Below are 230,598 nucleotides of genomic sequence, written 5' to 3'. Positions count from 1 at the left end.
GCGTACCTAAAAGTCACTTACCGATCATAACCTAACGGTCATATTTCCCGACTGAAGTTGTCATCATCTGCTATGACAATTTGATCCATCGAAGAAAACCTTAACATTATTAACGATGTGTCTTGGCAATAATGTATGCGATCAAAAATGACTAAAATTGTGGTTTCTTTTATAATAAAAGTTATCTGGCTTTTAACAGAGATTCGTCAATGCATTAATATGGATTACAGGCAAAACTGTTCTCTTCTATTTGACGCAATATGTCATCAGATTGTTTGTTTTACAGAAGCTGTAACATATAAGAATCGAATAAGCTATTATCATTGTTTATGACCAAATGTTTACGGTAAAAATAATCTGTGTTCGTAATGGGCTTTATCAACAAATCTTAAACGTGCTGTCTGATGATTTGTACATTTCAGCTATAGTGCTTCATGTTTTTGTGTTGAGAGAATCGAAAGACATTATTAGGCTAATGTGTTAAACAAAAAGACCATTTTTTTTCTTAAACGACACAGACAATGAAACGTGACAAGAGTTATTGCTACCTAAGCCAAATATCGACCATATTTCTCTTATATTGTCTTCGACGGAAGTAAAACTGATTATTTCCTTTAGACGACTGATCAATTACGTAAACATTTGACGATAAATGCTATTTTGCTTTAGAACAGTGCTAAACCAAACAAAAAAACCTTCCTGTGTTGATCTGTCAAACTATACACGTTACTTAATGTATGGAAAGTAATATATATTTCACAATTCAAAATATACAGTCAAACATTCTTATCTCAAACTGTGATAACCGTTTAATTCGGAGTGTTTCTCTAATCGCGGCTAAATATTCCTGTTATCATAGTTATGGTTTTTTTTCATATATTCGCATAAATTTATTTTTTACCATCCTGTCTGCTTCGCGATAATGAAGTTTGACTGTATATGAATTAAAGAGTGGGAAAATATGTTAGAACTGTCAGAGATGAAAATTGCAGACCACATTTCACCGACAGCAGATATAAAACCCCGACAAATAAGTAATAAAACATATACAAGATACAATTGGAAAAACTAACAAGATACAGACCTTATACTCGCAATATCAATTTTCCAGCTTAGACAATTTTTCAACGAACTGAAGCATGTGATTGAGTGCACCAAAAAGCTTTACATATTATTTAGCTCTTTAAATCAAGAACATGTGGTGAAAATTTCAGGAATATCGAGAACCGAGAGAGGTGTCATTTTAAAGCCAAAAAGATAAGTATTTCAATTTTAGTCAATTATGTTGGGGTTCGATAGGGTTCAGAATTTCCTTAAAAATCTGTTTAAACAATGGTATACATAGTCACAGGATGTCAGTTTTTAATAAGTAGTTTCCATATCAAAATTCAATATAAATATTTTATTAATTTATAAAAATCAACGATATCTAACATGAAAAAAAATTTCCGCAGTTTCTCAGGTAAGATTTGTTTTTGAAAAAAAAAGCTATTTCTATTTTCAGTACACCAAATATTTTTATCAAATTGTTTGGCTCATTATCTGAAGTGTTTATATACAGTAAAAATTTCAGAAAAAATGAGAATTGGTAAAATTGGCATTACAAGGCTCGAGCAAAGTTACTATATTTCAAGAAAAAAAAAAGGAAAAAGAGAATAATTATCTTATAAACAATATTTGACAAGGCAAGCGTCTGCCAAAATTCACTTGAATGTTTAATTTGCGAATTTTCATAATTTTAGTTAACAGAGCGTACTGTAACGTGCACAAGGTTCAGCACCTGTCTGGTTCGTCCCAAAGTGTATTCTTAGGATGTGCTGTGCAATGGTAGCGTAATAAAATTTATAAACCTACGGCAAACTGACCAAATGTGACCAGTAAACTTTAGACCAAATCAACAAGGAATTAGAAATAATTACACATGATTCCTGATAATTACGACTCAAATAAACAATATACCACTTCAATATCAAGAGAACAACACCGGGGTACTTGCCACGGCACGGAAATACAACAAACTACAAACACAATATACGCACCGGTCTCTTGCGCACTTGCTACCTTGCAACGGCGCTCTACCACTTGACTAGCCACTGCGCACCGGCTATATATGGCTTAGCTACTGCATCGTAGTTATTGCCTAGCCTATGCGCTCAGTCACCACTGCGCTAAAGTCAGAGAAACCCTGGTGTTCTAAATGGTCTGCCTTCTACGACCACTCGTCACTTGTTCAGAGACCTTACCACCTAAGGAATATTGAAAAGACTTCTTCAGTCTTTGGTTCCTCAATTATATAACTATTTATAATTACATAACTTCTACAGTTTCTTCCGATTACTTCTTTGGCCGTTTTCCGTCAGAATTCTCCCCTGAATGAGTCGAACCCTTTCTTATATACTGTTAGGAAGTTCATTCATGGGTAGGATAGGTTATTCCATTTTCCAGGAAATCCTAGTCAACTCAACGCTTACCTCAAATGGCTTTTAACTTATATAAAACAGAAACGCAGTATGACGGTGATTTTACGATGTTTATATACACAATTTACGGTAAGCTGACAATACTGACAAAGCACACAATCTACTTTAATTACAGTACATATATATGTAAAGCCTAGAGGTAGTTGTTAAAAAACAATTGGGCCAAGATAGTCTCCTTGCTTAAAGGACATGCCTGAGCATCAACAGAATTTAGTGGACTAATTTCATCTCATTCCTGTAGTATATAAATGATAGGTTCAAAGACAGTGACAAAAATTAAAAGAATGCCAGATGTTTTGATTTACAGCGTAATTTGTTGGCTAAAATCTTTGCTCATACAAGAGGGGTTATCAGTGGAAACCGATAACAAGATTTGCAAAAGATGTTCTACAAATGCCAGATGTCTTGATTTACAGCGTAATTTGTTGGCTAAAATCTTTGCTCATACAAGAGGGGTTATCAGTGGAAACCGATAACAAGATTTGCAAAAGATGTTCTACAAAGTATCTAAAAAAAGACCAAGACCAGAAATAAACAATGACTACTCCCGGAGTTCCAACTCCAGAATACTCGTCCGAGAAAATCAGCAGTGACAATGCAGATCATTCGAGTGTCGACCATCTGAAGTTAGCCGAAAATTTTCATCGTACATGTTCTATATGTCCTAGTTATAATGACAACTCTGTTAATATACCCAGATCTGCACACCGAAGTCTGGCCATTAAACATCTGCAATGGTGCTCTCCTGATTTTTGCATCCCGATACTATATATACTAACAGACACTGAGTTTATTTTATTACCTTTTCAAGCACCCCTTGGAAGCACACCACATCCTTTAAGCAAATGATATGGTTCCCTTTGAATTGCAATTGGTGCATTGCCTTTGTTTGAGACGACGGCATGTTGTAGCTACAATGCTTACCTCACGTTTGCCTAAAAGCCGCGTTATGTTAGCAAAATAACTCGACTTGTCGTGATAATTATAAAGAGCCTAGGTACGGTAAAATAAACGTAAAATAGCTAGGGGATAGAACTATACAACCATGGTATTGCCTTTAACCAGGTATGGATAATTATCAATTATGAAAAGACAACTACGAAAACATTAAAGGTTATTCAATTATGGTATCTTTTATTAAATCTTTATCGAAATTGGATATAGAAGGGCATTGTTGTGTGAGGCTGTTTTCTTTGTGCAGTATTGATAATAAATCAGGCAATTAGGAGCATTAAAAGCAGACTGTCTCTAAGAGTTCGTTTTTTTCTTGTTTGATAAGAGTTTGCGATATTGCTTCTAGGGGGAAGTATCTGTAGTTCTCTGCTCTCTACATTTGTTGCCTGTGAAATAATGAAAAGACGCAAACCACGTGTCTTTGTTAAAGGTTACTAAACCACTGGTCAAAGACCTATCTGCATCTAAATAACAGTTGATATTTTCAAAACAGACACAAGGCTAATGTGTTCTCTGAACCCGTGGCAGAATATATGTATTTATCAACATTTCAGATGCCGAGCGTCGTCTAGAATCGACCATGTCTAGTGACTATGATATCCCACCCGCATATATCATCCATATTTTGATTTGGGAAGCCAAGATTCTTCCACAAATTGATTTTAAGGGAACTTGCAAATCATGAATAGTAATATTCATGTGTCCCTTATTTATGGTGTGTACATGTGGCAATCGGTTTGATGTTTACAGTACCAAGACCACTGATTGGATGATCGAGTTTCGCAGTGGTAACACACAGGCCTTTCACCTAGGCGCCCGGGGTTCGATTCCCAGCATGACCTTAACAGGTATAAGGTCACCTAACCGATTACGTGGGTTTTCGTCGGGTACTCTAGTTTCCTCCGAAAATAAGACTCACTTCAATCCTGGCCAACAAGACTGATTAACATAAGCTTAAAGTTTGTTCCGCAATGGTTGTAAAATAAATAAAAGTTTATATTTATCAGTTAGAAGTACAGATATTATATACATACATATATCTTTTACAGTACCAAGTAATAGATAATGAATGCTATCGGAAAGACATAGAATACGGTAATGATTTAGTCAAACCCAAATTCGATAAAATTCGACCAAAATATGAAAAAATTAAAGGGAGACTCTTGCAAACATAAACAGAGAACAAGACCAGATGTTTCGGATGGTTAAGCGCCTTATTCCTCATTGACTACAATTGCCATGTAAAGTTTGGTCAGTTCTAGTAAGAAATGTCGCGTTCTAAAATGAGAACAGGCAACACAGCAACCACTAGACATACTCCTGAACATCAAACACATCCATGTCGTACAAAGAATTAGGATATATGTATATTAGGATATATGAGTTCGTTATGATGACAGTAATGATAAGAATGACGACTGAACTTTAAGTTCAAATTAAGGTTGCCATTGAAAATTTTGAAATAGGATTACATTAATTTTGTAATTATGGTTATTTGAAATCTGAAACCACCGACATGTCCGAACACTTATAATCACCTGTAGACCTTCATGGAAAGATACTCAATATAATATAGAAATGACGACGAATGCATCCTGACAATTGTCTTTTGTTATCTACTCATTAGTAATAGTCCAGACTTTTGGTTTTTTAGATCCTGTTTGATCGTATTAAGAAAGAATATTGAGAGGAATGAGATTTAGAAGTATCATGTGAAATAAAAGTTCATGTTAGATTAAGTTTGTTATACAAGTAAAATATTTTACAAACATCTATAATAATGATAAAAGACTTACATAAATGGAAGCCTTCTTTTAACACAGTTATAGAAATATTCTCCTCTACTAAATTGAAAAAAGTCTTTATGTGATGTTAGCTGCTTTCCGAGTTTTCTATTTACGGTGTTGATATCGTAGCTAACTATTGTCTCTCTAATGCAAAAAAAAGATTGCTGTGTGGTTGTAAATGCGACATGTAAGGATGGTTTTCTGTTTGCTTACACCATCCTCCTAGATGAATTTTCCAGGGACGTGGAAACTTTAACGTGATAAAGAAGGAAAGCAACGTGACAAGTGAAACTAGGATTAGAGTTTTTTTATATAAATCACTTCAATTCACTAAGGAGCTACGAGGCAACATTGAACCAAACGGAACGTCACAGCCCTTACAGGTATTGTCAAACCTGTGTTCATAACAAGATGAACGTAATAGGTGTAATTTGACAAAGTGAATGACGGTTATTCCATAGTTATTAAGTATAAACTCCTACATATATGTTGAACATTAAATCCTCTTATTATGGAATACCAGTGAGGAATATTGAAGAATTGAAAAGTGACGTTCGAATGGATATTTTCATTTGACATTTGCTTATTGACATTATTATGTCTGTTCGTGTTGAAATTTAGCTTCTGTTATTCTGTTAACGCGATCCTATTTTGCACTTTTTCCTAGGAAGAAAATAACAAGACGAAATAAATAATGTAAACTTTTGCCTAAGGAACATAACATGGCAAGAATATTTCTATTGGTTTCTGTTCATGGTTTGAAAATTAGTAATATTACTACCATGTTGTGTTTCATGACATCAAGCAGTAACGAGGTTCCATGGGGAGATGTCACACAGTTGTAGAAAGTAACATTAGAGGCAGAGTCGTCTTTACGAGACTGGCGAGAAATGCACAGCAGAAGATTGATGTGTTAACATCATTTCAGTGTTCATTACTGGATCTTTCGTACGGGAACTTGTCTTCCAGAGTTCCACAATTTGGTCTCTTAGCGTCATTGACAATTCGAGTAAGGACGATCGACTGTGAAATAGTCAGTACATATGATGAATTTGTATTGAAAGATGTTATGTTTGTCTTCATTCAATGCTTTGACGTTAGAGTCATTTTCGCAACTCGACTTCACTGATTAAACCGAGGAGTCATCTATATTCCCAGGATAATGATTGGATGTTAATGTCGCTTCGTTGGATGTTAGATTTCAGTCTTAAATGTTCACGATTTTACTTAAATTGCCTTTATTGTTAGAAATGGTGCAACACACACTTAGAGATTGGCATCAATTGTAGACAAACATTACACAAACATATATATATACCGAAAAATATTGGTATACAAACATTCTACAAATACACACACAATAAAGTTAATGATCTGATAGCACTGAGCGTCTGTAGCACATTATCAGTATAACGGTATTGGTAGAAAGTTTAATACGCCATATCTCCCAGGTGGCGCTACTAGGGAACCTTGCCATCCAGCAATCAACAGGACATTGATAACGTTGGGGTTCTTTAGTGAGCGTGATTTAATCCGTTTGATGTGAGCTAGCCAGACGTCAATAACTGCGACCTCTCTAACAACTCATTAATGAAGGCAATTTCCAACAGTTGGGAGAATATGTACAAATGTATTATTCATGTATTATTCATTCCAAATCGGCACTTGACCATACGACACACCCTCATTGATCCGTTAAGAAAGAATTTACTTCCTATTAGGCTGAAATAAAGCATTTAATGGGTATGGTCAAAGAACATAGGAGGATCAAGATTTTATGTGTACGAAATAATTCGATAAATCTATTTCTGAATGCTTGTACTAACGTAATGAGGATTGAGATATTTTGCTTCTTGCTATACAATACTTGATCTGAATTTGAAGGAGCAAACTTTGTGACATTTCCTTTTGTAGATGAAAACTGATTTATCAGTCTATAGAGTAAATATGTCACCATTGAGTCGATGCTCTCCTGCTTGTTGGTCTCAAGCGTTGCGGGTGGATGGAGACTATGAAAGTTTTATTCTTCATCGGAATTCCCAGGAATAATAAAGGGTTACATATATGATTGATGCTCGTTAATATGCCTGGTGGTTTCGTTGTTAAATATATGTTTTTTGATTTGAGAAATGGCATTGCATCAATTGACCTGGGTTTAAATGGCGAATACTCACAATAAAACGGAAGATGCTTACCATTCCGGAATACATGGTCTAATGTCCATATATATCAGAAGATAGTTACCCACCACGAAGGTAATTTGTGACTATGAATTATTACATTTATTAGAATACACACCTAGTTTCATAATAAAACGTTACTAATATGATACATACAGTCGTTTGTTATTATATCTTTTCTACAATGAAACCGACAAGGATAACTTTGAAACAAGCTGTATAATAAGCATGATGATTTCAATTTCGCTATTGTGAATTTTCCATTTCTGGATAGCAACAACCCTGCTTCTCCAGCAAGAGATGTAAACCTGTTGCAGTTGATTCGAAATGCCCATCCAATTAGCACGAGCAAGAAATCGTCTACCGACGGACAAACCTGTCACACAGAGTTTCAAAAGACGCAGGTTGATGAAAATTATGGGGAAGGTGTACGGTCGTCATTGCGATTTCGTTGAGCAATATTCTATTGTTTTATGCTCGTTAGTTTGTCTGTTGGTTTCATAATTGTAAAAATTGTTCTCATTTAAGAACGTGACATTACTTACTTGGATTGACCAATATTTACCTGGTCTTCATATATGCCCTAAATTAAATTTGACTTATGTTTGGATTTTGAGTATTTTGATATTTATTGGTATCTACTGTTACTTTTGTTAGTGTGTAAAAATATATATAAACATTCATATCGATATCTGGAATTATAATTAAGTTTTGGAGAAACACATAAAACTGTGGAATAGTCAAGATAATGGAGAGTTCAGTTAAGCCCTTATTATTACCTGTGACCTATTCACTGTAAAAAAGACTTGATTTACAAGCAATTTGTAAGTGGAAGTTAATAGGCCAACTGGTGACTTTTATAGGAGTCTTATAGTGATAATGAAAAAACTGACCACAGGTCTTTTGCTATAAGAGGGTTCAAAAGTACCAGTCAGTTTACAGAGAGTCAGTGATCTCTTGAATTCTGATATGGAAAACCAAATAAAATGGATGAAAGTTGTACTGATGTTTATAATTTTACGAATATCTCGTCTGGCAGAGAAAGAAATATTCAGTCTGGGGATTTGAATTGTTTTTGTGAAATTCTAAGTAGAATTTTAAGAACACTGACATTATAATGATTTTCCTGTTCATAGTTTATTACACATATTAGCGAATTATGTAAAACACTGCTTAGGTTAAGAATACGGTTATCTCCCTTTTATGATATATCAGTTGTGACTTTCCAGATCAATCATAGTTATATTGTGTTTGCCAATTCTAATCAAAACAACATTTTGTGTAAGTATAATGTCTTCTTTTCTTTCTTGTTCTCGAACTTTCTTATGTTCTTGTATTTTCACCTTCAACTGTGGAATAGTTTTGTTGTGGAATAGTTATCAAGTTTTGTTGTGGAATAGTTCTCAAGTTTGTGGAATAGTTCTCAAGTTTTATTGTGGAATAGTTCTCAAGTTTTGTTGTGGAATAGTTCTCATGTTTTGTTGTGGAATAGTTCTCAAGTTTTATTGTGGAATAGTTATCAAGTTTTGTTGTGGAATAGTTATCAAGTTTTGTTGTGGAATAGTTATCAAGTTTTGTTGTGGAATAGTTATCAAGTTTTGTTGTGGAATAGTTCTCAAGTTTGTGGAATAGTTATCAAGTTTTGTTGTGGAATAGTTATCAAGTTTTGTTGTGGAATAGTTATCAAGTTTTATTTCTCAAGTTTTATTGTGGAATAGTTCTCGAGTTTTGTTGTGGAATAGTTCTCAAGTTTTGTTGTGGAATAGTTCTCAAGTTTTATTGTGGAATAGTTCTCAAGTTTTGTTGTGGAATAGTTATCAAGTTTGTGGAATAGTTATCAAGTTTTGTTGTGGAATAGTTCTCAAGTTTTGTTGTGGAATAGTTCTCGAGTTTTGTTGTGGAATAGTTCTCAAGTTTTGTTGTGGAATAGTTCTCAAGTTTTGTTGTGGAATAGTTCTCAAGTTTTGTTGTGGAATAGTTCTCAAGTTTGTGGAATAGTTATCAAGTTTTGTTGTGGAATAGTTATCAAGTTTTGTTGTGGAATAGTTCTCAAGTTTTATTGTGGAATAGTTCTCAAGTTTTGTTGTGGAATAGTTCTCAAGTTTTAATAGTTATCAAGTTTTATTGTGGAATAGTTCTCGAGTTTTGTTGTGGAATAGTTCTCGAGTTTTGTTGTGGAATAGTTCTCAAGTTTTGTTGTGGAATAGTTATCAAGTTTTGTTGTGGAATAGTTCTCAAGTTTTGTTGTGGAATAGTTCTCAAGTTTTGTTGTGGAATAGTTCTCAAGTTTTGTTGTGGAATAGTTCTCAAGTTTTGTTGTGGAATAGTTCTCAAGTTTTGGAATGTTCTCAAGTATTGTGGAATAGTTCTCAAGTTTTATTGTGGAATAGTTCTCAAGTTTTGTTGTGGAATAGTTCTCAAGTTTTATTGTGGAATAGTTCTCGAGTTTTATTGTGGAATAGTTATCAAGTTTTATTGTGGAATAGTTCTCAAGTTTGTGGAATAGTTCTCAAGTTTTATTGTGGAATAGTTCTCAAGTTTGTGGAATAGTTATCAAGTTTTATTGTGGAATAGTTCTCAAGTTTTGTTGTGGAATAGTTCTCAAGTTTTATTTTGTTGTGGAATAGTTCTCAAGTTTTATTGTGGAATAGTTCTCAAGTTTTGTTGTGGAATAGTTCTCAAGTTTTATTGTGGAATAGTTCTCAAGTTTTATTGTGGAATAGTTCTCAAGTTTTATTGTGGAATAGTTCTCAAGTTTTATTGTGGAATAGTTCTCAAGTTTTGTTGTGGAATAGTTCTCAAGTTTTATTGTGGAATAGTTCTCAAGTTTTGTTGTGGAATAGTTCTCAAGTTTTATTGTGGAATAGTTCTCAAGTTTTATTGTGGAATAGTTATCAAGTTTTATTGTGGAATAGTTCTCAAGTTTTATTGTGGAATAGTTCTCAAGTTTTATTGTGGAATAGTTCTCAAGTTTTATTGTGGAATAGTTCTCAAGTTTGTGGAATAGTTCTCAAGTTTTATTGTGGAATAGTTCTCAAGTTTTATTGTGGAATAGTTCTCAAGTTGTGGAATAGTTCTCAAGTTTTGTTGTGGAATAGTTCTCAAGTTTTATTGTGGAATAGTTCTCAAGTTTGTGGAATAGTTATCAAGTTTTGTTGTGGAATAGTTCTCAAGTTTTATTGTGGAATAGTTCTCAAGTTTTGTTGTGGAATAGTTCTCAAGTTTTATTGTGGAATAGTTCTCAAGTTTGTGGAATAGTTATCAAGTTTGTGGAATAGTTCTCAAGTTTTATTGTGGAATAGTTCTCAAGTTTGTGGAATAGTTATCAAGTTTGTGGAATAGTTCTCAAGTTTTATTGTGGAATAGTTCTCGAGTTTGTGGAATAGTTCTCAAGTTTTATTGTGGAATAGTTCTCAAGTTTTGTTGTGGAATAGTTATCAAGTTTTGTTGTGGAATAGTTCTCAAGTTTTGTTGTGGAATAGTTCTCAAGTTTTGTTGTGGAATAGTTTTGTCAAGTTTTGTTGTGGAATAGTTCTCAAGTTTTGTTGTGGAATAGTTCTCAAGTTTTATTGTGGAATAGTTCTCAAGTTTTATTGTGGAATAGTTCTCAAGTTTTGTTGTGGAATAGTTCTCAAGTTTTATTGTGGAATAGTTATCAAGTTTTGTTGTGGAATAGTTCTCAAGTTTTGTTGTGGAATAGTTCTCAAGTTTTGTTGTGGAATAGTTCTCAAGTTTTGTTGTGGAATAGTTATCAAGTTTTGTTGTGGAATAGTTCTCAAGTTTTGTTGTGGAATAGTTCTCAAGTTTTGTTGTGGAATAGTTCTCGAGTTTTGTTGTGGAATAGTTATCAAGTTTTATTGTGGAATAGTTCTCAAGTTTTGTTGTGGAATAGTTATCAAGTTTTATTGTGGAATAGTTCTCGAGTTTTGTTGTGGAATAGTTCTCAAGTTTTGTTGTGGAATAGTTATCAAGTTTTGTTGTGGAATAGTTCTCAAGTTTTGTTGTGGAATAGTTCTCAAGTTTTGTTGTGGAATAGTTCTCAAGTTTTGTTGTGGAATAGTTCTCAAGTTTTGTTGTGGAATAGTTATCAAGTTTTGTTGTGGAATAGTTCTCAAGTTTTGTTGTGGAATAGTTCTCAAGTTTGTGGAATAGTTATCAAGTTTTATTGTGGAATAGTTCTCAAGTTTTATTGTGGAATAGTTATCAAGTTTTATTGTGGAATAGTTCTCGAATAGTTCTCGAGTTTTGTTGTGGAATAGTTCTCAAGTTTGTGGAATAGTTCTCAAGTTTTATTGTGGAATAGTTCTCAAGTTTTATTGTGGAATAGTTCTCAAGTTTTGTTGTGGAATAGTTATCAAGTTTTATTGTGGAATAGTTCTCAAGTTTTATTGTGGAATAGTTCTCAAGTTTTATTGTGGAATAGTTCTCAAGTTTTGTTGTGGAATAGTTCTCAAGTTTTGTTGTGGAATAGTTCTCAAGTTTTATTGTGGAATAGTGGAATAGTTCTCGAGTTTTGTTGTGGAATAGTTCTCAAGTTTTATTGTGGAATAGTTCTCAAGTTTTGTTGTGGAATAGTTTCAAGTTTTGTTGTGGAATAGTTCTCAAGTTTTGTTTTGTGGAATAGTTCTCAAGTTTTGTTGTGGAATAGTTCTCAAGTTTTGTTGTGGAATAGTTCTCGAGTTTTGTTGTGGAATAGTTCTCAAGTTTTGTTGTGGAATAGTTCTCAAGTTTTGTTGTGGAATAGTTCTCAAGTTTTATTGTGGAATAGTTCTCAAGTTTTGTTGTGGAATAGTTATCAAGTTTTGTTGTGGAATAGTTCTCAAGTTTTGTTGTGGAATAGTTCTCAAGTTTTGTTGTGGAATAGTTCTCAAGTTTTGTTGTGGAATAGTTCTCAAGTTTTGGAATTGTTTTGTTGTGGAATAGTTCTCAAGTTTTGTTGTGGAATAGTTCTCAAGTTTTATTGTGGAATAGTTCTCAAGTTTTGTTGTGGAATAGTTCTCAAGTTTTATTGTGGAATAGTTCTCAAGTTTTGTTGTGGAATAGTTCTCAAGTTTTGTTGTGGAATAGTTATCAAGTTTTATTGTGGAATAGTTCTCAAGTTTTGTTGTGGAATAGTTCTCAAGTTTTGTTGTGGAATAGTTCTCAAGTTTTGTTGTGGAATAGTTCTCAAGTTTTGTTGTGGAATAGTTCTCAAGTTTTGTTGTGGAATAGTTATCAAGTTTTGTTGTGGAATAGTTCTCAAGTTTTGTTGTGGAATAGTTCTCAAGTTTTGTTGTGGAATAGTTCTCAAGTTTTGTTGTGGAATAGTTCTCAAGTTTTGTTGTGGAATATTTCACTAGTTTGTGGAAGAGTTATCAAGTTTTGTTGTGGAATAGTTCTCAAGTTTTGTTGTGGAATAGTTCTCAAGTTTTTTGTGGAATAGTTCTCAAGTTTTGTTGTGGAATAGTTCTCGAGTTTTGTTGTGGAATAGTTCTCAAGTTTTGTTGTGGAATAGTTCTCAAGTTTTGTTGTGGAATAGTTCTCGAGTTTTGTTGTGGAATAGTTCTCAAGTTTTGTTGTGGAATAGTTCTCAAGTTTTGTTGTGGAATAGTTCTCAAGTTTTGTTGTGGAATAGTTCTCAAGTTTTGTTGTGGAATAGTTCTCAAGTTTTGTTGTGGAATAGTTCTCGAGTTTTGTTGTGGAATAGTTCTCAAGTTTTGTTGTGGAATAGTTCTCAAGTTTTGTTGTGGAATAGTTCTCAAGTTTTATTGTGGAATAGTTCTCGAGTTTTGTTGTGGAATAGTTCTCAAGTTTTGTTGTGGAATAGTTATCAAGTTTTGTTGTGGAATAGTTCTCAAGTTTTATTGTGGAATAGTTCTCAAGTTTTGTTGTGGAATAGTTCTCAAGTTTTGTTGTGGAATAGTTCTCAAGTTTTATTGTGGAATAGTTCTCAAGTTTTGTTGTGGAATAGTTCTCAAGTTTGTGGAATAGTTATCAAGTTTTATTGTGGAATAGTTCTCAAGTTTTGTTGTGGAATAGTTCTCAAGTTTGTGGAATAGTTATCAAGTTTTGTTGTGGAATAGTTCTCAAGTTTTGTTGTGGAATAGTTCTCAAGTTTTGTTGTGGAATAGTTCTCATTTATTGTGGAATAGTTAAATAGTTTTTTTGTTGTGGAATAGTTCTCAAGTTTTGTTGTGGAATAGTTCTCAAGTTTGTGGAATAGTTATCAAGTTTTGTTGTGGAATAGTTCTCGAGTTTTGTTGTGGAATAGTTCTCAAGTTTTGTTGTGGAATAGTTCTCGAGTTTTGTTGTGGAATAGTTCTCTCTCAAGTTTTGTTGTGGAATAGTTCTCAAGTTTTGTTGTGGAATAGTTCTTTTGTTGTGGATCAAGTTTTGTTGTGGAATAGTTCTCAAGGTTTCTTGTGGAATAGTTCTCAAGTTTTGTTGTGGAATAGTTCTCAAGTTTTGTTGTGGAATAGTTCTCGAGTTTTGTTGTGGAATAGTTCTCAAGTTTTGTTGTGGAATAGTTCTCAAGTTTTGTTGTGGAATAGTTCTCAAGTTTTATTGTGGAATAGTTCTCAAGTTTTGTTGTGGAATAGTTCTCGAGTTTTGTTGTGGAATAGTTCTCAAGTTTTGTTGTGGAATAGTTCTCAAGTTTTATTGTGGAATAGTTCTCGAGTTTTGTTGTGGAATAGTTCTCAAGTTTTGTTGTGGAATAGTTCTCGAGTTTTGTTGTGGAATAGTTCTCAAGTTTTGTTGTGGAATAGTTCTCAAGTTTTGTTGTGGAATAGTTCTTTTTGTTGTGGAATAGTTCTCAAGTTTTGTTGTGGAATAGTTCTCAAGTTTTGTTGTGGAATAGTTCTCAAGTTTTATTTTGTTGTGGAAGAGTTCTCAAGTTTTGTTGTGGAATAGTTCTCAATTTTGTGGAATAGTTATCAAGTTTTGTTGTGGAATAGTTCTCAATTTTGTGGAATATTTCTCAAGTTTTGTTGTGGAATAGTTCTCAAGTTTTATTGTGGAATAGTTCTCAAGTTTTGTTGTGGAATAGTTATCAAGTTTTATTGTGGAATAGTTCTCAAGTTTGTGGAATAGTTATCAAGTTTTGTTGTGGAATAGTTCTCAAGTTTTATTGTGGAATATTTCTCAAGTTTAGTTGTGGAATAGTTCTCATGTTTTACTTTGGTATACAGATAAAACACACCGCCGCATCCACTATTCAATTCTCATGACACATGTTTATTTGTCTATGAAATCAACATGGTATAATCAAATTGTTATAAATGGTGTTTTCGGTTTTGTTCGGCTAAACACATCTGATTTGCTTAAGCCATTTTTTCTGATTCTCTTTGTTTGTAAAAATAAGCTGCATTTCAACAAGGTGCTCTTTTTTATCATTTCATCAAACATCCCTTTCCCTGATAACAATACCTCCTGTAGTATATGCCAAACAGTATTGTGTTTGTATGCATTTCATCAAATAACAAAATGATAGATATTTGTTTAAATTTTAAAAATTCTTTTCTAAACACCTGCTTTTGCCTGATATCCCCCTTGATACTGCATACTGCCAGAATGAGGAAAGCTTTTGGTATTGGATTACCAAAGTAGTTATTTTACTCTCCGTTTAACGCTAAGTACTGTTGTAATATAATGAATGGTTTGTCAGTATTATGTGGCAATACGTGGTGCCAAGTTGGGTTTCTTCGGCAGTACAATTCACTGCAGCACTTTACATGAACATGTCGCATTCTCCCAAAACACACCCAATACATACACTCGTACATCATACAGAGTGAGACCTTCCTCAAATGACATTAGATGAACAATGACATCGTGACAATCCGATGAAGCAAACTGTTAGTATATGTTGGTATGCTTACATATATTGGCGGAGGTAGCATAATGTTACGGTAGCATGACCCTTTAAATCAGATCTAGAATGTTAGGATAAAAGTTATAAATACCGATTTAATATGAAAGTAAATAGTATCTTCTACAGAGAGTCTTACAGTTATTTCATAAACAGCAGAACATAGATTCTGTTTCTCATAAATAGTTACGAATCTAATATTCTGTTTATTACAAAACATATATACCTTCTCAAGAAATTGCGAAAAAGTATTTTATTAGGTGAATGTTAAACTAATTAGAATGCATCATACAGCTGTTTTGCACTCATTGAACTCGTCAGTGATGTGTGCGACCTAAAGTGCTATATCACAGACGTATGGTTTTATCATTATTTTGCTGGAAGATCTTAAAAAAAGTTAAGGATTCCGTATGATTTAATCTCTTCTTTAAATATTTAGACGTGTTTAGAAACATTTGAGCCCGCTCATGAAAGTCTGTGCAATCTTTTTGACATGGCTTTAAAACCAAAACGCTCAACATCCTCTAGATACATATATACAGGTAGTGTTAAATCAAGAAAAAAAAATCTTGTATCGAATTTCGGTATTTGACATTTACGTGAAATTCTCCGGTGATACTATTCAGATATTAACGACAGCTCCAGACTTGCTACACATTTTAAAGGTATTTGAGGTATATCATGAATGTATGAAAAATGGCCATCTTATTGATTCAGAAACTTACTCACCATTTTTTTATATTCCACATAAACCAAGTTGCTGGTGGGATGCCAATCACTAACCGGTAGACCAAAGCCCAAATGACTGGCTTTACTGTTAGAATACTATAAAGTGTGCCCCAGACCTCTTTACAGGTCTACCAAACTTCTCCAATAATATGTATATAGGAGACAAGAAAAGGGCTTAGTCACCATGCTTACGTTAATAGTGATATATCTGCCTGACCACAAACCAACATCATCATCTTTTACTTGTCGAGTCAGGATAATTTGGTCTTACGTCCGGATCTATTAGTTCTAAAACACACATTATTGTTTTTTTTTTATATATATATATATATTTATATATGTCAACCCAAAGAGAAAATAATGATGGGAGATACTGTTTTAATGCCTATAATAGTCTGAGATTGAGTTCAACAATAATTAACACAATGACTGACAGATTCCTCAAAACTTATTTTGCAAAAATTAAGTGTAGATAAAAAACTAAAGTCATTGAAAGTGAAGCCACACATGACGAAATGTCAAAAGCATATGTAATGCTTCGAGGAGTGTCACCCGTCATACATCTTTTTTACGCTTTTTATTACATCTATGTCATATACCTACCTCATTTATATTGGGGCCAAGACAGCTCAGTCGGTTAGATAATTACTATATGTAACCTCAGTGATGATTTTAGAGTGTACTTCGATGTTCCCTGCAGGTAGCGGTTTGTATTTCTCATGAAACGGACCAGTCTGTACTACCGTGGTTGTGTCCTTGGGCAAATCATTTTACATTAATTAGTCTGGTTGTTTTGTGACGGGTCTCCCCTATGTTGTTCAGTGAGGTAGCTACCATCTACTACAAGAAGATCCTGTCTTAGTATGACTCTAGATGTTCACAGGTCGATAAACCCAGCAAACAGACGTTAAAGCTTGTAACTAAAGCATGCTATTAAAACATCCTTCTCCAGTCATATTATGTTTGATGTGAACCGTGACGAAAAGATCATACATGATTCGCCAAATGCTTTATCGTCTGTATTAATTGTGTATTGGTCTACGATACTAAATTTAGCTTTATTGAAATTCAACAAGAAAGATGGACACAATCAAGGATGTTCGTAGTGTGTTTTACACCAGGAAATAATTATGCATATTCAAATATTAGTTTTCAAACGTCAGTAGAACTAATATAATGACGGTTATAGGTTGGGAAAACTAAGCAATACACTGGCATTCCCAACCTATGATATTAACATGTCACAGTTAAGTCGGTATTGAAGGGCCGGTACCCGTTATCACGATGTATAAGATGTGAACTGACCGACAAGCTCGTAACTCATAACATTGTTGTGAGCGATTTTAATATTCCACAAAAACCAAGGTGCTGGTTCTTTTCCAGTCACTTGCCAACAGACGAAAGCTCAAATGACTGGCTTTACTGTTATAATACTATTAAGTATGCCCCAGACCTCTTTACATGTCTACCAAACTTCTCCAATGATATATATATATAGGAGACAAGAAAAGATCTTGGACACCACGGTGACGTTAATAGTGATATATCTGCCTGACCACAAACCAACAACATCATCTGTTACTTGTCCAGTCAGGATATTTCTGTCTTACGTCCGGTTCTATGAGCTCTAAAACTCAGACTATTGTTAAGCCTTTTTTAAAATATATATTTATACATGTCAACCCAAAGAGAAAATAATGATGAAAGACACTGCTTTAATAACAATAATAACCTGCGATTAAGATAAACAATAATTATCACAATTAACGACAAATCAGCTTGGGCTTCACTGTTCTCGCTTTAACGAGGCGAGTGCCTGAATTAAGGCTTCGTTTATCATCTATTATTTCAAGAGCAATCGAAATTTGCCATGTATCTCGTAGTGATGATCGACGATCTGTGCTGTAGCATCGATAACGGGTTAATATGAAGCAGTATACCCAAAGTTGGATAATACCGATACTTGAGATAGGCATATTGATGGAGCTGTAAATCACCACGCGGTTCCAATCCTCCCTGCTATTGCAACTATACGTGAATGATTTCAAGAGAAAAAAAAATCTTCAAGTTACTGATGGCCGATATTACGACGAAGGCCTCCTGGTGATTAAAACCAAGTTTAAAAATAAAATTCCGATCACCTTATTCCGATGATGACAACTTAAACGATTACAAAACAGACTTGATATCAATGACATTACGCGTTACAATAAACTACTTTAATAACCGAAATCTAAGGAGAGCATTGGGATTCATTTTGTCTGTGACACTTCTGGTGTCTATCAAGATATCTTATAACGCTGTATTCTCAGCCGCCTCCTAGCTATCTCTTAAGCACTTTACCATCGCTGATGACCCCTGGCGGTATGATGCAGTCAACTATTTTTATATAACTTCCTTGTACAAGACATTAATAACAATAAATCATTTTACATCTTTATTTTATTATTTAACAGATAAAGCTAAAATTGTTTTATGTCCTTCGTAAACAATGATACATCGTCCATCTTGGTAACAGATTTAATGTCCACTCTAACCTCTATTAAAAGTGTTCACAAAACGAGAGGGGCCCTCTCCGTTCGGAACTTGCTAGAATTTGGCTACCTCTTCAGGACGGACATTCGCACAAGCCAACACGATGATCCCCAAGGTATCGTCAGCACAGCTGCGCCATCTGTCTGATGATATCGCATTAGTGTATCGTCCTACTACTACACATGTAATCAGTTAAGGACCGGATATACGATATGATATAGATCATATAGATAAACACGCTCAGAGAATACTCTTATGTATATCAAAAATAAAACTACATAAACTCCTGTTTTATTTATCCTATTTGCCGTTCGGCTCGATTACTTACATTTTCAAAATTGGACTATAATTAGAGTCCGATGTGAGAGATCATACATGCATTTATTTAAATAATATTTTCGTTTATCTGTTTAAGATATTTCATAATCAAAATCTAAAATCAGGTTCAATAAAATTTGGGCAAAATCTGAACAAAAGACATATTTACACGGAGACGCATGAAAAATGTACAGTGAGGATAAGACCAGGTGTTCCGGAAGAGTAATTATATTCGTTCATTGCCAAATCCTCAAATATACCGCAGTTGAAAAATTCAAAACATTACGTAGCATCAATATCTGTCACCATTATTGAATCTTTGCCATCTTCTTGGAGGCTCGTTTCGCCAGTCCTCCATATATCTATTATTTGAATGTTGACCAGCTTTATTTCTCTTTTTCCCAACAAATCTCATTCGTGTTATTTTTCAAAAGCTGTATTGAAAGGCACAATCAGTCTTTCAAACGATTAATTCGATAAAATGGAGAACACGTTTTGCTTTTCAGTTAATTGGTGTTCAGCCAAATTTGTCAGTGCCCAATAAGACGTTCTTTTTCACAATATGGCGCCTACACAATTCAATAAGCTTCCTTGAATTTGAAGGCAGTGGGATGATGATATATCTTTTTCAACTGTTCCCCCTCTCCGTCACTCCTAAGACTGCGGTATGACGCCCCAACACAGCATACTACTACCTATTTATTTGACATGACTCCACCAAGGCACTCTCTGCTGGCATGAATCAATGGATATGCTACACGAAAGACGTGGACTGTATGTGATATATGACTGCGACGGAACAATTCTTTTAGACAAAACTGGTCTATGGGGACATCCGTGGATACCGGTGTAATGTGATCTGGAAGGTGGATGAACATAAATTTTCGATTTTTAACAATTTTATTCGATCGCATATGTGTATGTGTTAGGAGGTGAGAGCAGGTATGTACACGTGTGGACGATTCGTCTGCTTTTGTATTTTATGGAACGTGGATGATTATGCTCAAATCAATTTTCTAGCCTTAAAACATGGAGTTAAGCCACTAGCTAACGATCTAACTTCATTTTCAGCTTATTGTTACAAAAGTTTGAAAAGTTTGCCAACAAAAATTAATAAAATGATAATAAATAAACAAATAAATAAATAAAGTTATTTATGTGTTGAAGACAATCATTGTTGAAAGCAGGAATTTATTTTGTTTCCTACACGGTCGTTTCTCATTACGCGATTCCGTGTAGCCGGTTATTTTCGCAGGGTATTATTTTAGCTCTTTCGCGGTACATTAACGTGACAACGAAAATCTAATTAATGATGACATTTCACATCCAGGTAGCAAAATCTTAATTCGTTACAATATAATTTGATCGCTTTTAAGGAAATCGCAAAAAATTCGATCCGTCAAAATTAGAGGTTATACGGAATATTGATACCAAATCCTTCAAAATAATATATGCACGAATGTTTAACAAAACCGGACAAAGCATTACTCAACCATTAAAGGCCCTACGGGCATATTGTGGATGTAGGGAAATTATTCAGAAGTAGTGAATGTGGTCGAGTTATGACCCCTCACGCGCTTATATCCGGTCCAACAAGAATGATTAAGATAAGCTGGAGAGATTGTTTCGCTATTGTTGTAAAATACATAAAGTATATATATTTCATATGTATTTAGGTCAGATAAAGGTAAGACTACCTCACCATGCAATATATTGCCATTATGAGGTGTACTCATTCTGCGATATCGCTTATTGTGAAAGAAAGATCAAAGTGAAAGTCAAGGTCACACTTAACGTACTAGATATGGGAAGTTATTCTAAGATGCATCCATGACTTAACATTGGTAATATTTGGTCAAAGGATAAAGGAGTGATCAAAACATGATTTTTCACTGACCAAAAAAAAAAAATCCAAAATTCAAACCTTGATAGTATTTTACCCTCGCGGTCACAAAATGTGGTAACATTCTCGGCAAAGCCTCTGTTTTGGGGACATTTTGTGACCCCTCGAATGGAATATCCCTATTCTATAATCCGACATATGAAAGAGTATGATATGTGTCTCCTCACTAAATCGTTATCCTCCAGACAAACAACGCGTAAAGCACATTGGGAGGATTGCGAACGTTAATTAATACAGCAAGGTTACAAAAACCTTGCTCGGGAAATACAGGGCTTATAAATAAATAATGTATGATATATGCATACCATGATAAATTATCATTAATAAAATTTACATATCTATATATAGAGAGAGATTTGTTATGTAACTTGCTATGTGATTTTTCATATGATAGGTACCCCATTTGTGTTCCGATCTAGACTTTAAGATATATGGTGTCTTATATGTAACATTAATGTTTCAAATTTTGAATTTCATAACGGATTATTGTGAATATAATTGAGATTTTCATTATGATCACAAACAACCTTTTCGATGTTGGAGTGATTATGAATGATGAACGGGCGTTTCTTAGCACCGCAGCAACGCAAGCGGTCATTGTCAAAAGGAACATCTACAACAATGTAAAGCCAGCTAGGGCCCATATATATTCCTGCTCCTAAACTTTTAATATACAATACAATACAAAACAATACAATACCATTTATTTTATTTACGTGCCACATATCCATATTGCAAAACTTTTTAGTTAAAGTTAAGTTAAACACAGAGGGACATTGATATCCAGTCAAAATTAGACACTATACAATTGTAATATAGTACCTAAAATTAATAAAGACTTCAATATTGTACGTGAACAAATTAAAATATTTGATACTTTTGAAACAAAATACTTAAAATAATATATAAATCTGTTGAAAGGTTCATGGTATATCTCTCGAACAAGTTTTTTTTTTCAGTGATCATGGGTCTCTTTTGACCTGTTGACCGTGGCTGAAACAATGACTTCAAACCATTATAAACAGTAATGGTACTTTGAACTCTCACATTGATGACATTTTGACAAAAACTGCTAAACACATGGCAACAATTCGGAAGTACATCTTGAACAGAAAAAACTTAGAAATAATATATCTTGTTTTCATCAGACCATATTTTGAATACGCCTGCGAAGTATGGGACAATTGCATTACCAGTCTTTCAAATAAATTAGAAAATATTCAGTATGTAGCAGGTCGCATAGTTACAGGATTACCAGTATTTACTAAAAAAAAAAGAATTTATTTACAGGGAGCTAGGCTGGCAGTCATTGGCGGACAAACGTAAAAATAGGAAGTTATCTATGTTTTATTATATTTATCACAATAATGCTCCTTCATATCTAAAATCTCTATTACCACCCACTGTGTCAAATTCTATAAATTACAATTTTAGAAACAGAAATAACTTTCAAAATCCACTCTATATGCTACAACTTACAAATTCATCCTTAATACCAAGCACTTCAGACTCCTGGAATACTCTGCCATCGAAACTAAGTCATCTGATTCTATTAAACAATTCAAAACTCTTATACCTCATCTTGCTATCCCTACAAATATTAAATCATTTCTTGAGTACGGGCCTAGAAAAGTAAATATAATACATTGCCAACTCCGCAACAGCAGCAGCTCTCTAAATTATGATCTTTACAAAGCACGTCTTCGACCCAATTCTTCTTGCAGCTGCGGACATCATTCTGAAGACTCTAAGCATTACTTGTTTTTCTGTAACAACTTTGATCAATTAAGTAATATAATTCTTCGGTCTCTTTACTGGTACAACGAAATAACGGTGGAACACCTTCTATTTGTGGACGAAAATCTCGATACTGATAAAAATATTGTCATCTGTAGGTCTGTACAATAATTTATTTCTAGTTCTAAACGTTTTAACATTTAATCATCGATAACCAGGACACCTAGTATGTCTATACTACCAATTCCCCACACCCCTTCCATTCATCCAGTTTCATCCTTTCCTCCCAACACCGACGGGTATTGTTTTATTTATATAATTATAATGTTTATTTAATACATACTTCGTAAAATATTCATATTTTACCAAAACCATATACCAAGATCACGGCTGTGGTTTCCTAATCTTGTCGGCAAAGAAAGTAGAGTACCGCATCGTAGAAGGACAAGGAGTGATCCAGGAGAACGACAAGTAAAGCACGGGATGTGACTGAACATTTTAGATAAGTAGAACGCAATGTGTGTACAGTAAAAAGTCAGTTCTTTGTCGACTGGATTAGGAAATAACAGTCACCTAATCCACAGAATTACTCGTCGGTGCCCCCTCCCCCACCCCTTACCCCAATTTTGTTTTCTTTTTCTCATTTTCTAAGCCTATCTTTAACTAAAAATATGAAAAGTTCTAAGGCTATTGCGTGACTATCTTAATTTGTATGTTTTTATTTGTTACGGAAAGGACGTAAATAAGTTGTTATAACCAATCCTGTTGTATTTTGTTTGCAATAAAGTTGATTTAAACTAAACCTTGTCAGATGTAGAACTTGATGGTTTGAAGATTAAGTGTGAATATGAACGTTTTCATACGATATCTTGTACACAGGCTGTCCATTTAGACCATTGATCGTACACAATAAGCTTTGACTTTAGAACAACTTGATAACATAATGTTGTATTGTGTAAAGGAGCGAATGTTTTTGTTTTAAATGAAGTACTCTGTATCCCCTTAAATAAGGTATAACAGCTAAAACGTTGGAATATCTATAGTGGATTACACACAAAATCGTAGAACAAAAATGTAGAATTAAGCAAGGACTATTTATGACGTAGGTCGTTGAACCCAGTTAGGAGATAAAGACGATAGATCCTTAAAGTTGTATCAACATTTCTATATTACTGATTGCGGCTGGTAATTAAAGTGACAAATATGTAGGAGACATACTCGAGAAATAATTAAAGTATTGCAACTGAATAAACAGATGATATGGGTTATTTATTCCCAGGGCGCTTTCAGTTTTATAGACAAAATAATTATATTCTTCCACTGGATTTGACAGATACAGGTCGTTTGTGTTGATTGAGATCTGGAAAAAGTGTCATACTATAGTCTAGTGTGAAACGAGATAAAGTCATACATGAATTTCACAGGTTATCAACGGTTCACAATTTAAACGAAATAAAAAAATATTTACATTTCAAGTATCAAAGACGTTACGAAAAATAGAGATAAGCGGTTGAATAAAACACCTGTTTGGGCATGTTGTGATCATCAACTTCTATTTAAGAAAAAAACAAAACAAAAAACAAAGGAAATACGAACTCGCCAACAAAGTCTTAACTGAAACAATTATCTTGTGAAACTAGGTCAAAATATGATAAAAAAAAGTAGGCCTAATAAAGATTTATTTGATCACCTGCTTTATCAAAAATCAAAAAGAGAAATTGAACTCTGATTTAAAAGAAGGCCGTAATTAGATAATATAAAAACGTATCGATAACAGTCAGACGTTGTGTAAGCAGAGGTTTCTTCCGTGAAATGAAAATAAAGCAGCGTCATATGCATTTTGCCATTGTCTCAGGAAAAAGAAGCCTTATAAACCAAAATATCATTTGCTCATTCCATTGATTTTTGCACGTGTTTTAATAAACATTGTTAATTTGTTCAAAGAATGCAGTTCAAGTTAAAATATCACCGTGAGAAATTTATGACAGCAATAATTTGAAATACACAGGTTTTATTTTCACTGAAGCTCCTGTGATTTAATGGGTTTCCGATTTTGTTGATAATTAAACACTACACTTAACAGCAAGTTAATGACAACAAAGCGTTCCTAACTCAATAGCGAATGACACGTATTACGGATTTTGTTCTTTAGAAAAAAAAAGATTTCTCTGTTAAATATGTCAATAGCAACATTTATAAATGCCAAGTGTAAATCCTTCATTTGATTACGGCCAGATTTTGATAATTTCGGCATTAGTGAAAAAAAAAAAAGAAAAAAAAGGAAAGTTCCTTATTGATTATGAAGCTTTCAGTGGATGATAATTTTGGACAATGGTCTCCGTTACCTTAAAGATTAGTTAACTTTAATGAATAATCTTTGAAGAATCGATCGTCCAAGGTTGAAAATTTCTTAATTAAATGTAACAAGGAGCACGTATAATTGGGGTTTTTCAACTTTTATTTGGACCGTTTCAAAAGAAAATGAGGATTGATGTGGTGAAAATGAACTCACTTTCTTTAACATTGTGAAGGCTTAATTTAATTATTGCCGCAGAACATAATTTAATTTGAATGTTGAATGAATGATTTTCGTGGTGTACAGATCTAGACTGTTGCGGCATGGGTTCCACTTTACAGTGATTTTCAATGTCGTTGTAGAATCCCAAAGGGTGGTCAGTTGGCGCGTTGGTAACACACTCGCTTTTAACCAAGGCGCCCAAGGTTCGATTCCCAGAACGGACGTGAAAAGGTATGGAGTCACCTGCCCCACCACGTGTGTGTTCTCGGGTTCCTCTCACAGTAAGGCTCCTCGCACGCTTCCATCCAGGCTAACATAGGTGATTATTATAAGATCAAAAAACTTGTTTCGAAATTGTTGTAAAACAGAGATGATTTATTTATAGATTTTTCGGCTCCTTTTCCACATTAGTATGATGTATTGTCGACACATACTTCGCTTACGAAACAGTAACTAATTAGGGAAAGGATATCGACCAGTTCAGCTACGTTACCCTAGCGACTGTATTTCTAAAAAAAGGTTAGTAATTCCCATGGTATCTTGTTATGCGGGATTGTGTTTGTTTGTTGCTACATTTCTGTAAAATAATTCATTTTGGCGGAGTTCAATTTTCGCGGTGTGATGTTCTCTGTTGCGTTTTTTTCTCATAAAATCAATGAATCTCTCATCCAGCGAAATTTGAGCCTTACATTCAATCACCTTTTCAATTTTTAATTATCACACCTTCTGTGCTAGTTCGGGATAAAAAGGTTATTTTTTCTATTTTAATATTTTAGTTGCCGTTTTATAAATACCGTTTTTTCGATTACGTTCTCGTGATACTATACACAAAAAATGGACAAGCTGACGTACTACTATGATTGAAAATCTACAACTCCGCTTAACCACGTGTACCTGTCTGTGAGAAGACGGAACTGATGATGGCACGGTACAATTTACACCAGTATTCTTCTGACTAAATGAAAACGTGGATTTACCAAATTGTAAGAGGAACGCCATCATCATTCAAAATTTACAAAGGTATTGCTTACTTCATATCGCAAAATAGAATTCGTAAATGACCTTTGGAAAGAGTCTTAATTTGCATTGAAAGGTGCCATTAAAAAAAACTGCAGGGAAAAAAGACAAAAAATGTCTAGTTGAAAGCGAATTAAGAAAACGGCCACGCCGAAGTGGAAACAAGTGATAGAATAGATGTAAATTTAAGTATGTGCTTGCTCTGTGCTCTGTACTTATACTTTTTTATTGTGTGTCACACGTTGCTACAGTCGGCAATATAATTGACTTTTAAAATCTTCTGACTTGGTACTTCTTTCAGTTGGTGTCTGTGGCAAAACAAAAAACAAAAAAACAAAAAAACAAAAAACCAACAAAAATAAAAACCCCAAAAAACCCAAAAAACACACACAAACACACCCTAACCATGGTGACTTACGTCCATCGTTTACTAATACATTTTATCAGTTCAAGAAACAAAGAAACGATGTGTGCATTTTTATTTAATAACGCTTTATGGAGTCTTTTGATTGTAAACCAAGAACGATGTGACCGATTACTCTGTGATTAATTGTGTGGAAGTCAAAATAACAGGAAGTTCAGTTAGAGAAGACAGTTAAGGACAAAACAACAGTTTAATGAACACCCGACCAACATCTTACCTAATTTGGAGAAAACTACATTAGAATATGACAAACTGGGTCTTATATATGCCCATATGTTTTCTGAATGCTTTGTAGCACTGATCTGATTAGGGTTTCGAAGGGTGAAAAATAACATTATCATTTCATCAATTAACTAAACAGAAGATAAACGAAATAGTTAAGTACATCTTACAAAAGTCACGTCGTGCCTCATTTGAATTCTTGCTACGTTAAAAATCGTATTAAAACGAACAATAAGTGGTTTCAAGCCATGGATGTTGATACACTCACATGAAGAAAACAAGTCGACGTTTTTCACTTGAAATACGTCACGTCGTCCTCAACAGATTTTGATATCCTGACCTTATAGTCATACATAAAATCATATTATCACTTGTCAAATCAGTGACGTTTTTCAGATCAGGGTTTTTTTTTTTTTTTTTTTTTAACTTCCCATTAATTCTAAAACTAAAACTTGTTTTCAGTAAGATATCGGTAAATGCAAAAAACGGCAGGTGATTTTAAAATAATAATCGAAATTTTAAGTCTTTCGATACATGCTTTATGATATTTTTTTCTAGTCGACGCGAAAAAACATTTGCTTTATCCGTCTTGTCGTTGAAAAACCCATATTTCAAAGTGAAAAAAAAAAGTTGAAGCGAAAGAATTTGAAAGTAAAGGAAACTGCTATTTTTTTAATTGATCTTTATGCTGTGGAAAGAGTTACGTATTCTCCGGAAGATAAGTATATCAACTTCTCAACAACCTCTGGCAAAATTATTATTCCAGTATTTGTAGACAGTGTTCAAAACTATCGATTTCTGTCACAGTTCAGTGTGTGCTTGCGAATGAGATCGCCTGATACAAATTCTGATTCAAATTATATATGAATTCAACCCTCTTTTCATCACGTGCACTGCGCAAACTGTTATCCGTTCAAACCTTGCAATCATTCCTTGCCACTATATATTCGTCTGGAGGGACATTCCCTCAGTCTATCTGTATGTGCATGCTTGACCAGTGCTTGACCGGGACATGACCACACCACTGAAAAGATTGCATCATTGATTCCAATATCACAGCCCAGATTCCAGTACTTATCACTGTGCCAAGACAATTCGATTAGATCGTTCGCAATTTTAGCACATTACGAATCCGTGAGAATTGAACGAGCACGTCCGTCTCAAATCCATTGATATGAAATCTCGTTGTATACGAGATTGATGATAACGGCACATTTCATCAAATAAATCTTTAGTAGACCTTATTTATTTATTTATTTTTCTCTTTTGTACTCATGCATTTTCATGATTTGATATTTAAAATCTGCATTTTTCCTCTCTCTTGGCATGGATACGATACAAAAAACTGGATTTTCTCGAGTGATATAACACTATGCAGTTAATACCAAAGGCGAAAGAGCAAACGAAAATCTAAACCATAATTTTACTTATAGAACGGAAGTTCTTATAACACAACCAGAAGAAGATTAGAGTGTGACGTTTCGATGACTACACGATTACCTTCATCTTATAACACAACCAGTAGAAGATTAGAGTGTGACGTTTCGATGACTACACGATTACCTTAATCTTATAACACAACCAGAAGAAGATTAGAGTGTAACGTTTCGATGACTACACGGTCACCTTCATCTTATTACACAACCAGAAGAAGATTAGAGTGTGACGTTTCGATGACTACACGATTACCTTCATTAGAACAAATGACCTGTGTGGCGCATGCTAGCGCTGACGTACGTAGTGTACGAAATGGTAAGGAATCGACCAACATTTTCGGCTGTACTAGAATCCTAAGTACACTAAGGTCGAAAATAGTGTGACGAGATGGTAATAATATACTGTAGTTGATTCGGCTACGCTTTCTTTAACGCTTGGTCGATGCCATTCTTTTGTCATTACCAACATGAAGAAAATATTCCCAGACAATTTTACTTGATTATTATACAGTTCAGACAACACACAAATCCGTACAGATTATCTCTCGCTGGTATCGCTGCTGGATAAAATAACGACAGTGCGTGCCAACGTAGGCAAATGAGAGATTACTAGTATGACGTCAGCGGCGACACACAAGATCTAAAAGAAAAGCTTCAGACAGAAATTGCTGGAAAAAAAACAATGATCAATGTTGCGTTTTGCATCACCGAGGACATAATTTTGTTTGATGTCAAGCATCTAAAATCATTTCAGAAATAACAAGACCAGTATGACAGCTGCAAATGCCTGTCTGTGGCGATGGTATGCTCATGTTCGTTACAATGCCTTGTTTCAATAACGGCTACACTAGAAAACAGTTGTATTTTGAGAAACAATTATTTACTGTGTATGGCCTTATTAATAACCCATGATATTTCTGATATCATGAACATGAATTCGGTCATTTGGCAATCCTAATCTGAATTTGCATGTGCAGTGCACGTGCTATGTTTTCATTTTGATAACACGGAACTAAATATCATTAATATTAAACATTTTGTTTGAATTGAGTAAAGATTCACGAAATTGAATACTTGGGAATCATTTTGACATCGAATCAAAAGATCATCAGATATGCATATCTTCGTGGATACTGATTGATCCACGTGCGCGAAAATGAGCACTCGTAAACTAGCCAAAACTGGGACAACTGCAAAATGTCATCCCCGTGAAATAAAACAGGTATACAGTATAAAATTTCTAGAGAAATGAACAAATAAATTTCATGAAAGAAATTAAATTAAAGAATCAATATGATAACATCAAAACAGAGGATAAAATCGTTTGGACTAACAGCGATCAAATGTCTGCCATCTCCAGATTTTATCATTATAATTGTAAACATCAATTGAATTACTGTTGTGACTTATTCATAATACGTTTCTCAACAAATAACAAAGATTACTTTGTCAAATAATAGTGCACAAAACCCACATAAGTGAATTGCTAAGTTTAAAACAGTTTGAAGGCTAGATACAGCAGAGGCAAATACCTTAAACTGTCCTTTCAGGATCTGGCAGTGGTGTTAAAAGTAAAACACGGATTTTGTTTCTACTGTAATGGAGAAAGACGACGCGCACTATACTTATCAGCGTGTAAAAATCATAACAGTAGCTTGGTAAAGAATTGTTAATTTTTCATAGCAGCCCCAATTTTCATAAGTCTGAAGCTGTGAAACAACGCGTGATATTCTTCAATTGATTTCACTCGGATTTCTTTACACCACTGGGTTGCTGTAATTGAGTTTAAAATCACACGAGAAACAATTATCTCCAGAACATATATAAGTAGATCGATACTTGTAGCTAATAATCCGACAGTTTTGGTAATTTCGGAATATCAATTCAATTTAACTGTCGAGGTGCTAATATGAGTAAATACAGGCATATTCTGACGGTCATCTCTCCAGTAACACGCTCCATGGAGTACCATACAGCTAAGCAAAGTCTGTAAAGAAGAGCATATTATGTCGATTTCGGTTTTGACAGCTAAAACGCTAAGAAATATCCTTAACGTCTGTAGATCCGTTCTTTCTCGAGACCTGTCGAGCTGTTATCATCAGCATAATTAGTTACTGAAATATTCAGAACAAGAGGCCTAAAGGGCCTTGACAGTCATCTTATCAACCTTAATGAAACAAGTGAAACTGCAGTAGTCATAGTAGGAACAATTCTGATTTCTTCAAGACTATTCTGAATTTTAAGGGATGCGCATTGAATTTGCTCTTAATAAGTTTTTTTTTATTAGGTTATTGAACAGAGTCAGTAAATTCTACATCAAAATGTGTGATCTTCCCTCTGACAACTTCCCACGAAGATAAACCGAAGAAAACGTCAAATTCCTTTCATTGGTACGTTGTCTGTCAGTATTATTCAAGTGGCGGTGACGTTTCAGGTCTCTACAGTATACTTATATTTAACTTCATAACGACATCTCAGAAATGCACAGTTCTGTTAATACTCCTGAAGGACTATATAACTGCGCAATATAACTGCGCAATAATTTAGTTTTAATTATGACATTGATCAGGAAAAGATTTTTAACACTTTCAACATCTTGCCTTCCCACGGCTCCATGGGAACAGACCCATGGATGGCACCATTTTGAAATGATTTATTAAACATGATGTAAAACAGCCTAATGGTTTTTAAGAAGATGTCGAAAATGTGAAAAGTCTATGCAAACGACGATGCACGGAACAAGATAACTATAAGTCATGTTGACTTTCGGGTCAGGAGCTCTAAATATACAAGCTTTTAGAATATATTCCTGAGTAGATAAATTAAATAACATGTCGAAACCGGAAACTCTATTTAGGTTTAAGATTCAGTGGCGTATATCATGAGTAGTTTATCGACAGAAATGTCAAAGAAAAAAATACTCTGGTTAAAATCGAACTTAGTATGTTGATACTTTAAATATGTATGTTTCATGAAGATAAAACATATTCTCTTTAAGTTATTTATTGAACTGCGTTGAGGATAAACTATCAGGCTTACTTAAAAGTAAAATAACAAGTCCGCCAAGATCTGAACATAACTTTCTATTACGAGACAATATCTGTTTGATATTATAAAAGAATTTAAATTGATGTCCGTTATGCTAGGTTATCTGCACTTTACAGCAACAGATTGAATCCATTTTATCAAGTAAAGTCTCAAAGAAAACATTTTGTCCATCTTTCAGGTGTAGTGGGCTTATTGTTATCGGTTTTCATGGTTTGATATAGACTTAAATATGAGAGCTATTTGAATGTAATTCTTGTATGAATGTATTTAAAGAGAGATACACTCGACAGGTGGTGCTAGTTAGTCTTAATCAAACGTGTTTCCCCTTATCATTTTATCGTCTTCACCGCTGTCAGAATAAATAGGTTTACAAGATATGAACAACTGGATTTTAGTGTCGGTATTATGATTGAGTGTATGCAGTTCGTTACAACCCTAATTTGTGGTACAAAGACCTATATAATGCTCAATAACTGGCTCCTGTCTGGGTATCATATAACAGTACGTAACTATGGAGGCTCAACGTAGGTCAAACAGGTAAGTATAGAGACTCAAATGTGAGTAAAAAAAGTTACTAATGAGGTTTCGTGTAAGTTATACAGATAAGTGGTTCAGATAGAGGTTCCATGTGGGCAGAGCACAAAGCTATGGAGGGTCCGTGAAAGTTACGCATATTTATACACGGTTTCATGTGAGTCAACGAGATAAGTATAGAGGCTCTAAATGAGTCTATGGAGACTCCGTTTGGGTAAAAAGTTTCCATGGAGGCTCCATCCGAGTCAAACAAAAAGAATAGAGGCCCCTAAAATGTTCTCAAAGAGATAACTATAAAGGTTCTATGTGTGTCAAAATAGTAACTTTGGGGTCAAACGGGTAACTATGGAAGTTTGAAGGATTGAGTCAGAAAAGTTGCCATTAAGGATCCGGGTGAGTAAAAAGTATCACATGTATGGAGGCTTCAAGTTAGTAAAACAGATGAGTATAGTGACTCCTTTTGAATAAGACAGGTAACTCTGGAGACAGTGTTAGTCAGACGTCACTTAGGTAAATAGGGCGGGAACGTATGAGCCAGACAACTAAGTAGGGAGGCTCCATATGAGTCTGACACGGGACTATGAAGAATCCTTATAAGCCAGACAGGTAACTATAGAGACTCCATATTAGTTAGCTGTATTCTGGTCATTGTGGACCTTTTGGGTGTTGTATTATGGGATTTTTTTTTTTTTTTTTTTGTGATTTTAAAAAGTCTTGTTCAGTAGTTTGATGAATGGGATGAATACCTGTAGGCGGAGGAATAGGTAACGGTTTTAAATGTATCTGCCCTCTCATTAAAACTATTACCTCTTAGAAACGTCAGAGTTATCAACTCAAATTAACATCAACATATCGCTACGGTTTATCGAATATGATTCAAGTTGACGTCATTTAGATACGATCAGCAGGTTGTTGATTTCAGTCAAGAAGTAAAAATGTTCTGTCTCGGCTTCTATACTATACGATAAAAACTAATTCCGGATTTTTTTTCAAAATCCTTGGAATTACGGGATTTAGACACTCCATATAATGTGAAAGAAATATCAATTCTTATAGATGTTTTTATAGTTATAATAAACGGAGATTCTTCTTTTGATCCCGATGATAGCACGGAGCAACGTGAAAATCATTAATTGTGGAAGATATTTAGGATATTTTGTAGCTAATTCTAAGTTAAGGTAACGTGTATAAATGGTTAAAATGCATACTATAAACTTGGGTGTTTCACGACTGACGGGTTTGAGGAAATAAATGCACGTGGGTCGCTATCCGTGTAACGGCGTGCCGCACGCGTAACTCAATGTGGATGGATATGTTAACCATTAAGACATACCATAGTTTTATCGTACAGCCGGAAATTATTCACCGTCTTTGGTACACGGATTAGATTGACTTATCGGATCTTACAGAACATCTCTTATAGGTTTTGTATATAGGGAGAAGTGATCTTCTTTGCCACTCGAGATATTCAAAACAGATTTAGTCCAGGAATAGGATAAATATTCACATTTTAACAAGATATGATACTGAGATGGTCCAAAGACTAGATAATTGATCTTCTTGGGAAGGGTGGTCTGCTAAGGCTGTCTGACAATAAACTGAGGGTATATATATTGATTACAGAACTACGCTGTACATAGAAACACGTAATATATCTCTGTATATGATACTAGAACATGTCAGCATTCTTACACACATATATCTTATCTTATTTAAACCCAAGGGGAAATTAAACATATATTATCACATAACCTGTCACATAGTCGTGTCATTTATAACGTAAGATACCTGTGTAACAACACGTATGTGACGTCATAGATACGTCACGTCTTTATGACGTCACAAGATTGTCTCGGTAATGAAAAACGTACCACCTAGGTCAAGATTAATCAAATCTGTTACCTGTTACGGACCTAGATCGGGGTATCACAGTCGAGGGCTAAGATCTTGTAACATAATTCCAACCGAGGTGTTAGCCGAGATTAGGATGTTACAGGTTCTAAACCAGAGACCGAAATACACTGATCTCGCTGTCCTCTTATCTGTTTTAAATACCATGTGCTTGGCGTCGGCTTAACATCCCGAAATGTGGACATGGAGCTTGCGACCTGTTAAACGTCATATCCGCTTTACACAAGACGGCCTCAAAAGATTTTCTTTACAGCAACAATCCCTTGACAAACTAACCAATTAGTCACTGGGCCTTAGTCCACAATAACACAAAATACACATTTTACTTGAAATATCAACTCACTACCGCTCAATCCAGTTTCTTTAAGAAAGAGCCATTATCATTGTCAAATTGTATTCATGGTAAACACCAACAGCACGTGTATAGATGTCCCAATCCTTATTAACAAACTGACAAATAGTTGCATTTATAAAGCTTTCGACAGGTTTGGTGGCTTCAAACTTGAGGTTGATCCCATAACAAATATAAAAGGTTCAATTCAACAGAATTGGAAGTGCAGATGTGTAAAGGGTACTCTCCAACATGGAGGTCTTTCTGGTGCCCTTCATAACAAACATTTTACCTGCCCAACCCCATCCTCCTCTTCTCAGGGTCATTAACTGGGATCAATATCAGGTGATAGCACAGAATTGATATATAATAATTATTATAACTGGTATATAAGGCATTTACTTTCGGTTTTGGACAGTTTTAAATTGTCATTAGCTTTTGTAAGCAATCTTATTTTGATATTATTCATATACTACTGTATATAAAGATGTCGTATAGTCGGAATATACATTGTGTTTGTAATAAACATCTCCCCAGATTATCACAACCAAACACTATTCCTGGATTCCTCAATCATTGTCTCGGAAATTTCAATATTGAAGAATTATTTCTGTCGTTCCTGAAACATCGCCAATCGTTAATGTTACGTGGTTAATGGTATAATGTTCTTCTTTTACAGAAAAGACATTCAGAAAAATGTTTCCAAATTATCGTTGTGTGTATTTGACTGATAAACACAACATAATGCTATGTTTCATTGCTCTGAAATCTACTCTTAAAAAATGGTTGTACACACATTTAGAGTTAGGCACAGAAGAGCCAAATAATGAATTAAACTGCATCATACAGCTGTTTCGTCCTTCTAGGACTCGTCAGTGATACTACATCATACAGCTGTTTCGTCCTTCTAGGACTCGTCAGTGATACTACATCATACAGCTGTTTCGTCCTTCTAGGACTCGTCAGTGATACTACATCATACAGCTGTTTCGTCCTTCTAGGACTCGTCAGTGATACTACATCATACAGGTGTTTCGTCCTTCTAGTACTCCTCAGTGATGTTACATCATACAGCTGTTTCGTCCTTCGAAGACTCCTCAGTGATGCTACATCATACAGCTGTTTAGTCCTTCTAAGACTCCTCAGTGATGCTACATCATACAGCTGTTTAGTCCTTCTAGTACTCCTCAGTGATGCTACATCATACAGCTGTTTAGTACTTCTAAGACTCCTCAGTGATGCTACATCATACAGCTGTTTAGTCCTTCTAAGACTCCTCAGTGATGCTACATCATACAGCTGTTTAGTACTTCTAAGACTCCTCAGTGATGCTACATCATACAGCTGTTTAGTCCTTCTAAGACTCCTCAGTGATGCTACATCATACAGCTGTTTAGTCCTTCTAAGACTCCTCAGTGATGCTACATCATACAGCTGTTTCATCCTTCTAAGACTCCTCAGTGATGCTGGAGGCCTAAATTTGAAGTTTAGGAGAGGGCTGATGAAAATTGGTTTAAATTAAGACGATATTAAGTGGTACATGATCATGAACACACAATTATTGATCAATATTTTGAGATGATTACAACAGGGTCGATTTATAGGTTGTTAATATTTGGCTCTCATGTGCCTGTCCTAAAATTTGTATTAAAAGGTTCCGTTCATTTGCGTGTCCTTTGTACAACATTTGCAACGATCGATAGTAGACCGATACATACATGGACATGTCAGGAAAGAAATGTTTTAGAGTGAATGAAAAAAGACCAATTTACACGCCCGGATGATCGTAAAAGACATGGGTTCTCCACTAATTTCGACCCAAAGACAAAACAATTAATATTTTTCCATGCTTGCAAGAAGACAAACACGAGGTGAATGAGGTCAGTCGGGAAACAGGTACAAAGTTCTAACCGGTCGTTAGGTACTCGAAGATGATAGCGTTAGCATTGTTTGTGTCTTTATCTGTTTTGCATTTCCGGTCCTCGTATCGCCTGGATTGAAGAGGTATTCACGGACTATAGAACGGATTTATAATTGCTGTCGCTGTCACCCTTTGATATCATATTAACACAATATGGACACGGCAGAATGAAGTGAAACTAAAACCAAACACTTATTTAAGTATAAAATGTATTGCCTTAAACAGGAGACAGACTATAACCTTGATTTGATGTACGATCAACACCAAGTCCAAACGCTAAATACAAACCAAGTGTTCGAATAAGGTTTAAGAATATTAAAACGGATTTAATTTTACTTTCATTTTCGTGAGCATTTTTTTTTTGCTGTATTCGTGGTTACTCTCAATTCACGAATTTATATATCTACGAAATAAAAACCACAGAAAACTGAGATGAACTTAAAGGTCTGCTCTGGTGAAAAGTCAACATTTTCTGATTACTAACGTCGTGATAGACATACTTCATTTCAAAGGGGAGAATATAGAGATATAAGATATGAAAAGAAAAAGATAGGTCAGTGTTTTCGTTTTTCCGTGACATGTTGCTGAACTTCGGTAGTAATACAAGTGGATTTAGCGAGTATATAAATCCATGAAATCAAGAGCCAACGATACTACATAGTTTTCGTAAAACCAAGAAAACTTGAACGAAATGGGAAAAAAACATGATTTTACAACAACTATTGTCAAATCAAAAGGACACGAAAAGCAACGCATCGTTTCTGCAGGGTGTTACAACATAAGTCGCCTCGTAAGGTAGTATTCGTTCAATAATGCCGTTCTGCAATGTTTCTTTCGTTGTACTCAAACATCTTGCAATATATGAATAAAATGAGTTCAGGAAAATCAGGTCACGAAAGCGAGACTTATTTATAAATTGGATTGTCTAGAAAAAACCCGTATGATGATATGCTCTGTAAAAAATAGAGGTTTAACCGAAGTCTGAAGTGTAAGGTAAGACTGGAGACTGTATTTGTACCTGACGTATACAGGTGATTTGACGATAGGAAAGCGATTCCGTAGTAAGTCGGTGATTTTGAGACTTAAATTGTATGGCAAGTACTTATTCGTCATGTCTTTTTGAAATATTTGTACAGATGATAACTTACAATATAAACGTTACGTTACCATGGTTACGTGTCATTATATTTCATTAATCATCTTAATAGCATAATTACAATTAAGGTATAACAAAAAATGCATTTATGTACGTGATTTAGAAGAAAAAGCATTTAAGTTTTGTAATACTCACCCTTTGTTTTGCTGACGCCAATTGTAACCTTCTCTTATTCCGTTCATCTCCTTGTATATTTTTCATCCAAATATTATATCCAATTTTACTATAACAGAATACAAGAACTATCAAGGGTCCAAAGTAATGAAGAATCATAATTACAAGGCTGTATGCGTATCGGGCCGTAAAGTCCTCCCAAGGCTCGAGACACACTCCACTGGTGTTGGAATAGTACTCAACCCTAGCCTGGAGCAGCGTAGGGAGAGGTATTGTCAGTGACAGTGTCCATATGCCCAGTAGAACGAATCCGGTTTTCCGTGCCGTAATCCGTTTTTTAAAGGGATGCACTATTACAATATACCGGTCAAGGCTCATCGCCACTAATGTGAAGGCACTAAGAAATACGGCAACGATTTGAAGGTAGGTCACTATCGGGCACATGACCTCCCCGAATGGCCAGTAATTTAACATAAGATTGGCTACAAATGTGAAGGGAATGCAAAAGATAGCCATTATGATGTCACTAACGGCTAAGTTAACAATAAAGTAATTAGGAATGGTATGCATTCTTTTGTATGCGTAAATTAGATAGCAGACGATCGTGTTCCCGCCAATAGCGATTATCACAATTATGCCGTAAAGTAAAATAAAGAATGTTTGAAGATAGTCGGATATAGGAGGCGAGGACACATGGTGATTATCTGTTCCATTGTCAACAGTGTGGTTCATCGTTTACTTACAGTTCTGGCTTGGCGAGAGAATCGCTGTTATGAACACGGATCCATCCCCACAACTTGAACCTGTTCATGCAAAACAAGCATTTGTATACTTTAGTTACATTGTTAGTCACTCTTAATTTTCTTTCAGATCCAACTTGCGATCACGACACTTATCTTTTGCAATGTACTAATGCTGGTTCTATCCGGTCTGATTCTTGAAATATCACATATCATCTATAGAATTACTTCAAAATGTCAAAACAGAGGCCATAAATGTAAAGGGAAGCCCCTGGTACACATCTTGATTAAGTATTTAGTCTATTTAATAGATCTGATGATTTGGAACTTTTAAAAAAAACACATGCAATGCTTATCTAAGGTTTCCTCGATTTGTTCTAAAAATATCGTAAAATATTCCCCCTTTTTTTTTTAAAAAATACATCATCCACGTATCTTTGTAAACACAGTTGCAATTGGTCAAAATGATCCTTTGGTCGCTTACCAGTGATGATCCAAATCAAATGTTTACCATCACTTGTCCTTGTTTACCTAATCCTTAGCATTGTAATGTGTTCGCCTCAATCGCTCATTCTAAATCCTTATATTTCCACAAATTATTATCACCACTGAACACGAAAACGGAATACCGCTCACAAATGATAACTTCCATTAGAGCGTGAATTTCCGAATTAATAAAACACAAACGCATTGTTCCTGTAGCTTTCCTGATTTCCGGTAACTCACGGTTTACACTACTGTCTGTAGACTGTAATCACCTTTTTTGATCGCTACGTCTGCCTGTAAAAAAAAAATAGTCCATCTATCAATTTAAACTGCCGTACTTGTCAAAATTGTAACATCGGTATGTTTGCATGTCAGATATCAACACATGATAATGCTATCGAGGGCACTGCATCTCCAGGTGGCTGGGATCAGGTCATGTTCACGGAGCTGATTTAACAAACGGAATTCCGCGTTTCACTGGGATATTCAAGTAATAGATATGATACAGACTCTCACTGATACCGGCTAGACGTTTAAAAGTTTTCACCACGATATAAATGATCCCTTCAGAGTAGAACGTTAGTATATATAGAAATTAACGAATGGCTCGTATACCATTCAGAAAATTCATTTATACCGCACAGCTACAACACTATCCATTGGCATCCAACAACCTTTGAAGTTAATGCTTTGGTAGACTTTTATATAATATCACGTTTTTACGTCAATTAAATCCAAAAAGCTGTAGGGAAATAGTTTTCCAATTAGCGTCCACCATACACGTTCCAGGACGTCATTTCATTATTAATTAACACTGTCCTGCGGTCTCATCCTTCCCAACGTTATCATTAACAAGAAATTGTATGTTTTACTATAATAGCGATATAATATACACATGTATATTTACGCCTACTATCGTCTAATGATATGCTCCATAAGTAATAGATATAAACAGCTGGTCAATAGCATGATTTATATAACTTATTACTGCCTCATTTACATTAAAATCAATAAAGTCTATATTTGTGCAGGTCTCATTAACTATAGGATTCCACTTGAATACACACGCTAAGTTAAACATAGGTATGTAAATTCGTAATGTTCATACGGTATATAGTAAGACTCCTGGGTAAGTGCGGTTGTCCTCTCAATCAGTAGACACAAGTTTCACAATTACAGGTACACTGACTTAAGCGCTGGTAGAACAAGGGATTACTGATGTTAATGTAATCTCGGGCTTCACGACAAGCAAATGCCCAGCAGGCGAAGCAGCGTACTAGGCGATGGGACGATATGCCAATGTTTCTACGACCGCTTTGTAACGAAATGAGAAATGTGGAGACCCAGTAAGGCTAATAACGCTCGCTACTTGTCTAGACTAACAGGGTGACAGACGTTGGGTTGGAGAATTTCATCTGCACCGCATAAATAAGGCACAAATACAAGCAAGTTTTGTGCTTGGTATGGAATGATTTTAGGCAATGGAGGTTCCAGAAGTTTCTATGTCATGCATATCACTGACAGGCGTGGATACTAGAGAGGGATGAGCTTTCAATTCGTTTGATGTGCATTGAGGTGAAAATATTACCACAATGAGAATCGGTTTTCTACAGCTACCGCCATTTAATCTCTGCTTTATAAAACAAATCCTGAACACGAGGATTATAAGTGTTTGTATCATTTTGATTGATGAGAAAGACATAATTGGAAACATTTTCTAAGAAAGGCTGAAAAAAGAAGACTCTAAAATTTATCAAAAGAATGTAACTAACCAACCAACCAGCCAACCGTCCACCCACAATTAAGGAACCAACTGACTAACTAACACAGTGACAGACTGATTAAGAATTTGACGTCAACGACACAATAATGATGCTTATTAATAACATAAAAGCTTAATTGGTTTTTCACGTATTGTCAAGTCGGCATAAATGTGTATCAGTTACATACATATTGAACATTGTTTAAGTGCACAGCTTTCTCGTGTCTAAGACAGGGAAACCTCACAAACTAGAATAATCTTTCTAGAACGATCAGTCTATCACCTATATGTGACACGTGACAAATTTCCACCTTGCGAGTTGTTCATCACCGAGCTAAACAAATAACCAACCCGCATGTGAAAATGCTATTTATCGTTAAATGCACTGTTATAGTGTGTCCTGAAGCCTTTACCTTGAATATTAGTTCACATATTTGTACATTCACGAAATAACAATAACAATGATTCTGAAGGGAATATGATCCTGTAACTTTGAAAAGTGGGATTATGTCAAGTATTATGCGACACTAACCTGCCATGCCAGTTTACAAAACATCAAAATGATGTTGTCAGTTGTCACATGGAATCTACATCACTTAGACGCTCTATCATACTTTCTATAGTTTATGTCCTGCACGGCAATAGATTACTTTGCTATAAAGATATCGTAAATGGTAATTAGTTTAAAATGAACCTAATGCAATAAGACAGTTTTATCAACTCATTTGCTACGTTGACGTGGGATGATATACATAATAGCAAGCCTACAAATGTAGGAGGAGAACGAGGAGGCACACTTTATATAATCATTATCTATTTTCTCTCGCTTCCTACAGAAAACTAAGATCTACTTATCACAATTTATCAGCATGCCAGAACTAGGATATATGACAGGAGTAGAACAAAACGACAACCGTTAACGAATAGAAATATATTTGCGTCTCTTATTTTAAAGAACTGTATTTGGAGTACTACCCATTAAGATTACCGTTGTAAGTACAGTTCAACTGGTTTAGATATTACAGTTTGATAATGTTTGACAAATGATTACATGATTCACTGAATATCTCAAGAATTACTACATACAGTATTCAAGACTTTCAGTTATGAGCGGAAATAACGTGATATGATGACTGGGTTAAAACATATATTAAAAAGGTAGTGTACTTATTCTAAAAGAAAATTAATTGGCGGTTGGCAAATAAAAGCAAAACATAAAATATTATACATTTAACATAAACATTCCTGATTCAACCTAATGACCATATCGGTATAGTTTCATTGAACACTTCTGGGAAAAGTTCTCTGATTGGTTGTTAAAACCACGAAACAGCCAATCAGTGTTTTTGGCATATCGATATAACATGATTCTCGTTACATGATACACATAAACAAGATTCCATCCTTAGAACGCATACTCAGTTTTGTTTGTCAAATAAAAATATTGAAAAGTGTGCACTCAAATCACCAGTTCGACACCTGAAATAATGACTTCATTTTGAGACATTCTTACTATTGTAGGTTTACTCCACCAGACATTCCGATATCCTCCCATGAGACTAACAATGATATACAAATAAAGGTGGTTGATTTCATACGTACTGTTATTATGTTATCCTTCATTGGCTCAAATCGTCGCGGTGTTATTAAACTTTGATGTATATTATTTCCATCAATAATTTTATTTTCAGTATTTTTTTTCTCTTGTTTTCGTTTCATCCTCGAAAACAGAGGAAAATAATAACATTCGAAAATAGATAACTCTGCAGTATCATTAAGTGAAATCGATTTGGCATGATCATTAATTATAAGTGAAATCGATTTATTATTATCAGAAATATGAAAATAAAACCTAAATCGATGACAATTTATAGAAATTGACAACACCGAACCAACATAGACTACAATACAATTAGGATGGAAATGAAACAAAATAAACGGAGCATTAATCGTTATCATTTTAAACGTACCATGAAAATGTATCGACAGCAAGACAAACATGAACAGAAACAGCCCGCTATCTCTCTGACGTAACAAATCAGAAATATGCAAGCGAAACGAAAGTGCGATTAGAGTAAAAACGCTTTAATCGTTGATTATTAATGTTTCGACAGAAGTAATATTGCTCTGTTTCTACCAATTCCAGGCCAGAATTCTAAAGAACATGATGTAATATTTACACAAGAATCACTTTTACGCCGGATCCAAAACACATTGCTGCCTCGTCCGAGTTTTTCTGTACCGATCATTTCAGTCAGATTGACTCCTGATTCGAGATGTATAAAAGCCGAAGAGCTTTCATGAAATTGTCGAAACATCTAATCTTATTCACAGAAAGTAAAAAGGAAACGACAACCTTAATCTAAAATCACAATATTCAAGATAACTATCTAAAATCTAATATCCCAATATATATGTGAATTATGAAACATTTTACCAAAAAAGTTATATCTAAGAATTTTTGTTATTCACTTCTTAAGCAGACAAGGCTTGAACAGTTCGTGTTTGGGACGTATTAGAACTATTTATAGCTACCATTGGATGATAAGAGTAGCAGGAAGATTCAGATTAAAGTGCAATTGTATCCTTATTAAGAAAATGTGTTTGTGCCAAATGTAATTTGTAAGATGTGTTCTAAAAAAATCTCTGTTGAGACCAAAATTCTGAGCGACCACCGGCGTAAGGCTGTTGATTAGGAATAGCTGTGTGTCGCTAAGTTGATTTGGTGTCAATTGCAGAAAGACTCTTTACTACATGACTAATAACAACAAACTTATTATACTTCAAAGAACGGAATATTTGCGGGGGCTACATTTAGCGGATAAAAAGAAGAAACGTTGATATGTTGCTATTTTATGAAGTAAGCTTTCTTCAAAAGTGAATGAAACGAAAACAGAAAAAGAAATCCGATGTTGCTGGATAAGAACATATAACTGCTTTTCATGTCGTCGATAAGTATTATATCAACAAGAAAACAACAATGAAAGCATCGACATATCAACAGAATCTCACTTCACACTCCAAGTCGATGGCACTACAAATATAGGGCAAACCATTTACTAAAAGATTACTAAAAGAACTGTCCAACTCGGGACTCTTGAAACTGTATCCGGAAGGGTAAGCGTCTTCTGTTCGCTCGACAATAGTAACAGTTCATTATTACACTGTCGAGTGTACGTTTTAGCCCCTTTATCAATTTCAGAAGCATCTATTTAACCATCTTAAGTATTAGAAAGATTTCTTTTTTTATACAGAGTTCACTGATGTGAATAATTATTGCAAATGACCTACAAGTATATCCTGTTCTATGGTTTTAACTTTTAGAAAATAAAGATGACCTCCTAATACGCCGTTCTTGTTAGAACGACGTAAATTTCCCTGTAATATTGACGATTTCATATATTTCATAAAGTTTTATGCATTTTCTGTGTATAAGAACTCATTCTATGAGAAATATTCTGTTTATCTCAAATAAATCTAAATAACATACAGGTATGTAGAATTACACCTATCCCTCTTTGCTTATTAGTTAAACCTAATGATTCCCTGGTAGTTCTTACATCTCCTAAAGCTTTAGGCAGCTTCAAATATGGCTAAGGGCCTAAAGGCTTGCTGGAAATTCTTATCTTTTACAGTTTTAACCAGTTCTCCAGATCCTCTAGGTTAAAAATAGTTCGCAGGATTGTAGGCGGTTTATGATATGGCCAGGGGCTATGGGACGTAATGGTGGTTCTTCTATTGCAGGCTACGTAATAGTCTGTCAAAGGGAGATATTTCAATAATGGTAGTTAGTGTTGTAATTACACCTACCACCTACACAGGTCTGATCAATTACGATATGAAATATCAATCAAACTCTGTTTTGATCGTCCTTCTAATAACATGTTCGATTGTTGGTTCATGCAAATGAGATCAGGATGTTTGCCATGATTTGTGATAATCACAGTCGATGTCCTTGATCCTTAACGGGTTATACGGAAAACGCGGATACCGGTACCGAACACTTGAATAACAACGACAGACTACTTGGCATTTAGATGTCAGGAAAGAGCAGTATTCTAATAATTCAAGCAATTTCCAGAATTGTGAAAAGTCATAAAATGGCTTAAGGGAACACATTCGTAATTAAATGGTTCTCAATGTTGGTTGTCTTAGCTACCTCAAGCTGCCATAGCCATGGTTCATAAATAAACTTTAGATGTTGGTTACATTCTACGATGGAACTTGCAGCAATTTGATAGATGATTGAATCTGATAGGCAGACCAGCAGAAGCAATATAAATACAACGTAGTTATATATTTGAGTTACATGAAGAGATAGCATCTGTAAAAAACATTTCTTGGTACAAAAAAATAACGGTAAAATAGAATAAAGTGCATGATTGGCAGAATTAAAACAGAGAGAACAGTAAGGTAAATTCATTTGATTCATATAAAACACTAAACCTTCCAATTAATGTTCAAAGTCCAGGCATCTAAATTCACCAGACGCGAAGATTCATATAAACTAATTCGATATATGTATTGATATTGGACAAGACGCGTATAAATTGATGATATACTGTCTGGAATATGTTGTTCATGGCGGTTTTATAGTCAATCTCTGCCCACAAAAGTGCATAGTGCTCTGATTCCAGTTTGCAACAGTCGCATGCTATGAGAGCATTCTTAATCGGATAAAAAATACCATTTCACTTCCGTAAATACATCTTTATTGTGATATCAATGTTCGTTCCTCCGTTGTGAAATCAAACGCCACGGTTTATTAATTCCCAATTCGAATAGTTACTCGGTTAAGAAAAGACACATAAACTATACAATGTTTAAAAATTATGTGATATATGAAATTACGAAATTTATTAGATTATGGGGCTAGTGAACTTCCGATATTGATTTTGAATTTTCTATCGGTCATTTTGGATTTTTCTCAAACGATTCCTAGCTTTTGAAATTGAGTTCCTTAGCAAAACTGACGGAGAGCTCTATGCTGCAGTTTTAATTCATTGTTTGGTTCTAACACTAAATTTGTACAGTTTAGGTGATATTTATGAGCATGTATATGGAAAATCTTCCAATGCTTTGTCGAAGACCAAAACATCGAAGTGTTAGAATTAACTGATTTCCATGAAATCTCTGTTTACATTATAATGCCGATTTATCTTGCAAGCTTGTCGACTGTTATATTGGTATATTAGAGATGATTCTCGGTATCACTTTCGGTGTTCACGAGCCTTGCAAATGTCTTCGTTTAATCTTGATATATGGAGGTATTATCATCTCAGACATATCACGTGATCCGGAAGCTACTTTCAGATTTATTGGCAACGAAACTGTAGTCTAGACAAGAATAGCAGTGACTTTTGCATACAGATTCACAGAAAGCCATTTCCATATTGAAGCGTCTGATCCCGATGTTAACATATGAACAGGTCTTCGTTTAATCCTCACGATTTATTTTCCACAGAGGTGTTAACATCACCATCGACCAACATGGTACGTATTTGTTAAATGACATTGAGTCAGTTTTGTAGTTATCTTAATAGTTTTTTTAATCATTCAGAGGAGAAAGATAACTGGTCGTAAGCAAAATGATTAGAGTTTTTTCTTCACTTTCTTACAACTTATCAAGAATAAATACCGACATTCTAACAAAACATTAATTCGAGCTTAAAATCGATGAAAAAGGTTTCAAGAGAAGCTGGTTGATGAACATCTCATTGAGAAATAATCGATTTCTTTTTGTAATATGAAGCTGGATGGGTCTGACGCTCGTTAGTTTTCCAGTTAATTCCTATTTGCATCCTTTGTTCTCATTTGGAAAACGTGACATTTCTGTCATTACCGCGATTTACATGGCAGAAGTCGTCAATAAAGCAGAAAACGCTTACTCTTCCAGAACACAAGGGCCTATATTCATAAAGCCGTACTCATACTCATATACACATTTTGTACCCAGGCTAAAATTGCTTTGGTGATAGATCTGATCACTAAATATGTTTTAATGACATAAAGGACAGTTAGAAAGACCAGCTGGAGTGAGATATTGTTTTCAATGTTTGAGATTTTCTTTTTGAATGTGATTTTGAATTAAGATCCGATATACATATCAGTGTTTTCTTTATTGCTTCTGCATAAGAAAATGTTTACGTTATATTACAGTGTCAGTCATAAGCTTAACGCTTGAAACTGATTACAGTGTCATATATCTATAATTACAAAACAGGCGATAAAGCAGAAATCCTTTTGGAGTACCAGCCTTTTTTTTTATACGTAATTTTTTTAACACAATGCAATGCTTTAAGGCGTTTTCTGAATTCTGAGTAATATTTGCTGCTGAAAATTCACAAAAACAAACCGCTTAAACTAATTTCATGTCAGAAGAGGTAAACTCATATAAAAACAAATCATTATTATATTTAGACAATTCATTTATTTTACATTTACATGTAAAATGTCAAAATAGGTGTTGTATTACAAGTTTAGATTGATAGGTAGAATGCTAATAACACTGCATCATTTTCTCTGGGGGCGTGATAGTCTTGTGTCGGCCTACTGTGGATAAGGTCGGGATTTACCAACAGCTCGGAAGCAGACAGGAATGCTATTCTGCTCTTTACTCACAGGCTTGCCACTAGGTACTCATGGTCGTAAGCTTTCAACTCATGGCCAGGTTTCAGTTTTTGAGCCAACCTCAGTTAGGTAAGGAACTATCAGACATCTCCAGTTCCACACTAAACGGAACACCGCAGCGTACTACACGATTTCGGGTTAAAGCGTCTCCAAGCTAATTTTACAACAGCTAAGCATGATTTCTGTACCATAAAGTGCGTACACATTGACCTATGAATACTCTGTTGATGACAAGCGTGCATTGTACGTTGTGGGATAAATATAACGAAGTACGGATTTCACTATATATTTTGTTGTTATAAATGAATATTTAAAATACCGTTACAAATTAAAACATTTAGGATATGAAAGCACATTAAGGACATATCTATAAGCAGTACAGGTACAACTACGGTGGATCGCTGCGGCCAAATATGAACCAATATTAGTTAAACATGAGCTCGACCTTTACAATAATGGACTGAAAACAGGAAATGTACATGTCCCAGGTGTTCTTCTAGCGGACATTATCATGGTTTTGGCATCCTCAAATGGAATTAGACATTGTACACGGATATTCATGCAAGGGGCGGCTTAACTATAACCCTTACTAAAAGGAAAGGTTATACAGTAAACGCTTAGTCGACATAGATTGAAATTCAATAGCACTGTTGACACTCTGGCAAGAAAGGCATGCGGACACTTAATTCACTTAACGCTGTTGGTATGCAATGGGTTAGATCCCTTAACGAGTAAAAGCATACTCACTTCTGTGATTACGCCAGGAACCATGATATGGATGTGAGTAGCTAAATCAATATACTCATACAGCGATTGACTGAGTAAATGTAAATTTGAGATACGCTTGCAGGCGGTGCGTTTGTCTCTCGCTCTTACCTCGCAGTGTATGGGTCTGATGGATCTATGGAGTGTAGTCGAAGATAGAAACCTGAACGTTTGGAATAAACTTGCAAACGGTGACACGTCACTTGTGTGGTACCACATATTTATCGCTAGCCTATGTAGCTTTATGTATGGTACAACGCCTAAACAGAAAATGGGTTTAATCCCGGACGTTTATCAAGTAATGAAAAAAAATTAAATCGAGATGTTTTAAGAGCATGTTACAGACTACGTTTTATATTTAAAGAGCTCGTGTCGTATTGGTATTATGATAAATGGACACATGATCTTTCTTCCAAAGTCGAATTGAAAATGTACGGTGAAATCCATGTATAAATGGGTCCTAATCCAATGCTGAGTTTGTGTGCAAAAATCCCACAATATACCTGGATAGTAGTAGATCTTATGTTACTATCAGTGACAACTGAAGTACAAGAGGTTACACGTAGACTTGAGAAAACTACAATTATTTTAGTTTCACATTTACTTATTGACTGTCCAGTGTTGTTCCTATCACGCGATGGCTTTTCTTGATAAGGTGGTAAATATTGTTGATATCAGAGACGATGTAAACATTTCGTGAGGTCATTTGAGGTTCATTATTTATTGTTAATAAATAAATTGATAAATATTTCTTCTGTGCTATGTTTATCTAGTGAACGGGGTCTGCTTACCTTAGTTTGCTTTCAGTTTCAAAGTTTATTGCATCGGTTGTGTTGGGAAGTCGTGCGCGCGTCATGGTGGCTGATGACGAGTGGGAGTTTGATGCTGGTTGTTGCAGAGGCAGTTGAGCTGCTGCTCCCTGACATGAACTCAAGGCTTTAAATTGAATGTGACCAGATATGATTTTGCTTTGCTGTTCTGATCGATTTTGAACTCGGAGTCTGTTAATATCGTTTGTATTGTTAAGTGTTATTTTGAAATCACTATGCAGAGGACATAAAGAATCAGTCTGTCCTTCTATATGCTAAAGCAGCACAAATGTCTACTCTCTTACGAATCTCATAGCGTGAATGGCGCCAAAGCGTACCTTTTGCTCTGTACACGTGTTCAACATTTACTCTGTACGTACTAGGTAATCTATTGAATTTCCTGCAAGATTGCCGAAGGTTAGCTGATTTCCGGTTAGTTTCTGGTCTGGTATATAATGTTAAAAGAGGATAACAGTACAGACAAAAATCTTATCCCCAAGTATCACATATTCGTCTGAAAACGGAAGCAGTTCTCCTGGGTCATTATTTGAAATAAAAATAAATATTTAGACAGCATTTGGACGAGTGGACAACGGCAAAAAGGCGATTGGAATAGCCCATTATTTGATGATGATAGGCTGATAAATACAGTAATATTACGTCATCGAATGAAAATAAATAAAAGAATCGAAAGGCCTAAAGACTTCTAAATTCTTTAAAATCTCGGATTTTTTTTATGACCCTATGGTGTTTCCGTACTTAGCTCGGGTCAAGAAAAACTCGTGCACCTATACATGATTGAAAATGGATAAAAGTACGTATTGTATATCATTTTACATTTTTATACCTTTCTGTCTATAAGAAATATATATGTTTTATTATATATATACATAGAAAAGCCATGCTGTACTTACTTGATATCGGTTAATCCGTGATATTCAATATCAGATGTGTGTAAACCGCTTGTATTGTAGTTTGCACGTGTGAATGTACAATGGATAAATCACGTGCTATTACGATAAACATCGATAAACAAGTCACCAATCTTAGTACTCATAACATCTTATGGAATATATATATACCCGGTATTTTTATTGTTCAAATTCATCAAAACATGATAAGCATTACATTATTCACTTTTTGTGTGCTTCACTATCTAAACTTAACTAGGGCGTGTATCACAATGCTGATCGAAAGGCGGAAGTGATAAGTTATACTTTCTGACGAGGAGGGAAGACAACCCCAACAAACAAAACTAAAAAAGTCCACTTTAACATCGCCGCTGTTATCTCTCGTAAGGGAAAAATACATGTTTTCCACTAAAAAAATCCAAAGCTGTTCAGAACATTAGGTGTTGATATGGATAGTAGCGACAGTGACTAAAACCCTCAATTGGTAAAACGCTGTGTTCTTAGTGTATTAAGTCTAAAAAGCACATTATATATTTACTTATTTTGTGGAGGATAATTGGATGTCATATAAAATTCTGTAATATATATATAAAAAAAATTATTTTTTTGTTTTTAGAATAAAAAAAAAAATTAAAAAACGAGAAAAATTTTCATACCATATTTGTTATTTTTTAACTAACGGAATGATTTCATGTTTATTTTCATATATACTCACGTAACATATAGTTACATGATACACAAATAACAATTTCAGACACAAGTTCAGAGAAATACATTTTTACATACATTTCAATGTTCCGGGGTCGCCATCCACTTGTAAGCCAATTCTTGTTTAATGCTATTTGTCGTAGATGTAGCATCTTTAACATGACATATACGCTTAGCCATATATGTATACAGATAGTATCAGAGGTTTAAGAGCCGGCAATTGCACGAGATACACACTCCAGTGTAAAAAATGCCGGAAACACGGGTCGGAAGTGACATCAGCAAAAAACAGAAATTAAAACTTGTGCATTCCAAATGGCCGAGTGTCCTTATACCGAAATGTATATAACAGGGTTTTCCATAATTTTGTTAGTAGTAGGCTGTGTAGTGAAAGTAGGAGGTTGGCCTGCCGTGTACGTGTAGTCGTGTACGGAACATTATTACGGAAATGGATTTGTGTAGGTGGCCAAATGATCAAAGTAGCCGGTCAAATTGGCCGGCGACCGGCTCTTATGGAAAAACCCTGTATATAATATTAGCATCTTAACCAACGTACTGGTCGATTAAAAAAACTTTGAAGAATAAAGGAGTAGATGCACTTTGGCTCAAAATTGGCCTCAAAAAATCTTTTTTTTAATTGTTAGAAAATTCTTTAATCATGTACCCATTTGTGTTATTTAACAACTTATCAGTTGAAATGCAGATAAAGATAGGGTCATAACGCGTGTGATGACGTCACAAATTTCGCGGGAAAACGTCACGTTTACAAAAAGTCACGATTTTTTTCGATATTTTATGACTTTGAACGAAAAATTAACTACCTCCCCAAGGGTGTACCAATTTTATATTTATCATTGAGAACAATTTCCACATTATGTTTGCGATGCTCAAATATTTTTTTGGTACATGACTGGGGAGGTATTTAAAATAACAAATATCTTCTGAATTTGTAACCACATTTCACGATTTTGGTGAGATTTTGACGTTGCCCAGCGTAACGTTAGCGTCGAGACCGACTACAAGATTGCGGAAGTAAATGGATGCTGAATTAAAAGACAATAACATGAAAAATGACTTGACTTATGTTTGTTAATAAAATTAGATAATAATAATGAAAAAAATGTATTTTGAAAAATGACAAAAATATCCATGGTAACAACTCCTAGATTTTGCAATCTCCTAGGCCCGAGTCTCATGCGCTACATTGTACGTTAGTCTAAACTCGCATAGAAGATCTTGCAAGTTTCAGCCTACATTTGAAGTATGTATACGTAGAAGAGCTGTCAACACATCTGCACATCTTGTAGAAGTTGTCTACTTCTTTAACAGGTATGTAACAATATTATGTAGAAGATATCCATGTTGTGTATTCGCGACATTGTCGTGATTTGTTTACGTTTGTGCATATGAGCAGACGTCAGATCTGACTTCGAAAAAATAGTCATTGTAGATATTCCTAGTGTTTTGATAAGTATGCAGTAAGTAAAAATACAATAACAAGTATAAAAAATAAAATAAAACCTTTTCTTTTTTTGTTAGTAAACGGTATTTTCCATAATAACGTTGTCCGAGTCTGCGTCTAAAAATAGAATTTTGCAACCAAACCAAATGCAGGGATTTATCGTCAGAAAAAACATAATGGCAAAACTGTATTTGCTACAGTGTTGTTTTCAAAACATACACTAACATATAAAAATGAGAAAGTGTTCCTATATACGAGATATAAACTAAAGTGTCAATTCACACACCCATAATAAAATCAGTGTACATCCGAAGTGTGTTGTCACTGTGACGTAATCAGCCGCTGTAGTGTAATGGTGAAGGTGCGATGCTCTGAAGGTGTAGTTTTGCCGGGGCGAGTTCAAATCGCGGGCACACAACATATTATTTTTTATTCTTATTTTTTTCTATAACTTTCACCTCAATTATTCTCGATTTTAATAGTTATATTCATCAATAATGTACTGATAGAATTAATAATTATAAATATTAGAATATTTTCAGGACGTTATATCATGTTGCTACATGTATTTTTCCATATAAATATCCTTGCATTCTAATACAAACAATTATATTTGCATCGATAGTCTTGGTGTTACAAATATTTCTTTTGGAGATATTGTAACTCTTACATCGCGTCATTTTGCTGAATTGTTATCGACCAGGGGTAGTTTTTTTTCTATATATATTTTTTGCGTCGGACTTACTTTTGCTAGCATCAAATAATCAGCATATACGTGCAGAAACTAAAGTGTTAATCTTATGGGCTAGGGTATAATTTCTCTCATTTATGCTATTATAAAATTAATACGATGAAAAATCTTACCATGCATATTTTCTTTTGAAGAATCCCAGTAACATAACGATCCTGAGGACCTGAATTCAAATATTTTTATGGATACATTTGATTCAGAAATTAAACGTAAGTCTTCTGCTTTGTAAGTTTCGTCAGCACAATGAATCGAACATTATTATATTGTGGCTATTTGATATTTTTGACCTAGCTTCATTTTTGGCTGCAGTTAGTTTATTGGCTTGTATATTTCGGGAGTACTCTTGTTATAATGGCACATCCCTGAATAACTAAATGAAGTATATACATGTACATGCTTACATGTATATATAAACGTGATTATATGCTCCAGATATACTGTATAGCCAGTATCAATGCTACATGTACTGTTACCAAAAACAAATTACGGGAAACATACGAAACACTGGCTTGATATATATTTTTTTAAAACAGATTGACACTGGCATAATATACATTAGCTACTCTTTAAAATAAAGTTTTGTAAAAATCAGATTTTTCACCGAACTTAAGAATTAATAGATTATTTATTTTCATTATTTTCATTCTTTAAGGTTTACTAGTGACGTAATAGGAGACAGAGAGTAGCGAGAAAATGCCTGGAGATTCTTGAAGTTACATGTAAGTGTTTTAGGAAGTTCCTGAATTAATCTTATTTCTATGCTTCAAATTGTTAAGTAACAGAAATCTGAAATACTTGGAGGAGAATTCTCTCATTATCATGTTTATTTCCGTTTCTACTACAATATTTTATTTTAAAAAAGGTGACTGATATATGTATTGTAATAAAAACAGGTTTTTTTTCTATTATACATGTGTTTAATGTAATTGTCACTGTCTGTCTCCCACCAATTGTTTGTCCAGTCTTTCCTTGTTGGCTATTTATGAAGAACAATGATAAACATTTTCGATTACTTCATATGAGTCCAGCTACCAGCTTCTAAAATAGCTATTATTTTATTATTTCATACAGTATATACTGTATAATAAAGCAATTATTGACTTCTAGTAAAGTAATACAAATATTTAACACCCAGTCAAAGCAATGCTCATATCTGACTCGGGTCCCTGTTAACACATCAATTTACATGTTTGATAAATCATTGTAATAACATTATGAAGATCAGTATTGCATGATACACTGTATAAACAACAAGTGATGGATACAATGTTTCATATTTATTCAACATACAATAAGTAAATGCCCAGACGCCCTTTAGTTTCTGATGTTTGGGACATATTTTAATATAGTTAGTATCTATTTGTTTAGGATGCCTGGAAAGGGAGAATTTCGGTGTGTTGTTTGTTCTAAGAGAACAAAACCTGGGGACAGGCGCTTCACTAAAGGCAAGGAAAACTCTTCACTAAGAAAATATTTGTTGAAAACATATATGATACAAACAAAAGAAGAAGATGTCATTTGTGGAAAGTGTCGTATGTCATGTCATCGCTCAATACTACAGCGTCGTACACACATCGCTCAACACCACTCTTCAGTTGAAGCCCCTTGTAATAAATCAACAAAGAACATCCTTTCATCGCCGCGGAATATTACACTTTCAATCCCATCCACTGGAAGTAGCCACAAAAATGTTTCAATTCCTACCCAAAGAAACTGGTGGTAATATCTTGTGACGCGAAATACGACCTCTTCCTGTGAAAAGGGGTTTTAGTTCCGTTCGGAGCAAGATGTTGTAGTCATCATATCGAGGATGGTCTATTGCAAAATGATGCTTGTGAAAACATTGCTATAAAAAGTGACCTATCTTCTCTTAATCGTACTGAAATAGTGGCATTGATTTCTAAGATTAGAGATGTAGCAAATACACAGCAAAGCAAACGCATTGACTTTGACTCACCGCATGCCCTTTCGAATGAAGATTTCATTACACTAACTGGACTATGTACACAGCATTTTAACGATTTGTGTACTCACTGTGCTGGTTCTGTGCGATCTTCAAAGAATAGGAGCATTAAATCTTGTGTCGGCATCTTTCTTACTAAACTAAAAAGTGGCATGTCAAATAAAGTCCTATCAACAGTTTTTAACATTGGAAAAGATTCTATTCGACGTGCAGTAACATCGGCAAGAGTTGCACTAGCGAAAGACTTTGTTCCATCAAATCTGGGATTTCAGCATGTAAGTCGACAAGATGTTATACTGAAACACACAAGACCACTCGCCCAAACATTGTTTGGAGGACTTATGGAACCAGCCATTCTTGTAATTGATGGCACCTACATTTATATACAAAAGAGTGGCCAATTTATGTTCCAAAGGAGGAGTTACAGCATGCATAAGCACCGGCCGTTGGTAAAACCTATGATGTTTGTCACCACAACAGGTTACATAGTGTCCGTGTTAGGTCCCTATTTTGCCGATTCCAAAAACAATGATGCCAGCATCCTGAATCAGATTTTAAATTCCAACATTCAAGAAATCAAGGAGTGGATTCAGGAAAATGATGTGTTTGTGGTTGACAGAGGCTTTAGAGATTCCATGGACCTCCTACAACAGCTAGGAATACAAACAGAGAGGCCTTCTTTTTCCAAGCAAAGGAAACAGCACACTACCGGAGAAAGCAACGCTTCCAGGCTTGTTACTAAAATAAGGTAAGGTCTCTCTTTGTTCTGAGTAACATTTTACTAAATTTACCAATTGCTTTTACAACATATTTATAACTTATTTGTATTAATATATCATTAAAATGGTTAAAGGTAATTCCCAGTGAGAATTAGATACTTTCGATTTTATAAGTTGAACTGCATAAACCTGTCCATTTAGAAGATGTCGAAATTGAAAACAAAATTTATTTGATATAGTTACCATCATATGCATTTGAATACTGCATTTATTCACATTCAAAATGCATCTATTTACTATTTTTCAGATGGGTCGTTGAGGCTGTGAATGGACGGTTAAAAACCTGGAAATATTTGGATCGGGTGTTGCCAAACTCACAGATTCCATACATAGGCGATATTGTCAGGATTGTGTGTGCAATCTTCAACAAGTTCGGTACACCAATAAGCACGGGGGATGCAGAGCAAGATCAACTGCTAGGATCGAAAATGTTGCATTTGTCACGGAAGCAGAATTCTCTTTGGGAGAGAATTGAACGAGAAGGCCTTTTCAATCGACCTAGTAAGTGGCAGAAGATGGAGACCACAACTGATATCATATTTCCTGTTCTGACAGAAGAAGACCTGCGGAATTTGACACTGGGAGTGTATCAGCTCAAACTGGCACGGTCCTACACACAGGAACATATGAGCGAAACGGGAGGATATGAAGTATCTATCTGTAAAGTAGATGCTAATCTGATCAATGCCAAGATACAGAGCCGACATTTTTCCTCAAAACTTTACCAATTGTGGGTATCATTTGATGATTGTAATGTGCAAGGATGGTACTGTACATGCCGTGCTGGGGCGAGGGTGGTTGGGACTTGCTCCCATGTTGCATCCATCTTATGGTATATGGGATTTGCACGTCATTTAGACAAGTCCTTTGACTTTAGTAAGGACTGGACACAATATTTACAAGATGCCAGTTATACACCAGACCCAATCAGTATTGATGAGAGTGATGATGAAGGTAACACGGAGGAATAAAACAGCACAGCTTTACCGATGTAGCCATGTAAATTACATATAAATTTCGGAATCTCCAAAAATGTAATTACAAATGCACGATGGTCACTTGATCGACTGAGGAATTGGCTTTAATCTCGAATGACAATGTATTTTGTTAGTGCATAATGTTTATTTGAAATAACTTTTAACTTTTGTAAGAATCATTAACTGTAACATGTTTGATTTCATATCCTTTTCAAATTAACCAAGAATATAAAGATAACCGTGTACGGAAGTATTGACAAATTGATGTACTGATTATTGCATGTACTGTTGCTATGGTGAAATATTTAGTTGCTATGGTAAGACATGGTTACTGTGGAATACCACCTATATGCTCTATTGTATCATCATATTTACATTTTTAAGATGTATCATAATCTAAACAGCCCTTGAGTATTATCATCAATTTTCTGTGTCCATTATTGTATTTATTACAATCCGTTGCTATGGAGAGAGTTTGGTTGCTATTGTGTTGCTAGGAAATCTTAAACATGTAATATATGATGGTTGATCACAAATATGATATGATTTTTAAATCATACCATTGATATGTAAAAATTGATTAAATATTTTCACCAAATAATAAAAAAAACAGTGAAATATCACTAAAATGTGCAAATAGACGGTAAAGAGTAGGTTGGTTTCCAGGCCCGTTGCTAGGCAACGCATTGTCAGAATTATTGAAAACTTGTTTTTTTATCAATGTCATATGTCCATGTTTGCATGATATAAAAATTAAGAAAATCTATGCTGGGGCCAAAATTGACCCTTAATGCATCTACTCCTTTGATAATTCAAAGAAGGATTATATATAACACATCACTACGCCTAAGAGCTTGAATGATATGACGTAACGTCATCGAAACCTAATTCACATCATATCAGTCATTCAATATGTAAAGTAACGAGCATAGGGGAAAAATAAGCTGTAGGAACCGTGACACAACCGATAACGTGTCGCTGATGCTTGCTAGATTCTCCACTAATTCTCAATTGAAAAAGTCATTTTCCGCATCAAAGCTACAGACAATATCGAGACTGACATCCATCCTGTAAAAAACTAACCACCACGCCCCCTTCCCTCCCATCCCTTAGAATTCGTTTTCTATTTGTCGTCATATCCGTTTACATTGTAAGATATATATATCTCTCATTCACAGACGTTAAATTTAAAATAAATACACAATAAAATGTAAAAAATAACCGTTTGAAAATTATTAATGCTTCGAGAAATTCACTTTTAATTAGTTATTGTCAATGGCGGACATTTTGAAACTTAACCTTAAATAGAAAAATATGAAAGTGAATGCTTGACTCTAGGACTAAACGTATCTTATATATCATTAACTTGAAATTGCTTCAAAAATCTTTTGCGCCAAGATGAAATGATCCCCAATAGTACAGGTTGTTTTAAAAGCAAATGATTATGAAGAGCTGAAAATTATTGTAAACGATGATATCTGTTTGTTTGTGTGGAGAAGAAGTTTGGCAGATAGAAATCACCATGTGTAAATTCCCATAGTGTTATCTAAGTAGGTCATACTAAAAGATAAGAATTGTAAGCTATTTTTATAGTCTCACTCTACGGCCTTCCAAGCATTAACTGATATCGTTAATTTTTAAATATCTCTACTAATGCAAGTTTAATACATTTACAAAATTAGATATTTGCTGGTTTCCCATCTTTAAAATTACAAACCAAATATTAATTAAATATTGTCAAAAAAAGTCAATTTTGAAAAGCAATTATAATATATTTGTATATTTTATAAACAGTGACGTTTTAAAGTCGTTACTACATAGACAGTAGAAATCAGTTTGTGATCATTATTTTACTGTGGTCCATTTTATTGTTATCTTTCATACGACTTCGGTGCTATCTTTATCGGTGTCTAACATGGAACCCACATACATAGGAAGGTAACGTACATTCAGAGTGATTTCATTAACACAAATTGAATACCTTAGCGGATTTTGTCTTTATAAAAGTTCTTAATGTTTACAGTATGGCACTTGCAGCTGTCATTTTGAAGTAAAATGAATTCGGATAAGCACTTATGTAAATTACCTGAGTGACGTAAGTTTGCATTTAAGGTAACATATTTAGTCTGAGAACGTTTGCCACTTTACAATGGGTTAACTGCCGGATGACATTTTGGTTTCTTTCTGTATCAACTTAATTCGAATTTAATTTTTTATTTGTTTAACGAGGATTGTGAACAGCCTTACGGCTACCAGTCACTTTCGTCACATTTAACATTAAAGCGTACAACCTAATACATTTGTAGGACATGCAACAAACGATAAAGAATATTAATAACAGACACAATACTGTTACACTCACGCATACACACATATTCTCAATCACATACACATTAACACTCATGTTCACTTGCACCTGCTCACACATCTCAAGTATTCACATACGTGTGTGACAATAGGAGAAATATTTAGATGATCGGGTTACGTGAGAGAGGGGAGAGGAAAAAAGGGGGAGGGGTGCAACCAATAGATTCACTGGAATCTATTAGTTGCTGTAATGTACTCTAAGACAGAGTCGAATATTTTAGTATTTGTTTTGCTATCAAGAGTGGCAGACCCATAAAGAAGGATAGAAGAGCGTTGGTGTGATATCAGGTGTAGAACGGTTGGTGTATCAATGTTATAATTTTTGTGTGTGAATAGGATCACATATTTATGTCTATCAGAAGGAACAGTTTGATAAGTTTATAAATCTGCAATATAGATAATGAATCATATGTAAATGTAATGAGGTAAATCAATCTACATCTAACACTGTAATTTGTAATTCAACAATGTACGATCAAGGCTGCCATTCACACACAAATCTTATCTTTATTACCCAATTAATCGACCAATTGGCACAGAAAACATTTTTTCGTAACCAGATTTGGCAAACATAAAAAAATTAAAACAAAATACAAACAGTTTCTGCAAATAAGTATAGGTACACACATGTATATACATTGTACAAGGCGATGACGTCAGTTTGGAAGGTATCCGTCACATTTATACGCATGCGTCACTTTATTGCTTGGGTGGTTGTGTAATGCAAGAACAACGAACCTGTGTGTATTGCCCTGGACAGACCAATATTACACAGTGTGGGAAAAAAATTTACTCTACAAATGAGTGGAGCATATTGTGTCTGGGAAATTTCAACTTATATCTCAACTTAAGCTGGATCATCTTGTTTTCATTTAAGTATTTGAGATTTAGCAGGGTATCTGTATGCATATGATTTCATATCAAATTTTGTCTGTTTTTTTTTCTTCTTTTTCCTAGCTTGATACTTTTGGTTTGTGTTTTCGGAGCAATTCAGTTATCAGGTAAGTTATGATCTCGGTGCAATCTGTAAAACATACAGAAAAATATGATCATAATTTTCGTTTGATCATGTTTAGTACAAATAATGATTTTTTCAGAAATTTCAGAAAAGACAACTGATCTGGAAGTACCTGTTATTCGTTACTTGGTAACATAAACTAAACATTGGCCCTATGACTGACGGAACTTCTGGCGGATCTGTCAGTCGTTGTTTACGTGTAGGAATATCGTTGTTGTACAAACTAACGGTATCTCGACACATTTGAGTATATCTGAGTGGTTAACATCCTCGCCCTTCACTCAGGCGTCCAGGGTTCGATTCCCGGAACGGAAGTGAAAAGGTAAGGGATCGCCTGCCCGACCACGTTAGTTTTTCTACAGTACTGCGGTTTCCTCTTACAATAAGACCCCTCGAGCTCTCAAATTCGAGCCAACAAGAGTGATTAATAATATAAGCTGAAATAGGTTTTTTTTACATTTGTTGTAAAGTTTACATCTTGTATCAGTACGAGCAAAATGTAAACAAATTCAGATAAGCATGTATAAAACCGTTTCATGTATACAAATAATACAAACTTTGTCTATTTTAAAACAATTATTAAACAAACTGTATGCTTATATCAATAACTCTTTTTGACGCGGATAAAAGCGCGAGGGGGATTTTCTGTGGAGGAAATAGGAGTATCCGGGGAAAAACCCACGTGGTCGAACAAGTGACCGCATTCCTTTCAGTCAAGTTCGTTTCGGTAATCGAACCCTGGACTGCTAGGTGAAAGGTGAACTGCGCAACACCACCACCCGAGGTAGAACGTTGTAAATAAAATCGGGTGTTAAAACCTGAAATGCATATGATAAGAAATCATTTTTCGAATTTTTGATGATTTTCAGAGGGAGGTCCACTATGCGGTTCATGTACACATGTATCCGACCCCAGACATTGTGATCACGTGACCAGATGTGGAGATCACGAGGTGAATTATAGTTTTTGAGCTACTCATCTCTATCAGATATAGTTTCTTGTTTTCAATCTTTCAACATTTTCTATTGTGTGTCTTCTGTACAGTGGTAAATTTGAGACATCGTAGATATTTTAACACGTACTATGTTGCGAAGTGGAGAATTGCCGTTATCTTGATTTTTCATAATTGTATTTTTTTTCAGGAATGCATGACATCACAATATGTTACTCTTAGTGGACATGTGATGTATGACGTGGGCTGTATATCGTCGTTTGTAAGTCAAAAACCTTACATCTTAATTGTGATATGTCAGGCATTTGTTATGATATCAGTCAAGTGCATCTCTACGTCGTGATATTGATATTTGTTTGTTATCGCCCTGGATTTTCATCATCCTAGCATTTAAACTATATACAATCAATAACGAGTCCTAGAAAGACGAAACAACTGTATGATGCAGTATCACTGACGAGTCCTATAAGGACGAAACAACTGTATGATGCAGTATCACAGACGAGTCCTATAAGGACGAAACAACTGTATGATGCAGTATCACTGACGAGTCCTATAAGGACGAAACAGCTGTATGATGCAGTATCACTGACGAGTCATAGAAGGACGAAACAACTGTATGATGCAGTATCACAGACGAGTCCTATAAGGACGAAACAACTGTATGATGCAGTATCACTGACGAGTCCTATAAGGACGAAACAACTGTATGATGCAGTATCACAGACGAGTCCTATAAGGACGAAACAACTGTATGATGCAGTATCACTGACGAGTCCTATAAGGACGAAACAGCTGTATGATGCAGTATCACTAGAAGGACGAAACAACTGTATGATGCAGTATCACAGACGAGTCCTATAAGGACGAAACAACTGTATGATGCAGTATCACTGACAAGTCCTATAAGGACGAAACAGCTGTATGATGCAGTATCACTGACGAGTCCTATAAGGACGAAACAGCTGTATGATGCAGTATCACTGACGAGTCCTATAAGGACGAAACAGCTGTATGATGCAGTATCACTAGAAGGACGAAACAGCTGTATGATGCAGTATCACTGACGAGTCCTATAAGGACGAAACAGCTGTATGATGCGAAACGAGTCATAGGAGGACGAAACAGCTGTATGATGTAGTATCACTGACGAGTCCTATAAGGACGAAACAGCTGTATGATGCAGTATCACTAGAAGGACGAAACAGCTGTATGATGCAGTATCACTGACGAGTCCTATAAGGACGAAACAGCTGTATGATGCAGTATCACTGACGAGTCATAGGAGGACGAAACGGCTGTATGATGTAGTATCACTGACGAGTCCTATAAGGACAAAACAACTGTATGATGCAGTATCACTAGAAGGACGAAACAGCTGTATGATGCAGTATCACTGACGAGTCATAGGAGGACGAAACGGCTGTATGATGTAGTATCACTGACGAGTCCTATAAGGACAAAACAACTGTATGATGCAGTATCACTAGAAGGACGAAACAGCTGTATGATGCAGTATCACTGACGAGTCATAGGAGGACGAAACGGCTATTACAGCGAGTGTATAAGGACGAAACAGTTTTGATGCAGTATCATTGTATGATGCTATTACAGCGATGTAACAGTTTATGATGCAGTATCATAGAAGGACGAAAAATAAATTATTTACTTTTATTACAGCGATGTAACATTTATAGTAATTGGCGCGTTTCTCATGTATGTACACATCCTGATTTATTGTAACAGTTTTGGAGTATATTTATTGCTTGCTATTACAGCGATGTAACAGTTTTGGAGTATATTTATTGCTTGCTATTACAGCGATGTAACAGATTTGGAGTATATTTATTGCTTGCTATTACAGCGATGTAACAGTTTTGGAAAGCGTGGAAATGTTGCTGAGTTAGACCTGAGAGAAAGGAGAAGTAATGGACAAACTATCTTTTGTCAAAACTGTTGTAACACCACTGCCTGTAATACAATGTCTGGTCTCTGTAACACAAAACGTACGTAGGTATTACTGAGTAACGATATACTCATAATCAACCCGCCATCAATGTGACGTAACTAATGAGTCGCCATGGCTACATGATACTGGGTCGTGATAGCACGGTAACTACTTGTTACAGAACTGGTGAATGATCAATGTGACGTAACTAATGAGTCACCATGGCAACATGACACTGAGTCGTGATAGCACGGTAACTGCTAGTTACAGAACTGGTTGATTCCCATTGTCAAAGAAGTTGGCATAGCGTACATTTTTGTCAGTATAGTAGCGTTACTAACAAGGTGCCATATTTAAATATCTAAACTGACTGGGCCATTATGGTGAAAAGGATATTCACAGAAAAAATCCTGATAGATTCAAAAGCAATTTGAGGTTTTATTATTGTTTTTAACATTTCATTAAATGCTGAATTGAGTGTGGAGTTATCGTTATTTGCTTATTTAGCAAACAATTTACAACATACTTACCATACGATAATTTTTTTACAATTACATCTTCTCTTTGCATTACCAAATGCAAATATAATACATTCCTCACAAATGTGTTTTCGTTATTGATGTTTTGTATCATACTTCTAACCTTATTTTAATTTCACTTTCATTCAGCATTAGACACAAACGGCTATATATTATGCTATAATTGTGACCAGATGACGTCACCATCCCAGTGTGACAAAATAACTAGATGTCCTGCCAGTCAGGTGAGTTCAGTTAAATGTAATTAAATCGAAAAAGGTGCCTATAGCTACATTAAATAAATATTTTCCTTAATTATTATTTTCGAGGGGGTTAATTTTTCGCTATTTCGAGAATGACATAAAAAATAAAAGAAAAAATGTCTGTATATCTAGTTAATGTCTAATAGATGTTGGTAGTACAGTGAATATTTGAACCATCGAAAATAGGAACATTTACCGTAATATTATTTAATGTACATAGTATTATCTTGTAATCTCTGTGGCATACATGCACATATGATTTCTTTATTTTACATACAAAAGTATTATGTTTACATAAATTTATTGCAGATATCACATTGATGTTTGTATTACAGAGTATGACAATGACTTATTTTTGAATCGACTTTGATTTTTCTTTGTTTTTCTTTCAGAAGAAACAATACACATGTAAATATATCATTCATATATATATATATATATATATATATATATATACTAAAACGAAAAAGAAACGCCGTGTAACCTAAAAAGATTCTTTTAAATGATATAATTTAATGTTACATTATTTCATTCATTTTTGTATACAATTTCATCTGTTTGGAACCATTTGTTGAAGGTTCTATCGATTATCAATGCTAATTATGTCAAAAACCTATCCTGCTCAGCGAGGCACGCGTCGGTGTAACGTTCCCCTCGACGTCGATATACACGACGTCGCCCGTCAGAACGGTAGAGAGTGAACCGGGATTCGTCAGTGAAGAATACCCGTCTCCATTGCCTCATAGGAAAATTTCTGGGCGAGTGTGCTTGTAACCAAGCCAATCGGCGTTGGTGACGCGCAGGAGTTAGGGGCAGACCAACATAGGGACGTCGGGTTCTTAGGCCATTGACGCGTAATCGGTTTCGAACCGTATTAGGATGAATATGGCGGTTATGACTGCCTATAGTGTTATTTGCAGTTTCGGTAGCTGTGAGATGGCAATTACGTAAGTGAGAAAGTCTTATAAACCGATCCTGATGTGGCGTCGTGACGCGCGGACGTCCAGTTCGCGGTCGGTCGATGACCCTCCCCGTCACTCGCACACGTTGGACAAGACGTTGAATTGTCCGAATATGCACACCAAAATGTGCAGCAACCTGAAGTTGGCCCTGACACTGCAAAAGCATTCCTATAGCCTGTCCCCGCTGGACTTCTGTCAATCGTGGCATGGATGTAAATTGCTTAATTCGAATCAAACTTTGAAAAATCAATCCGAATACTTGAACAGTATCAAATAGACTGAAAATTTCCATTGGCGGACTCAATGACCTTCCCCTGCACGGGATTCTTGTATTTTAGCACGTGCCTCGCACGGAGCGCGGAGATCAGGTATTGTGTGATTTTGAACACGTGTACCTAGTGAGCGCGAACAACACATCAACCTGACCGAGTGTCATTATTCTAGGCCAAGCAATAAATCATTTGTAGTATATTTAGTGTACCCGGCGTTTCTGTTTCGTGTTAGTATATAATTGCAATCAGTGGCGTAGCAAAACATTTTTAAGAGTGTATGCTTTCAAGAGAGGATCCAAGGGCGAAGCCCCAGTTAAGGGGGTCTAGGGGCGCAGTAAGGTTAAAAAAAGTAGGGCAAATGTTTAAGCATACAAGCATACATTATTGCTTCGCCTCTGGCAATACTTAAGCGTTCAGTGGAACAAAATAATAAAATGTCGGATCAGTTTATACTGATGATAATAAACCTCATACGTTCTGTACTGTACTGTTAGCACCCTGTATCTTACTAATAAACTAGGATTGTTCAGTTTGAGTCAAATGTGTAACACGTGTTAATCATTGGCATAAACACAAATTTCCTCAGTGACGAAATGAACGCGACACTGTTGAGATTGATCAATTCGCGGATTTCTTGTTTTCGCTATTTTAATGGGCGGGATGAAATCGCAGAAAAATAGCTGCATTTAAATGGTAATTACTCAATAGATCACATAGCGCATTTCCTGATCAGCTTCATGGTTGTTTTACCGTAATAATGAACTTTATATATTTAAGTATAATAGTCAAGCATAAATACAGGTAGTAGTTACAGTTTATATGATAATGTCCTTATAAGGAATTGCCGTAAAAACTTATTTCGTGAGGATCTATTTTCGTGGTTTGTCTCAACAAAAATTATATCGTGGACACGTGGTTTTTATGGATAGATATAGCTCTATGAATATGATATACAAATTTCAACGTTTATTTGATTTCATGAGTTACGAGGAAATGAATCCCCATTAATGTTTTAGCTGTAAGTGCACCAGGCGAGGGTGGTTCGATTGTTTACCTATATCATTAAACAATTATAAAAAGCAGAACGTAATTAAGTGAATATGATAAATCATTTCATTTAGGAGTTGTTTTACTTCCATGACCTTCGTTGTCGTCTTTCCTGACTCATCACTAAAACTGAGACAGTGAACAGGCTATAGTGACCATGCTTTGGGAATGTCTTCCATTAATATGATAGTTCTACAGATTCTCTCCTCATCATACTTCACCTTTCTGTCGGTAGTAGATTTCCCAGTATTGTGCCTCCTGTACTAACTCCGGGTTAGTGTAGGGGGAGTCTGTACTAAGCTGACACTCCTTAGTCTCACTGTGGTAGTTGACAGACAAATGGTCTGGAAAACGTTCTATCACACATGTTATAATTGGGTTACTGAATTGATACTTTAAAATAAGGTTCGCGCCTGATAACGTATGTCCACGTATTCAATAAAATGTTCCATCAGATATACAATATATACTAAACAAAAAAAGAAAGGTAACACTACTTTATTCTGTGATTAATTAATTAACCCCTTCATAAATCCTTACCAATCATGTACGAATAAAGTAATTGATCAATTCTGATAAAAGTGCAGTCATGGTTCATTATAAAACTTTGCGTTCAGTTGATTTTATTCGACTGTAAAGGACGTTGGGGTCAATTTCAAAAAGTAACACCATAAGTAACGGGTATGGCCACCGTTTGCGAAGTAAACAGCATTGCAGCGTCGTCGCATGGAACTCGTAAACCGGCGGATAATTCGAGGAGAGATGTTGTTCCTTTCAGCGATCAAGGCTTGGGCCAGCTCCTGCAAGTTTGACGGCTGATTTTGACGTTATCTCACGCGTCGCCCAAGAACTCCCATACATGCTCAATCGGTGACAAATCAGGTGATTTAGATAGCCAATCTAACACCTGTACGTTATTCTGCTGCAAGAAAGTTCTGCTGACGTGACTGGTGTGCGCTGGTGCGTTATCCTGTTGAAAAATGGCGTCAACGCCATGGCGTCTAAAGAATGGCAGAACCACTAGTCTTAAAATTTCGTCCCGATATCGAATGCCGGTTAAATTGCTATTTAACACAACAAGCCTGGTAGGAGTCCCCCACAAATACCACCCCAAACCATCACACTTCCGCCGCCAAGGCGGTCCCGTTCTGCGACGCAGCAGTTCGCAAAACGCTCCCCTCGTCGCCTCCACACTATGCGCCTTCCGTCACCGTGTTGCAGACAAAACTTGGACTCATCTGAAAACAGAACAGTGTTCCATTGTCGTAAGGCCCAACGACGGTGAACACGGGTCCAGTTACGCCGATTATTACGGTGACATCGCAACAAATTGGGTCCAGTGTAGGGACGCCGCGCTTTCAATTGGTAGGCCCTCAACCTGCTGTGGACTGTTTGGGGAGAGACACGACGCCCAAACAATGTCCTTGTAGTCTCTACTGCGGTTACGAATCGATTGCGCAAGTGTATCAATCGTATACGACGGTCATCCCTGGCGGTCGTTTTACGGGGTCGGCCGCTTCGTTGACGATCGGATGTAGACCCAGTTTGATTTAAACAACTTACCAACTGACAATTGTCTTAACACTGCAACCAAAATGCCGTGCAACTCGACAGCGAGACTCCCCAGCCTGGATCATGCCTACAGCCCTTTCTGCACTTGTGACAGCCGGGGCATAATGATAAAGTTGATAGATAGCAAGATTCGGTGATTTCTAAGTCCTAAGGATCTAAGGAACAGTTGTCAGTTTGAATGTTTATGAAATTTAAGCGAAGATAAAAGTTAGTCGCAGAACACCTCGTGCAGCTCTTTCGCTAATACAGACTTTCACGCTTGAATGATTTTGGTAACCCCCTTGGATTTTGTAATGTAAAACATTACCATTTTCTAATATTGCACAAACGTCATTTTGTTTTCACTCATTTACAGGTATTCACCAAGGAAACATGTTAACCTTTCTTTTTTTGTTGAGTATATGTCAAGAAAACATAGCCTTATCACACAGAGTCTAAGTTCACAACTCATGTCGTCGTGTTCTTGTGATGAATAATTGAATTTTATTTTGTACTAACATTTTGGTTATTGATACTAATCAGTCATTTAACAAATTTATTTTTTCGCGCTGTAGCAATGCTATATTGGTCACAAGCAAAGTGGTTTGAGTGGTGCTATCCTGTGGGAAAGTCGGTGTGGAATCGGTATTCAGGTAAACAGTATATTTTAGTGTAGAATTTACATTTCTTCAAACTTTTCATTTAATTTTACTTATTTATCAAGAAAAAGTTTATTTTAAACTCTGTTGTACTTTTGAAAGAAATACAGACAAGAGTAAGTGAAATAAAGAAATTGATGTCAAATATATTAAAATGTGGTACTGATTACTAAATGTTGTTTTACATACACCAGACTTCATGCGCACATACACGAGTGATTTCACAAAAAAAAAATCGTTTAGCATGAATTAGACAATTGTCTACTTGAGCGATATTTGACTCCTATGTCTATGAAATGTATTTACTACAGGAATGCCAGACTGGTTTATCTGCTGCTGTTGCTGTCATAGGAAAAAGAATCTCGCCTTTATGTGCACAATGCTGTAACAGCAGCAATTTTTGCAACGACCAGTGTTCTCATTCCGCAACTAAACCGTCATCTTCATCAACGGTGACGTCATCTACAACAACGTCGATAACAACGACGACGTCATCAACAACAACGGCAACGACATCAACCTTATCATCAACATCAACCCTTAAGCGTACGTGTACACTTTTGTAGGATATTTTGTCTTATGAACAAATAGAAAGTATATCATAATGTTTTCGTTATTTCATATTTATCATTGTCGATAGAAATACAATGTTTGGTCAAATAAAAGGAATGGTGTCCATAACTGTAGATTTAAACGGTTAGATTCTGTTTAATTTAGTACCATCTCTCGGTTAAATATTTCAGATGACCGAACTTATCAATCATTCATACACATGTTGCTTTTTTTAATAAAGCGATAATGTTCAAACCAAATATGTAATGGTTAAATTTCTCCATGACGCATAATATATCTTATAATTTAATTCGAGACTGATACTCACTATTTGAAGAAAAGTGTAATTTTTCCTATCTGTAATATTTAAAAAAAAAAACACCAAAAGGACGTGAATGTTGTCGATAAAGTAGAAGACGCTTACTCTACCGGGACGTTTGGTCTTGTTTTCTTTGTAACTTCCCCAGTGTCCAAGTCTGTCGTTCGTATTATCCTTGTTCCTTTTTACGTGATTCTGTTAACCTGTAGTTAACAGGTTATACATTTCCTATTGTCTATATTTCATAGCCAGTAGACCGACGATAACCAGTCTTTCACCTTCCCAGAACATTTTACCGGGAGAGTCAGTAACCCTCCACTGTGCGGCGACAGGAAATCCTCCGCCACATTTGAACTGGGGTGTCACGGTAAACTCTAATCCGATAATGTTTTACTAACTGTTACATTGTTATTTAATTTATTCTCTAAGTAACAGATAGTAATGGTAATTCTTTAATAAACAGATAGTAATGGTAAATCTTTAATTAACAGACATTAGTAATAATTCTCTGATCAACATTCTCCCGAATCTATTGTTGTGGTGTGCTTATGGTATACCTTATTTGAAAATGTGGCATGACTTACTTGGATTGACCAAGATTTACATGGCGTGTGTCGTCTGTGAAGCAGAAGACGCTTACTCTTCCGGAACATATAGTCTAATTCTTCTTATACTTTTTCAAGAGTCTCCGTGTAAATCTTTTCTCGGGTTCTATTATGACCTTGTTTTATTGAATTTTATTTTGAATTGTGATCATGTTGACGTTTTAACACAACCAGTAGAAGATTAGAGTGTGACGTTTTGATGACTACACGGTCACCTTAATCTTATAACACAACCGGTAGAAGATTAGAGTGTGACGTTTTGATGACTACATGGCCACCTTCATCTTATAACACAACCAGTAGAAGATTAGAGTGTGACGTTTCGATGACTACACGGTCATCTTCATCTTATAACACAACCAGTAGAAGATTAGAGTGTGACGTTTCGATGACTACATGGCCACCTTCATCTTATAACACAACCAGTAGAAGATTAGAGTGTGACGTTTTGATGACTACACGGTCACCTTCATCTTATAACACAACCAGTAGAAGATTAGAGTGTGACGTTTCTGTGACTACACGGTTACCTTAATCTTATAACACAACCAGTAGAAGATTAGAGTGTGACGTCACCTTCATCTTATAGCACAACCAGTAGAAGATTAGAGTGTGACGTTTTGATGACTACACGGTCACCTTCATCTTATAACACAACCGGTAGAAGATTAGAGTGTGACGTTTCGGTGACTACACGGTCACCTTAATCTTATAACACAACCAGAAGAAGATTAGAGTGTGACGTTTTGATGACTACACGGTCACCTTCATCTTATAAAACAACCGATAGAAGATTAGAGTGTGACGTTTTGATGACTACACGGTCACCTTAATCTTATAACACAACCGGTAGAAGATTAGAGTGTGACGTTTTGATGACTACACGGTCACCTTAATCTTATAACACAACCAGTAGAAGATTAGAGTGTGACGTTTCGACGACTATACGGTAACCTTCATCTTATAACACAACCAGTAGAAGATTAGAGTGTGACGTTTCGATGACTACATGACCACTTTCATCTTATAACACAACCAGTAGAAGATTAGAGTGTGACGTTTCGATGACTACACGACAACCTTCAGCTTATAACACAACCAGTAGAAGATTAGAGTGTGACGTTTTGATGACTACACGGTCACCTTCATCTTATAACATAACCAGTAGAAGATTAGAGTGTGACGTTTTGATGACTACACGGTCACCTTCATCTTATAACACAACCAGTAGAAGATTAGAGTGTGACGTTTCGATGACTACACGGCCACCTTCATCTTATAACACAACCAGTAGAAGATTAGAGTGTGACGTTTCGATGACTACACGGCCACCTTCATCTTATAACACAACCAGTAGAAGATTAGAGCGTGACGTTTTGATGACTACACGGTCAACTTCATCTTATAACACAACCAGTAGAAGATTAGAGTGTGACGTTTCTGTGACTACACGGTCACCTTAATCTTATAACACAACCTGTAGAAAGTTAGAGTGTGACGTTTCGATGACTACATGACCACTTTCATCTTATAACACAACCAGTAGAAGATTAGAGTGTGACGTTTCGATGACTACACGGTAACCATCATCTTATAACACAACCAGTAGAAGATTAGAGCGTGACGTTTTGATGACTACACGGTCAACTTCATCTTATAACACAACCAGTAGAAGATTAGAGTGTGACGTTTTGATGACTACACGGTCACCTTAATCTTATAACACAACCGGTAGAAGATTAGAGTGTGACGTTTTGATGACTACATGGCCACCTTCATCTTATAACACAACCAGTAGAAGATTAGAGTGTGACGTTTCGATGACTACACGGTCATCTTCATCTTATAACACAACCAGTAGAAGATTAGAGTGTGACGTTTCGATGACTACATGGCCACCTTCATCTTATAACACAACCAGTAGAAGATTAGAGTGTGACGTTTTGATGACTACACGGTCACCTTCATCTTATAACACAACCAGTAGAAGATTAGAGTGTGACGTTTCTGTGACTACACGGTTACCTTAATCTTATAACACAACCAGTAGAAGATTAGAGTGTGACGTCACCTTCATCTTATAGCACAACCAGTAGAAGATTAGAGTGTGACGTTTTGATGACTACACGGTCACCTTCATCTTATAACACAACCGGTAGAAGATTAGAGTGTGACGTTTCGGTGACTACACGGTCACCTTAATCTTATAACACAACCAGAAGAAGATTAGAGTGTGACGTTTTGATGACTACACGGTCACCTTCATCTTATAACACAACCGGTAGAAGATTAGAGTGTGACGTTTCGATGACTACACGGTCACCTTCATCTTATAACACCACCGGTAGAAGATTAGAGTGTGACGTTTCGGTGACTACACGGTCACCTTCATCTTATAACACAACCAGTAGAAGATTAGAGTGTGACGTTTTGATGACTACATAGCCACCTTCATCTTATAACACAACCTGTAGAAAATTAGAGTGTGACGTTTCGATGACTACATGGCCACCTTCATCTTATAACACAACCAGTAGAAGATTAGAGTGTGACGTTTTGATGACTACATGGCCACCTTCATGTTATAACACAACCAGTAGAAGATTAGAGCGTGACGTTTTGATGACTACACGGTCACCTTAATCTTATAACATAACCAGTAGAAGATTAGAGTGTGACGTTTTGATGACTACACGGTCACCTTCATCTTATAACACAACCAGTAGAAGATTAGAGTGTGACGTTTCGATGACTACACGGCCACCTTCATCTTATAACACAACCAGTAGAAGATTAGAGTGTGACGTTTCGATGACTACACGGCCACCTTCATCTTATAACACAACCAGTAGAAGATTAGAGCGTGACGTTTTGATGACTACACGGTCAACTTCATCTTATAACACAACCAGTAGAAGATTAGAGTGTGACGTTTCTGTGACTACACGGTCACCTTAATCTTATAACACAACCTGTAGAAAGTTAGAGTGTGACGTTTCGATAACTACGTGGCCACCTTCATCTTATAACACAACCAGTAGAAGATTAGAGTGTGACGTTTCGATGACTACACGGCCACCTTCATCTTATAACACAACCAGTAGAAGATTAGAGCGTGACGTTTTGATGACTACACGGTCAACTTCATCTTATAACACAACCAGTAGAAGATTAGAGTGTGACGTTTCTGTGACTACACGGTCACATTAATCTTATAACACAACCTGTAGAAGATTAGAGTGTGACGTTTCTATGACTACACGGCCCCCTTCGTCTTATAACACAACCTGTAGAAGATTAGAGTGTGACGTTTCTATGACTACACGGCCCCCTTCGTCTTATAACACAACCAGTAGAAGATTAGAGTGTGACGTTTTGATGACTACACGGTCACCTTCATCTTATAACACAACCGGTAGAAGATTAGAGTGTGACGTTTTGATGACTACACGGTCACCTTAATCTTATAACACAACCAGTAGAAGATTAGAGTGTGACGTTTTGATGACTACACGGTCACCTTCATCTTATAACACAACCAGTAGAAGATTAGAGTGTGACGTTTTGATGACTACACGGTCACCTTAATCTTATAACACAACCGGTAGAAGATTAGAGTGTGACGTTTCTATGACTACACAGTCACCTTCATCAGACAAGTGACCTGTGTGAAGCGTATTACCACTGGCTTTTATCAGTGTTAGTACGCTCCAAACCGTGAAGTTATCGAAACGTCACACTTAAAGCTTCTACTAAGTTATAAGACTTTCTATTCTATTGACTATATCAACCTGAAACTGAAGTAAATGTTCCGAAATAACCTTTAATGTACTTATAAACATCACATTATTCTTTAATCTATATCACTTCACTGTTTATTCTATTTGTGTTTCCTTTCAAGCATTTCGTTATCAATGGTAAAGCACCAAACAACACACGTATCTCGGATGATGGACGTTCAATTCACATCGATCACTTCCTACCTGATAATGCTGGACTGTATATCTGTACAGCTAGTAACAACGTTGGTACAACCAGTAAAGTCACAGTCATCCATGGTAAGTGTTTTATTCTTGTCCTCGACCCCCCCCTCCCAATATTGCTTACAACTGACTTTGTACTGCTAATATAATGATAGATCTGATAGAGTGTAGAGAGTGTCCATGTCTACCAAGGTTTGTCGAAACATTTATGCCTCTGCAATCATTCAGACAGGGGCATGGTTTAAAAAACACACAAGTACTTGACTTTCTCCTTACACTACCAGGTTTCATCATAAATTCTATCAACAACGTCACTTACGAGATCTAGAATGACTAAACAGTCATACGATACAGTTTAATTTCCATTTCCTACTTGATACAGGTCTTAATTGTAGTAAGATGTGTTAATAACGTGTGTGTGTTTTATATATTTCATCCATTATCACCAACTGAACAGTTTTTTTAATTTTTATTTACATTGGCATTCTGAAGCTTCCACAACGGTCACCCCGGTAACTACTACATTACCACCACGTAAGTAGTGCTTTTGTCTTTTTGTCTATTTATGATTGTAAGTGTGTGGTAGGTCTTAACGATACTTTTTTCAAAACATTTCAACACTACTAGAAAAGTTGTATTAAATTCACATTAAATTTATTTTGATGACGTCACATCTAACATTGGTATATATCTGATGTATCATTCCACATAATACAGAGACATTAGTATTTTTGTTATAAACATTATATATCATTAATAACTATGAAATGGTTATATGTATACTGCAGACATTACCTGAAAATATTACCCTGTTTATTCTATCAAGTTGTAAAAGTTTTCCTCCATGTATGTTTAATTATTGCACGAGATTTCTGAGCATCATAGTCATCTAAATGATTGATGTCAATCCTGGTTGTTTGTTTTCTGCGAAGCGTTGACTTAACGTTGTAACTGTGGCGCCAATATAACGTCATAGTATTGTAAATATATACTGTAAATTACTTAGATCTCGCGACTACTTTATTTATCTCCAGAATTTCGTGAATCCTGATCTAGAAATGACAATGAATTCGGGAATTATGAGCTCTTAGAGACCTAGACTCTACAATAATCCCGTATCGTTAACGAATGGCTTCATGTAGGTCGCCATTTTGTTCTACTTTTGACTAGTGCTGAAAATGTCTGAATTGGAATTAACACGAGTTTAAGAATTTGATTTGAGATTATTTTATCTATTCTGGAATAAACATGGATACCATCCAGAGTTGTTACATGTATTTTCATTAAAAATTCCGAGGGATTTCAATTTCCAATTGACGCGAAAATAAATCCTACGCGAAATAAAATTGATTTGCAGTATATATGTAATGATATCAGAGATACATATACCAAAGTGAGGAGAGAAGTTTGTAAAATATGGGTACATTGGACACGTAGGTAAAACACGATTAAAACAACCACCCATCAAAGTATTCTATTCTGTGTATCAATGTGTGTACTTCTGTTAACAGTATCGGGCCCTGTGTATCAATGTGTGTACTTCTGTTAACAGTATCGGGCCCTGTGTATCAATGTGTGTACTTCTGTTAACAGTATCGGGCCCTGTGTATCAATGTGTGACCTTCTGTTAACAGTATCGGGCCCTGTGTATCAATGTGTGTCCTTCTGTTAACAGTATCGGGCCCTGTGTATCAATTTGTGTCCTTCTGTTAACAGTATCGGGCCCTGTGTATCAATGTGTGACCTTCTGTTAACAGTATCGGGCCCTGTGTATCAATGTGTGACCTTCTGTTAACAGTATCGGGCCCTGTGTATCAATGTGTGTCCTTCTGTTAACAGTATCGGGCCCTGTGTATCAATTTGTGTCCTTCTGTTAACAGTATCGGGCCCTGTGTATCAATTTTTGTCGTTTTGTTAACAGTATCGGGCCCTGTGTATCAATTTTTGTCGTTTTGTTAACAGTATCGGGCCCTGTGTATCAATGTGTGACCTTCTGTTAACAGTATCGGGCCCTGTGTATCAATGTGTGTCCTTCTGTTAACAGTATCGGGCCCTGTGTATCAATGTGTGTACTTCTGTTAACAGTATCGGGCCCTGTGTATCAATGTGTGTACTTCTGTTAACAGTATCGGGCCCTGTGTATCAATGTGTGTACTTCTGTTAACAGTATCGGGCCCTGTGTATCAATGTGTGTCCTTCTGTTAACAGTATCGGGCCCTGTGTATCAATGTGTGTATTTCTGTTAACAGTATCGGGCCCTGTGTATCAATGTGTGTACTTCTGTTAACTGTTAAACAGTATCGGGCCCTGTGTATCAATTTGTGTCCTTCTGTTAACAGTATCGGGCCCTGTGTATCAATTTGTGTCTTTCTGTTAACAGTATCGGGCCCTGTGTATCAATTTGTGTCCTTCTGTTAACAGTATCGGGCCCTGTGTATCAATGTGTGTCCTTCTGTTAACAGTATCGGGCCCTGTGTATCAATGTGTGTACTTCTGTTAACAGTATCGGGCCCTGTGTATCAATGTGTGTCCTTCTTTTAACAGTATCGGGCCCTGTGTATCAATGTGTGTACTTCTGTTAACAGTATCGGGCCCTGTGTATCAATGTGTGTACTTCTGTTAACAGTATCGGGCCCTGTGTATCAATTTGTGTCGTTTTGTTAACAGTATCGGGCCCTGTGTATCAATTTTTGTCGTTTTGTTAACAGTATCGGGCCCTGTGTATCAATTTTTGTCGTTTTGTTAACAGTATCGGGCCCTGTGTATCAATTTGTATCCTTCTGTTAACAGTATCGGGCCCTGTGTATCAATGTGTGTACTTCTGTTAACAGTATCGGGCCCTGTGTATCAATTTGTGTCCTTCTGTTAACAGTATCGGGCCCTGTGTATCAATTGTGTACTTCTGTTAACAGTATCGGGCCCTGTGTATCAATTTGTGTACTTCTGTTAACAGTATCGGGCCCCTTGTATCAATTTGTGTACTTCTGTTAACAGTATCGGGCCCTGTGTATCAATGTGTGTCCTTCTGTTAACAGTATCGGGCCCTGTGTATCAATGTGTGTCCTTCTGTTAACAGTATCGGGCCCTGTGTATCAATGTGTGTACCCAGTGTGTGTATCAATGTGTGTGTTAACAGTATCGGGCCCTTGTATCAATGTGTGTCTGTTAACAGTATCGGGCCCTGTGTATCAATGTGTGTTTCTGTTAACAGTATGGGCCCTGTGTATCAATGTTGTAACAGTATCGGGCCCTGTGTATCAATGTGTGTCCTTCTGTTAACAGTATCGGGCCCTGTGTATCAATGTGTGTCTGTTAACAGTTCTGTTAACAGTATCGGGCCCTGTGTATCAATGTGTGTTCTGTTAACAGTTCAATGTTGTACCTTCTGTTAACAGTATCGGGCCCTGTGTATCAATGTGTGTCCTTCTGTTAACAGTATCGGGCCCTGTGTATCAATGTGTGTCCTTCTGTTAACAGTATCGGGCCCTGTGTATCAATGTGTGTCCTTCTGTTAACAGTATCGGGCCCTGTGTATCAATTTGTGTCCTTCTGTTAACAGTATCGGGCCCTGTGTATCAATGTGTGTTAACAGTATCTTATCTGTTAACAGTATCGGGCCCTGTGTATCAATGTGTGTCCTTCTGTTAACAGTTCAATGTGTGTCCTTCTGTTAACAGTATCGGGCCCTGTGTATCAATGTGTGTCCTTCTGTTAACAGTATCGGGCCCTGTGTATCAATTGTGTCCTTCTGTTAACAGTGTATCAATGTGTGTCAGTATCGGGCCCTGTGTATCAATTTGTGTCTTTCTGTTAACAGTATCGGGCCCTTGTATCAATTTGTGTACTTCTGTTAACAGTATCGGGCCCTGTGTATCAATTTGTGTCCTTCTGTTAACAGTATCGGGCCCTGTGTATCAATGTGTGTACTTCTGTTAACAGTATCGGGCCCTGTGTATCAATTTGTGTCCTTCTGTTAACAGTATCGGGCCCTGTGTATCAATGTGTGTACTTCTGTTAACAGTATCGGGCCCTGTGTATCAATGTGTGTCCTTCTGTTAACAGTATCGGGCCCTGTGTATCAATGTGTGTACTTCTGTTAACAGTATCGGGCCCTGTGTATCAATGTGTGTCCTTCTGTTAACAGTATCGGGCCCTGTGTATCAATGTGTGACCTTCTGTTAACAGTATCGGGCCCTGTGTATCAATTTGTGTCCTTCTGTTAACAGTATCGGGCCCTGTGTATCAATGTGTGTACTTCTGTTAACAGTATCGGGCCCTGTGTATCAATTTGTGTCCTCTGTTAACAGTATGTACTTCGGGCCCTGTGTATCAATTTGTGTGTCCTTCTGTTAACAGTATCGGGCCCTGTGTATCAATTTGTGTCCTTTAACAGTATCGGGCCCTGTGTATCAATTTGTCCTTCTGTTAACTGTTAACAGTATCGGGTGTCCCTGTTAACAGTATCGTGTGTATCAATTTGTGTCCTTCTGTTAACAGTATCGGGCCCTGTGTATCAATGTGTGTACTTCTGTTAACAGTATCGGGCCCTGTGTATCAATTTGTGTCCTTCTGTTAACAGTATCGGGCCCTGTGTATCAATTTGTGTCCTTCTGTTAACAGTATCGGGCCCTGTGTATCAATTTGTGTCCTTCTGTTAACAGTATCGGGCCCTGTGTATCAATTTGTGTCCTTCTGTTAACAGTATCGGGCCCTGTGTATCAATTTGTGTCCTTCTGTTAACAGTATCGGGCCCTGTGTATCAATTTGTGTCCTTCTGTTAACAGTATCGGGCCCTGTGTATCAATTTGTGTCGTTTTGTTAACAGTATCGGGCCCTGTGTATCAATTTGTGTAGTTTTGTTAACAGTATCGGGCCCTGTGTATCAATTTGTGTCCTTCTGTTAACAGTATCGGGCCCTGTGTATCAATTTGTGTCCTTCTGTTAACAGTATCGGGCCCTGTGTATCAATTTGTGTCCTTCTGTTAACAGTATCGGGCCCCGTGTATCAATTTGTGTCCTTCTGTTAACAGTATCGGGCCCCGTGTATCAATTTGTGTCCTTCTGTTAACAGTATCGGGCCCTGTGTATCAATTTGTGTCCTTCTGTTAACAGTATCGGGCCCTGTGTATCAATGTGTGTCCTTCTGTTAACAGTATCGGGCCCTGTGTATCAATGTGTGTCCTTCTGTTAACAGTATCGGGCCCTGTGTATCAATGTGTGTCCTTCTGTTAACAGTATCGGGCCCTGTGTATCAATTTGTGTCCTTCTGTTAACAGTATCGGGCCCTGTGTATCAATTTGTGTCCTTCTGTTAACAGTATCGGGCCCTGTGTATCAATGTGTGACCTTCTGTTAACAGTATCGGGCCCTGTGTATCAATTTGTGTCCTTCTGTTAACAGTATCGGGCCCTGTGTATCAATTTGTGTGTACCTTGTATCTGTTAACAGTATCGGGCCCTGTGTATCAATTTGTGTCCTTCTGTTAACAGTATCGGGCCCTGTGTATCAATTTGTGTCCTTCTGTTAACAGTATCGAAGCCCGTGATTGTCGCAGCCACTGCTATACACCATGCAAGTATCGGAGACAATGTTATAATAAAGTGTGGAGCGTCAGGTGAACCCAAACCCACAATCTCCTGGGCGGTTCTGTCTTATGTAAGTTACGCATATATACTTGTTTATACTGATTTGTTCTTATTTCAAAGGCTTGAACTATGATTGGTCAAATTAAGTAAAAAAATAAAAAAATATTTCCCCCTTAAAATGAGTAATACATGACAATGAACCTTGTACATTAAAATCGGTTATTTTTCACATGACAGTGTCCTCGAGAAAGGGCTTAGTAGTTCGTGTGATCGGAGTTGTCTTTTTTCAACTACAAACGTTTTCTTGACCAAGACAAGACATACGTAACACTACAAATATGTCTTCACACAGAAGGGCTCTCTTACTTACACACATCATTCACACTTCTCATATTCCAGAATAATCGGTGATGTCTGGTTGTTACACTGCCACTATTTTTCGCCAGATCTGTACTGTTAAACATTATGATGGGTTCCCTGTGAAGCTTTTCAGCTAACGATGAAGATATAGATAATTAGCTTACAAGTAACTAGATGTACAGGCAGACAGACAGGCAGACAAGACCAGACAGACAGTCTGACAGACAGACAGACAAGACCAGAATAGACCAGAAAGAGAGCCTGACAGACAGACATATAGATATACAGACAGGCGGAGAGAGACAGACCGACAGAGAGAGAGACAGAGAGACAGATCGACAGACAGAGAGAGAGACTTACAAACAGACAGACAGACAGATAGAGAGACCGTCTGACAGACGGATAGAGAGACAGACAGACATACTACTGCCACACCCATCGTGTCCCCATTATTGATATCGTGATTCACTCTCGAGAACATATTACCATGAATGTATATCTCGATGAAGGCATCAAATATCTAGAACCGTATTATATTCTAGTTATATCAGATCTGATGTAAGAGGTATATATACCATGGTCACAATACTGTAATGATATCGATACTTGTTCGAGTTTGTCTCAGGGTTTTGTCAGTATCTTAACCTGCTGAATCAATATATATAAACATGAATTCGAAGAATTATGGAATTTTTATGTGATGTTTAAATATCAATAAATCTTAAATAAAAATCCACAAGATTAAGTGCCCTGCCACAGTTTTTGACTCTTCTGACTAACATACCATTAACGTAAATATTCCCGATACATTTTTATACTTGTATTTCAGACTACTGCAGCAGATAACCTGAGTTTGGTCGGTAACGATTTACACATCAATGGGTTTACGTACGAAAACTACGGTACCTACAAGTGTACAGCAGAAAACAGCCAAGGCCAAGCCGAAAAGTTATTTAATATATCACCATTCCGTGCGTGAAGAATGTGTTCAAAATAAAGAATATATGATAAAAAAATCTTCCTTTTTCAATCACTGAATCACTGATTGCCGACAAAGAAAGCTAAGGTCAATCTCCGGAATGTATCGTGGAGTTTTGCTGTAATGTTGAATTAATGTCGGCCATTAAAATGGAATGAAACACTTCTGTCAACATAAATACAAATCGATATAAGATAATATTTTATTCACAATAAAAAAAGTAGGTATTTTTCAAATGAATTGTTTTTTTTATCGTAATTATTTATCATTATCATTTAATCCACTACAAATAAGGACAGCCGTAATATTGTTTAGTTTACAAGTGCTGGTCAAACCCATAACCGAACACAGCCACGTGCACAACTTTAAGTACAGAAACTTTGAAGCAGTAACGATAAACAGTGTTGTTCTGATTTGTTCTGATTTATAAACAGTGTTGTTCTGATTTATAAACAGTGTTGTTCTGATTTATAAACAGTGTTGTTCTGATTTATAAACAGTGTTGTTCTGATTTATAAACAGTGTTGTTCTGATTTGTTCTGATTTATAAACAGTGTTGTTCTGATTTATAAACAGTGTTGTTCTGATTTGTTCTGATTTATAAACAGTGTTGTTCTGATTTATAAACAGTGTTGTTCTGATTTATAAACAGTGTTGTTCTGATTTGTTCTGATTTATAAACAGTGTTGTTCTGATTTGTTCTGATTTATAAACAGTGTTGTTCTGATTTGTTCTGATTTATAAACAGTGTTGTTCTGATTTATAAACAGTGTTGTTCTGATTTATAAAACAGTGTTGTTCTGATTTATAAACAGTGTTCTGATTTATAAACAGTGTGTGTTTGTTCTGATTTATAAACAGTTTGTTCTGATTTATAAACAGTGTTGTTCTGATTTATAAACAGTGTTGTTCTGATTTATAAACAGTGTTGTTCTGATTTGTTCTGATTTATAAACAGTGTTGTTCTGATTTGTTCTGATTTATAAACAGTGTTGTTCTGATTTATAAACAGTGTTGTTCTGATTTATAAACAGTGTTGTTCTGATTTATAAACAGTGTTGTTCTGATTTATAAACAGTGTTGTTCTGATTTATAAACAGTGTTGTTCTGATTTGTTCTGATTTATAAACAGTGTTGTTCTGATTTATAAACAGTGTTGTTCTGATTTGTTCTGATTTATAAACAGTGTTGTTCTGATTTGTTCTGATTTATAAACAGTGTTGTTCTGATTTATAAACAGTGTTGTTCTGATTTATAAACAGTGTTGTTCTGATTTATAAACAGTGTTGTTCTGATTGATTTATAAACAGTGTTGATTTATAAACAGTGTTGTTCTGATTTATAAACAGTGTTGTTCTGATTTATAAATTTATAAACAGTGTTGTTCTGATTTGTTCTGATTTATAAACAGTGTTGTTCTGATTTATAAACAGTGTTGTTCTGTTGTTCTGATTTATAAACAGTGTTGTTCTGATTTATAAACAGTGTTGTTCTGATTTGTTCTGATTTATAAACAGTGTTGTTCTGATTTATAAACAGTGTTGTTCTGATTTATAAACAGTGTTGTTCTGATTTATAAACAGTGTTGTTCTGATTTATAAACAGTGTTGTTCTGATTTATAAACAGTGTTGTTCTGATTTATAAACAGTGTTGTTCTGATTTATAAACAGTGTTGTTCTGATTTATAAACAGTGTTGTTCTGATTTATAAACAGTGTTGTTCTGATTTGTTCTGATTTATAAACAGTGTTGTTCTGATTTGTTCTGATTTATAAACAGTGTTGTTCTGATTTGTTCTGATTTATAAACAGTGTTGTTCTGATTTATAAACAGTGTTGTTCTGATTTATAAACAGTGTTGTTCTGATTTATAAACAGTGTTGTTCTGATTTATAAACAGTGTTGTTCTGATTTATAAACAGTGTTGTTCTGATTTATAAACAGTGTTGTTCTGATTTGATTTATAAACAGTGTTGTTCTGATTTGTTCTGATTTATAAACAGTGTTGTTCTGATTTGTTCTGATTTATAAACAGTGTTGTTCTGATTTATAAACAGTGTTGTTCTGATTTATAAACAGTGTTGTTCTGATTTATAAACAGTGTTGTTCTGATTTGTTCTGATTTATAAACAGTGTTGTTCTGATTGATAAACAGTGTTGTTCTGATTGATAAACAGTGTTGTTCTGATTTATAAATTATGTATGGGTACAGTTACCTTATTGATGTACATTATTTCACAATGGCCAATACCATTCATGTCAAAATAGGTTTGAACAGCTCGTTTATGTAAGGAATTTTTGTACAATATATCTGTCACTACAAAAGCGATTAGAATTCAACACTTCTTTTTTTTATGTCGGACAACGGATTGTTGGCCAACCTCAGCCTCGACACTTTTCAGCTTGACAAATACCCCCTCCCCCCAGCCGGTGTGGAAAAACAGAAAGTATGGACATTGTTAAAGCGGACAGGAACGTGATGTCAGGGACTGTGTGAAAAAAATAGAAAGTATGGACATTGTTAAAGCGGGCAGGTACGTGATATCAGGGACTGAGTCGAAAAACAGATAGTATGGACATTGTTAAAGCGGGCAGGTACGTGATGTCAGGGACGGTGTGGAAAAACAGAAAGTATAGACAATGTTAAAGTGAACAGGTACGTGATGTCAGGGACGGTGTGAAAAAACAGAAAGTATGGACATTGTTAAAGCGGACAGGTACGTGATGTCAGGGCCGGTGTGGAAAAACAGAAAGTATGGACATTGTTAAAGCAAACACTTTCAAAGTGACAGACAGAGATAGAAGGAAAAGTAGATATGGATACCAAAAATATATCAGCACCAGCGCCTAACTAACAAGTGACCACTAAAACACAGTCCGTCGGACGGGACTTAAAATGGTGGCTCTTGTGAGAATGTCCAACTCACACGAATAAAGATCCCCCTGTAGTTCTTCGTAAAATAGCAGAAATGACAATGTCGATCCAAAGGTTAGATTAGCAACAGAAACAATCTATTATGTAATTTTGATGGACTTCCGAAATTTTATAAACATACAGAACTTTGCTTAGTTTAGGATCCCATTCATCTTCTTCATCTTCAAAATTGTAGTTAAAAACAGACTTGGTAGTATAGACGGCCACCCTACCTCTACCCTATCACTGTATCTCACTCTTTCTCTATACCATCGCTTTACACTATTTGCTCTCTACTCGTTTTTGTATCTTTCCTCGTTCGCTTTTATACTGGACGTAAACCCCATTAGTAAGTAAGTCATAGAGGTATTGTGTGAGAGCACAAATGGGCTCCATACTTCAAACAATATTTATATTCAATATAACATAGAAATAAACATATATTTTGTATTTTGGGACCGGAACACAAGGTACGAGCTTATGTTAATTCCTTTCCCAAGCACATACAACACCAAATGGGACTTCAGGTCTTGGAACCCTTGCGCAAATCATATTGTGGATAACAATATTAGACTCAACAATTCGACATAAGTTATACACGTGGCGAATAGGATAAACTGTAGAATGCATTTTATATACAAAGTATATAACGTCGTAATTGATATTTGTGGCTAAGTTCAAATTACAATATGTAATGGTATCGAGTAACGTGTATCGAAAATTGGCTGTTATTACAGTAGATTCCACAGAAATAAATACTCACAACAAAAAGTATAAGACTGAATTAATCAAAACTCTTACTTAATTTCATACAACTTTGAATAGTTAACAAAATGTCTTCCATTTTTGTCTAATGATCATTTCCCCACAGAAGATTTGCTTCAGTAAGATTTATATCTAGTTGTAGTATTGTATTATGTCTGACTGCGGTATAATTACTGCATGATGAAAAGAAATGGACACTACATCCACCGAGACGTAACTACCACAGTGAACTTTCCTGTAGATTTCTAATATGAGGCCGCTGTTTTAAATTACTACAGTAAGTCGTAATCGTGCATGTAATATTTGAAGGAGTTTGCCACCAATATTAAAGTAACGAGGGACTACTACCTTATCTTTTTGTAAATAAACTTTTGAATTCATTAAGAGACGGATTCTCACTAATGTCTTCTGGTGAAGCGTTCCGTAATTGTATTGAGGAATTCAAAAAATGAATCTTTGCATAACAGACCCCACTTGTATAAAACATCTCAACTTGAGATTTCCTCAAGTCGAGATTTTCCTCAGCTGATATCTCCTCAAAAACGGCTTGTATAAAAATTTCTCAAGGAACAGGAGGAAGTCCTCGGCTAGGATGTCCTGAAATTCCTTGAGGAATTTTCATACAAGATATTTTCAAGGAGATATTAGCTGAGGAAAATCTCGACTTGAGGAAATCTCAAGTTGAGATGTTTTATACAAGTGGGGCCAGGTCTCACAGGTAACTGAATGTAGATTATTTGAGTTTCCTGTAATATGACGATCGGATACTTTGTCTGGGACTGAAGTAGTCAAGTACAGTGGTGTTTTCTCGTGATACATTTTGTAACACTGTAAGATTTTATGGATGTCCCGTCGTTTAGATAATTTTTACCAGTCCACATCTCTATAAAGTAAACTTATACTTGACAATTTTGTAGAACACGTAACAATTCTCGCAGTTTCAATCTGGGTGTTTTCTAAATTTTGACTTAGGCAGCTTGGTAAATTATCCCAGACAATAGCAGAATATTCTAGTATAGGCCTACTTTATGCAAAATATATTGTTTGAAGAAAATTTCAATCGAGAGTATTTTAAGACTTCTTGATACAGCTAATGTTTGTAACACTTTTTCAATATGTAGTCAATCTGGGTATTCCATGTACCACTATCTGACAGCCATATCCCTAAATGTCTATGGGAACTTATATTGATGTTGTCCATTATTATAGGATTGTATTTTTTCTTCTTCTTAATAAAGATTCTGTTTTGTTTGGGTTGAATTTAACCAGCCAGTTACTTGCCTAATTATGTATTTTCATAAGATCATTATTAATAGTATTGACGGCGATAGTTAGGTTTCCGACGACATATTATAGATAAGGACGTGTCATCGGCAAACAGTTTTATATTACAATCAACATCGTCCACTATATCATTAATATAAACTAAGGAAAAAATAGGGCCTAAAATTGAACCTTTAGGTACACCTGCTGTGATACTTTTTTAATCTGAAGTATAACTATTTACAACGTTTTTTCTCTTCTATTTTTGACAGATAAATAATTTTCACACCAAGGTGATAATTTACCAGAAATACCGTCTACTTCCGATTTATGTATAAGACCCCTGTGCCAAATCCGATCGAACGCTTCACTTATATCACAAAAAAAACAGCTATAATTTCCTTAATCGCATCTAAAGCCCTCCCAATATCGTTAGTAACGTCTAGAAGCTGGTTAGATGCAGGATCCCCGCCGGTTGTAAATCCTGACAGCATTTAGCACAAAAGAAAATGTTTTGAAAAAAAAAATCGGGTAATGTGTTATTAGAGTCATCGATAGTAGACTGACTTATAAAGTGGTAATTGTAACATCAATAGTAGACTGACTTATAAAGTGGTTGAATAGTTCTGTTTATTGTGTACATATAGTTTGATCATCATGTGTCAGAGCAGGTACATTAGAACTTTTTGTTTATAAGTTTGTAAATGTATTTATCAGTTTCCACCAATACCGTATATACGTAAACGTACATTTAATTTTATCGGTTAAGTTTGAAATATAGTCACGTTTTGGTTTTATAATTGTACCAGTAAATGAATTGCGCGTCTGCCTAAATCGCTGCCAGTGGGTTTTGTGTAGTTTTTGAGAGACTTCTTCAAGGCTTCCTTTAAAATGGTCATCAGAATCAACTGGACTCTTTTACTACATGGAGCTCCAGTTGGGAATTAGTCAAAGCGTCCCTCAGGGCTCGATACTCCGGTATCTTATGTTAAATGTGTTTCATCAATGATATACTTTATTTCTTTTGTGAGTTTTACATAGTTATGCAAATACTTCGTCTTATTAACATATTCGCTATTTTAGACATGTATTGTTTTTTCAAGTTTAATGGTTATGTGTCGGAAATATGTAAAAACGCTCCTCGGGGCGACTAGCAGTTTTAAAGAGAATAGGCAATTTTAAACTAAACCATGTTCGACTTTAGAGTTGGCGATATCCAATCTTGTTGGTTGGAGTTTCTATTTTAATTCCTTTGCGTCTTTTATGTTACCAAACATATTCAAAATGGCCGTCTTTTGATCGACACAGTGCATTTACATGTGGAGAAATCGTGATGGTAGTTTTATGGGACTAAGCGTAATGGTGCACATAGTTTTGAGGATCGTGTCTTATTTAACGGAATATGTAGGTATGTGCTTCACAGATTGGATACACGCTTGTAAGAAGTTTACAGGTGTCTGTAAAAGGGGCGGGTCAGTGTGACTTGTACAGAGCATGCTTCCTTGGCTCAGCTGATAGCACTGGTGGTCGATTACCACACCGGATCGATTCCTTGGCAAGGCACTTGACAGGGATGTGTATTTTCATTGATCTTCACACACGAACATTAGTCTCTTCGTACTTGTCGAGACATCGGTTTCGGACCGTTATGTATTTCGGAACGGCCAATTTGTCGAATCTTATCACTTGAACTATTGACCTGCTTGACATCGCACCTGGATAATTTTGATTGCTATAAACTGTTAGTCTTCCAGAAAGAATGAAAATTTGTGATTAAAACCATCCACCAGTATCTTTTTGTCGCCATCCCAGTGAATAAAAATCGATCAGGAATATTTATAGGCCACACCTTTCTGCAATTTTTTGGTTATGAAAGTCCAAACAAGGACGTTTTATATCGAAAAAAAATTATAATTTCTAAGTTATCACTTTCGATGACTCATTTCTAGTTTGAATTAACTAGCAAATTGTAAAGAGACAGATGAAAAATTAACTTCATTCAAATAATTTGTGTTATAAAAAAGAAGAAAAAAAATATAAAAAAAAAAAATAATAAAAAATTGAATCCAACCATTTTGGAAAGATGCACCATCAACACAAATATCCACCATTTTCACACCATTATTTTATTTTGTTTTGTTTTTTTTTTTTTGCATCCTCAGAATGTCATTCCTGTTCATATTATAATTTTATGTAAAACATTTACACTTCGGTGGTCACTGTAAGCTATTTTAAACATCTCTTAGTTTTTTGGGGGGGTCATCAGAAACAGATTTGCAGTCACATGTTGATCATTTCAGATGAACAAAGTTGAGGTTGGATTTGCAGATATCTTTTGGAGAAAAAATACAGGTGTTTCACTGATCAGTTTTTAAATAAATCCTATGGTATGAACGTATTTGAATTAATGTATGTATGCTAGCAGAAAATGGTTCTTAAGGGGTCCCAAACCAATGTGCCAAGGATATAACCCTATCTGTATCAGGCATGTTGGAATTTCTATTGACCAAACGTGAGACCAATGAAAACAGAAACAGAAAAACAAGAAAATATCAACGTCACAAGAAAACAGCATCGTAATCCAAATTCAGTTTCAATAAAACTAGGGCAAACTATGAACAAAAGAAAAGCCTACATGGAGACAAAATAAGGCCAGAAAAGTTTAGAAGGGTAAATGTTGTTTGTTTTCTTGAGGATGTCTAACATCTTAGTCCATCCAAGTAATTCATGTCACTTGATATCGCACAATAAAATATGATATTTCCCAGTGAGGTCTTTGTGTTGATCGTAAAACATCCCCATCATCTCCATCTTTTTTTATTCCCAGTGTTATAAGTTGACATCTTGCATAAAAATTGTGTTGATTGAAACAGGTCCTTAAATATCGAATCAACTGTGACATGTTCAAACCATAGGTTGGAGATTCAAGGATGCTCTCCAGAAATAGAAAGTTCACAGTAGGAAAATTGAAATCACCACGTTTATAACATATCTAGAGCTTGCGTAAGTTCTCAACTTTTTTGTAATTTTGTACATGCGTCTTCAACTGTTGGCGCCTAAATACCAGTGATCTACATCGCATTAGCTTTAAGCCAATATTGCATTGCCCTGACAGCATTAAGATGTTGTTATATTGTGACGTGTGTTCAGTTGGTTTAGGTTGAGATCAGGTATCAGTATCAGTACTGTGTATAGGTCACTGCTGTTGTTCACATGTACTAAAGGACGAGGCTAATTTCTTAATCATAAGCTTAGAGCACTGAGCTTGTTTATGTGTACATGTCTGTGAAAAGTAATTACCTATCACTTTCAGGACAATCTGCTTATTAATATTATACTAATATCATATTAGTGATATCTTAAGCTATATTTTCAGATATTTTAGATTAAAAAAAAGGATCTTTGCATCCATTGGACATCCTGTGATCTGTATTTGGTATCTGAAGATGTTTTTTGATCCAGTCTCAAAATGCTTAGTACAAAGCTACGGACCAACAGGAACTTATAAATAAAATGTGAGAAGGGTCCATACTCATGTCTCTGCTTCTCAGGCATTAACAAGTCTAAATCCAAGATGACAGTTGGCCGTTTTGTTTTTCAGATCCTTCAAAAAATATACAATGCACAACAATGTGACAAGGGAAGCTGTAGAACAGTTATCAGATTGTATGTTATTGTCAATATAAATACAATTTTGAGACAGTGTTTGGGAAAAAAGTAGAGATTTGAAATAATTGATATACAATGTATCATTGCCCCTGATTGCATCACTGTAATTCCTTGAATTTTGAGATTTTTTTTATTGGTTAATTGATTAATTGATTGATTAGTAACAATATACCACTTGGTTTGAAAAATCTTGTTAGGTCAAGTAGTTGAGCATAAGACTAGCAAGCAGGAGATCACAGATTCAATCCCTATTTACTTGTGGAAAATGTATAATGGCTGACTATATGATTTGTTTATTTCAGAATCAAGATGGATTGACAAAACCAAGATGACTGATCCCCAAAATCTTTCCTAAGATAGAAAATGATCTAAGATTCAGGGCTGATCAAGGATGGATTACAAAACCAGCATTGAATTTCGACCAATCAAAATGGAGGTCCAAACGGAGGCGGAGGTTGATTCAAGGGTAGAGAACCAAACAAAGACGGAGGAACAATCTGAAATGGAAGACAAACACCCAGTCGGGGACAAGAGTGTTATGCACAGCATGTATCATCACATCAAACAGGAAGACGATGTTCCAGAAAATTTATCATCTTCAAGCTCCAATGACATCAACAATCCACAGATGTACATATATAACTCGTCAGATTCTCCAAATACTTCTACTGATGATATTGATCAGAGGAGTCGGTATCCAGAGACTACTCAATACAGTAATGGTAATATATATTGTCATCTCACACCCAACCAAAGGCACATATTACCAGGGTATATGTTACAGTTGTGAACCTGTCAAAATAATGTCCTTCATGTCCTCAGAATTAGACATATTGTGTAGGAAAATGGCAGATATATGGTGGATATTTGACTGATATTTTTGTCAGGGGAATTTGTAATCATTCAAAACATCTTCAGTATTGATTTATTTTTATAACTTCAATTGGAAATAGTACTTGATATATACAACACAAATTCTGAGAAATATCCCTTACCTACCATAATTCATTCTAGCATACATGTATATCCAAAACTGTCTACGAGACTTAATAACAACGTGAACAAGTTTGGCAAATGAAATTTTCTTATTATGATTAAAATGTTGTTTCGCTTTCCATCATCAGGAAATTCCAAGAAGACAAATTCTTCTAAACATAGAGAAACATACATGTTTGTGTACAACTAGAAATTTGTAAATGTAGGGAAATAATATCTGTGTAACTATGGAAAATATTTCTCAAAGAATATCTGTTTGAAATATGAAAGTCTAGACTATAAATCAGGAACTTGGTCCCTACATGTACCAAACTTCATAACTAGTGATCAAAGTAGGGAGATGGGCGAGCTTGTTGCGGAATTTTTAATTCAGAATGATTGGTTTGTTGCATATAGTTTGGCTGGGTTATACACCATCAACAGGTAATTTTGAGGCAGCATGTTCCTGAAGTCGGTGGCTACCTGACTGAACAACATGCAGTAGGCCCATCTAATTCCATAAAAAATGTTATTGGGATAACTTATATAAAGTGTCATGCAGAAGGACACAAGTACAACTAAGAAACCCAAACCTTGGATCTTCTTTGAAGTGTTGGTGCTCTTTTGACTGAACTGTCCTGGCCCCTTATTCTTTTTGAGACAACTGTATTTCCACTTCAAAATTATTCAGATTTTTAAATATTTGAGTGCTTCAGGGTGATAAATTTGAAAACTTTTCTACATGTATGTTCTGTCTTTTCCTCACCATGTGTCAAGACTGTTAGAGGGGGCAGCAGTGACTCAGTCTGTAGAGGGTTTGGCTTACAAAACCTCAAGTGAAGATTCAAGGTGAATGGTTTGATACCTTCCCATGGTGGTTTGTACTTTTAAGGAAGCTGAGAGAGGGACTGATCTGTACTGACATGGTTGTGTCCTTAAGCATGACACTTATATAGTGCTTTGCTCTAATTGCCCAGGATGGCTTGCAACGGTCCTCTCATATCTTGTTCAGTGAAGTATCCACTTCCTACTTCAAAGAGACCCCACCTCAAAATGACCCTGGCTGTCCACAGAGTGAAAAAATCCAGTGGACCAGCAAACAATTTATAGGACCATTAGAATTCATGGAGACTAATTCCAAACTGTTATCTTCTTATTACAGGTGAGGTGGACCACGATACATCTACAGGTGACAGCACGGACGACATCTGTGTGTCTTCAGACACCAGCACGCTCGATAAATCCTATCAATGTAAAAACTGCAAGGAGTGTTTCAATACAAAACAGAAATTACAAATCCATTTCAGAATACACAAAATAGAATATCGACATAAATGTGAGGTGTGTTTGACAGAGTATACTTCATCTAGAAGTTTGGTCAATCATATGAGATCCCACAAGGAAAAGACTTATATTTGTGATGTGTGTGGCAAGGGTTTTACTATAGCGGTGTACTATAGAAAACATGTCCTTATGCATAGCAGCAGTCATACTTGTGAATTATGTGGCAAAAAATTAAAAACTGATAAAATTTTGAAGGTACATATGAAGTCCCACAGAGATGAACGTCCCCACAAGTGTGACCTCTGTGGTAAAGCCTTCAATCAAGCTGTTTCTTTACGAAGACACACACTTATACATACCGGAGACAGGCCATACAAATGTGATATATGTGATAAAGAATTTGGAGACCAAGGAACTCTACAGAACCACAAAAGGACTCATACGGGTGAAAAACCATTCCCCTGTGATATATGTGGGAGACATTTTGGACAAATAGGACATGTTAGAAATCACAAGAAAACACATACAAAGACAGCTGAGAAACCATTCAAGTGTACAATTTGTGGGAAGGGGTCAACCAGTGCTGGAAATTTACAGAAACATATCCGAGTCCATACTGGAGAAAAACCTTTCCATTGTGATATTTGTGGAAAAGGTTTCAGCGAGATAGGCTCTGTGAAGAAACACAAAAGGGTACACACAGGTGAAAAACCATTCAAATGTAATATCTGTGGAAAAGAATTTAGTGAATCCGGGTCAGTTAAGAAACATATTCGTATTCACACAGGTGAAAAACCTTACTTATGTGACATATGTGGGAAAGCCTTTAGTGAGACGAGTGGTTTGAGGGCACATAGGATGACACACACGGGTGAAAAGCCTTACAATTGTGGGTTTTGTGGCGATAGTTTTATTCAGGCTGGGAACCTACAGAGTCATTTACTGAAGCATGTATCTTATACTGGGGAAATTGATACAAAGGAACTAGGGTACCCAGACTCAATTTTACCTCGGACAAAACAGATAAAATGAGTCGTGTTTCAGTTTACAGTAAACCCTGACAGCACAGTCTACCCAGACTCAATTTTACCTCAGACAAAACAAAGAAAGCGAGTCATGTTTCAGTATACAGTAAACCCTTACAGTACAGTTGACCCAGACTCAATTTTACCTCAGACAAAACAGAGACAGTGAGTCATGCTTCATTATACAGTAAACCCTGACAGTACAGTATAGACTCAATTTTACCTCAGACAGAACAGAGAAAGTGAGTCATGCTTCAGTATACAGTAAACCATGCACACTATAAGATCATGTGATAGCTGTATAACACCAGCTGTATATGGCTAGTCATTCATACAATTATGTGACACACAGACATGATGTGTATATTTAGCTAGTGACCCACAGGAAAGGCATGTGACAAGCCATACATGAACCAGGGTAATCTGTCTCGAGCCCCCTTTTACCAGGATAATCTGACACAAGCCCTTGTTTGACCAGGGTAATTTGACACAAGCCTTTGTCTTACCTGGGTAATCTGACAAAAGCCCTTGTTTTACCAGGGTAATCTGACAAAAGCCCTTGTTTTACCTGGGTAATCTGACAAAAGCCCTTGTTTTACCAGGGTTATCTGACACAAGCCCTTGTTTTACCAGGGTTATCTGACACAAGCCCTTGTTTACCAGGGTTATCTGACACAAGCCCTTGTTTACCAGGATATTCTAATACAAGCCCTTGTTTACCAGGGTTATCTGACACAAGCCCTTGTTTTGCCTGGGTAATCTGACAAAAGCCCTTGTTTTACCTGGGTAATCTGACAAAAGCCATTGTTTTACCTGGGTAATCTGACAAAAGCCCTTGTTTTACCAGGATAATTTTGACAAAAGCCCTTGTTTTACCAGGGTTATCTGACACAAGCCCTTGTTTTACCTGGGTAATCTGACAAAAGCCCTTGTTTTACCAGGGTTATCTGACACAAGCCCTTGTTTACCAGGATATTCTAATACAAGCCCTTGTTTACCAGGGTTATCTGACACAAGCCCTTGTTTTGCCTGGGTAATCTGACAAAAGCCCTTGTTTTACCTGGGTAATCTGACAAAAGCCATTGTTTTACCTGGGTAATCTGACAAAAGCCCTTGTTTTACCAGGATAATTTTGACAAAAGCCCTTGTTTTACCAGGGTTATCTGACACAAGCCCTTGTTTACCAGGATATTCTAATACAAGCCCTTGTTTACCAGGGTTATCTGACACAAGCCCTTGTTTTACCTGGGTAATCTGACAAAAGCCCTTGTTTTACCTGGGTAATCTGACAAAAGCCCTTGTTTTACCTGGGTAATCTGACAAAAGCCCTTGTTTTACCAGGATAATCTTGACAAAAGCCCTTGTCTTACCTGGGTAATCTGACACAAGCCCTTGTTTACCAGGGTTATCTGACACAAGCCCTTGTTTTACCTGGGTAATCTGACAAAAGCCCTTGTTTTACCTGGGTAATCTGACATAAGCCCTTGTTTTACATGGGTAATCTGACACAAGCCCTTGTTTTACATGGGTTATCTGACACAAGCCCTTGCTTTTCCAGTGTTATCTGACACAAGTCCTTGTTTTACCAGGGTTATCTGACAAAAGGCCTTGTTTTACCAGGGTTATCTGACACAATCCTTGTCTTAACCGGGTAATCTGACACAAGCCCTTGTTTTACCTGGGTAATCTGACACAAGCCCTTGTTTACCAGGATATTCTGATACAAGCCCTTGTTTACCAGGGTAATCTGACAAAAGCCCTTGTTTTACCTCGGTGATCTGACACAAGCCCTTGTTTTATCAGGGTTATCTGACACAAGCCCTTGTTTTACCAGGGTTATCTGACACAATCCTTGCTTTAACAGGGTTATCTGACACAAGCCCTTGTTTACCAGTGTTATCTGACACAAGCCCTTGTTTTACCAGGGTAATCTGACACAAGCCCTTGTTTTACCAGGGTTATCTGACACAAGCCCTTGTTTTAACAGGGTTATCTGACACAAGCCCTTGTTTTAACAGGGTTATCTGACAAAGGCCTTGTTTTACCAGGGTTATCTGACACAAGCCCTTGTTTTACCTGGGTAATCTGACAAAAGCCCTTGTTTTACCAGGGTTATCTGACACAAGCCCTTGTTTACCAGGATATTCTGATACAAGCCCTTGTTTACCAGTGTTATCTGACAAAAGCCCTTGTTTTACCAGGGTAATCTGAAAAAAGCCCTTGTTTTATCAGGGTAATCTGACAAAAGCCCTTGTTTTTCCAGTGTTATCTGACACAAGCCCTTGCTTTACCAGGGTTATCTGACACAAGCCCTTGTTTTACCAGGGTTATCTGACACAAGCCCTTGTTTTACCAGGGTTATCTGACACAAACCCTTGCTTTTCCAGTGTTATCTGACACAAGCCCTTGTTTTACCAGGGTTATCTGACACAAGCCCTTGTTTTACCAGGGTTATCTGACACAAGCCCTTGTTTTACCAGGGTTATCTGACACAAGCCCTTGTTTTACCAGGGTTATCTGACACAAGCCCTTGTTTACCAGGATATTCTGATACAAGCCCTTGTTTACCAGGGTAATCTGACAAAAGCCCTTGTTTTACCTCGGTGATCTGACACAAGCCCTTGTTTTATCAGGGTTATCTGACACAAGGTTTTACCAGGGTTATCTGACACAATCCTTGCTTTAACAGGGTTATCTGACACAAGCCCTTGTTTACCTTGTTTTTTACCAGGGTTATCTGACACAAGCCCTTGTTTTACCAGGGTTATCTGACACAAGCCCTTGTTTTACCAGGGTTATCTGACACAAGCCCTTGTTTACCAGTATATTCTGATACAAGCCCTTGTTTACCAGTGTTTTCTGACACAAAGCCCTTGTTTTATCAGGGTTATCTGACAGGGTTATCTGACACAATCCTTGCTTTAACAGGGTTATCTGACAGCCCTTGTTTTATCAGGCCCTTGTTTTACCAGTAATCTGACACAAGCCCTTGTTTTACCAGGGTTATCTGACACAAGCCCTTGTTTTAACAGGGTTATCTGACACAAGCCCTTGTTTTAACAGGGTTATCTGACACAAGCCCTTGCTTTACCAGGGTTATCTGACACAAGCCCTTGTTTTACCAGGGTTATCTGACACAAGCCCTTGTTTTACCAGGGTTATCTGACACAAACCCTTGCTTTTCCAGTGTTATCTGACACAAGCCCTTGTTTTACCAGGGTTATCTGACACAAGCCCTTGTTTTACCAGGGTTATCTGACACAAGCCCTTGTTTTACCAGGGTTATCTGACACAAGCCCTTGTTTTACCAGGGTTATCTGACACAAGCCCTTGTTTACCAGGATATTCTGATACAAGCCCTTGTTTACCAGGGTAATCTGACAAAAGCCCTTGTTTTACCTCGGTGATCTGACACAAGCCCTTGTTTTATCAGGGTTATCTGACACAACCCCTTGTTTTACCAGGGTTATCTGACACAATCCTTGCTTTAACAGGGTTATCTGACACAAGCCCTTGTTTTACCAGGGTAATCTGACACAAGCCCTTGTTTTACCAGTGTTATCTGACACAAGCCCTTGTTTTACCAGGGTAATCTGACACAAGCCCTTGTTTTACCAGGGTTATCTGACACAAGCCCTTGTTTTAACAGGGTTATCTGACACAAGCCCTTGTTTTAACAGGGTTATCTGACACAAGCCCTTGTTTACCAGGGTTATCTGACACAAGCCCTTGTTTTACATGGGTTATCTGACACAAGCCCTTGTTTACCAGGGTTATCTGACACAAGCCCTTGTTTTACCTGGGTTATCTGATACAAAATATGAATTTTCGTCCTGCAATTTAAGACAATCATAATATTTATTTATTTATTTTTTATTTTATTTATTTTGCTTCGAGACTTGAAAATAAAGTTAGTACCGGTAATAAACCAATTTTTTTCAGTTTAGATATTTGATTGGTTGGAAAGATCACTTTTTTTTAACAGACTTCAATTTTTGGGGGCTTATTTTAATAAATGATCATTGGGATTTGGAGGTATTTTGTAGTTTGATTCATTTTTTGTTACCAATGTCTGTATCTGTAATGGTAGTTTAGTGGTTTTGTATCTGTACGACACTCTTCACTCTTATGAGATGTAGAGTAACTTCTTGCGTTAAGGCATCAACCTAGAGAACTTCAAGCCCCGTCAAAGGATACTATTTCCCATTAAAAGTGTAAGCTAAAGGAGACTGAGAAGTTTCACTAGAGCTGTAGAACCTGCGTGTCATTGATCTCATGAGACAAGGACTATTATAAAAATAAAGATAAGTTGACACAGTAATGATTACAACATATATCTTCAGTGTTAATTGATTGGTTAAATCTTAAGTCTATTTCCAAATTCCATCCAGATCAATTAGGGTAAAGTGTCTTTCTAAAGTCAGATTGGTCCCTCTCTCAATTTCCTGAGAAATCCCAAATCATCCTCTATATGGAATACTGAACCGTTCATCTCAGATTTTTATCAGTGGTTGCTAAGGCTGACCATGCTAATGAAGCCTGTTTTGGAGACTTCTAATGACTTTTGGTTGTTGTAGCTGTCATGTTTGGACAAATATACAATTGCCAAAAAAAAAAAAAATCTATAACAAATGTTCAAAGGAGATAACTCTTGACATATATATATATATATATAAATAAATCCAGATTACAATCAGTTGGTTCTGTATAACATTTTATTCAACAGATTTCTGTGCTACAGACAGACTGGCACATAAATTATTACACAACTTACCAAACATAAATATATCACCAACATCGAAATTTCAGAGATTTCTTTAATAAATGAGATTGATATTTCATTGTAACAATCATTTACACTTTGGTAACGTACCAACATTATATTATGAATCTAGATTAATCTGTTTTCTGTAAAACAGGACATCATGCAAGAATCTTTAAAAAACATTGTTGAAGCATTTGTGATAATCATACTTCTTACTGCCATACCATTGATATCACATTCTGTGTACATTAAGTTTATTAATTCATTAATGTATCCCCATAAACAATAATTACGGGAATAGATATTATGCAGACATATACTACGGCTGTGCTTCAAAGTGAAGCCCAACAATAGTTTCACTTATCAAAACTGGCACCAGATCAGTATATCATACTTTTAGGAAAGTATGAACCATATTAATTCTCGGCCATGTTGGCTGTATATATAGTAGCCATTGATATATATACACAGTGATACTGCCTTGAGTTCTATCCACACTGTCAAGGAAAATCATGTTTGGCCATTTTGTCCTTCAATACACCCCCTCCCTTCCAACCCTCATTCACCATCCATAAGGTGTTCCTAGAGCCTTTTGAATACAACTTAATTTCAGGAAGTCCATTCATACTTCAGGAAGTCCATTCATACTTCAGGAAGTCCATTCATACTTCAGGAAGTCCATTCATACTATCGGGAGGACCCTAGTTAAACTGAAAAGGGACCCTGTCCATGAAATACCCAGTGTAAACACTGGATCTACCGGAAAAAGGCTTCTATATCCCACTGAAAATATTTCTTGTAATTTCTAATTTTTATTCCTTGAACAAAGGTTTGTGAAAATTATTATCAGTGGACAATAATAGATATATACAAGAGATCAACTCATCTAGAAATTTACATCACAATGTATTAAACAGTTCTATACGTCTTGCTTTTGAATTCACACATAACATACTGTCTCCTTAACTTACACAGGGTCATATATCCCTCTATGTAGTACACAACTCCTTTATCCAATCTCTACATACAAAATTTGATAAAACACTTATACAATATCTCAGTAGATCATAAGTTAAAAATGTTTTGATATATCAAATGGTAAATATTCCTTCATTTTCATCATTACAGCCATTTTACATACTTTACTGTTTAATATTTAAAAAAATGCAACTTTCATCACATCAGTCATAAAATTAAAAATTTCCATTTCAATTCAGAAAGAGGCATTGTCAACCTCTGTTTCATTTTCCATTAAACTTCTGACATGCATCCACAAAACTATATATATAACATCTTTCTACCAACTGTTTCACACCTCAATATTCCATCTCTCTACATCCCTCCTTCTCTCCATCCATCACTGTGTCTCTCAAACTTCATACAATCTAACTCCACACAGTTCATGAAATTATCCTTTAGTATGACAAAACCAGATAATGTTTTCTACAGATAGAAATATCCACACTTCTGAACTAGGGAATGATATCTTAACCCAACAAAACAGCCTGCAGGCACAGGAAGTGACATTTCAGGTTTGTGTAATTGTTAACGATGTTATGTTTATAACGTGTCAGTTCACTTGTTTTTCGGTATGGGTCAACAAAGATGCTGAATAAATGATTACAACTCACAGGTAGTAGTATGTATTGTTTTTCATTCCCTTAGCAGAATGACAAAGGGTGACACTGACATAACTAACATTGACTTAAGACTTTCAGGGCTGAAACCTACTCATGCTGCGTGGTCTGTGTGAGCCCATGACACCATCACACAAAACAAAGAGCTCCTAATGAAGCCATTAGAGACGACATGAATAATAGATGTGTCGTAAAAGTAACAGACTGTCCAAGCCATCAGACATTGTTTTACTGGAATGTTTTACAAATTCTTGGTTTTAAAAAATTGTGTTTCCAATTTTTGTTGATCTATTTCAAACATCATCAAAATTTTGTAGGCACATCTCCAGCACTTTGATGGCTATACACAAAAATCTCTAATATTAAATGAGCACTAAAATTTCTTATTTTACAGTATTTACTTTTAAAGGGGGGAAAGGGGTAGAAAAAGGAGAATTGCCTCCCTTTAGGGTAGGACAGAGAAGGAGGAGATTCTTTATAGACTAAGCATTGGCAAAGCCAGACTAAGTATTGGCAAAGCCAGACTAAGTGTTGGCAAAGCCAGACTAAGTGTTGGCAAAGCCAGACTAAGTGTTGGCAAAGCCAGACTAAGTGTTGGCAAAGCCAGACTAAGTATTGGCAAAGCCAGACTAAGTATTGGCAAAGCTTCAGGTTAGACAATCAAAAATCTCCTACTCCAGAGATTTCTCTGTCCCAATCTCTAGCTAGGGAAAAACCCGCTCATCTCCAGTGCCAATCAAATGGTCACGAATGCATGTCCTCATCTATTAACGTTACAACAGCAATACAACATGTTTTTTTACCAAATCATGAACAGCAATGATAGTTTTGATGTGGGTTTTCCTTGGTGCAGCTATCTCAAGCCATACAGGAGTTCTTTTGCATACCATCCAAAGCAATCGGGGTATGAAGTCTTGGCCAAGACATATCCACAAGACCAGACATATCTGTTTATCAGTGTCACGAGAAACACAAACCACCATGAATGTTGAACCACACACCTCCGATCTTCACCTGAGGTTACCTAGGTCATTACTTGGAGTTACCACAATTTCCACCAGCAATTATTAGTAGAAGCTTATAAACATATGCAGAAAATCTGAAGTAATTTTTCCCCATTGATTTGAGTTTTGCTTCACATATAAAGGAGTTATACCTGTAGTACATTGAGATATCTTCAATTAATATGATTGTTTTCTGGGTAGAGTAGATCAGAAACCAAAAAGTTGATGTTTTGTCTGTCATCGAGACAAAAATATCGCCAAAAGTGTCACAATTTTACTTCATGTAAGGCATCTTTAAAATGAAAATTTATTTATGTAGTTTTGACTAGTTTTATGAAAGTGATTTCAAACCAGAGATTCTTTTGAAGCAGACTAGACATTGCTATGGTGGACTAGTATGATTTGTGTACAAGGTTTAATTAGAGTAGTAACAGCTGTGGTTTGGCTAAAGCTGATGAATATATGGACATACGAAGCCCAATTTAATATGCAAACAGGTTTTGTGGAGATTACTAAAACATTTACAAAGAAAGAAACATTTTCTGTCATCATTACCTGGAGCTGCTCCTTCCATGGATGGAACATTACATGTAAATACATGTAACATGTAAATACATGTAAACATCATTACAGGTAAATTTAGTGTCAATATAAAACAATGGCTGCATCATTATTTACAACAGTGGCTTTCATCAGTTACACTATCTATCACAAATTTATCACTTTTTAATTTTGTTTTTGTTTCAATATCTTTTATATCAGTGTCATTTTCACACGTGGGAGCATTATCCTTCTGTAATTCTCCTACATCTGTCTGTTTTGATTTTGAGTCAGAACTTTTTTCCCGTCCTTCAGATGTAGCCTGGTCTGACTGACAGTTTGTTTGAGGAATGGTGAGTTCTGATTGGGTGTTTTCACATCTTGCTGGAACAGCTCCTTGCTCTGTTTGACTGACTTTGAATCTGTTTCCAGTGTACTGATCTCCAGACTTACTTCCTTCAGTGTTGGGAGCTACATGACAAGGCTTATCAGTTTTATTTTCTGTCGGTTCATTTGATTGGCTAGTGTCTGTTTCTGATTGGCCAGTCAACATTTCTGATTGGCCAGAATCTATCTCCTTGATGTAGAGGCGGAGCTGACTGACAAGGTCGACTGGTGTCGATCCTGATGTTGGAGATGATGGACCAGCACTGGAATTACTAGAGGAAGGCAGACTGATACCTGTCCCTGTTGACAACAAAACAATGTCATCTATTGAAAATAATAATGATAAAAAAATCAATTTACTGAGAAGGCTGTTTTTATTATGATAGTTCACATTTTTGTGGGGATTTGAAAAACTTTTTAATGCAAGTGATATAACACCTTTATTTTTTCCTGTTCATTTCTTATTTTTATAGCAATTCAATTTCATTCTATTCTCAAAACTAACTAAAAAGAGAACCCTCTAAAAATTCATATACTGTTCAGTATCACTCTATTTCACACACACAGCTACTGTCAAATAGCACCATGGGCTTTATGAAGGTAAATAGGGGCATATTTTATATAATTTTATTTAATGTTAAAATTTGATAAGGTCAAAGTTTCAAGACTGACGTTTCAGTAAAATATTATTTTTTAGTCTGATATACAGACCAGTTTTACACAACAGATCTAAACATCACAAATTTGAAGCATAAATTGGGGAGTCATCCTGCCAAGGAAGGAGGGCTGGCAGTGCATGTTTATACCCTAAGTATCATAGGGTTACATATTATTCCTAGAGATTTACTATACATGTAATTTACATCTGTGATATTAAAAGCTCTCAGTGACACCAGCTTTTTATAGACATTCTCTGGAAAGGGGAGGTAACTTACCTCTGAGGAATGCTGGTGGTCGTGGTGAGACAACCGGTGTGTTGGATGAGGAACCGTATGGTGGAGAGGACACTGGAGTAAACTTGGTGGTGGTGACACGGCCGAAGAATAAATCCATGTCCCGCATGGTTAGTTTGTTGTGTAGTGTTTCGAGGGGACGTAAGGATGGCACCATGTTGAAACCTCCAAACGCTACATAAGCATCAAAATATGTATTAATTAGCAGATTATAGAAGAAGTACCCTACTTATAATTACCACATGTAAATCCAGGTTATAGAAGGAGTACCCTACTTACCACAGGTAAACCCAGGTTATAGAAGGAGTACCCTACTTATAATTACCACAGGTAAACCCAGGTTATAGAAGGAGCACCCTACTTATAATTACCACAGTAAACCCAGGTTATAGAAGGAGTACCCTACTTATAATTACCACAGTAAACCCAGGTTATAGAAGGAGGACCCTACTTACCACAGGTAAACCCAGGTTATAGAAGGAGTACCCTACTTACCACAGGTAAACCCAGGTTATAGAAGGAGTACCCTACTTATAATAACCACAGGTAAACCCAGGTTATAGAAGGAGTACCCTACTTATAATTACCACAGGTAAACCCAGGTTATAGAAGGAGTACCCTACTTATAATTACCACAGTAAACCCAGGTTATAGAAGGAGGACCCTACTTACCACAGGTAAACCCAGGTTATAGAAGGAGTACCCTACTTACCACAGGTAAACCCAGGTTATAGAAGGAGTACCCTACTTATAATAACCACAGGTAAACCCAGGTTATAGAAGGAGTACCCTACTTACCACAGGTAAACCCAGGTTATAGAAGGAGTACCCTACTTACCACAGGTAAACCCAGGTTATAGAAGGAGTACCCTACTTATAATTACCACAGGTAAACCCAGGTTATAGAAGGAGCACCCTACTTATAATTACCACAGGTAAACCCAGGTTATAGAAGGAGTACCCTACTTACCACAGGTAAACCCAGGTTATAGAAGGAGTACCCTACTTATAATAACCACAGGTAAACCCAGGTTATAGAAGGAGTACCCTACTTACCACAGGTAAACCCAGGTTATAGAAGGAGTACCCTACTTATAATTACCACAGGTAAACCCAGGTTATAGAAGGAGTACCCTACTTACCACAGGTAAACCCAGGTTATAGAAGGAGTACCCTACTTATAATTACCACAGGTAAACCCAGGTTATAGAAGGAGTACCCTACTTATAATTACCACAGGTAAACCCAGGTTATAGAAGGAGTACCCTACTTATAATTACCACAGGTAAACCCAGGTTATAGAAGGAGTACCCTACTTATAATTACCACAGGTAAACCCAGGTTATAGAAAGAGTACCCTACTTACCACAGGTAAACCCAGGTTATAGAAGGAGTACCCTACTTACCAATGATAAACCCATGTAAAGCCCCACCCTACTGACTTTTATAACATGTCAAAATTTTCACCTGGTAAATGCATGTCTTACTAGACCACACTAATGTAATACAACAATCCTTACGGTCTGAATTACTGAATACATATGTACAGAAAATTTCCAAATTTACACCCGGTACACCCATGTCTTACCAGACTACACCGGTGTTATAAGACAATCCTTACCATCTTAAATACTGAATAAAATCTGCTAAATCATGACTTTTTTGAGGAGATATATTTTGTTAAGTATGCTTGTAATCTAAATCTATAAATTATACCAACAAAAGGATAAACTGATGAAATCTGACATGGATTATAGTACTTCAGTGGATTTTTTGAGAATCATTTATCTACAAAATTAAGTTTCAACCTCAAAACATTTTTTTGAAATTTTAGTCGCACCCAAAAATTTGAGTCCCGCCAAAATATCTGATTAAACAGTAAGCCTATCACTACTAACCATTTATTCTTGTTATCAAGATGAACGACACAGATATCATAATTATTTTTATCATTATTATAATCTTAACAGCCCGTCAACACATAAAAGGTCATTAGGGCAATCAACCGGTAAAACACACAACGATCCAAAAGGAAATAACATCAAACAAACTAAAAGACAAAAGACAAATGCTAAAAATCTTAAACGGTGCCACAGACATCATTCAGATTTGTATAAAAATTGAAATCCACTGTAGTTTTTGGCTAAATAATAACAAAGATCAATCTACAATTTGTTTTCATGAGTCTGTTTCTACTTTATGTTAAAAACAATGGGTCACTCAACGTTAGAAACTAAGTATTTCCAGAAATTTTATATATACCATCAACATTCTATGTGTACAGGACTTGGGACTCCCATATAGATTTACTACTGTACTAATATGGCTTGTATGATCAAACACTGATAGAAACCGACTGTAATATGATTACAGCATACAGGGAAAAATTCACTCATGTTTTTTTTTTGTCCTCAATTGAAATTTGCTATTTTTTGACCGGCATGATTTAATTGAATCTAACATATATCAAAACAAATACATTGGATTTAATATCAAATTTTAGTCCAGACATTACTTTCATGCTATTAGCGAAAATGACAAAACAGGGTATAGCTAATCCACTGTGAAAGTTTCCTGGGCATGTATCCATTATATCTGCCTCAAGCTGAAGTCACACAGAAGCAAACAAGAAGTCTAAACATGTTAAAATACTATTTCTATTACAATTTGTCGTGTATTTCCACCAACAGACCATTTTGAAAAGAGGCAGACAATTGAAAAAAAAAGTTATTTATGTTTGAGAAGTTGAACTTTGACAGAAAGGGCACTTCACATTCTTGTGGAAATTAAAAGCATTTAATAAGAAGTTCAAAATAGTTTCTGTAAAACTTTGATTTTTTATGTAGATCTCCAGAAGTTTTATAAAAAAAAAAAAAAAAAAAAAACCCATCCATTCATTGTTAAAATTTGTGATGAATTAAAATATTTCCATATATTTCTGAAATTCTTAATTTTGTATATTAATTAGTAGCATTTAACAACAATTCATATCATTACTCCATAGCTGATGTATAAACAAAACATGTTGGTGCAGAGCAGGTCTATTTCAATTTGAACAGCTTTTTCTTGTGGAAGAAACCTGTCACACAAACATGTATATGGTATTTCTTTCATACTTGCTGGTCATTTTTTAAAAGTTATAACAGCTACAGCTCATGTTTTATGTAACTGTTAATAAATAAGTAACTGGAATGAGAGAAATTCCAATGTACCATATACCACAAACACTTGTCGTATATAAAATAAATGTACTTATAACACAACCAGTAGAAGAGTTTCTATAACTACACGGTCACAATCATCAGACAAATGACCAGTGTGGAGTGTACTATCACTGACGTACGTAGTGTACGAGATCTACACAGTCATCGTCATCAGACAAATGACCAGTGTGGAGTATACTATCACTGACGTACGTAGTGTACGAGATCTACACAGTCATCATCATCAGACAAATGACCAGTGTGGAGTATACTATCACTGACCTACGTAGTGTACGAGATCTACACAGTCATCGTCATCAGACAAATGACCAGTGTGGAGTGTACTATCACTGACGTACGTAGTGTACGAGATCTACACAGTCATCGTCATCAGACAAATGACCAGTGTGGAGTGTACTAGCACTGACGTACGTAGTGTACGAGATCTACACAGTCATCGTCATCAGACAAATGACCAGTGTGGGTGTACGCACTACTAGCACTGACGTACGTACACAGTGTCATCAGACAAATGATCTACACAGTCATCGTCATCAGACAAATGACCAGTGTGGAGTGTACTAGCACTGACGTACGTAGTGTACGAGATCTACACAGTCATCGTCATCAGACAAATGACCAGTGTTTAGTGTACAAGCACTGACGTACGTAGTGTACGAGATCTACACAGTCATCGTCATCAGACAAATGACCAGTGTGGAGTGTACTAGCACTGACGTACGTAGTGTACGAGATCTACACAGTCATCGTTATCAGACAAATGACCAGTGTGGAGTATACTAGCACTGACGTACGTAGTGTACGAGATCTACACAGTCATCGTCATCAGACAAATGACCAGTGTTTAGTGTGCAAGCACTGACGTACGAAGTGTACGAGATCTACACAGTCATCGTCATCAGACAAATGACCGGTGTGAAGTGTACTAACAGTGACGTACGTAGTGTACGAGATCTACACAGTCATCGTTATCAGACAAATGACCAGTGTGGAGTATACTAGCACTGACATACGTAGTGTACGAGATCTACACAGTCATCGTTATCAGTTAAATGACTAGTGTGAAGTGTACTAACAGTGATGTACGTAGTGTACGAGATGGTATGGAATCAGCCAACTTTTTCTACTGTCGAAAACAGTATGTAGTAAACACACTGGTCATTTGTCATGCTCCTCACCGGTCATTTGTCATGCTCCACACTGGTCATTTGTTGTTACACACTGGTCATTTGTCATGCTCCTCACTGGTCATTTGATGTTACACACTGGTCATTTGTCATGCTCCACACCGGTCATTTGATGTTACACACTGGTCATTTGTCATGCTCCACACCGGTCATGTGTCCAACAAAAGTGACCATGTAAATCATCAAAACGATGCATTAAAATCTACTGGTTGTTTTATTAGAACTTTTATTCCATCGACATCACCAATCTGAAAGAAATACTCTGAAACACCTGTATTACATGTTGTAACCTCTGTGTATCCCATATAAGGAAACATTAAATGCTGATCAAACCGACACAACTAAAGTATAAATCACATTCTGTCATACTTAAAGAAATTTGATAGATATGTGACTTCCTGTACAACTGAGGTCATCATTTATCATAATGTTCTGCTATGATCTGATCCTGGGACCTCTAGTTTACTAGTCTGACGCTCAACCGATCGAGCTAAAGAGAAGCTGTCTCAAGGCTAGTGGTAGAGTGCAGTCAGTATCTACCAGGGTTCTGGGTTCAAATCCTTGAAGAAGCATTGAAATAAATAATGACTTTGTCACATTTGTTTTATATCAGACTGCAGAATTTTTCATTTCATTGAGCCACTACTGAACTACAATAAAACATTGTGATAGGTTTCTATCAAAGTCACTAATACTACAAAAGAAACAGTGAGCATGCTTAAATACAATGCGTGCAGCATAATGAGGCAAAAAGAATGCACAACAGAGAGGGAACACAAATTCTAAATTAAACATTAAACAAAAAAGCAAGCCTCTACAGTTAGTGTTGTCTACACAATTTAACTTTCCCCTGGAAATGTGGTGTTATGAACTTTTCTCTATAACTATGAACTTGGCAACTTCCATTCTTTTGGCCTACTCTTTTGTTTTGTTGATGGCTTAAATTTTTATGTAGAGTTGCTCCAGGAAAACAAAAAATAACTTGAGTGAACAAGAGGACCAATAGGCCTGTATTGCTCATACGGCTAATTATGCTATTCTGCCATTTAACAAAGAATTTCAAATATGACAAATACTTTTCCTATTGGGTCCCACACTTGTGGTCAAACAGAAGTCTGATTCATTATCCATAAAAATTGCTTCAGACTAAACTTGGACAATATTCTTGTACAGAAAACTGATTTTAAGGACTTAAATTCCCAAATTGGGCCCCTCTCCTCTTACTCCAGGGAGTCAACATCCATTGTTTCTACAGAGCTGATTCCCCTTATTTGGGCAAAATCCAATAATTTCAATACCTGGAGCAGGAATTTTAAAGAATTTCCTCTGTTTTCCCTAGTAGGCCCCTACCCCCTCCCTCCCAGGAGGGCCAAGACCTAACATTTACACAAGATTCATTCCTCTTCACCTAAGAATGCTTCAGACAAAATTTTGGCACAGGGATTTTAAAGAACTTGCAAAATTTCCCCTTTTGAGCCCCACCCCTCAGGTCCCTGTGGGCTGAGAACCTTAAAAAATAAAAACTTTAGTCCACTTCACCAACTTGTATGGATGCTTCTGACCTAACGGAGAAGTATGATTTTAAAGAATTTGGTCTACTTCCCCGATTGGGCCCCACTGCTCTCTTCCCATGGGGCCAAAACACACTGTTTACAGAGCTGATTTCTCTTCCCCCAAGAATACTTCATAAAAAACTTTGGCAAAATCCAATCATTCTTGTACAGGAAGAATAAAAGTTTTAAGAATTTAATGTATTTCCTCCATTGGGCCCTACCCCTCCCAGCCCAGGGGACCGAGGTCTAATGTTTACACAAGACTGATTCCCCTTTAGCTGTGAATGCTTCCCACCAAATTTGGGCAATACACTTTCATTCCTATAGGAAGAGTAGGATTTTAAAGAATTTACTCTTTTTCACCTATTTGACCTTGCCCCTTAGGCTCTTAGGTGCAGAGAATCAATATTTATATACACTTGGTTCTCCTCCCCGAAGGATTCTTCTGACCACATTAATGTTGAAAGACAGCAGATACCTGGCCATGGCAAAAACTCACGGTTAACTCATGACTGTTACACTGATATATTTCCAATGAAATATTTTGTCTTCCATGTAACCGTCTTGAGCTAAACTAAAAAGAATTTTTGCCGTGTCTAGGTATCTTCAGGCTCTTAAGTGTTGAGAATCAATATTTATATACACTTGGATATATAGATATATAGGTTATCCATACACAGAAATATTTTGTATTCTGAGAAAAGCACAGTATTAGACTACACACAGACTGATTAATTTATTCAGGGTGGTCAGGTAGCACGCTGTGACACACTTGTTTTTCAGCTACGTGACTGGAGCTCCATTCTCTGAGCAGATATGAAAGTATATCATACCAAACAAATAAAGACAGATTTTCTTTTTCAAAAATTTGTTTCCAAAGGTCATGTCCAAATCTTAGTTATATTGGGAAGAAGGATTTTATATCGGAGTGAATGAATGGCCAACAAAAGCAACAGAACGGGGAGCAAGAAGATGTTAGCAACATAACACTGGTAATATTCAACAAATGTGAAGAAAGGAATCAGGTAATTACTAGGATCATGATGAGATCACACAACAGTCCTTTATAATCAAGTATGTTGTCACATGTATAAAATAATGAAATAATTTGATCAGAAACAGATTCACAACAGGAAGCATCAATATTCTTTGTAATTATTTCACCTAACAATATCAGTGTGTAAAATAAAGTAAATATTCTGATGGTATATGTCTGAATTACGACCTTTTTAACCAGTGTCAGACTGACATACAATGTCTGTAAAATGTTAAAATATTCACACTAATACAAACTACAGAAAAGACTGGAAAGAATTCAATCTTCAACAAAAGACTCCGGCATTGAGGATGATTACAATCACAGAATATTAAAAACAGAAAGCAAATCCACTCCTACTACTACCCTAAGATCCAGACATAGACAAAAAACAATCCAAAGTCGATACTTAATACAAATACTGTCTAGAAAGGGGGTCAAGGGGGGCATAATTTATCAAAGATATTGTGTAAAAAGACATAAATTACCCAAAATATTACAATATAAACTTAGATTGATTTTAATGACCTCCATTTCAGAGGATACAGAAGAAACCCTTTTAAAAGATAAACAACAATATTTACACATCCTTCAGAGAAAACTCCTACAAATTCTGCACTAAAAGAAGGAAAATCTAGATTGTTTTCTTCACTTTACAACCATACAAAATTCAGATAGCATTCACAGGCTTTATGATTGTCATAACCAACATATTGCATTAAAACACAAAGACAATGATTCATAGATTTGGAAAACCTTTTGTACAGCTATGTTTCTATTGGCATTTATATCGCCTGTAAATGCTAAGTGCAAGCATGGCCTGCAGAAGAAAGAGAAGCAAGTTAAATATGTGTCGGTTGCAAAATTTTCCTCTGAAGTCTGTGGTATGTTTTTTGTCTTAAGTCCTTAGTACGATTTATGTCTTAAGTCTGTGGTATGTTTTTTGTCTTAAGTCTGGAGTATGATTTTTGTCTTAAGTCCTTAGTACGATTTATGTCTTAAGTCTGTGGTATGTTTTTTGTCTTAAGTCTGGAGTATGATTTTTGTCTTAAGTCTATGGTATGATTTTTGTCTTAAGTCTGTGGTATGTTTTTTGTCTTAAGTCTGGAGTATGATTTTTGTCTTAAGTCTATGGTATGATTTTTGTCTTAAGTCTGTGGTATGTTTTTTGTCTTAAGTCTGGAGTATGATTTTTGTCTTAAGTCTATGGTATGATTTTTGTCTTAAGTCTGTGGTATGATTTTTTAACTTAAGGTGTTTATCACAAACATAGGCCTACATTTACCTTACATCTGAAATATCAATTCTTGGTTGGAATCGTTTATCAATCTCTGTATAATAAGCTGCTTGGTCTGATACTGGGGAGAATTAGATCTGGTGTTTAGTCTACAGAAAAACATACATTTATTATTGAATAGATGATTCATGCCTGTTTTTTTAAATTTGGCCAAGTCAGTTGACCTTACAGACAAAATGAATTATTTGTCTGACAAGTCAGTTGACCTTACTGACAAAATGAATTATTTGTCTGACAAGTCAGTTGACCTTACTGACAAAATGAATTATTTGTCTGACAAGTCAGTTGACCTTACTGACAAAATGAATTATTTGTCTGACAAGTCAGTTGACCTTACTGACAAAATGAATTATTTGTCTGACAAGTCAGTCGAACTAAAGGACAAAATTTATTATTTGTCTGACAAAACAGTTGAACTAAAGGACAAAATGAATTATGAGTCTGACAAGTCAGTAAAACTGAAGGACAAAATGAATTATTTGTCTGAAAAAACAGTTGAACTAAAGGACAAAATGAATTATGAGTCTGACAAGTCAGTTGAACTGAAGGAGAAAATGAATTATTTGTCTGACAAAACAGCTGACCTTACTGACAAAATGAATTATTTGTATAACAAGTCAGTTGACCTTACTGACAAAATGAATTATTTGTCTGACAAGTCAGTTGACCTTACTGACAAAATGAATTATTTGTCTGACAAGTCAGTTGACCTTACTGACTAAATGAATTATTTGTCTGACAAGTCAGTCGAACTAAAGGACAAAATTTATTATTTGTCTGAAAAAACAGTTGAACTAAAGGACAAAATGAATTATGAGTCTGACAAGTCAGTTGAACTTACTGACAAAATGAATTATTAGTCTGACAAAATGAATTATTTGTATAACAAGTCAGTTGACCTTACTGACAAAATGAATTATTTGTCTGACAAGTCAGTTGACCTTACTGACAAAATGAATTATTTGTCTGACAAGTCAGTTGAACTTACTGACAAAATGAATTATTAGTCTGACAAGTCAGTTGACCTTACTGACAAAATGAATTATTAGTCTGACAAGTCAGTTGAACTTACTGACAAAATGAATTATTTGTCTGACAATTCAGTTGAACTAAAGGACAAAATGAATTATTTGTCTGACAAGACAGTTAACCTAAAGGACAAAATGAATTATTTGTCTGACAAGACAGTAAAACTGAATTATTTGTCTGACAAGTCAGTTGAACTGAATTATTTGTCTGACAAGTCAGTTGAACTAAAGGACAAAATGAATTATTTGTCTGACAAGACAGTTAACCTAAAGGACAAAATGAATTATTTGTCTGACAAGACAGTAAAACTGAAGGACAAAATGAATTATTTGTCTGACAAGTCAGTTGAACTAAAGGACAAAATGAATTATTTGTCTGACAAGACAGTTAACCTAAAGGACAAAATGAATTATTTGTCTGACAAGTCAGTTGAACTAAAGGACAAAATGAATTATTTGTCTGACAAGTCAGTTGAACTAAAGGACAAAATGAATTATTTGTCTGACAAAACAGTTGAACTAAAGGACAAAATGAATTATTAGTCTGACAAGTCAGTAAAACTGAAGGACAAAATGAATTATTTGTCTGACAACACAGCTGACCTTACTGACAAAATGAATTATTTGTATAACAAGTCAGTTGACCTTACTGACAAAATGAATTATTTGTCTGACAAGTCAGTTGACCTTACTGACAAAATGAATTATTTGTCTGACAAGTCAGTTGATCTTACTGACAAAATGAATTATTATTCATAAATAAGGAAAGCAATATTCACAAATGAAAAATAACTTATTTAGCCAATTTCTCAGAAGTAATACTGGCGTACTAAAACAACAAAACCAAAATAATGATAAATGAATATCATAAATAGACAAACAAAGCCATGATTTCCACATTTAATTTAACATGGAGAATTTGTAAGACTTTGACGTCAGACTCAAAAACTTTACTAAACATGGAGATTTTGTAAGTCTTTGAGGTCAGACTCCAAAACTTTACTAAACATGGAGATTTTGTAAGACTTTGACGCCAGACTCAAAAACTTTACTAAACATGGAGATTTTGTAAGACTTTGACGCCAGACTCCAAAACTTTACTAAACATGGAGATTTTGTAAAACTTTGATGTCAGACTCCAAAACTTTACTAAACATGGAGATTTTGTAAGACTTTGAAGTCAGACTCCAAAACTTTACTAAACATGGAGATTTTGTAAGACTTTGACGCCAGACTCAAAAACTTTACTAAACATGGAGATTTTGTAAGACTTTGACGCCAGACTCAAAAACTTTACTAAACATGGAGATTTTGTAAGACTTTGACGCCAGACTCAAAAACTTTACTAAACATGGAGATTTCGCAAGACTTTGACGTCAGACTCCAAAACTTAACTAAACATGGAGATTTTGTAAGACTTTGACGTCAGACTCCAAAACTTTACTAAACATGGAGATTTTGTAAAATTTTATGAGGTCAGCCTCTCAGGTTTTACTAAATATGGAGGTTTTTTGTGTCAGACTGTTAAGGAGATCAGCCTTTTAGTTATACTCCTGGGTTCATCTGTTTGGATATCAATTCAGGTGAAGAAGTAAGAAAATAATGAATATGAAAGAAAAAGGGTTGAAATCAAAGTTACAAACAAGACAAGTAATAGGAGGGTTAGATTGAACTTTAGAGAGAGTGACAGATAAGGGAAGGAACAGGGAGAATAGAAAGAAAGTAAAAGAGGGAATAAAGTGCAGGGAGTGAGGGAGAGTATAAAGGTGTGAGGAGGAAATACAAGAAGAATATTACAGGAAAGAAGGACAGTTAAGAGGATGAAGAAAACTTAAAGGAAGTAGAGGAAGAAGGGATTGAAGGAAGATTAAAGGAGTGAAGGGAAAAAGGAGTGAAGGAAACTAAAGAACAGAGAACAGGAAAGTGCTCTAAATGAAATGATAAAGAAATCAAACAAAGCCCATCCTAGTGTGATTTTATACCAGAAAGTTTATGATAATGTATGACTGTTCCATTCTAATCTTAAACAACATGATAGTGCCATGCCTGATCAGAATTAAGGGATCAGATTGTGCCTTCACACTCCCTGTATTCATACCCGAAGTTCCTAGGACCGACGCAGACTTTGCTCGCGCCATAACCGGGATCACATTTTCGTCTAAACCTAGTCAATAGAACAGGAGAGCACATTGAATCCATACATCACATAAACACACATGCTATATTCATCAATGCTTCTATATATACAATTTTCAGTTTTTGAATAATTACAAAAAAATTAATTCATCAGTACATCTAAAATTTTACACCAAACACAGCTTTTCTTCTTCTGTTCTTTGTAAAAATGAACAGTAGAATTGATCTGATGCACATGATATGTATGGATGTATGTATATATATACATACATGATATTTGTGTTCTGATGGGCATACTTAAAAGATGGAATATTCAAGGATAATTCAATATGTCCTTTTTTACTATCACCTAACATTGCTTTTATTTGTAATATAAATCACTAAGTTATTGTCTTTTTTTTTTAAGATTTCCTTTAATAACAAAGTTTTTGGTATCTGTTCCTTAACATTTGCTTGTTTGTCTACATACACTGGATTTTAAGGTTCATTTTAAGCAACTGGTTCTTTTTAAACATAAAGATATTTTCTGACGTAAACAAAACTTTTTTTTCACATGGAAAACAATGAAGAATAAGAAAGTTCACTTTAGATGAAAAAATTGAAACAAAAATTATTTGATGAGAGAAAAGGAATATCGAAAGGTTTTTATAAAGGGAATAAAGCTGTACTTTAAAGCATAGATTTCAGTGAAGCGTGACTATAATAAAAAAAGCAGCTTGTAGAGAAAATTGCTGCAAATTTGTGTAAATTTCAGGAATACAGTGCTTTTAATTATGAGGAGCAATAACAGTTTGTGTATACACCTACATAAGCAGTCTGACACAACGACAGTTACAGAATAAAGCAGATGTAAAGATCACATGCATAATGGAATAACCAACCTATAACTATACCCGACTAATTATCACATCACTCCATTTATAAATAGACATCAAGGCTTAATCATTTATAAATAGACATCAAGGCTTAATCATTTATAAATAGACATCAAGGCTTAATCATTTATAAATAGACATCAAGGCTTAATCATTTATAAATAGACATCAAGGCTTATTCATTTATAAATAGACATCAAGGCTTAATCATTTATAAATAGACATCAAGGCTTAATCATTTACAAACATACAATATTCTTATAGTACGAACCTGGAATCATTTATTAATCAAATATGAAACTGCAGCTTGTTTTTGATAAATCTTTGAATGTTTAGATTTAATGAACTTACAAATCTTTAATTATTGTTAAGTTTGAAGAGAGTCTACAAACCCAGACAAAAATCACTTATACCTAACAATATTTACCCTAATCGACGCCGCTGGGTGTTACTACCAAGTAACATTTTCCATAAACGACCCCAATGTGTGTTTATATCTGGTAACATTGACCCTAACTGACCCCAATGGGTGTTTATATCTGGTAACATTGACCCTAACTGACCCCAATGGGTGTTTATATCTGGTAACGTTGACCTTTACTGACCCCAATGGGTGTTTATATCTGGTAACATTGACCCTAACTGACCCCAATGGGTGTTTATATCTGGTAACATTGACCCTAACTGACCCCAATGGGTGTTAAGGATATGAAGACAAGGTTAAAAGAGAATCTTAAATAAAAACAATTATTATTGTTACCATAGTAACACATTTTTTGCACAAGTGAATCATGTGATATTCATCCAGGAATAAATTTGCATTAGTAATTAAAGCTCACACCCAACATTTGTATTACAAAGAGTTTACCAAACCAATGTTAGTTTATTGTCCAGTAAAATCTTTATAACCCTTATCATGACCTTGACCCAGATATAAACCTACAAAAACCCTCCTCATGACCTTGACCCAGATACAATCCATACAACCCTTATCATGACCTTGACCCAGATATAAACCTACAAAAACCCTCCTCATGACCTTCACCCAGATACAATCCATACAACCCTTATCATGACCTTGACCCAGATATAAACCTACAAAAACCCTCATGACCTTCACCCAGATACAATCCATACAACCCTTATCATGACCTTGACCCAGATATAAAGCTACAAAAACCCTCCTCATGACCTTCACCCAGATACAATCCATACAACCCTCCTCATGGCCTTGACCAAGATATGATATGTTGGCTTCCCTGGGCTTAATGCAGGATAAATTTGAATATGACAAAGGGGAAAAAGTAAACAAATTCTATTCCAGGATACTTGACAGGTCTCATAAAATATGTCAAAGGGTAGATAACTCTAAATACCTTGAAACCTTCTACACTAATGAAGAATTCAAAATCTTTTGTACCTATTTTGTTAAATACAAAATCAAACCACACATAATCGGTGTTAGGTTTTTACAATATATCTCTATAGGTTACATGTACAGTAGCTTGTTTGGTTTTACATACATGGCTGAATGTAATAGGCAGAAGATATATTCCTTTATTATAATCATTTATTTTTTTAGTTTGATACTGAAAATATTTGTACTTTCACAAATAATTATTGTGAAACCACACCAAATATCTCTTATTGTTTAAAGTTGTTAATCTAAATTCTAAAATCCAAATAAAAAAATTACCTTAGAAAAAGATAAAATTGCTTTTAGAAAAGCCTTAATTTATATCTATAAAGGATAGGCATGATGTTTTTTATACATATTTATTTGATTGACAAATTGGTTATTATAAATGTATGTAAACCTTTTTGACATATGATTGGTTTTGTGTTTGTGAATTTTTCCTTCATAAGTAATTTTATCTTTAATAAAGGCAGTCCATTTGAAGATACGTTTTTATTCAGAAGTTATTTCAAAACTTAATTTTAATGTTTTACTGCACATTTTTTCATTTTCATTCTAGTTTTATGATAGAGATAGTTATTAGGCTAAAAAATTTAATTTTAGGTCTATTAGGTTAACTTTAACACAAGAGACAATAAGTTAAAACTTAAAGCTGTTCATTTTTTTAGACAAAAAAAAAACAAAACAAATTTAAACAAGAGGCCAAATGTACCTATCAGCCAAATATCATACCTCTAGGGAAAAGTTCATGAGAAGAAGTCCTTGAAAGGTTTTTATAACCTGTAACCTTGAATGTAAGTCAAGGTCATTTCTTTTCGCAATTTTTTTGGGGTTTCATCCTAGGTAAATACCAGCAAAATATCATGCTTCCAGGCCTTTTAGTTCATGAGAAGAAGTTTTCTAAAGGTTTTACAAATTTGACCCCCTGTGACCTAGAATATGAGTCAAGGTCATTTCTTTTCACAATCTTTGTCGGGCTTCATTCTAGAATATTACGAGCCAAATATCAAAATATATGGTCTGTTAGTTATTGAGAAGTTGTTTAAAGAAACCCTCTTCAACCAAGAATGCTTCAGAACATGTTTGGTGAAAAAAGGAGGAAAATGGAAGGAGTATTTTGAAAAATTTAATCAATTTTCCTATTGGGCCCATCCCTCCTGCTCCAACATGCTGAGAACTATTGTTTATACAAACTAAATTCCCTTTCATAAACCATGCTTAAGACCAAATTGGAGCAAAATCCAATCATTCCCCTAGGAAAAGTAGGATTTTAAAGAATTTTCCGTATTTCCTCTATTGGGCCTCAACCTTCATGCCCAAGGGGTCTATGAATGCTTCAGACTAAATTTAAGCAAAATCCAATCCTTCCTACAGTAAGAAAGATTTTAAACAATTTGTTCTATTTTTCTTCATTTAGCCCTGTCCTTCCCACCTAAAGACCTAATTTGGGCAAAAAAATAATCATTCCTATAAGAGGAGAAAGATTTCAAAATTTCCCCTTATGGGCCCTACATTTCAGTATCCTGGGAACCATGACCAAACATTTATATCAGATTTCATTCCTTTCCATCAAGGATGCTTTTGACCAAATTTGGTGAAAATCCTGAAAGTGGTTCACAACTAACAGCAATTTTTACAGTTGAGGGGTGGAAGAGAAAGGACAGACGATGGACACTGCAGTATGCCATAAGCTCACTTGGCCCATTGGGTCAGATGAGCTGGGGAAAAAAAAGCAAATTGCAAAAGATAATGACCAGACTAAATTGCACTAAAAATTTACAATAATCAATTACACTTACAAACACTCATACATGACAAAGGCAGGAAATATCAAGGGGAGATAAGTCAGGATTACCTTTAAGGCTATCAGTCCCAAGGCAAAATATGCTTGACCATGATCGCCGGTGGTGGTCACTGGCTAAAGGGAGATGGACAGTCAGATAATGGCGTTCTATCAAAGCTGTAACAACAAAACGTGCACACTACAGTACAGATCACAACACAACAAAATCTACTTCAGCAATGTGTCTTCCCTATCAATTCTGTACATTATTTTTCTTTAACTTCTACACAAAATTCCATATTTGTTTTTGGCCTTAACCTCTAAACTTTTTTTTTTAATCTCTACTCTAACTTCTACACAAAAACTTTCATCCTTTTCCTGAATTAGATTTGTACCCTTTCATTACTGGTACTTGAAACAAGAGGCCTATTGGGCCTGTACCACTAACTTGAAAAAATATATATCAACACATTTCCACTATTACCATGCAGAGATTTAAATAGATTTTTTGAGCTAACATATAGTAAGTTCCTATGAGTACTTAACATTAAACATAAATCATCAGAGTCTTAGTTTGAGTAAAACTACTTTTTGACATTTCAGAAATAAGGCATGAAATATTTTTAATACAGTGTGCATGTATATCATGATCATCAAATCTTTTACAGTTATTATCATTACAATATGTATCATCAGCAATGCCTCATTCCGTCAGAATTTCAAAGCAGAAGAATTATAAGAAAATCCTGGTCACTAATTGCTTTCTTTCATCTAAATTTTTCATTTTTGATAATTTGGCCACCAGATGGCAGTATATAAGTGCAGGATGTACAACAGAACAGTATCAGGTGAGAACCATGGAATATAGTTAAAGTATAAAGACAATAACAGATAATTAGGAACTTTTAATATCTGCTGCTGAGCTGGAAAAAAAAACACCCATTTTGTAAAAACATCCTTTCAGATAATTAAAAACAAATTATTCATAATAGACAAAGTTATTTCCCATGAACATTTTTATAACACTTTCTTGTGTGCAAACAAGCAACAAGAACAACAGAAGTTGTGACAAACTATTTCAGACAAATACAATAGTTGTAACATGTTACCATGCAGGGTTTAGTAAAACTTTCATCATCATCATCATCATCATCACTAGGTGGATTCTCTTAGTTACCACTGTAACCTTACAATCATCTTCAATGTAATGAAAATTGCTGTTGTTACCAATTTACCTTGTTGCAAAGGTAACCAAGTACCTCTGTTGCTATGAAAACCCAGTAATCTTTTTATCTAATCAACTTGAATGCAATGGCACTTTAAATCACATTTACGACTACAAAACCTATGTCATATTCCATACAGAAAAAAACAATTCAATTTCATCTACATCAAAAGGCTCCAGTATCCTACAGGTGAAATGGTGTCCAAATAACTTGTCATTGTTTCCATAAAGCGTTGTCTAAGTATCAAAAACTAAGATGAAACCGCTTTAAATTAAAGAATCCCCAAAAATATTAATGTGAGTTCATGCTTTGTATGCTTAATCATAAATAATTTTTTCACAGACCTTATTAATTTGATATATATGTGTATTAAAAAGAAGTAAATAATGCCTTGCAATATTAAAGCAGTGCTTTAATAAAAAAAACCCCAACATAATACTAAATATATAAATTGATTAAAAACATAAAATTCTAAAAGTTTTAAAAATAAAATAAGATGTAACAAGTCTGCCTTACTCTCAGGAGCTATATAATCTTTCTCTGTGGAAATAAATTAATTTTCAATTAAATTCTCTTTGATATTATCAATATTTGAATACGATTGATCATTCATCATTATAATGTATTTAAAGATACATATTAGTGTCCTGATAGAACACAACAATACAAAACATGTTACACTTACAGAGTTTACATTATAACATAAAACTACAACTGTTGAAAAAAAAAGAAAATTCTGTAATTGCTAAATTGACATTAGAATTCTAAAATGATTTCAAATACTTAAAATAAGGAATGTGGATTTTAGTAATCACTCTTGCTGGCATGGAAAATGTCGCTTAAGCATGCAGGATGACTGCTGTGAGATGAAAACTACAGAAACAAGAGACCCTACATGGATAAATACACGACACAGACACCATCTCACGTCCAAGTGGAGAATCTGATACTACATTAAGTACTGAATCATCAATCACATTGGGTATATAATGATTACAGGGTGCAGATCTTACATATTCTTTGCAATACTTTACATTCTAATTTTCAATCTGGCAAAATGTCAAGAAAATTCCACATTGGTTAAACACTGTAATCTAAGTATATAAAAAAATGTTTTAAAAATGTGGAGAAAGGGCCATAACTCTTTATTTAGTTGGCATAAGACACAACACTCAAGCATATCACGAAACAAAATAAAACTTTGATGCAAACAGCCAGCAAAACAGTCAAAAAGACAGCCAGCAAGACAGTCACCAAGACAGTCACCAAGACAGTCACCAAGACAGCCAGCAAGACAGTCACCAAGACAGTCACCAAGACAGCCAGCAAGACAGTCACCAAGACAGTCACCAAGACAGTCACCAAGACAGCCAGCAAGACAGTCACCAAGACAGTCACCAAGACAGTCACCAAGACAGCCAGCAAGACAGTCACCAAGACAGCCAGCAAGACAGTCACCAAGACAGTCACCAAGACAGCCAGCAAGACAGTCACCAAGACAGTCACCAAGATAGTCAGAGAGTCAACCAGTCAGTCACCATAATAGGAAGAATGCCGACTACCCACTGCAGCCATCTATCCAGCCTGAAAGATTGCCAGATATCTAGCTAGCCAACACAAAGTGGTATATTATCACTGACTAGTGAAACATTTTGAAAAGTTTCCAGTATTCTTCTTTCAATTACTTTAGACTGATTCTTGCATTCTGGAATGGAATAACTTCCAATAACTTTGACAGCTACACAATACTGTAATATAAGATTTGATGAGCTTCACACATATGTACAAGTAACAGACTAATGACTATAAATATAAAAAAAAACAAATATAGAAATAAATAAACACATTTTTAAACACAGTAAATAAACAAAAACACAAAATCAAAACAAACATTTGGGTGAGGATACGACAAAGTAGGCAGAAGAACCATAGGAGTGATGTACACACAGCCAACCACACAGATGTTACATAACAAAATAACATTCCATATCTTAATTATTCCTCCACATTAAAGTTTTTCTTTTGAGTATAAATATCCTATAATGGTTCCCAATTATTATCTTCACCTGTATATGTTCTGTAACAATGTTGGAAGTTGTTTTTTATGAATTTAATGCATGATGTGACCTGTTAGGTATTGTATTGATTTATAAGGAAGACTAGCATGAGATCCAGACAGTAACTTTAAGACAGAAATACTTGTATGGAATTCTCGACCGGAGTCAAAATCAAACTTGTATATCAGCACACTGACATTAAAATAATTGTACAAAAGACACACAAGTGAATGGCACAAATTTAGAGTTAGATAAAGTAGAGCCAAACATTGAATTTAACTGTTTCGTCTTTCTTAGACTCAGTGAGGCTAAGGCCTAAATTTAGAAGCCTAGGAAGTGACTGAGGAAAATCCAAATTGATTGAAAAAATGTCAATATTGGTAGGAGAAGGTGGACTTACTAAGACACTAGATATTCAATGTGTATATTGTTGGTAAACCTGACACTCAGCTTATATTCCTATCATTCATTATCATAGATCTGATATACACTAATCTGTTAAAGTTAAATTTGTCTATCACCATCCTGATAACATAAAACCATAGTTTCAGATATCTATAGGTAAATATTCTCACTAATATGAATACATTCTATAATTTATTTATATTTCTAAGCGATCCGTTCTATATAATCATAGTTCATTGCGTCTATCCTTTAATAGGTCCCTTAGTAATAAGGTTGAATTTTGATGACCTTGTATTAAGTTATCCCTCTAATTGGAGTCAGAAGTTACATGTTATATTGACCCTAGGCTTATTACAGTATATACTAGATCAGTATGACACATATTCTGTCATCTTTTTATGTAGAAATCACTAGATCAGTATGACACATATTCTGTCATCTTTTTATGTAGAAATCACTAGATCAGTATGACACATATTCTGTCATCTTTTTATGTAGAAATCACTAGATCAGTATGACACATATTCTGTCATCTTTTTATGTAGAAATCACTAGATCAGTATGACACATATTCTGTCATCTTTTTATGTAGAAATCACTAGATCAGTATGACACATATTCTGTCATCTTTTTATGTAGAAATCACTAGATCAGTATGACACATATTCTGTCATCTTTTTATGTAGAAATCACTAGATCAGTATGACACATATTCTGTCATCTTTTTATGTAGAAATCACTAGATCAGTATGACACATATTCTGTCATCTTTTTATGTAGAAATCACTAGATCAGTATGACACATATTCTGTCATCTTTTTATGTAGAAATCACTAGATCAGTATGACACATATTCTGTCATCTTTTTATGTAGAAATCACTAGATCAGTATGACACATATTCTGTCATCTTTTTATGTAGAAATCACTAGATCAGTATGACACATATTCTGTCATCTTTTTATGTAGAAATCACTAGATCAGTATGACACATATTCTGTTTCTGATTTGATTTAATTATATTTTACTGTCAAAATCACAAAAATAGACAAGACACCAGTTGCTATGGACTGAATGCTTCCAAGACAATCATTCTGGTCTACATGTCTTAAGTGTGTAGACATGACTACCTGTCTGAGAAGTTGTACACCTTTTGTGTCTAGTAGAATGCAGCTAACCATTTCCAAAAACAACAGAAGTGAAGAAATGTCAGCACTTTTTTAGACACAATAACCCGTTAAATTGTGATATACTGGGACATAATCTTTACTCCTTTTTTATTTTAAATAAACAAAGAACCACAAACCTTGGCATAATCTGCCACACCTAACTAGTGGTGTGAAATATGGTATCTTATATAAAGACGTCATATATATACCATATTTATAACAATTTGTGATGTCCCTCATACTGTGTATCACTACTATCACCAAAACATCTAATACAGTGAAAGTGTTAGAGCCAAATAAAACTTCTTTCTTTGTCAATTGTCAATTATCAATTAAAATTCCTTACATCTCCTCAACTTCAACATTATATATATATATATCAACCTTGTAGTAAGAGTTTATAACTTGATGTAGATCCTGTGTGTTTGACTGTTGATATTTGAATAGAGCTTGGTATTGTCCATGAACAAATTCATGCAACACACTATAAGGTCTGAAAAAATAAAAGAAGTCACCAAATTTTTTCAATTTGATAGTAAAAGGAAGATAAGTAATGAAATGTTGGCAATAAAAAAGGCCCAACTTGGGCACTTACTGTATATATACAGAAAGAATTGAGGAGGTGAGTGGAACAGCTTCAAATTTATAGCCCTGAAAGGAAAGTTAACACTAATTTTGTGTTTTTTTTTTACTATATTTCCATGGTAACAGAAAAAAATAGAAAAAATGAATCAATAGCAAATTGTACAACTAGGCACTAACCTAATATTTACAGAAAGTTTTATTGAGTTGAGTGGAATGGTTTCAAATTTATAGCCCTGAAAGGAAAGTTAACACTAATTTTGTGGGGTTTTTTACTATATTTCCATGGTAACAGAAAAAAATATAAAAAATGAAATGTCAATAGCGAATTGTACAACTAGACACTAACCAAATATGTACAGAAAGTTTTATTAAGTTGAGTAAAATGGTTTTGAGTTAAAGTCCAGAAAAGTCCTGTGACAGAAGGACAGACAGACAGACGGAAGCATGCACAGACAGACGGACAGAGTGTAAATGTGTTTCATGGAGAATAATAAACATCGAGATTCTATAGTTTTTCTACTTCACATATATTTTTACTTGTCTTTACAAAATTTTGTGTATTTGACTTCATTAGAGTAACATTTCTGTCCAATAAAAGGTTGCAAGGTTCAGCAGAACGTTATAATTGTGTTAGTGCCATTCAAAGCCACATTGCTATAAATAACAGCCAATGGTGTTATGTACTGGATACATCAAATCCAACTCACTGGGGTACATGATGCAAGCCATCTCATCGTAGCTGTGGACACCTAGGTGACCTAACACACAGAACAAAACACTAGATCTAAATCAATTTAACAAATCACAAACTGAAAACACAATCCAAGATCAAATTCAACAAAATGCAAATTATGAAATTTACATAATGCATATTATATTGCTCTTTTCATTATTTAAATTTGTTGAAATAAAACTTTTTTAAGGATTCTCAAAATTGTAAAATTTCACTTGAGTTGTAATCACCGTAATTTGCTTCAGTTTTTTAAGTTTTGACAAATTGTAAGAAAACTTGGATATTAGCTAGGATTTTTTCCACATCTGAATTTGCTATATTGTGAAGCAAAAGTTTTATTAATTTTTTTAAGTTGCAGAAATTACATTATGTGACTGACCTTTAAACAATAAGCAGTGCATTATAATAGTATTAGTCTATGAATGGCGCAATTAGCGATATGGTGGTTGTTTCTGACACAGAAGCAGAAAAACCAGAAAACCAACAATGGTAATAGGTATTGATGAAAATTATTGGTGAAATGACTTTTCCGTTTTATTAACAACATTAGATATGGGAAATGGGGATCTTGTGAAAGGACAAATCATGTATTATATTATCCTGATTAAAAACAATGACCCTTAGAAATAGGGGAGTTAATAAACTATATATCTTATACGCAGGTAAGTGTGGTAAGCAAACTGTATTTGTGCTTTTTAAAGTGCACTTATCCTTTTTCCAAGAAAAGTGCCTGTGTCTTGGTAGGGATGTGTATAACTGATTAGGCCATGTATACATATTGTACTTATATAGCTATAGTGTATAGATAAGTCACACTATACCAATTCTTTTTAAACCTAGCAAAAAAAAAAAAAAATGACATTATAATTAACATTATGATGGGTCTGTTTTGTTATTATGGGATTCAACACCATCTCAACAGTCAGGGTCAGATGAGGACAGAGGAGGGACACCAGGAGTGGAAGATAAAGTACAGAAAGAAAGTGGAAACTGAAAACTTGTATATGTAGAACAGAGTTGAGAGAAAAATGTTGTATCTCACACCTTGTACATACATGTCAGATAGGAAGGAGGGTCGGACTATACAGGTTTTAATTGGTATCAAAATTGGTGTTATTGGATTCCATCAGATTAGAAAGGATTTTAAAATAGTCAGGTAAGTAACGCCAGTTTTTCTGTATCAAATTACTGTAGAGCATCAGAAAGGATTCAAGTATGTAATGTACTAACCACAACATGCCACATGGATCATTTATTTACAAACACAAGTACAAGGCCAAAAGTTGGAAAAAAAATAAGTAACATTTAAAAAAATGCTAAAAAACTCAAGCAATTTATGGCCAAACAGAATATCTCAAACTTAACACATGCCATTAATTTAAATTTTTAATCTTTAACAATGGTATATTTGTTTTACATTTGTATTGATCTCCAATATGACAAAATATTCCCCAATAATAACAAAGAGAGTATATAAAAATTCTAAAATGAAATATTTACAAACAGCAACCAAAAACTTATTTTCTGTGGTTTAATGCACAAAAAAACAACTGGAATATTACAAGACTAGTCCTATAGGAAGTAAAGGGAGTTAACTCATATAAAAAAAGTGGTTCACAATGTTTATACTAACCAGTGTGCTCCTTAACTTCTGGATGTTTGTCTTCCAGACTACGACTCCGCTTTTCCTCAAAACTTTGGGAACGCACAGGTTCTGTAACAAAAAAACAAATTGACAAAAATTAATCAAATATTGACTAATATTTTATGGCAAAAACCTGCCATTGATTTTCATGATACCCTAGCAATGAAACTAATTATACAGAAATCGACATTTAAATCAGGACATCAGTAGATCTATACACTATAATATAACTTGGAAATTCTTCTTTAATGGTGATTTTTGTCAGTATTTAATAATGATTTGTTAAAGTGTTGTGTTCCGACTTAAACTACCAGCACAAGAAACAGGTTTCTACATAATGAAATGGACATGAAAATGATCAATCATCAACCTACATGTGTGTCCCGAGTCCCGAGTTCTCATTGGAAATACATCAATTATACATTGTGGGACTCATTCTTTTCAGCAATAAGATGATAAAATAAAACATAAACTAATCACTGAATGAAACATGGATTTAGGAGACGAAATGATTGTAGGAAGTGAATCTTGTAAAATACCTTGTTAATATATATACTGTATTACTCCAATAAGCCTTCTCCCCAAGTGTCAAAGTTTAGTTTTAAGATTTAAGCGGGCTTATTTGTGAACCACCTTCAGTTCACTATTTTAAGATTGATGATCTTGCAAAATTGCGGAAGTAGGCTTATTTGTGGATAAATACAGTAAAATTACCAGGACTGTAATAGGAAGGAGTAACGAATAAACACCCCACCACCGCTGGGATTCGAACTAGTGACCTCCTGATCTAGCCGGACACTCTACCGCTCGACTAAATGTCCCACTAGCTGATGCTAGTAAGGTGATCTATACACTCAACTTCTTCAAGTACTATTAAAGTTTTTTCAAGGAATTCAATTTATTTTTTGAGAATGAAATAAAACTTGACTTCTGTGAAATATATAGCATTTTTGTTTCAAGATTTCAGCAAGGCTTGGGACATCTCCAGCCCTACTTTATCTATAACAAGTGGTACATTCAACAATTCAGGGCCACTTTATACCATAAATTCAATTTGAGCATCATCCTGTATACTATACTTCAGTGAACACACTCATTCAAACCATCCTTAATGTCTGATGAAGGTGACAATTATCACAACAATGTCAGACAAAATTTTCTAACAAGTGATGATGATATACAAAAATGTATCACCAACAAGGAAAAACTAGGTATAGTGGATCTTACACCTGTAACACCTGTAACAATCTTACACCAGTAACAATCTTATACCTGTAACAATCTTACACCTGTAACAATCTTATACCTGTAACAATCTTATACCTGTAACAATCTTACACCAGTAACAATCTTATACCTGTAACAATCTTATACCTGTAACAATCTTATAGTAACAATCTTACACCAGTAACAATCTTACACCAGTAACAATCTTACACCAGTAACAATCTTACACCAGTAACAATCTTACACCAGTAACAATCTTACACCAGTAACAATCTTACACCAGTAACAATCTTACACCTGTAACAATCTTACACCAGTAACAATCTTACACCAGTAACAATCTTACACCTGTAACAATCTTATACCTGTAACAATCTTACACCTGTAACAATCTTACACCAGTAACAATCTTACACCAGTAACAATCTTACACCTGTAACAATCTTACACCAGTAACAATCTTACACCTGTAACAATCTTACACCTGTAACAATCTTACACCAGTAACAATCTTACACCTGTAACAATCTTACACCAGTAACAATCTTACACCTGTAACAATCTTACACCAGTAACAATCTTACACCAGTAACAATCTGTAACAATCTTACACCTGTAACAATCTTACACAACAATCTTATAACAATCTTACACCTGTAACAATCTTAACACCTGTAACAATCTTACAACAATCTTACACCTGTAACAATCTTACACCTGTAACAATCTTACACCTGTAACAATCTTATACCTGTAACAATCTTACACCTGTAACAATCTTACACCTGTAACAATCTTACACCTGTAACAATCTTACACCTGTAACAATCTTACACCTGTAACACCTGTAACAATCTTATACCTGTAACAATCTTATACCTGTAACAATCTTATACCTGTAACAATCTTATACCTGTAACACCTGTAACAATCTTACACCTGTAACAATCTTACACCTGTAACAATCTTACACCTGTAACAATCTTACACCTGTAACAATCTTACACCTGTAACAATCTTACACCTGTAACAATCTTACACCTGTAACAATCTTATGTAACAATCTTACACCTGTAACAATCTTACACCTGTAACAATCTTACACCTGTAACAATCTTACACCTGTAACAATCTTACACCAGTAACAATCTTATACCTGTACCTGTAACAATCTTACACCTGTAACAATCTTATACCTGTAACAATCTTATACCTGTAACAATCTTACACCTGTAACAATCTTATACCTGTACCAATCTTACACCTGTAACAATCTTACACCTGTAACAATCTTACACCAGTAACAATCTTACACCTGTAACAATCTTAACAAACAATCTTACACCTGTAACAATCTTACACCTGTAACAATCTTACACCAGTAACAATCTTACACCTGTAACAATCTTACACCTGTAACAATCTTATACCTGTAACAATCTTACACCTGTAACAATCTTATACCTGTACCAATCTTACACCAGTAACAATCTTACACCTGTAACAATCTTACACCAGTAACAATCTTATACCTGTAACAATCTTATACCTGTAACAATCTTACACCTGTAACAATCTTATACCTGTAACACCTGTAACAATCTTACACCTGTAACAATCTTACACCTGTAACAATCTTACACCTGTAACAATCTTACACCTGTAACAATCTTACACCTGTAACAATCTTACACCTGTAACAATCTTACACCTGTAACAATCTTACACCTGTAACAATCTTAGACCTGTAACAATCTTAGACCTGTAACAATCTTACACCTGTAACAATCTTACACCTGTAACAATCTTACACCTGTAACAATCTTACACCTGTAACAATCTTATACCAGTAACAATCTTACACCTGAAACACCTGTAACAATCTTACACCTGTAACAATCTTACACCTGTAACACCTGTAACAATCTTACACCTGTAACAATCTTACACCTGTAACAATCTTACACCTGTAACAATCTTATACCTGTAACACCTGTAACAATCTTATACCTGTAACAATCTTACACCTGTAACAATCTTACACCTGTAACAATCTTACACCAGTAACAATCTTATACCTGTAACAAACCTATACCTGTAACAATCTTATACCTGTAACAATCTTACACCTGTAACACCTGTAACAATCTTACACCTGAAACACCTGTAACAATCTTACACCTGTAACAATCTTACACCTGTAACACCTGTAACAATCTTATACCAGTAACAATCTTACACCTGAAACACCTGTAACAATCTTACACCTGTAACACCTGTAACAATCTTATACCTGTAACAATCTTATACCTGTAACAATCTTATACCTGTAACAATCTTACACCTGTAACAATCTTACACCTGTAACAATCTTACACCAGTAACAATCTTACACCTGTAACAATCTTACACCTGTAACAATCTCACACCTGTAACACCTGTAACAATCTCACACCTGTAACAATCTTATACCTGTAACAATCTTACACTTGTAACACCTGTAACAATCTCTCACTTGGAACAATGTCCTATTGAATTAATATTCACATTCTGAACCCCACACAATGTTTACGATAGCAAATTTAAATTTAGCACTGAGAATTCATACTGATGAAAACATTTAATAGAAAAAAAATTTATAAGTTAAAAAATAACTGAGAAATGAATCTTATTAATTCTGTTTGAATATTTATTTAAAGTAAAACATATTTCATATAACTTTTTGATGAAAAAGATTTATTACAAACATTTGAAAAAAATGTTTAAAAATAATAAAATCAAATGTATGAAAATATCTACAATATCCAATGATATGTTTAAAGCCACAAAATTAGAAAAAAAATGAGCACCAGTGACATGCAGCACAGCTAGTGCTATAGAAGGTAGTGTATTTCTACAGTGTACAACATCTACAGTATACAACACAAACACCAGCAGTATACACTCACAACAATGATCTCATCATGCTTTTAATACTACAATGTAAAGGTTACTCATTATAATAGTAAGTTTGATGCTTAACAAGTTCTTATGTTACATAAATCTCTCCTAATGCCCCAACACTTTACTTTATAATAATAACAACAATTTTTTCCAACTTATATCAATAATTCTTGTTGGGCCTGATGAAGCATGAAGCGTGCGAGGGGTCTTACTGTGGGAGGAGACTGGAGTACCTGGGGAAAACACATGTGATCAAGCAGATGACACCATAACTTTCCATATCCATTCTGGGAATCAAACCCGGACAGCGAGATAAAGAGGGTGACCTTGGCACCACCCGACCACCCACATGTACTGATTATAGATGTAAGTTAATGATCATAAAAGTAGTGTTGTAATTACGTCACACACAAATATTTGTCATGATTTGATTTGATGTCAATTCTGTTTCAACATCAAATATAAAACGGCCACATTTCACTATCACTGTTCCTGAACACTTGATCCTGTTTGCCTTGTATGTGTCTGTGGAAATCTTTTGGTCACATTATGTCCTAGTTATATTGAATTTGAGTCTGGATTATGATTATGTTGACGTGTTGATATTTTCTGGTTGTTTTTGTCCTAGTTTTATTGAATTTGAGTTTGGATTATGATTATGTTGACGTGTTGGTATTTTCTTGTTGTATGAAAATTCTCTGATATACACTTGTAATATGATTAATAATAGTGATCCAACACTCCTTATTGAGAACTTTGCAGTAGCATCCTCGTGCCGTGGAAGATAACATAATAAATAAAAAGGAAAACTCAAGAAATGTGACCGTCATCAGGACGAAGATTTATTGTGACATCTAAGGTGTAGTAATGTGGTATAAGCTACATTATGACGTCATAGTAAAGTTGATGTAACAATTATTAGATGACGTCATAGTAAAGTTGATGTAACAATTATTAGATGACGTCATAGTAAAGTTGATGTAACAATTATTAGATGACGTCATAGTAAAGTTGATGTTACAGTTATTACAGTTCTTATTTGTAATCTAAAAACTTTCCATACACACTGTGGACACGGATTGTCTGGTTCTGAACGGTGGTTGGGAGTCCATCCTGTACATCTGTGTACTACTGAAGCTTTGTGGATGATGCGTGGTTCTCATTAACATATTGTTGGTCCTCAAGGTTTTAGGGACACTGTCCTGTTCTTTACATTTGATAATCAAGGTGGTGTTAACTTCTTGTCCATTTGACGACTACTTTTCTCAGGTTTTTTGTAGAAGATGGTTGTTGTAATTTTGGTAGGATGTCCAGGATAACTGTTCAAGTTTAGCGTTGTATCATTATCAGCGGTAGAATGACTAGAGACCATCCTGTATCTCTTCTTGGGTCAAGCAATTCTACATCTCAGATGTTTTTCACAATAAATCTTTGTTCTGATGAGAGTCGCATAGGGGCGAAACATGTAGACAATTCTCACACCAAGTCTTCACGTTGTTTAGTTTCCTTTTATTTATTTTGTATTATGATTGTACAAGTGGCAAAGTGCCTTATATGTCATCTGATGAGTTCTATCACCAACGGGAAATGTCAGACCTAATTTTAGAAAAACACTTTAAGACCTGTCCGATCTTGGAATGTATTTGATTCTACCTTATTTGGTCTTGAAAATAAGATTTCTGAAATCAAAGTCAATCAGACCCCATTTTAGCCCCACCCAACATCCGTTGAGAGTCAGCCAAGTTCAGTATATGCAAACCAACATATTCTCATCCTGTACTAAAATCCACTTCTGTATGAATTATTTCCAATGGAAATTAAACAAATTATGCTCAAAAATGTTATTTGCAAAGCTATGTAACCATTGTAAAATTTACACCTCCCAAGGGAGTATACGTGAAAGGCTTAGAACATGGAACTCGAAAATTTGTATCCATGAAGAGAAGAAGTTGAAATACTCAGTATTTGAGAATGCACGACATATGACCACGGACAAAAATATTGCAATAGTGAGTTTGCCTCAGGTGACCTAAAAACCATCAACAGCTATTAAATCTTTAAATATTGCTCTGTTCTATTTTAAGAAACTGTTACCTTGACCTGATAAGAACATGTTAAACACTAACTATGTCATATATATCAAAACCTAATGTATCATACTTTAGAAGTCAGAATTCTGATACAAATCTTAAATAGACAAAATGATTAGAAAAAGCCCACATCATCCCTAATGAGTGATTATGACTGATTGATAATTTCTGATAGAAATTGGCTTCATGATCACTCTCCTGTAATATTCCTAGTTAAGTCCAAGTGCACAACAATGTTGAATATTACAACAGAATCTAAAAGCATTACAATGGTAATCCTGTTACAGTCTAACATACAGTAGAGGACAAAGATAAAGTCTGTACAGAATTCAAACAAACCAGAAAATTTTCAGTTCATTCTGACTGAATAATAATCTGTGGATTGAAATTTTTTTCTCAGATTTTTTTTTTTGGACAATTTTGAAATTTCAGAATTTTTCATTAGCTCTGTACAAACCCTACAATAACATGCAGTGCATATTGATTCTATGTACTCACTATTGTATACATAGACACGCAGTACCAGTGCAATGTGCAGTCTTACCTGGCTTAAATGCTAAAATTGGCAGAATTACCTCCCTTGAGTAAGCTTTTCCACCGAAGAAAAAACACATTTCAATATTTCAATTCTTCACCGATAAAGTTGACAGCTGGTATTGGATGATTAATTATTTAAGAATGTATTTAAAACTGCTTTTAGATTTGATAAATTCAAAATATGAACGCCAACTTCGTTACAGGATATCAGCACAAACAGCAAGAGATTCATTCAATTTTTCTGTATTACAGCAAGCATACATAGAACCTTCCACCAGAATCTGAAAACATTTCAACACTTTCCTTAACATTTTCATGCCTCATTGTGCCTTAAAAGTTATTTCCACAAAATCGTTTTTTTGATCCACAAAAACTCTTGGAATGTTCATGTGATGGGAAATCTATCACAAATAAATAAATTCTGTGCTGAATTTTACCTGATGGTGTTGTAACACCATGATACACCTGACTTTTCAGATGATAAATTTCTTCGTCTGGGTAACATATTTGGTGCTAACAATATCTTTAAATACTAAATTTCATTGAAATCAGATTTTGTTTCATTGGTAACTAATTGTAAACATATATATTGAAGTTTCATTTAAATTCCACATTAAAGATTTTTTTTAAAAAATTGGCGGACACCTACATGACAGAAAAACAGGAAGAATCAGAATAATGAGAACAAACAACACAAATTCTACTTGGAGTTTATCAACAACTTCTATTTTTGTTTAGGATTGAAATTAAACTTTCCCGTGAATATTTTACAAGAAATTCATACTAAAACCCTATAAATGTCAAAGCCATTTAAAACAGAAAAAGAAAGGTGGGAGGGAGTCCAAAATAACATATTTCATGAAACACAATTCTTTCCCTGCAATGTCCTTTTAAAAGAAAGCATTTAGTAAAGATAACACAGACCATTATTTTACCTTCCCAAATGTGTTAGTAACATGTCTAATACAGAAAGCACTGGTCAAGCTAAAATCTCTCGGTGATGCCAAAACAAAAATTCTACAGAAACCATTAACAATGATGCATGGAGTGTTTAAACAATCATGCAGAATATCACTTTTAAACCAACACATCTTTGGGATGCTATTTTTCATTTTTAACACTGGTTTGATTTTTTTTGGGGGGAAAAAAAAGAAGAAGAAAAAACAATAATCTAATTTATTAATTTTAATCACTTTTTTATGCAAGAAAAACATTTACACATCAAGACGAGCATCACCTTTTAATGATTTTTTTCTCTCAAATTTGAATTGATTTCTATCACTTGTTTAGTGACATGGGAATTTAAAATAACGAAGACTGAGATATATATTTTCACATTTTGTTCTTGAAATAATGACTTAATAAGTTAAATGTCTAGAAGATTCATTCCACCACCATATAAGTGGGAAAGATGTTCATCAGAAATTTCATCTACTCAAAAATACCACGAAGGAACTGATTTTTTAAAAATTTTTTCTAAATTATAATTCTCTGTAAAGGACATAATCTAACAAACCTGAAAGACAATGAAATTCTTCCAAAAAAAAAAAATATATATATATATATTATATATATGTCAAGATCATGGTCCTGTGACTTCTCATTTTCACAATATATGTATTTGTTCTTTGCCTGTGAGATCCTTAAGTAGCAATCTTACGAAATAAAATATTTTCTTAAAATACTGACCTTTGGGCCTGGAGGCCTGTATCTCTATAGGTTGAGAAGTATTGACAGGAGTAGCTCCCCCTGACGATGGGACACTACCATCTCTGTCTGTGGCATCTGTCTCGGTCTACAATAAAGGAACAATATTCTACATCACTTCAGCAGGATAATATTTAATCATGTAAAGTTACCATATTCTTCTCATAAAAACCAAACCTAAAAAATATCATGCATTTAAATTTAATGAAATTTGGATATGATCATTTCAAAAACACTGTCACTCGATATCAACCTTTTTGATTGATAGGTCTGACCACTTGCATCAAAATAAGGATGAACCTAAACACGAAAAACATGAGGCCTGGACTCGTATACGCGAGTCCCAATAATCATTGAAAAGCCAGTATTACCACTTCAGTAGGTGACTTATTGTCCAACTCATCTGTAACAGATTCTCTGCTCTTCTGATCGTCATCACCCCAATCCCATTCTGGGACACTTGGGTCTGGAGATTTGGGTTCTGGCACCTAGAAGCATGAAAAAGGTTAAGATAGATTTTGAAAAACATATTTTAATCCCAAAGTATAAACTTGATGCTGAAGTGTATTTCTTCATCTCAAAAGCATGAAGGAAGACAATTTTAGAAAATTCTTCGGTATCTGTTAATGTCACATGACTGAAAAATGCTGCAGCTTGATACTGAAGTATCAACAAAACGGCCACAAGCCTTAGTGGTTGAGGGCCACAACCCTTAATGGTTGAGGGCCACGACCCCTAATGGTTGAGGACCACAACCCCTAATGGTTGAGGGCCACAACCCCTAATGGTTGAGGGCCACGACCCCTAATGGTTGAGGGCCACGACCCTTAATGGTTGAGGGCCACGACCCCTAATGGTTGAGGGCCACGACCCCTAATGGTTGAGGGCCACGACCCTTAATGGTTGAGGGCCACGACCCTTAATGGTTGAGGGCCACGACCCTTAATGGTTGAGGGCCACAAGCCTTAATGGTTGAGGGCCACAACCCCTAATGGTTGAGGGTCACAAGCCTTAATGGTTGAGGGCCACAACCCTTAGTGGTTGAGGGCCATGACCCCTAATGGTTGAGGGCCACAAGCCTTAATGGTTGAGGGCCACAACCCTTAGTGGTTGAGGGCCATGACCCCTAATGGTTGAGGGTCACAAGCCTTAATGGTTGAGGGCCACAACCCTTAGTGGTTGAGGGCCATGACCCCTGTTTTTGCTCTTTATGATACGAAATTTGAAACCTACACAGAAATAGTGATAACAATTTTTAACTACAAAATCCAGGATGGTCGCCTGACACCATTTTGTTTTTCTCATCAGTTCCAAAATCTAACAAGCACAACTAGGGACCAAAAGGAGCCTACATATGAAATTTGAGAGAGATCCAGGATGTCTGCCAACTTACTTTTGTTTTTGACTTATCAAATGCCAGTGACATATCTTCCTTATTCAGAGGTTTTGATGTTTCAGTGTTGCCATGGTGATCAAATATGTCCGCCTCCTGTAGCTCCTCTAATGTTTCTTGGATCACCATCTGTGCTGAGCGCGGCCGGTCGACGTAGGTCATCCTCTGTCCGTCATCCCCTGGGGTCAGCGTGTCCATGGCAACCTGTTCGTTTGTTTCGTTTGTGTCATCTCCTGTGCTTAGACGCTAAAATCATCAAGTTTTCATTTAGTAATCCATGAAAATAGACCTTGTACTTATCTGATTAATGTGTTTTCATTTCATATGAAATATATGAAGCTGTACAGTGATCAATCTATCATTTATTTCAATGAGTTCTTGTCACCTTTATTGATCAAATAAATGGTCCCACCAAAAATGTAAAATTTAAGTATTTGCAGAGAGTCTATGAGTCCTCTCAAAATTATATCAGTACAGGACTCAAACCTTGCAAGTACATTTATCACTGGCTGTAACAAGTCTGTGTTCTGTACATTTATCACTGACTGTAACAAGTCTGTGTTCTGTACATTTATCACTGGCTGTAACAAGTCTGTGTTCTGTACATTTATCACTGGTTGTAACAAGTCTGTCTTCTGTACATTTATCACTGGTTGTAACAAGTCTGTGTTCTGTACATTAATCACTGGTTGTAACAAGTCTGTGTTCTGTACATTAATCACTGGCTGTAACAAGTCTGTGTTCTGTACATTAATCACTGGCTGTAACAAGTCTACTTGTGTTCTGTACATTAATCACTGGCTGTAACAAGTCTGTGTTCTGTACATTTATCACTGGCTGTAACAAGTCTGTGTTCTGTACATTTATCACTGGTTGTAACAAGTCTGTGTTCTGTACATTTATCACTGGCTGTAACAAGTCTGCTTGTGTTCTGTACATTTATCACTGACTGTAATAAGTCTGTGTTCTGTACATTTATCACTGGTTGTAACAAGTCTGTGTTCTGTACATTTATCACTGACTGTAACAAGTCTGTGTTCTGTACATTAATCACTGGCTGTAACAAGTCTGCTTGTGTTCTGTACATTTATCACTGGTTGTAACAAGATTGTGTTCTGTACATTTATCACTGGTTGTAACAAGTCTACTTGTGTTCTGTACATTTATCACTGGTTGTAACAAGTCTGTGTTCTGTACATTTATCACTGACTGTAACAAGTCTACTTGTGTTCTGTACATTTATCACTGGTTGTAACAAGTCTGTGTTCTGTACATTTATCACTGGTTGTAACAAGTCTGTGTTCTGTACATTTATCACTGACTGTAACAAGTCTGTGTTCTGTACATTTATCACTGGTTATAACAAGTCTGTGTTCTGTACATTTATCACTGACTGTAACAAGTCTGTGTTCTGTACATTAATCACTGGCTGTAACAAGTCTGTGTTCTGTACATTTATCACTGACTGTAACAAGTCTGTGTTCTGTACATTAATCACTGGCTGTAACAAGTCTGCTTGTGTTCTGTACATTTATCACTGGTTGTAACAAGTCTGTGTTCTGTACATTTATCACTGACTGTAACAAGTCTACTTGTGTTCTGTACATTTATCACTGGTTGTAACAAGACTGTGTTCTGTACATTTATCACTGGTTGTAACAAGTCTGTGTTCTGTACATTTATCACTGACTGTAACAAGTCTACTTGTGTTCTGTACATTTATCACTGGTTGTAACAAGTCTGTGTTCTGTACATTTATCACTGGTTGTAACAAGTCTGTGTTCTGTACATTTATCACTGGCTGTAACAAGTCTGTGTTCTGTACATTTATCACTGGTTGTAACAAGTCTGTGTTCTGTACATTTATCACTGACTGTAAAAAGTCTGTGTTCTGTACATTTATCACTGGTTGTAACAAGTCTGTGTTCTGTACATTTATCACTGGTTGTAACAAGTCTGTGTTCTGTACATTTATCACTGGCTGTAACAAGTCTGTGTTCTGTACATTTATCACTGGTTGTAACAAGTCTGTGTTCTGTACATTTATCACTGGCTGTAACAAGTCTGCTTGTGTTCTGTACATTTATCACTGACTGTAATAAGTCTGTGTTCTGTACATTTATCACTGGTTGTAACAAGTCTGTGTTCTGTACATTTATCACTGACTGTAACAAGTCTGTGTTCTGTACATTAATCACTGGCTGTAACAAGTCTGCTTGTGTTCTGTACATTTATCACTGGTTGTAACAAGTCTGTGTTCTGTACATTTATCTCTGACTGTAACAAGTCTACTTGTGTTCTGTACATTTATCACTGGTTGTAACAAGATTGTGTTCTGTACATTTATCACTGGTTGTAACAAGTCTACTTGTGTTCTGTACATTTATCACTGGTTGTAACAAGTCTGTGTTCTGTACATTTATCACTGACTGTAACAAGTCTACTTGTGTTCTGTACATTTATCACTGGTTGTAACAAGTCTGTGTTCTGTACATTTATCACTGGTTGTAACAAGTCTGTGTTCTGTACATTTATCACTGACTGTAACAAGTCTGTGTTCTGTACATTTATCACTGGTTGTAACAAGTCTGTGTTCTGTACATTTATCACTGACTGTAACAAGTCTGTGTTCTGTACATTAATCACTGGCTGTAACAAGTCTGCTTGTGTTCTGTACATTTATCACTGGTTGTAACAAGTCTGTGTTCTGTACATTTATCACTGACTGTAACAAGTCTACTTGTGTTCTGTACATTTATCACTGGTTGTAACAAGACTGTGTTCTGTACATTTATCACTGGTTGTAACAAGTCTGTGTTCTGTACATTTATCACTGACTGTAACAAGTCTACTTGTGTTCTGTACATTTATCACTGGTTGTAACAAGTCTGTGTTCTGTACATTTATCACTGGTTGTAACAAGTCTGTGTTCTGTACATTTATCACTGACTGTAAAAAGTCTGTGTTCTGTACATTTATCACTGGTTGTAACAAGTCTGTGTTCTGTACATTTATCACTGGTTGTAACAAGTCTGTGTTCTGTACATTTATCACTGGCTGTAACAAGTCTGTGTTCTGTACATTTATCACTGGTTGTAACAAGTCTGCTTGTATTCTAATGATAAAAAGATCATATCTGCCTCTTTACATCAAGACATGTGATTAAGATCAATAGTTATATTCTCTCTATTTCTATAATGGTGAACAGCCAATCTACTCACTACATGAAGCAATGAGTGGCTTTGTTTCTATCACTAGTTTTATAAGCAAGACTACTGTATCACTTTTCAATCTTTGTACACATTCCTTGATCGTATATAATACAACTGACCTTCTCCTTTTTCGACAGTGTATGATAACCACGACCCACAGGGAAATCGAGAATCTTTTCCCCACAGGTATACGCTCCTGGACTAAAGTGGAGCTCCACATGAAACCGCTCGTCTGACGAGATTTCCTGAGATCAGAAACAAAGGATCATGTTAAATAAGATTTATAAACAGGTATACAACTTTACAGTACAATCTCAGTGCAGGTGTGACATTTTCTGATAGAAATTTGTTCAATTTGGATAATGAAATCAGAAATAAAACAGCTTGATGCTTTTAATTTTTCTTTTTCAATTAACACTTATTTCTAACAAACATTTGATTTAAAGTTATTCATGTATCTTGCCTTTAAAAAAAGTAACAGGATTATTAAGTCTAAATACAGCTGGTAGTAAATTCTACACTACTTAACCTTACTGGGGTCCTCAAACATCATCACTGTCTGGTAAACGTATCAATTCTACACTACTTACCTTACTGGGGTCCTCAAACATCATCACTGTCTGGTAAACGTATCAATTCTACACTACTTACCTTACTGGGGTCCTCAAACATCATCACTGTCTGGTAAACGTATCAATTCTACACTACTTACCTTACTGGGGTCCTCAAACATCATCACTGTCTGGTAAACGTATCAATTCTACACTACTTACCTTACTGGGGTCCTCAAACATCATCACTGTCTAGTAAACGTATCAATTCTACACTACTTAACCTTACTGGGGTCCTCAAACATCATCACTGTCTGGTAAACATATCAATTCTACACTACTTACCTTACTGGGGTCCTCAAACATCATCACTGTCTAGTAAACGTATCAATTCTACACTACTTAACTTACTGGGGTCCTCAAACATCATCACTGTCTGTTAAACGTATCAATTCTACACTACTTACCTTACCGAGGTCCTCAAACATCATCACTGTCTGGTAAACGTATTTCTACACTACTTAACCTTACTGGGGTCCTCAAACATCATCACTGTCTGGTAAACGTATCAATTCTACACTACTTACCTTACTGGGGTCCTCAAACATCATCACTGTCTGGTAAACGTATCAATTCTACACTACTTACCTTACCGAGGTCCTCAAACATCATCACTGTCTGGTAAACGTATCAATTCTACACTACTTAACCTTACTGGGGTCCTCAAACATCATCACTGTCTGGTAAACATATCAATTCTACACTACTTAACCTTACTGGGGTCCTCAAACATCATCACTGTCTGGTAAACGTATCAATTCTACACTACTTACCTTACTGGGGTCCTCAAACATCATCACTGTCTGGTAAACGTATCAATTCTACACTACTTACCTTACCGAGGTCCTCAAACATCATCACTGTCAGGTAAACGTATCAATTCTACACTACTTACCTTACTGGGGTCCTTAAACATCATCACTGTCTGGTAAACGTATCAATTCTACACTACTTACCTTACCGAGGTCCTCAAACATCATCACTGTCTGGTAAACATATCAATTCTACACTACTTACCTTACTGGGGTCCTCAAACATCATAATCACAATCTGTGTCATGTAGTTCAGCTCTGATAGTTCACTCACATAATCCATAGCTTTAGACCATTGGGAATCTGTTTTGTCCTAAGAATAAAACAAGGCTATCTTAGTCTCAAAACATTTCATATCTCAAGGGTGATGACTGCCAAAGGCTTCTACAATGATATAAAGAGGATCTTTTACAACTTTCCATTCATATGAAACAAGTTTGGCTCTGTAACATGAAAAATTGGTGATGGGTTTAATAAATCCTATATCAAATGGAAATGAATGTAATATTCTCTTTATCAAATAATTTAGATAATTTGGAAAATGGTTGTGAAACAGCTTTTTAATTGACTGAAAAAAATCTTTAATGGTGATATTGTCACTTCATATCTCTATCTTTGCTTATATCACAACTTATATACATCTGTTATTTTGTTAGGGTCGAACTTCTGATAAGTCAAGATATTTTCAAAGGTCCTTTGAATTTCAAGATAACAAAGTTCAACTGTATATACTGTAATGAAAATGTATATAAATATGATGAAATGAAGTTATGACGTCACAATGGAAGAAATGTGAACCATCAGCAAATCACCACTACGCTGAGACTTATGTCTTAATACCAACAATTTTCCAATGTCTCTAAAACATTGAAACTTATGGCTACTCTATAGCTACAAAGATTTCCTCAACATCCAAAATATTGGTGGATTATTGAGGATGACTGGGACATTTTTCTGGTGATTTTCCGATGTATATGTATACCCTTATGTCTTGAAATTCAGTGTATGTTGTCTAAGCTGAGAATATTAAAGTCAAACATCAAAGTTTGTGTACAGCTACAGAAAATAAAATCTGTTTGTTTCAACGATACTATAGTAATAATAGTAAATCATGATAATGAATTCTTTTATTTACACAGGGTTACATATTTAGACATCTAGTTCACAATATGGCCCCATTAAAGAATGAGAGAATGTGGCTCTCCAATGTTTATAATCTATTATTTAACGAGATCAGTGAAATGAGTTACCCCACAGAGTCCTCCATATCGCAGCATGTTGAGGAGGGAATGGATGTGGCTCTCACTGGTGAAGTACAGCCGGGTCCTTACAAACCTCTCCGGTGATGCCACATTGTTGGAATATCTAAAGGTAAAACATGTTCATGTTATATATGCTACAATGGCCATTACAGAACAATAAATTAAAGTGATTTAATTAGATATCATTAAAAACATATCAATCTCTTTTTATTTTTCGGATTTAACACAACTCTACAGCCAAATTTTCATGTCATCTGGAATTTTATAATGTGAAGCCTGCATAAATCAGGCTAAAATTCCATTATGCAGAGAGAAGAGGGATTTTGAAGACATAATAAATTTCCTCTTTTTGGCCCCATCATTCTGCTTCTAGGAAAACTAGACCTGCAAACTCTAAGCCTATATCTGGACCAAAACAAATATATGTTTCACTACTACACTAATAATACTAACTTAAAGGCACTACATCACACATACTTGGAATTGAGACGAGTACTTTCTCCCTCTTCATCTTCAAATGGACAAACACACTGTTGTAGATCACTCCTGATCTTTCTCATCAGTGGTGTACACAGGCTCTGGGAGATGTGTTGTTTCTCTCCAACAGTGATACCATACTCCTTCAAATAAAAACATACTCCTTCAAATATAACCATACTCCTTCAAATAAAAACATACTCCTTCAAATATAACCATACTCCTTCAAATATAACCATACTCCTTCAAATAAAAACATACTCCTTCAAATATAACCATACTCCTTCAAATAAAAACATACTCCTTCAAATATAACCATACTCCTTCAAATAAAAACATACTCCTTCAAATATAACCATACTCCTTCAAATATAACCATACTCCTTCAAATATAAACATACTCCTTCAAATATAAACATACTCCTTCAAATAAAAACATACTCCTTCAAATATAACCATACTCCTTCAAATAAAAACATACTCCTTCAAATATAACCATACTCCTTCAAATATAACCATACTCCTTCAAATATAACCATACTCCTTCAAATATAACCATACTCCTTCAAATATAACCATACTCCTTCAAATAAAAACATACTCCTTCAAATATAACCATACTCCTTCAAATATAACCATACTCCTTCAAATAAAAACATACTCCTTCAAATATAACCATACTCCTTCAAATAAAAACATAAAATATAACCATACTCCTTCAAATATAACCATACTCCTTCAAATATAACCATACTCCTTCAAATAAAAACATACTCCTTCAAATATAACCATACTCCTTCAAATATAACCATACTCCTTCAAATATAACCATACTCCTTCAAATATAACCATACTCCTTCAAATATAACCATACTCATTCAAATATAACCATACTCCTTCAAATATAAACATACTCCTCAAATATAACCATACTCCTTCAAATATAACCATACTCCTTCAAATATAACCATACTCCTTCAAATATAACCATACTCCTTCAAATATAACCATACTCCTTCAAATATAACCATACTCCTTCAAATATAACCATACTCCTTCAAATATAACCATACTCCTTCAAATATAACCATACTCCTTCAAATATAACCATACTCCTTCAAATATAACCATACTCCTTCAAATATAACCATACTCCTTCAAATATAAACATACTCCTTCAAATATAACCATACTCCTTCAAATATAACCATACTCCTTCAAATATAACCATACTCATTCAAATAAAGTCATACTTCCTCAAAGAAAATTGAACTACTAAAAGTTAATATGTAAGATTAAATTATTCAAAATTGTGCTAGAAATAAGTCAGATGTTTCATTACAATGTATCTGCCTGTGTTAATTTAGTACTGACATCTACTGTGAACAATTATGTATTGACCAGAGGCCAGAGGTATTCTGTCGTTACTGATCTACTACACATGTTCATGTATTAGTTTGTTCCCTGATTATATAAGTCATTACCTGAAGCCTATCTAAGTAGTTTGTATGAAGATCAGTGTAACATTATCTTGTTATAAACAGCCGAATCTCAACCCTAGTCTCAACTTATGAAATTTAACAAGTTATCATTTTAATGGCGCCATGACTCAAACAAACCTGGCAGTCAACAACAAAGGATCAATGAGCTACAAGGAAAAAAACAACACCAACTTATGACTATCATGCCATGTGATTTGTCTGAGGAGGTACCCGCTCAAGAGTGTTTATGAACAATGCTGTGTCTTAATTGTATGTATATGAAGGGAGACATTGCTATGTATTACCTGTGGTATAACAATATCAGACAGTGATGACCCTGTATATGGAGGGACATAGAGATATGTATTACCTGTGGTATAACAATATCAGACAGTGATGACCCTGTATATGGAGGGAGACATTGCTATGTATTACCTGTGGTATAACAATATCAGACAGTGATGACCCTGTATATGGAGGGAGACATTGCTATGTATTACCTGTGGTATAACAATATCAGACAGTGATGACCCTGTATATGGAGGGAGACATTGCTATGTATTACCTGTGGTATAACAATATCAGACAGTGATGACCCTGTATATGGAGGGAGACATTGCTATGTATTACCTGTGGTATAACAATATCAGACAGTGATGACCCTGTATATGGAGGGAGACATTGCTATGTATTACCTGTGGTATAACAATATCAGACAGTGATGACCCTGTATATGGAGGGAGACATTGCTATGTATTACCTGTGGTATAACAATATCAGACAGTGATGACCCTGTATATGGAGGGACATAGAGATATGTATTACCTGTGGTATTGCTATGTATTACCTGTATTACCTGGTATAACAATATCAGACAGTGATGACCCTGTATATGGAGGGAGACATTGCTATGTATTACCTGTGGTATAACAATATCAGACAGTGATGACCCTGTATATGGAGGGAGACATTGCTATGTATTACCTGTGGTATAACAATATCAGACAGTGATGACCCTATATGGAGGGAGACATTGCTATGTATTACCTGTGGTATAACAATATCAGACAGTGATGACCCTGTATATGGAGGGAGACCTATGTATTACCTGTGGTATATATCAGACAGTGATGACCCTGTATATGGACATTGCTATGTATTACCTGTGGTATAACAATATCAGACAGTGATGACCCTGTATATGGAGGGAGACATTGCTATGTATTACCTGTGGTATAACAATATCAGACAGTGATGACCCTGTATATGGAGGGAGACATTGCTATGTATTACCTGTGGTATAACAATATCAGACAGTGATGACCCTGTATATGGAGGGAGACATTGCTATGTATTACCTGTGGTATAACAATATCAGACAGTGATGACCCTGTATATGGAGGGAGACATTGCTATGTATTACCTGTGGTATAACAATATCAGACAGTGATGACCCTGTATATGCTATGGAGGGAGACATTGCTATGTATTACCTGTGGTATAACAATATCAGACAGTGATGACCCTGTATATGGAGGGAGACATTGCTATGTATTACCTGTGGTATAACAATATCAGACAGTGATGACCCTGTATATGGAGGGAGACATTGCTATGTATTACCTGTGGTATAACAATATCAGACAGTGATGACCCTGTATATGGAGGGAGACATTGCTATGTATTACCTGTGGTATAACAATATCAGACAGTGATGACCCTGTATATGGAGGGAGACATTGCTATGTATTACCTGTGGTATAACAATATCAGACAGTGATGACCCTGTATATGGAGGGAGACATTGCTATGTATTACCTGTGGTATAACAATATCAGCCAGTGATGACCCTGTATATGGAGGGAGACATTGCTATGTATTACCTGTGGTATAACAATATCAGACAGTGATGACCCTGTATATGGAGGGAGACATTGCTATGTATTACCTGTGGTATAACAATATCAGACAGTGATGACCCTGTATATGGAGGGAGACATTGCTATGTATTACCTGTGGTATAACAATATCAGACAGTGATGACCCTGTATATGGAGGGAGACATTGCTATGTATTACCTGTGGTATAACAATATCAGACAGTGATGACCCTGTATATGGAGGGAGACATTGCTATGTATTACCTGTGGTATAACAATATCAGACAGTGATGACCCTGTATATGGACGGAGACATTGCTATGTATTACCTGTGGTATAACAATATCAGCCATAGCCCGTGAACATTTGAACAGGTCCTCAGCTTTCTTGATTTGAAGCGTGGATTGATTATGTTGTAGGTCGTACTTAATACAGTCGTAGATATCAGGGATTTTACTGATGTCGAAACGGCCATCCTTCATCCTGAAATCTTTTTCTAGTTTTGCCCAGCGACGAATCAGCAACTCCCATGATTCTCCATTGTAAAGTTTGAGTTCTGTATAATATAAACCGTACAGTCATTAATGTAGCTCATATAGATCACTGTATTATCTCTTATATTGTAAGTTTTATTGTTAGAGAATAAATGTTCCAGTGAAACAAAATCACAGTCAATTTTTAGACAGTTTGTTAAGTCTGATTGTCAAATTAAGCACATGTTTGAACAGCCATTTTTTATTTTTTGAAATCTACCTTACTTTATGTGTACCTAACATCTTGTCATAAACTGACCCCAGTTTACTACTTCATATGGTACCTCAACTCACCAGTATTTGATCTCAACCTATCACTGTGTATGTACCTCAACTCACCAGTATTTGAACCCAACCTACCACTGTGTATGTACCTCAACTAACCAGTATTTGATTCCAACCTACCACTATGTATGTACCTCAACTAACCAGTATTTGATCGCTGCCAACCACTATGTATGTACCTCACCATAGCTGGATATTTTCTCCACTTACCACTGCCTGGATGGTTTGGTCATTAAATTTGATCCTTACCTACAACAGGGTTGCTGTATCCACCTTGTTAGTGTGCTCTGACCTTTGAAGGAATTGACCTGGACATACCACAGTGTGGGCATATGACTTATCTTACAACAACGTTGCTTACTTTTCTGTGTTAGTACATTGCCCCTTGCCTTGAACATCACTCTGACCTTTACCTTGACCTTCACTCTGTTTTTTTTTTTTTCAAAACTTTTATTAACAAAAGACAATGACATATACAACACATACAAAACATGGACATACTTTACATATACAGTAACAATACAAAACAATTTTTAACATTACTTCAGACCTTCACTCTGACCTTTACCTTGACCTTCACTCTGTTTTTTTTTTTTCAAAACTTTTATTAACAAAAGACAATGACATATACAACACATACAAAACATGGACATACTTTACATATACAGTAACAATACAAAACAATTTTTAACATTACTTCAGACCTTCACTCTGACCTTTGCACTGACCTTCACTCTGACCTTTGCCCTGACCTTCACTCTGGCCTTCATATTTACCTTTACCCTGACTTACCTCTGTGTCGGTGCTCCATCTTGAGTCGGCGTATTTGAGCGGTCAGTTCCTTCACCATATCATGGATATTACGGCACATCTTCTGTGGGTTGTAGATATACTTCAGGGCACGACTCAAGGAGTCTGTCCGTGTCGGGGCCAACTAACAAACAAAAGAAAGATTTTAAACATACTGATTTTCCTCTCATATGAAATTCAATTTACATAAAATTAAACAAATTCAGAATATAAAATTTGTTTACAAAATCAAAACTTGGTCTGAATATTACACATAAAAAACTTGGTAAAAAGTAGAAAAAAGGAAGAAAACATCAACATGGCAAATGAACATGTAACACTAAGTACATAATACAAAATTAACAGGTAAGAAAATAAAAGCAAACTTTACAATTCTCCATGTTACTGGTGTAAAAACTTGAGCAAACCTTTTCATAGTCAACTTCATCAAACTCCTTGTTCACATTCAACATGCTCATCAGTCGTTCTTTGACTCTGAAATAACATTAAGAATCATTTCAAAACAAAGCAGTCCCAAAGGTATTTACTAACACAGTGTAGACTTTTTACAACAGGCAAGGGTAGTAGGAATCTACAGATCTATAGTGTAAATAGCACTTTTACAGCTGACCTACATGTGTTGGTACTTGGAGGTTTGTCTCTCTGATTCAGAGACTGAAACAACACTTTTACAGCTGACTTACATGTGTTGGTACTTGGAGGTTTGTCTCTCTGATTCAGAGACTGAAACAACACTTTTACAGCTGACTTACATGTGTTGGTACTTGGAGGTTTGTCTCTCTGATTCAGAGACTGAAACAACACTTTTACAGCTGACTTACATGTGTTGGTACTTGGAGGTTTCACCCTGTTTGTCCAATAGTCCATTAGTATTAGCGCTCTTCACCATCTGTACTAAGATTGGAGTTAGCTCCCCTTCCAAGGCCAGCAACCCCTGTCAATAGGATTTACGTTATTACAATAAGCTTTGTTTTAGTTTATTACATCAAAATGATGTTTCCTGAAAAATAAATGAATCAATAAAATAACAAACTATTTATAAACGAATTAAAGAAAAAATTAATTTAAGATGTACTGTAACCATATTCCTGGCAATTGTCATGTTGTAAACAGATCACATTCATTATCATTTATTTACAAATTCCACTTACAAATTTAAACTGTAAATTTGAGAGTCTGAGCAAAAGATCTCTCTATATGACCTTGACTTACACACCTGTGCAAACCTATAATCCTTAATGAAAGCAGTATGACCTTGACCCATACATCTGAGAAAATAAAGTTCTACCGAGCAAATAAGCTGTTTTACCTTGACATATGAATCTGTACAAAAACTTGACCCACATATCTGAGAAAATAATGATTTATAGAGCTGTATGACCTTGACCTACAAACCTTAGCAAAAGCTGCTGCAGTCATCTGGACACGTCCCTCATCAGAAGCATAGATTTTGAGGTCATGTCGGAAAGTGCTGTGAAGGCGAAGGAATCCTAAACCTGGTGTCTCAAACTGGCCTGTAATAGGGAGGGGACAGTAAATGAAATCAAGGCATGATGGTCTCTTAAAACTGATTAAAAATTCTATATTCTATTCTTACCAATCAACTAAGCTGTTTTAATCCTAATCATCATTACTCTTTCAATCTTTATTTACAATTTGTTAATTCAGGAAGCAAATTTATCAGGTTAGAAAATTGCTCAGAAACAGTCATTTTTCAGGGTATACACCAGGTATATAAAACACTAGGTTTTATATACAAGATCTTCCCAGGATACATCTGGTTATCCTTGCTATAAACAAGCAGTTAAAAGAGTCTTTACATTATTGATCCTTCAGACTTTCAATAAGGTCAAGGTCATTTCTTTGAGTTTATTTTATTGGTTTCATATCTGCTTGATTTCTGTAACTAAACATTTCTCTGTTAGTGAGAAGTTCTCTGGAGACCTGCACACATTTGACCTCTGTGACCTTTAAATTTATTAATTACAACTATAGTTGTTACTTTGTCCACAAAGTCATCTGACCTTTGTGACCTTAAAAGGTATTGTTTACAACTGCAGGTTTTACCTTGTCCACCAGGATATAGCGTCCTGAAAGCTTTGCCTAAATCTTCTGCTTGTATTTTTCCAGCCGGAGTTAACTCCCCTCCCCACTTCACTATCAACAATAAAGACGGCTGGCGTGGAGAGTCATCTAATAAAAAGATAAATAAATGTAAGAACAGATACAACCTTAATACCTTATCACTGAAAATATACTGTAATATATAGAGCACAATGAGGAAGACAACAGTGACAATTATCATATGATAAATACATTAGATTAGACTTGGCTTGGTAAGAGTTACAGAGACCTAAAATCTGTAACCAACTAACAAATCCTTTGTTTTCTATTACAGCTACCCTGTCATTCTTTCTTTACTGCACAGTGGTTATGTAACGACACTGATTGTTATCGGTGTCATTGTACCAGATCAATACATGTCATTCATGGTGTTATGAACACATATCAGGAAAAACCTAGCAGAGATTATTATTGTTGTCTCTAGGACTCATGATGTCATATGCAATGAACTGTATAGACTTTTTATTTTTGATGGTTTAACATTCTGTATTTTTACAAAATGTTTTGATCGAAAAGGCAGGAATTTTTTCATGGAGGTGATGACACAGATCGTGGTTCTCTGAAGTAATCTTATCTCCAAGGCAGCTCATTTTCACGATTCTATTCTACCTTCAAATAGAGCAAAAACCAAATGACAAGGAGAAGGAATCCCTCTTTACCATTCCTGGACAAAATTTTATGAAGTTCATCATAAACTCACATTTTGAGAATCCCTATAAGTTTCAGAAGGACAAAACAAATAAGGTCTTCTCATAATGGTTAACAATTTACGCAAAGTGTCATCCCTCTACTGTGACTGATTATAAAGTTATGAAGCATGGATGCACAGACAGACAGAGCACTGACTACAGGACATCCACTACCTAATACCATTTCCAGTGTGTACCTTCATCACATACACAACTTTGGGATTCATTGTCCTATGAACTCCTGTTTTATTTACAATATTGGGCCCTACTGACAGGTGATAAGTGGAATATAATCACCCACAGGTCCCCATAATCATCTTGTGACACTATAACTTACACCTACATGCATGCATTGTGACATCATCAGAGAAAGAGAGACAGGGAATGAAAATATTGTCATTTAAATTTCACATCATTATTACAAACATCAACAAATGTTAAACACGCTTTGATTATATGATAAACATAAACTTACGTGAGTTTCTACATAATAAACAAGAATTCTGAAACTTGTTAAAATATATACTGTAAATCACTTAGATTTCGTGAATATTTTATTTCGTGAACTTACTTTTTCAGACATATTCGTGGATACATGATTTCCCAAATGCTGATCTATAAATGACCGAAAATTTGCAATGATGATCTACGAGAGATCTGGACTATTCAAAACTCCTATATTGGTAGCCAAATCAACATGAATGCCATCAAGGTTATTTTCATACAATCGTGAAGGATTTGAATTTGTGATTAACTCTCTTTACCTGTTAATGTGGAAGTAAATCCCATGCGAAATATATAAGTAATTTACAGTATGTTAATCTCTCTAGCAAGCTAGCTAGTATGGATTTAAGTACAAGTTCCATTCAGTGACATTAATTAAGGTGTTGAGATAGTGGTAAGTCTTAGTTTGGTCAGTTGATGGGATAGATCTTATTTGAATTATAGAATTTCAATTGCTACACTAATAATCAATAGTATTGTACAAATACATTTCCAAATTCTAAGAATTAAAAAAAAAAGAATTCTGAATTGACAAACAATGCAATCATTCTATATATAGGTCTATGTAGTATCACTAAACCATCACAAAAAGACAAGATCTGGTCGTCAACTATTCTAATGTTACAAATAAACTTACACCTCAGCAGACAAGTGAAGCAACTAATGGATATAAGAGAAGGCAGGAAAGATATATTTCTCACTTGGACATTTAGGTACTCAGGTATTTCAGGTATTTAAGATATTTCAGGTATTTATTTTATGTATTTAAGATATTTCAGGTATTTAAGATATTTCAGGTATTAAGATATTTCAGGTATTTAAGATATTTCAGATATTTCAGGTATTAATTTAAGATATTTCAGGTATTTCAGGTATTTAAGATATTTCAGGTATTTAAGATATTTCAGGTATTTAAGATATTTCAGGTATTTAAGGTATTTCAGGTATTTCAGGTATTTAAGATATTTCAGGTATTTAAGATATTTCAGGTATTTCAGGTATTTAAGATAGGTATTTCACCTTTTTCTAGTATTACAGATATTCTTGATATTTCAGCTATTTAGTAACATCAAAAGATGTTTACTTATACTACCACTCTGTATCAAAACAAATATGTTTTTTTAGAAAATGGACATCCAGGTTTCACCACTGATATTTAACACCGTGACTCAAGACATACCATTGTAAATATAATTATATATAATACAATGATAATAGTTTATGTGACCATAACAAAAAGAAAATGCAAAGAAGTTCATAAATATATTACAAGAATTTCGTGGGAGGGGAGGGGGGGAGGAGGAGGAAGAAGAAAGACAGTATGACCTTGTCTATGGCAGAGGCTATTTTCCTGAATTTCACACACTGATATGGGAGTGTAAGCATTAAAATCAAACCAGTACTTAGTACAAAAGTTATAAAAGTCAAACCACGCAAAAATGCATTTATTAAAGTTATAGAAATTCTTACTGTTTTCACAGTTATCACACTCATCAAAACTGCAATGTTCAATCTCACCATTCAAATCTGTCAAAAAAATGGTCATCAAATCAATCAATTTAGCAGAAAAAAAAGTTGAAAAAAAGCAAATTTCATTTTGGCTTTGCAACAAAGGAAAGCAGAATGATTTTGATATGGCAACTAAAGTAAGCAAATTTGAATTTGACTAGGCAACAAAAGAAAGCAAAATAAACTTTTGTCATATGTCATTGCAAAAATTATAATAGAAATGTGATATTTTTAGAAAAATTTAATAATGATGATGAAAATGATGAAATAATGGAGGTTTAATGATGAGAGGGACATTGGTGTTATTTTTGTATTCCATAGTTTAGTAATGAACAAAGAAAATACACATTGAAGTCGTGAGATGATGGAAAACAATGAATTATTAGAAAAGTAAGTTTAGATGCATGAAAGAAATAGGTTACCTCCCTGACATATATAATTAGAACAGCAAGTGTTATTAAATGAAATGAATGGGTTACCTCCCTTAAATATATGATTAGAACAGCAAATTTTGATAAATGAAACAAATGGGTTACCTCCCTTACATATATGATTAGAACAGCAAGTTTTTATAAAGGAAATGAATGGGTTACCTCCCTTACATATATGATGAGAACAGCAAGTTTTTATAAAGGAAATGAATGGGTTACCTCCCTTACATATATGATTATAACAGCAAGTTTTGATAAATGAAACAAATGGTTTCATATATGATTAGAAAAGCAAGTTTTGATAAATGAAATGAATGGTTACCTCCCTTACATATATGATGATAACAGCCAGTTTTGATAAATGAAATGAATGGGTTACCTCCCTTACATTTATAATTAGAACAGCAAGTTTTGATAAATGAAATCAATGGGTTAGCTCTCTTACATATATATGATTAGAAAAACATGTTTTAATGAATGAAACTTCCCTTAGATATATCTCTAAGCAAATACCATCATTTAATGTACATATCAATGCAGTTACCTTATATATATGTAGTTTTTTTTTCAATTAAAACAATTATTATATATGAACCATAATTGTTGAACAAACAGTAAGATATCAATTTATCTTTGTTATTGGAATAAGGACTGCTTTCTTTACCTCTGACTGAACTATATCTTGCATTACAAATAGTTCAGTCTTAACTTTCAGCTAATATCATTTACTGGATAAATTATCCCCCCTTCACTCTGGCTCGATAACCTACCCCAGTATCAATCCAGCATGAATAATCAATAAGCTCCATTAGAGATGAACAGATTAAATTTACTCATTTTTTCCTGAGTATTCAAACCCATTGCAGTATACAAACCTGTCAGATTAAGAGTTTAATCAACAGCATTAACAATATCAGACAATATACAGACAGACATGCAATGTATTTGATGGAGGTTTACTTTAACTATCACTCAGTTTTACATAAAAATGTTTCGACAGACACAAGACATTTTAAATATTTTATTGACTTACAGGTAAGATGATCATGCAGCATGGCAATAAGTTAGGAAAACCATTGATGGCAATTGTTTTAATTGATGTTTCTAAAGGGAATAAACATATGATAAATACAACTGAATTTTTAGGAATTCTGTGATATAACTTTGAGTATATGTTCCACGCCATGATATACAATATAATTTCCCGGTTTGAATGAGACCAATAGATGTAAACAGTCTATAAGCCTCTGTTGTGTTTGCAGAGGACCAGATATACAAGATAACATTTTGAGAGCCAGGATTAAAAAATTAATCCTACAATAGATATTTGTTAACCTTGGGTATATCACATGAATGAGGGAGACGTACTTCTTTGTTAACCCTCAGCATGAAATTATTGTGAGAGACATAGCCCTTGGTGTGTCATGTTTAAGAGAGGTCAAATCAAAAGAAGTTTTCAAAAGTCTGTTGAAATGTATTGAATGTACCGGTAAGTCATACAATTTTCATTTGGAATCCTCTAAACAACTTTATGATATTCATTTCACCTTGATCTTTCATGTTGTGTTTAATAAAGTTAAATTTTAATATTTTGCTGATTTTGACCTAAACCTTCTTTAGAAAATAAATAACCACATCAGTAACGATTTCTACTTTAAATTTTATGTTGTTCTTACAAGATGTGCAATTTTAATTTAATTTTTGAACCATTGTTATTGCTAATTAAAATCAATCAGCAAAGCAAAAATACCCAATTAAACAAAAAGATTGTGCAGCCTAGTGATATACAATGAGTATGATTGATGATAATGACCAACAACAGCTGTAGAAGGAAAAACCTCAAGGACACAAACCTTCCTCACTCGACGATTTCTTTGGATGACCATAGGGTTGGTACTTGAGTTGAACTTTTCTATTGATTCCAGAAAAATGTCCATACCTTCAAAACACAAATAAATTTTCAATGTTTGTTAATATGACAGTTAAGATATTGGGGCTTAATTAACAGGCATTTGTAGTGGGTTAGGAATGAGAATGTTCTCTTTGATAAATAATAGAAATTATTTCTACATTTTGTTTGATAAACTGTTGATGCTGGAATGTTAATAGGACATTTATTATCACAGACATGGAGCGTTACAATTAAAACCAGAACAAAAATAAAAATTGGCACAATAAGTATTAGAGGTAATTACCTATCAAACTGATGTTTCTACATCAGGATGATTGTCATTTTAGGTTGACAGAAGAATTCCTTTGAAAAAGTAATGGTGACCTTGACCTTGACCACAGATATTTGAATTTGTCCATGATATAATAGTCCTTTTTAAGTATGTAAAGTTTGATACAAAATAAGGAAGGATACCAAAAGAGTGCTGACAGGGTGTTGTATAAATATGTAAGGGAACATCCATACATCTGATCTTAGTAAATAGAAAAGTCCTAACAGAAAGAGTCATCATCCTGGGTGTCCTCAAACATATATCAGATCAGTATGAAATCAAAGATGGCTACGTAATGGTATTCAATAGAGCCCCATAAAGGGAGGTTCAACCTTAACCATATAAATATTTACACCACAGTTCTCATGATGGCTAACCTAGCTAACTTAAATATGTAAACCAATGATAAAACCACAGAATCCTGATGTTGATGTTCAAGCTTCAACCTCATTGATTCTACAACAATAGTTAACTGTTTCACTCACTATTTATTGCTCTGTCTAATCTCATTTACATATTTTCTGAATAAAGTGATAAAATTGCAAGCAACCTTTTCACAATCTATAGAAATCTGCTGGGCATTAAGGAAATATTTTCCAGAAGGATATCATGCAATTTTATCAACTGAAATTAAATAAAAATTTAATTCTAATTCAATATATATTTAATCATATAAAGTGACATTTTTTTACTGATATTTTTCATGATAGCATATATATATTTGTATATATCAAGTGTATCCCCTTTTGACCAATGACAGATGGTTTTCACAGTTAAATGTATATATAGAGATTAGTCAATAATTATGAAATAAAGTTAACTGCTGATCAACAGTCTGGATATGTAAATTTTTGTATCATATATGATAACGCATATTAAAATGGCGTCCTGCCTGAATTGGTTGTTACAATGTTGGCCATGAATGTCACTTATTTTGTAAATCTTAAATGACTTTGAGTTCTCATATAACATCTGTCACACCCATAATAAAACCTGATGCTGAAAATCCACGTTTTACTTTATGTGCCACCACTGTCACTGTCATGTGTTTATGTTTACAAAAATGAACTGCCTCATTTTCAACACTATTACGTAACATTACTAGCACTTAATTAGAGAGGGGTTTCCTGAGCCAAAGAAGTGGTCAAGCTGGACATTGGAATTCAACTGTGAATATTGGGATAGAGTAAATGGAAGTATATAAAACACGAACAATCAAAACAAAATTAATGTTTTTACCATAACGTCTCGTTAAATTCATATTACAAACAACATTTTGGGCAATACTGATAATGTAGCAGGCCATAGAGTGTAATGGAGTAAATCCAGTAATTGGAACACCCGAAATATATAGTGTGAAAAACTTCACTTCATACAATGGAGTAAATCCAGTAATTGGAACAGCCTAAACATGGAAAAGCTAAAAAGAGAACTGTTACATCCAAATACCTAATGATCATTATATTAGCCATTTAGTATTGATGAAGTGAAATGGCTGAGGACAAAATCAATATAGTTGTGTCATTATATTAGCGGTCTAGTACTGTTGAAGTGGAATGGCAGTAAACAAAAGTCAATTTAAATGTACCAGCTCATTTCCTTTTTCAGTAACTCTTGCCCGAGCAAAACCTAAAACAGCATCCTCACAGAAAAATATTGTTGCATAGAAACAGTATCTAAAACATTTCAGTTTGGAGCTCTGATTATATTCTATAATACATGGATGTATCTGAATCCATTTCTAAAGATCAAATAAAATTCACTTTGTGATAAATGTTACATCAGAGTTTGATATTAGTGTTTAGGAGTAAAAGTCTAATCATTAGTTTACTAGGGAGGTTAATCTAAAATCTCTAACATTATTTTGTAAAGTAAAAAAAGGCAGCAAATTAAAAAAGAATATGTATTTAACAGAATTGCATCTGCACATGCAAATGGGTTGACAGCTGAATTATCTCCCTTTATGTCTTATACAAATTAATTTTTAAAACTGTACTTTTGAAATAATTGTTTTCACAATATTACAACATAGACATAATTCAATGAAACAGGTTTTGCTACATGGCCTGCTCATTGTGCTAAAACCATATGACAAAGGGAGGTAATCTGTCACTTTGAGGATTATGGATTGCAAAAATAATTCAAGCAAACATTTCAATAGTCTACCATATTTGTATAGAGCTGCTACTTCTTGTATTTGTTTTTTTTAGTTTTTTCTTTTTTGTTCTTTTTTCTTTTTTTTTTGTTGTTGTCATCTTGTTTTTTCATTTTGTTTGTTTTTAGTTTGCTTTTCATTTTAATGATACATTCACAACAATTGAGTGGTCGGGTGACGCAGTGTTAACACACTCGCCTCTTTTACCTAGGTGTCAGGGGCTTGGGTTTTTCCCCGGTTCTCCGGTTTCCTCTCACATTAAGACCCCTCTGCACCCTTACATCTGGGCCAACAATAGTGATTAAGAGTAAAAAATGTGAAGTTGCTGTCCAGATGTAATTAATTCCTACTATTTTTATTTATCAGTTTTAACACACCTACTTGTAATTGTCTCCTTATGTACTATTCAGAAATATCATTACTTATTTGATTTTAGTTTATCATTAATGCATTTAATAAAAAATTAAATGAAATTTTCTGAAATTAAGAAATGAATTTGAACGGAGAATGCATGCAAAGGGACAAACGGTTAACAGTATTAAAAGGAAGCAAGAGTTTCACACAACTGGCCCACAAGAAGCCATTTTATTTGCAAAGGGAATATCACACTTTCAACCAGCTGAATGGCAAAAATATTTTACTTTATTTGCAAAGGGAAGATACTTATATTCTTTTGCAAAGGAAAGATTATTCAATTACTTTTTTCGATAGGGTAGCGAAGTTCTGAAAGTTGCAAAGGAAAGATAACTCACTATGCCATGGGGAGATAACTCATACATTTAACCAGAAAACCACAAAACATAGCAGATGATAACAAACTTTTCTGATGAACACAAGAAAGTGCTGGCCTGTTTTTCGAAATTGTGATGAAAATCCCACCTTCAAAATTGAAACAAAAATAGGGCTTATAATTAAAACGAAGTCAAATCAGTGATTTGAACTACTGTGAAATTTGTGATTTTACTGGAAATTGTATTTTTTAAAAAAAAAAGCCTTTTAAAGTTTTGTACATTTTCTTGTTCATCATAATAAATACTAGATGTACATCAATTTTATTTGTTTGAATTTTCTTTTAAATAATATATACATAAACTAAGAGCTTTAGGAATTTTATTTATCATCCAATCAAGTCAGAGATATCCATGTTGACCTGGAATTTCAAATTGAAAATTTGAACAAAATAAAAAAAAAAACATCTGTTAATAAAAAGAGATAAAAAATTATATGCATATTTGTTCATTGATGAAAAAAATAAATACTCATGTTATATCTGATATTTTCCACAGCTATAAAAGTACAATCCCGGACTCTCCTTATGATAAAAAGTAAAAAATCATAAATTTTTTATGATAAACTACAGAACTACACATTTTGAAAAAAAAAAAAAAAAAAAAACATCTGCTGCTCTAAAACAAAAGATTGTTTCCCCTTTTTCTTGTTCAAAGATTTTAAAGATTAAAAAGAACTCCACTCCAAACTTCCTCTGCAGAGACAGGTTTTAAAATGGTCAGACATTTTATATATAGATGAAGCAAGACTCAACAAAACATAGTTCAATCCAGTTCTGAGAAAACATTATTACTGGGTGTTAATGGGAAAACCAGATATAAGGGTTGTCAGGGTTGTTTTTAGGTCATTTTTTAAAACTAAGATTTGTAATTTTAAAGCCAAAGTTAAAAATATAATGTTTTATTTCAATAGTGATCTTAATTTTATGATAATTACCCTTTACATACACTTTTTCTTGCAAAACAAATGTGAAAAATGTTTCAAACAAAGAAGTCTTATCCATTACATTAAATAGTTAAGTATTACACACCTGGGTAACAAATCATATATTTAAAGTTAGCCAAGTGTTCAAACAAAAGAAAGATACTTTTTCTAAAATGAAAAATTTGATTCTTCATAGAATGTTTTTCAAATCTTACATTTCTAAGACTAGTTTCAGCTGCTGTAGCTTAGCTTTCTTCTCTGCTATTTCTGGATCTGATGATGATTGTTGCTCTGACAATAAAAATCGGGCGATGTCTAGAACCTCCTGGAGTTGTTTTGGTTTCTTAAGTTTTAAATGTCCATTCCGATAGCCATCATATTTCTTGAAGAGATCAAAGAATCTGTGAAAAAAGCGAAGAATGTTGCATAAGATACATGGGAATACTATACTCAACACAAAATCTGATGAATACAGATTGACAATATATGCACAATAAACTTGTGAAAATTGACATGTTCAAATAAAATTTTGTGTCTCTATGTTAATGTAAATACATGTAGTGTACAAATATGAGGTTAACAAGTGAGAGTGTTTAAGTATTAATGTTATCGTCCACTGTAAACAAAATACTTAAAATTACAACTATCTTATCCTGTGAGGCATTTATCAAAGAAACCTAGAGAGACTGATACATTCTCTCAGGATTCAATACTAACTTTTTGTGTTTGACCTCCATTTTCATTTTCTGTTTTGGTGTACGGTCACCATGTCTGATCACTGCTACAACTGTCCTCAGCTCCATCCTACAACACAAAGTATGGATGAAATAATGAAATTTCTGTTGTTAATAAAGTAATTACTGACAATGTCAAAAAATAATACAAGTGGTTTCTGTAAGATGCCTGAAAATAACTGATTACTGTAAATCACTTAGATTTCACTAAACCTTATTTCACAAATTCACCTCTACCAACATGTTCACAAATACATGATTTCATGAAAGCTGATCTAGAAATGACTTTGAATTTGCCAGCTTTTAGAGACATGAACTCCGGAAAGCTCATATATTGACAACTGATAGCCTCATATTGACCATTGGTGATTGACCTCTGACCTATAGCTGTATATTTAAATGACTTCTTTGTAAAGTTCTACTATCAGCAATATGGGGATGTCATTTTAAAGTACAGAGTTCTAAAGATGCAGGGTATAGTGTGTGACAATGACAGAATAACAAGGATGTCAGCATGACTTATTATTTTCCTACAAACATTTGAAACAAGAGATTTTAATTCAAGATTGTCTCTCCACATATATTAACACAAAAATAAATCTCTAGCAGAATATGTTATTTACAATAGATAAATACTGTGTTTACGTATGCATATTCTTAAAAGAGTTATACAGAAAGGTGGTCATAAATTCTTGGCAAAATGGCCAAAATTCGGGTCAGCACCAAACAGGAGATTCAGCTACGAAAAACTTATTTTTGTGGAATCTAAGAAGCTGTGACTGATTTTGTGATTTATACAATGAACTTAAACTGAGTCTGATGTGGTAGGGTCTACTTACATGGGGCCAGATGTGGGGATAACTTACATTGAATCTGATGTGGTAGGGTCTACTTACATGGGGCCAGATGTGGGGATAACTTACATTGAATCTGATGTGGTAGGGTCTACTTACATGGGGCCAGATGTGGGGATAACTTACATTGAATTTGATGTGATAGGGTCTACTTACATGGGGCCAGATGTGGGGATAACTTACATTGAATCTGATGTGGTAGGGTCTACTTACATGGGGCCAGATGTGGGGATAACTTACATTGAATTTGATGTGATAGGGTCTACTTACATGGGGCCAGATGTGGGGATAACTTACATTGAATCTGATGTGGTAGGGTCTAATTACATGGGGCCAGATGTGGGGATAACTTACACTGAGTCTGATGTGGTAGGGTTGAACTATTAAAAGTTAATATTTAAGTTAAATTAAACTATCCAAAACTGTATTCTACTAGACATAAATCAGACGTGTTGTCCAGAAGCCAGAACATACTTTCTGTTAATCTATCACACATGCCCGGTATACATTCGCTCCCGTGTTAATTACATAAGCTTACCATTACCGTCTAGCAGGACAGGTCAGCAAAACCTTAGCTTGTCGTAAACCACCTAATCTACCACTATGTGTGTGCATTAGACCATGTAAATAACTCATGTATTATCCACTTGTTGTTAGCAAATATGTAATATTAGATTATCAATGTCTACGAATTTTAGTATAAATACGACTAGGTTTCTAGCCAGTCGTCGAATCGGTTCCTGAAGGCATGTGAGTGTACCACCTCTCCATGTCTACACACAATAAATTTACATCAACCTAAACAGCGTTTGGATTTCTTCATCTCCACTCAACACTGCACCACTCTTCATTCTCAACAAAGAAGTTCACCCACTACACTTTATCGGACACCACATCGCTTTATTGGCGCTGTGACTTCACTTATTGGCACCGTGACACCACTTCACTTTATTGGTCCCGTGACTTCACTTTAGGGTCTACTTACATGGGGCCAGATGTGGGGATAACTTACACCGAGTCTGATGTGGTAGGGTCTACTTACATGGAGCCAGATGTGGTTGGGACAACAGGAATATCCTCTGGGGCTGCTCCTAAAACCCAAGGTATGTGTCTTTGTGGGGCAAGTGCACGCATTATCATTGTCCTGAAAACAGTTATATGATTATTTAAAAGTCCAAATATCAACCTTCTACTGTGCAAAGTGCTTGCATCTTATCCAAATATCAACCTTCTACTGTGCAAAGTGCTTGCATCTTATCCAAATATCAACCTTCTACTGTGCAAAGTGCTTGCATCTTATAAGAAATGAACTTAAGTATTGAAATATAAAATACAAACTCACGCAAAGTAATTTTCATTTGTATGACAAACAAATTAAGCATTTGAAAGATGGCAGAATGATATGTAATTACATAATTCTGAATATGTATGAATTTTCGTTGTGTGAGCTGTTACCTATGTCTGTTTGTCTAGTCCCATCCCATTCAGAATCAATGCCATATCTTCAGAAATATGAAAATGTTATAGTGTGTACCTTAATGAATTAGAAAATATCTGAAAGAAATTAATGACCCTGTTCTCATACATATCAGTATCCATGTTAGATTAATTTGCATAAGTTTTCAAATGTGAACTTTGACCTTTTAACCTTGACTGACGACAAGGTGTAGATGATAAGGAGTAGAATTTGATATCAAGATATTATGGGGTAAATATGAAGCAAATCTGTGTGAAGGTTCTGAAAATATCACATTGATTTTGAATAAGACAGGACAGACAGACAGACATGGGTAAAGTTATATGCCCTACCCCCCATAAAATGATGTAGGCATGAAAAGATTTCAATATTGAGCTACAAAAACTTACCCTAGTATTTTTGCGCAGTCATCATAATACTTGATTGAGTTTTTCACAAAGCTAAACCCGTTGACATCACAGACATAAGATTTGCCGCTGGCTCTGAGAAGATCGAAGCCACACACGTTTTGCTGTAAACAGAAAACCATAATCAGTCATAACAGATTGATCAATGAATTGGGACATCAGTGACCCCGGCTGACCTCTATCATTAACATGCTCTGTATTTCTAGATACTGTACCTTATCAGAAGATTTTTTTAATCAGTTTTTTCCTTTCTGGTTTAGTATAGGGCATTTTTACTTCAATAAGGGAAGAAAATTGGTAAAAAAGGGAAAGAAATTTTCAGGAGTAAACTACAATCTTTGGGAACTTGGGATAATGTAAAATAATTCCAATGGGGAATGGGACCCTTTATAAATGAAGGCCCTAAAACATGCTCAAGAAACGCTCTTTAAATCAACCTGTTAACTATGAATTTTCACTTATACATACTAAAGACAATTTTTTTATTTATCTTGCAACAAACTCAAGGGACAAACACATACCTCGTTAATGTCATGAAGTGGGCATTCTACATTTATATGAAAAAGTACTGGCTAATAAGACAAAACAAAAATAATTGTCAGTTTCTGGTAGCTCTCAATTATCTTATGTTTTGTTCCAATACTAAACTTTCTAAGATGATTTCCAAAAAAAAGATTGTTCAAGTCAAGATCTTTCTTCTATATAAGCCACATTAAATTATTTGTCAAAATAAGAAATTTTTGCCAAACTTCGTACCCTATTTTTTTCCAACATATTTTTTTTTTTTACCTACTAAAAACTAATACATATAACCTTATTACAAAGACATGGACTTGTTGTGGCATTCCATGTAGGATCCATCTCAGAATTTCTAATTATACTTATTAAGAAACAATGCAGTTCAAAGCAGAGATTTCATATAAATATTTTACCATGGCTGGTCCAACGGAACATTCAAAAAGTGAAATTGAGGGCGATATTATTTATCTATACCTTGAATGCCTGACATACTTTTCTAGTCTGTAAATATTTCAATATTTACCATGAATGCCTGACACACTTTTCTAGTCAGTAAAATATTTCAATATTTACCTTGAATGCCTGACACACTTTTCTAGTCTGTAAATATTTCAATATTTACCTTGAATGCCTGACATACTTTTCTAGTCTGTAAATATTTCAATATTTACCTTGAATGCCTGACACACTTTTCTAGTCAGTAAAATATTTCAATACTTACCTTGAATGCCTGACACACTTTTCTAGTCAGTAAAATATTTCAATACTTACCTTGAATGCCTGACACATTTTCTAGTCAGTAAAATATTGTAATCTTTACCTTGAATGCCTGACACACTTTTCTAGTCAGTAAAATATTGTAATATTTACCTTGAATGCCTGACACATTTTCTAGTCAGTAAAATATTGTAATACTTACCTTGAATGCCTGACACACTTTTCTAGTCAGTAAAATATTGTAATATTTACCTTGAATGCCTGACACACTTTTCTAGTCAGTAAAATATTTCAATACTTACCTTGAATGCCTGACACACTTTTCTAGTCAGTAAAATATTTCAATACTTACCTTGAATGCCTGACACACTTTTCTAGTCAGTAAAATATTTCAATACTTACCTTGAATGCCTGACACTATTTTCTAGTCAGTAAAATATTGTAATCTTTACCTTGAATGCCTGACACACTTTTCTAGTCAGTAAAATATTGTAATATTTACCTTGAATGCCTGACACATTTTCTAGTCAGTAAAATATTGTAATATTTACCTTGAATGCCTGACACATTTTCATATTGTAATATTTACCTTGAATGCCTGACACACTTTTCTAGTCAGTAAAATATTGTAATCTTTACCTTGAATGCCTGACACACTTTTCTAGTCAGTAAAATATTGTAATATTTACCTTGAATGCCTGACACACTTTTCTAGTCAGTAAAATATTGTAATCTATACCTTGAATGCCTGACACACTTTTCTAGTCAGTAAAATATTGTAATATTTACCTTGAATGCCTGACACACTTTTCTAGTCAGTAAAATATTGTAATACTTACCGTGAATGCCTGACACACTTTTCTAGTCAGTAAAATATTGTAATACTTACCGTGAATGCCTGACACACTTTTCTAGTCAGTAAAATATTGTAATCTATACCTTGAATGCCTGACACACTTTTCTAGTCAGTAAAATATTGTAATATTTACCTTGAATGCCTGACACACTTTTCTAGTCAGTAAAATATTGTAATACTTACCGTGAATGCCTGACACACTTTTCTAGTCAGTAAAATATTGTAATACTTACCGTGAATGCCTGACACACTTTTCTAGTCAGTAAAATATTGTAATATTTACCTTGAATGCCTGACACATTTTCTAGTCAGTAAAATATTGTAATCTATACCTTGAATGCCTGACACACTTTTCTAGTCAGTAAAATATTGTAATATTTACCGTGAATGCCTGACACACTTTTCTAGTCAGTAAAATATTGTAATACTTACCGTGAATGCCTGACACACTTTTCTAGTCAGTAAAATATTGTAATATTTACCTTGAATGCCTGACACATTTTCTAGTCAGTAAAATATTGTAATCTATACCTTGAATGCCTGACACACTTTTCTAGTCAGTAAAATATTGTAATATTTACCTTGAATGCCTGACACATTTTCTAGTCAGTAAAATATTGTAATATTTACCGTGAATGCCTGACACACTTTTCTAGTCAGTAAAATATTGTAATACTTACCGTGAATGCCTGACACACTTTTCTAGTCAGTAAAATATTTCAATATTTACCTTGAATGCCTGACACACTTTTCTAGTCAGTAAAATATTGTAATATTTACCTTGAATGCCTGACACACTTTTCTAGTCAGTAAAATATTGTAATATTTACCTTGAATGCCTGACACACTTTTCTAGTCAGTAAAATATTGTAATCTTTACCTTGAATGCCTGACACACTTTTCTAGTCAGTAAAATATTGTAATCTATACCTTGAATGCCTGACACACTTTTCTAGTCAGTAAAATATTGTAATATTTACCTTGAATGCCTGACACACTTTTCTAGTCAGTAAAATATTGTAATATTTACCTTGAATGCCTGACACACTTTTCTAGTCAGTAAAATATTGTAATCTATACCTTGAATGCCTGACACACTTTTCTAGTCTGTAAAATATTGTAATATTTACCTTGAATGCCTGACACATTTTCTAGTCAGTAAAATATTGTAATATTTACCGTGAATGCCTGACACACTTTTCTAGTCAGTAAAATATTGTAATACTTACCGTGAATGCCTGACACACTTTTCTAGTCAGTAAAATATTTCAATATTTACCTTGAATGCCTGACACACTTTTCTAGTCAGTAAAATATTGTAATATTTACCTTGAATGCCTGACACACTTTTCTAGTCAGTAAAATATTGTAATATTTACCTTGAATGCCTGACACACTTTTCTAGTCAGTAAAATATTGTAATCTTTACCTTGAATGCCTGACACACTTTTCTAGTCAGTAAAATATTGTAATCTATACCTTGAATGCCTGACACACTTTTCTAGTCAGTAAAATATTGTAATATTTACCTTGAATGCCTGACACACTTTTCTAGTCAGTAAAATATTGTAATATTTACCTTGAATGCCTGACACACTTTTCTAGTCAGTAAAATATTGTAATCTATACCTTGAATGCCTGACACACTTTTCTAGTCTGTAAAATATTGTAATATTTACCTTGAATGCCTGACACATTTTCTAGTCAGTAAAATATTGTAATATTTACCTTGAATGCCTGACACACTTTTCTAGTCTGTAAAATATTGTAATATTTACCTTGAATGCCTGACACATTTTCTAGTCAGTAAAATATTGTAATATTTACCTTGAATGCCTGACACACTTTTCTAGTCTGTATAATATTGTAATATTTACCTTGAATGCCTGACACATTTTCTAGTCTGTAAAATATTGTAATCTTTACCTTGAATGCCTGACACACTTTCCTGGCCAGGAGTTTTTCTTTAGCACTCAGAATCACTGGAAATCTCACTTCTTTGCCATCCTTATCTCGCTCTACTTTCCCGTCTAAAGCTGGTGACTTTCTCGCCTCAGCATGTGCATAATCAGGACCAACTGTATATACCTGTTAAGAATGTACATGTAACTAATGTAAACCTGCAATTATTATACACCTGTAATTAAAACTCCTGTAATTAATATACACTTCAAAACTCATGTAATTAACAAACACTTGTAATCAAAACACCTGCAGATTAATATTGACATTCAGAATGGCTGAGTAAATATGTCCAATAGAATTTCAACATACATTTTTCATAAGCCTTCAAAAGCCTCCCATATGACAACCAACCAGAAGCCTTCAAAACCTCAAATCAGCCAATCAGAAAGCTTTTAAAAAAATATTTAAATTCAATTTTTTTTGTATACCTGTTCCATTGTTCAACTGTTCAGCATATCTATGTTTATTTATTGAGTTTTAATGATAGACGACATTTATGATAAGATTGGAGCACTTTTTCCTTATAAAAAGTACATGACCTAAGGACTCCAAACTAAATCATTTTCCCATCTGTTGTTTCTATGCAATATATCAGTCTTTGGTATTGATGTTTTAGTGGAATAGCCCTAAATAAAACCTGGAGTCTTTGGTATGGATGTTTCAATGGAATAGCCCTAAACAAAACCTGGAGTCTTTGGTATTGATAATTCACTGGGATAGCCCTGACATAAGCTAACAACAACCTTCACATCTGTTCCATCTGTAGGCATGAAGTCCTCATAGATGTAGGAGCCGGTCTGTCGCACACGATTTACTTGGTAATAGGCACTGCTGCGGGGTCCAACCTACATCAGGGAAATTACAATTATTGTGAAATAAGTCATAAAATTGACTGTAATACAATGACAATGATATATTAACTGTGACAATAAAAAACAAGAGTATCAGTGAAACCGATGAAAGCTCCCCAAAAACAACTATATATGCCAAAGGGAGTTATGGTTCTTGTATAAAGCACTTCTTCTTATCCAGATCTATATACCTATATAGTTTCATACTGATACCTCATATAGTTTTTGTGATCTCCTCCAGACAAAATTATGACAGATGGATGGACAAATGAACCAAGAAATGGATGGACGGAAGGACAGAGCAACAACTATATGATATCCCTTTTCTGCCCTTGAAATACAACCCTGGGAAGCGCATACATATCTGTAATTAACAGCAGCTTATGTAAATTCTAAATTTCCCCTCACCTTCCTAAACAGTCGCTGACTTCCTCCACCAGCTGCCACAGGAAAGTAGATATATACATTGTGGTCCTCAGCAGACACAGGCTTCTCCACGAACGGTTTGTGAAACACAACACCATTCACCTCTATACAGTCCTCTGCATCGGTGTACTGACCTGGACACAACAAAGACAATACTAGCATATCTAATTGACATTAAACACATTACACCTGGTAAAATACTCAAATTTATTATCTCTATGAAAAGTGAACCAATTCTTTATTGCTTCTGTATACAGATGTGACCAGTTTGACCGAGACTGTTTGTTTATGAAATAAGGACTGACCTTCTGATCTACAAACCTGTATGAGTCAGTGGGTGATCTAATACCTTTTCCCATCAATTCATGGAATGATCTACCAGGTACTTTATTTTCTGAGTTTTAAGATACACAGATATATAGGCCACAGAGCCATTTTCTACCCTGTCACATAGGTCAAATTCAGTTACAACACCATGTTCATACTTACAAGTTCATCCAGATTAATGCCCGCCATGTTACATTAACTGAAGTGTGGATGAATCTGCTTGTCTGCACAAAGTAACAATCCCCTGGTAAAATCTATCTGTGATCAATGAATAAGACTTACATTTGGCTGTTCCATTTCCCTCCCTGTTTAGTATGGCATATCTAGGATGAATGATACCTTCTGCTTCCAACTTTTCATAGACCAATCTCCTGTAGAACAAGAAATAAAACACTGTTCATAGACCAATCTCCTGTAGAACAAGAAATAAAACACTGTTCATAGACCAATCTCCTGTAGAACAAGAAATAAAACACTGTTCATAGACCAATCTCCTGTAGAACAAGAAATAAAACACTTCATAGACCAATCTCCTGTAGAACAAGAAATAAAACACTGTTCATAGACCAATCTCCTGTAGAACAAGAAATAAAACACTTCATAGACCAATCTCCTGTAGAACAAGAAATAAAACACTGTTCATAGACCAATCTCCTGTAGAACAAGAAATAAAACACTTCATAGACCAATCTCCTGTAGAACAAGAAATAAAACACTGTTCATAGACCAATCTCCTGTAGAACAAGAAATAAAACACTTCATAGACCAATCTCCTGTAGAACAAGAAATAAAACACTTCATAGACCAATCTCCTGTAGAACAAGAAATAAAACACTGTTCATAGACCAATCTCCTGTAGAACAAGAAATAAAACACTTCATAGACCAATCTCCTGTAGAACAAGAAATAAAACACTGTTCATAGACCAATCTCCTGTAGAACAAGAAATAAAACACTTCATAGACCAATCTCCTGTAGAACAAGAAATAAAACACTGTTCATAGACCAATCTCCTGTAGAACAAGAAATAAAACACTGTTCATAGACCAATCTCCTGTAGAACAAGAAATAAAACACTTCATAGACCAATCTCCTGTAGAACAAGAAATAAAACACTTCATAGACCAATCTCCTGTAGAACAAGAAATAAAACACTGTTCATAGACCAATCTCCTGTAGAACAAGAAATAAAACACTGTTCATAGACCAATCTCCTGTAGAACAAGAAATAAAACACTTCATAGACCAATCTCCTGTAGAACAAGAAATAAAACACTGTTCATAGACCAATCTCCTGTAGAACAAGAAATAAAACACTGTTCATAGACCAATCTCCTGTAGAACAAGAAATAAAACACTGTTCATAGACCAATCTCCTGTAGAACAAGAAATAAAACACTTCATAGACCAATCTCCTGTAGAACAAGAAATAAAACACTGTTCATAGACCAATCTCCTGTAGAACAAGAAATAAAACACTGTTCATAGACCAATCTCCTGTAGAACAAGAAATAAAACACTTCATAGACCAATCTCCTGTAGAACAAGAAATAAAACACTGTTCATAGACCAATCTCCTGTAGAACAAGAAATAAAACACTGTTCATAGACCAATCTCCTGTAGAACAAGAAATAAAACACTGTTCATAGACCAATCTCCTGTAGAACAAGAAATAAAACACTGTTCATAGACCAATCTCCTGTAGAACAAGAAATAAAACACTTCATAGACCAATCTCCTGTAGAACAAGAAATAAAACACTTCATAGACCAATCTCCTGTAGAACAAGAAATAAAACACTGTTCATAGACCAATCTCCTGTAGAACAAGAAATAAAACACTTCATAGACCAATCTCCTGTAGAACAAGAAATAAAACACTGTTCATAGACCAATCTCCTGTAGAACAAGAAATAAAACACTTCATAGACCAATCTCCTGTAGAACAAGAAATAAAACACTTCATAGACCAATCTCCTGTAGAACAAGAAATAAAACACTTCATAGACCAATCTCCTGTAGAACAAGAAATAAAACACTGTTCATAGACCAATCTCCTGTAGAACAAGAAATAAAACACTTCATAGACCAATCTCCTGTAGAACAAGAAATAAAACACTATATAAAACACTGTTCATAGACCAATCTCCTGTAGAACAAGAAATAAAACACTGTTCATAGACCAATCTCCTGTAGAACAAGAAATAAAACACTTCATAGACCAATCTCCTGTAGAACAAGAAATAAAACACTTCACAGACCAATCTCCTGTAGAACAAGAAATAAAACACTTCATAGACCAATCTCCTGTAGAACAAGAAATAAAACACTGTTCATAGACCAATCTCCTGTAGAACAAGAAATAAAACACTGTTCATAGACCAATCTCCTGTAGAACAAGAAATAAAACACTGTTCATAGACCAATCTCCTGTAGAACAAGAAATAAAACACTGTTCATAGACCAATCTCCTGTAGAACAAGAAATAAAACACTTCATAGACCAATCTCCTGTAGAACAAGAAATAAAACACTGTTCATAGACCAATCTCCTGTAGAACAAGAAATAAAACACTGTTCATAGACCAATCTCCTGTAGAACAAGAAATAAAACACTGTTCATAGACCAATCTCCTGTAGAACAAGAAATAAAACACTTCATAGACCAATCTCCTGTAGAACAAGAAATAAAACACTTCATAGACCAATCTCCTATAGAACAAGAAATAAAACACTGTTCATAGACCAATCTCCTGTAGAACAAGAAATAAAACACTGTTCCAGTCTCCACTGACTTACTGTATAGGTTTATTTTACAAAAGTTTTGAAATAACATCTAAACTGAAAAATGACATATAAAAAAATTTAAAAAGGCATTCCTGAATAAAAACTATTTCAGTATTTAAAATAAAGCTGAATGAAAAATTCTATTGTGGTATAAGTTAAAAACTTCATATTAATATAAAAAGCAAAGCCCCAAAGTTAATATATTACAAAACATTTGAAATCCTTAATTTGTATAAATGTAGAATATTTTTTATTGTTTGAATGACGGAATATACCTGAAAATGTCCTTTGAAGAAAAGACATTTCTCATCATCACTAAAAAATCTTCACAAAAGATATCTTAATTGGCAACACATGTATTTCTTATATACACTAAGCAAATATCCTATTTTAATAGATCATAAATGACTGCAAATTTACCCATATATTCTCAGCTCTGCTCTTTACAAATATACCATTGTCTTGTCCGACTTTCTGGTCATAAAAAACATTCTCCCTTATTTTATAACATTACCTGTCTAATAGGATCTTCTGTGCCTCCAAGTCATTCACTATGTACGGCTTGCGGAGATTCTTATACGCAATGGCCTTATCAAGGGGAAAGCCTTGGGAGAAGAAAGAGATGAGGACATCAACAACTGGCCAATCCTCAATAGGGTGATTAAGGATGACATCCTCCTCAAAAACCAGAGTCTTGATGTGTTCAAACAACTCCAGGCGTTGTAGAATCTCACGCATAGGTTTAGAGTTACACTTCTTGGCCATGGCGCACACGCCCACTGTGATGGCGGCAATATCTTCATGGCTTTCCTGGTAACAGAAAGGAGATCTGCTGTATTATCAGGTACAACAAATGGTGAGGGAAAAGTTAAAAAGGAAACAAGATCAAAATTTTTAAAAGACTGATTTCAAAATACATGCACATATAGTTAGAATAAACAAAGCGGTCATAATAAGTCATAAGCTTTCAGATAGTCTTGAATTTGGTGTATATTTCCTGTCTTAAACAAAAGTTTAAGTAATGTTATATTAAAACAGATTTTTAAAATCTTGCTTTGGGCACATGCTTCATGTAAATGCTGTCCAATAAAATATGTTTTTCTGTATTTGGTTAATTGTATGCTATACACTGAGGTTGGTCTTTGTTCTTCAGTGTATTTGAATGTGCAACATACACATAAACCATGTGAAGATGGACATGAACAACCTTGTCTTGGTGCCAGTGTGTCTCTGTAGAGAATAGACCATTTAGTTATAGTTGGGATTGCTGAACAAATACACAGCTTGTTTTAACCATTTTCAGTCTTTTATATGTAACCCTGGTAAAATACTAGTCACAATATACTGCTCAGCTAGAGAGAACTTCTCTTCAGCTCGATCGATTGAGCATCAGACTAGTAAGTCCCGGGATCAATTCCTAGCGGAGGCATTGAGATGAAAAATGACCTCTGTTACATATAATAAAACTGTAAGTGAAAGGTAAGATACTACATCGTACCCCATCTAATACTGTGGATTTACTTTAACACAAGAAGGCATATTTAATAATGCAGAAGGAAAACCTTAATTTGAAATATCTCAACATAAACTTTAAATTCAAAAAGGGAAAATTTTTACCATATAAAGCTGACTGAAAGTGGAATCATCTCCTACTACAAATATTGGGCGGTTTTCTTGGTCATCCATTCTGAGATATCCACATTCAGATTCAGCCATCATTCTAGGATTCTCTAGTTCCAGCCATCTTCACTACCGCCTGGTCCTCCCTCTACGTCTTCCCTCAACTTCTTCTCTCTCCACTACATCATCAGTTTCACCTACTATATCATTGAGTCTGTAAATTCAAATGTTTTCATCCATACACATAAAGCCTTTCCCCAATTGCAAATATGAAATATGGATTTGTAAATATAGCTGCATTATTAAATAAAATATTGTTAAAATTTCAATAACAAATTTATACTATAAACTTAATGTGAAAAGTATGTAAGGAATGTGGAAGTGTTCTGATTGACTGAAAGAGTGAACAGGTGAGGATGTGAGCATGCAAGTCATCTGTAAATACCCTGCACACCCTGGACCATTTCCAGATATGACACTCAATGCTGAACTTATAAGTAATGTTCTTTCTCTTATAGCCACATCCCTGGTAAGGGACTTTTATCCTTTTTATCACTTTTAATTTATAAGTTTTCTACTATTGTACATTTATTCTATATTTTACTGAACATATTTCATTCATTGTGAAGTTGATGTAATAATAACTGTACAATGTAGGTCTTTATAAGTCTTAATAACCAAACCTACGCATGGATTGAGGTTGTTTGTTCACCCCAATGTCCCCCAAAATCAACACAAATGGACATTGCATGGAGTTTATCATGATAGGATTACAACCATGTGATACAACAATGTTCATGTCGACAAAGATGGTGATTTTTTTTAAAGACTATGACTCCTGCCATTTATGTCACACTATTTTGTCCTTTCGTTTAAGAATCCACTAAAACAGGATTTCTAAGCTGCATGACCACATCAACATTTATCAAAGATATAATTTCACCCAGTTTAATCTTATTTTCCAAAATTTACTTACACACTATCCTACAGTCCTAATGTTTAAAAGTTAAACAAGGTGCTACTTAAAATTGCTATACAAAATACGAAACTGCGATTTATCTACAAAAGTACTGAAAATGAAATAGATTCTCTCTTTCTTACCAAAATCGTATTAGCGTACTAATACTATAATAAACGCCATGTGCATTTTTTGTTTTGATTAAAAATAATTTTGCTCGTGCTAAGCCACTTTGATATCAATCGTTTGTCTAACAACATCTCATCATATCGCCATACTACCTGTATGAATGTTCACATATCACTCACAGTATGTCTAAATTCTCGCTTCAGCAGCCAACCGGAAGTAAACAAGGGGTCAAAATTATGGGTAGATAACTCGTTCAACAGCCACCGCTGTTACCCAATATGGAACACTATTCAAATATTTGATATAGAATTTATATTTACAATGTAATAAAGACGTGCCTGGTTCGATCGATTTCTTGTCAGTTAAGAATGATAGTACTAGGACCACGGGATAAAAAAAAATAAATAAATCGATAGATCAGACAATAAATCAAAGTGTTACCTTAACATTTTAATTCATGGGATAACGTGTATGACGGACAATTATTAACGATTTTTAATAACAGAATACCTCTATGGTATAGTGATAGACTTAGTGAATGAAGCTGAGGGACCGAAAATGTTTGTGTCACATGTAATTTTGGTAAAATACTAGCCGCAACAAACTGCTCGACTACAGAGAACTCTCTTTCGCTCGCGATCGGTGGAGTACACCATATTTATTTTATCGGATTTTACGTCCACTATTACGACCAGTTTCGGTCTTTCAGCGGACGAGACGAAATCCTAGCGGAGACATTGAAATAATGACCTCTGATACAATGTAATCGGAAACAATTTTACCTACTTTTCCCAATAACATCTGACAGAGAATTCATGGTCAGTTTTTTTCTCGGGCGAGCCACCTTTGCCTTTCTTCATCCTCGCCAAAAATAAAGCTAATGCTTTAAGATAATGACCACGTATTCTCTATTTATCCTGCAACTGACACTGTCGTAATACACCCTCCACATAATATATTTTCACTGGCAGTGACGGAAAGCTGCTGTATTTTAACACGTGCAGTAATTCGACAAAATTTCTCTCTGATTTTGCATCAATATAACGTTTAGCAATATAAAATGTTGTAGTAATAAGCAATTTTACATGTTGTAATGAACATGTTGATCTATGTAAATTAAAAAATTCTTATTTATATCCGATGAAGTTTGGAACTATATTTCCATGCGCAGCAATTTGCCATCCGTCATCAGGCAAAAGTCAGCGAACGTGAGCGTCAGGTGAACACAAATGGAACAACAAAATCAGTCGAAGTTTCAACAGTGTGATTTTCAATCAATATTGCAGGATAAATATAATAATACATGGCCAGTGACTTAAAGGACAGAAAGACAAAAGTGGCTCGCCAATTCGTCAATTTTATCTTTATTCACCTTCGCCAAAATCAGGGACGTATACGTCCCTGCAAAAATACAACTTATATTTCAAGACACTCACCATGCTTCCTCTATTCATCCTGCAACTGGCACTGCCACATAATTTTTGCCGTATTCGGCAGTTACGAAAAAAATAATTCGACAAAATTACTTTCTGAAATTACTGAAAAATTACCTTAAACAATAAAAATAACTTGAAACAAACGATTTTATATGTTGCAATGAACAAGGTTGTTTACGAAAATTCATAAAATCGCTTTGATATTCATTGAATTTTGGAATTATAATTTCTGTGCGGAGCATTTTATGATGTACGTCACCAGGCAAAATTCAGCGTAACGTCAACGTCAGGTAGACAAAGATTGAACAACAAAACTGTTGAAGTTTTGATGGTCTGATCTTAAATCTTTAATGCAGGATAAATATAACACGTGATAATTGTCTTAAATAAAAACTTCATTTTGGCTCGAGACAGAAAGCCAAAAGTGACTTGCCAGAGGCTAGCTACTCTTGTCTTTCTCACCCTCTCCAAAATACCGCCCCAAAAGCTGCAAAGAAAAAAGGATGGTGTTGCGAATAATTTGTTTAGAAAAAATATGTATACCCGTCATAATTTGATGAATACTGACATATATTATCCCCCAGCTCGTATATGTGATTGAAGTGCGTAGACCGATAAACATGCGTACGTGATGATTAAATTTCAGTTTATTATTCTCATAAATTCGCAATAACCCCGATCCGAAGTTTCCGGATTCCGCATCCATTTTGCATATTTTTATGTCACTTCCTGCTTCCGTAGTGGGGAACTCGACGGTCATGTCACAAATCAAAAAGATCGCGTTTCGTAATTCATGATAGCATCGAGGACGGCTGATGACAATCATGTCTTTTCATGCGAACATGTTAACATCATCATCCTGTAGATTATTAGCAACATTTGGTTCCTCTCAGGCCCACCAGCTGTTTAGAAACACTCGCCAAAGATGCTTGTCAACGTTACGATATAAAAGTCAATGTCAAATAAGCGCTGTTTTTGGCTTAGTTCGCGCTTCCCAGATAGCATCAAGGGGCCTTAATAATTTCATTTTGCAAAACGCCTATGCCCCTATTTTTTGCATTTCAACTAAAACATTCTCTACCGGCAGAAATAGACATGGCAATAGTACATCGCCAGGAGAGATGAAAAGAGAGCTTCAATCAGGGATGTATGGTGAGAACTTTCGGGGACGAATGTTCGACATAAGGAATACGTCAAAACTAGTGACATCATTCTCACGTTTACCGGTTTTTGAGCTTAAGCGAATGTGGTTATTACACATATTACCGTCATATTACTTGGGAAAAGTTGACCGAAGTTTTTCTGCAGGTCAGTTCATGGGAGGAGCAGATATGGTAAGCAATGACTTGTCAAAGAGATAGCTTATAGCCTAAAGAAGCAGGAGTAGGCTGGGTTTGGCTAATTAATTAATAACCACAATGAAATCTGCTTATCTTGATTTAAGTCAGTACTCTCAGAGTGATTCTTAAATCGGTGAACTTTTTAGATGGCAATTCCTTAATCAAAACTTTTAACATTATTTCATGAGCATTAGAAAAACTTTTTTTTTATATCAATCCTTTTTGCCTCTGTGAATAATTGATAAAATATTAAATTGAAATTTAACGAATTTGAGTGAAATGTTTTGTATTATAAACAACATCAATCCTAGAAGTACTTGATTTATATATTAGTACACCTGCCAATTTACCCCCATTCAATTATGAGTTTCCAGATTTTTACTCTCTGGCCCTCCTTCAGATTGTGTGAATCAAAATTGGGGTAATCTCCCAATTTCAGATATTCCACTCTGTAGGTGATACGTAACCTTAATTAATATCATTAGTCTGGTGTACAGTGTACAATGCCATCAAACCCTAAATCTCAGTACTAAGTGAGGGCTATTGGTCTGGTGTACAGTGTACAATGCCATCAAACCCTAAATCTCAGTACTAAGTAAGGGCTATTGGTTTAAACACCTTATCTTATTGATTACTCAAACAGAGCTAGGGGAGAGTTATATTTGTTAATTGTAAAATTAAATGAAAAATGTGAATCTTATAAATACATTATTTTAATTTGATGTTTACCAGATTTACAAGTTTTATATATTTACTTACAATTAGTAGCAGATGGTAACTAAGGATATGATTTAGTTACCAGGCAGGGCATTAACTTTAATTTCCAATTTCAATTTCCATAACAAAGAATGAAAACTCCCTAATTTTACTTTCTCATTATTCAAATGAATTTACCAGCACTGACTTTTACATGGACCATTTCATTGTTATATCACTTTTCAAAGATGAAGTTACTATTTTCTCCTCAGGCTGTGGAACCAATACTAGAATCTGCTGGCAGTGGAAACTATGAAGAACTTTATGAATTTATGGATGAACAGGTAATGAAATGGTTTCTCTTTTCTCTTTTTCACAAAACTGTCTGTGTATATATGTGTCTGTCTTTCTAGCCTAGACATTAGCTTTGCTTTACTGATTTTCTTGTCCAAGAAAAACTAGATTAAGCCTTTTTCCTGTTTTCAAGAAATTTTTAACATACATTTTTAACCTAAACAAGGACACAAAAATTCCCACTGCAAAACTTTTTATCCATATATGCCAGCATCATTTCATTTCTGCTTTTTCCCCCAATTTTAACAAGTTGTTTTTTTTTGCTCCCATAATGACAAAAGTATTACAGTGTGGTGGCACTATAAAATGGCACCATTATCGTAAGATTTTTATTTTTTTTGTTATGATATATACCCATAATGATAGTAGTATAACAATATAATGGCACTTTAAAATCGCCCCAATATCATTTAAATGGCAGTGAAGCTGTTCAGAGGTTGATTTTCTTTGACCAAAAAAATCATCAAAAAATACAGCTGTGTTTTTTTTTCATCATCAAGACGATAGAAGAAATGCAGTTAAACCGTAAGAATATCAACAGCGAGTTACTCAATATGCTCACAGAAGAGGTCATCTTCGATATGTCATTTCAGAATGAGCGCACTCTATGTTCATTTGAAATTCAACAATTGGAAACCAAAGGTATGTGTAAACCCTGTGAAGTGCAGAACTCATTTGCACTCAGATATTTCAGATAGGGGTTTTAAGAGGATTGAAGTTCAACAGAATATAAAATGTAAAAAATAGTGTTCATGCCTTACAGACATTTTCTAGTGTAAGCGCATACCGTGTTCTCTGCATGATTTTCAAAACAATACACAGCAATAAGAAATATATTCCAGTTTAGAAAATTTAATTATATGCTCCTTTTTGATTTGCTTCTGTTGAATATTTTGTACTTTTTTATTGGGAACAGTAAAAGATAAACATATACACAAAACATTAAAAATAAACCCCTATCATAAATATCATTCTACCCAGACCATTGTCACTGCAGTGATATAACTTTGTCGGCCGGCTTCTACTACAATCTTAAGTGAAAGCTACATCCATGAAACACATTGTTCGTCAATGTAGGTATTAAGTAATTAATACAATATTAATGAGGTGGGATAGAGTGACATTGTTCGTCAATGTAGGTATTAAGTAATTAATACAATATTAATGAGGTGGGATAGAGTGACATTGTTCGTCAATGTAGGTATTAAGTAATTAATACAATATTAATGAGGTGGGATAGAGTGACATTGTTCGTCAATGTAGGTATTAAGTAATTAATACAATATTAATGAGGTGGGATAGAGTGACATTGTTCGTCAATGTAGGTATTAAGTAATTAATACAATATTAATGAGGTGGGATAGAGTGACATTGTTCGTCAATGTAGGTATTAAGTAATTAATACAATATTAATGAGGTGGGATAGAGTGACATTGTTCGTCAATGTAGGTATTAAGTAATTAATACAATATTAATGAGGTGGGATAGAGTGACATTGTTCGTCAATGTAGGTATTAAGTAATTAATACAATATTAATGAGGTGGGATAGAGTGACATTTGGCATGTCAAGTTTTGGGCAATGGGACCCTTGAGACACATTGTGCCTGAGAAGGGGATTTGTATTGTCAGCCATTAACCTCCTCACCTTGACAGGCTTAGCCAATGACAACCTAGGAGGTTTGTAGGTTACACTGCTGCACTGACCTGCCCAGCCACAGTCTCCAGAGCACTGTGGAGTGACCAGGTCCCACCCCCAGCACTGACAGGGTTTAAGAATCCAGGAAAAGAAATCCACTCACCATGTCGGATTTAGATTCTGAAGATGAAATCATTGAGGAGGCTGTCAGCCAAGAAGACCTGGAAGATGGCAAGGTCCTAAAATGGGCAGCATTTAAACACCTGTCTGCCAGAACATCAGGGGTATTACTGAAGCTTGGCTTCCAGTGTATGGAAGCTTTGGCATTGTTGGAGCCAAAAGACCTGATTAACTCGGATATACCGGTTGGTCAGCAAAAGCTTCTACTGAAAGATCTTTTATTCTTAATGGTATCACCAATGGATTTGATATTATTGACCCAAACTCCATTCCCCTTCATTGTGAAGCTCCCAATCAACCCTCTGCATCTATTCACGCCCATTTTACAAACTTGCCTCACAGCAAGTTCATACGGAAATATATATTGGCAATTACATCCCTATTGCCACTAAACCCCTTATCATTAGTCCAATAGGGGTTATCCCTAAAACATCTGGTTGGGTTAGACTCATTCATGACTGTAGCCGGCCATCAGGACAGGCAGTTAATGACTACTGCACAACAATGGATAAACAAAAATTCCAGTCTATAGATAATGCGGTTGGGCTACTTACCCCAGGTTGTTTTATGGCCAAGGTTGACCTTAAGTCAGCCTATAGATCTGTAGCTATAAGTAAACATAGTCAAATGGTAACAGGACTCCAATGGACTTTAAATGGTGAACCCCACTATTTCTATGATTCGAAGCTGCCTTTTGGAGCAAAGGCAAGTCCTGGAATTTTTCATAGACTTACACAAGCAGTCGGAAGGATTATGTCCTGTGCTGGACACCACAATCTGGTGGTGTATTTGGATGACTTTTTCATCTGTGCAGATTCTCATGAGGAGAGTTCCTCTATGTTAGCATATCTTATAGGCCTGTTGAGAAAGATGGGATTTCTTATTAACTGGTCTAAGGTATATGGCCCAGCTCAGGTTATGACATTTCTTGGCGTTGAGATTGACACGGTCAATATGATGTTACAGTTACCTTTGGAGAAGCTGAAAGCTCTTAGATCTGATATTTTGATTTCCGTAATTGCAAACGTGCTACTAAACGACAGTTACAATCCATTGTGGGACAACTGAGGTGGGCCGCTACAGTTATCCGAGGCGGGCGAGTTTTTCTCCGTCGTTTGATTAACTCTATGGCAGCCCTTAAAAAGCCAAGTCACAAAGTCATGTTAGTTAGCCCAATGTTACAAGACATTGAATAGTGGGTTACAGGCCTATCACTTTTCAATGGCAAGTCATTGTTACTCAATGATATCCCCTTCACTGCCCTGTATACAGATGCATGTCCTATTGGGGGTGGGGGGCACCGGGGGAGGAGGACTGGTTCTACACAGCCTGGTCTCAAGATTTCCCCCGGCCATGCAATGGCATATTAATGAAAAGGAATTACTTGCAGTAGTTGTTGCATCGTATCGCTGGGCCCCTTGTTGGACCGACATGAAAATATATGTTTTTAGCGATAATACAACCACAGTAGCCTGTTGAATTAAGGGCACTTCCAAAAACCCAATACTTATGGGGTTATTATGTAATATGTTCTGGTTATCTGTTTTGTTCAACTTCCACATAGTTGCTAGACACATTAAAGGTGTTAACAATGGCATGGCAGATACTGTGTCTCGGCTTCATGAGTCTGTTCATTTGCAACAGTTTTGCAGTAGATTTGGTAGACCAGTACCAACTCTGTACTTTTTGGATCACTTGTCAGCACCTTCCTTTCTGTGTTTCTGAACAGGTGGCCAAGGTCCTTCATCGAAATCCACCATAATCAAAAACCTTGATACTACTGTTGACATATTACGGGCAAACCATTTTGCTAAGTCTACTCAGAAGACCTACAGTACATACCTGTCTTCATACAGAAGGTTTTGCATGCTTGTAGAGATACCATTAGTCCATTTATCACCAGTTAATCTGGGACGCTATATTGCTTATTTGTCTGATCGACTTACCTTTTCATAATTAAGGCAGTATATGTTAGTCATCAAGCTTTTACACCAGGAATTGGATTACTCCAGTCCTCTTGACTCCTTTTATGTCGGTACTATATTGAAAGGAGCACATAGAACAATGGGTGATGTTTGCAATCCTAAACTTCCAATCACCCTTAGCATCTTGAAAAAAATGTTCTCCATAAATTGTCTGACCCCCTCCAAACATATCACTTTTTGGGCAGCATGCCTGGAAGCTTTTTACTCTTTTCCAATCTGTTTATCTCAGATAAAGACAAGTTTGAATCTGGGAAACGCCTAAGTAGACATGATATCCATCTCTCCAACCAGAGTACAATTCTGTCTATTACCTGGTCAAAAACCATTCAGTTTAAGGAGAGATGTCTTCTTATCCCCCTCCCATGCATACCAGGGTCACCCTTCTGCCCTACACAGGTTTTGACCTTGGTTTTTGCCTTGACACAGCAGGCTGACCCACATGGCCCAGCCTTTGTTTACCAGTCAAGGGGTACAATCATCCCCTTACATACCAATCTTTCCTCTCACAGCTTCATATTATCCTCCAGGAATGTGGCGTTGATCCAGCTAGATACTCAGGCCATAGCTTTCGCAGGGTTGGGGCATCTTTTGCTTTAGAATGTGGCTTACCTGCTGACCTTATTCAAACACGGGGAGATTGGCGTAGTGATGCCTATAAAAGCTACTTGGGCCCATCCTTGTCGCTGGAAAGGCAGTATCACACCGCAATGGTATTGGAGAGAGATAGGTTGCATCCTTGTTTGTGATTACAGTAGCTATCAGTGGAATATTGTATTTGTGTTAATTTTCTCAGTCATAACTTTCAGGACTTGGACATTAGTGTTTTGGACTGCCTGCCATGACTCAATTTCTTTTTTGTTTTTTCTTTATGAATGTGTGGTTACCTTCAGCTGGACATTGAGAATCCTATTGGGTTGATCTTCATTTGTGTGTTGTTGTGATCTGTTGATATGTCTGCTAATTACCCTCTGTATAATAGAGTAATTCCACCACATCATGGACATAAATTTCCCCCCCTTTTTTTTTGTTTAAGAATGTTTATTTTTCCTACTCTACTAACAGGTTTGGGCTATTAGTTTGGAAGACCAGTATTTCATTATTTGTGGACTGTGTTGTCCACAGATATATAATTTTGTAATGTTACATAATGTTACATAATAAGAAAATATGGGTTACTTTTGGCCTAAACCTGTGTCTGAGTTTTTATATACCCCTATCTACCAGTACATCTGATTAATAGTCAATCATTAGTGTAAACTGCCCAACAGTATGTCACATACATGCAATATTCTTTTTGTTGGCAAAGGCTGGGAGTCTGACATGATTGATGTTCAAATATACGACAGATTTAAGTGACGATATTTCATTGTTTTTATGTTATAAACACACAAAACCTTTTTCTTTTACTTTATATACTTTTACTTGTCACAATTAAAAATATTTTTATATGTTTTGTATTATTTCTCAGCAATGTAAGAGAACAAATGACAGCAGGTTATTCACATAAAAAAGTAGTCTGCACAAAAATATTGTACAGATTAGAATGTGATTTTTAAGCTTTTATAGCCGTACAAAAGTTTTTTTTTTGTTATGCTGTAGATAGTGGATGACAGTAAAATGTAAATATGGTATTCTGAAACACATGGGACATTTACATGTAATCACCTCACTGACATATCCTTCCTCCATATTAAAGCAACACCTCAAAAAAGGGGTGTGTTAAGAAAGAGAATGACAAGAGGATACTATTTTTGCATTATCTTTAACTCACGATCTTCGGCCACTTAATGGCCTTGATGAAAATCTATTGACAATTTTTTTAATCACTTATGTGATTTACTTTTCAGTCATAATAACGTCTGTTTATAGTGTTGTATATGATTTTATTTCAGGGCTGTCTAAGATCAGTATAACTGGGATTTTGAGAGGTGATGCTATGATAACCACACCAATGGGTCAGACTCTCTACAGAATTACCTCCCCTTCCTTCATTAATAAACCTCATGAAATTCCCATGGATATCAACATCCATTTCATGTTCAGGTAAACTTCCAGTATTCTGTTTTACATAAAACATTTTCTAAACTTTCACTGTTAATATAAACAGAGTTTCTTTCCACTTTTTAGTTCGCCTGAGCCGAAGGCTCATGGTGACCTATTGCCATCATGATTTGTCTGTCATCGTGCCTCGTGCGTCGTTAACTTTTCACATATTCAACTTCTTCTCAAGAACCACTGTATGGATTTTGACCAAAGTTGGCACAAAGCATCCCCATGGGAAGCCACTTAAAGTTTGCTAAGGAAAAGGGCATGGCCCCAATAGGGGCCGCAGGAGGGGGGAAAAGGGGGTAAAATTAGGTAAATCTTTAAAAATCTTCTTCTTATAAACCAACAGTCAGATTAAATTCATATTTGATATTTAGGGTTCTTATTGCAAGCTCTCCAAAGTTTGTGAATGAAAAAAAATTGAGTCGAAAAGGGCCCCACTAGGGGGCGCTCAAAAGGGTCAAAAATTCAACTTTGAGCAATTTCAACCAAATTTGGTAGAAAGCATCCCTTAGTGAAGGACATATGAAATTATGTTGAAAAAAGTTTATGTCCCCTTTTGGGCCCATAAGGGGTGTAAAAGGGGCCATATGTAAAAACCTTCTTTAAATGACTTCTTCTCAAGAACCATTGGATGGATTTTGACCAAACTTGGCACAAAGCATCCCCATGGGAAGCCGCTTCCAGTTTTGCGAAGAAAAAGGGTCTGGCCCCAATAGGAGCCGCAGGAGGGGGAAAAAGGGGGTAAAATTAGGTAAATCTTTAAAAATCTTCTTCTCATGAACCGTCAGATTAAATTCATATTTGATATTTAGGGTCCATATAGCAAGGTCTACAAAGTTTGCGAATGAAAAACAAAATCGGGTCAAAAATGGCACCACTAGGGGGCGCTGAAAGGGTCAAAAATTCAACTTTAATTGATTTCAACCAAATTTGGTAGACAGCATTCCTTAGTGAAGGACATATGAAATTATGTTGAAAAAAGTGATTATGTCCCCTTTTGGGCCCATAAGGGGTGTAAAAGGGGCCATATGTAAAAACCTTCTTTAAATGACTTCTTCTCAGGAACCATTGGATGGATTATGACCAAACTTCAAATTTACGAAGAAAAAGGGACTGGCCCTAATAAGGGCAGCAGGAGGGGGGAAAAGGGGGTAAAATTAGGTAAATCTTTAAAAATCTTCTTCTCATGAACCAACAGTCAGATTAAATTCATATTTGACATTTAGGGTCCTTATAGCAAGGTCTACAAAGTTTGTGAATGAAAAATAAAATCGGGTCAAAAACGGCACCACTAGGTGGCACTAAAAGGGTCAAAAATTCAACTTTGAGTGATTTCAACCAAATTTGGTAGACAGCATTCCTTAGTGAAGGACATATGAAATTATGTTGAAAAAAGTTATAAGGTCCCCTTTGGGGCCCATAAGGGGTGTAAAAGGGGCCCTATGTAAAAACCTTCATTAAATGACTACTTCTCAAGAACCATTGGATGGAATTTGACCAAACTTGGCACAACGCATCCCCATGGGAAGCCGCTTCAACTTTGTGGAGAAAAAAGGCGTGGCCCCAATAGGGGCCCCAGGAGGGGGGAAAAGGGGAAACTTGATACGAATGTTCTACACAAGGTCCTGGCAAGTGTTTTAACATTTGGGGCAATTCAAAATCCAAGATGGCCACCCTGGCCTCTGTTTGGCTAAGACATTATGGACTTCCTCTCAAGAACTATTGGGTGGGTCATGTTCAAACTTGGTACAGATGTTTTACACAAGGTCCAGCACAAGTGTTGTTACATTTTTGCAACATTTTAAAATCCCCAGATTATTGACATATTATATTTCTCAGGTGACCATTAAGGCCCCTTGGGCCTCTTGTTTTTTTTTTTTTTTTTTGGCTTTTAAAGCTGAAGACTAAAAATTCAGCCAACCGAAAGTATATTTATAAAATAATTCATAGTGTGTGACTACCAATCATGTAAACTCTTGTTACTATGGATACAAAACTGCAGTATTAAACTATTAGTAGCTGTTGTATTAAACATACTTGTTATCACTTTTACAGGTGTACCCGAGATTATTACTATGACGATCCACACAAGGACTGGGTCATCAATGGATTTACTTTCCTCATAGATGTCCCAGATTTATTTATAGCCTACATACTTTAATTGTGTTTTAAATTTAAGATATTGATATTTGAATGATATTGAATTTCAAAACAAACAATTTTTGTATCATGTGAATATGAAAATTAAATTCAATGTAAATTTGTGTACAAATAAAGTTGCTTCAGAGTTGACAACCTGATTTCTTTCAATGGCAATGATGATAGATGACCTTGACCTTAGCAACCTTATATCTACAAGTACAGATTGAAGAGTGACTGAAGCTAGACTTAATTCAGCTGTCCCTAGGGACCTATTATCAAATCATCAATGGATATGGTTAAAACAAGGGACATGATCTTGGCCCATGCTGATCATACTAGGATGTTCACAAAGGGACAGGTAGCATATTACCTGAGTCATCTTTACTGTTCTCTCTATTTATTTTAACTACCTGAATGCTATGATACAATAACATCATTACATAATTAACTGTTCAGATAAGAGTCTTCATTCATTGGAGGGCGTTGGAAAACGTCACACACCTCTCAGATAGCACAGTGTTACATTGACTTGTTCAGTGTTTAACTTCAATAGTGCATTTTCCATATTTTCAGTCTGTCTCTCAGAATTATTTTTTTTATGTCTAGCAATTCGTTAATGTATATTTTAAAATAATTTTTCAACGACGCATTTCAACATTTTTCACTTTTCAGGCCAGTGGCTGGTTTACGGGGGATTTAAAAAACCTAGATTGCTCTTGTATCATTACAAAGTGTACATTATTATTATCAACTAAAAGACAAATAGATCTAATTTCACTGCGGTTGGGCATGCTGTTCTTCAGCAGGGAAATCAGCAGCAACTGCTGTCTTATTTCAATTCGTCGTAGCCTCCATCTTAATTTGGTGAAACACAAGTCTCTGAGTCACTCTGGTGCTATTAGAATCGCCATAACTGTAATATTGTATGGTGGATGGCCGCAGAGTTATATTCAGGGGCCTGGGAGTCTGCACTCGACAGATTGCCATCCTGCCACCTACCAACACTGACAGCCGCCTCCCAGATGCCTTTCAATCCCCACCCTGCTGCCGGCAGATATTTTGAAATTGTATGGTGGCATGTCGGTAGCATAACGGCAGCAGGGCGGATGCTGGAGAGTGACAGTTCATTCCTACCGATTACCGACCAAAGCTTGAAGGCCCTCAAACCTAGCGACAGAGTAAAAAACCTGCCACTTTATGGCCACCACACAACTTTGAAATGTGCCCAGTTGGTACCCTGATCACAGGCACGATTGGAAAAATAGGCCGGTGGCAAACAGAATTAGCGGCATCTAAAATGCTGTCTGCCAATTGTGCCTGCCAACGAGCTGCCACCAGCCCAATTTGAGTTACAAAAATTAAATACTCCACTGTTAAGCATATTCTGTGATTGTAGATTTCAACTAATACCAGGAAATCCTGTATTCTAAAGTACAGTTGGTGAACATGAGTTTTAGAGTCTAAAGTCCAGTATTATATATATTTGTTATATTTTATAGTAAATCTAAGATAAACAAGTTAAGAACTTGGGCAATGTTGCCATAACACTCTAGTAAATGGTAGGAATTGGTGAGAGATTTCTAAAGTTAAGGCAATTTTAAAGAGGTAACAAACTACAGCCCAACCAATCTTAAAGATCACACAGCTGTTTTTGTTCCCTGTATAATACAGTTTATAGTAATTGAACTTTATATAAAAAAAACACCTGTGTATAAAGGCCAATTTTCTATGCTTCTTTGAGTGGCCCCTTTTGACAGTTTTGTAGCAAATATTTTTTCAAAAACACTTTTAAAAGCATTCTTAGCACATAGTGTTAGCAACACATTGAGTATATGAATCTGTAGTCTGGTGTTAACTTGCTCCAATTCAGATGTCATCATCATGGGAACCTTATATAAACCCATAACAAACTACCAAATTTTTCATGGCCAGTAAAACAAAATGATTAAAAAGAAATGATTCTTTCAAATACCTTTATTTTTCACAGTCATACAAACAAATAACCATAAGGAAATGGTCATCAACAGCTCGCTTGATGCCTCGGACAGTACACCTTGTATTTATATGTAACACCACGTTCCTCCTGTAGTGTTCGATCTAAAGCAACAGACCTGGAAATAAACACAGATCAAACATTATAGGTATCCATGTATCAAGGTGTGTCTATCATGTCTTAGTATATTATACCAATGGCTCAAAAATTGAAAATAATTGACTCATAAATTTGAAATTATAAAGTTCATTATGTCCATGAATTGAAATGTTTTTATTAGGGATGTCAGTTTGACAGAAATTTCTATTTGAATATTCTTCTGACTAGATATTTGAATGTTCATTTTCATGTGTATTCCAAGCTCTGGGTTTTGTCAACAAGCCATAACATACCAAAGACCTTCAAATGATACTTCATGCACCCTAATTTTCGCTCAGATGCACAAGTACTTGCCAGCCATTTGCATTTTCATTTCTGTGTGATGACACTTTAAAAGTGTCTGTTATTAGCCCAATTATTGGTGGACACTCCAAGTCCATAGATGACAGAACCATTTCACATTTGATTTCACTTCTGTATGTTCAACAGTTAAGTTTTTCAAGAACCACTAAGGGACAATATACAGACAGTTTTCAAGGCTTCAGATTTGATGTAGTGTTATATTGCTGTATGTCTGCAGGCATTCTGACATAATATTTGACCTGTCACAGAATCTGGAGGCACACTGACCTAATATTTGACCTATTACAGTATCTGGAGGCACACTGACCTAATATTTGACCTATCACAGTATCTGGAGGCACACTGACCTAATATTAGACCTATCACAGTATCTGGAGGCACACTGACCTAATATTTGACCTATCACAGTATCTGGAGGCACACTGACCTAATATTTGACCTATCACAGTATCTGGAGGCACACTGACCTAATATTTCACCCATCACAGAATCTGGAGGCACACTGACCTAATATTTGACCCATCACAGTATCTGGAGGCACACTGACCTAATATTTGACCTATCACGGTATCTGGAGGCACACTGACCTAATATTTCACCCATCACAGAATCTGGAGGCACACTGACCTAATATTTGACCCATCACAGTATCTGGAGGCACACTGACCTAATATTTGACCTATCACAGTATCTGGAGGCACAATGACCTAATATTTGACCTATCACAGTATCTGGAGGCACACTGACCTAATATTTGACCCATCACAGTATCTGGAGGCACACTGACCTAATATTTGACCCATCACAGTATCTGGAGGCACACTGACCTAATATTGGACCTATTACAGTATCTGGAGGCACACTGACCTAATATTTGACCTATTACAGTATCTGGAGGCACACTGACCTAATATTTGACCTATCACAGTATCTGGAGGCACACTGACCTAATATTTGACCTATCACAGTATCTGGAGGCACACTGACCTAATATTTGACCCATCACAGTATCTGGAGGCACACTGACCTAATATTTGACCTATCACAGTATCTGGAGGCACACTGACCTAATATTTGACCTATCACAGTATCTGGAGGCACACTGACCTAATATTTGACCTATTACAGTATCTGGAGGCACACTGACCTAATATTTGATCCATCACAGTATCTGGAGGCACACTGACCTAATATTTGACCCATCACAGTATCTGGAGGCACACTGACCTAATATTTGACCTATTACAGTATTTTTACTTGTTACTTACTTATCTTCGTGGAATCTGCCCTCAAAAGGCGGAAAAAACGTGTCTGCTTCATACTCTCCATATATATGTGTCAGATAGATTTTATTACATTGTGGATGGTTGACTGCATCCTGTACAATGAGAAAATCGTTGTCATTATTAATAAGTATGTTTCCTCTGTGCTTCAGATTTTCATGATTTCATAAAAAGTTTGAAACAGAAAGCCTGTATTTTTCGTTGATGAAATCAAAAGGATTATGTTTTTGTCTGAATTTTTTTTTTTTTGCATTGTTATTCTGTTATTGAAAACAGAACATCTCGAAAAATACAATCTTCATATTAGTATTATCGAGGTTGGAAAAATCATTCAGATATCTAATCTGTACTTGAATGTACCGTGTATATACTTTGTCCTCCCATCACCCACACAGTCTCCACTTGGTCATGTAATGTTATGCTGACATATTCAAGAGCCTCATCCAGACTGGCCACTACTTTATGGACATATGGGTCTCCTGAAATCTCGGCGCTTAAAAAGGGAAAAGGAAGTCGCTTAGATTCTAACATATCATGTTCTAAGCAACTTGTACACAAAAAATAACCAAAAAACAAAAAAAAAACAGAAAGAAATAAAAACATTGTATATCAATATTTATATTGTATAGCATCAAGCATGTCATGTTAGCATGTTGTCGGTATGATGTGACTGGGCTAGGCCTGGGTGTCATGTTAGCATGTTGTCAGTATAAAGTGACAGGGTGTGGCCTGGGTGTCATGTTAGCATGTTGTCAGTATAAAGTGACAGGGTGTGGCCTGGGTGTCATGTTAGCATGTTGTCAGTATAAAGTGACAGGGTGTGGCCTGGGTGTCATGTTAGCATGTTGTCAGTATAAAGTGACAGGGTGTGGCCTGGGTGTCATGTTAGCATTTTGTCAGTATAAAGTGACAGGGTGTGGCCTGGGTGTCATGTTAGCATGTTGTCAGTATGATGTGACTGGGTGTGGCCTGGGTGTCATGTTAGCATGTTACCATTATAATGTGACAGGGTTAGGCCTGGGTGACAAGTTAGCGTGTTGTCTGTATGATGTGACTGGGTGTCATGTTAGCATGTTCTCAGTATGATGTGACTGGGTGTCATATTAGCATGTTGTTGGTATGATGTGACTGGGCTAGGCCTGGATGTCATGTTAGCATGTTGCCGGTATGATGTGACTGAGTGTCATATTAGCATGTTGTCGTATGATGTGACTGGGTTAGGCCTGGGTAGCATGTTAGCATGTTGTCGGTATGATGTGACTGGGTGTGGCCTGGGTGTCATGTTAGCATGTTGTCGGTATGATGTGAATGGGTGTGGCCTGGGTGACATGTTAGCATGTTGTCAGTATGAGCTGACTGGGTGTGGACTGGGTGTCATGTTAGCATGTTGTCGGTATGATGTGAATGGGTGTGGCCTGGGTGACATGTTAGCATGTTGTCAGTATGAGCTGACTGGGTGTGGACTGGGTGTCATGTTAGCATGTTGTTGGTATGATGTGACTGGGTGTGGCCTGGGTGTCATGTTAGCATGTTGTCGGTATGATGTGACTGGGTGTGGCCTGGGTAGCATGTTGACTTGTCAGTATAAAGTGATCGGAGAGAAAGTCATGTTAACTTGAACAGTTGATGACATTTCTGTTGGGTGCACGTTGAAGTGTCCGTTGGTAATTACGTCATCCATGGATCACATCACCCTTGCTGATGCGCGTGCGAGGATGTAAAACTTCAAACAAACAATATGCCTTCTTTTTTATCTAATCAACAAACGGAAGTACATCGATTTTCATCTCTACAAACAGGACGGATGCCTATAGCAGTGTTAATGGAGATTCACGTCTCTTTGTTCTAGTACCAGCAAAAAGGCAAACCAATGGTATTGCATTCATGGTATAATGACTGTCGTTTACCTGGGGAAATATATGACCTGGGCTTATACGGCTACAATGTGTACTAGGAGCAAAACCAAAACAAGAGCGATGTGCCTCGACCGAAAATGACCCCAAAATTTACATAGGACTGCTACAGTAGTTTGTACAAACACTTACGTCGGATTCCGGCTTATCACGATGTTGATGATAGAGTCACGTGCTTTCTCTTCCATACTCGTGCATTGCCACGTCACACGACCTTTGATATTGACGCACTTTTTACCTACAGAAAAATCTTCATTATTACTTACCTAAATATGTTAATATAACTAAAACATGGAGAAACTGCATCATTATCTTTTACACAGAGTTGTCGTTCCTGTCACTAACTAAAACATGTAAGGGGTGTTTGGTGTGTTTTACACTCACTCGGTGTTCACGAAAACGGATATTGGTATCACGTATAAAATAACTTATTGAAGGTTGCCTCTATATCAAGATTTTTCAATATTTTTCCTATAAGGTTTACCTTTGATAAAAGGTATCGCTTGTTTTGTAGCCGATATCTGCTGTTGTGAACGACCATTGAGTATAATCTTTATTTTCGAGATTTTCCCGGTAACATCATAATGTTGATGACTTCTTACTACTTTTCAACACTGTGGAATTATAAACCCGGCGTGTATGGTGTCACTTTACATTTTGATGTATAAAAGGTTCCAAAGGTTTTGAATCATTACAATGAAGGTTGAACGTCAATACATCAGACAGACTCGGTATATACCAGGGTTAGAGGTCAATCCCCATAACTTCTCACTTCTTACCGTACATATACATTAAAGTCCTACATTTTATGCCCATTGTCATATTATGGGGAGTGGCGCAATGATATAGTGTTACTCACGTCCGCCACAGTTCATCGGCATCCCGTTCCGAATCTATGTCATATGTATAAAGCCTCTCAGTAGATTCAGTTTACACATTGTATTTACCCAGAGTATCAAAACATCAAGTTTTACATATCATCTAATCATATTCTGAAATATCGGAGGAACTCTCGCAGAGATATCAAGTATTTATGTTTTAAATGTAAACCCCCATGTTCCATACCTGGGTCTGATGTCTTAGATGTAAGGTTCATGTAATATCGGTATTCCTTGCTGAAATGCATAAAAAGAACATACATGTAAAATGGGGTATTTTGACCAAAAAGATAACAACAGACAGAACCACCACGAGGACTTTTACTGGTAACAGAAATACAATAAACAAAGAGCGGGAAGGGGGGGGGCGGGGGGGGGGGGGGTAACTGGGTTTAGTTGTCGCTGCTGTCATTGTCGCTATTTTTTTTCTGTTTTGTTTCATTTATTTAAAAAAAATTCTACAGCCAACAGAATGCATTTTGCCCAGAATCACGATATTATTTGACAACATTTTCTTTAACCTCTTTGATCAGGGAATTCTGTTTTACAATAACAATGATCAAGGAATTCTGGGTCATAAACACATGTGACAGTGTGTTATTTATGCTTTTTAATTTTACCTAAGTACTAGGGCATGTTTTGACAATGTCAGAAATGCATATTTTATATCTTCTGACAAGGGTCAGGTTGTTAACTTTATATGTATTTTTAATAGGTAACATGTCTATATGTCTGACATGGGTCAGATATTTATAATGTTTCATTTTTAGTTATAGAATGCCAGGTAAGTATGTCTTGTGATGTGAATTGTACTCACTATTACCTGTATGAATCCCATATATGGTAAATACATGTACATGCACAAGTTTGACCTATGACAGCCACTGACCTGTCCAGTGAACCGACATTGACGATTTTGATTGGCTAGATTCCATCATGAGAGGGAAAGTAAGCTTGATTTGAACATCGGTATTCAGTTCTTTGTTGTAGAACAGATTTAGATTCCCAAGGGGAAAGATGTATTATAATTGGTAAGTTATATATTTACTAGTATTTCAGAATATTGTAGTTAATTTATTGTTTAATATATATTACAATAAATTAGTCCTGTAGAATAAATGTATTTTTTTAATATAAAGTATATAGTATAATACATGTATCATTTTTCTCTTTGGAAGTTTGGCTATCCCAAGTTTATCTGCAGTGCTACAAATTTGCCTGATCATATTTTTAATTCTCAATTTGTGTTGTCTATTGTCATGTTAAACGGTATATGACAAGTATTAAGTAGTTGTATTAATTTTATAGATAATTGGAGAGTGATAGCGGGAGACAGCATAGTTTCAAGTGTGTATATTAGAGAACCTCTATAAACCTCTACACCATATGTAGGGTGAGTTTACTATATAAAATTATTACGTTGAAATGTATATTCGATGTTAATGAATATGAAATATGGACAGTATATGTATGTTTCAGGAAAGTAAGACAATTTAGTCATAGAAGTATTTTCTGTGTTTTGTATTATTTAATCATATAACAGTACTGTATAAGTAATGTTGATTTAAATAATCTAATTATATTGTAAAGTTGGTAAACAGTTTGTATTTGCCATAATTTAGATAATAGAGGAAAAAAATAGGTAATTATACAGTGCGAGAGTTATGTCCCCTGATGTTGTGTGTGCAATACTAAGTGTTTGTCTTTGGTTCTTTTCTATGGTTTTTTATGCATTGAATAAATGTTATTAAGAAGAAAACAAGCTTTGGCGTGGTGTTTTCACCCTGTTACACACATAACTTAGAAAATCGTTCACCGAATTCTTGGTTGCTTGGTAACAAATTTAAACAACATTCTTTAACAACAGTCATAGGAAACTGTGGAATTCTGAGTAAAAAATATTAACAACTGCCATGGCATTCTGGGTAAATAAAACCTACCTTATCTGTGGTCATGGCATTCTGGGTAAATAAAACCTACCTTATCTGTGGCCATGGCATTCTGGGTAAATAAAACCTACCTTATCTGTGGCCATGGCATTCTGGGTAAATAAAACCTACCTTATCTGTGGCCATGGCATTCTGGGTAAATAAAACCTACCTTATCTGTGGCCATGGCATTCTGGGTAATAAAACCTACCTTATCTGTGGCCATGGGATTCTGGGTAAATAAAACCTACCTTATCTGTGGCCATGGCATTCTGGGTAAATAAAACCTACCTTATCTGTGGCCATGGCATTCTGGGTAAATAAAACCTACCTTATCTGTGGCCATGGCATTCTGGGTAAATAAAACCTACCTTATCTGTGGCCATGGCATTCTGGGTAATAAAACCTACCTTATCTGTGGCCATGGCATTCTGGGTAAATAAAACCTACCTTATCTGTGGCCATGGGATTCTGGGTAATAAAACCTACCTTATCTGTGGCCATGGCATTCTGGGTAATAAAACCTACCTTATCTGTGGCCATGGCATTCTGGGTAAATAAAACCTACCTTATCTGTGGCCATGGCATTCTGGGTAAATAAAACCTACCTTATCTGTGGCCATGGCATTCTGGGTAATTAAACCTACCTTAACGACGGCCAAGGAAGTTTGTTCGCCATCCCGATACCTCTGTTACTACACATAGCTGCCATGACGTTGAACGACATCTCGCTTGCTTTTGTCACACACTGAAATATAAAAAATGCTGTCACATAGATTGTCTTCCCGTATCTAGGTCGAGGGTTTAATATTCAGTCTCGTTGTCACTGTCCTGACCGGGAAAGGTATACCCTTATGTGATGTCCGTAAACGTCCTTATATGACACTACGTTTAATAGCTCGAAGTCACCAGTCTCGCCAGCGGTGATGACAACACCAAGAAGATATTCACGGATAACGAAGCCTTGTTCGATTGAAAAAAAAATGATAAAGCTCGTTAAGGCAACACGATACATATCTAAATGACACATTTGTTATGAAAACGTTTCGACTCAGTGATCTTGACATAGAGAACACGTGGAAATGGCTGCACAGTAACACATTATACCGTATCTACAGAAGCTGAAGAGTTCCATAAGAGTAGAGTTAGTTTGACAGGCAATCCATTTACTGACAAATGTTTACGGTTTCCTTGTATCAAAACGCTACAAATCGAACGCTATCAAGAAGCAAATTTCACGTGTAGTTTTCATTAAGCCGTAAAATGCTAGATTTGACCGCAGGAGTCGTTTATAACGACCATAAATACCGTTACAAGACAGTTCAATGTTTGTATTTTCATCCCCTAAACGTATTGCTATCTTACGCAACATATTATCGACCGCTTAATCCGCAAAATGGAACAGCTTTTAATCCGTCAAGTTGTCATCTGGCAAGTTGGATGGCCATTTTGACGGTATACCACAATCCCTATCAGAATATATATAACACGATAAATGCTGTTATTAAGGGTACCGAAATACACTCTGGTCGGGACTGGATGTCCCGTTTTCGTTACTTATAAAAGTAACGTTATGATGGCTAGGGGCAGTAATGAAATTCGTGGCTCTTTATTACTTAACTTCTTACTGGTTTGTTTATATGATGCAAATCAGAATACAGCCAATAAGAGGAATCATGTGATTTATCCTTTATTATGCTTATCACGGTATACAATGTAGATATAGATATAAGTCTGAAGGTTTATCACGGTATACAATGTAGATATAGATATAAGTCTGAAGGTTTATCACGGTCTGAAGGTTTATCACGGTATACAATGTAGATATAGATATAAGTCTGAAGGTTTATCACGGTATACAATGTAGATATAAGTCTGAAGGTTTATCACGGTATACAATGTAGATATAGATATAAGTCTGAAGGTTTATCACGGTATACAATGTAGATATAGATATAAGTCTGAAGGTTTATCACGGTATACAATGTAGATATAGATATAAGTCTGAAGGTTTATCACGGTATACAATGTAGATATAGATATAAGTCTGAAGGTTTATCACGATATACAATGTAGATATAGATATAAGTCTGAAGGTTTATCACGGACATACAATGTAGATATAGATATAAGTCTGAAGGTTTATCACGGTATACAATGTAGATATAGATATAAGTCTGAAGGTTTATCACGGTATACAATGTAGATATAGATATAAGTCTGAAGGTTTATCACGACATACAATGTAGATATAAACTGAAGGTTTATCACGGTATACAATGTAGATATAAGTATGAAGGTTTATCACGGACATACAATGTAGATATAAGTCTGAAGGTTTATCAAGGTTTATATATATATGTAATGGTTTATTTGTGATTTCGAAAAGTGCTCGGACGTTAATCAAAAGTCCTTTTGGTCTTTGGTCAAAAGGCGCCGCAAGACTTCTTCTGGCGCTGATGGTACGGATATGAACTTTAGTGGAACCGCCGTCAGAGATCCAGGTCTCCTAGCCTTTCATTGGGGTGAATATTTTAGTGAAATTTATTCTAAGTCCGAATCTGCGAGCTTTGATACTCCCTTTGAAAAAAGAGTTAATACCTCAGTGGCCAATATTTTGTCCTATCATGAAATAGACGATAATTTTGGTGAAGAATTCTCCAAATTTGAGATAAAAGCTGTCTGTAAAGGCTTACCATGTGGTAAGGCAGCTGGTTACGACCTTATTGTATACGAGCACATACTTTACGCTCCTGATACTATGTACGATTGTTTACATGTTCTTTTTCATGCTTTTGTAAGGCTAGAATATGTCCCTTCTCTCCTCACTAAAGGTCTTATCTCTACACTGTATAAAGGTCATAACAAACCAAAAAACGATACAAATAGTTACCGTGCTATCTCTTTGCTGCCAGTTATTTTGAAAGTTTTTGAAAAACTGTTACTTATTAGGCTTGAAGCTCAGGATTTACTTGTACCTAATCCGGTACAAAACGGGTTTCAAAGAAATGTTAGTAGCACAATGACGTCATTTTTAGTTCATGAATCAGTCTCTTATGCTTGCGACAGTAACAACAAACTTTTTACCTGTTTTCCTGACGCTGCCAAGGCATTTGACTGTGTTTGGCATAACGGCCTATTTTACAAACTTCACAATTTAGGTCTCAAGTCAAAGTACCTTCACGTGATTGTTTCGATATATTCCAATATGTATAGTGCAGTTTTATACCAAGGTTTCATCTCTAACTGGTTCACGATATGCCAAGGTACGCGTCAGGGGAGCATTATTTCACCCTGGCTCTATACATTTTTCATTAATGATTTACTTGATGAATTGTTTTTCAAAATATGCTCTAGATTTGTATGGTGTAAATGCTACATGTCCCAACTCAAGCAGACGATATAACGCTGCTGTCTCTATGTAAACGTGGCTTAGACAATCTTATGGACATCTGCTATAACTATGGTTGTAAGTGGAGATTTTTCTATAATGCTTCGAAATCAACCGTTATTGTATTTAATGGAAGTAAAAGTGTATTTTCAAAGGCTAATAATCGTAATTGGAATCTCGGTTGCGATGCCGTGGTTGAATCTACAAATTGTAAACATGTTGGTATTTTTATTAACAAGTTCAAACCAGGCAGTCCAGATGTCGATGAGATTGTGCATAAGCTACGTGGACAGTGCTTTGCCCTGCTTCATTGTAATTTGTTTGGCACCGGCATTAATCCCTTGACAGGTGCCAAGTTGTATAAATCTGTTGTGATGCCAAGCAGTCTTTTTGGCTGTGAACTTTGGCATTCTCTTTCAGAAACCGAATGGAATCGCATTGAATCAGTTCATCACTTATGTGCAAAGCTGATTCAAGGTTTTCCTCGCCGGACTAGATCCGATATTGCCCTAAGTATGCTCGGGTTTACATCTATTCGCCTTTGTATTGAGCTATCAAAGCTCCGTTTTTTCTCTGCTTTATGCGATATAGATACTCGTTTAGCAGTTAAAAGGTTGTTCTTAAAGAGACTTTTTCGTATATTTCGGCTTCCGTGGCAAGAAAGTTGACATTATTCTAGATATGTGGAATCTATTTCACCGGTGTGATTTACAAGATTTTTTATACCAATTTTTGCAAACTGGTGTCTTTCCGCCTAAAAGCCACTGGAAACACCTAACAAAGAACATTCTGATCAGCACGTACTCCTCTGGTTGGAGTGAACGTCTAAATAACAGTGATGATTTTTGCAGATTTAAACATTTGCAGCGGGATGTTAGTCCCTCTCCTCTATGGTACCTTGCGAAATGTTCTCCATATCTCTACCAGACTTATAAAAATGTAGCAAAGCTTTGGTGCGTTCCTCCAAATTGCGAACTATCTTGTGCTCAGTACAAACTACTAGTCGACGATGCAGTTGCCCACTGTATTTTTGACTGCAGTAGTTCCACAGTATTAAATCTACGTGACATTTTTTTCACCAAAATAGTCAACGACTACCCGGTGAATGTCTATGTTACACTAGTTAACTCGTGTAGAGAGGTTCAAATTGCCACTATTCTTGGAAGTCCATTTGCAAAAGACTGTTGTATTTTTGCCGAAAAGGCCTCTTTACTTACATTAAACTAGTCGTTAGTCAGCATTAATTTTATGTCCTTGTAATTATCACTTCATTATCGCTTCTCTGTACCTTTCTCTTTCTTCATTATATTTCTAAATACTTTGTGTCATAATATAATATAAGTACATGTATCTTCATTTGTAACTCTTCAATTTTGGAGGAATAAAGAAATGAATGAATGAATGTAGGACACCGAGAGACGATTTTCCTGCGATGATAGAGACCATGGGGTATTGCCATGAAATACTGGCGAAGATCAAACCAAAGCATCCTAGCTTTGAAAATCTGTTTACGACTCAAATTGAATAGCAATGTTCTGGATTTGATTTTATCTCCTTAATATCAGTCTGACGTATATCTCTGTACTTAACATATATTAATCACTTGTCTAACATATGTTGAACAACCCAGACTTCGTAACCGTGTCCGATACATACTTTGGCGGAAAGAGTCAAACGCAGTGAAGCGGGACTTGTAGAGTTGGAGATCACTCCCTTCAGTGGTAGAAAGGATGTGAACTGAAACGATATGGCAGCAACTAGGTAAAGACTGGGTTTCATTTAATCACAAAACTAACCCGCTATCAGTGTGAACACACATATCACTTAGTTTTCTTTTAACACGCGGGAAATCGATTGACTGGAGAATCCTATTTTCTTCATTGTGAAGTCATCAATGAAAAAGGAATAGAGAATATCGCAAACTTTCGTCTTTAATCAGATGTTGTTTTCACGAATATTTGTTGATGTATTTGAGTTATGTGATAAATAGAATCTTGCATTCGTTTCCATATATCGAGCCTTTCGCGAGGCGAAATCAAACATTCAAAGGCCACTTTTGCGTAAACGGTTCAGGTGGTTTTGCGATTATTCCAAAAACACGAACGCACATATACTGGATGCTGCAACTGATATATGTAATGCTTAAAATGCACAGTTTCAGAATTCCCTGTCAAGCATAATACAATTAACTAAAATTAAGATATTATCCATTTCACTCATACTTAATAGCATAATGCTTCCGGAAATATGTCAGTGCACCTACCCTGCTCTATGCTGAAATTCTGAAAACTAATGATATTCATCAAGTTAGTTTCGGACAGATATGACTGGACCCCTCAATCAGCACGTGACAAATAATCCGCAGTCCAGCCTCGGTCCCAATCTGTACATGATGTTTTTCTTGCAGGTTCAACCGGTCCAACCGTTTCAACTGCTTCGGCGAAAGACTTACGGTTTCTTAATCCCACATGGAATGCAGTTTCGTTTAAGATCCTCTTTTTAAATGGTATAGCTGGTAACAAGACTAATTTAAATATATTTAATTAATATGTTTCAATGTTACAGATGTACATCAGCTGGTTGGATGGGATGTTCACGTGACGTCGTTGTAGACTATTGGTCCTATCATTCTGATTTAACAGAGTTGCTGACCTTCCATCAATGTCAGCACAGGTGGTATATATTGACAGTCGATAAGGGCTGACATTGTTACCGGTAGGGGCCGCGGTGATTGAGCACTTTCCTTCTCGTGTGTAACCCATGTGGTTTACGGAATCCGTATACATACATCGTACCGATGTACCTGTGTTGTAATAGTGTAATCGTGTCACGTGATGTCCCGTGTACACGTACATGTGTATGTTTAGTAAATATATACGACGTGACCAATGACACTGACCGCTAAACCCGGCATGCGTGTCACAGGCATTTCCGCCACTTACCCCCTAATACCGCCCCGGTCCCTAAATAACCCGTCACTCGAGCTCTGACCGTGCTAGTGAGAGCAGCTATACTTGTATACTTACAAAAAGGGAACTTGGATAGCGACTGCGGTGGGAGGCCTGGTTTCATCTTTATATACAGTGAAACTCACTTTCGTCGAACATGCATGAGTCGAATACATCGGATGAGTCGAACGTTTCGTTAGGTCCCGATTTTTTCTCCTCTTTATCTTAGTAAATTAAACACGGATGAATCGAACACTGTTGAATCGAATACTGTGGTTGTGTCGAATATATTTCGTGGTCCGTCCCTTCTAAATCGTACAAAAAAAATCCATGTTTGTGTCGAACATTCAGACAACACGTTGTCTCAGGTAAATTTTCCTAGTCGGTAACGAGTGTGATCGGTCAGCCGTAACGGTGGCCTATATGCACAATGTAATGTCAGGGTATCGATCCACCTAATCCTTTTGTTTATACAGGTGCACAGGTAAATATCTCATTTAACCAAGAACTATGCGATCAAACAGCCATTGAAATAAAACATCTCATGTTTACTTTTCGCCCGTGAGTTGTTATTCTATTTGAGTGAACATGTCAACATTTGAGTGGAAGTGTAAAAGGGGGCTATAAATTAGGGTGAAAATTCGGGATTTGTCATTCATTCCACACTCTCAATCATGAGTTCAAATGAGCAATCTAGTGAAGGACCCAAGTCATCTGGGGGGATAACTGGATCTACTGCCGTCCGCGATGCCTGCGACACCATCATGACGCATTCCGAGAACTCCGAGGAGTGTGACGAACTTTTGGCCATGATGACTTACATCTCCGGAAAAATTTCTATGACCTTGCTTAGTGTATTCGATGGAGAATATTTGTCTCAACGATACAAATGCTATAAATGTGAGCACAATATGTGTACATGTATTTTGTAAGTATTGTTTGCACGAAGTACCCAGTGTAACGTGTGTCTTTTGTGCAATCTTGTACACATAATCCACGTGTTTGTGACAATGATGATTACAGTAACTGTCATTGACCTACGATTTATTTGTATTTTAATAAAAGATAATTGTTATTATAAAACAGAGATGTTGTCTTATTCTTTTCATTAACACCTTGCTATCAGACACGATCGGCGAAAATAGGGTCAGTTTAAATATACGATGTCTCGATTACAGACGATAGACAAAAGCACTGTTGAGTCGAACCATCGGATAAGTCGAATATTTTACTTGGTCCCATCGACTTCGACTTATCCGAGGTTTACTGTTTTTAAAAAAACGTAGTGGAAACAAGAACCTCAGCGTGTGTTGTCTTTAACGACCCCGGTGACACGTGTAACGGGGTCAAAATTATTTCAACTCCGTGTACTCGGAGAGATAGAATTCAAATGTTCCGTAGTACTAAGGACAACAAAAGAAACCCACAAGACAGAAACTTTTAACCAATCAAACAACTTCGTAAAAGTCCGTCGATTTAATTGATCATTCTATTGACATGAATGCTAACTATAAATCGGATAGTATATTGGGAACAGGTGATTTTAATGAAAATCAATTAGCTACAAACCCTTATCGTATTGTTGATTTCATGTATCGATATAATTTTATTCAATTTGTTTACGAAACCACTCATTTTACAGAAAACTCATCCTCTGTTTTAGATATATTTATGACAAATGATATAGGCGTTATTAAGGAAGTTGTGGTTGGAGAATCTTCTTTACCTGGTGAGACTAGATATCACTGTCCTATTTATACATATGAGACTAGATATCACTGTCCTATTTATACATATGAGACTAGATATCACTGTCCTATTTATACATATGAGACTAGATATCACTGTCCTATTTATACATATGAGACTAGATATCACTGTCCTATTTATACATATGAGACTAGATATCACTGTCCTATTTATACATATGAGACTAGATATCACTGTCCTATTTATTCATGTTTAGGTGTTGGTGTAATACTGTGAATTTTCTCTCCATGAACTCCGGCTTTCCGCCACCATCCAAAACCTGGCACGGCTTTTCATGGCCTTGGCTGTTAATAGGACGTAAAGGTACAATAAACAGGCATTTACTTTGGTTCGGTTCGCTCATACAGAAATTTCTTTTCGTTTAAATTTCATTAAAGTAATATAAGACATATTTATCTTTGCGAGCACTGACGAGTGAAAATTAAAACCTCGAGAAGAGATTCATAAAATTTCATTTGAAACGAGAATAAATTCAAGAAGTTTTGTTATCATATGACTAAAAGCGGTATATCTTACAGGTGATTTCAAAGTCAAAATATGGAAGACAAAATCAAACGTTTTTGCGCCAGTTTCAACTCGTGACGTATGGTCATTGTCTTTGATATGACACAATAACAGATTTCCGATTAACTTTGCCAATGACAAACGCTCCAGGTTATATAACACATTGGTGACATATATGAACGACTTGCTGGATAACAGTAAGATTGTATTACTGTCTAAATGATCTCTGTTGAAGTCTAAAGCTAAACTTCCGATATCTGAAGAGTCACTACTGCATCGATTGAAATCTGTCACGTGGTACATCATGTTGGATTAAAGTGTTTACGTCGAAGCGCGTAATAGATGAGCTGGTGATTTGGAATCATGCGTCAAATCTGCACGATTAGTTATTCATGAAGATTTTTATCGTGTGCTCAGAGTTGACAAGCTGTGCGTGATCAGTGGGATAGATAGCTATGTACATAAATCTGGTGATTTCTATTTTGATGTTCCTTACACTCAAGTTAAGTTAAGGGATAAGTAGGGGCGGGGACAACATGCGTACAATACGTCACAAGCATTGTACAGATTACCATTTCACCATACCAACAGAATTAAGTGGGATTTTTCGCTTCTTTTCCTTTTATTTTCATGATTAGTTCAAATTTGTAGGAAGTGGCCGATAACTTTCGTTGCCAAAATCTTACATGGCCGCTGCAAGCCATTTTGTTTTTTCTAATCAGTCCAAATTTCAAATGGGCACAACAGCTAGGTAAAAGGAGTAACCTAAACACATCCAGCAATACCCACGAAACGATAACAAATTTTAATTGTCGAAACCCAAGATGGCCACTTGTCAGCATTTTTTCTCTCTCTCTTTTCTCATTAGTGCCAAAATCAAAAGGACACAACCTCCAACAAGCTATTCAAAAGAGAAAACTTTTTCATGACCAAAATTCAACGTGGCCTCATGTCCGTCTTCTTTTTTCTTGATCTGTCCAAAACTGAAAGGAGCACAACCAGGGACCAATGATAATCTGCTAGTGAAACCTGAGAAAGATCCATCTAGCAGATAACAAGAACTGTGTGCGGACGGACCACAGACAATGGCGTTTTGCATGGTCCATCATCTAACTACGAAGAAATGACCCTTATAAAGGTGGATAACGAAGGTATGTTTTATTCCTTAAGTTCAAGACAACCCGCCTTCCTTTCTTTATGAGTTCAGCATGGCCCTTATAAAGGTGGACAACGAAGTTATGTTTTACTTCTTAAGTTCCAGACAACCCTACAACCTTTCTTTATGAGTTCAGCATGAACATTTTTTCTTTCTCATTTCCGGTACTGTTTTTCCAAAACCATGTCGGGATGTGCTGGACGAAAACATAAATTGCAAGTCTTTCATCCATGCTCCTTTTAAAAGTGGAGGCACATCCGAAGTGATTTGATTGGTCTAGAGCGGGTTTCGGGAGAGAAAAAAATGTCCCGACCGCTCACTAGTATGACAAGTCTTCTCGTCTTATCCACACGGCGTCGCTCATGGAACCTAAAATCTTGCCATGAAATGTTAGAGGTGCGGAGAGCGGTAGTGAGCACAACTCATCGAGGAACTAGGAGGAATTAAATGACTGAAACCCATTCCAGAACCTGACACCAGGACGACATTGGACTTATTGACAGAATAAGACTCAGTTAGAACACTTAAGAGTATCTGTATGTCTGCTGATGGTCTCATCAAACCATGTTTACTCGGCTTCTTGTCCATTAGCTCGACGCCCGATATTCGGTCAGTGGTTGTAATGTGCACTGATCATGTTATCGTTTTATCTAGAGCTCGGCTAAACGAGAGAATGACGGTCAGGTTCACGAAAAACTTCAATTAGGCTCTGCATATATTCCTAAAAGATTCTCAAAAAATTTCATCCTAAACCGTATTGTTGAAGAACTACTTTCCTGCCTTTATCTCTATTTCTCCTTTTACCGGTTGATGGTCCTAATCACCTTTAAAATGTTGAGGGATCATTTAGACTGTAATGATAATAATAATAACGTTCTTCTTGCCTTTCTCGTCCCTAAACAGCTATCTTATTTCCCTCATCCTGTCCCTAAACAGCTATCTTCTTTCCCTCATCCTGTCCCTAAACAGCTATCTTATTTCCCTCATCCTGTCCCTAAACAGCTATCTTATTTCCCTCATCCTGTCCCTAAACAGCTATCTTTTTTCCCTCATCCTGTCCCTAAACAACACTGTCTTGCTTTCCTACTGTCCCTAAACAGTTATCTTATTTCCCTCATCCTGTCCATAAACAGCTATCTTCTTTCCCTCATCCTGTCCCTAAACAGCTATCTTCTTTCCCTCATCCTGTCCCTTAACAACATTGTCTTGCTTTCCTACTGTCCCTAAACAGTTATCTTATTTCCCTCATCCTGTCCCTAAACAGCTATCTTCTTTCCCTCATCCTGTCCATAAACAGCTATCTTCTTTCCTTCATCCTGTCCCTAAACAGCTATCTTATTTCCTCATCCTGTCCCTAAACAACATTGTCTTGCTTTCCTACTGTCCCTAAACAGTTATCTTATTTCCCTCATCCTGTCCATAAACAGCTATCTTCTTTCCCTCATCCTGTCCCTAAACAACATTGTCTTGCTTTCCTACTGTCCCTAAACAGTTATCTTATTTCCCTCATCCTGTCCATAAACAGCTATCTTCTTTCCCTCATCCTGTCCCTAAACAGCTATCTTCTTTCCCTCATCCTGTTCCTAAACAGTTATCTTATTTCCCTCAACCTGTCCCTAAACAGCTATCTTCTTTCCCTCATCCTGTCCCTAAACAGCTATCTTCTTTCCTTCATCCTGTCCCTAAACAGCTATCTTCTTTCCCTCATCCTGTCCCTTAACAACATTTTCTTGCTTTCCGACTGTCCCTAAACAGTTATCTTCTTTCCCTCATCCTGTCCCTAAACAGCTATCTTCTTTCCCTCATCCTGTCCCTAAACAGCTATCTTCTTTCCCTCATCCTGTCCCTTAACAACATGTTTTTGCTTTCCTACTGTCCCTAAACAGTTATCTTCTTTCCCTCATCCTGTCCCTAAACAGTTATCTTCTTTCCCTCATCCTGTCCCTAAACAGCTATCTTCTTTCCGTCATCCTGTCCCTAAACAGCTATCTTATTTCCCTCATCCTGTCCCTAAACAGCTATCTTATTTCCCTCATCCTGTCCATAAACAGCTATCTTCTTTCCGTCATCCTGTCCCTAAACAGCTATCTTCTTTCTCTCATCCTGTCCTTAACAACATTTTCTTGCCTTCCTTCTGTCCCTAAACAACTCCTTCCTTCTGTCCCTAAACAACTCCTTCCTATTGTCCCTAAACAACTCCTTTCTTCTGTCCCTAAACAACTCCTTCCTTCTGTCCCTAAACAACTCCTTTCTTCTGTCCTCATACAAGTACTTTTCTTCTTTCCTTTTTGACTAACTGCTTTCTTTTCGATGTTTCTCATGACATTGCCTACATGTGCCCTTGAAGTTTAGCGATCATTAGCGTTAGGAAAGCAATGAATTCTGTTCTCAGAACATGACATACAAAAGCGAATTAAAATGCCCTAAACACCTTAGACGGCCTTAACAAGTTTTAAGGAAAACTCAAAACAAACGAAATTGTTTAATTGGTAACAATCAGAGTAAAGAGCTTACACGGGCCAATCAGAATAAAAAGCTGGCATTGTTCAGAGAAATGAGCTGAAATGGTCCAATCAGAGTAAAGTGAAGACATAGTCCAATCAGAGTAAAGAGCAGTTAAGGTCCAATCAGAGCACAAAGCTGACATTATTCAGAGTAAAGATCTGAAATGGTCCAATCAGAATAAAGAGCTGATATTGTCCAATCAGCATAAAGAGCTGACATGGACCAATCAAAGTAAAGAGTTGAATAGTGTAAAAGTAAAGTTTTATATCTTCACAGCATTGACAATTCTCCTAAAGAAGTTAATGTACTGGCATTAACACTAACCACTTTTTTAATACATTTAATCCCTTTAGTTATACAAATAAAAACTAAAGTACAAAAATTTGACCTTGAACCCAAACTGACTTTGATTTTAGACAAACAGGTTCTACACATTTCCTTGTTCTTCTACTTGTATAAAATTTCATCGTCCTACATTCTTCGAGTCAAGGATTATAGGGGTATTTAATAAATTTGGTAAATGTGACCCTGCCAGCCAAAAGTTGACTTGTCATCCTCTGTGAATCAGAAGTCAGGACACAGACAAAGATTTTTTTAACTTGAATGTGATTTTTGCCTAAGGTGTATAGACCTAATCAAAGTACTGAAAGGCTAAACGTATTGAAAAATGTTCACAAATAACAGCAAAGCTATATTCCTTTCCCCATACTCCTACACTTTGGAATGCAAAAATTACTAAAATAAGAGAACCAGAGGCTATTTTTCTTAATTTTAAGCAATTTTATATCTTCTTTAATTCTTATTTCAATAATGTGAACAAATCAAAATAGATAAAAAAAATTAACAAAATACACACAACCATATATTTATCGCCAACAAGCCAAATGATAAATAGCTCTATGATGAAGTTGACTAAATAAAACATTTGAAATACCCAAAATGTTGCAATTACTATCCTATCAATATGAGGATTTAAACAAATCGAAAGGACTTTATACCTACTTCTTTATTTTGAATGTATTGCAAAGTAATAGTCCTTACTTATTGTGATTATATTTGTAGTTGAAGAAAGTAGATAAGGTGTACACAGCATTTCAGATAGATTAAAGTGTAAGTAATTACATTAAATGTATTTACATGCCTGTCTTCCTTGAAGTATCATGGTTAGACTTTTCTTGCAGTAATTATGACTATAAAGACATAGTTCTTTGAGATTAAACCAGACTTCCATATATATAAAAAATTTACAATATTTTCACTATAGCTTATACCAGGTACTATTTCTGATCTCCAATGCATTAGATAATGTCACCATGACACGCTAAATGAATAAATATGTTATGGAAATATTTCGTTCTAGTTAATTGATAATTATAAACATGAATATTTTGGGTTTTTTTATACGCGCTTTGTTTGAAGAAATATTTCCAATTCAAGGAACTTTGATACACATTAACAAACCTTGAGAAATCAGCACAATCAACCTTCATCGAATAAAACAAAAAGACAAAAAATATAAGTTATAACAGAGTCAACATCATGATCAGTACAGTATTAAAATATATTATTCATAAATCATGAGCACCAAATGTACCTTGCCTACGAAGCGCAAACTTTTTATCTCCAAAAACTTGAAAAAGTGTCATAGCGGTGGGTGTGAAAAACCTGAAAAAAGTGTCATATCGGCGGGTGTGCGCGTGGGACGAACAGTTCAATTCGGTGACGTCTACTGAGGTAAAGTGATGTTATATATCAAGACGATCTTGCCACAACGACAAGGATGAAAACAAAACTGATGTTGTTTGTAAGTTTTGTTTTTTTATAAGTGCTGTTAGTTGATAATTCAAACCAAGCCCCCTGACTAGCTTCTTATCAACTCGCACGTACAGTGTTCTGTACGCTTACGTCATGTTGAGAATCCCGTAAAATATCTTGTTCAAAATTTATCAATAGTTCAACCACACTGTGCTTCTTTTTTTAAATATATAGTAATCGTATTGTTATTAAAAAATAAACTAATTTTGGATGCTTTTAAAATAGCGATTTGAAAAATCGTGACATTATTTACGCAGAAAATTGCCGCTAAAGGGCTCTAACTCTTTTCAATATTTCAGCCAATGAGAAGGCCAGGATCGGTAAATTTTGTCTGAAAGGCCATAGCAATAGGCTATGCGTACTGAGTACATTTAGCCTAAAAACAGTGAGTGATACTCCGCCTTGCCATCCTTCATACAACCATGAATTTTCCTTTGCGTAGTCATTGAGTAAAGTCATACCCCAATATGACCTGAAAATAGTGGTATTTTGTTCCCTACCTGGTGGTCTCACTATATTTCATATTTCATTTACTATATATAAGTTAGAAATAGGGGTCTGAACCATGACTTCAAAACCTTGACTCAATGAGACCTTTAGCAAACACATCTAAAAACAGTCAATATACACACCCTCATCATCGAGTTTCGTAAATGTACCTGAAAAAGTCATGAAGTTAGGTTCCTAATAATTTCACCAGAAAGTTGCCAAACAGTGCTGTCCAACATATAGATGTACATCCAAACAGAACTAGGAAGCTATATAGTTGTGAGCAGAAACAACATGGATGGTTCACTTTCAAAACAGCTGTTCCACTCGAAAAAATATGATAAATATTTAATTTCATTATAACACAAGTTAACATACACATAATGTAGCAGGTACATAGAAAGTGTAACCATAAGCATATAACTAAATCGGTAATGTAAAATTTGATGTTTGCTCCAAAGCTTTGTCATTTATAATGACTATGAATACCATCAACAGACAGGTCAACGCCTAAATAAACCAATTCCTAGAGAAAAGGCAAACCAATGATTTAGTTACAGTCCAGAAAACATAATACTATGTATTGGTTACAAAAATTATTCAGATGTGAAAGGATGGGTTTAAAGTGTATTGTTGTTAAACCAATATAAAAATATTAGATATCAAATATCTATAATATCCTAACATTGTATAATTGTTTTATTTTGCATTACTAATATTTCACAGTTGTCAGTAGTTTTAAAAATTCACCAGTATTAAATTTCAAGCAAGTTTAAGAATTGGTGTCCTTGCATACAAGTATAACAGATATATTCTGAGATATTCATTCATTGTAAGCTATTTAATTTGTTTGTTGAATAGTAAATCCTTCCCACAATAAAACTGACTATACATACTATATATAGTTTTATTGTGTAAATAAATGATATATCAATACATTGTGTTTGGTTTGATATCAGTTGTCTACGGATGAAGTACTACATTGAAATATCAATACATTGTGTTTGGTTTGATATCAGTTGTCTACGGATGAAGTACTACATTGAAATATCAATACATTGTGTTTGGTTTGATATCAGTTGTCTACGGATGAAGTACTACATTGAAATATCAATACATTGTGTTTGGTTTGATATCAGTTGTCTACGGATGAAGTACTACATTGAAATATCAATACATTGTGTTTGGTTTGATATCAGTTGTCTACGGATGAAGTACTACATTGAAATATCAATACATTGTGTTTGGTTTGATATCAGTTGTCTACGGATGAAGTACTACATTGAAATATCAATACATTGTGTTGGGGGTTTCATGTTTGTTGATTGGTGCAGTAGTAACTCACTTGCCTGTTACCATGACAATGAGATTCCTCGTACATATCCATTCAGGCCAACAAGTGATTAATACATGTAGAAACTTTCCCACTTGTTCAGTGTCACCAGCCTCGAGCCATCTAATATCTGGTCATATCCCTTCAAAGTTAAGGGTGACAAGGTGTTTTATAGGGTCGTCAAGGAAAATGTCCTTATAATCATTTCTATCCTATAGTTATCACATCTGTATGTATTTAGATGATGTTCTATATTTAGACAGTATTTTGACTATATGAGATCCAAAAACTGACTTTGAAATTTTTAAGCCATGATGACAATCTAAGAGACTTCAGGTGATTCTAGAATTCGAATGTTTGATAAGATCATGATATAGCAAACATTGATGTGATTAAATCAAGAGAGCTGGTGACACTGATTGTTGTAAAATAAACAAAATATATACTTTATTGATAATCTTGAATCAATAAATTATATATATATGTGTGTGTTTGTATATATACCTTTTATCAGAATAAGTGTGAATGGTGTACAAAATTATTTTTCATCTAAATCCAAAAGATTCAAGCCCCAAGACATAAGATTATACAGTATCTGATGTGTACAGGTAAGCTAACTACAGTTTACACACAGAGGAGATACAAGTAAGGATAAAAGCACACCACAACACCAGGTCAAAGGTCACACTTTAATTATCTACCTTGTCATATACTTCAAATTCAAATTCAACTCCATTCTCTGTCATACGTATGGCAGGTACATCTTCACAACTGTAAATAAAAAATATTGTGCATCTTCACAACTGTAAATAAAAAATATTGTGCATCTTCACAACTGTAAATAAAAAATATTGTGCATCTTCACAACTGTAAATAAAAAAATATTGTGCATCTTCACAACTGTAAGTAAAAAATATTGTGCATCTTCACAACTGTAAATAAAAAATATTGTGCATCTTCACAACTGTAAATAAAAAATATTGTGCATCTTCACAACTGTAAATAAAAAATATTGTGCATCTTCACAACTGTAAATAAAAAATATTGTGCATCTTCACAACTGTAAATAAAAAATATTGTACATATTCACAACTGTGAAAAAAAAATCTGATATTTACTTCTGTTCAGTGATCCTATTAAAAACAGGAATTCAAAAGAAATTATATTTGTAATGGAAACTACAGGGAGGTTTATGGAGTATGTGATTGGATAATTCATTTCTGTTTCACCCCTTCATTTCACCTTTTGACAACAGAGAAAGAAAAGGGTAGATTTAAAGTTTGTAATTAATGTTGATGTACATAGAAATTAACCAGTGTTTTTATCATGTTCATGGTGTTATGAATTCGATGGGATACAGACATATTTTGTGTTGCGTGCTACATGTTAAATATATTCTATTGTGATGCTATAAAAGTACAGAATGAAGTCATCAGGATAATGAGAAGGCATGGTAACACTACCAGTGTCTAACATACAAAACTTCATTTTGAACCAAGATAATCTCAACATCCATCCTAGCCGCATGTTGGCCTTGATACATGCTCTCAACAAAACTAAAAAATACTAATGAAGGGGCATAACTCTAAATAATGTAAAATGAAAATCCTACTTTTAGATAACTGTCATCTGTTTTTTTTTAAATCATCAAAAATTTTAGATTTCTAGGACATAGCACCATTCACTCACTGTATTGAAATTACTTACTGTTGTAGTTTTTTAAATTTATTCAAGTCAAATTCTGGTAAATATGTATCACAGTCATAATCAGCAAGAACTCTGGTCAGATAAATACGGCAAGGCCACTGGAAATCCATGGCTTCCTGTTACAAACAAAACATATATTTCAGTACAAAATTTACCACTCAATTAGCCTTATTTCTATTAAAGAGAAATATATCAGTAATTTAACATAAACTAGGCTTATTTCAGACAGCTGAAAGTGAGATCATTACCTACACTTAAAGCTAGACTTATTTCTAACATCAGAAAGTGACATTACCTACACTTAAAGCTAGACTTATTTCTAACATCAGAAAGTGACATTACCTACACTTAAAGCTAGACTTATTTCTAACATCAGAAAGTGACATTACCTACACTTAAAGCTAGACTTATTTCTAACATCAGAAAGTGACATTACCTACACTTAAAGCTAGACTTATTTCTAACATCAGAAAGTGACATTACCTACACTTAAAGCTAGACTTATTTCTAACATCAGAAAGTGACATTACCTACACTTAAAGCTAGACTTATTTCTAACATCAGAAAGTGACATTACCTACACTTAAAGCTAGACTTATTTCTAACATCAGAAAGTGACATTACCTACACTTAAAGCTAGACTTATTTCTAACATCAGAAAGTGACATTACCTACACTTAAAGCTAGACTTATTTCTAACATCAGAAAGTGACATTACCTACACTTAAAGCTAGACTTATTTCTAACATCAGAAAGTGACATTACCTACACTTAAAGCTAGACTTATTTCTAACATCAGAAAGTGACATTACCTACACTTAAAGCTAGACTTATTTCTAACATCAGAAAGTGACATTACCTACACTTAAAGCTAGACTTATTTCTAACATCAGAAAGTGACATTACCTACACTTAAAGCTAGACTTATTTCTAACATCAGAAAGTGACATTACCTACACTTAAAGCTAGACTTATTTCTAACATCAGAAAGTTAGGCCATCTACAATACTCACTCCTATAACTAGACTTATTTCTGAGATCTGGTGGGTTAGATATCATCAGAGGTATATTTCACCTTGTACACAGAACTTCCTCCTATGATATACACATTTTCTACTTTTTCTGCGAAGTCCCCTTTTCCTGTTACCATGGCAACAGCCTCTTTAAAACTTCTAGCTAAATAGGCACCACTGGGTGTTTCTCTGTAAAACAAAGTAATATCTTTGAACCCTAGTAATATCCATATGAACAATCATCTTTAGTAAAGTAACACTTGTTACCAGTTGGGGTTTTTTTTACTGTTTTTTTTTGTACGAAACATTCAATCTTTTTTGTTCAATTTCAGTATTTTTCTGTAAGAAACTTGTTTATTTCTTAATTTCTTATTACATAATAAGCCTCACTTTTTCATTGTATTTTTTCTTTTTAACAAAAAGTTTAATCTTATTTCAGCATCATTGTTGATATTGCTACAATAATCCCAAACCAACCACAACTCGTTCTGAAACACATAAATTGAAATTGAATTAAACAACAAGGAAATTAATCAGCAAAAATCTATTGTGATGTGCTATGATTTTTAAATATCAGCACTATGCAGTTTATCAATGTCGTAGGACAAAACTAACAGTAACCCTCACATCATATTACGACTCAATACGATGTTGATCCTTTTGGGAAGAGGTCGGAACTTTTCTGGGATCGATAGCCATGTTTTCTTCCCCATTATCACCACATTGTTCTTATCTGAAAAAAAAATCAAACAGAATATTAAACAGTTTTTAAATTTTCCACGTTTTGATTAAATCAAGCATGAACAGCATAAATTAGTGATAAGTTTTACAGTATAACATATATCTTATTGCATAATTTCTTGTAGTTTCACTGAACAGATGATCCTATCTTTGCTGAATGATTTGAAAATACAAGACAATTTTTTGTTTTGTGAAAAAAATTATGGAATATTCAAATACTTTTAGAGTATCACTACACAGGTAAACAGATCAATATAATTACAAAAACACAGGTAAACAGATCAATATAATTACAAAAACACGTATAAACAGATCAATATAATTACAAAAACACGTATAAACAGATCAATATAATTACAAAAACACAGGTAAACAGATCAATATAATTACAAAAACACGTATAAACAGATCAATATAATTACAAAAACACGTATAAACAGATCAATATAATTACAAAAACACAGGTAAACAGATCAATATAATTACAAAAACACAGGTAAACAGATCAATATAATTGCAAAAACACAGGTAAACAGATCAATATAATTACAAAAACACGTATAAACAGATCAATATAATTACAAAAACACAGGTAAACAGATCAATATAATTACAAAAACACAGGTAAACAGATCAATATAATTACAAAAACACAGGTAAACAGATCAATATAATTACAAAAACACAGGTAAACAGATCAATATAATTACAAAAACACAGGTAAACAGATCAATATAATTACAAAAACACATTTTGATACGATATGAAACAGTGTATCACTGCAGCAGTATTTGGGATAGACACATTCAAAACCTGAAGCTTTTGAAAAATCATTTTTATAGAAAACAACTCAGAATCACATGTATTTAAAGCTGTTGTTTCACAAGTGAGACTTGTATTTTTCAAAGCAGATTTACAGATTTATTATCTAAACTTGGTTTCCTCAATTAATAAAGATGGCTGGCATGTATGGTTCTTTCCCTTTTCAACATTTCCTTTGACAATGTCCCTAAACAACAGATTAAACTCTTGAATGCATATAACAAGACAGGTGAACAGGGAAAAAACCAAATTCAAACTTGGGACAATATATTTGTACTGATTTTGATTAATTGTGTAATAAAGTAACTATACTTCTAAATAAATAAAATGAAGTTGAAATTTCAAAAACATGTAATTTCAGTGTATTTTCTTTAAATTGTTCTTAATCTAACTTAATATAATGTAAACTTTATTCATTTGACAACATTGCAAAACAAGCTTTAGCTTAAATCAATCACTCTTGTTGAAACATCAAAAAGGGTGTAGAGCCAACGCCGTGGTTTTAGTAAAGTTTAGATGGGTTCCGAGGACCCCTTGCTTGGATACCCCCAGGTATGCAGGGCGATTGCAAAATAGTGGGAACTAAGAATTAAAAAGCAATCGCAACAAGCTAATGGTTCCGAGACCTGAAGAAGCCCATATGTTGCGGGCGGAACTGGTAGACAATACAATAAATTATCATCTCGGAACCATTAGCTTGTTGCGATTGCTTTTAAATTCTTAATCACACTTGTTGGATGTAAGTGCATGAAGGGTCTTACTGTGGGAGTACATGGGGATAACCCACATGGTTGGCCAGGTGACCCCATTGTTTCATGTCCATGCAGAGAACCTAACCCTGGACACCTAAGTAAAAAGCAAAAATGTTACCACTGTGCTACCTGACCATCCAAGTGACCTCCATATTTCTGTCGGCCTTCAGCCTCCTAACCAAATGACTACAATGCATTGATGGGCAATAGATTTACAGTTGCAGTGATTTTTAATCCTGTATAAATACCTGGATCTTTGGTTTCTGTTGTAATTTTCTTGAAGACTTCCATGTCTTTTCTGTAACAGAGACGAGAGAAACATATGATAATGGTTCTATAAACATTAAATAATGTCCTGACATATAGCTTTAACTGGGTTTACTTTGGCTCCTACACCAGAAGTTAGAAATATTGTTGGACATTTATAGATATATATGCATTAGCATATGTTTTATCTGGTAAAGGGGTTGGGACTAAACTTGGGCTAATCAGGAGCCAGAGGGAGCTTGGGCTAGTTAAGAGCCAGATGAAAATTGGGCTAGCTGGGAGCCACAGGGAACTTGTGCTAGTCATAATCAAGAACCACAGGAGAAATGGATATGGGTTAGCTAGAAGCCAGCGGAAACTTAGATGTTGGAGACAACAGATATTGATACCAAGAGGTCTCACATAATTACTTTGTTTCGACAACAGAAACAAGATTTTGAGTCATATTCATGGCAGGAACACAAGCATAATGCCTGATATCAGCAAAAATATACAATACACGATGTACGTTTCTGTGAACTCTTCGTCTATGAAGGAAAATATTCCGAAATGATGTACATGTAAGGACTTTAATTGATAATGCTTATTTACAGTGTATATAGGTAAAATACGTCTTGTATTAATTGGCAACATACAGTAAGGACTTTAATTGATAATGCTTATTTACAGTGTATGTAGGTAAAATGCATCTTCTATTAACTGGCAACATAACATTTAGGACAAATTGTGTTTCAGTATTGGAGATTGGTTTTTTCCATTTTCAGGAAATTAATCCACCTCTTTTTACTGATCACATAACTTGAATGTTTGCACGTTTGAATTTATTTATGCCTAATACTGCTGTAATTCAAGTTTTCTCAAGACAAGATAAAAAGCAAGGTCTGTCAGGGCTCTCACACCCCATTTTGGGACTGGGGCCTTTGGAATTGGGAAAAATAGCGGCGTTTTCCTTAGAATTGGGAAAACTTAGGGGTCTAAATTTGGGAAAAAAGATACTATTTTGCATTGGGAATGGGGCCGAATATCAGCCCCAAATCTGGCAGATTGAGAGCCCTGTCTGTCCCAAGATGGCATCCCTCAACGCTTAAAATTAATGGGTGACAATACCAGGATTCAACACAGATTCATATGGCATTGTTGTCACATAATTAATTACAAGTTTTAGTTAGAATTGTGGTATAATTTGCTGTGAGACTTCGCACTGTTCTTCAATTTGACTTGAAATATGTTTCCCAGCATCTAAACATCAAAAGGATTCAAATGTGTCAGCACTAAAGGCTAAAGAAATAAATCAAATAAAAACAGATTTTCCAAGCTAGATGAAAAACAAGAGATCCCAGAGGGATCTTGGCGCCCACCATTTGAGGATCTGTTTTCAGTTCTTGAAGATTTGTTTATTTTTTTCTGTTTGTAACAGGTGTTGTAAATGTTCATGAACTGGTCTTCATTGAATGTACTCAATGATGGCACAAGATATTTTTATTAAGCACCTTTTAGCAAATATCATTTGAAAAAGATCCCAAAGTATTATTAGATAGCAGTCAGTTACAGGTGGATAATGGACAATATGCTTGTGCTGTATTACTGTCGACATCCAAGATGGCTGCCTGTGGGCCACCTTGATTTCAAATCAGTCCAAAAAAGGTACAATGCACAACTAGGGACCAAGGGAAACCAATATCTATGAAATATCAGAAGGATCCATCCAATACTTCCTCAGATATAGCAGTAACAAGATTTTACTCTCAAAATCCAAGATGGCTGCCTGTCAGCCATCTTGATTTCGGATCAGTCCAAAAAGGTACAATGCACAACTTGGAACCAAAGGGAACCTGCATATGAAATTTGAGAAAGATCCATCCAGTACTTTCCAAGATATAGCAGTAACAAACTTTTACTTCCAAAATCCAAGATGGCTGCCTGTCGGCCATCTTTAATTCGAATCAGTCCAAAAAAAGGTACAATGCACAACTAGGGACCAAGGGGAACCTGCATATGAAATTTGAGAAAGATCCATCCAGTACTTTCAAAGAAATAGCGGTAACAAACTTTTACATCCAAAATCCAAGATGGCCATCTACTAGATAGATGGTGGGCTAAAAATCTGAATTCCAAAAATTGCCAGGAAGGTCCTTGGAATATGTTCAGTTCTATATGTTGTTTATAGTTTCAGAAAAGACTGAGTATGTGCGAAGTTGATCGAACATGCTCAATCCTTAATAACATTAGTACCTCAAAGGAAATCAAGAAAAATTCCCCAAGGTATGAAACATCCAGGTGAGGTCTGATCACATTTCTTTCATGCAAATCGATCGAAAAAATGGATGATAAATCATATAAGTCACTTAAATGAATTTTTTGGCATGTCTGTTCGACTTCAGACCATTTTTGAAAATTTCATCTTAACATATTTTCAGTATCCATGTACAGTCGCTATTTAGTGATAAACTCTATAGCGAGTTCATCCAATATGGCATCATTCACACGTGTGATCAGCAGATAAGCATATCCTTTGATGCAGATTTGGGCCAAAGGTGTGCTTTCTGTGCAAAAGTTTATAACACACAGTGAATGTGCATTGTGTGGTGGAATCAAGTGTTTTAATCATAAATTATGGAAATTTCATGTTTCACCATCAGAATAATAAAGGATGTATGTAGCAAAAATTGCAATGATGAAATACAGCCAACTCAAATGATATATTATGACAAAAAACATTCGTTTTATAAACTTGCTAGATTCGTCATCCATTTTTAGATGTGCACATCATGAATGCGACCAGGTAAGGCCCAGGTGTTTACATTTACTGCTTGCATAGTACCAATATCCGGTGTCGTTAACACCGACTTTCAGTGACACTGGTAGCATTCATGCTAGAAGTACATTCATTCAACTGCGTGTGTAAGTGTAGCAGGGACATTATTTCGTGTATTTTTAAGTTGTTTCATTAAATATGTATTATTGTGTTTTGGCATTATTTTAATATTATTCTCCAATCGTCCAGAGTATTGTATTGTCGCGTCCGTAACACAGATTGCCAGAATTAGTATCGTCTGTATCATATAGTAATGCATCTATATTTAGTGCCGTTTCGTTTCGTCTGTATTGTACCAGTAATTGTAATGTCGAAGTGGTCAGTCTTTGTGGTGTGATGTCACATATTTCCTGTTGTTTTCATTGGTTGTTTTTTATTGGGCGATTTGGCAGGATGTTTCTTTGTTCGGGCTTTTGTCTTGTAAGACTGAGGCATTCGATTGACCAGACTGGACGTGTTCAATAAGCTTGAAAATATATTGATATATATATATTGAACTAGACCGTCTCGAGGACTTGTTGTAGCTCCATGGTCAGTTTCAGGACATGGGCTTTGAGCCATTATTATCTGTATTTCGGTATATGTATGATTATATTTTAACTTATAACTCAATATAACTTGTAAAGATAAATGCATCTTTGCATTTATCAATATATTTATTTTATCGATATAAATAGTATCGATATAAAAGTCTATAATAATCATTGTAAACGTCTCATTTGTAAATCGTAATAGTATACGATTGATAAATAATGATTTTATTAGTGCTGTGAGAGTTATTTCCCTTTGTGTGTGAAAGTTAAGAAAGTATGGTTAGCTTGAATGTGTAGTTAAGTCCGTTGTATATTATTTGTTACAGAGCTTTTTAAGATGCCCTGATAATGTTGGAATAAATATCGTACTTAACCCCCGTGACCTTGTCGTCATTTCAATACAAGACCATCACGATTTCATAAGCCTGGCCACAGTATGGTTTATTCAAATGCAAACAAATTTAGTAACAACGGATTTTCTTTTCATTTGAAATGCTGTAAATGAGTTGTTTTCACGGTTAACAATCATTGTTGTCCTTGTCAACATGCGTCAACTCCTCACTAAATATCAAAGGAAATGATATTATCCAGTAATTTCAACATTTGTCTTATTTAAACCTACCTGAGTCGCCATGGAATTTTGCCGTTGATTCCTATCCCTCGGCTGTTACACATTGCAACCACCAAATTTAATCTTGTACTCGGCATTGCTGGATTCGTTAAGTTTGCGCCAAAATATAAGGGGGGAGTAACTCCAACGACATTGCAAAAAAATTAATTATGATAATGTCACATGCGGGCAGAAGAACAAGAAACTACGTACATTGGAGTCTCTTCGCTGAGCCATGAAACAATCGAGACCCTTCCTCACAGTTGCTATCTAATATATCTCCTAATGTCCTATTCACTTCTATGTTGTTGGTTGTGCAATCTCGACCCATAAGGTACTAAGAAAAAGTCCAAGGGTTTTCGCACGGATTCAGTACGAAACTAAGGGAAGTAACTCTGGGATATCAGAAAGTACATGTAGTCTGTTTTATCGCCCAGTAACAAGTTAATCTCATTTACATTTCAAAACAATACCAATTAATTAAAATGGTGAATCGAAAAAATAATCAAGTCGTTTGAAAAAAACAAACAAACAAAAGAAAGAAAACTTCCGGGTTCCAACGTATGGATTTAATTACATTTATCATAGTTTCGGGCTGAAAGTGGTATACATGTACATTATAGAACGGTGTTGCAGTTGTTTCATCAATATCATAACAGAAGCAATTCATCACGAAAGTTCGCGAAATCAGTTTGAACCGTAAAGCTTTGTACCACTGTTTATTACGAAGACATCAGGTATGTATTTTTGAGAAAAATCGTATATAAGCACAGCAATGTTAATTAACTCGAATTTCTTTGTTGTAGCTTTACAAGAATATTTGTACGTGTATGGATTTTTTTTCACTTTCTCAGATATGTAAATTACCTTTGGTCCCTAGTTGGCCACTGCTGATTTTGAGGCTAATACATGAAAAAATTAAAATGGCCGAAATGTGACCATATTGGTTTCGCCGCTGCAACGATTGTTTTCGGTATGTGTAATGTGTGTCATTGCTGAATTTACTCTCCTGTACACGAGTGTTAATGTGTGTCATTACTGAATTCACTCTCCTGTACACGAGTTTGAATGTGTGTCATTACTGAATTCACTCTCCTGTACACGAGTGTGAATGTGTGTCATTACTGAATTCACTCTCCTGTACACGAGTGTGAATGTGTGTCATTACTGAATTCACTCTCCTGTACACGAGTGTGAATGTGTGTCATTACTGAATTCACTCTCCTGTACACGAGTGTGAATGTGTGTTATTACTGATTCACTCTCCCGTACACGAGTGTGAATGTGTGTTATTACTGAATTCACTCTCTTGTGCAATAGTGTGAACGTGTGTCATTACTGAATTCACTCTCTAGTGCACGAGTGTGAATGTGTGTCATTACTGAATTCACTCTCCTGTACACGAGTGTGAATGTGTGTCATTACTGAATTCACTCTCCTGTACACGAGTGTGAATGTGTGTCATTACTGAATTCACTCTCCTGTACACGAGTGTGAATGTGTGTCATTACTGAATTCACTCTCCTGTACACGAGTGTGAATGTGTGTCATTACTGAATTCACTCTCCTGTACACGAGTGTGAATGTGTGTCATTACTGAATTCACTCTCCTGTACACGAGTGTGAATGTGTGTCATTACTGAATTCACTCTCCTGTACACGAGTGTGAATGTGTGTCATTACTGAATTCACTCTCCTGTACACGAGTGTGAATGTGTGTTATTACTGAATTCACTCTCCTGTACACGAGTGTGAATGTGTGTCATTACTGAATTCACTCTCCTGTACACGAGTGTGAATGTGTGTCATTACTGAATTCACTCTCCTGTACACGAGTGTGAATGTGTGTCATTACTGAATTCACTCTCCTGTACACGAGTGTGAATGTGTGTCATTACTGAATTCACTCTCCTGTACACGAGTGTGAATGTGTGTTATTACTGAGTTCACTCTCCTGTACACGAGTGTGAATGTGTGTTATTACTGAATTCACTCTCTGTGCACGAGTGTGAATGTGTGTGTGTCATTACTGTTACTCTCCTGTATTTTGTATAATGTGTGTGTCATTACTGAATTCACTCTCCTGTACACGAGTGTGAATGTGTGTCATTACTGAATTCACTCTCCTGTACACGAGTGTTAATGTGTGTCATTACTGATTCACTCTCCTGTACACGAAAAAAATGTGTGTCATTGTGAATTCATTCCTGTGTTGAATGTGTGTCATTACTCTCCTGTACACGAGTGTGAATGTGTGTCATTACTGAATTCACTCTCCTGTACACGAGTGTGAATGTGTGTCATTACTGAATTCACTCTCCTGTACACGAGTGTGAATGTGTGTCATTACTGATTCACTCTCCTGTACACGATTGTGAATGTGTGTCATTACTGAATTCACTCTCCTGTACACGAGTGTGAATGTGTGTCATTACTGAATTCACTCTCCTGTACACGAGTGTGAATGTGTGTCATTACATTACTGAATTCACTCTCCTGTACACGTGTGAAAATAAACAAATGTGTGTCAATTCACTCTCCTGTACACGAGTGTGAATGTGTGTCATTACTGAATTCACTCTCCTGTACACGAGTGTGAATGTGTGTCACAAAACACAGTGTGTGTGTGTCATTAAAAATTCATTTTCTCTCCTGTACACGAGTGTGAATGTGTGTCAAATACTCTCCTGTACACGAGTGTGAATGTGTGTCATTACTGAAGTCACTATCAATGACAGGAGTGTGAATGTGTGTCATTAATGAATTCACTCTCCTGTACACTTTGTGTCATTACTGAATTCACTCTCCTGTACACGAGTGTGGAATGTGTGTCATTACTGAATTCACTCTCCTGTACACGAGCATGTTCCTGTACACGAGTGTGAAGTGTGAATGTGTGTCATTACTGAATTCACACTCTCCTGTACACGAGTGTGAATGTGTGTCATTACTGATTCACTCTCCTGTACACGAGTGTGAATGTGTGTCATTACTGAATTCACTCTCCTGTACACGAGTGTGAATGTGTGTCATTACTGAATTCACTCTCCTGTACACGAGTGTGAATGTGTGTCATTACTGAATTCACTCTCCTGTACACGAGTGTGAATGTGTGTCATTACTGTTCACTCTCCTGTAAAAGAGTGTATATAAACTGAATGTGTGTCAAAATTTTACAGTACACGAGTGTGAATGTGTGTCATTAAAATTACCATATGGAAAGAGAAAAATATGGATAACTAAAATAAACTGATATGCTATCTTAAATGCTTTCATAACAATAGTATCATTATTATGTTGTATAATATGATGTAAATATTGCATTACTTTGTTACATAAAAAGTATCTTATTTGACAAATTTTATCTCAGTTACATGTTTTTAAGAGGGGAAGTAACTTTCTAGGGATTGTGTTGCCGCTGACAAAGCGAAGTGAGACAACATGTTAAGAAACAAAGAACATGTTGGCGTGTTATATAAACTGAATGTAAAATTTTACTTCCTTAGATATCGATTTTATATCCGTACCATTACAACAACAACAACAACAACAACAACAACAACAACAACAACAACAACAACAACAACAACAACAACAACAACAACAACAACTATAATAAGAATAATAACAATAAGAATAGTAACAATAAGATTTAAAACATGTGTAAGTAAATTCAGAGCTAAGAATCATTTACACCTGCAAATATTAGTTTTTAGCCAAAATCAGGTAGTTTTTCAACAGCAACTAAGGTTAAGTCATTTTATAATTTGACATCAAAGTAATTGCAAAAGCATTGGTTTTCGGAATGGTCAGCATCGGAATTGTACCAGACCAACTTAAATATAGTTCAATTTGAGTCAAAAATAGACACGGCAGGATCTGCTCTATTCCATCAAAATAGTTACTTATCAATATGTCATGAATTAATTTTAAAAATGACAACATTGGTTTCGCTTATCATTTTTGTATCTTATCTTTAAAACGTCAAGATACATGTAAAGTAAGATAATATTAGATATATTGTATTATGACATCTGTATCAAAATTGTTTATACACGTGAGGGATTTAAATTGCTTTAACATATAAAATACATAATCACTCAACATTGACCTGTAGGGCTTATGTCAATGCTCAAATTGTACCACTTCCTAATTTTGCAACTTATATTTTAATTACGTCAAAGAAAAATGTTTAGAATCTTATCAAAGCACTTTACATGTAGTTTGTTTTGAATAGAAATCTCGTCTTTCTAAAGATGTCTGGAAATAATACAAAAGTTAATTTGATCCCCATCTCACCGCTGAAAAGTCCATGATTCCAGACAACGTATTTATTGCTGTTAGGTCCTATTTCTACATATATAGGCATGGGTTACTTTACACTGAAGTGATTTTAAGTTAAATTAAATTCAGTTTTTTTCATCCAATGTACAGAGGGAGAAAATACTACTACATAATTTTCAATAGAATATTTAGTTGTACAATGTTTTCAATATTTTTTTTTTATATTTCTCTAGCCAAACTGACTAAACAAGACAAAACCTGTTCCCACAGAACAACCAGAATTACTTACGATCATCAAACACGTGCAATGTTTTATATCAAACAAGGATATAGAATACATGTATTTCTCAGTTAGATTCTGGAAACACTTCTTTCAACACAAATGTGTGTTTTAACATATGGTTTTCAGTTGATCATCCAGTACAATCATTTCAATTGTATAATTGATATATACACTGTATGAAAGAGGTATAGACAAACGTGGAATAGAAAAGGACGTGGAAAAAACTGGTATTGACAACAAAATTGTTTCACACATAAAGATTTAATTCTGTGAATAAAAATATTATAAACATTTCCTTCTTAAATAGCCTATGCAAGCTACCCTACACATTACACATCTTCAATTTTCTATATGTCCACTAGAGATCGAATCAAGAACAGGTCTTTAGACTTACTAATAACACACTCTACTGATTGAGCTAAAGAGAAGTTCTCCCCTAGCCGAGCAGTATAGCATGAATGAAGATTAAGAGTTATCTCCCTTACATATTACACCCAAGATATTCGTTACCATGTCGATTTTATGAATCACAATTAAACAACATTTAAACAAACGTGCCACAGACAGCATACATCTAGTACGATCTGAGTAAACATTTTGATATAATAATTTTGTAACTATGGCAACAATTAATTAAATTATGAAGCATATATCTCAGTAAAATGCCTGACACAAGATTATTTTGTAACAAAGGGTATTTTTATAAGAGGTTTAACTGATAAAACAAAAGAGAAGTCGAGATACCGATATACTTCGAACTAAAGACGGTAAAGGTATTTACAGTCGATTGTGCTTGCAATGTAGGTGGTCTTATTTTTCAATTTGTTTATGGTCGAGGGTTAGCGCGAACGCAGACCCCCACACTAAAAAATAGCGTACCCGAGTAATCCGCATTTGGGATTATCGCAGGGTTCAGCCCGACCGGAGTGCAATGGAAGGGCCTCGACCTGGGGGAACCGCCTTGCTGATCACGGTATCCCCTGTACCAGGTAAGTATGAGTTGTTACTGGAAAAGAGAATATATAAACTGAATGTAAAATTTTACAGATAAGGTATCTAAAATTTACCATATGGAAAGAGAAAAATATGGATAACTAAAATAAACTGATATGCTATCTTAAATGCTTTCAAAAAAATAGTATCATTATTATATTGTATAATATGATGTAAATATTGCATTACTTTATTACAGAAAAGTATCTTATTTGACAAATTTTATCTTAGTTACATGTTTTGGAACAGGGGAAGTAACTCTAGGAATTTTGTTGCAACTGAAGAAACAAAGATCATGTCGGTGTGTTCTGCTTCCTTAGATATATATCTTATAATTGCAAAAGGATTGGTTTTCGGAATGGTCAGTATCGGAATGGTACCAGGAAAACACTGTTTAAAAAATTTGGGAAAGAATTTTTTGGCCTTTTACGGAATTAAGAAAATAAGAATAATATCAATATTTGATGTGTAATATCTACATTATCCTTGTAATACTGGATACGGAAAATTAACAGTGTGGTAAGACAAACATAAATATAGTTCATTTGAGTCAAAAATAGACACGACAGGATCTGCCGTGTTCCATCAAAATACTTACTATCTCAATATGCCATGAATTAATTTTAAAAATGACAACATTGGTTTCGCTTATCATTTTTGTATCTTATCTTTAAATCGTCAAGATACATGTAAAGTAAGATAATATTAGATATATTGTATTATGACATCTGTATCAAAATTGTTTATACACGTGAGGGATTTAAATTGCTTTAACATATGAAATACATAATCACTCAACATTGACCTGTAGGGCTTATGTCAATGCTCAAATTGTACCACTTCCTAATTTTGTAATTTGTATTTTAATTACGTCAAAGAAAAATGTTTAGAATCTTATCAAAGTACTTTATCTGTGGTTGGTTTTGAATAGAAATCCCGTCTTTATACAGATGTCTGGAAATGATAAAAAAAAGTTAATTTGATCAAATCCCCATCTCACCGCTGAAAAGTCCATGATTCCAGACAACGTATTTATTGCTGTTAGGTCCTATTTCTACATATATAGGCATGGGTTACTTTACACTGAAGTGATTTTAAGTTAAATTAAATTCAGTTTTTTCCTCCAATGTACAGAGGGAGAAAATACTACTATTTTCAATAGAATATTAAGTTATACAAATATTTTCAATTATGTGTTTTTATATTTCGCTAGCCAAACTTACTAAAGAAGACAAAACCTGCTCGAAGAACGAATTCCCAACAGAACAACAAGAATTACCTACGATCAACAAACACGTGCAATTTCATATCAAACAAGGATATAGAATACATGTATTTCTCAGTGAGATCCTGGAGACATTTACAAATTGTTTTTCAGTTGATCATCCGGTACAATAATTTCAATTGTATTGTTAATATCTATACTGCATAAAATAGGTACAGACAAACGCGGAATAAAAAAGGACGTGGAAAAAAAACTGGTATTGACAACAAAATTATGTTTCACACATAAAGATTTAATTCTGTGAATAAAAATATTATAAACATTTCCTTCTTAAATAGCCTATGCAAGCTACCCTACACATTACACATCTTCAATTTTCTATATGTCCACTAGAGATCGAATCAAGAACAGGTTTTTGGGCTTAATAATCATACACTCTACTGATTTAGCTAAAGAGGAGTTCTCCCTAGCCGAGCAGTATAGCATAAATGTAGATTAAGAGTTATCTCCCTTACATATTACACCCAAGATGAATAATAATTAAACTAGATTTAAACAAAAGTGCCACAGACAGTATATATCTAGTAAAATCCAGTGATGAGTTCTGTACCTATATTTAACTAAATTTGCACTGTGTAGACTTAAGAGGTCAGTAGATTTCTATTGTAGTGAATATTTTGATATATCAATTTTATAGCTGCGACTTCAGTAAATTGAATAATGCAACATGTCTCAGTAAAATGCCTCACACATGATTTTTTTTGTCACAAAGGAAATTTTTTTTCTAAATGCTTCTGCTATGTTCTGCTCCTCGTATCTCAGAATTCCTAAGCAGAAGGTTCACTGATTAAACAAAAGAGAAGTCGAGATATCGATATTCGAAGTATATATACTTCGAATTGAAGCCGGTAAAATTAGTTACAAATTGCATGGTTTACAGGGATTGTAGCCTTATTTTTCATATTTGTTTATGGTCGAGGGTTAGCGCGAACGCAGACCCCCACACTAAAAAATAGCGTACCCGAGTAATCCGCATTTGGGATTATCGCAGGGTTCAGCCCGACCGGAGTGCAATGGAAGGGCCTCGACCTGGGGGAACCTTTTTTTTTTTTTTGATAAAAGTTTATTTACAAATGTACAGATAAAACCGCCAAGAGACACACCCCTATGGCAACTGTATTATATGGACATACGGTATCCCCGGTAAGGTGCAATTATCCCTACAACCTGGATGGACATCGAAATTACTTGTTAACTAAGTATAGCAAGGTAAGTATAAGAATAATACTGACATTTCTAGGAAAACGTCAATTCGAAAATTGATCTAACGAATTTACATAGCAAAATAATGGAAAATGATTAAGATACAAATTACAGGGCGACAACAGGAGATATCAGCCCAAACTAAGATTTAATTTCAGTTCGTCCTCTTGGGTTGTACAAAAAATACCAGTAGTACTCCAGTATTCAGAGAAGATGTTGGCGGGGAGACGGGTATAATCAGACTGAATGCGTAGAATGACGTTACTGAGGAAGTGGCAGAGAAGAGAATCAGAAGTTGGTGACTTTCTGTCATATTTTTTAACACAACGAATATACCAGATAGATGATAAAGATTCTGCCACTAGAAATAAAACAAGAGACTTTAATTTTAGAGTAAGACTTACTGGGGAATGGAATCGCCAAAGAGCCGAATCAGTAGAGACTTTGTTCTCTGAGACCTGGTTTATCCAGGAATTAACCAAGGATACTAATGGTTGAACAAATGGACATTCATAAAATAGATGTGAAATAGTCTCAAAACCATCACAAAATGTACAATGTTTAGAGGACCCGACACCAAATTTGTACATTCGAAAGTTAACAGGTAAAATCTCGTGTACCATTTTAAATACAACATCTCTTGAGCGAGTATCTAAAAACTTGTTAGAAATATTGCGAAAAACAGGATCGAAATCTACAGTTGGGAAAATCTTGACAATGCGGGGTGACTTAATAACAACAGATAACAGAGTTACATAGAATTCCTTAGTTGTGACTGACTCAAAAGTGGACTTCGGAAAATCCTTTCTATATTGTTTAAATACTTTATAAATACTCGAATAAAAGGTAGGGCACCAGCCACTATGTGGAAAATTATTATCAAAACTGTTGAAATACTCTCGAAAGTGTAGGGAGAGCCAATACATGGTAAAGTATCTCCATTTGGCCTCTGTATTTTTAAAAACAAAATCCTGACAATGCTTCAAGTAAATAGCTTGGAGTTTAGCTTTAATGTTTACAATAGCAAGTCCACCACTAGAAGCAGAGGCATAGGCTGTTGAGCGCGCAAGTGGCTCTGACTTAGAATCCCATAAAAATCTAAATAAAGTTCTCTGAAATAGTTCCAAATAATGCCTTGGCATTATGACGACAGTACCAATATACCAGAGTTTGCTGCACGCAAGGACCTTTATTACTATCGATTTTTGTGTTAAAGATAAGTTTCTCATTTTCCATAAATCTAAGGTCCTTGAGAATTTCCGAAAAACTGGCTGCCAAATATCATCAGGGGAGATATTATTACCGAATAAAATCCCACAAATTCTATGTTTTTCAACCCAACTTATACCAAAAGGATGATCTGAACGTGATTTCCATTTCCCCAGCCAAATACCCTTAGTTTTCTGCTTATTTAATTTAGCCCCTGACGCCCTGCCGTACAAATCACACCAATAGAACAATTTTGAAATGGATGACTCAGTGCAGCAAATACCAGTACTGTCGTCTGCGTAAAGGGAAATTTTCGCCGACTTAGAGGAACCCGGTAATTTAACACCAATTATTTCAGGATCTTCGCGGACCTTTTTCGCAAAGGGTTCCAAAACCAAAACGTACAATAAGGGAGATAAACTACAACCTTGCCTTACGCCACGAGTGATGGGAAAGGAGTCAGAAATAAACCCATTAGCAATAACGGACGAACGGACATTTTTATATAAAAGTCTGACCCATTTAATAAAATTAGGACCAAAATTGAAAGCACGAAGCACTTTAAATAAAAAATCATAATTAACTCTATCAAAGGCTTTCTCCTGATCTAGAGAAATAAAGGCACACTTAAGGTCTTTTTGATTGATATAGTCAACGATATTACGTAATAAATGACAATTTTCAAAAATAGATCTTTGCTTTATAGCACAAGTCTGGTCAATGCCAACAATTTGATCAATAACTTTACTTAGTCTGTTGGTTATCACCTTAGATAAAATTTTATAGTCAATGTTTAGGAGAGATATTGGCCTCCAGTTTTTCATATCAGAAGAATTACATGGGTCTTTACATAATAAAGAAATATAGGACATTTTCTGGGTGTCACTGAGCTCACCCCTCTGAAAAATTTCATTATATAATGAGACGAGCTGATCTCCTAACAAATTAAAGAAAGTAAAATAAAACTCTTTAGTGAGACCATCACTACCAGGGGATTTATTATTATGCATGTGCTTAAGAGCGACTAAAATTTCCTCCTTCCCAATAGGACCTTCACATATTGACATATCAAGTTTGTTTAGTTTGGGAAGATTCTCACAAAAGGAATCAGACAACTCAAAATCGATGGCTTCCTCTGTAAAAAGGTTTGTATAAAAATCACGAAAGGCAGCTAAAATGTCACTAGAATCTGAAACAGAGGAAGAATCAGGTAGATCGATCTTCTCAATAAACTTCTTTCTACCCTTGTCACCTTCCATTTTGAAAAAATAGCGTGAAGGTTTTTCCGAAAAATCTAAAAAATTAGCTCTAGATCTAATCATAGACCCCTTAAAATTATCAGAGTGAAAATCTAATAACTGTTTCTTAATAAACTGAATCTGATCAATAAAGTCCCCAGGTGACTGCCTTTCTAACCTAGACAACCTATTGTATTTATCTTGTAAGGATTTGACAACGGATCGTTTGACTCTAGCCTTACGTTTACAATACCCAATGATAAAAAACTTAATCACCGACTTACAGTCATCCCAATTTTCCAAAGAAACAGGCTCGTCTTTGGTTAAGTCAAGCCAAAAACTTTTAAAAGCAATCTGAAAACTTCTGTCATTTAAAATACTATTGTTCAGTTTCCAATATGATGGACCAAACTTAGATTCTGAAAACAATTTGATTTTCAAACAGACAAAATCATGGTCCGAACTACCAGACGGAAAAACCTTGTTTTCTAGTAAATACTCTTTTAAAATGCAAGAAATATAAAAACGGTCTAAACGGCAAGATATACCATTACCATGCCACGTAGTGGAAACGACATTAGGGAAAAGTGATCGAAATGTTTCAAACAGCTTAAAATCATGACAAATATTTTGTAATAATTTACTACCAGGTAGACCACGTTTTGGATTACCGCCAATTTTATCGAGAGAAATACATTCAATACAATTAAAGTCACCAGCGAAAACGACTGGCCTTCTACAGGAAAAATGATGTAAAATATCCCCAAAAAACAAACACCGCTCCTCATCAACATTAGGAGCGTACACATTTATAATTCTGAACTCACTATTAAAGTATTTAAAATCAACGCACATGACCCTACCATCTCTGTCCATATGAAATTTCTGTAAGTCAACATTAATAAAAAACAATACAGCCGTACCTCTACTGTTAAAAGTACCAAAATTCCAGATTGCCTTACACTTTAAAAAACGCTCAATCCTAACACCAACAGACAGATTAGAGACGTGGGTTTCCTGTAGAAGTACTATATGAACATTATGGTTGTGAACAAAATCACTAAGTTCATACTGCTTAGTCTTGGATAAGAAACCATTACAATTCCATGTAATTATATTTAATGTGTTATTTGAATTAATCATTTCCATTTTTATTATTTTTCAGGAAAAAAAACCGGGGGAGCCGACAAAATAAAAGGAAACAAAAGAAGAACGATAGCTAAAGGTAAGTAAGCGGATGGTAACGCGCAATATTTTTGGAAAAAAAACCGTCCATGTAAACAAACGATTCCAACAATAGTTATGAAACACAGGCGGCCACTGAAGCGGAACACAGGTGAGATACAATGTTTAAAAGAGAGACACTCAGTGCACGCGCCCCGGAGCCGTGCGCGCTCACGAGCAGTCAGCTTAACAACAAATAACTTATGATTAGCGAATACTATCACCAATAGAAATTGTAAAAGAAAACGGATAGAAATAAACGATAATGTAAAACTAAAATGCGGAACATTGCAAGTATGGCGCACACAGCAAATACCAGAATATGTCTTCAGCAAAAACCAACAAGATATCATGTATAAAGCTAACAAGAATAAACAGGTACATCTTACCTGCGCAGTCAATTGTCCGGAGACACGCGTGCTAATATACAGAATAAATAAAATATGATATAGGAAATACACATTAACAGCAAACTTTATATTACAAATCAAGGTATTGTTTCTACAAAAAATTATACCATTGCTAATAAGGAGGGAATATTTGTTTATTGAAAGGGCTAAGGTAAGTAGAAGCAAAAATACTAACCTATGAGTACAAGCTAACAAGGCATGAAATCGAGAAAACACGTGAAGTTGTAAAGTAAAGAAAACATAGCACAGGTGAAAGTTTAAGTGTAGAAAAAGCTGACAATACGTAACATATTCGACCAAGGTAAATCGGTACTGTATTGTGGTATTCATACATGAAAGGGCAATAACATGCACGCTTATTACAAGCGAAAAAATTGACTTTAAACATGTTTCGTGGGTAGATCTATCGAGATAAAAATCATTATCTAGCCGAATAAAGAAATGCACAAAAATAGAACATAAAAAAGGAGAACAAAGAAAAATTATATTTACTGTAAACACCATATAGGTTAGAACATAGTCCAGGGATATGCTAGGGTCAATCAGGAATCGCATTGTCGCCGCCATTGTCGATTGGAATATTTAAGTCTGTTAATCAAAGACAAAACGAAACACTCACGAACCAGGGTGACCCTCGTCGATTACCAGTTCACCCTCGCTCTCTTCTGACTGGTTGTCCTCGAGATAATCCATTGTAGATTCTGGAAGCTTCTGTCCCGGGACTAAGTCACCATTGGACAGAACCATAGGGGAGAAAGCGGAATGCCTGCCCTTCTTTGAAGCCTTCTGGAATCCCTCCTCGTCAACTTCAGGACCTGACCTCTTGGTGGATTGGGCGTTGTTAACACTGCTCCCTCCGGGCGAGGGGCTCGCAGTATCCTCCGTTGGCCGTTGCGAAGGTTCCGTTGACACGACCTCCTCCGGTGCTGGAGGGGAATCTGCGGCAGCACTCGGCAAGGTCATCTCCGGTACAGCAGCGGTGGACTGGGAGACTTTGGCAGCATAGGATATATGTGTTGTCTGTTCAGGTCGTCCTGGACACTGCGAACGAACGTGTCCAACTTGCTGGCAGCGAAGACAGATAGGAGGACGCCCAGGAACAATAATCAAGGCCACCTTCCCGAACATTCTACTTCTGTATGGGATCAAATCCTGATCGCCTTCCCTAATAACAAGGGTAAGGACACGGGTTCCGGTCTCCAGTCTTACTTCTCCAATGGTCGTGGTTTCTCTGGAAACATGGACTACTTTTCCATAATGTCCGTCAAAATGTTCCGCAATGGCGTCATCGGATATCCAGGATGGCAGCCATTGCACACGGATGGACAAACGACGTTGGTCACACCGTTCCGGGACTAAAGAAAAGTATGTCTCTTTCATCGGACCCTTCTCTACAACACGATCAACATAAACCTCTGACCGCAAGGTAACAAACCAAGTGTTTGGAGCCTCACACCGGAAAACAGAAA

At 35.4% G+C, this 230,598-nt stretch overlaps 7 protein-coding genes, 1 non-coding gene and 1 pseudogene across 12 annotated transcripts; 3 read left to right on the top strand and 6 right to left on the bottom strand.

Annotated features, from left to right (window-relative positions):
• Positions 1–27,388: 27,388 nt before the first annotated feature.
• Positions 27,389–37,836, bottom strand: LOC132560192 (RYamide receptor-like). Its single transcript, XM_060224846.1, has 3 exons — positions 37,126–37,836; positions 29,021–29,074; positions 27,389–27,451 (listed from the first exon to the last, which is right to left on the bottom strand). Exons 1-3 carry the CDS (start codon positions 37,834–37,836, stop codon positions 27,389–27,391), a joined length of 828 nt encoding a protein of 275 aa, XP_060080829.1.
• Positions 37,837–57,762: 19,926 nt separating this feature from the next.
• Positions 57,763–79,786, top strand: LOC132560191 (hemicentin-2-like). The gene is made up of 12 exons (XM_060224845.1): positions 57,763–57,785; positions 59,172–59,215; positions 60,102–60,184; positions 60,375–60,446; positions 62,049–62,190; positions 62,801–62,895; positions 67,321–67,398; positions 67,716–67,950; positions 68,524–68,642; positions 72,782–72,938; positions 78,393–78,517; positions 79,637–79,786. Exons 1-12 carry the CDS (start codon positions 57,763–57,765, stop codon positions 79,784–79,786), a joined length of 1,323 nt encoding a protein of 440 aa, XP_060080828.1.
• Positions 79,787–88,702: 8,916 nt separating this feature from the next.
• LOC132560193 (zinc finger protein 664-like) lies at positions 88,703–92,644 on the top strand. Its single transcript, XM_060224847.1, has 2 exons — positions 88,703–89,118; positions 90,534–92,644. The coding sequence occupies exons 1-2, from the start codon at positions 88,788–88,790 to the stop codon at positions 91,685–91,687; spliced, it is 1,485 nt and encodes a 494-aa protein (XP_060080830.1). The 5' UTR covers positions 88,703–88,787; the 3' UTR covers positions 91,688–92,644.
• Positions 92,645–99,695: 7,051 nt separating this feature from the next.
• Positions 99,696–171,760, bottom strand: LOC132560189 (inositol hexakisphosphate and diphosphoinositol-pentakisphosphate kinase 2-like). Of its 3 annotated transcripts, none has more exons than XM_060224838.1 (32): positions 171,733–171,760; positions 170,464–170,680; positions 169,361–169,656; positions 166,343–166,431; positions 165,716–165,867; positions 165,200–165,301; positions 164,418–164,579; positions 160,382–160,503; positions 159,558–159,659; positions 157,645–157,731; positions 157,143–157,328; positions 156,034–156,093; positions 152,691–152,776; positions 150,368–150,424; positions 147,648–147,773; positions 146,976–147,094; positions 146,402–146,514; positions 145,988–146,054; positions 145,563–145,704; positions 144,282–144,508; positions 140,593–140,735; positions 140,104–140,218; positions 139,059–139,166; positions 137,550–137,675; positions 134,219–134,464; positions 133,197–133,313; positions 132,808–132,913; positions 124,310–124,390; positions 116,575–116,679; positions 112,390–112,455; positions 100,949–101,140; positions 99,696–100,313 (listed from the first exon to the last, which is right to left on the bottom strand). In XM_060224838.1, the coding sequence occupies exons 2-32, from the start codon at positions 170,563–170,565 to the stop codon at positions 99,757–99,759; spliced, it is 4,359 nt and encodes a 1,452-aa protein (XP_060080821.1). In that variant the 5' UTR covers positions 170,566–170,680; positions 171,733–171,760; the 3' UTR covers positions 99,696–99,756. The 3 variants fall into 3 exon arrangements, with proteins under 3 accessions (XP_060080821.1, XP_060080822.1, XP_060080823.1); XM_060224839.1 differs by having other exon boundaries at positions 171,706–171,748; XM_060224840.1 differs by lacking the exon at positions 112,390–112,455.
• A 1,996-nt stretch (positions 171,761–173,756) lies between these two features.
• On the top strand, positions 173,757–183,517 carry LOC132560194 (uncharacterized). The gene is made up of 5 exons (XM_060224848.1): positions 173,757–174,323; positions 175,298–175,369; positions 175,880–176,021; positions 181,074–181,224; positions 183,286–183,517. The coding sequence occupies exons 1-5, from the start codon at positions 173,805–173,807 to the stop codon at positions 183,389–183,391; spliced, it is 990 nt and encodes a 329-aa protein (XP_060080831.1). The 5' UTR covers positions 173,757–173,804; the 3' UTR covers positions 183,392–183,517.
• A 1,814-nt stretch (positions 183,518–185,331) lies between these two features.
• On the bottom strand, positions 185,332–217,328 carry LOC132560190 (dihydrofolate reductase-like). Of its 3 annotated transcripts, none has more exons than XM_060224842.1 (12): positions 217,013–217,328; positions 213,024–213,073; positions 211,088–211,193; positions 210,523–210,649; positions 209,448–209,563; positions 208,442–208,511; positions 192,477–192,577; positions 190,089–190,138; positions 189,156–189,261; positions 187,471–187,603; positions 187,096–187,205; positions 185,332–185,483 (listed from the first exon to the last, which is right to left on the bottom strand). In XM_060224842.1, exons 1-12 carry the CDS (start codon positions 217,096–217,098, stop codon positions 185,393–185,395), a joined length of 1,146 nt encoding a protein of 381 aa, XP_060080825.1. In that variant the 5' UTR covers positions 217,099–217,328; the 3' UTR covers positions 185,332–185,392. The 3 variants fall into 3 exon arrangements, with proteins under 3 accessions (XP_060080825.1, XP_060080826.1, XP_060080827.1); XM_060224843.1 differs by having other exon boundaries at positions 217,214–217,328; XM_060224844.1 differs by lacking the exons at positions 189,156–189,261; positions 190,089–190,138.
• Positions 217,329–222,400: 5,072 nt separating this feature from the next.
• On the bottom strand, positions 222,401–222,564 carry LOC132560195 (U1 spliceosomal RNA). The gene has a single exon (XR_009554649.1). It is a non-coding gene; the product is annotated as a U1 spliceosomal RNA (small nuclear RNA).
• Positions 222,565–224,760: 2,196 nt separating this feature from the next.
• LOC132560196 (U1 spliceosomal RNA) lies at positions 224,761–224,895 on the bottom strand (annotated as a pseudogene).
• A 4,849-nt stretch (positions 224,896–229,744) lies between these two features.
• Positions 229,745–230,590, bottom strand: LOC132560188 (uncharacterized; the record flags this gene model as incomplete). The annotated part of the gene is made up of 1 exon (XM_060224837.1): positions 229,745–230,590. A coding segment is annotated over one exon (846 nt), but the record flags the coding sequence as incomplete, so codon positions are not given.
• Between the last annotated feature and the right edge of the window lie 8 nt (positions 230,591–230,598).

Source organism: Ylistrum balloti, unplaced genomic scaffold (assembly GCF_031769215.1).
Source record: "Ylistrum balloti isolate Yb309-2 unplaced genomic scaffold, AGI_CSIRO_Ybal_v1 Utg371030, whole genome shotgun sequence".
Taxonomy (NCBI): Eukaryota; Metazoa; Mollusca; class Bivalvia; order Pectinida; family Pectinidae; genus Ylistrum; species Ylistrum balloti.
This window is presented reverse-complemented; position numbering and strand designations above follow the sequence as displayed.

Excerpts from the sequence above, each read along its gene's own strand:
- LOC132560192 (XM_060224846.1), bottom strand. The coding sequence starts at position 37,836 with ATGAACCACACTGTTGACAATGGAACAGATAATCACCATGTGTCCTCG. Across the intron at positions 29,075-37,125 it reads TGGCGTCAGCAAAACAAAGG|CACGTGCACTGCACATGCAA; the intron begins GTGAGTATTACA and ends ATGAAAACATAG. Across the intron at positions 27,452-29,020 it reads TGCCAAATGACCGAATTCAT|AAATCGATAGTTTTGAACAC; the intron begins GTTCATGATATC and ends GAACTGTGACAG.
- LOC132560191 (XM_060224845.1), top strand. The coding sequence starts at position 57,763 with ATGGAACCCACATACATAGGAAG. Across the intron at positions 62,896-67,320 it reads CTAGATGTCCTGCCAGTCAG|CAATGCTATATTGGTCACAA; the intron begins GTGAGTTCAGTT and ends TTCGCGCTGTAG. Across the intron at positions 78,518-79,636 it reads CCTGGGCGGTTCTGTCTTAT|ACTACTGCAGCAGATAACCT; the intron begins GTAAGTTACGCA and ends CTTGTATTTCAG.
- LOC132560193 (XM_060224847.1), top strand. The coding sequence starts at position 88,788 with ATGGATTACAAAACCAGCATTGAATTTCGACCAATCAAAATGGAGGTC. Across the intron at positions 89,119-90,533 it reads GACTACTCAATACAGTAATG|GTGAGGTGGACCACGATACA; the intron begins GTAATATATATT and ends TTCTTATTACAG.
- LOC132560189 (XM_060224838.1), bottom strand. The coding sequence starts at position 170,565 with ATGATGGCTGAATCTGAATGTGGATATCTCAGAATGGATGACCAAGAA. Across the intron at positions 165,868-166,342 it reads GGGAAATGGAACAGCCAAAT|GTCAGTACACCGATGCAGAG; the intron begins GTAAGTCTTATT and ends TGTTGTGTCCAG. Across the intron at positions 144,509-145,562 it reads GATGGAGCACCGACACAGAG|AACTCAAACTTTACAATGGA; the intron begins GTAAGTCAGGGT and ends TATATTATACAG.
- LOC132560194 (XM_060224848.1), top strand. The coding sequence starts at position 173,805 with ATGACAATCATGTCTTTTCATGCGAACATGTTAACATCATCATCCTGT. Across the intron at positions 174,324-175,297 it reads TCATGGGAGGAGCAGATATG|GCTGTGGAACCAATACTAGA; the intron begins GTAAGCAATGAC and ends TTTTCTCCTCAG. Across the intron at positions 181,225-183,285 it reads AACATCCATTTCATGTTCAG|GTGTACCCGAGATTATTACT; the intron begins GTAAACTTCCAG and ends TCACTTTTACAG.
- LOC132560190 (XM_060224842.1), bottom strand. The coding sequence starts at position 217,098 with ATGCCGAGTACAAGATTAAATTTGGTGGTTGCAATGTGTAACAGCCGA. Across the intron at positions 208,512-209,447 it reads AAATTTAAAAAACTACAACA|TTGTGAAGATGTACCTGCCA; the intron begins GTAAGTAATTTC and ends TTTTATTTACAG. Across the intron at positions 190,139-192,476 it reads CTTCCTTGGCCGTCGTTAAG|CAAGGAATACCGATATTACA; the intron begins GTAGGTTTAATT and ends TATGCATTTCAG.